General features: G+C 42.9%; 3 protein-coding genes across 3 annotated transcripts; 1 reads left to right on the top strand and 2 right to left on the bottom strand.

Annotated features, from left to right (window-relative positions):
- The first annotated feature begins 16,050 nt into the window (after positions 1 to 16,050).
- LOC147430615 (uncharacterized) lies at positions 16,051 to 18,392 on the top strand. The gene is made up of 3 exons (XM_086493207.1): positions 16,051 to 16,204; positions 16,600 to 16,688; positions 16,801 to 18,392. The coding sequence occupies exon 3, from the start codon at positions 16,827 to 16,829 to the stop codon at positions 17,916 to 17,918; it is 1,092 nt and encodes a 363-aa protein (XP_086349333.1). The 5' UTR covers positions 16,051 to 16,204; positions 16,600 to 16,688; positions 16,801 to 16,826; the 3' UTR covers positions 17,919 to 18,392.
- Positions 18,393 to 90,065: 71,673 nt separating this feature from the next.
- LOC147430614 (GPI transamidase component PIG-S-like protein) lies at positions 90,066 to 211,307 on the bottom strand. Its single transcript, XM_086493205.1, has 13 exons — positions 211,100 to 211,307; positions 142,737 to 143,547; positions 142,236 to 142,320; positions 141,540 to 141,629; positions 141,311 to 141,384; positions 117,434 to 117,518; positions 117,260 to 117,340; positions 117,036 to 117,169; positions 100,218 to 100,299; positions 91,747 to 91,794; positions 91,539 to 91,611; positions 90,756 to 90,859; positions 90,066 to 90,664 (listed from the first exon to the last, which is right to left on the bottom strand). Exons 1-13 carry the CDS (start codon positions 211,173 to 211,175, stop codon positions 90,539 to 90,541), a joined length of 1,869 nt encoding a protein of 622 aa, XP_086349331.1. The 5' UTR covers positions 211,176 to 211,307; the 3' UTR covers positions 90,066 to 90,538.
- A 64,631-nt stretch (positions 211,308 to 275,938) lies between these two features.
- LOC147430613 (uncharacterized) lies at positions 275,939 to 276,355 on the bottom strand. The gene has a single exon (XM_086493939.1). It carries the CDS (start codon positions 276,353 to 276,355, stop codon positions 275,939 to 275,941), a length of 417 nt encoding a protein of 138 aa, XP_086350065.1.
- Between the last annotated feature and the right edge of the window lie 12,003 nt (positions 276,356 to 288,358).

The raw sequence follows: 288,358 nt of genomic DNA, 5'->3' as shown, positions 1-288,358 counted from the left end.
CTTCGATCGGTGAAAATAAATTTCGATGACGAAGTGCAAGCTCTCCTTATACTATCGTCTCTACCGAATAGTTAGGACAGCCTTGTGATGGCTGTAAGTAATTTTATTTCTGGCACAAATACTCTTAAGTTTGATAATGTTGTGGGTGTTCTCCTAAGCGAGGAAATGCGAAGGAGAAGCACAAGAGAATCATCAAGTGTTGCACTATCAATGGAAACAAGAGGAAGGCCCGAGGAGAGGTTCAAAAACCAAAAGGGTCGTGATCGCTCAAGACAAAGCAAGTCACGCACAAAGTCAATTTCTTGAATGTTGGAACTGCGGCAAGAAGGGCCACGTCAAGAAGGATTACTGGTTCTAGAAGAAGAAGGAGTCGGAGTCTCAAGACAACAAGCCAACATCAGAGGCCAAGGTGGCAGGTAAAATAGAGCAAGATGCTCTAATTCTCTCATTAGACAATGTGTCTAATTCTTGCGTAGTAGATTCCGGGGTTTCATTCCATGTGACACCACACAAGCAACATTTCCAAGATTACACCAAAGGTAATTTGGGGTATGTATACCTGGGATATGATGAAGCTTGTGAAATTGTCGGTAAAGGTACAGTTTCTGTCAAAACTGCTAACGAAAATGAATGGAAGCTTAAAGATGTTAGGCATGTTGCTTCTCTTCGCAAAAATTTGAGCTCTACAGGAAAATTGGACGATGAAGGTCACAACACAGCATTCCGAAGCAAACGGTGGAAGATCTCAAAGGGATCTTTGGTGGTTGCCAAGGGAGAAAAGGTCGGTACGCTTTACTTGTGTACTGTTAGCACGCAATCTTCAACTTGTGCAATAGCTACGAAAGTCGATAGTACGGTGTGGCACTATCGGATTTGGGCATATGAGTGCCAAAGGAATGCAAATCCTTCAAACAAAGAAGCTTTTACCAGGTTTGAAAGAAGTGGACTTAGAGTTTTGTGAAGATTGTGTTTATGGTAAACAAAAGAGGGTAAAATTTCAAAAATCAGGAAATGAAAGGAAAAATAAAAAACTTGAGTTGGTTCATTCTGATGTTTGGGGTCCTGCAAGTACACCATCACTTGGTGGCTCATTGTACTATGTAACATTCATAGACAATGTGACTAGGAAAACATGGGTTTATGTAATGAAGAATAAATCCGATGTGTTTTCTATATTTCAAAGGTGGAAAGTATTTGTGGAGAATGAAACAGGTACTAAGGTTAAATCCCTCAGATCCGACAATGGAGGCGAATATTGCATCCAAGCTTTTGAAAGCTTTTGTGCTAGCAATGGCATTCGGAGGCAAAGAACAACCCCAAGGACACCTCAACAAAGGCATTTTCAAAAGTATGAACAGAACAATCATGGAGCGAGCACGAAGCATGCGGCTACATGCAGGCCTACCTTGAGCTTTGGGCGGAAGCTGTAAGTACGTCTGTGTACTTAATCAACGGGTCACCCTCAACGACGTTGGATGGGGGAGTTCCAGAAGAGGCATGGACAGGTAAACCAGTGAATTATGCATTTCTCAAAGTGTTTGGGTGTAAGGCTTTCTGTTTGAGGACAGATCAAACGGGCACCCAACTGGTCGGACACGTAGCCGGACACCACATTTGTAGTCTATTATTTTGCCGAGCTAGTGTAGTAATACTCTGTGTAAATCCTAATTCCAGAGTAGTAGTCAATTCCCTGAGTTGTATTCTGTCAATGACAACTGTCAAGGTCCATGTGAGTCGGCCACTGGCCATTTAGAAAGCCCTATGTATAAATGCCAATAACCTTAATGTGAAGGGAGGGCTTATCTTTAGAGGGAGAAGAAGAGCTCTGTTGTACGTATGCCTGCTCCAACCTTGTCATCATCGCACTTAATGAATGGGTAATCAATTTTTGAATCCGAAACTTGCATTGTGTTCCTCTCTCTTTGCTCTTTAAATTAAGCGTAAGCATTGTCAGTTTTGCTGTGGTTTGCGACTACACGTATGTGAGCTGAAATTGCAGATTTGAGTGCTTAAATCATTGTTTATAGTCGTTTTGACCATAGGAGAGTGTTCTTAGACCATAGGGCGACACTTTTGGATTGATCTACTGCAATTTTTAGGACCTTTTTCATGATGGATTGTGATTTTGGTACATTGCCGGATTGTGACCAAACTTGCTAGGATGGTGCCCCTAGGTGTCCTAGACCTCCTCCTAAAGTTTTGTTGCATTTCGAGTCCGTTCGAGTGCCGAAATGGTGTGATGACCTAGAGCTGTGAGAAAGGACATACGTAGATTTTCCTGATCATTGAGTGTTGGTTTGCTTGTTGAGCTTAATGTGTTTGCTTGTTAAGGTTCAGTTCGTGCGATTGACGATCTCATAGAGTCTCCATGCCCCATCCGAGTCACTTTCCTTGAGTATTGACATTATGTTAGTGCTAGAAAGCTATGCTGCAGGACGTCTATCGTGGCGACCCACTAACATTGGCGCCATTGTGGGGATATGATCCCTAGATAATGAGTGACCCAGTGCGTGTTTAGAGCGTTCTTTTCCTAAAGATTTGTCCTTCCATTCCATTTACACTTTAGCAATGAAGCAACTAGACACGGGGTTTAGTGCTTGATAGAGTCTAGAAGTCGAGGACTTGCTAGATCTATTCTTGAGAAGTAAAGAGGGTTGTGAGTGAGATAGCCAAAAGCATTTCATTTCTTAGATTTTCTCTATGCTTTCAAAGTGTTGTACCATTTTTCGTTACGACTTTATTTTATACCGTTCTGTTTGTTTTTGTTTTTGTTTCATGTTGCATTTCAGTACTTAGGAGTACGGTAAGTAGAAACTACCAATATCAAAATTGGGCTAAAAGATTAAGGGAAACAAGGATGAAAACCATATTTTGGCAAAAATTACCATAACTCTGAAAGTTTGAAGATTTGATGGTAGAGACCTCAAAAGTGATCCAAATTCAAAAATTTGTGGATCTAAGGCATCAACATACTCTTTAGAAGCAATCTGGAAAGTTTGTCTAGATTCTGTGGAGAAACATGGATCGCGATCCATGTACCTCAGAGACCATTTTTGGTGAAAAGTGACCAGTTACATTGAGCATCAGTGGGGTACTGCTCTGATCAAGTTTGCTTGAAAGAAAAACTTAAAAATCACATCAGAATTGACTGTTAGGGCAAAAACAGCCAAAACAGGGATTCAAACACAAAATTGGGCAAATCTTGAGATTTTGGGATCCAAATTCAAAAAGGGGTGAGATTTGGCTTCTACAGGGCATAAAGAACCAACATAACAAAATTCATGAAAAAATGCTGCCAAACATGGATCGCGATCCATGTGCATTTTAGCATTTTGGGCTAATATTTGACAAGTGCATCCCTGATATCATGTGGAACAACTTTCCCAAAAGGCACCATGTCAAAAAATTGAAAAAAGTTGGTCAAAAGAGCCTTATACAGAAACTAGTCAAAAACCGCAGGACAGACAGAAAAACTTGCTTTTGAATGACAAAAACTAGTATAAATCCAAAACTTTTGATAGCATAGCATCTAGTAAACATGCTGATCCTGATGGTACCAAGAAATGTCAGTTTGGCTTCCAAACATGGATCGCGATCCATGTACCTCATGAAAAAATTTTGGAAATTTTTTGGCTGAGATTTGAGTAGTAGGTAGCTGGTACCATTTGGAACAACTTTCCCAAAAGAACCATATGCAAAAAAGTTGTAAAAAGTGGTCAAAAGAGCCAAAAATAAAACATTGTCAAAACTGTCGCAGCAGACTGTAGAAGTCAGTTTTGGTAGGGCAAAACTGGTCCAAATTCAGAAAGATTTGTGGAGCAGGCTACAAACATCACAAGATATCAACACACAAAAAATTTAGATCCAAAAGTGGTGGAACATGGATCGCGATCCATGTACCCTTGAGAAATTTTTGGAAAAAATATTTTCAAGCCTGTAGCAAAGACCATTGTGAACAAAAGTCTCCAAAGGAGTTTTGTCAAAAAAGTCCAAAAAAGTCATCAAAAGTTCCATAATTGTTCAAGGTGAAAACTCTAAAACAGACCTGTGAATTGACTTTTGCCTAACCTAAACAAGTCCAAATCATACAAAAACCATATAGTAGGAATCAGGAGACAAGGACAAGTTGTGTGCCAAGTTTTAGTGCAATGTGACACACAGGTACATGGATCACGATCCATATTCCTTTGTCACAGTCTGATACCAAACTTGCACCATAGCTAGAGGACATCACAAGGAATCTAGTGGTCTTTTCAAAAGTGAATTGGATATCAAAAACCTGTCCAAAAGACCAGATCTGCAAAGTGTTCTGTGCAAGTGCCAGAACTGACCGAGCTTTCAATCCAGAGGTCCATTTCAAAAAAATTGATACCATAAGACCTCCTAAGCATGGTGAATCTGATGATACCAAGAGAAGTCAAGTTGGGCTCCAAACATGGATTACGATCCATGTACCCTAGTTACAACTTAACCTGAAAATTTTCCAAATCAGTAGTGCATATACAAGGAAACATATGCCCAAGTCCAGTTTTGGAAAAAATTGAGCAAATTTGGGTCAAAAGGGAGCAAAACAGGTGACACAGTGAAAATCGCAGTACAAACCTAGTGTTGGCAATTTGGCCTGTCAAAACAAGTCTAAATCCAAAAAGATTTGAGATTTAGCTTGTGGACATAGAGTGCAATAAGCTGCCAAGAGATCAAGTCCAGATGTGGTTGAACATCGCGATCCATGTACCTCAACCTCAGAATTTGCTGAAAATTGGTATATAACATGCTTATGACCTTGTCTACACACATTGAAAAATTTGGAGAAAAAAATATGACAAGGAACATGGATCGCGATCCATGTACCTCTTAGCATAGTGGGGGTATCTGACTTGGTGATCTTGTAAACATACTTGAGAACATTGCAAATCTCAAGTTTGAACTAAAAATACCTTCTTGAGACCAAGATACAAGCCAAAGTTCCTGTGTTCTAGTCTTGAGATTGTTTTGAGTGCTGTTTCAAGTGCAGTTCAACAAAAGTGATCTAACTTTTGATAGACAACTCCAAATTGAATCCAAACTTTTAGGGTACCCCAAGACCAGTTTCCAGAGACCAAAAAGTCATAAATTCCAAACTTCTGAGAGATCTCGTCAAGGGAAAAAGGGGATAGATTGCACTAAGCCAAAGTGGGATTATGAAGGACTATCTTGAGACTTTTGAGTGAGCCTTAACTATGACAAATCATCCACCACCAGGGTTCTCTACTCCACTCAGAGACATGAAAAACGCAAGAAACGCTGCAATGCCTTCAATAGAGGGATTGAGAGAATACCTAGAGGAGAGGCATTCTCTAATCGACAAACCAAACATGAGATTCATCAAATCCAATGAATGCAGGAGAGTGCTTACAGATTACACTCATGAGGGCTTATATAGATTCACAAACGGGGATCCATACATCTTCTACAGGTGTGTAGATCCCAATGCTAGAGAGTTGACCACCCATAAGAATCTCTATGCATTCACGTACACTGCCAATGGAGTGCAAGTTTTGATGGTAGATAAGTATGGACATGAGTACAAACTTGTCAATCCAATTGACTTAGAACGATACACATACAAGGGTACTCCGATTCCTACTTATTTTCAGCCAAAAACGATGCCAGAGCGCATATCAGAGACGATTCTGCCAAGATTTTCTCCAAGATGAGAGGAGCAAACGAGAGATGCCTTTCAAGAGACAATGAATTGGTTAGATTAGTGACTAAACCCCAACAATTAAGACCATATCAAGTGGCACAATGTGTCAAGACAAAGTACAGTGGGTCAGGGGATCCATATGCTCATGTCCCACTCTTCAAACAAGTGTTGAGAGCTGAATGAATTGCGGATTTTCATACTCAATATGAGGGATTTGGGTTAACATTGGAAGAAACAGCCTTGACTTGGTTCCAACCACTAAATAGAGATGATTTTCCAAACATAGTACAACTCTTACAAGAGTTTGTAGAGGAATTCTCAAAAAGGGGAATCAAACATAACACCGTGTCCCAAATCTACGCTTTCAAACAAAAAGCGAACAAAAGAGTGAAGGAAGCTTTGCTTCGCTTCAAACAATACAAGATGTCGTGTGAGAGAGTTACCACAAGATGAGAGATTATCAGTTCTCTTCATAGAGGGCTTGAGGAATGAAACTCTAAAAAATAACCTACATCTAAAAGGATGCACAACATTTGAGCAAGTCACTAGAGAAGCTCTATATCTAGTTGACAATTGCAAGGCCTACGGAGAGGTGAGTGAAGATACAAACAACATGACTAGTAGTGCCTCATCTCCGAAGAGAAAATCAACAACAAATAGAGATGTTCAAACTCCTTGGGAACCAATCATTGATCAAGTGGTTGAGAGAGTGATTAGAAGAATAAACCAAGGCTACATACAGAACCCGATTGTACGACAACCTCAATTGAGGACATGTAATACTTGTGGAGGGGATCATTCCACTCCATGGTGTAGGACTCAACCAAAGCCACAACGTGTGCTAGGGCAACAACCACCACTTCTGAATGATGGGAGAGTAATAGTTAACTATGCTCAACCAATGCATATGCCACAACCCATGAGAAACCAGTACTCCATGGATGCGAATATGCTCATGTTCATAGCCAATCATCAGGAGTATGGTACAAAGAACATCCTTACAAGGCAAGAACAACCATTAGCTGAATCACCAGTTGTAAAATAAGACAGTCCATGCTATGAGCGTGGAGCTGATCATTGGGCACGAAGTTGTCCAAACAAGGGTCCACAAATCGAATTATTTGCATTCTGTGAACATTGTGGTATAGACCATCTACGCCAACACTATGCTAAAAATCCAGACTACAAAGGGAAAGCAACAATGAATGTGTAGGCGTGATGTCTTCTTCAAGCGGATCCGAGGTAGAAACCGCCTTTCCTTTAAACATGATGACTCGAGCTCAAGCTCAAGAAGCTGCCAAAAACAAACCAACTGAAAAAGCCACATTGCCTATTTCAAACAGAATTTGAGAACAAATCGGTGAGAACCTTCGGAAGAAGATCATGGAAAGGCAGACAAAATAAAATGAAATTGAAGAGGCTGAAGGAGAAAGCGGCTTTGGAAAATGAACTGAATCAAACAAGAGAGCAGCTTAGACAAGAGCAAGAAAGGAACAAAAACACAAAGGGACCTAAAGAGTCAAAGACTAACTCGGGAGGTTTAGTCTTGGTCGACAAAGTGTTTGAACCTTTGGATGCGATCTTGAAAGCTTATGAAGCTAGGCTAAAACCCAACCAAACCCAAGAGGATAGATGGCTAACGTACCCTCATCCAGGGTATGAAAAAGAGAGGTTGCAAATGTGCAAGGAGCTCATCCAGAATGCCCAAGCTCTTATGGAACCACATGTTCTAGATGCTCCAAAAATGGAGGTGCTAATCCGTGAGATAAAGTCCAAGAATTGGAGAGCCAGGGTATTGTAAACAGAGACCAGGAAGAGTCGAGAGTTGAGGCACCTTTAGATACAAGGGAAGTAGCCAATACCACAGATGGGGTGGGCTCACAAGCAGTGATGCCTATTCCGGAGGTAGAAGACCCGTAGCCACAATCCTTGTGGGAATCAATTAGAAACCGAAAAGATGGTAGTGCTACCTTACACTCAGCACCTATTCCTGAGATAAACATGGATCACAAATTTTTCCCAGGAGATATATGATCTTTATATGGGGATGTCAGGTCTGTCACATGTGAAGAGAGTAAACCAGGCTCCCTAAAGACGTTGCCATCTTTCATAGGAGAACTTGAAACAAAATCGGAGGTTAAAATGGTACCTTCTCAATGGAAAGCCACACCAAAAATGATGGATACCAAGAGCTTGCATGAATTGATGTCTGCTCCTATACAATGCACACTTTATCTCTCAGAACTACTAAAAATTAGACCACATCTATGGGGCCAAATGGGCAAACACCTGGAAAACATGGGGCTGAAAATCCCTTCATAGGACCAACTTGCATATGAAAACATGGATGACACCTTGCCTAAGAAACCACAGACAAAGCCAGTACCAGTAATTAAGGTGGGTGACTACCGTGAAGGAGAAGAAGGAAACATCACCTTACCACTTGAGTACAAAGGAGTAAAGATGGTTGCTATATTAGATAATGGGGCATGAATTTCCATTGCAACCAAAGAGATATGGAAAAAATGGGGAAAGCCCACTCCTAGGAAAACTCAAATGAAACTGCAATTAGCGGATGGATACACGGAGAAAACGATTGGAATATTAGAACAAATTATTGTATCCTCGTGTGGCATAGAGTATGAGCACACCTTTGCCATAATGAATTTTGACAAGAGCAGCAACTTTGACATCATATTGGGCAGACCATTCGTGGGTCAGCTCAAAATGATACAAGATTGGGGCTATGACTATATCTACTTGAGACACAAAGAGTTCACAACAAAAATCAGTGTCAAAGATCATAGTTATAGAGATGTAGTGCGAACCCCGGGGGAAGACTTAAACTCCACAACTGATTTGGAAAGCAAACCGCATATTTGGATGTACGGAGCTCCTGAGAGTGGAAGTCTTAGAAAGCAAGATTGCATCCTAGAGCATTCAGTAGAAGATGAGGCATATGTACCAGAACCTTTTCTAGAGGAGTTATTTGAACCCTTTGCATGGGATCAACTGGCGACTCTTGATGTGTGTGTGAATGAGGGGACCCTGACTAAATTTTGCGATGAAGATGGGTATGATATAACTCCCTTATTTACGATAAGGTGTTGAAGGAAGCTAATGAAGTTTGTGAGTGTGAAAGCAGAAGAGTTGAGATAGATTGCTACATCATGGAGCATGGTTCCAAGGTGCAAACAAAGGAAGCAGAGCAACCATAAGAATATGTCATCATTGACATACCTGAAGAATCGACAAAAGCTGTTTCAAAGAAGTCGACTCCAGAAAAAGTGCAAATGAAAGCAGATGAAGGAAAAAAATTTCCAAATTCAACATCAAATGTTCAGCAAACGGAAGATCAAAAGAAGAACAGGGACAAGGAAGAAGATAGATTGTCTCCTACGATGATCAAATTCAGGATAATGATGGGAAAGCTGCCAATCATCGAGCTAGAGGAGATAGTGTATACAAGTTCTAAAACAACGATTCCTAGCTTTGGCATGGTAGAAGCCGTACTCAAATTGAGTACCGGGGAGTATAAAAATACTTTCCACATAATCGACTCCCATCACATCAAAGAGAGTCTGGTCTTGACAGAAAGATGGAGGAGCATTTTCTTTCGACAACAATCAAAAGCTTCAACAACGACAACGGTAAGACTTCATGAATCTTCTCAAGTCCAGGCGGAGAAGAAATCGCCAACCATCACGGAAAAAGGTAAAGCAAAGGTAAACACTGAAGTATATCAACCTCGCAAGACGACTTTACCTTCAACACGCCTACATCAAACTTCCAATGAAGCTTCTACATCAAGAGCCAAACCATCAACAATGCAATGGAAACCAAAGCATAAAGTCTACCAACCAAAGTTTCCATCACAAAAAAGCATCCAAAAGAAGCCAAAGAATGTCAACCAAGTGTTGGTATCCAAAGAGCACATCAAAGTCAAGGACCCAGTTTGGATACATGAAGCACAAGTTCAGCCTCTACAACAAAAAGTGATAGGGTGGGTAGCATCAAATGAGTCAATCACTGCTTAGGGCTACTTCCAAGGAAACACTAATGTTTGGGCAAAAAAGCCTAAAGTAACAGCTTGGACCTACCCACCTCAACCAACGAGTTCTACAAAGAACAAGATGTGCTATCAACAGAAGACAAACAGCTCAACCAAGAGCAAGAACTACCACAAAAGGCAAAAGCAAACATCAAAGCAGCAAACAATGCGACAAGTTTGGGTACCAAAGTCAGACCTTAGCCAAGCTACCCAACAAACACAGGTGAAGCAGCGGCTAATTCCAGTCAAGCTACTAGAAGCACAAGGATTCTATGAAGGCAACACTTGCATATGGTTACCAAAAATTGTAGCTCAATCTAGAACAACGAAGAGAAATCATGTAGCACAAGCTTTTACCCCAAAGCAAGCAATGACAACCAAAAGCCAACAGAAGCCAATTACAACCAAGGGTGCTGCAATCTACAGATGGATACCTTGTCATCAATTAGAAAAGCAAGGCTTTTACAACGAAAATCATCAGGTTTGGATACCGAAGCCTAGTGTCCATCAAATTATAGAAGAAGATAAAATGCCAAAGACGGCCACACAAGGACCAAAAACAAGATGGGTTCCAAAATTGCCAGTGGAAACTCAATCACAGAGAACCCATACATCTCGACAATCTCTTCTCATGAAAATCAACGCAAAGGCTACATCAAGCCCTATCAGAGCTGAAGGACTTGTTTTACAAAGAAGTATCAACATACAACAAGCAAGTCAAGAGGAGCCAAAATATGCCAACCTACTCGAAAAAATGGTGGCATCCAAAGACCAACACAATGGAAGAGGCCAAAATTTCAAAAACTTATGGAATTGGGTTTCTGGCCTTGAACAGGTAAAGTCCAAGTCGTCATTAAAAATACATGGCATAAAAGTCAGAGTCGGGCAGCTAAGCCACTAAATGAGCGAGGCGTTAGTCCCAAACCTTCATGTAATATTCTCTGTGGTCTAAGCGTCTTAGCTATTCTAGGTACTGCTCAAGCTGAAAGAGTTAAGTGTAATTACGTTGTGTCGCTCATGGTGGGCATAAGAGTTGAAGTCATTGTAGTATAGTGGTAAGTGAAGGAGGAAGTCCAATGACACTCATGCACTCAACACAGTGAGGCATGGAGAAGCTTCTACATAAAAAACGCTTCTTGGAAACATGGAAGCTATTGAGACGTCCTTTGATGTCACATATGCTACATTTGCTCCTTGAAGCACCCATCAACTCCATCTCTTACACTACATGCTTTTGTTCGACAAATCTCTCATATGCATATGAGTGTCCCATAATTGGCACTTGCATTAGACACTCTTTCTTTGTTTCTCCTAAGCACTCACCTTCCATGACAGGTACTTCAATTCCAAATGCTCAACTCCAATAAGAGCATATACCAAAGGCACTTTTTTCCCCACCGGGTTTTTTCCCTTTGGTCATCCAGGTTTTAAGACCCTAATCTAGAAACCCTCATCATCGACTTCTTGTATATAATTCTTCTACATCAAAATAAGGAAATGACTACCCAAATCAATCGACAACGACTTGGAGCAGAAACTAAAGGTCTCCATATGCTTATCAAGAGCATCTTTTATCTCCAAGGTCAACAACAAAGCTCCATAAAAAAGTGGCAAGTCAAAGATTGGCCTACAACGACAAGCAATGTACAATGAAAAATTCAGCAAGCGAGATATCCACAACAACCATACGTAGCTCACACAATGCTTCATCATTGGCTACCTATTATGGAGAACTCAAATTGCAATGGACCTTGAACGCAAATCGATCATAAAGTCCATGCAACAAAGAGGATCAGTTCTACAAGCTCAGACAAATCAATATCCATCTTTACGGCGGCTAAGACTGGCAACAAAGCGGTGAATGTACATCAAGAAGAAAAGTTGCCTCGAAAATCAAAGATCAAAGATCAAATCACGTATCAAAAATATGGCAGATATGAATCACTCAAGGAAGGGGGGAGCGTCATCAACGACAAAGCACTTCCCAAGCTGAAGTCCAACTTTGAAGACAAAGCTGAAGACAACCCTATGACAAGACTGCACAAGGTTGTGTCAAGGGACGACACGATTTAGGAAGGGGGGAATGTTTGAGGAGAAATCAAACGGGCGCCCAACTGGTCGGACACGTAGCTGGACACCACATTTGTAGTCTATTATTTTTCCGAGCTAGTGTAGTAATACTCTGTGTAAATCCTAATTCCAGAGTAGTAGTTAATTCCTTGAGTTGTAATTCTGTCAATGACAATTGTAAAGGTCCATGTGATGAGGACAGATCAAACGGGCGCCCAACTGGTCGGACACGTAGCCGGACACCACATTTATAGTCTATTATTTTGCCGAGCTAGTGTAGTAATACTCTGTGTAAATCCTAATTCCAGAGTAGTAGTCAATTCCCTGAGTTGTAATTCTGTCAATGACAATTGTAAAGGTCCATGTGAGTCGGCCACTGGCCATTTAGAAAGCCCTAGGTATAAATGTCAATAACCTTAATGTGAAGGGAGGGCTTATCTTTAGAGGGAGAAGAAGAGCTCTGTTGTACGTATGCTCAAGCTACAAGCTGCTCCAACCTTGTAATCATTGTAGTTAATGAATGGGTAATCAGTTTTTGAATCCGAAACTTGCATTGTGTTCCTCTCTCTTTGCTTTAAATTAAGTGTAAGCATTGTCAGTTTTGCTGTGGTTTGGAACTACGTGTCTGTGAGCTGTAATTGCAGATTTGAGTGTTTAAATCATTGTTTATAGTCGTTCTGACCATAGGAGAGTGTTCTTAGACCATAGGGCAACACTTCTGGACTGTTCTGTTGCAGTTTTCATGACCTTTTTCATGATGGATCGTGATTTTGGTACCTTGTCGGATTGCAACCAGACTTGTTAGGATAGTTCCCCTAGGTGTCCTAGACCTCCTCCTAAAGTTTTGTTGCATTTCGAGTCCGTTCGAGTGCCGAAATGGCATGATGACCTAGAGCTGTGAGAAAGGACATAGGCATATTTCCCTGATCATTGAGTGTTGGTTTGCTTGTTGAGCTAGTGTGTTTGCTTGTTAAGGTTCAGTTTGTGAGATTGACGATCTCATAGAGTCTTCGTGCCCCATCCGAGTCACTTTCCCTGAGTATTGACATTATGTTAGTGCCAGAAAGCTATGCTACAGACATCCGTCGCGGTGACTCGCTAACACTTTCATGCACATAGATAGAAGCCTAAGATCAAAGCTAGATACAAAGTCCAAAAAGTGTTTTTCCATTGGCTATGGAGAAGGTGACTTTGGGTATCGCCTATGGAATCCTGAAGATGGTAAAATCTTAAGGAGTAGGGATGTAATTTTAATGAACAAAATATGTACAAAGATTACTTGGAAAGAAAACAAACAAAAGAAACATGTGATGAGTACATGGAGCTTGAGGACAGTAAAGACTCAATGACTGCAAACGGAGACAATGTGCAACAACATCAACCAAATGAGGAGCCTCAACCTATTCCCTGAAGATCTACAAGAGCAAGTAAACCTCCATAAAGGTTTGTTCCTTCCTTCAACCGTCTATTGATCTCAGATTCTGGAGAGCCGGAATCATACGAAGAAGCTATGCATCACGAATCCAAAGAAGAATGGTGAAGAGCATGCAAGTGGAGATGGACTCATTACATCGCAACCAAACATGGGAGTTGGTTGAGTTGCCTAAAGGTAAGCGAGCACTTCAGAACAAATGGGTGTATAGCTGAAGGAAGAAGAAGGTGGGAAGAAAAGGTACAAGTCTAGGCTTGTGGTAAAAGGGTTTTATCAAAAGAAAGGTATTGACTTCAATGAAATATTTTCTCATGTTGTAAAAATGAACTCAATGATGCTTGTCTTAAGCCTTGTGGCTGCTCATGATCTAAATCTTGAGCAAATGGATGTAAATACGGCATTCCCTCACGGTGACTTAGAGGAGGAAATTTACATGCTTCAACCAAAGGGGTATGAAGTAAAAGGTAAGGAGAAAATGGTTTTTAGATTAAAGAAGAGCTTGTATGGTTTAAAACAAGCATCAAGACAATGGTACTTGAAGTTCGATCGATGGATATTAGATCATGGATTCAGAAAATGCAACTCAGATCATTACGTCTACACGAAGAATTTGGGAGATGGGAAGTTCATCATCCTAATGCTGTATGTTGATGACATGCTGATTGCAAGTGCTAACATGCAGGACATCAAAGACCTAAAAGAAGAGCTGTTTAAATCTTTTTCAATGAAAGATTTAGGTGCTGCAAAGAGGATACTTGGTATGAAGATATCAAGGGACAGGACGAAGAAGACAATAAAGCTATTTCAAGAGGATTACATCAAGAAGGTACTAGAAAGGTTTGCAATGAAAAATGCAAAAATGGTTTCTACACCTTTGGCTGGTCACTTTAAACTAACCAAAGATATGTTTCCAAAGACACAAGAGGAGATAGCTTATATGTCTAAAGCTCCATATGCTGCAGCGGTAGGTTCTCTTATGTATGCTATGGTCTGGACAAGGCCAGACATTGCACACGCAGTGGGAGTTGTAAGTAGGTTCATGGACAATCCATGTAAAGAGCATTGACAAGCTGTGAAGTGGATACTTAGGTATCTAAAAGGGACAACAACAAATGCTTTGTATTTTGTAGAAACTGATATTTTTTTAGAAGGCTATGCTAATGCAGAGATGGCAAGTGATAAAGATACTCAAAGAAGCACTACTGGCTATGTCTTCACGATTGGAGGCACATCAGTAAGCTGGGCTTCAAAGTTGCAGAAAGTGGTCTCACTTTCTACCACGGAAGCAGAGTATGTAGCAATGATGGAGGCAAGCAAAGAAATTCTGTGGCTTCACAGATTCTTAGAAGAGCTTGGATTCAAACAAAACTATTGTGTCTTGTACAGTGATAGCCAAAGCCCTATCCATCTTGCGAAGAACTTAGCCTTTCATTCAAGGACAAAGCACATTGAGGTGAGATATCACTTCGTACACACTCTTTTGGAAGAGGGACAACTAAAGCTAGGAAGAGTGTATACAAGTGAAAATCCTACAGACATGTTTACAAAGGTGGTCAACAAAGAGAAGATGAACTTTTGCTCATCTTCAATCGGCATTCAAGGATAAGAAGCCAGGATGGAAAGCAGTCACATGTTTGGTTTGGAGATCAGTCTCCAAGTATGAGATTGTTAAGTATGGAGCCTGATTTACCCCTTGTAATTTTTTGTGTTAAAAACACACATTTGTAAGGCCCTCCTTATGAGGAGAAGCCATCGTGCGTGAAGAAAAATAACTCTCCGAAAAATAAAATCACTCGCCGGAAACCAAAATTTCCACGCCCATCGGAATATTCCTTTTCACCGGAATATTATGGTCGGATGGCGGTTGGAAAGTGGTCGGAAAATGACCGGTTGGTTGGCCGGTTGGCTGGTGGTCGGTGGTCGAAAGTCAATGGTCGGTGGCTGGTGGACGAATTCAATGGCCGATGGCCGATTTCAAAGGAGCACTTATCTTCTCAAGGGCGGCCACACATGGACGGATTGGAGGGTCCGACTTGGACTTATCTACACAAGGGCGGCTACACATGGCTGCCTCTCTCCTTTTGGCCTATAAAAGAATGCCATTTCCTCACACATTTTATGGTGTGAAGTTGATGCAACAAGATGGGTATGAGGTGATGAGAGTGAAGCAAGGCGGGAGCTCTATTAAGGGTATAATCCTTTTGTAACTTACTTTTTGTTTGAAGTACTAAAGCCATTAAGTGGCTGCTTTCCCGTGGATGTAGCCCACATTGCGTGAACCAAGTATATCGTGTGTACTCTCTCTCTCTCTCTCTCTCTCTCTACTCTATAATCTCTTGTGTGTGAAAATTATCTCTCTCCATTAAATAATCTACTCAATTATCTACTTAGCTACGTCATATTTCCTAACACAATGGTCAAGATTCACATGCAACTCCTCGAGGCGAACTAAACCTGAGCAACACAAAAATCAAGGATGTGCGACCTGGTTTCGAACCCACAACCTCATGCTCCAGGTTTTGCATCGCATGCCACCTCACCCACACACACATCATGTACCCTTCCTCGTTTTTATGATTTTATACTGTGAGCCAGCATGCGTTGCTCGAGTTTTTGGGGTTAAATGTCTAGTTTTAATGTGACACCTACTACTGAGATTGCTCTTGTTTTCGATCGTGGACTTCCAAGCTGTGGATCCGCTCAACACCCCTCATTCAATGCTTTGTGTTATTATTTAACACCCCCCCCCCCCCCCCCCCCCCCTCTCTCTCTCTCTCTCTCAATGTGGACGGTGAAAATGTGAGCCAAGTCATCACACCAGCGGTTCATCTAAGGGTTTCGATTGAGCCATGTCATCGACGAATAAAGCGCTTAGGGGAAGAGACACGACGCGTCTACGAAGAAGATCCAGACTTTCTCTGAGTCGCAGCGGCCATGGCGACCTTGTAGCTGGATGTTTCTTAAGGTACTGATGTCTTTCTCCCTTTGTTTTAAGAGAGAGAAAGAGAAAGAGAGAGAGAGAGAGAGGTACTTGTATGTATGCAATAGCAGATACCGTGTAATCCAAAAGCTTTATTTCAAACACAAATTTTTACAGTTGAAGGCTACCTACCTCAGTCGTTCACGTTTTTGTCATAGTTTCCTGACAGCAATGAGTTTTGAAAGGAAGTTTTCTGAGCTTCTGGTCAGGATTGCAGTCACGTTAAAGAGAAGCTTGCTTGCTAGGATGCAATCAAATTATGTGCACCAATTTATGCAAGTTTCTTCAGGGTTTTACAATTACACGCGCCTCCATTTTGTTGATGCTTGCTTTCTTTGGGAAAATGGAGAAAAGTCACAACACTAAATTGCTTGTTTCAGTCTGCTGGTGCTCCCACTTTGCTTCACTTGGGTGGATTACATTTGAATCAGGCAATCTTCGATACAAGTTTTGCTCAATTACTGGCAAGGTTTGTGTTCACGTTTCGAACTTTTGCTATGCTGTTGTTAGTGCACCAATCTGAAAGTAGCAAATTTTCAGTATAATCTGCTCCATACATTCTACTTTATTGGTACGCACAGGCTAATTTGAGGACACTTACGGCACGATGCCAAAGGATAAGAGCATTGGTTCCCATCGTTGTCAGAAAGTTAGAGATCATGCTTGCAGACCATACCCAAGCCCGGACTTGGGAAGTGCTACCTTGTCAGGAAAAAGCTTGGGTGAAGATGCTTGTGCTGGTAGAAATGAGTGGGAAGGGGTGTTGTGCCCAGTTTGCATGGAGACTCCTCATAATGCAGTGCTTTTACACTGCAGCTCACATGATAAGGGCTGCCGTCCTTATATGTGCGACACAAGCTATCGCCATTCAAATTGCTTGGACCAGTATTTAAAGGCTCACTTGGCATGTGGGAAGACTGTGGATGGTCAGCCTGGCGTTACATTGCGAGGTGATGTAGTATCGGGGACAGGAAGCCCAGAGCAGGAAGCGTCTCACCAAAATTCTTCAATGGGTCCATTCGAAAATGGAGCTGCAGTACACGTTTTGCAAACACCAAGGGTCGGTGGCTCACAGAGACTCTCCAAAGGCGATATGCTGGATTTAACTTGCCCTCTATGCAGGGGCCATGTGCAGGATTGTAAAGTAGTCAAAACTGCCCGAGATGCGTTGAACAGAAAGGTTAGGGTTTGTGCCAGAGAGGCCTGCTCCTTCTCTGGATCTTATCAGGAGCTTCGTGCGCATGCAAGAAGAGACCATCCTTCTGCACGACCTGCTGAAATCGATCCTGCCCGTCAACACAGTTGGGTCCGAATGGAACAGCAACGGGAGTTGGGGGACGTTCTTAGCGTTATTCAAGCATCTATGCCCCATGTAACGGTTTCTGGTGACTATGCCATTGATGGTGAGGACGATTCTGTTGATAATATAGAGCGTACCTTTCTATCTGAGGAGGGCCACTTGTTGACCGTCTTCTTATCATTTCAAGTGTTTGGATCTGTGCATTCCCTTTTTGGTGGGAGGCCACTTCCACCTTTCAGAGGAGTGCTGAGGCGGCAGCGAAGATCAGGAAGCTCAAGGCAGGGACTTTGGGGAGAGATTTTGCAGCAGAGTCAAAATGCAGAGAGTAATGGTGCTGCCACTAATGATCCTGCAAATGAAGGTTTTTGGGAGAGAGTACATCAACATCAACATAGATAGTAAAGGAATGAGAAGTGTTGTTTTAGATGCAGAGAAGTATTACTGCTGTTGCTTTGGTTTGAAGTAGTGAAGCCCTGGTTCACACAAGGCAAAGGGCATCAAAAAGGGCATCAGGATGATGGTCTAAGAATGAGGTTTGGCTGTGGAATTTGCAGTTTTATTTTCATTCATCGGACGGTTTGGGTATACTAATTGCTTAGTTCTATGTACATGCACATCTATATCTTCATCATGTTTTCACTTTTTTTGTTTCATTTGATTGTATGTTTTCCTATTTGAGGGGATACTCAAATCTTGATAAGGGGAATTCTGAGTGTGTTGCTTTGAAACAAGAAGCATAGAGGTGCACATGGAGAAGTTAATTGTTGAGCAGTGAGTCTCGATTAACACGGTGCATTCATGTTAAGTTTTGATAAATGGTTTGTAAGTGAAGGGCACATGCTTTGATCAATGAGGAAAGAAACCTTTGGCACACTTGACATTGATGTGAGGAGGATATCGACATGAAGCAAGTAATGTGTTGATAGTTATTTAATAGGAGTTACTGTCAAGTCTTTTTATAGGGGCCAGTTGTGAGCCGCTTCTTTCATCACCACCTTTCCACTAGCTGCTTCAATCGATTGCAAGAAGCCATCGTCTCTTTATAGCAAATAAGCTCTTTGCGGGCAACTATTGTGATTGCTGCACTTAATGGAAGTAAATGTAGATTGGGAGCTGATGAAGAAGCTCAAGTAGATCCATTGTGGCTGCTTTTGTAACAAGTAACAAGTCTGTATGATGGGATTTAGGATGTGTTTTCGGTTTGCTGAGATCTGTGCATACACCTCATCAAGTTGTTGCTTTTGTCTGCTTGGTACACTGTATTTAGGTTGCCCTTGATTTGCAGGACACAACCATCTTGATGGAGGATGTTTAGTCTCCACACAGTAAATATAATGATTGGCTAGCAACTAATCTTTGGTCCAATGGTTGGTCTTATGGCAATGGTGGCATGGTTTGATCCTCTTTTTACTTGTTCCCCTTTCTCACCCTTGGTGTTCTCCTTCCATTCCCCATGGAGAATAGTCTCCACACAGTGAATATAATGATTGGCTAGCAACTAATTCTTTGGTCCAATGGTTTGTCTTATGGCAATGGTGGCTCGGTTGATTCTCTTTTTATTTGTTCCCCCTTCTCACCCTTTGTATTCTCCTCCCCTTCCCCATGCAAGGGGATATTATAATCAATTACATCTTCAAGTCTAGAACAGCGTGTTTCTTTTTTTAAAACTATAACAATATGATTATGAGAGTTTGAAAGTGCCTTCAAAAGTATTGCCATTTTGTCTCAATCCAATACAAATTCTTGGGCATTAACAAGTTGAGTGCATACACTCTTAAGCCTATTGGTGAGTCTCGAGAGGACTCTTCCTTACCTGTATGTGATTTTGGATGGCTATAGGTGTTTTGCCTCAGAACCAAAGAGTTTCCCCACAGTCTATCAAGTATCTTAGGTTGGTGTAACATCATCAAGAAAGTGCACATAATTGTCATTCCCCATTTCAGGCCAAGGATAAGCTTTGGATGACAATTATGTGGCCAATAGCTTGCTTATCCTTGGCCTGAAATTGTGAAATGCTAGATTTTTGCGGTGCTCACAAGGTTGAACATGGTCATGTAGGGCACAACACTTGGCCATTGTATATGCACAAGGAGGTGGATTAATCATTACCCTTGGGCTCATCTTTTTGAGGGAGCTTGTGCTTTTTGGGATAAAAATTATCTCGATCAATTATGTAGTTTTTTAATTTTCTACTCATAAAATTAGGGATTACATCCTTCCCTATTTGAAGAAATTGAGGGGTCCTCACCTCAATATAACGTTAGGGTAGTTCCAAGGGAGGAGCGTTGCTAAGGCTTTTGTTCCTCAAAACTAGGAGGCGACTAGCCAAGTTTTTAATACTTCCTTTTGCACGAAGTTCAAAGTTGGCGTCATTAGAATTTTCTAATTTGGAATCATTCAATACAAAACTAGGATCAAGTGGAAACTTTTTAAGTAGACAACATGAATTGCATCATGTATCTTGACATGAGGTGGAAATTCCAATTGATAAGCTTGGTTGCTGATTTTTTTAATTTTATTTTTTTGGATGATGCAATAGGGCTGATAATATCTAGCACAAATTTGTTTATACTTGCCAAGGAATAATGACCTTCAAATAGGCTTTGCTTAAAGAAAGACCATGTCTCCTTATATAAAGAGCCCGTGACTCTAGTTTAGGGTTGCATAGCTTTTGTCACAATCTTGAGATGCCTTTATGTCTAGCAAAATGAAGCTTGTGTAATTGGGAGATTGATCCACTTTAGAGGAGTTAAAAATCTGATGAATGTAAAGAGCTTTTAGTGGAGACATGCCTTTATTCCGTTGGTATGAAGCATTATAAACAAACTACACATGGTAACAATACCTCGAGTCTAGTTTGAAGGTTTGTGCATGGAATTTGTATGCAATACATCTTCAATCACGTGATTGTTCGACTAGTGTTTCCACTTATTTGAGGGCATTAATTTTTGTTCTAAAGCACAACGTAGTTCATGTAGCTTGAAATATAGCCCACCAAAAATTGAAGGTAAATTTGACATCATGATCTCAAACAATGCACTGGGATAATCCATGGGATGTGAAAATTTCTTTCACAAAGACATAGGCTATATCCTTTGTTGCATGTGTCTTTACTGGGAATAGATGAGAAACTTTTATTGCTCGTCATATCAGCCACAACAACATAATATTTATAGCCAAAGAGGTTGATAAGTCTAGAAGTCCATTAATATGCATTCTCACTACATCTATGAAGATTCTAAGGTTTGAATCTTTTCTCGTTATTGTACTTTCAAGGCCTTGATTCTTTCACAACTTAAGCATGAAGTAACATATTTTGAGAATCTCGTGCTTCAGCCCATGCCAAAAAAACTTTGGTACAACATAGTGTAGGTATTAATATATCCCGAGTGTCATGTGATAGGTACATCATGAGCTTCTTGTAGGATTTTGTCTTTTAAATGTTTGCCATATGGGTTACCCAATCAAGAATTAGACTATAAATCCTTTTCTTCCTCATGAAAAAGTTGATTCTTCTCTCTTGCTTTTGAATCCTTGTGTTGAGATGCAAAAGACAATGAGTATCCAAGAGATACTTATGCAATTGCATAAAGCAATGTACAATGTATTAAAGGGGTGAAAGTTGTAGATTTTGCAGCAATGGTATTTTCCAACTCAAGGCATCAACTACCAAATTATCTCCTTTTGACTTGTATATGATGCCATGGCCATGTTCAAATAGTAGTCCCATCCATAGCCTTTGTTGTAGAATCGCTAGTAATTCGATGTCATGAGTAGAATAATTAGTAGCATGAGTATGCAAATTTCTTGAAATATGAGCAACATGTCATCCTTCTTGAGCTAAGATAGCAATATTGCTTTGGTCACTAGCATCCTTGGGAAGGGGAAAAAGGTTTTTAAAAGCTAGGTAACTTTAGTACATGAATGATGAGCATTAAAAAAGATATTCTTTCCATTTCTCAAAGCTAGTTTGAGCCTTTTCTATCCACATGTATCCTTGAGTTTTCTTAGTGATTGGAGAAGCTATGGTAGCATGCTATGAGATAGGGGGAGATTGACATGCCACTAACCATCCATCCTTGCACCTTTATAGATGCCCCCTTAGCAAGCATTCCATTCAATTGGGAGAGCCTTCCCCTAGCCCATGCAGCTATACTTATGGTAGGACCTGTCTCATAACCCTTGTCCTAACACATACCCTTTGATGAAGGTCAAATACTACCATCTCAATCCAAAAAAAACCACATACTTCCATAATAGATCAAGGTTTGAGGCAAAGCAAGAACAATTTCAATCTTGAAGGGTTAGTAGAAACTCCATCTTTGGTTATTATAAATCCAAGGTATTCTACCTTGTTGGGGAAAAGGTACACTTGCATCTCTTTGTACAAATTTTTCTTCTCAAAGAAGTTGAAGTCCACAATGCACGTGTCTTTTGTGTTCCTTTGGATTCTTTGAATATACCAACATATCATTAATAAATGGAACTACGTCTGATCAAAATGCTTTACTAAATTTTTGTCATGAGACAATTAACTAATTTTGGAGCATTGCTAAGGCTAAAAAGCATAACAATAAAATCATAAAGATGAATGAAATATTAACCCCTGCTTAGAAATAGTGTGAACACCATAGTTAGCTTGCACACATGGAGGTGACTCTAGGACTGACACCATGTTCTTTTTTGTCTGTGCATTTATAGATTTGCTGCAAGCTACCTTGTAAGTTTCAAAAGTGCAGGCTTACGTGAGCATCATTTGAGTCATATCAAGGGAGAAAACAGGGAGAAAACTTTGAGATATGGTACATGCGAAACCCTAAGCAAAACCATGAACACTCAAAACTTCCACTAATTTGATAGGACATGCACACCTAAAGCTCCATCCAACCAACTCTTATATGGTAGAGGGCCGAGGATTTCCTCTATATATAGACCCCTTGCCTTTTTTTCATCTTCTTAGAATAAAGCTAGCCAAAAACTCCCTATTTTTGTAGGCTCTTAGCCATCCTAGGCTATAGGCTTGTATGTGGAGGACATTTCTCCTCCCTTGAAGAAAAGTTATACCTAAGAGAACTAATATCGTCCCAAGTGGAAACCCCCCTTGGGTCTATCCTTCCACTTGACAAAGGTTTGATCATATGCTCAAAGCATAATCTTATTGAATAAAAACGACATGATAAAAATATAATGAAAACTAGAACCCATATCAATAATTTTCCTTTGGTCATAAGGGATTAGTGAAAAAAGAATCCAATCCCCTTCAAAGGAGCTCCATCTAAAGGGGATCACCCCTAATGAGTAAGCACTTCCTCTTGGAAACATGGAATGTTTTAGACTCATTCCTATTGAGGAAATTGAGTCCATGTCTAAGTCTTTCCCTTCTCATGGAATTGAATTCATCCTAGTGTAAATCAATTGCTTGAATAACTGGCACTTGGAATTGCCTTTGAAAGTCTCATAAAAGCTTGACTATTCTCATAACTGGCAAGTACCATAAATCTAGGTCTATTCTCATAAAGAAGAAACATATAGAAAGTGATTATGCCTCTTATTTCTAAAAGGGATCCCAAAAACAAGTTAGGATATGGAGCGAGCTTGGTGAATTGAACTTTGGAGCGAGCTTTTTTTTTTCCTTGCCCACACACCACTAGTGCCACTAATCTTCACCACCAGAGTCACCACCAGTGCCACCCACAATTTTTATCCACCCTCTCCTTGTATCCTCCTCCTTTGTTGCCCTCTCCTCCTCCACTGCCTACACCTACCCCTTATCCTCCTCCCTATCCTTTGACTACTACTTGCCTCTCCTGTCCTCTCCCTCCCCATCCCTATGCACCTCTTCTTCACTCGCTTCTTTCCTCTCGCTCACCCCCCTTTGCCTTGCTTCCACATCCCTCTCACTTCTTTATTTGAGGGATACAAAAATTTTCATATGTGAAGATCGTACTATTAAGCAACAGAGTGTGCATCACAAAGCATATGAGGATAGGAGTAAGAAAAACAAGGAGATCTCTCATGAAGAAAACATGCCCAAGGAGGAGGCAAGTCCCTCAAGCAAATAGGAATGCATGACCTATGAGGCTGAGTCACAATTGGAAGTTTTCTTCTGGAATTGCAATGGATTAGTATGTAATGTAGGGGTTGGCATAGATGAACTAACAAGCAAAGACAATGCTGTACTTCTTGTTGAAATTTGGGAGCATGATGCACAAAGGATCAATGGGTTGGAGGATTACAATGCACAAAGGATTAATGAATTGGAGGATTACAATGCATATTCATTGAAGTGGTCAAAGAATCTCAAGCAACAAAGAGGGCAAGCAGGGGTAGCATGTAAGATTAGTACTGGAAGATTTTGTTTCAATTGTGAAAATGACATGCACAAACATTATGTATGGTTAAAAGTAATGACAAAAAAAATGCATCCATTTTTGTAGCTGGCTACTACATTCCTCATCATGATTTCTCTTTTATGCTTGCATTGATAGAGATCATCTATTTGTTGATTTAGAGGAGGACATTGCTTGTTTTAAAGGCAAAGGTGAATTTTTTTTTCTTTGGAGTTATGAGTGCCCACACAAAAACATTGCAACATGATACTCAATAATTTGATATGCCATACATTTCTAGAAAGTTGGCGGAAGTTCACTTGTATGATCGTACTTCAAGTGGGAGAAAAGTCAACCACAACAAGAGAGAATCACCGTTTCAATCCAATGACTATAAATGTATCAAAAGAGTGTATGGTAATCAAGTCAAAAGTATGGTGATAAATCCAAGAAAAGTTAGACAAAGTCTTTCCTACAAAATGAGCAAAATCTCAATGCAAACTCTCAAACCATAAACCTCATCCAATTTCAGAAGCTCTCAACCACTATAAATTGACCAAATTTTGTGACAAAAGTTATGGCAAAGTAGTGGGAGTAAATCTTGATCACTATAGTCTTCAAAATAGGACTCAAAACCATAAACCATAACACTACTCAGTGCCAAAGAGTAATGCCAAAATGACCCCAAAATGTGCATACAATGGCAATCCGCACTCAACGTAAATCCATGGAGTGATCGTGCATAAACAAGCACCAAAGATTTGCAATCCCAAAAACTAATCAATGCAAAAACAATGCTCTCAAGAGAGCTCACTAGCACTCAAAAATGCTTGGCAAAATGCATGTACAATGGGCATCAACCATGCTCTATAACCCTATGAAAATCCATCCACAAAGACTATGAACCAAAGAACAAAATCATTACCAAAGTGGCCTCTAAAAAATATGTGAAAGAAGCTCCACTTGTGTGTTCAAAAAACCGTGTCTCTGAAGAGATTGCTTCGATTGTGTGTAAACATCCCTATGACTCGCACCCAAATCTACCAATAAACCTCAAACGTCAAGCTCTATATAAGCTAAAATTTTATCTTCAATCTCAAAATTTATGCACCTAACTTTGAGATCCTACCGTGCTTCCAAAAGTGCATCAAACTTGCACACTGTATGAAAACAAAAAACCTGAAATTTTTTGCATACAGTCAGTCTGAGCTAAATATAAGCAAACCAATGAGGAATTTGTGGAAAGATTTTTCTTCAAAGGTGTAGATCATGTCGAAATGGAGGGGCTTAGCCGTGTAGAATTTTCAGATCTATATTCTACAAGTAGAAAAACGATCTGCAAAATAGTGCTACTGTGCACACAATTTTTAGGACAACACCTTCACCTACACACTATCTTCCACTTTGCCTTGTGAGTTTTCACAAGAGCATACATCACTCTTAGCTCAGCTCAAAAGATTGCATTGTGTTCTCACAAAGCTTCCAAGCTTTCTTGATCTCTCCATCATCAAGAGCGAGAAAGATATTGCCTCAAAGCTCTCGATATTGTAGTGCTCTCCTTGATCGCCATGTGCTCTGATACAATTGAAGAGTGCATGAATGTAGGGCATGTGCGGAGAGGGAGAATGAGAGAGAGAACACATGATGTGGGTGAAGCAACTCACCACAATGTGTTTGAGAGAGCCCCTTATTCTTCTATTTAGTAAAGAATAAGGTGTGTACAAGTTATGGGTGGTCGAATGCCTCTAGCACATCTGACTGGGCTAAGAGGCACACCGCCTTTACGCTAACAATTGTTGATGAAGAGTGCATGAATGTAGGGCGTGTGCGAAGAGGGAGAAGGAGAGAGATAACACATGATGTGGGTGAAGCAACTCACCACAATGTATTTGAGAGAGCCCCTTATTCTTCTATCTAGTAGTAAAGAATAAGGTGTGTACAAGTCATGGGCAGTCGAACGCCTTTGGCACATCCGACTGGGCTAAGAGGCACACCGCCTTTACCCTAACAATTGTTGATCTCACACATCAAAATTTTACAATATTTAATGCCAATTAATTGTAAATGTTTGTCCATCCATCAAATTGTGGACGGAATACAAATGATAAATTTAAGTATGCCTTAAAATTTTCACATTGCATGCTAAGAATGTGGTATGAATGTAGTATCCCTATCAAATACAATTGACTTGGTAGACCACACAATGAATATCTATGCTTAATGAAAAATATAATGATATCTTGTGCAGTACTACTCGCTTTGTAAGGCATGAGTATTCAAAACTTACTAAAGTGATCAACTATATTTAAGTATTGCGCACTCCTTGCATTCGATAGAGGAAGTAAAATTAGCAATATTTATGTCCTTAAATGGGCACTCAAGGATTGAAGATGCAATGGGAGCCCTTGTTGCTTACTATGGGGAGCCTGAACATCTCAAGATACAAATACTATATTACGTAATTATACACATTCTTATGCATCTTTAGCCATATAGAATAACCGTTAAAACTTTTTTCAAAGTAGCATTAATGACCACCCATGAGTAAATTGTACAAAATGGGTTCCTTTTGAGACAAAAAAACATACAACCAATTTCGGAAGAAAAGCCGACTTTCACAAATCACATAATTAGAAGACGAGCCTTGTGCATCATGTAGTTATTTTTTAGAATAGCAAAACAAACAACTTGAATAAACAAAAGAATGACCTCAATAGAGAGAGTTTGTCCTTTCCTACTCAAGGGTTATTATTGTGATAATCATCTACCAAGCGGCACAAAAACTTAGAATCATCTTGCTTTTCAATCACTATAATGGCATAGAGTGAAGCTATGTAAGTGCTTGGTGATCTCTGTGTACCATAACTCACATCGAGAAATGAAATGATTCCAATGTTTCAACACATGAGAGACACAATGAGGTTCCCCGGATATAATTCTTTTCAGCACTAGTTAAGACATAAGTGCTACTTTTATTTGCTCAAACCTCATAGGCTTGTTCCAAGAGGGATAAATGAGGCATAGTGTGATTGACACAACCCCACAATGTGGGCATTTAGCATCTAGATGAGCTAAAACTTTTTCAACATCAATGACTTGCTGCTCTCAAGAAGCTAATTTTCATCTTGAAAAACACACACACACACTTGTCAACCAAGTTGATCAAGTACGCCATCATCATACAATTAAACATGGTAGGTATGTCATCATGACTATATGGCACGACAAAGAACTTGTAAATTGTAATGGCCATGCTTTGTCCTGATTATCATCTTGAAAAATAGACACACACACACACACACACACACACACACACACACACACACACACACACACACACACACACACACACACACACACACACACACACACACACACACACTTGCCAACCAAGTTGATGATATATGTTTTCATCATACAAGTAAACATGGCATGTGTGCCAACATGATTGTATGGCATGACAACGAACTCATCATGGTGATGCTTTGTCCTAAAGGCCTTCTAAAAAGTGGAAGGAAGCGATGCAGTTTGAGTACGACAGCATCACAAATAATGACACTTGGGAAGTAGTGGATCGGCCTCCAAAGAAGAAAGTCATTGGCACAAAATGGGTGTACAAGCTCAAGCATAAAGCTGATGGTTCTTTGCAAAATTACAAAGCCAGGTTAGTAGCACAAGGATTCTCTCAAGTCGAAGGGTTTGATGTTAGTGACGCCTTTGCTCCCACAACTTGAATGGAAACTGTGCGCTTTGCCACACATGTTGAAGGCTGGGAACTTGCATGTGCATTGTGTGCGAGGCTCAAAAGGCTGCAAGCACACAACTAGAGATTTCTAGCAAGCTCGAAGAAGCAATGGTGTGTCACTCACTGCTCAATGCTTCTGTCGTGAAGGATCCTATGCTGCGAAGAAGAAGGAGCCGCCGTCGATGCCATGCTCAACCTCCTCGCCACTGCCGATGCCACCGCAATGGTCGATTACACACACACACACTCTCTCTCTCTCTCTCTCTCTCTCTCTCTCTCTCTCTAGCATACACACACACACACACACTCTCTCTAGCATACACACACACACACACACATACACACGGACCTTTTTTAAGAGTTTGACCCATTCACACATGGGTGCCCATAGTGGTTGATCATTGCAAAACTACTGGAAAAATAAGATAAGTGGTGCGCCTCTCATCGGCGATCACCTACACACCTATTGGACCGACAAGCCCGGTCCATGACTCAATCAAATAAATAATATGCATCCGTCGAAGGTGATAGGGTGTCCGTGAGGGTTAACATGCCCCCCTTCTTGATGTAGATTCCGTCCTCGAAAGCTATTGAGATGAAGCTCGTTCGTTGAGGTGGAAGAGCATCCGAGATGGAATATCCTTAGCCTTCTTCATCACTGCAAAATCAACCAAAATTGGCACAATAATTGCATTCTCATATACATTTGAAAAGCATATGCAGTTGTAGGCACACAAATTGACTGGTAACTGTATATTAAAAAAATTGTTAGCAATAAAACATTGAATTGTAATATAATCAAATGCATAAGCAGTTGTAAAGGTAAAAAATAAACAAGTATGGGGTCGCTAATTTAACGATCGAAAGGCACTAGCGGTCCACTATTAATACCATGGGTAAGCTTTCAATTTTCTATTGGCAATTAAACTGTTTAATCGCGAGAGTCAAGTATTTCATGTCCGGGGGTTGACTAGAGGCTATACCTAGATGATCTTGTAGTTAAACTATGATAAAAGGAATTGCTCATGAAATCATCGCCTGACTTATTCACTTTTCTTTGACCCCCCATAGTCTTTTCACATTGATTCAATTTTGATGTGTGTGCTTATTTTGTATGCCCTGGGTTTTTTGCTTTTCAAGGAAAAGCGCCCACACTGGGAACCTCTAGGGCTCTAGTACCATAGGTGATACATGTGAGTGAAGTACCAAATCAAGGTGGGATTTCTCCTCCAGCTTAAGATTTTACATTGTGGCACTTTTGATTTTTTTGTTTGTTCGTTTTCAGCATTTTAATTTTGTAACTTTGGGGGTCATATAGCACTGTTACCCTCCCCAGGCTCATCACACTAGTAAGCTCCCTTTATAATACTAAAGCTAAAGGTCAATAGGGACTAAGCCCACTAGAAGCCCTAGTACATTGCACACAATGCTGCCTAAATTGGATTAAGAGCCTAAAGTAACCATTGATTATTAGGAAGGTATTCCCCATGGTATTAAGGGAAGATCTCTAACGCCTAACTTGGTTAAACTAGCTTAGTCAGACTGCTTGATTCTTTAACCTAGACAAGGGATTATGACAAAAAATTATATAGGATCTAATGTTTAATCTAAGCAATTGTGCTGAATATTGTGCTACCAATCACATTTAAAATAGACAAACATGGATGCAAAAACAAAGACAAGGGGCAATGCAAATGGTTAAGAAACACCTATTCGTGTTGATGATTGCGCTTGATTTGAAGAGTGAACGAGAGAAAGATTCCATGAAGTTCCAAATCCTAACAACAACAACACATTCCTGTACACACTAGAAAACAAAAGGAATACCTCTAGGATGTATATCAGTGGGAAGAGGCACCAACTTTTATTGAACATAACCAAACAATATAAGAAACCCTAACCTAATTATTTTCATCCCCTAGAGAGTCAAGGGAACAAGATATTGTAGAGATGGGGAGGTAACCCTAAGGCTAAACCCCTATCCTTGCTATCGTCGAGAAAAAAAAAGTCATCATCCGTGAGACCATACGTGCCATCTGTGTAATCATGTAAATCTTCTTCATCATTAGAGGCACCAATGTTTACTAAGAAGGTCCTAGACATCTATAGTCATCTTGGTCAAGAGGGTAGGCTTGTGCAATGGGAGAGACGCTCTCTACTAAGTATGGATCAATCGTGGTCAAGAGACGTATCAGCCATTCTAATTCTTCAAAATTCCTCTCACATGCTATTGTACCTACCAAATCCCATTCACAGGCAAGCACCGGGTAGACTATGTGAAACATTTGTGAAAAGTAAAGAGGGTACCTCTCACCCAAGGTAGGAGTGCATGACTCTATCATACTAGCCATATCTGTACACACAGATAGATGATGGTTAGTGTGAGAAATATTATAAGGGTCATGTATAAAGGTGTGTCCTTGTGCATAATGTGTTTTTATGATTTTGGGTCACGTACTAGAACTCGTAGGTTTCCAGATTTTTTTTTGGTGGCTCTTGCTCTTTTACTTTTTTTTTTTGGTGTTATAAGTCTATTTATATACCTTCCCTAAGATTGGAAGATTGAGAGGTCAAGGAGCAAGGTTAAGAGGGGAGCAAGTGAATGATGGGTGTCAGCAAACACTCCCCTCTTCCTTGGGTAGATCATACCTTTTAATATGATGGCGTCACCTTTTGAAACCAATTATTCCAAGTTGTCATGGGTGAAGACTTTGACCAATAGTTGTTGACCACCCTAGGCATTTCATCTAGTTGCAAGGGTAGTATGGTACTCTCCCATGATTTTATTTGCAACATTGTTGTAGGTGGTGAAATTACAATGGGAGATGCAAACTCTTTCTTGTTTGTATGGATATGTACAATGGTAGGTGGAGGTTGTGTTGAAGCTTTTATTTCCATATATGAACTCTATATTGAAGAGCAACAAGCTTCATTTTTTTTTCTATGGTTGAGCTGAGTGAAACAATCCTTTCTAGTTTGGGTACCCAAACTAGCTCTGGATCAGGTGTATAGTGTTCTGTGATCTTTCCTTTCCCACGATCTTCAATCGACTTTATCGTCACAGGATTAAATGACTTACATGGGTTAGGTAACAGGTAAGAACACAATTTACATTTTGGCACTCAGATTTGATCATTTCCTTGATAGTAGCCTTGGGCTTCCAATAGTCGTTTGGGAATCCAACACAACATTTTCTTACATTTTGGGGAGCAAGTGGGGCATTTCTTACAAGGATCCTATTTTTTAGTATCAACAATGGTCGTAAAGAAGCTTTAGGGATCCACTTGTATGTTTTATTTGTTATATTAGGATGGGTCTTGTGTGTCTCAAGCTTTGTTTCAACTACAAAAGTTGAAACTCTAGAGAGTTGGGCTATAGGGACATATGGTTCAACCTCCTGGACATGCAATGTTTTGGGTTTTATTTTCTCTAGAGGCAATATCTCAGGGACTATGTCTTGAGTGGCAGGGCTAAGAGTTGGTTTCTACGTTGTGACACTTCCAGTCCCCCAATCAATAGTGAATTTGGTGGCTATCATCAACGTGCATCCTAGGTTTATATTACCCTCCATAGTTCCAACAAGCATGACCAAAAAGTCGTGAGCTACGACCTCGTTGTCATAACTGACAAAAGTGTGCTTAGTTCCAAAAATCGTGGTTTTTTTCTTGTTGACACCCTTGACTTGGATAGTACTCTTAGATAGAGATGGCTTTCCTAACTGACACCACACCTCATATGAAAACATATTATATTTAGCACCGTGTCTAATAAGGCGTTATATAGCACTTTCCCATCGGTGCTATTTAGCTCAATAGGGTATCGTAGAGGTGTGTCAGAGTCCAACCAATCATCCTCTGTTTCAACGTGAAATGCATGCGTGACTCCAAGGTTGGCCTCTCGTTGGCGTCTTATGCATTTTTTGCCTCTTCTTAGCCTCAGCTTGAGCTTGTATCTTCTTCATTTCTGCTTGTGCCTTGGCTACCTTTTTTTGATGGATGGCACGTAGCTCCTCTTGGCTTAAAGGATCATAATATCTTTTAAATCTACCCCCATTGAGGAATCCAATGGTTTCAACTCCATCAAGAGTCTCCACATGAATAGTACCTTGTGGGGTAATTTCACATACTCTATATGGTCCTTTTCCTGCATATTTTAACTTTTTCTTTTCATTACACACTCCATACATAAGGACTTTATCACCAACATTGGTATCTTTGTTCTTTAGATGACGTCAAACCATTTCTTCCTCCTATCTTTCTCCACAAGTGCATTTTGCACAGCCAATTGCCTTTCTTCATCTAAACTTTCAAGGGAATATAAACGCTCAACTAAAGGGTTACTGTCCCAACCTTCTTGTGAAGCTACATGCAGACTAGGAATTACAAACTCCCATGGCATAACTGCTTCTTGGCCATATACCATTTTGAATGGTGTACAATTAATAGCCACTTTGTAAGAAGTACGATAAGCCCATTGAGCTGATGTCAGCTTCAAATCCTAATTTGTGCCATGAGCTTCCACTGTTTTGGTCAAGATAGAAATTAAGGTCTTGTTAGTGCTCTTAGCTTGTCCATTTGCTTGTGGATAATAAGGCGTGGACTTATGGTGGGCTATCATGAAGTTTGTCGTGAGTTCCTTTATCACTCGATTTATAAAATGAGTACCATTGTCACTCAGAATTTCAAAGCGACAACCAAATCGTGTAATAATGTTCTCAAAGAGAAACTTGACCATTGACCTTGCATCAGCCTTGCGTGTCACCTTGGCTTCCGCCCACTTTGTCACACAGTTAGTGGCAACAATAACATATTGAGATTGAGTGTTACGAGATGCTGGCCTTATTGGGCCTACCCCATTTTTCAAATGGTTGAGTCACCTAGATAGGATGTAAGGGCATCTTATCCTTTCGTTGTGTGATCTTGTAATGTCGGCATTCATCACACCCTTTTGCAAAAAGTGATGCATCTTTGAATAACCCATTTTTGGACACTATATGCCCTAAAATGACTCCATGTTTAACCCAAAATTGACATTTGAAAGGGTTTAAGGAGATGCGATACAATTTTCACTTCTCAAACACTTTACATAAACATGATAGATGTTCTTTTCAAGAAGAATAAACACAAAGGTCATCTAAGAAAGCTTTGGAAAATTCCCTCAAATATTTGTTGGAATTAGGGTTGCAGAGAAACACACACAGCTTGGAGAAGACGAAGGAAGCTCAAGGCACACAATAGAGAGTGTATAACTTGGTGTGCAATGGAAAGATAGATAGCCCTAGAGTGATGGGCGTATATATAATGCTCGGGGGAAAAAACCTCCTAAAGAGGGAAAAAATGCCCCGGCGGTCCTAGTGTGTTCACACACATCACTACCACATGTATATGGTAACAAATCCCCCCTGAAGTGATGCGGTGAACGAGAGCTGGCACATGAGTAAAGGAAAGTGCCATGCGCTGAGGACAGGATCAGTCCACAAAGGGGAGTAAGTCCAAAGCTTTGCGGAAAGCTTCAAGCTTCTCACGAGACAATGCCTTTGTGAAAAGATCTGCAAGGTTGTCCTGTGTTGGCACATAAGCCAAGCTGATCTCTCCTGCTGAGAGCCTCTCCCTGACATAGTGGTAATGCACCTCAATGTGCTTTGTGCGAGCATGAAAAACTGGGTTCCTCGCAATTGCCAATGCACTCTGACTGTCTGTGTAGATAGTGTTGGCAGTGTCCTGTCCAACACCCAAATCAACCATAAGGCGTCTGAGCCATACACACTCAACTGTAGCTGTGAAGACTGCCCTGTACTCAGCCTCACAACTCAAAGTGGCCACAGTAGGTTGCTTCTTGCTCAGCCATGATATACATGAACTACCAAGCATGAAACAAAAACCACTTGTGGACACTCGCGTGTCAAAACAACCAGCCCAATCTGAGTCCGAAAAAGCATGTAAGTCTGGCGGCAATGATCCCCCCTTGGGATAAAACAAGCCAAGATGTAAAGTGCCACTAAGGTAGCGGAAAATACTCTTAACAGCCTGCCAATGCTTTGACCCTGGGCTATGCATAAATCTGTTGACCTGTGAGACTGCGAACTGAATATCTAGCCTCGTGTTGCATACATAAATGAGGCAGCCAACAGCAGTTTGGTAAAGAGTGACATCAGCAGGATTGCCAACATCATGTAGACTCAACTTCAAACCTGTTTCCATGGGAGTGGCAATAGGTTTGCAATCCTCAAGTCCAAACTTACATAGCAATGTCTCTATGTAACTTTTCTGACACAAGGCAATACCACCATCACACTGCTTAAACTGTATACCCAAATAATGATGCAACAGCCCCAAATCTTTCATCTTGAAAGTAGCATTCAAATCAGCCTTAAATTCAGCAATATGTCTCTCATTTGGTCCAGTGATCAGCAAATCATCAACATAAAGAACCACGATGAGAAATACGTCACCCTCACGCTTTACATACAATGTGATTTCTGTTGGACTGTTACGAAAGCCTTGTTTGACCAAATGAGTGTCAGCTTTCTCATACCAAGCACGAGGAGATTGCTTCAACCCATACAAAGCCTTGTTACATTTGCACACTTTTTCCTCTTGTCTTTTTATGACAAAACCGCGAGGCTGCGTTACATAAACTTCCTCAAATATGTCACCATTCAAGAAAGCAGTAACAATGTCTCATTGATGTACATCCCAACCAAAATGAGCTGCCAATGCACATAGAAAACGCACAGTAGTCATACGACAAGTGGGAGCAAAAGTCTCTTCATAATCTATGCCTTTTTGCTGTGCATAACCCTTTGCAACAAGTCGAGCCTTATGGCGATCAATCTCACCATCCGGCTTGCGTTTCAACTTGTAAACTCACTTCGTACCAATGGCCTTTTTGCCAGGAGGCAAATCACATAAAGTCCATGTGTCATTTTCTATAAGTGCATCATATTCTGATTGCATGGCAGCCATCCAATTTTCTGAATTCTGTGCTTCATCAAAAGTCAGAGGCTCCTCAACATCATGTAAGCTAGACACAGCCAAAGCATAACAATCTAATGCATAAGATGCATGGCAAGAGCCTGAACGAGTACGACTAGACAAAGGTGCATCCAATTTACTGTCACGCAAAGTGTGCACCAGCCATTTTGGCATACCTCTAGCCTGCTCATTTTCAGCCCTTTCCTCATCAAGTACATCATGTACATCTGAATCAGTAATAGGCTGATCTAAAACATTTTTAGAAACCCCCATAGGCTGTACATTTTCCTCATTGGAACTTACATTCGTATTTCCACCACTGAAAAGAGGCAACAAAGTGTCATAAATGTCCTGTGAGCTTACATTACTGTCTCTAGTACATGACAGCAAGGGCTGAATAGAATCTTCCACATACACTACATCCTGTGAGACCAGAATACGTTTTGTTTGCGGATGATACAACCTGTAACCTTTGCTTTCAACACTATAACCAACAAAAATACATTTGACAGCCTTATCATCCAATTTTCTGCGCTGCACTTATGGTACCAAAGCATATGCCAAACAACCAAAAACACGCATGTGCTTGATAGAAGTCTTTCTATCATGCCATGATTCATATGGAGTAATAGATTGCAAAGCTTTCGTAGGACACCTGTTAAGTACATAAGTGGCACACATGATGGCGTCAAGCCAAAAAGAATGCGGTAAAGCTTGACTTTTGACCATACATCGTGCCATTTCCGTCAGTGACCTGTTTTTCCTCTCTGCAACACCATTTTGCTGAGGCGTATAAGGCACTGTACATTGGTGTTTTATCCCACGACTAGCCAAAAATTCATTAAATTCATGAGACATATACTCCCCCCCTCGATCGGAACGGAGGGTGCCCATAGTACATTTCGAGACATTTTCAGCCATAGCTAGAAATTGTTTGAAGCACATAAAAACTTCGGACTTCGCTTTAAGCGAAAATACCCATGCATGCCTGGAGTAATCATCAATGAAAGTCACGAAGTACAGGTAATTGCCCAAGGACGGAGTTTGCATGGGCCCACAAACATCACTATGCACAAGCTGCAACCTGCATGTGGCCCGAACTGAACCATCCTTTGGAAATTTAGAACGCTGCATCTTACCCAAAATACAGCCTTCACAAACATGTTTGACAGGTGCTTCAAGAGGCGGCAAAGAAGCAACCATATCAGATTTTTGCAAACGTAGCAAACTGGCAAAATTCAGATGACCAAAACGTGCATGCCAAAGTTTTGCATCTGAAATAGCCCTTGAATCTGCAACAACATTTGCAAAGTTTTGTCCACACTTGTCATACAAAGTGAGCTTATACAGCCCACGGCACAAAAGCCCAGATGCAACAATTTCATCACCAAAACTGAGATCATGAACTGTACATCTGTCATCCACAAATTTGACTACAAGTCCAATTGGGTCTAGCAAGTGTGGATACAGACAAGAGATTCTTCTTGATCCTAGGTACATAAAGTGCATCAACAAGTGTGAAGGAACTGCCATTAGCAGCAGTGAGCACAATCTTTCCAACTCCCTGAACTGGATAAGAGGTGTTGTTGGCACAAGTGACTGAATTCCCATGAGGGACAGACTCAAGAGAGGTAAACAATTCACGATGTGAGGTAATGTGCTTTGTAGCACCACTGTCGAAATACCACACATGTGAATTTGCAGCAACAACTGACAAGCATGCATCATGGACAGCAGGATTGTAAGTGCACTCTGCGCTAAAAGCCCATTCTGCATCAACATTAGCAACACAGTCTCGTTTCATAGAAGACTCAACAATGGCTGCATTTGTAGTGGAACCAGCATTTGCAGTGGAACCACCCTCTTTCTTCTTAGCCTCTTTGGCCTTCAACTTAGGACACGACTTGATCAAGTGATCATTGGCTTTACACTAATGGCAGCGCATCTTCTTTTTGCCCTTATCACCAAAATTGCCAGACAAAGTGCTGCCAGCAGAAGCATTAGGAACATAATTTTTGCCACTCGCAGCAGAACCATAAGAAGTGGCTGCATTACTGTTACCACCCTTTCTTTGAGAAGCAATAAAAGCCTGTTCAACTGCACGCTGTCTAGTCCTGTTTTTTCTGGACAATGACTCTTGCAACAGCAATGTGCATAATGCATCAAACTTGACAACTTCTGGATTTCCTTGGGTCATAAGTCTCCAAGTACTAGCAAAAGTCTGGTAGGAATCTGGTAAGGCATCAAGAACACTCTGCACAAGGGAACTGTCTGAAATGACTTCACCTGCAGAAATAAGCTGCTCATTGATATCCTTGACACTAGCAAGGAAAGTGTCCATATCATCTTCCTCATGCATAATCTTCGACTCCAGCTCTTTACGCACCAAAGCAATTTTAGCCTCATTGCGGCTTGCATAAAGACCTGCTAGAATATCCCAAGCCTGTTTTGCAGATTTTGCTGAACGGATGTGAGGAACAATGGTGCGCTTCATAGACAATGCAATCAATGCATGAGCCTGTGCATCCTTAACATCCCAACGAGCTTGTTCTGCCGTAGGCAAAACAACTCTAACACCTGCAATCCTTGCAGCAAGACCTGCAACATCCTCAACATCGCCTACATCCTCAGAACCAGGACGTACATCAATGCCCTGCACAATGTTCCAGACACCCTTTGACACAAGAACATGTTGTTGTTGTCAGCCATGGTAAATGCTGCACCTGATGTGAAAACTGCCCGAAAATAGGAGAAATGGAGCGGGAACAACCTGTGCTATATAGCACAGACCGTAGAAGACTATAAGGCACCTTTTATGCAAAAAACGGCACTGACAGAAATTCTGCACAAAATGACGAAATAGCCTGTGCAGTACTGCCTGTAGTGGAAATGGAGGCCGAAATGAGCCCAAATCAAAATTCTGAGCAGATCAAGCTCTTCGAGCTTACCCAAAAATTTTGTCGACCTGCGAATGCTCGCCAAAGCTCACTGAAATTGGAGAAAGTGAGCAGACGTGTGCTGGAGCAGCTGGCGACTAAGCCCGGGAGGACGTGACCTGCTTTGATACCAATTGTTGGAATTAGGGTTGCAGAGAAACACACACAGCTTGGAGAAGACGAAGGAAGCTCAAGGCACACAATAGAGAGTGTATAACTTGGTGTGCAATGGAAAGATAGATAGCCCTAGAGTGATGGGCGTATATATAATGCTCGGGGGAAAAAAACTCCTAAAGAGGGAAAAAAATGCCCCGGCGGTCCTAGTGTGTTCACACACATCACTACCACATGTATATGGTAACAATATTCTCTAAAAGCAGTGTTTATTAATCTTTGGAAGGTGACAGGAGCATTGGTTAAGTCAAAAGCCATAACACAAAATGCGAAACTCCGAATTTGGTTATAAAAGCCATTTTAGCTTGGTTCTCTAGTGCAATTGTGATTTGATTGTATCCAGAATACCCATCTAAAAAGCTATAAGCTTCCTTTCCTGCAACTCTTTCAAGCACATGTTCTGAATATGGCAAGGGGTAATGGTCCCTCCTAGTGGCAGCATTGACCTTCTTTAGATCCATGCTCTGAGTTTCCCATTCTTTTTTGGCACAATTACTATTGGAGACACCCATTCTAAGTGCTCAATAGGGTAAATGAATCCGCATTTGACAAGCTTTTCAATCTCTTCTTGAACAATCTTTGCATACTTAGGATTCATTGGGTAGGGTCGTTGCTAGATTGGTTTTGCCATGCTATTCATGGGAATCGTGTGTTGCACCACACAAAAGGTGGAACACCTATCATATAATGATATGTCCAACCAAATATATCCTTGAATTCCTTGAGAAGTTCTTTAAGTACATACTCCTAAGTCTCTGTCAGATCTTGGGCAATGAAAATAGGTTTTGAATTTTATCCAGGGTCTACTAACTCTATTTCCTTAACTATCATTGGACCGTCATAGACTCCATTGCTTCCATCAATAGGTTTTCTTTGAGCCTTTGTATACACAACCTTACGCTCCTTCGTGGTGTAGGATTTGAAATGATCATGTGTAGGGTGTAAGTCTGTGGGGTCTTGTTGTTCTGTGGACTGTGATTTCACTTCCACTTCCTTTTGTTGTTGAGCTAACTCTCGGTTTTTTTCATCTCCTTACAGTATGGCTCAACTTTGGCTTCTCTGTAGCCTCTAGTTGTGCGATGTTAATGGGTTGTGGACTACACCCACATAACACTTTTGAGGTATTTACCCCAGTTATCTACCAACTTACGATGAGCATCACATGCCCCTATATAATTAAGCCATTCTACAATAAATTTCTTTTCATTTATTCTAGCACGCACATTTGATCGATATTGTCGCCTCTTATATCTCTTACTCTTCTTGTCTAAGTTTTGATTGCAACCTTCCTCCAATGAAGAGTTAATAGATGAATCGCTACTTGTGTCTTCTGCTCTCCTGGATAGATTTTCATCTAGGGTACCACTGGGCCCTGAATGATTTGTCCCCACATTTGCATTAGATTTAACTCAGATTCTTTTTCCTTAGAGCCAATTTCAATTGATGATTCTGACTTTGAATCGTGTAGGCTATAGTCTTGTGAGACGCTAATGGTTCCAATGTCATACAAGCCTTCATCTTGTAGGTCATCAGAAGCTATATGCATTGCTTCTATCATATTTAAATGTATGAGTTGTGGCATTTCATCCCCCTCAGGTGTTACCCATGTCGTCCCCCTATTTCCTTAAGCATCTATGGTTGCTACTCAGTTGACCTAAACCACAATGTCAGACTTAGTCATCCCAGGTAGAACATCCATATAAGGGGAATCTTCCCCAACATCAATGTCCATTTTACATGTGTGATAGATCTATGATCAATTATAAATCTGTTTCCTATAGGATGTGCCCGACCAGTTACCAGATCAACTCGAATGACAGAATCTTGGAACTGCAACAAGTAGACATGGTTTTTAGACCAGTCATGCACCATTTTTGCTTCCCTCATGAAAGGACGACCTAAGATCATCTCAGATGACATAGTGTGCTTGGAGAAATCCATAACAATGAAGGTATTCCTTATTTTGTGTCCAAAGACCTTGATCTTGAGATCTTCTAGAATCCCAATAGGCTCAACAATAGTCCAATTGGCCATCTTTACCACTATGTTTGTGGTCCCAAGGTGAGGTCTTCCCATAGTTTCCTAGTAATTTTTAGTCACAATGCTAACCTCAATGCCACCATCAAGGATTACATTCATAATTAATTCCTTGGTAATGATTGGTATAGTCACATTGGATTCACCGCCTTCAAAATATTGTTCCAACTTGTTAATAGGTATTTCAACAACAGAGTTCTCACATCTAGTTTGGGTTGTGGATCCAAATGTTCCTCCTTTATTGGAACCCCCCTAGATCCATCCATGTGTGAAAATTGTGGTAGCCCGACTTTCAATTCTCCATTGAGGAAAGCTCAAAGAGCTAAGAATAGCTCGGGGTCTCCATATAGTTTGGACATGATGGTGGTTCTAACTTCTGAAGCCATAAAATCCATCAATTTGGCAATATTTAACGACACCTTTTGGTCTTCAATCCCTTGACGTGGGGAAGATGGGATATCCATTTCTTAGATAGGGTCAGGTAGTCCCTCTGTAAACATTCTCTCCAACAAGAAGCGAGTATGCACACTTTCCCATGACTTTAAGTCACTTTCTTCTTGGATGACACTAGGTATGGCTAGGGGTCTATGGACTTTGTGAGGTTGCTGTTGCGTAGGGAACACGGTGTCTGTAATTTGGATTTGCCTAGGTGTTGGCTCTAGATCCCTTTGGGTCTCTTCTACCAAACTCCTTAATTGCTTGACTCGCTCTATCTCCTCTGCAGGGTTTGGGTAAGTTCCTATCTTCTTCCTGGGTCCTGGCCATTGTGGCTCATGACGATCTTCCTTGTTGGTTTCTTTCTTAGTGGTCATTGTGGTCCCCATGGTTTCTCCAGAATCAGAATCCTCTTCAACGTCGTTCATATATATGGGGTCGTCACTAGTCCCTATGTTGGTCTTTGAATTGGGGTCTGACTTCGCTGCTTTTTGAAATCTCTTCCTCCGTGTTTTCTTCTTCTTTTGAGATTGGGCAATTGATGACGTGTCTCTTTCTTCAAGAATATAATTTGGGTTTTGGAGCATCAATCGTTTTAAACTAGGGTCTGACTTCGTTGCTTTTTGAAATCTCTTCCTCCGTGTTTTCTTCTTCTTTTGAGATTGGGAAATTGATGATGTGTCTCTTTCTTCAAGAATATAATTTTGGTTTTGGAGCATCGATCGTGTGAGTACATTTACTGGTGCCACATGCGTACTTTGTGTTGGCTCCTCAGTAACCTCAATTAAATTCAATGGCATTATCTTATTTGGATTATCAAGACATTGGGCAATCAAATGATCTATGTCACATCGATTATACATGAGTATCTGCATTGTTGACGTGCTAGCTTGATTGGTTTGCATTAGTGTAGCATTCTTTTGTAGCCTAACATGACACTTGGCTACATGATGTAGACTGCTACACTCATAGCATTGAAGAGGTGGTCTCTTGGCAGTGTAATTGATATTTTGGCCTCTTGCTGCAAGAGCAACTACTTGATAGACAGGTTTGACTTGTCCCCAATAGTCCTCCATGTAATATTGTGGACTTTCTTCAAGTGCATCAATCCCATAGGCAATATTAGGGTCTATATCTTCCTCACAGCCTTCCAAACAAGCAATAGATGACTCACAACCCACTTGATTCACAGAAGTGATTCTTGGATGTGGTGGTTGCGGTCCTAGCACTGGAGGTGGTAAGGGTGTTGTTTGAACAACATTTTGGGCCCTAGGGACCATGTGTTGTGAAGTTTGTTCAAGAGGTGGGTCCGGCATGCTAAGGTTGGTCTATTAGCCATTGCGCGCTTAAATACTATGAAATCCTTGGCTTGATGACCATACCTCCCATAGGCATTGCAATTCCCATTGAATTTTACTCTAAACGTAGGGCATTCACTGGTACTATGCAGGACATAGCAAACTGAGCACCATTGTTGCTCCCTTCTTGGATACATATGATTGTTTTGTGGAGCACAATTGTCTCTAAGACTCTCTTGAATGGCCTTGGTGAGATTTTCTAAATTCATCTCAGATATCTTTGGTCCTTAGCAATAGGCTTTAGGGTCATTGGCTGATGCCCTGATGCTTTTGAGCTAATAGATTTAGGTTCAATAGGCACTCTTTCTCCTTGAATCATTAAATTATCCTCCAATTGGATTGCATTGGTGGTAACTTCTTCCCAAGTGGTGATATACCTAATGACTAAGCCATTGTAGATATCCTCATGTCGTAGTCTCCTAATGAATCTATCAAGCAATTGGTTATTATTGAAGCACTTAATTGGATAACAACGAGAAGTCAAATTCTTTAAGTGACTGATAAAGTCTCTCACGGACTCTCCTTCTTCTTGTTGGGCTTTCTGGAGAGATGAGATGCTACACCCTAAAGCACTCCCTCTTGTATGTATTCTTTCAACAACAGTCTCCTAAGAGTAGGGTAAATTGTTTTTCCTTCCACCTTGGGTTTTATACCAATCCCTAGCCTTTCCACTTAAGGTTAGGCTTAAAGCATTACTCTTATGTAGGTCATTGTGCTCTCCTAGGGAATCGCATATTTGTTCAAATAATTTGATATGCTTTCTCACATCCCCGTCTCCACTAAATTTTTGTGTGATCTTGGCTATTTGCACTGCCTTACTTCTAGGCTCTCTGTCAGGCATGTTACGTATATTCTCAGCAATAGATCGATTGATAGCTTGAGCAAAGGTTGCCAAGTCACCTAAGTGAGCAGGTATAGTGGGGACAGGTGCTCTCGGAACTGCATGTGGAATGGGGGTTGGAATTGGGCTTGGCGTATAGGGCTCTTGGGTTCCAAGTTTGGTACGATGTTGTTCCATGTGGTGGCCCAAAGTTCATATGTGTGGCCCTAGGCATAACAAATCGGATGTGACATGCTAATGCTAGCCGGTATGGTCCCATTGAAATAAGAGCTTGGATGTTGTGGTTGTGGAGCATAAGTTGTTGAAACAATGTGAGGGGTAGGAGCTACATGAACACAAGGACCCATAGGTGTATATGATTGATACACACTTGTAGGTGTTGTTGCAGGCATTGTGCGACCATGTAGTAGTGCTTTACTAACAAATGAGGTCCATGGCGTGTTTTTTGTCATGCCCATCACTAGGGTAAGCATGGTAGCCATGGTGTCATCAAGAGAGAGATGACCTAGACTTGGAAAGGTAAATCTATCACTTGTGGGCTTAGATTGTACAGAGACCCCTGGAGAAACAGCATATGGAGGATCCATTGAACTTACCGAGGGAGTCTCCATTTGTGATAAGGTTGGTTGCTTAGTCTTCCTTGTATCCAAGAATCTCATGAGACCCGTTGAAGGCACGTGGATCCCTTCATTTTGCCTCTCCAGCTCCATAACAGCTCACAACCTCTTTGTTGTTGGTCCTCTACGCTAGTAGCACCCGTTGTGGATTGTAGGACATCTAACCAACCCACGTGATAGGTGTGACCTGTGTATAGTTCGGTTAGAGTTTTTGTTTGTAGTTCATACTCCTAGTTCTCATTTAGGAACGCTCCATCTAGGATTGAGGTTCTAGGGGTGTCCTTTGAACTAGATGCAATGTGGCTCTCTATGGGTTGACCCTTAGTGGTCGCTAATTCAAGAGCACTTGATTTCTCGCCTAGCATGGATGTTGACATAGGGGCCTTCGCCTTTAGTTCTCTTCATTGCTCTACCCTACGTAAGCTCTCAATTTACTTTTCCCTAGCCGCAAGATTATACCGCTCAACCACTTGCACTTTGGCAAGGCTTCTACCATTAGGTAATATAACCTCAGAGGGGAATAACTCTGAAGAGTCACGGGGTGCAGTGAATAGAGTATTCACATGCACACTCTCCAGAAGCATGGGGTCTACGTTGGTCATGAATGGTGAATTTACTGCCCCACTCCCCTAATTTACATTGTTAGCTCCATGTTCGGAGCGAGTGGATCTACTAAAAGTTTCCTTCAAGCGGCTAAGCACGCTCGGTACGGACCGTGGACCCATGACATGCATGTCTTGGCTTGAGCTATCAGGATTAGGCATCGAGTAACCCTCCATGACATTGTAGTAAGAGGAAGAGTCACTACACGCAATATGTGGGTCCTGAGTGGTACTACCTTGAGTTCCTGCTGCTGAGGGCCTAGAGCCTAAGGTGGAGGAATAATGAGTGCCCGCGTAAACGAAGACACTCTCTATGTGCTCATCCTCTAGAACATGACCAGAGCATAGGTGCATGTGACCTCAACACTCTAGAAGCGTTGGTGAGTGCCTGTGAAGGCCGCTCACCTAGTTTTTTAGGTGCTTACAACCCAATTTTTTTGTTATTTTTGGTCTCTTTTTTTAACCAAGCCACGGAATATAGCGTGTGATATCTCAAAACAAGCATCTTGGTTAGGCAGATGTGCCGTGCTTTATAGCCCCTGATTCGGTTACGTATAGCCCTCATAATCCTAAAACTAGTCTTTTCCTAGATGCAAAGAGGGCTAGAATTAGTAAGTCCAAAGGGTGAGTGTGAAGGGAATGGTGGAGGACTTGAGGAACTTGTTCCACATGCCCTTCCTTTACTTGAGGTCCTAGTCTTTATATATAAAGTAGTGTGTATAGTATATCATAAGACTGAGGACTAAGGCCTGGGCCTGGGCTTGAACTTGGGCTTGGGCAACAATCCCAATCCCGATCCCGATCCCTTCATTTTTTTTAACTTTTTCAAAAAATCTTTTTCTGAGGATAATGTGGTCGCGTGGATGCTGAGCTCCCATGCACACACATCAGCTCCTAGGAGCTCTGTCTAACCTCCTTGCATCTAATTAATAGCTAATTAACACTAACTACCTCTTCTAACACACTGTTTAACACAGTACACTGTTTTTTTAAAAACTTGGCTTTGAAAGAAGTGCTTCTGGAGAGAATTTATATGTGCTTAGAGAGAATGGAAAACAAGTCATTATTATCTTGTATGTCGATGACTTGATAATCACAAGTGACCACAAAGAGCTCATCCAACAAACTTGTGAGAGTTTGAGTTCTGAATTTGAAATGGAAGACTTGGGTTTGTTGCATTATTGTTTGGGGATTGAGGTTTGGCAATCCTCTTCATCTCTTAACAATAGTATGCAACAGAGATCCTAAAAGCTTTTGGCATGATGGATTGAAAACCTGTGAGCAATCCAATGGAGGTAAATGCAAAAATCTCCATGTCAACATTAAAAAGTACAAAAAACTTGTGGGAAACTTAATTTTCTTGTGCACTAGGCCAGATACTTCTTTTGTAGTAGGTGTTTTAAGCAGATTTTCCACCCAACCAAAAGAATCTCAGTAGAAGGCAGGTATGAGAGTTCTTAAGCACATCAAAAGTACTTTGGGCCATGGTAGTGCCTATGGCATTGGCACAAACACTCTTAGTGGGTATTGTGACTCTGATTAGGTAGGAGATTGTGACTGTAGAAAGTTAGTTTTTGGATTTTGTTTCTCACTTGCTTTTGGAGTGTTTCTGAAGTGTTTTCTTGGATCAGCGAGAAGCAGCCAACCATCGCTCTTTCTTCAATGAAAGCAGAGTATAAAGCTGCTTTTTTTGCAGCTTGTGAAGCAGTTTGGCTAAGACAGTCCTCATGGACTTAGGTGTTTCTCTTTATTCAGCACTAACACTTCAATGCGACAATCAGAGTTGCATGGTGATCACCAAGAACCCACCCCATCTTCCATGCATGCACAAAGCATATTGAGGTTCAATATCATTATGTTCGAAAGCTAATGGAGGATGAAATTGTGGAGCTAGAGTCTTGTCCTACTGAAGATAATTGTACAGATATCTTCACCAAAGCTCTAGGGAAAGACCAACTACTTTGATATCTTCATCAACTTGGAGTTGGCACACGGCCAACATAGAGAATCTTCGGATGTTCATTGGGGGAGGGGGGGGTGTTGGTATACTTGCAATGCCCACCTCTCTCAGTTTTTCCACCACAATATATGCTGCACAGTTTGTAAGGTCCCTATATGAGGAGAAGCCAATGGTGCACATATATTTGGTGGATTCCAACTTTGCAGGCTGATGAGATCTCTATTTGTGGTTGTGGATGGTAATGAGAAAATTCAGAGCCAACTTTTTATTTGCCAAAATATTCCTTTTGCCGGAATATCTTGACCCGCCGGAGACCAGAAGACAATCGAAAAAATGGGCGTCCGGTGGCTGGTTGTCCATGGTCTTTGGCCGATGGTCGATGGCCGGTGGTCTTTGGTTGGTGGCAAGATTTCCTTGGCCGGTGTCCAAGTTCTAGGAAGACTTTCTACCCAAAAGTGGCTACACATGGGCGCATGGGAGAGTCCTACTTGGACTTGGTTACACAAAGGCAGCCACACACATGGACACATGGCCAAGTTCTACTTAGACTTGGCTATCTAAGGGTAGCTACACGTGGGTGTTTAGAGGCTCCCTTACATCTATATAAGGAGGCCTTCTCATGAGTAATTTGATAGAATGGTGTGCACACTTGACGCACACAACACATCCTTGTTAAAAAATTGTTAGTCCCTTGTATTCCTACTTGTTCTAGTTGTCTAAATCACCATCTAAGCTCTACCTTGAGAGCCATGGGTGGATGACACCATCAATTTGTATTAGTGTGTTAATCTAAAGTTTTTGGTTTGCCACTAAACTACTTTGCATCATATCTCTCTCTACTCTCCTTGCTACTAGATCTTTATTGTATTTTGCATTTCTTACAGTGTCATCAGCAATCCAAATGCTTGAAATGCAGGAAATGTTTCACTGTATAGAGATGAAATTCCCGAAACAAGACAAAGTTGCATATGAAACTTGAGCAAGCCTTTGCAATTACTCTTAGCAATGTCCTAATCTTGCCTTCACAACAAAACACCTTGGAGAACCACTCTACTATATGAAAATTTCTTTTCTCTCTCTCTCTCTCTCTCTCTCTCTCTCTCTCTCTCTCTATGAGACACTTGAAGTTGTTGAGAGATTTAAGTACCGTGGCCTTGAGGTTCCATCCAATCACAAGTGGCATGAATGTGCTATGTCTCATTTGGAAGCGGGAAAGAGAGCATATTATGAATTTGAGAACATGTGTAATGTGGGTAACATCAAGTGTTGGGTTCTCAAGACGTACCTTTTTGATGCATTGGTGACATTGGTTCTTCTTTATGGAGTTGAAGTGTGGGGAAGAAGCATCTCAAAGTATACTTGGAAATATTTTGAGAATGTCCAAAAGTGTTTTCTTCCAAAATTTCTCCAAGTCAAGACACAAACACCATATAGGCTCCTACTTCTTGAGTCGGGATCTCTTCCAATTGAGGTTATGGGCATGGAAAGGGTTGTGGAGTACATGATAAAGATGCGTCAAAACCCCTCACATCCACTTCCTACAATTGCATGGGAAGCAAGCAAAAAAGTTCAAAGGATGCATAAAAGCAAGATTTTGAGCATGGGCTAGATGCAAGACATAAAGAAGTGGTTTGGGAGATGGGATGCATTACACTTGCTACATGATGCTTCAATTGACTCCCAAGTGAATGAAGCTTTTCTATAATGCCAATGTATTACGGCTTGGGAGAAATCCGGTGGGTCATGCTTCATACATTACACCACCCATATTGCCCACAACTAGGGAACCCTATTCTTTGCTAAAGGAGGAAACCATACTCACATTTATATGCTTGAGCCAATCCCCTTGTCGACGAAATGCACTATCGCAGCCATTCCGCTTAGCTCCCATTCCCTTCGATGCGAGACAAGGCGTTGGGGAAATGGAGAAGAGTCAAATCGACTATGCAAATTATGCTCACTGCAAGTTCAAGAGTCTGAGTACCACACACTACTAGAGTGCTCAGCTTTTGGTCACATCCAAACTTGCTTCTCTCACATTTTCAGCCATGACTTAAACCTACACACTTTCCTTTCCCAGCCATGTGGGCTCTCCATTATGACTCTCATCACCACAATTTTAGAGCATCGAGAGTCACTCATCAGCCATACACACACTACATCACCTGTAACTTGGGTCCCATAGGTCATATTTGACCTCCAAGGACGATAATAAAATCTTTCTCTCTCTCTCTCTCTCTCTCTCTCTCTCTCTCACACACACACACACACACACACACACACACACACACACACACACACACACACACACACACACACACACACACACTCACAAATATTAAAACCATCAAATCTTTCAAATTTTGACCAAAAAACTGGAGGAATTTCTAGTATAGTTGCATCAAGCTTTATCAAGGACTTTCGAGCATCTTGACATTCTTAATCAAACCACCTTTTATGTGATCTATATTTTTTTATACCGTGGACATGCTTTATGGTAAAGTATTCTTTGGCACAAGAACAAATATCTGTCTTGAGAGCTTCCCATTTAGTTTCCAATGGTGCATTATATTGAAGCTTTGTCATCCATAATTGTTGCTGAACCATTTCAATATACATAGGTGCCCGTTTGGAATCCATACATAGTGATAATTTCTCTTCCCTTTGGCTGAGATTATTATGCTTAGTTGATTCTCCACAAGCAAAGTCAATATATAATGTTCGATGCTCTGATTCCGGGGTCCATTGGCCAAACGTAAAACTCTTTATGTGATACATGATGGCTTTGGAGAGTAGCATACAGTCAATCACACTATCCCTAGACATAATCGGATAAAATTTTGTTGATATTTGCTTCACTATGGACTAGTCTTCTTGATGTGGTACATCTCTTGTAAGTTTCAAACTTAACCGTTTTCTCTCATCAACTTGATGGGAGTAAAACACCTTGATGAGGAAGTAGACATGTTAACTGATGATGGATGCCTTGTCACATTGTTTTGAGTCATGGGACGGGCTTGTCGGTCCTATAGGTGCTTGGGTGATCGCCGATGAGAGGCGCACCACATATCTCATTTAACAATATTTTTACTTTGACCGGCCAGTATGGGCGCCATGTGTGAATGTGCCAAACCCATATAAAGGATCCATTGTGACTTAAATCGCTCATTCTAAAGGGTGCATGCTTAAGAAGAGTGCTCTTGCCCTACCTCCATCTCCTTCTCCATTGTGTGCTAACGAGTGTGTGTGTGTGTGTATGCTTGAGAGAGAGAGAGAGAGAGAGAGAGAGAGAGAGAGAGAGAGAGAGAGAGAGAGAGCAATTGAGCACTGTATTGCGAGCATAGAGCGGTGAGTAACACACCCTTGCTCTCTTTGAGCTTGCTAGGTTAGATTCGTTGTGTGCTTGTAGCCATCCATGGCTCGCATACGGTGCTTTGCAAGTCCCTAGCTCCGACATGTGCGGCAGGCGTGCATATTTTTTTGTGTCGTTGACAAGGAGGTGCCTTGCACCAAGCTTGAGAAGCACTCTGTGCTGCCTCGTGAAGTCACTCAGTGCATGTAGGAATGGTAGATGAAGGTGCGTGTGTGTGCTTTTGGTACAAGTTTGTTAGAAATAGCTGGAAAGTTATGTTCTGTTAAGCTCTGTTCACTTCTGTTAAGCCTTGTTGAGCTCTATTCACTGGTTTTGTCAGCTCTGTTTTAGTTTTTTTTGTTAGTTCTGCACGGTGTTAGTCATGTTATGCAGTTCCATTTTGCAGTTTCGTTCTGTCCTAGTTTTTGCTAGGTCCACATGCGCAATCGCTTAGTTTTGTGTGCGGCCCACAGATCTGTGTACAACCACAGCCACACGCAGCTCCATGTGCATGCAGACAGTGACCACACAAACATATCCAAAAACCTCATCCTCATAAAATTTAAGAAAGAAAAAAAGAAAAATTTTAAAAAAAGAAAAAGAAAAGAAGAGAAAAAAGAAAGAAAAGAAATTAAAAAAAAAGAGAACAAGAAAGAAAAGCGTGTATTAAAAGCATGACCGGGATCGTTCCCCAAGTCCAAACCTCAGTCCTCAGCCTTATGATATAGTAGAGGTCCAATACTATATATATAGTCTACCCCTACAAGAGGGAGTGAGGGCATGCGGGACAAGTCCTCCACTCTCCCCGTTACACTTGCACCCTTGGACTTTCCATTTAAGCTTTACTCCCAATTAGAAATAGACTATTTTAAGGGTTTTGAGGATTTTGAGGGCGTAAAATAACCAAATCTTGGGTTATAAAGAACGCCAATTCCTTTGATCGAGACGCTTGTTTTAAGCTATCACACGCTATATTCCATAGCTTGGTCAGAAAAAAGGACCAAAAATAAAAAAATTGAGAGTAAAATTGGGTTGCAAAACACACAAAAAACTAAGTGAGCGGCCTTTACGGGCACTCACCAAGACTTCTAGGGTGTCAAGGTCTTATGCACCTACGCTCTGGTCATGTGCTAGAGCACAAGCATATAGAGAGTTCCTCTGTTTACACGGGCATCCATTATCCCTCCACATTAGGCTCTAGGCCCTTAGCGAGAACCCAAGGCAGTACTACTCAAGACCCCCACCTAGCAGCCAGTGACTCTTCCTCTAGAAGATTGTTGGGGGCAAGTCAAGCGCGTTTATCAAGCAACTGCTCTTGTAACAAGTGGTCAAAACATCAACCCCACGGCTAGGAGACCACCTCTTCAATGCTACGAGTGTGGTGGACGACATGAAATAGCTGAATGTCCTATTAGGCTACAAAACAATGCCACACAAGTGAAAACCAGTCAGGGGAGCAAGTTTGCAATTTCATTACTCACATGTAATTGTTGTGGCATAGAGCATTTGATTGCATAATGCCCCCATAACCCAAATGCACCCAAGATCATACCCTTGAATTTGGTAGAAATTGCTAGTGGGACATCAACAATACCACCCGTTGTACTTGCCATTGTAATTACACGATCAATGCTCCAAATTTCAAACCATATCCTTGGAGAGAGAGATACTGCATCAATTGCTCCACCAAAGAAAAAGAAAACATGAAGGAAGAGATCGCTAAATATCGGAAGTTCAAAACCATGGAGGAGACTCAAAGAAAGCAGAACCAAAACCTAGACATGTGAAGATTTTTGACACAGTGTTTCCCATGCAAGTCCATCCTCACCACACAAACCATAGACCGTTAGCCATACTCAGTATCATTTGAGAAGAGAGTGAGGACAAGACATCAGAAAGTGGGCACCTTTCTTGTTTGAAAGGATGTTTAGTGAGGGAATGCCTGACCCCATTGAGGAAGGGGAGAATCCATCCTCACCAAGTCCTAGTCAAGGACCTACACCTCACGAACAATGTATATTTTTTTGGCAAAATTTGAGTTCTTTTTAAAAATACAATTTTGGCTATATTTTGGTAAGTTTTGACCATTTTTTTGCCAACTATGGCTATGGGCCTAAGGTTTTTGGTGGGAACGGTTGCCAAAAGTTAAAAGTAAAGGGGTAGGGAGGGCGTCCAATTTTGTGAAACCCTATCGTAGATGAATGTGTTGCGAGATTGGAGCCTGCATATGAGAGTGGTGAATAGTGATGGTGCATGAAGCTTCAAGATTGCGTGTGGAGTAGCTTTCTAGCCAAGCCCTCTTACAAGCTTAAGGTAATAAATTGTTTGTTTGTCTTTTTTTCCTGCACACACCTCATTGCAGGCCGCAGGGGTTTCTTCAATCCCTTTTCTTGCACACACATGCTTGAAGTCTGGAAGGCCTTTACAATTTATTAAAATTTAACATGTGCCAGGAGCAAAGTCACTAGTCTTTTCTTTGCGCATGCCTCAAGGCCTCCTTCTAAATGTTTGATTCAATCAAAACATTGGGATTTACTATGCTGTGAATTGAAACAATGTTTTTACTTTTGAAAAGGCTCAGTGTTTTGCTTTGATTGGTGTATTTCCTTTCACTCAAATATGAGCATTGAGATGTATCCATTAAACTATTGGAGAGGGCATATTCTCTGGTTCACTTGGCTGAAGAGAAATGCTACTGTTTTCCTACAACCCTCCTCCTTTCCCCTATCTATCCTTAAAAAAGATCTCAAGTCTTCAGCTGTCCAATTGTGTAATATGGCCTCTTTCCCCTTGCCTGATAATGTAACCAGCACCATGCTCCAAAAAAGTATGAGATGGCAAAAATGGAGACATTGTGTGCCGAGATTCACCCAAACTGTTAGAATCAGGATGAAGGAAGCTATGGCTCCTTGAGTTTGTGATAAGGGTTAACCTACCCCCCACCTGTGGGTTCCGTGTACCTTTTTATTTCTGCTCTTTTTATCCAATTCAACTTTCTCGGAAAAAAAAAAGTACACTCAACCTGTGTTTATCAAAATGTATCCCTTTCATTGAAATTTTCATTCGAAAGCGTCCGCTTTTGTGAGTTGTGAGCATTCATTCATTTCAAAACTATACACTAAAAGGTTCTTTTCATTCAAAGTTGCTTATGCTTTCATTTCAATCTCTTAGAAGGTCACTTTCAGTCAAAATTCAAAACCTTTATTTCATATGAAATTTCATGCAACACTATACTTTCATTCAAAATTGCACCACTTCCACTGTGGCAGTTCGAGCCATGTAGCCATGTGCACGACTTTCCTTATACCTTTTTGCTTCATGGGTACCCTCTAATTTTTGGCTTTTTAAAAGAAGTCTTAGAGCAGTGTTGAGTTAGACATACTTTTAATGTTTTCAGCGATGATTGAAACTTATCTTAAATATTATTTTGATTTTGAAATATTAAATGAATCTTTTTTATTTCACCTTTCATTTCACATTCTCACATGTCTTTACTTTTCTTGCATTTTATTGTTCTATAAATGCTAAAGTGAAGCTTCACCTTACATAATTTTAATAAATTCTCTATATACACACAAAAACACACACGTGTATATATATATATACACACACACTTTTCTTGCATTCCATTGTTTTAGAATGCTAAAGTGAAGCTTCACCTTGCATAATTCTAGTAAATTCTACACACACACACACACACACACATTAATTAGTTCTTTTTATTTCACATTTCATTTCACAGTCTCACATGGCTTGACTTTTCTTGCATTCTATAGCTTGATTCTGTTCGAAAAAGTCTCTTTTATTACGCGATTGTGATCGAGTTTCCTCCTTGCAAAGAAGCAAACCAAAAATACTAGTAGAAAATTTTGAGATTTACAAGATTTTTGAACTACTTTCTCACATATTTCAACGGTTTTTCTTCCCTTTACCATGGTTTATAACTGGCTAGTCTCGATTTTCAAATAGCTGAAGCAATCCTTTCCCAAAAATTGATTCCAGTTAAACTCAACCTAATGATTTTATCACTTTCTTATTATTTTTAGAAAGCCACCGTGACCCTTTCACTTGTTTTACATGTTTTTTTGTGATTAGAGAACGTTGTATGGCTACTTGCTATCAAGATACTTTCAATCGTGAACGTAGAACAATTCTCTCTCTTTCGATAAACTACAAGGGGTTATCTTCTTGAAAGGTATGTTTCTTTACTACTAGTTAGAAAAGCTATCTACCTTATTGTTAAGTACTTAAATTAATGCATTTATTCTTTTATACTTGTAGATGGCAACAAAGAACCTCAAGGTACCTGCTTCATATAACTTTAAGTCATTTTTTGGTTCTTCAATATTGCTCGTACGTAGCCACATGCCACCCATGTTTTGCATGAGGGTTTGAATGTGATGCATGCAAATGAAGTTGGGAATTCAAATGCTTTGTGTAGAAAAACCACCAAGGGAAAGTTGAAGGATAAACTGGGTGAGAAACGCACTTGGAAAGATTATGATGCATCTACTAGAAGCTTTCGTATAGAGTGGCTTGTTGACTTTCCTTGGGTGGAGCAAGTAGAAGGTAAAGAGAAAGTGAGGTGCAAGGCATGCGAGCTTATAGACAAGATTCTTTCATAATGGATTGCAAGCGTGACACTTTAGAGAAGCACGAGGGGAAACGCTATGCAAAAATGGTAATTGAGGGAGAAGAGGTGGATAGTGTATTTTGGGCTGCAAAAAACAAACACAAAGAGAATGAGAAAAAGTATGATGAATTGCCAAAAACTAAGGCAAATCAAGAAACAATTGAGTGTTACATGCATACACAAAGTAGCCAAATGTTTTTGGCTAAAAAACCTTTATTTGCATGCATTTTTTATCTTCTCAACAAAGGGAGACCCATGAACGATTTTCCTCAAAATCAGTATTTATATGCATTCCTTGGAGTTCCTTCCTTAGTGACCAAGCATTGGTCCCTCACTTTGGGTCGGGAGATGGCAGAATGCATGGATGATGTGTTTCAAGATAGGGTGAGATGTGTTGTGCATGCAAGTTCATTTTTGGCCTTGAGTTTAGATGAAGTCACAACAAATGACAACACACAATGGATGGCCATGCATGTGTATACTGTGAAGAAGTATAGAAGAGAAAAAAAATAACCTTCGTTTGTCTAAGATGATGGTTCTTCTAATGCTGAAAACTTGTTATGCTTGGTAATAGAGAATTTGAAAGTGTTTGGAGGTATTGGGAGTATCGATTTAGGACGAAGGTTAATGTGTGTTGGGTGTGATGGTGCAAGTGTTCTTCAAGGAAATCGTGCAAGATTGATTGTTTGTTTGATGTTAGAGTATGCTCCTTTTTTTTTTTGAATCCATTGCATGGAAATATAACAAATTTGGAAGGAAAAATAACATCAAACGTTGCATTAGTCTCTAAGATAGAAGGTGTCATCCATGATGTCTATAACTACTTCTCTAGGTCTCCCAAGAGACTTAGTGAGTACAAGAAAGAGGCCACAGGTTTGATAGAAAACTTTTAAGGGATGTTGAAAATGAATTTCCTTATATAAGCCCATTCTAAGACTATATGAGGAATATCGCACTTTGGTTTTAAAAATGAAGAAGGATTGTGGAGACAATGTGGAGGTTTTAAGAGTCTTTGAAGAGTTGGTAGATATTGAAATTATTCTAGGAGTATGTGTACTTCCCCTTTTGGAACGCATGCATGCTTATGCTTATAAAGTTGTCTCAAGCTCAAGATGTATATGTACTTGATTTTGTTGAATGCATTGAAAATACTAAGAAGGTTTTGAAAGAAATGTATGATTTACAATTGGGGTTTAAAGGGCCAAAGTTCAAAATGTGGATTAGCTTTGTATATAAGAGTGATAGTTGGCTTGATTTCAATGAGGAGGATGAGCTAGGTATTGTTCTTAATAGTATGTTTATAACCATGAAGGGTGTATGTCAAGGCCAAGGTGTGGAACATTTTAGAAGGGAGAGGGTGTCCAATAATGTGTTGCTTGAGACTATTGAGCATGTGAAAAGGGAACGCCATACTGCTGCTAATTTTTTGGTGCAAAAATTAATGATATATTTCCATCACATGACTTGATTGAAGCATTTTCCATCATCTATCCACAATTTTGGTACTCTAAAAAATGTGACGATATATTTTCATCACATGACTTGATTGAAGCATTTTCCATCATCTATCCACAATTTTGGTACTCTACAAAATGTGACATAATGGAAATGGCTTACGAACTTTGAGGATAGAAAAATTAAGAGAATTAGAGTGAGCATTTTTGTGAAATTACTTTGAGAACATAGAGGGTGAACTTAATTGATGGTAGCAATATAAACATAGTACTTAATTAACTTGACATGAACAATACTTTTTCAAGAGAGAGTATTAAAGAACATGATCATAGTTGAGGACCGGATTTACTTGGAGCCGGTCCCCCTTCCAAAAGGCGTTTGTATTATAGATTCTCTCATCAAGAGAGAGTTGGTACAATACAATATTTGTGTTCCTTGTGACCTAGGTGATGCAATGAAGATGGAAAGTTTCATGTATCACGAGCATAACATAAACTTTGCAAAAAGCATTAACTATCCCAAGCCTCAGTTCCAAGGCCTCAAACACCTTCGAAGGTGGAGAGAGCTAGCGGGAAATGAGGGTAGGGAAGAGGAAGAAGAATCATTCATAGGAGAAAGAAATAGTTCCTCACTTATCATCACTCTTCTTCTTTAGCATAGCATAATAGCATAGTAATGAAGATGAAGAAGATGTCAAGCTTAAGCATTGAAGCATGGCTCTTGGTTGGATTTGCATTCCATAGCCAAGAGTGTTGGTGTAGGCTCTCAACTCCTCAACAATCTTGGAGAAGGAGATGGAGCTCTTGCACTTTGGACTTCACACAATGAGAGAGAGAGAGAGAGAGAGAGAGAGAGAGAGGGTGTGTGTTTGTGGGAGGGTATAACCCCTCCCATGCTTGGTCGACCCCTCTCTCTCTCTATTATATAATTATATAATTTGGACATGTGTCCTCTTTTTCCTCTTTGAGAGAAAGAACTTAATATTTATTTTTATGCATCTAAATTCTCATTGGACCCCTTTAAATCCTATCCAATAGGATTCAAGCATATCATGAGGGCCACATGGGGAGAATCTTGACATGTGTCTTTTATGCTTCTCAAGTCATTTGGACATGTGTCCTCTTTTTCCTCTTTGAGAGAAAGAACTTAATTATTTATTTTTATGCATCTAAATTCTCATTGGACCCCTTTAAATCTAATAGGATTCAAGCACATCATGAGGACCACGTGGAGAGGATCTTGACATGTGTCTTTTATGCTTCTTAAATCATTTGGTTTGAATTGAACACTTCAAGAATCTTAGTCATTTAAGCATGAGAAGCACCTCAAACTTGGACAAGGTTCCCATAAACACTTTAATCACTTTAGTTAGCAAGCACGACAAGCACCTCATGCTTGGGTAGGATTCCCACCTCAAGGTCAACCCTAGCTTACCTAAGGTAAAATGACTTTTTAACACTAGATATTGGAGGTCTTTAATGAAGCTAACCCTAAGGTCTTTTAAGCTCCAATAGATGCACATTGCTCTTTGATAGACTACCTCATTTTGGATCCACATTGAGATGTAACCATCTCTCCTCTTGGTCCCTTGCTGAGGTAAATCTATAAGCACTTATTTCACATTGCTCTTTGGTAGACCGTCTCCTTTTGGACCCCTATTGAGATGCAACCATTTCTCATTTTGGTCCCCTATTGAGATAGGTCTAGAAGCACATATCTATATCCTAACTCTTGTTTCCCTTTTATCTTCCCATATTAATTGATCAGTTTAATATGAGAAAATCAATTGGTAAAGTTAGATATTATATTTTATGACATGTGAAGTGGATTTTTAAAGGCATTTGAGACTTTGCACGCAAAGAGAAGTGGGTGGTTTCTTCTATGGTCCTGTCTTGGACGCAAAGAAGCTAGATTCCCAATCTTCCTTCTTTACTACAACAATGAAGGCACATGTTGCAAAGACTCCAATGGAGTATGCAAAAGAGGTAACAATCACTTTTCTTTGGAAAAACTTGTTCCAAGCTCCTCAATGGATGTCTCAAATTTTTGAGTATGCAAAGCTTGCTGACCTTGCCTTAGTGATGATTACCTTGCCTTAGTGATGATTATTGGTAGTGTTGAAGATGAAAGGACTTTTAGTAGGCTCGATTTCATAAAAAACAAGAAGAGGAATAGATTAGATAAGCATTTGGACATTTGTGTCCGTGCTTTTGAGAAAATATTTTATCCTTTCTATGAAGCTTGTAATGTATGGAATGATCGTCCTATGCGTATAAGGTATCATAGCTCATGCATTGAGGTGGAAGAAGAAAATCTTGGTGATATTAGTGATGTAGAAAGTGAATATACATGCTAGAAGCTTCATGCTCATGGTTTAATAGTATGTGTTGATAATGATGCAAGTGTGGATGTAGGTGGTATATGTGGTTCAAGATGATGCGCTAACATTCTTGTTTGATGGGTTGCTTGATGGATCAGTTCAATGTATTGCCATTTTACCATCATGGGTTTGGAAATAAGTGGGTATGGATTGTCTGACAGGTTTATGTGATGTATTGCCATTATGCAATTGTGATTTTGATATTCATGCATCATCAGAGGGGTTGTTTCATGGATCAGCATGATGCCTTGCCATTATGCCATTGAGTTTCATGGATCAACATGATGCGAAGCCATGGTCCATTACGACATTGTGGTTCTAGTATATGTGGATCAAGGTCGGGGGGTGCACTATGTAATCATGTTAATGTATAACGTGAGTTTGAAAGGAGGGGTTTTAAAATGCAAAAAATTTAAGCAATTTAATAGAGATACATTAAAATAAGGGGGTTTTATATTCAATTTTGGAAAAAAATCATAAAGTAAAGGGTCATTTTATTCATTCATACATGTTAAAAGAGGGGATTTTTTAATACCCTGCAAACACACGTTATATAGGGGGGTCCTAAATGGTGAACCCTCTGAGGGATCAAGATGATGCATTTTCTAGTGTTCTTGGTACATGTGCAATCAAGGATGTATTGCAGATTTTTATATTTCTTGGATGTATTGCAAATGTACTTGCAACTTTTGGTAGACATATGAGTAACCACATGTTTGTACGTGCACATTTTAATCTTAATGTATTTTATATTCTTACTAATGTCTACTTGGGTTGTGCACAGAAGTGGAGAGGATAGTTGATTCGCTATCCTTAGTGAATCAACTATCCTCTCCTTGGAGGGAGCTTGGTGTAGCCATGTAGGTTCATACCTCATGCTGAAGGGGTTCAACTCCCCTACGCTTTGATTATTCTAATCAAAATTCAATGCTTTATATTATTTCCACTTGACAATGTATAGTTACAAAATATGAGTCTTCTCCTCCCCCCCCTTGCCCCGCCCCGCCCCCCCCCCCCCCCCCCCCCCCCCTCTCTTAAGAGTAGTGTCATAAGCCTCATACCCCAAAGGTGTCACTCTACAAAGTTTATGTTGTTTTCTATGCAAAAAGATCCTCACATTGGGGGGTACCAAGGTTCTGATGACTTGATGACTGATAGTTTGCAGGTCATTTTCAATGCACAAAGCACCTCACATTAAACCTCCAAACTTAACTTTTTCTAAAAAGAAAAACAGAAATGTGACTTTGCACTTCTAACACAAAACTCTTGAAGAGACATTGAAGTTTATGTAAGTGACAAGCTTTTCTTTTTCTTTTTTTTCCAAAACTCACAATGGGAAATGAATTACTTTTCTATCGATATAATCTTTTCTCCCTATCATCGAAAACTCTTCAAATTTGCTAGAAGTACAAAATTTCTCTTTACAATAAGCACAACAATGTTAACTAGCTTTATTGTCTTGAATTGGCCCTCTCTACTCCAATCACATTAACCTTCACTAATCTGGCCGATGTCCTTCGTCCTCTCTCTCTCTCTCTCTCTCTCTCTCTCTCATGTGTGTTGGGCAGTCGAGAGACGCGGGGCACACAAGCCGGAGCAACGTGCTTTTGTCACGTGTTAGGGGGGCCCAGAATCTCTTCCCCTTTTATTATAGTATAGATTCATATGCCTCCCTACTTTCCTTCATCCACATGTACCTATGGTATCCCCTAAAAATTTTCTCCTTGCCTAGAGAGAGAGAGAGAGAGAGAGAGAGAGAGAGAGAGAGAGAGAGAGCCAGAGAGCCGTAATGTCTCATAATTAATTATACCATTAATATCATCATACAAGAACAGTGCAAATTATGCGATCTTCTTTAAGGTAAAAAATATGTTTTTCTTTTATAGTCACAAATTCACATTAAACATTCCTTTCACTCGTTTAGGTTAGGCACAATATTTGCTCACCAGCAAAGTGAGCAAAATTTCAAGAAGGGTGTCCAAAAAAAAAAAAACACTGCTCACGAAATGCCATTGAATGTTGCCAGGCTAGTGGTTTTTATGTCTTTAAAGGTCCAAACCACTCTCATAGCAAAGTTATACGGTGATCCTAAGCTATTCTTTGCACTTCAAGAATTCCTCAATGGGGAGCTATAGGTTGGATTATTACAGTTTGCAGAAATGAATAGGCCTAATTCCATTATGAGTGTTGAGGAGAATCAAGTGCAATCGCCTGACTTAGATGGACACGAGTCTGTTGTCGAGGTATGCATCAACCAATTAGGGCAGTGTTTTGAAGGTGACGAGTCTAATGAAACCCTACCTATCACTACAAAGGGATTAACTATAAAGTAATCCTTGATGGTGGTGCGAGAGTTAGCATCGTTACTATTTTTTTTTGGGAATCCATGGGAAAACCCCACCTTAATGTTACAAACATTGTGGTAAAGATGACCAATGGTACCATTGAAAAACGTATTGGGATGCTCAGGGATCTTAAGATCAAAGTTCTAGGGTACACGGTATGACATACTTTCATTGTGATGGATTTCTCTAAGCACTCTATGTCATATGAAATGATCTTAAGACGACCTTTTATGAGGGAAGCTCAAATGGTCCATGATTGGTCTAAAAACCTTGTCTATTAGCAAATTCAAGACTCTCTAATTAGAGTGGATTTGGTGATCGATAAAGTACACCCCCTAGGAAGTAGAGCCATTATCAGTCATCGCTCTAACACAATAGTTCACTCAGTCCCACTACAATACTATTATACCTGTAAGAAGGATACAAACATTGGCCAATATTCTCCTTATATGGATGTGTTACTGGGTATGACGGAGTCAAATAATGTTGATTGGATACACCTAGAATTCTTTTTGCATTGCTAACACTTGGCATATTTTATTTTTGGCAACTAGCTGAAACCATAGACACCTGAGGAGATAGAGGAACCACTTGGGTCACACCAAAGGGGGGAGATTTACCACAGGTTGCACCCCTAAACATGATAAGTGCAATGCATATATCCTCTAAGGGTAAGAAATTTGTAGACCAACCTAACAGTGCCATCGATGACTCTATAGAAGATTCTGACCAATGCAACTCAAAGACTGAATCCCAAAGTGAAACTAATTTTGATCCTTACAAATTGGGAGATAACGTAATTTTAGAGTTAAAACATTCAAGACCAAGTACATCAACCTATGTTAGCTCATCCAAGAGTGAAGAGGATGCCAGTGAGGACCAATCTAGTGAGTCAAATCTAGATGTAAATCAAAAGTGGATCCTAGGCAAGAAAAAGAGGAGATATAAGAGGTGGCGGTTAAATGATGCCGATATGAACTACACCACTACAGAGCAAGAGGGTTTGGGTATGATTTATGCAGTGAAGAAGTTTCAATATTATCTTCTTGCCACCAAGTTTTTTCTTAATGTAGATCTCCAAGTGCTACTATACTTGGTAGATAAACCCTACTCCACAAGAAGAATTACATGTTGGTTAATTCTTCTTAAGTTTGACTTCACTGTTGTGAGACCTGGCAAAAAACATGTCATGGTTGATCATTTGTCTTGCATATCAAATGGGGAAGCCCCTATAGTAATTGATGATAATTTACCCGGTACTTCCCTATTCATGGTTGAAACAATCCCTGAATGGAGTGAGAGAATTGTTAACTTTCTAGTTAATGGTTTTTCACCTAAGGAGCTTCGTAAAGATATAGCTCAGAAGCTAACCAAAGAGTGTTAACCATATTTCCTAATGGCTGGAACTCTCTACAAGAGAGGGAAGGATGACATACTTAGACATTGTGTCCGTGAAGATGAATACTTGTACATTTTGCAAGAAGCACATATAGGCATAGCTGGTGGTCATTTTTAAGGAGAATTGACTACGAGGAAGGTGTTGCAATCAGGCTATTGGTGGCCACTTTTTTTAAGGACGCGTCACTTTTTGTGAAAGGGTGTGATGAATTGTCATAAAATCTAATATCTAATATCTAACCAACCCAAATGATTTTATCATATTAAATTGATCACTTAATGTGGGAGAATAAATGGGAACAAGGGTTAAGATATAGACATGTGCTTATAGATCTATCTCAACACGGGGACAATGGTAAAGGGGCCCAATTGAGAGATGGTCTATCAAAGAGCAAGGATAAACAATGGAGCATAAGACCTTAGGGTTAGCTTCAATGAAGACCTCCAATAATGTGTGTAAAAGTCATTTGACCTTAGGTAAGCTAGGGCTGACCTTGAGACGTGGGAACCCGACCTAGCTCGAGGTGCTTGTCCTGCTTGTCATGCTTGATGACTAAGGTGCTTGAGGTGCTTGATGATTGAGATGCTTGAGGTGCTTGACATGCTTGAGATGCTAGGGTTGCACTTGAGGTGAGAACCTAGCCCAAGCTTAAAGTGATTAAGGGCCAAGCTTGTGGTGGGAACTGGGCCTATGCATGAGGGGCTTGAGGTATCAAAAAGTCAAATATTCAATCCCTACAAGGGAGGGGGCGAGCCCTACATGAGGGGGGATGATAGAGAACACCCACACACTCGCACAAGGTTGCATGGTACAAAGAAAGCAAAAGGGACACTTGTCAAGTTCCTCCTCATGTTGCCCTCATGGTGTGCCTGAAGCCTATTGGTTGGCCACCCAAGGGGTCCAATGATAATTTAGGAGATTTAATTAATTGATTTTGCATTTATCAAGCCCTCTCTCTCAAAGGGGAAAGGGGGACACTTGTCCCAAGGCTACCCTTGTTGCTTGTAATGCCTCCTGCTTGTGATTGTCTAGGCCTGGATGGGTCCAATGAGCTTCAAGCATGAGCTACAAGGGGGGGGGTTGACACCAAGAAAGCTAGGGGGTTGCTTAGAAGGTATACTCACCCACACACACACTCACAAACACTCTCATTGTGTGCTATGCAAAGTGCAAGAGCTCCCTCTCCTTCTCCAAGCAAGTAAGGTTGAGAGCCTACACCAACACTCTTGGCTATGGAGTGCAAATCCAACCAAGAGCCATGCTTCAATGCTTAAGCTTTCCATCTCCTTCTTCTTCATTAATATGCTATTATGTATGCTAGAAACAAGAGTTATGATAAGTGAGGAACCAATTCTTTCTCCTATGAAATGTTTCTTCTTCCTCTTTCCTACCCTCATTCCCTGCTAGCTCTCTCCACCTTCGAAGGTGTTTGAGGTCTTGGGACTGAGGCTTGGGATAGTTAAAGCTTTTTTCAAGTTTATGTTATGTTTGTGATGCATGAAGATTTCCATTTTCATTGCATCACCTAAGTTACAAGGAACACAAAGATTGTATTGTAACAAGTCTCTCTTAATGGGAGAAATCATAATACAAATGCCTATTGGAGGGGGGACCGGCTCCACATAAATCCGGTCCTCAACTGTTGTCATGTTCTCTAAATTCTCTCTCTTGCAAAAGTATTGTTCATGCCAAGTTAACTAATTGCTATGATTATGTTTCTATCTTCAATTATGTTCACCCGATATGCTCACAAAGTCATTTCTCAAAAGTACTCTCATTAACTTCCACTACTCTCAACTTAAATAGGCCAATTCCATTACATGAATTCCAACGATACAAGAAACCACAATGGAAGGATAAGATACCCTTGTATCCCATCAAATTAACTCAACCATTTGAAAAATGGGGCTTAGACTTTGTAGGTCCAATTAGTTTGGCTACATGTAACACACAATCACGATACATTATAGTGGCCACGGATTATGTAACCGAATGGGCTGAAGTTAGGGCTACACACAAGGCTGATGCAAAGACAACAGCTCATTTCATAAATGAAGTGATCAAAGAGCTCACAATGAACTTCATGATATCCCACCACAAGTCTACCTTATTAACCCCAAGCGAATGGCCAAGCCAAGAGTACGAATAAAACTCTCATCTCTGTTTTGACCAAGACAGTTGAGGCACATCACACTGACTGAGATCGAAAGCTTACATCAGCTTTATGGGCCTATCAAACTGCGTATAAAATAGATGCCATCAATTGTACACCATTTAAAATGGTATATGTCCAAGAAGTAGTGTGCCCTAGGAATTTGTCATCCCTAGTCTTCGTGTAGCTAGTCAAGAAGGCTAGGACGGTAATCCTTTGGTCGAGCAATTGTATATTCTTGAGCATCTAGAGGAAGAAAAGAAATTGGCTATGTACAATGCCCTAGTGGAGAAAGATAGAAGGAAAATATGGTTTGACCACAATTTAAAACACAAAGATATAAAGTGGGGGACAAAATTCTTATGTATGGTATACGTAACAAAACAAAGAATTTGAAATACACTGGTAAGACCGTATCGAGTGTTTGAAATTACCCCACAAGGTACCATTCGTGTAGAAACTCTAGATGGAGTTGAAACTTTGGGATTCCTTAATGGGAGTAGATTCAAAAGGTACTATGATGCTTTAAGCCAAGAAGGATTGCAAGCCATCCATCAAAAGAAGGAAGCCAAGAAATTATAAGCAGAGATTAAAAAGATACAAGCCCAAGCTGAGGCTCGAGAACGTCAACAATGTCTTAGACGCCAATGAAAGGATAATTTGGGGATCACGCAAGCGTTTTTTGAGGAAACCGATGACGATTCGTTAGAATTTGAGCCACCTCTATAATACCCAATTGAGCTAAAAATCCCCTATGGAAAAGTGTTGTATAATGCCTTGTTAGATACGGGAGCTCAACATAATTTGCTGTCATATGGAGTATGGTTCCAGTTAGGAAAACCACCCCTATCTTCGAGTACCATGCAAGTCAAGGGCATTAATAAGAAGAAAACCACTATTTTTGGAGTCCTTCAAGCACCTGTTGCCTATGAAAATGGGAGTGTAGGCCAAAGCTTTTTGGTCACGCCTGCTAGAACTACGGAAGGCAACATAAACCTAGGATGCAAGTGGATGTTGGCAACCAAATGCACTATTGACTGGGGGACTGGGAGTGTCACAATGCAAAAACTGGCTCTTCTTCCTACCATTCAAGAAAGGTCACCTACGTTATTGACTGTGGTAAAATTGCAAGATAACCAACATTCACTAACCAAAGTCGTTAAGTCATTCTCATTGGCTGCCCACAAACCTAACGTATCAATTCCCATAGTTGCAGCAAGCAGTGATACTGCAAGGACTCAACCTAAGTTTCCTAAATTTACATATCAATGGGTCCTCAAGGCCTCACTTCATACTCCTTTAAATCTTCCACCTAATTCAAGAAAACATTCTTGTAAAAGATCAACAACGCGCTCTAAGAAAGTCAAGACACATCACATTAGATTCCTAAAACCCTGCTAGATGCCCAAGGATACTATGATTGGAATGATCAAATTTGGGTCCCTAAATGTAAAGTATCTTCCTCTATCTCACCAGCCACACCATGCAAATTCAATTTTGCAACCCCCATCTTAGTTGAGGACTATGACAAAGGGAAGATTCCAGAATACCCTACCCTTGTTCTAGAGTTAGTTTGGAAACCGAAGCAATTTCAATCTATTCCATTCAGCTCAAGAAGGGAAGAGTCCCAGAAAGCTTCTAGTTCCTCATCTAATTCATACCTTTCTGAAGAAGCTCCTACACATCCTCCCCATACCATTGTGATTGCAGGGAAAATATGAAAAACTCCACGACATCACCTATAGAACCACCAACTACTGAAACATTTCATGCATGTTCATGGGAGAGCCTCGATGTGGCAGCGAAAATCGTTTATCGTAAGTCACATCCCATCACAAACTGGAACAATTGGTTTCAAAGGGTGATGACAACTTTTCAAAGAGTATGATCTACCTGAGGAAGGGGAGATTCCTCACTCACATCAGTATTTTGAATTCCTATCCTCTTTTCTTCCTTCCTTGACATCTCAACTCTCTAATTGAGGGAATGTATATACATAGCCTTATACTTATACTAACAAAAGAAAAAAAAACAATAAAAGAGCAAGATCGACTAGCAATGAGAGTGCACCTATTGGACCCAACACATAGCCTAAATTCACCATGTCAAATCAAGCAGCACAAGAAAACAACGCTTATGTTTTAAAGCCCTAACCAAATCTTTTTGTGTTCCCATAGATGGCTAGTTCACCAAAGACGTGTGCTTCTATTTTTGATGAAAGGTACCCTTTTTATTTTTCTCGCGTTTCACATATGCTACCCTGTACTTTCTTGTGAATGGGATTTGGTAGGGAGACCCACGTGTGAAAAAAAAAATTGAGGAGTAAAAATGGATGATACGTCTATGCCTACTAGTGATCCCTACCTAATAGCGAATGTTTCTCCAATGGCACATGCCTACTCTTAAATCCGTCATTTTGAAGGGTGCATGCTAAAGAAGAGTAATCTTGCCCTACCTCCATCTCCTTCTCCATTGTGTGCTCATGAGTGTGTGTGTGTGTGTGTGTGTGTGTGTGTGTGTGTGTGTGTGTGTACGTGCACGTGCACGTGCGACTAAGCATTGCGGAGGCATTGATGGTGGTGAGGCGGTTGAGTATGGCGGCGGTAGCTCCCTCTTCTTTGTGCGGCGAGAAATCCTTCACGGCGGAGAGCGTAGAGCGGAGAGTGACACACCCTTGCTCTCTTTAAGCTTGCTAGGTTAGCTTGGTTGTGTGCTTGTAGCCATCTGTGGCTCGCACAAAATGCTCGTCAAGTCCCTAGCTTTGACACATGTAACAGACGCGCACAAGGCCCATAGTCAATGGGCCTACTGCCTTAACATTGAGTATGGTGCCTAAGAAAGGGTGGGTGCATGCACGCGTGCACACACACACACACACACACTTTGTCATTATCCTTGGCTTGACCTAATGACCTACCTAGGTAGGACTTTCCATATGGCTTCACATAGGCAAGGGCTTGTAGGTTGAGATGTTTGGATCTTAAATTGGGTTTTGAAGGAGGATTTTCATCAATCTCTTGAGTGGTTTCCTGTAAGGTGAGAAAATTATGCACGATGTCTTTTTCTCCATCAATGCTAGACACAAGCTTTTAGAAAGAAATTGAGAACTCTTAGGTGAAAAATTAGAGCATTACATCAACTTACATATAATCTAAAGGAACAGTTAAAGGATTCATACTCCTCAACCATGCTTAACATTTTGAACCTCTTTGAGGTGTTTTCTACATGTAAATCTATCGGTTCCACTCCACAAAGATACATTATTGGCAATGAGTATACCTGTGCTATTACACATGTGTAAAAGCAACTTTCCATAGTGATCTGGCTCTTTCTCATCCATTGAAGTACGATCATACAAGTGAACTTCCTCCAACTCCCTTGAAAGGTATGGTATATCAAATTGTTGAGTATCATGTTGCAATGTTTTTGTGCGAGCATTCATATCATCAAAGTTAATAACCTCTCTCTCTCTCTCTCTCTCTCTCTCTCTCTCTCTCTCTATTGTGGGCACTACCCGAGCTCATAAAAATTTGTTGTCTCTACATAAAACAAAATTCTTTAGCTGTAATATGTTCCTAGGCATGGTGGAGGTATTTAAAGAAATCCATGTGAATAAGGAATTGGATTTTTCCGTCTCTCATGCTTTCCTCTAGTAGTGATGTGAACGTGGCCTATGTTCATAAAAACACTCATCGAGTCATTCTCTGCACATGGGCTCTCTCTATCCATTCACCCACCTTGCTTGAAGGATATGTGCTTGGCAATTCCATGCGATCTTCTGGGTACTCTTATCCCTCATAAAATGTGGTATTCACATACTCTCTCTCTCTCTCTCTCTCTCTCTCTCTCTCTCTCTCTCTCTCTCTCTCACACACACACACACACACACACACACACACACATGTCACTTTTATGTGTGGCTTATTGTTCTGAGAATGGATACTTGCTAATATTTAACACTACATGGATGGTAGGTATAAGTTAAAAATGTTAAATAAGTAGGACATGGATAACAATTGATAGGTTTGTTGTGACACCTGCAATATTTCAAGGCTAATAAATCTATTGTCTTGTTTATATGAATGTAGGTGAGGACTCTATTTTTACTTATGATCTTTTTGGCTAAGCTATTGTCCATCAGTGTCGAACCTGGCCTCTTTTACTTCAGAGTAACTTTTTCTTGACTGTCTTATGTACAAAACACTATAATGATACCTCATTCTCACTGTGATGTACAAAAATGAATCAAATACCGAGTTGTTTTTGTACTACTATTTGTCCTTTGTCTAAGTAGCTATCTTTTGAGTTGTTATGTTCTTTTGTGTATAAGTTTAAAAACAACAAAACACACACACACACACACACACACACACAAAATTAGTTTATGGTGAAATGAGTTCATGGTATGTTACATGCTACAATTTGCAAGCTTGAGACTCAAAGTTGTCAATTGCATAGGCAGAAAATCTATTTGTATGCATGCTTGAATACTTGATATGCATGGTTAAAATGTCCATATATATGTATACATACACACGCATTCATGTGTGTATGTGCGTGTAGGTATTTTGCTTAGATGTTTCATTAAGTCTCTCACTAGGGCTGAAATGTTTAGGGGTGAAACAACACGTTTTGAGTGTGAAATGTTTCAGGAATGAAACGTTTTCCAGTGACGCTAAATTATGGAGGCAAAGGTGGTGTAAGTAAAGGTTTTGCAAATGTCTGACGTAAGACATTGCCAATTGGAATAGTAGCAGAATCTTCTCAATGCTCTCAAACTCCCTGGCGGATTAAGGAGTAGCAATTGTGGCAGAACGCGGGGCTTCATATAATTTAACAATTGTTGGAAGTTTTACAAGTTAGGTAGACTATAATGTTGCAACTTCGAAACCTACTCCCGCAACTCATTGATGAGAAAACTTGTACACTCTTTAGACTCCATATTTCTAGTTGTAAATGTGGAAGTAGGATTTGTTTGCTTGCTGGAAAACAAAATTGTTAATTCATAGTCTGTTTTATCAAAGAAAACATTAGGAGTTACACCTTGTACGGTTGACATTGCTATTCTTAGGTAGTTCATCTCCAAAAAATGCATATATTAATTGTGTGCAACAATTCTCGGAGATTTTAGGGATCGATTCTTCTCACAAATTTGGTGGCTCCAAAATCATGGGGTCTCATCAAGGGTTATTGTCGCTAACTGGCAATTGGCACACATGTATGATGAGACAATGTGTGGATTATCAATATTCTCCTTAAAAGAATACACACACACACACACACACACACATTTATGCATGCGTTGAGTAGCGTTAAATGGTAACCTTGCATTTGCACTACATTTCTACTCAAATGTATATATTTTTTATCAAATTTTTAACCTGGTGTACATTCTCTCTTTCCGCAATAGCCTTTTTCCATACAAACACCTTACCCTTCTTAGATCTTTATGCATTTACATCATATTTCTCTCTTCATGCTAAATGTAAATAGTAAACTTAATTCTACTCTCCTAGTTTTTTACTGTATATTCTTTTAACTAATTACCTTTACTAATTTAAATAGCTATCTACATCCCATAATTTGTAAATAAATAATTTATGGGCACTTATCTTACCCATCTTCTCTCACGGGTAGGGTTAACCTTGTAGGCCTTCCCTTCCCCACCACTATGTGACCCAAGTCTTGGATCATTTACTTGTGTTGGTCAACAAATCTTAAATATAATGTATATCCCCAATAAATCAAACTTTATTGGAGCCTACCTCATTTGTTTAAAGTGGATTCCCTTTTGAAAAAAGCATGCTACACCTTGGATGCATGCTAAAGGGCCCCCTACAAGGAGACTTGGTTCAAAAGGTGTTTTGGATGCATCTTGAACGCCTTAGCTCGTGGGTATACTTGAGAAACACTCCAAAATCAGCTTAAACACTTTGAGAAGGTCAACTTTGCCTTTTACAGCACCCAATTCTGAGTTACAAGCTGAAAGTTATGGTGAAAACAAGGTGTTGCGGACACTGTTACTGCAGGTCAAAGTTACAATCAGGTAAACCACAAAGGTGAAAAGTTTTCTTGACTTCTCCAACATTCTAAAATACCAATGGGGAGTAAAAAACCACTTGCATGTGGAGGGGTCGGCTCAAGATGCTTCCAGAGACACAACAAACAGGATGGGGACACTCTGCAGGAGCCACTGGAGGGACATCATGGTGGGGCCCACATACATTATCAACCCTTATGGAGCCTCCACGACCTAAAAGGCTATTTTTAATGAAAAATAAGTCCCTTATTTGCATAATTGAAGGAATGGTCAAAAGGGAACCTAACTATGGTTAATTACCTACCCTAGTCAAGTTTAACCTAACCCAAGGTCTTGTACAACTATAAAAAGGCCCTTTGGCAAGCACAAAAATACACACACCTACTCCATTGCTGAAAATAAGCTCCTCTAAGGTTAGGGAGCCCTAATCTCTCTCTCCTCTTGTCTCCCTATCCATTTCCTAAGCTCGCTATCTTAAGCGGCACCATAGAGAGAGCATCAATATGCTATTGCTACCATTCTCTTGCAAACATTTCTCTTACCATACTCATCCCTAAATAAGGATTGTAGATTCTATATGAGAGCAAGGATATCAAGTTCAATGATCTATCTCATGGTTTGATCAACAAATTGTTGCAATTGGGGTGTCGTCGTCACACTTTTGCTCTAAACGCATGTAAAATTGGTAAGCATATCTTGGCAGCTTCTCAAATTTTGTGCTCATTGGGTTGCTTGTTTGTTGAGAAAGTTTTTGTGCACCATGGTGTCTATTTGCTTGGCTTCTCTCCTTATGTTGTGTGTAAGTAAGTCTTGGGGCTGCATAGATGGAGAAGAGCTCTCTATGCATGCCGCCTTATGTGTGTAAGTAGTATCTTCTTTTGGGAAAGGAAAGGAGTTGTCAAGTATTTGTGCATTATGGTGTTTTGAGTTGTGAGGTTTTGTGCTTGCTTTTCTTAGAAGTATATGAGCACTAATATGGTGAAGGTCAATCTTTGCATGTGAGTTTGTACAGTGTTCAAAGGGATTGCTTAAGGAGTGTGTGTTGAATGGTTGAAGGGCATTTTGTGTTGAAGCACATAAGGAAGGTGTGTGTGTGTGTGTGTATGTGTGTGTGTGTGTGTGTGTGTGTGTGTGTGTGTGTTGTATATGGTTTGTTTTGGTTTCCTTCTTTCTCCATAAAAGAGGGTGGTGCCCCTAAGAAATATGCGTGTGTAGGGTCTCACGGAGTGGTTGTTTGGTGGGAGCCTTGAGTTGAGCCCCATCTCAAACAATCCGCTCTCATAAAAGTGGTGCCCCCACTGAGGAACTTTCCTAATTGCCTTCTATTCTCTTCATGAACAATAGAGTTGCACCATATGCTTTTCATTTTTCACAAGGCATCAGAATTAACATTTGTGTAGATCGCAATTTTTTTTACCAACAACGCATTGTTTTTATGTTTGGAGCAGAAAGACTTGGTGAAATCTTGGCATCTCCAAATCCCATCATTCTTCCATTCATTTATTATGATGATTCATTTGATGTCCATGTTTTTATTTTGTTTTGAGGCAGGGACAAGAGGCGCTTAGATAGCGATCCACTCAAAGGAAACTTTCTTCAAGAGAAAGAAAAAGGAGAACACATTGTCACATGAACCAACCTGGAGCTGCTTCTCCTTTTACACCCATAGCTCGTCAATCTGTGCACATCATAATTGCTACAAAATTTAGATTTCAAGCAACCATTAGGAGAATTTTTGGACCCACTCGCCTTAATGAAATTAATGCCTCAATCAACCCTTTTATTTTGCCTATGATAAATTATGAACTAACACTTGATGTATATATTTTCATTTTGATGTGATCGTAGTCAAAACTTTGTGGTACACAAACCTCCTTGTATTGTGAAAATGTCAAGCACTTTTCCTACCTTTCATTCTAAAAATGGTGAGGATGCACAAGAATTTCTGGATAATTTGGAGATGGCACACCTCATCTCTGGGAGAGATCAAGAAGAGGTAAAGCTGCGTGCTTTTCCACTCGTTCTCAAAGGGGAGGCTAAGGCATGGTACGAGGCCTTGCAACCTCAAAACAAAACCAATTGGGAGAGGCTACGTGCAATGTTTCTTGCCAAATTTGGGCAAGGAGATACTCCAGAGGGTCTTTGGAATTGTCTACTTCAACATAAACAGGTATTCCTTGAAGACTACCCATCTTATGAGGCCGTTTTCCTTAACCTATGGGATAGATGGGAGGCTACCTTACAAAACCAAGGTGGTGCACCAAACTTTCTAAAGAAAGATAGGTTCATGGCTGGCTTGTATCCAATTTTGAAGACCAAGGTAGAGTTAAAATTCCCATCAACATTTGAGGAAGCACGTGAGGTGGCCATGGTCAAATTCAAGAAGTTAAATTTTCAAGCACATAGAACAAGGGACCTAAATGAAGTCATTGAGAGGGATTCTTCACCAAGCATGGGAGCACAAGTTAGGGGCTCTCTTGCCCAAATTTCACAAATAGGGGAAGGATCACAACAAGAGATCTTGCAAAGATTAACTCAACAACTAGAGAGTCTCACCTTGAATCTAGTGTAGGGCCTACCCCAACAACGACAACCAAGAGAAGGAAATCGCAATCAACGACGTCAAGCACAAGAGTTGAGATGCTGGAATTGCAATGAAGTTGGTCATGGCATGTATAATTGCCCTCACCCTCGAAGGCTTCCAGGGGACATATACCCTCCTAGACCCCCTCCGCTCATGGTGCAGCAAGAGCATGCTCAAGCCCAACAAATTCTTTGTCGACCACCACCACCTCCAGTGGCAAACATCCCTCCTGTCCCACCAGTGGAGGAAGAGAGGGGAGTAAATGTCATAAACCTGGAAGAGGAGATAGAGGTGAGCCCTATACATTTTGATGTTATGCCAGCAGAAAAGCGCACAAGAGCACACAACAAGGATGGAGACACAAGGAATGAAGAGTCAGAACCTGCAAGGAAGGAGAGGAAGAAAAAGTCAAAGAAGGAGGAAGGAGGCAAGAAGCAGAGGTCAAGGCGAAGGGAGATCGGCATCAACGATTTTCCATTAGGAAAGAATATGGAACCCTACAATATCTTAGAATATTTGCAAACTCAAAAGCCCAATATTTCTTGGCCTCAACTGCTACATCTATCACCCAAGGTGAGAAAGCACTGGTCCAAACTTGTAAGCACAAGACTCCCAAGAAAGAAAGAAAAGGTGACAGTAAAGGCATTGACTTCAAAGCCACAACAAGATGTGGAACCTATTGTAGATGCTTATGTAAGGGGTAGGAAGGTATCCAATGTGTATGTTGATGGTGGAGCACAAATGTGTGTGATCACGGAAAGAGCCATGAATAGACTAGGGCTTGAAATCACTAAATCCTCTAATTGTCAAGCTAGGCTGGCCAACAATGCAAGTGTGAAGTGCCTAGGGATCGTCGAGAATGTAAAAGTTTCTGTATGTAATATAGATGCACGTGTGGACATGTATGTTATGACAGCCAAGGGGGAGGGCTATCCCATCATCCTAGGGAGGCCTTGGCTCATTGCTGTGAATGCAGATCAAAAATGGGGACGAGGACAATTGATTCTCAAAAAGGGGCAACATGTAGTATACGATTGGCATGAAGAAAAGCAGCTCGACATCAACTATGAGACCACGGCTGATGAAGAAAGTGAAGAGATTTTTGGCTCAAGCGACGAGGAAAGTTCAACCACTACATCCAATAGCGAAGAAGAATCATCTTTGGAGGTAATGGGAATCATCTTCAACACATCAAAAACTCCATCAATAGAGGTAGACCCAACAAAGGAGCAAACAAAGGATGACAAAGGTGACCACAAGCACTTTGAAGACTTTGAGAGGATGCTTGCAAAAGATCTTACCCCTGAGGAGAAGCGGTCCTACATCGATATGCTCAAGAGGTATCCCAATTTGTTTATCACTGATTACTCACAAATTAGAGGTGTGGATGTTATAGAGCATGGCATAGAATTAAAACCAGGTACTAAACCTGTGGCTCAAAAGCTAAGGCGCCTAGGAAAAATACAATAAGAGGCACTTTTGACAGAGGTTAACCGACTCCTCAAAGCTGGTTTCATTTACCCTGTGTCTAACTCTGAGTGGGTGTCCCCAATTGTAGTAACCCCTAAAAAGAACGGAAAATGGAGGGTCTGTGTTGACTACAAACCGCTCAATGCTGCAACAAAGAGGGATCATTTTCCTCTTCCTTTCCAAGATGAAATCTTAAACGAAGTAGCCGGCTATGAATGTTACACAGTGTGTGATGGGTATTCAGGGTATTTTCAAATCAGAATAGCAGAAGAAGATCAGTTAAAAACCACTTTCATCACACCTTGGGGTTGCTTTGCCTATAGAGTGATGCCATTTGGGCTCACAAATGCTCCTAGTACCTTTATAAGGTTTACAACTCTTGTCTTTCAGCCCTTCTTTGGAAAGTCAATTAGGGTTTTTATGGATGACTTCTGTATCTATAGTAGCCAAAGACTTCATTGCCAAAAAGTTGAGGAGGGGCTTAGGAGGCTTCATCAATTTGGGGGACAGCTTAATCCTGAGAAGTGTCACATTGCAGAGTCACAAGTGGTATTGCTAGGTCATGTGGTTTCTTTGCAAGGAATTCAAGTGGACCCATCAAAAGTAAATGCTCTCTTGTCACTACAATCACCAACGACAACCAAGGAGCTCATGACTTTCAACCACAAAGTAAGGTACATGTCTCGTTTCATTCACCTTCTAGCGGAAGCTATTGCACCTTTGCACAAGCTAGCAAACAAACCCACATTTGAATGGAGAGAGGAACACGAATTATGCTTTAATGAAGTAAAGGGTATTCTCAACTCTCTTCCAACAATAATGCCACCAAATCCAAAGGATACATATTACATCACGCCAAGTGTAGGAATGGAGGCCATCGGTGTAGTTCTCATGCAAAAAGACCCAAAAACATGCTACATGAGGCCAGTATACTTTGCAAGCAAAGTCATGACCGCTGCAGAGAAGGGCTACACCGATATGGAGAAGGTGGTATTCACAATTATGTTTGCGGTAAGAAAGTTCCGATCATATCTCTTACCTACACCATTTGTCATTCTCACCATGGAAAACAATTTACCATATGTTGTGCAACACATGAGCCTCTCATCTAGGATAGCCAAATGGGTTCTAGAACTTCAAGAGTTCGAATACACTTTTCTTGTGGAAGATAGCACAAGGGCAGGTCTTGCAGACATTCTCACATACAAAGTGAGAGAAAGGAAAGAGTCACCAAAGGCAGGAGACAACGCTACACCACAAAATAATGAGGAGGAGATGGACAATGCACACATTTTGTGCTTTGATGGAGCTTACCGACGACAACACGATCAGGCAGCAGGGGGGGTTCTTATTCTAAGTCCACAAAGGGAAGTTCTTGTTAAGAAAGGTATCACCTTGGAAAATGTTCATTCTAATAATGAGGCTGAGTATGTCACCTTAAAGTTGGGGCTTGAAGAATGTAGAAAACTTGGCATCGAAAGACTTATAATAAGAGGTGATTCCTTACTAGTTATTAGGCAAATCCAAGGGATATGGAAGTGCAAGAACCCTACTCTAGTGGAGTGGCTTAGACAGGTGAAGGCTTTGATAAAGAACTTTGAAGCTACACAGGTACAGCATGTTGTGAGAACCCTCAACAAGGAAGCAGATTATCTCGCCAATGAGAAACTTCAGATCATGGTGGGAGGTGTGAAGCTCTACGAACCAAAGTACCAAGGCCAAGAGGAATTGAAGGACATCATATTTTTCCTCCAAACTGGTGAGTGCCCTAAACACTTGGATAAAGTGCAAAGGCATAGATTGGTAAAAAAGGCAACTCCTTACCAACTCATAGGAGATGATCTATATCATAAAGGGAAAGATTTGGTGCTAAGAAGGGTGCCCTCTGTTCAAGAAATAGAGAGAATCCTCTTTTCATGCCATGATGATGTATGTGGGGGTCATTTTTCTCATGATATTACAAACAGGAAGATTTTGCAAGCAGGGTTTGTTTGGCCAAGTCTACACCGTGATGTCCAGCATTGGTGTAAGTCATGCAAAGGTTGTCAGATTGCTGGAAATCGACGACTCACTTATGAACCTCGAGTTCCAATAATTTCGTATGGTCCTTTTGAGAAGTGAGGTGTGGATGCAATAGGCCCCTTACCTCGCACATCTACCGGGAAGGTCTTCATCATTGTGGGAGTAGATTACATGACACGATGGGCGGAGGCAGCAAGTACAACACGAATTACAGCCGAGGAGGTATCAAAATTTATCTTTGATCACATATGCAGTAGATTCGGCACACCATTAGAGATTTTGTCAGATCGTGGTCCAGGGTTTAGAGCAGAGCTCCTAGATAATCTTTTGGCAAAGTTAAAAGTCAAACATTTGCATTCTACACCTTACTACCCTCGACCAAACGACTGGGATCGTCATTTGACCGCAGCTCTATGGGCATACAAAACATCTTTCAAGGTATCCACTCAATTCACTCCTTTTCATTTGGTATATGGACAGGAGGCACTCCTTCCTATTGAGGTGGAGATTGCAAGCCTACGCATTCTCTCACGGGGAGCAAAGAGGCCAAAAGAAGCTTTGCAGGAAAGAATTTTAGATCTTCAACGACTTGAGCTTGATAGAGAAGAGTCCATCGGCTATTACATTGCCCAAGCCACAAGCCAAAGGGACAAAATCAACAAGAAGCTCAAGGGGAAAGGATTGAAGGAAGGTATGTTGGTTCTTCGCTATGATAACCGACTTGATACTCGACTTGACAAAAAGTTTTTGCAAAGATGGGAGGGACCTTTCATGATAAAAACAAAGTTTGGGAATGGTAGTTATAGATTAGCAGATTTATCAGGAAAACTCCACAAGACCAGAGTCAATGGATGGAGATTAAAGCCCTACTTTCAACGTATCAATCCGTTGATAGGAAGTCATCTACCTACATCGTCTAAGCTTCAAATTGGCATGGCTCCCTTCGGCTTGGCAAATGCTCCACCTATTTTTAAAGCTTTGATGTGCAAAGAAGAACCAGCCTTGGAATCTCAACATACCCAAGGCAACCCTCCCATCTCCGATTTATGGGATTGAGGTAATGAAAAGCAGGTCTAATGGAGTAAAAGAGTGTATCTCATTCCTCTTTTTTTTAGAACGAAAAGAAAAAAACAGAAGAAAAAAAAGAAAAAAAGAAAGAAAAGAAAAAAAAAGAAAAAAAGAAAGAAAAGAAAAAAAGAAGAAGAAAGAAAAAACTCTTTTGTTTCATCTAGGAGCATGAATGATCCTAGATGAAGGGGAAGGGCTAATATGAGTAGCGTTAAATGGTAACCTTGCATTTGCACTACATTTCTACTCAAATGTATATATTTTTTATCAAATTTTTAACCTAGTGTACATTCTCTCTTTCCGCAATAGCCTTTTTCCATACAAACACCTTACCCTTCTTAGATCTTTATGCATTTACATCATATTTCTCTCTTCATGCTAAATGTAAATAGTAAACTTAATTCTACTCTCTTAGTTTTTTACTGTATATTCTTTTAACTAATTACCTTTACTAATTTAAATAGCTATCTACATCCCATAATTTGTAAATAAATAATTTATGGGCACTTATCTTACCCATCTTCTCTCACGGGTAGGGTTAACCTTGTAGGCCTTCCCTTCCCCACCACTATGTGACCCAAGTCTTGGATCATTTACTTGTGTTGGTCAACAAATCTTAAATATAATGTATATCCCCAATAAATCAAACTTTATTGGAGCCTACCTCATTTGTTTAAAGTGGATTCCCTTTTGAAAAAAGCATGCTACACCTTGGATGCATGCTAAAGGGCCCCCTACAAGGAGACTTGGTTCAAAAGGTGTTTTGGATGCATCTTGAACGCCTTAGCTCATGGGTATACTTGAGAAACACTCCAAAATCAGCTTAAACACTTTGAGAAGGTCAACTTTGCCTTTTACAGCACCCAATTCTGAGTTACAAGCTGAAAGTTATGGTGAAAACAAGGTGCTGCGGACACTGTTACTGCAGGTCAAAGTTACAATCAGGTAAACCACAAAGGTGAAAAGTTTTCTTGACTTCTCCAACATTCTAAAATACCAATGGGGAGTAAAAAACCACTTGCATGTGGAGGGGTCGGCTCAAGATGCTTCCAGAGACACAACAAACAGGATGGGGACACTCTGCAGGAGCCACTGGAGGGACATCATGGTGGGGCCCACATACATTATCAACCCTTATGGAGCCTCCACGACCTAAAAGGCTATTTTTAATGAAAAAATAAGTCCCTTATTTGCATAATTGAAGGAATGGTCAAAAGGGAACCTAACTATGGTTAATTACCTACCCTAGTCAAGTTTAACCTAACCCAAGGTCTTGTACAGCTATAAAAAGGCCCTTTGGCAAGCACAAAAATACACACACCTACTCCATTGCTGCAAATAAGCTCCTCTAAGGTTAGGGAGCCCTAATCTCTCTCTCCTCTTGTCTCCCTATCCATTTCCTAAGCTCGCTATCTTAAGCGGCACCATAGAGAGAGCATCAATATGCTATTGCTACCATTCTCTTGCAAACATTTCTCTTACCATACTCATCCCTAAATAAGGATTGTAGATTCTATATGAGAGCAAGGATATCAAGTTCAATGATCTATCTCATGGTTTGATCAACAAATTGTTGCAATTGGGGTGTCGTCGTCACACTTTTTCTCTAAACGCATGTAAAATTGGTAAGCATATCTTGGCAGCTTCTCAAATTTTGTGCTCATTGGGTTGCTTGTTTGTTGAGAAAGTTTTTGTGCACCATGGTGTCTATTTGCTTGGCTTCTCTCCTTATGTTGTGTGTAAGTAAGTCTTGGGGCTGCATAGATGGAGAAGAGCTCTCTATGCATGCCGCCTTATGTGTGTAAGTAGTATCTTCTTTTGGGAAAGGAAAGGAGTTGTCAAGTATTTGTGCATTATGGTGTTTTGAGTTGTGAGGTTTTGTGCTTGCTTTTCTTAGAAGTATATGAGCACTAATATGGTGAAGGTCAATCTTTGCATGTGAGTTTGTGCAGTGTTCAAAGGGATTGCTTAAGGAGTGTGTGTTGAATGGTTGAAGGGCATTTTGTGTTGAAGCACATAAGGAAGGTGTGTGTGTGTGTGTGTATGTGTGTGTGTGTGTGTGTGTGTGTGTGTGTGTGTGTTGTATATGGTTTGTTTTGGTTTCCTTCTTTCTCCATAAAAGAGGGTGGTGCCCCTAAGAAATATGCGTGTGTAGGGTCTCACGGAGTGGTTGTTTGGTGGGAGCCTTGAGTTGAGCCCCATCTCAAAAAATCCGCTCTCAGCGTCATAGCCTGACTAAGCTCAATTGTGCAAGCTCTTAGATCATCGTGGTTTCTCTTTTTGATCGGCTTCACACATCTTTGTAAGAGCAGTTTCAACATGAATATTGTACGCTCAATGCAATCTTCAAGACTACGCCCATGTGATCTGAGGAAGGCGGCCATGATTTTGCTCCTCTATTTGGGGCATCCCTCCTTTCTCTGCCAAAAGCTTGAGCTTTGGCACTTTCTTGCTGCATGAGAAGAGCGTGTGGTAGGCTGCATGCATTTGCCACGCAGAAAATAAATTGATTGTCAAAAATTGTAGACTACACATCTTAAACCCGGCCGGTTGAGTCCAAAGAAATTCCTCTTGACCACGTGCACAACAACCCACGTAGTCAACAATTTCAACCACAAAAAATATAAAGATAAATGAGTCTAATTATTATAGTAATGCTTGGTGAATTGTAATAGACTTCTAAAAAGGGAGAGACTCATCTCCCTCTGCATCTTTATGGCCATGGCTGCCCTTGTTGTTATGAGTGTTCTTTTGCCCATCACCCTTTCACTATAGTAAGAGAAAGGGAATATATATATATATATATACACACACACACACACACACACATAGGGAGAGAGAGAGATTTTCTAAGAGCAAGCAAGGTGAAACGTGAAGCAAAACTTCACATTGGCGTGCCATTGTCAATTGGACCCTGCTCTTGGAGAATCATGGAGGTGTTGTTTTGTGCCTTCTCCAACATGCAATCTTCCATAGAAGCGTTAATTATTCATCTGTCGCAGCCTTACATCCATCGACAGGAATGTATGCTTCAAGGCAAGTTCTCCAGGCTTCACAAATCTCCCTAAAATAGTGTTTGAGGTCCAAACTTGCTCGGTCTTTCCTACCATGTAGTAGTAAACCCACCCTACATAACATATACAATCCTTGCCACATTGCTAATCACCTACCAACATCAAGTGTGTGTGCTGTTTTTGTCCCTCGATACAACAAGGCCCATTTAGCACCTTCACTTGCATGTATTTGGTAAAGTCCTTGTGCGTTTGTACATAGGCCCAAACCTATCTTTAGGTTACCTGGGCATTACCTCAACATACTCCAACCAAGGCAGTCAACTCATTAGAAATTATTTTTGGGTCCGACAAACTAAGCTGCTATGAACAATTTTCTTCACCTACCTGGACGTAAAATCGTATTTATTTGATCTGAGACTCTTGTTGAGTTTTAAGTTGTTGTTCTCCGTACCACACTTTAGGGCGGTTGCAACACCCCAAATCTCTCTTTTCACTTGCGGATACACACTTTGCCAATCACTTAACATCTTTGCACCAAACCTAATTGCATACGTCTTTCCAAGTTCTTCATCGTGTCCAATAGCCCATCCAATACCTGTAGGCATAGTGTCAACCGTCCTCACAATAATTGGCTTCCTGCACTCGTAGTCTGCCTTTTTGAATGTAGGAGTCCTTTGCAACATCTTCATTTTTCAAACACCCTTTGTGTGCTCTTCCCTCTGAATGAACTTTTACCCTTTTTGTAGCAACTAATATAAACATGGGCGAAATGCAGCAACCATATGAGATAAAAGACATATGCACTCAGGACCCTTTAAAATTTTGCAATTGAAGTGCACATCTCCTTCAACCTGTGAATAGCATCAACCTTGATAGGACTTGGCCTCCTACCAAATGACCACATAAGTGGCCCACAATCAGAACTTCTTTTACCTTGAACAAAGATTTTTGGGTTGAAAGAGTAAGGTTAACCTCTTCAAGCATATGGATAGCAACAAAACTTTTGCACCCCCTTTTGTATTTTACCATATCATTTTGAGAGCTTTTCACTCTCTTTACACCCTTTAATATGAAGTGCACATCTCCTTCAACCTGTGAATAGCATCAACCTTGATAGGACTTGGCCTCCTACCAAATGGCCACATAAGTGGCCCACAATCAGAACTTCTTTTACCTTGAACAAAGATTTTTGGGTTGAAAGAGTAAGGTTAACCTCTTCAAGCATATGGATAGCAACAAAACTTTTGCACCCCCTTTTGTATTTTACCATATCATTTTGAGAGCTTTTCACTCTCTTTACACCCTTTAATAGGCATGTCATCAATAAAGGGCATGGTGATCGAAGCACTGAAATCTCGTAACACCTTGTTCATACCATTCATCATGTGTGAAATCAAATTAATTGCACCTTATGGCAATGTAACATCCTTACCAATCCCAATGGAGTACACATAGTAGGTAAATCTCTGCTCTCCATAGCCAATTGAAACTGATCATATCATTCATCATGTGTGAAATCAAATTAATTGCACCATGTGGCAATGTAACATCCTTACCAATCCCAATGGAGTACACATAGTAGTTAAATCTCCGCTCTCCATAGCCAATTGAAACTGATCATAACCGGAACATAAGGCTCCCATGGAATAGATGGGTCTAATTGAAAAAGCCTTCACAAAATCATAGGCCATAACGGCCAAAATTCAACAAAGGCCTTTGCAAAAAAAGACACCATCACAACCATAACCACCTCCAACGGAACGGTTGCATACACCCATAGCCAAACCTTCCCATTACTACCAAAAAAAACTCTAGAACCAAAGACTCGGCTCAAGATAAAGACCAAGATCCTTTGCCTCCACCTTCTACTCAAAATGATTAATGGCATCCAAGAATCATGTGTTGACTCAACTTGGAATGGTGTACCTGCAACTACACACATGCAAAGAATGTATGTCAAATATGAGGAGTAGTGACAAGGGATTACATCATCAAGCAAAGACGAGAAAAAGGCCTAAAGAGTTAGTGAAGATCCATCAAAAGCCACCTTTTTTTCTGTTTTTCCTGCAAGCTATATAGTGAGCAAAGAGGCTCTAAAGACCATATCTTATTTAATCTAGACAGTTATATCCACAAGCCTTTTTACTTTATTGATTCTCAAAGCAAGTGCATATGTAATTATGCGTTGATTCTAATGGGGCTATAAGCTTCCAGATTGTAACAACTAATCTCGAAGTTGAGACAGAGTTGGTACCTCACCTTATTTTTGACCTAAAACCTTATGGTAAGGTATAAAAGCCAATTTTTGTATTATTTGTACAAGTTCACTTTGGATAATGAAGCTACGTACAATTACAAAGGACATTGTGTATTCTCCATCTCCCTTCTGAAGCTCTCATCTCTCTCGCAAATTGTTTGTTTGGAGTGCTGATACTTCCATTGCGTTCGTAGGTGAAAACTCTACGCGGCATTGTAAGTTTTTTGCAATGAATCTAAGTTTTTGTTGTGACTAACCTCCTTCTAAATCTGCTCATAACTCACATTTCATGTATCAAAACTGCATTCTATGCATGAGAGGGGTGTTGGAAAATCATTGCTAAGCTAATAGGTGCATTTTGGACTTGAAATAGTTAGGTCAAATCTGGCATGTAGCTATTAATCGTGATTTTGGCCATCGACTAAAGGGGGATTTGAGAGCTTGGAACGTACCTCAATGTGTTGGCAATCCTATCTATAAGTTTTGTTGCATTTAGACTTCATTTGTTTGGTGCTACACTGACAGTCAGAGCGCATTGGCAGTTGCGAGGAGCCCAGTCTTTCATGCTTGCACAAAGCACATTGAGGTGCATTACCACTATGTCAAGGAGAGGCTCTCAGCAGGAGAGATCAGCTTGGCTTAGGTGCCAACACAGGACAACCTTGTAGATCTTTTCACAAAGGCATTGTCTTGTGGGAAGTTTGAAGCTTTCCGCAAAGCTTTGGTCTTACTCCCGCTTGTGGACTGGTCATGTCCTTAGGGCATGAAACTTTCCTATGTGCCAGCTCTTGTTCACCACATCATTCTAGGGGAGATCTGTTACCATATACATGTGGTAGTGATGTGTGTGAAACACACTTAGGACTGCTGGGGTACTTTTTCCCTCTCTAAGAGGTTTTCCCCCTTTCATTGTATATATGCCCATCACTCTATGGCTAACTTATCTTTCCATTGCACACTAAGTAATACACTCTCTGATGTGTGCCTTGAGCTTCCTTCATCTTCTCCGAGCTGTTCGTATTTTCTTGCAACCCTAATTCCAACAGTCATTCCATTTTGGTGATCATGGTGGGGTTAGCTCAAGCTCTTGATAGGAACCTATCTCCTAGTTGGAATTTGGCGTTACTTGGATATTCACAATGTCGCCCAAATATTAACAAAAGGAAGAATATGAACTATAATTTTTACTGAAGAACAAGATCATATGACTACGATGGTTGAAGTATTAGAGCAAAGCTCTAATGATGGACCTGCACTCTAGAGTAAGGAGATGGATGCTAACCCTAGACAGAGAGATACTACGGGGCTTGGGGGCTCTTGACACTCTACTCAATCAACAAGGAGGCATTTAGAGAGAGCTAAAAGGCACTCTTGTTCACATGAATCTCACAACTCAGACAAGAAGGGCAAAGGAAATGTTCAAGGTGATGCTAGTGATGGTAGCAAGAAAAGAAAAGAAAAATGAGACATTGGGTCAGATAAGAGGAATGATATGGACATTGTAATTTGATATAGATAATGAATATGATGAAAGATGGGATGTTGATATTGACCATTAGAGTAAACATAGACACAGGGATTGGTGATGGGCATACCATTGCACGCCGACGTGCGCTCGTCCAAGTATTGTAACAAGTCATGGTTGCCAAGTCTTCGCGTGAAATTTTGTAGCAAGTGAGACCACCCACCTCAAGCTCTGCATGCCACCGCGAGGCTACGTGATCATCCTTCAGCTCACAATATGCAACCCATGAACCTCACATCTTCTCTTGAAAATATGACACATTACAAGAACATGTATAGATTTGGCCACCATGACCATATACTAAAATCACAAGTAGGATCATTGCAACATGAAAAGAGAATACAAGCATGTCTCCCTAATGTTAATTATTCCCTAAATACATGCGCTCTCTATGATGCAGGACCTACTCGGGATCAAAGTATAAAGGAGGATATTCCAAAATCCTCCCATCCCAACAGTAGTGAGGGAAGCTTGGATCACCCATATTCGCTCTAGAAAGTGTGTTATTTGAACCAGATTCTTGAATGTATAGTTGAAGACATATCACATATCTATCTAGTTTTGCTTCAATGGCTTCTTGGACTCTCTGACTTGAAAACACCGGGTGCAATTAATTTTCTTATCCTGCCTCATTTAATCCCTCACTCTACATAAACATTTTAGTCCCTTCTTACAAGTTATGCATTTACTTGTGAGATAATAAAAGTGATTAGAAAGTATAATCAATGAATCTGTATACGTAATAAGTACGATTTTCAATTCTCAAATATTGTTTATACCCTTTTGTAGTTCCTTTTTTATAATTGCACTTATGGGTCATGATTTTGAAGTTTTACTTGTCCTTTATTTGGCCAGAATCTCATGGCCACTACAGTCAATATATAAGTGATGATGGCAATTACATCAATTTAGAAGCATTTCATGTCCAATCGACACATTACATGGACATAAAATTATTTTGTACAATACGCAAAAAGTTGTGGTTGCAAATTCTGGGACTAATCACTATCTAGGTCAAAATAATCTGCTTTTTGTTGGTCCCTAGTTGCAAGCGGAGAAGGAAGAATGTCATGTGGTGCATTGTTATGTTGTACATGATGTCGAGCAACGCACTGGTGGCTCTCTAGGCATCCAAGCAGAAGCATGCAGGGAATGCCCCCGACATCATGTAAGCCCTTTCCCTTGCACGAAGAGCCTCGGCTGAAATGACGCAAGGGAGATAACTAGGCAACGAGTGACCATAGGGCAACACAAACACAACTGAGGTAGCCAGCGCAAGAGTGGGAATGAGTGGGCGTAGACAAAGTCAAGGACATCGGTGAAGGTATAGCCGATGATACTACAACATATGGATTGAACTATAACATCCATGGAAATGTATGCTTTGATATTGACATTCTATTGTTTATGTAGATTTGAAATTATTATTCAAAGCATGTTCCATTGTGGGATATTAGAGGTGTTCCAGGTTCATGTGTAGGTCCTTTGGTAAGGTTAGAGTGAAATTTGTAATTTAGTCATGTTTAACACTTTTGTTGCAGAAATGCATACATTTTCAAGATTTAAAGAACCCCTTTTGGAGTTTTGGTTTAAAAGATACAATATGTTTCCTACAATGTGCAGGTTTAGAAATTACATTCTATTTCTCACAGTATACATGGTATGGTAGCTTAAAAACAATCTTACATAGAAAGAGTTGTGGAAGCTCATATGGTTTGGTGGAGAAGTATATTTTAAAAGTTTGAGTTTGAAGATGGAATTTGTAAAGAGGTAATCTTGTTTCCTCAAGTGTATTGGTTGGCGTGTGCCATAATTCTATGCCAAGTTAGGTATTCCCTACCTTTCATGGTGGTCTTTTGGGTGGGTGTTTGCCAATAAATTCCTAGAGAACAATTAAATTCAGTGGTATTGGTTGTTGCAAGTTCTTTTGGCGTGTTATTGGGTGTTTTCCAAAAAATTCCTAGAGGACATTGGAATTCGGTTGTTATCAGTTGTTGCAAGTTCTTTTGGCATGTTATTGATGCTTAGTTTATGTGTTGAGCCCCCTTGAGGAGCCATTGCCATAGAGGTGCCCCAATTTTTGTTTGAACAACACTATATTGGTGCCCTACAAAAGGATTGCTTCAAGTTAGATGTGGTTTACACATTTTGGAAGACATGGTAAATAATTTTCTAGAGTTTCATGGTGAAGCCAATGAAAGACTAAAGATTTCATTGAGCAATTTTTTTTTTGCTTGCCTCCTATAGGGATTATATGATCATAAAAGTACTTTGGTAACCAAAAGGAGTTTTAAGCTTATAGCACAAAGCAAAAATGAAGCTGACTACTATACTTTGGGGAAAAACCTCCATCTTTGCCTTGAGCTTCGCATCCAGTATGTGAGGGTAAGAGGTAATGCTCTCTTGGTGGTTAAGCAAATACTTAGGGTGTGGCAAAGTAAGAGTCCAAGGCTTAATAATATGTGTTTTCAAGTGAAGAGTTTGCTTCCACGGAGTGAAGTTTGGAGTTTGAGATAGATGCAAAAATGAAGAGGCACATAAGCTATGATTGAGCTATTATATGTGATAAGGTCTGATCCTCCTCTTTATTTGGAAAGGAAAACTTTCAAGAAGTGGAAGAATTTCTACAAATGGATGTGCTTCCAATGAATGGAGAAATCAAAGGGAGATGTCAATTAGCGACGAGGATAGAGGTGGCCTTCTTCTTTGGTAAAGATTGTCGCTCTCACAAAGAATTAGAGAGAACAGGTACCTCGACCGAATTCCAAATTCATGAGCATCTTTGGACAAGGAATTTATTGCCAAGATTATCTAAGATGTTTCCAAGAGTGAACTCATGGGCTTGACGGGCGTAGTCATGGATCCGGATGAAGTTCACATAGTTCGTGACCCTTTTACAACACACATAGACCTCTAGTGAGAATCTATGCGAAGTGATAAATAGATATCATAAGCCAAAATGGAGCCTCTAATTTTCTATTTTAACACCCTACCCACCATACTTTGACATTACTTATATGACTTGCATTAGTGATGAACATCACGCTAAATGCTTGATCACACATTACCCTCTTGTGAGAATCTATGCAAAGTGATCTTTGGATGATTCATCTCTAAAATTATGTAAATTTCCTCTTTCCAAGGCACTTTTCTCATCATCACATGATTAGTCCCTTACATGTATAATTTATCACCATTACGCACATACATTTTGACACAACAAAGAAAGGCATACTTCTTTAGGGAGGTGGGATCAATGACCCACATTAGGCGTCACGAGGCGAGTGCAATTCGGGCCGTTTGATCATTGTTTGAACTAGGTGTGAAGTACGAGTGAACTCGGGAGGTATGTGCACCACACCGAATTTGGTGTGAACTCGATGTGAACTCGACGTGAACTAAGTGTGAGCTTGGTGTGAACTTGGGAGGACATGCACACCACACCAAATTTGGTGTGAATTCGGTGTGAAATAGATGTGAACTTGACCGCGACGTCGTGATCTATAAACTTATCACACACATTCCTTTCAACAAACACGTGATAGCTTAGCGGTTAGAGTCAATTCCAAGGAGGAGAGAGTGGCAGGTTATCGTGGCAGGTGTCGGGGCACCTCTATCCCCTACTTCTCGAACCTCCTCACAGTAGCACTCTCCGAAAACTGGCATCGCAAGAAAGAGGGCATGGCATGCTTGAAGGAGATTTTTTTAGGAATGCCAAGCCAGGTGGTGCCTTTTGAGATGCTGCTAGTTGTTGGCCTTTTTTCACGCGCAGGGGCATCGACAGGCCGAACCGCACAGTAGCATCTTGAGATGACGATGAGTGACAGTTAGGAGGGCGTGTCAATACGCTTCCTTGTAGGAGGGCGGATACTAGGATAGCTTGTGCAGACGGACGTGGGGCAGAATGCAACCATTGGCGGTTTACAGCAGATGCCAACAGCATAACTTACACCGTTGCGAGACACAGCGCCCAAAGTAGGTGATTTCCTTTGCCCGTCTTCTTCACCATGGACTCTGATACCACTGTTGGGGACTTGAGCGGCTATGGTGGGTGCTGCTGAGTGCAAGCCATGAAGATGAGCGTGCAGAAGCCGAAGACGAGGGAGGGAGAAGTTCCACGAGCAAAAAACAACGCCGCTACGATTCTTATTGAACCTATATTGCTGTAACCACTAAAGTTACCATGCAGACTCCCAAAAAAAAAAAAAAAGACCACAGGAGTGGTTTCTCGGGGGCTTGGAACCCAACATTCGATACAATAGCAAGTTCAATCATACTTCTCAAAAGAAATTTCAAATCAAGTAGCAAGGTTCTTTCTTAATTTTGAAAAAGTTTCCATATGACCCATATCAACTTGTTGACTTGGATGGTATCTAGCATAAAGCGTGTGTGAATGGTTACATGTTGAAGTAGTATGTGCCTCAAATTTTTGAAAAGTAATTAATTATTGTAATCTAACATAGATTCCATCTTTGATTAAAGAAAGGGTGAAGGAAAAGCTTGCGGTAGGTCCTAGTACTCATGTCCCTTCACTCGACCAACAGGCAAAAATGTGAACTTGAGGAACATGCAGCAATGCAAGCAAACGAGGGGTTTGGAAGGGGTCGAGGTTGTTTTTTTCAAATTATAGCTACGATACGGCAACACCAAGAACATTAGGCTAAGGTGGTTAGCATTGGGAATGTTTATCAAATGCTTTTAAAGGCACCATTGCTAATTCTGTTGCTCTGTGCGCCCCTCGCAAGCAGCGAACGAACAAATCCGAAAAGTTTCGCATGTAATAAAATAAGAAGCTGCCATTATGAAGTATTTCGCAAGATTATTGAGCGTGGCTTAAGATGAGTCTTCCTCTCAAGAAAGTTATGCTTTGTTTGCTAATTATAATGATAAAATAAAGACTCCATCACCTGGGTTACAATTTCTCTTTTTAGTTGTTGATCATGAATGATCTAGGAGGCATGGGTGTCAAAAATTGTAACATACATTTTGGGCATCTTCTTGTTTGTAAATTTGCACATACAGAGACACTCTCACAAGCTCATGTATATGCAGTGTAAGTCGCTTGACTAACGTGAGCTAACAAGTTACCTTAAGCCTCTAGTTTGAGGGACTTACTATGTATATGTAAAAACTTGTTTAAAAACTAACTTAGGAATACCTTTTAATACAATGAAAGGAGTGAGACATAGGGAGATTGTTATCTTTGAAAATTAGCCAGAAAACTCTCATGTATTGCATATATATCCTTGTTGCTTTTGCTAGCATGTTGCATTGAAAAATAAACCACATCACTCCTTTCATTGTATTATAGGGTAATGGTAGCAAAATGTAAAAAATTCTAGGTTTTTGTTGTTAATTCTCTCTTGCCTTCTCATGCCAATTTTTGCCCTTCACTAGCCTTCTCCACGCATAATAGTGTTATGGCAAACTTTGTTAATGCAATTTTACACACTAGTGTGGATTTTGAATCTGTTCATGTTCAATATTTTTTGCAAAAACTACAAAGAAGATTCAGAGCTTTAATGCACCCTTTTTGGACCTATGGTTTTGTAGAGACAACCTATTTCCCACAATGTTTAAGGTGTGGCAACTTAGAAACAAGTTTATGTAGAGAGAGTATGAAAGCCCATATGGTCTGTGAAGATATATATTTTAAAATTGTTGTTTCAAAAAGGAAATTTGTGAAGGAGAAAGATCTTTTTCTGGAGTGCATTGGTTGATGCGAGCCATAAATTCATGCCAAGACAAGTGTTACGTAGCTTTCATGGTGGGTGTTAGCCAAAAATTCCCCAGAGGACTAATAATAGCTGGTGTTGTGGTTGTTGAAAATTCTTTGGTGTGGGTATTTTCAAAATACATTGCTATAGAGAGGCCCCAATTTTTGTTTGCTAGACATATATAATGTCTACCTACTTTGGAACCACCCATGAACGGCAATGCAAATCTATCAATTGTCATTCATAGGTGACCCAAAAACAATTTGTAGAGAAAATTTAAGTGCTAAGAATATGGTACGTACTTTTATAGAAGAAGGCCAAACATCCCTTTGATATATATGTTATTACGGGCTTGCATGGCTTTTGAAGCTTCCCATGCAGAGAGAAGAGTATTTTAGAGAGAGAGAGAGAGAGAGAGAGAGCATTATTCACCATGAAGGCAAAATATAACCTACGGGACCAAAAGAACACATCATGTCAAGAACTTTGAAAATGAGGGACATACTTGAGAGTCCCCATCGTGTTTAGGAGCTCAATGTGACAAGGGAAAGATCATGGTTGAAATGAGGGAAAAGTAAGCTCTAATGTGATCAAAAGTTGAGTACTCTAAGTAAGGTGTGATACTCGAGACTCATGAGCGTTTTGGAGACGGGTGCATAGTTGTTGAGACTACTGGTCAGTTCCATGCTTCAGAGGATATATATATTATTTTTTTTATTTCTATTTTTTGAGTGGTTTTTTTTTACCAAAAAATAGTGAAAGCACATCTTAGCAAAGTACACTACATCATATCATGCTTTCAATTATCATCTAGCAATAAATCTTATTGATGCCTACTTCGTAGATGCTAATTGATGTTTTTTATTGTGGTCTTGCTATCCGGATCTTTGGCTGTGGACTGAATTTACAATGGTGGCTTGGCTTTCTTTGGTTTCTTTTGCCAAGTGTATCACGTTCAGTTGAATGTCAACAATACTTTGTCTCACTATCTTCACTCTTTCTTCCACTGCTACTCCACGTCGCTGGGGGTATTTAGTACTTACAGGAGCTTTAGACTTAAGGTCTTGCCTGCCTATACCTTGCCTTAATAGAAGCACATCATTCTTCTTAAGCTGAGAGCCGAGAAACCACAAAAGCGACATTTTACATCTCATACCAATCTTGAGACAATATACTTTTGATCAAAATTTGCTTCGGCCTTGTACTGATATATACACCAAAAGGTCTGCAAATCTTCGACCAAGACAAAACTGCTTAAAATCTCCAATCTTTGAGGGCAAAGGCATGAACAAGGAAATGTTGCAACTTGACATGGCATTCATCATCTTCAATGATCACAATCGAATGGCCCTAAAAATACAGGGCCTAAAGACTGTAGTTCTTCTTTTGTTAGTGCTTGCCAGGTAATGCTAGAATCCCTGCTCCATATATCAAAGCTTTCTAACATTTTGCTCTGCTTTGGACCTGCATATTGGGCGCAACGTCCAAACAAATAACCTTAATGAGAAACAATCTTTCAAAGAGGGGGACAAGCTTCTCAATCTTTGTCAGCTTCTTTTGCATCAACTCTGAAAACTTCTCCCATGTATCATAAGCCATCATTTGCCGGCGGAAGGACTTGTATTTGAACTTGAACTCCAGAGATTTCTGTGCGCTTTATGATATTTCTTAAACTCCTTGAAGGCTGCCAGAACTATGTGCAGTAGCACCGGTACAAAGAATGGCTGGCACAAGGAGAAAAACCACTATGTTCAAGAGACATAACTTACACGTTAAAGGAACTCTAGCACAAGAGAATGGCCCATAATCACTCACCGTGTAAATTGCGAAGTGATGCTCCAGAGGCAGGTACAGCAGGGACATTATGGATGGTTGAAAAAATGCCTCTTCAGCCCAAGATCTTGCTTTTCGTGCAGCTTCTGCACATGGCAATGAAGTAAAATTGAGTCATATACTGAGCTGCTTGACCTCTACACTAAAACCTGCCAAGACTCTGTCGAATGCCCAGAGTTTCAGTTGAAAAGACCCTCGCTCACTAACAAGTTGTCATACAACACACGAAGCAGGGACTTTAAAGTAGCATATATGTAGAGAGATTATAGAGTAGACTAAATGTGCACTCATGGAGTATGCACAAGAAAAGTAAGCTTCATTGGGTATGGAGAGGCTTGAAGGTTCAAGATGTCGATCCTGCTCATAGGGCCTGTGCCACCAATCTTATGCCTGCGGCTTTGTGATCATCATTCTCATAGGTTCCTAATGGGTGGTATCTACGGCCTTTGCTCTAGCGATGAGTTCTGCCCAATCCAATTTCCAACTCTAATAAAAAGTTGCTCCCTCGCATGAACCTCCAGTGTCTCCCCACTCCATGAAGCTCTCTCACAGGTGAATCAACTGAAATATGAGCTGGCATGTTTGCTGGAGCTGGCACTAACTCCTCTAGTAAAAAAGACCCCTTTGTCTACAAAGAAATAGTACCACCACACATATCATCATCATCAGAAACTGTAGGAAACACACGTTATAGCTTTAACTATAAACATTGTTTCTAACAGGAAAGCACTCATTTATCAGCTCTATGAGTATGATAGCAATAACCTGCTGCCGCATGGTACAGTCCTGATGAAGCATTGTGTTCTGCATCAGCCGCTGCACTGAGTGAGCTTCTAACCTGCATGTAAACATGCATAAGCATTACTTTCGCAGATGCATGTAATGAACAACAGAACCAGTGAGGCCCCGTGATTTGGTTCTTTACTTCACAGAACATTAAGAGATGAGTCTTGCAAGGGGCCATGGAAAGTACCTGGTCACCAATCTCCTCCTTGATTACCATATTCGGCAGAGACTGAACCTACAATCACCCATAAGCATAAGGTCAAAACCATCATAAGGTAAAGAAAGTTTGAACTCACGAACTAATAGAAGGGCTGAGATTACACTCACACAAAACACAAAATCAAGACACATGAAAGAAGAAGATAACAAAGCAAGCCTAATATTGCCCTGTTCGCAGGAATTGCATGTCAGGACAGATCCATTAGATCAGTTAGGACCCCTACATAACCCTCTTGTGTAATGATTGAACAAGGCAGAGTCAGTTATTATGCATGTTCGCGATCACGAGCCAGCTAGAACTGTGAAGTATGATGTGTTGGAGAATGTGCATGTCTTTTCTGGTTGCAAATACACTTGGTTCAGTTCCAGCCACAGGACATGTGGCAGAGTTTATAGAAATTTTTAAAGTGAAATTTTGTATAATTGAAGACATGAAATTGTGGACATTGCTAGACCTAGGGTAGAACTAGTATGTAGAGGGATCACCTCAAAGGACAAGTTGAGGAAAACTAACTAATCGTCACCTTGGGAGCAACCTACCCTCCTCCTGGTGTCACATGAAAGCGTGTGTCCATCACAAACGGAATGAAACACAAAATGCTTGGAAGCTACAAACTTGAAACAGGGGACAAGACTTGCTTCTCAGGTTCAAAAAAATAAAGTTGGTCTAATTTTCAATATTCAAAATTAGCTATGTAGCGTATGATATGCAACATATTTTACCACTTGTGTGACCATGTATATAGGATGTATTTACCTACTAGACCCCTAAATATTAGGTTTCCTATAATCTCTAGAAAGATGTGTGTTTCATCTTGGCATTTTCAAAACGAACGAAATGAAACACCTCGAAACGCCAGAACAATCTGCCTCTAGCTAGTTGAGGCACCCCCTTGGCTGCCTACCCATTGCAAAGAACTTGCTGCCACCCCATTTCCTCTTGCATTTTGGAGCAGCTGGGCAGATCCAATTAAGCCTAGGCGACACACATAGCAGCAGAAGCATCCCAAAGAGGCTCAAGAAACAGCCGCAGATCTGTGTCTTTGCAGCCTCTGGTCAGCCCTCAAGAATCAGCCCGTTGTAGCCTATAGACATGGAGAAGAAGCTTCAAATTCAGATCAGTCCCACGGAAGTCAATTTTCAGCCCATTAGTAATCAGATGGGAGTCTCCTTGGACCCTCCTGCATCAGCCCCAAGAGGTGCCTTACTGTAGGATTTGCTTGAAGCCCATTGGATAGAGCGCAGTTATGGAGGCTCAAGAGAGGATGCCACCATAGTTGCATGATTGCTTTTTCCATCTGAGATCATGCTTACAACACCGAGGTCAGACAATGTCAAACGATCCACCTTGTAAATGGCCATTCTGCTTGCTGTTATTGGCAAGAGCTGGCAAACACCAAGAGATCATCAATGACAAAAATTGACCTTTTTTTACCAAAGTGTCATCAATTATGCTTTTACGATACGCTTTTAATGATTTATGAATGCTTTTTATGAAAATTATGTTTAGAATGTACTTTAGAAGTATTTTTCTCTTGAATACAAAGGTGCTTTCCGAAAAGCAAGTGTGCTTTTTGATGTCTTCTTAAAGAGGAGACCTTCACGATCAAGAATCTATCATCGGATGTAAAATTTGTGATGATTGAGTGCTCGCTTTTTAAAGTTAAATACTCTGCATATTTTTTAGCCAATTATAGCATGCAAGCTAAGTTTATTAAAAAGAGGAAGCAAGGGCATTTTTGCATGCAGAGGACTCTCTCCTTCAAAGGAGGAGGTTGAAACACATGCATAATGGTCCTTCATGAAAATGGCCATAACTTGAGCTCCATTTGTCAGAATTGCGCAAGCCAAAACTCAAATAAAGCTCTCTTTGAGCTCTGCGTATCTCTTGTAGCAATTTATAGTTTTAATAATGTCTATTAGTTTCTGCAGTAGCATCTTTTCTCGCCAATTATTCTCACTAGTTTCGAAGAAGATAATGGAGAAGTTATTGTCATGCATAAACCGTGCATGGAACTCTGGAAGTCAAACTCTTCTAAAGAAAAGCATGCACATTTTTTAAGAGCTTTGTATGTTTTTGTGATGCTTCTACAAGAGGAAGAAGAGATGACAAAGAAGGAAGACGATGATGCTCCTTCCATAAGACGAATCTGTGAGTCTATATTTCTAATCAGAGAAGGACGAAATTCTTGGCTTAATCAGAGAAAGACCATTATGTTGGCATGATGAAAAGGCCACCTTATTGGCAAGTTGATATATCATGATTGTATTTAGCTTCATTGTAAGCTTACGTAAGACAAAAATTCCTTTTTTTTTGGGGGGGGGGGTAGTAGGTAGATTGGCCATTCCCACTATTAATACTGTGTCATCTCTCTCTCTCTCTCTCTCTCTCTCTCTCTCTCTCTCTCTCTCTCTCTCTCTCTCTCAGTTTCTACTTATGGTTACGTGATATTCTCCGTGTTTAGATCTGATTATATTGTAATTAAACATGATGTTAAAATCTCCTAATTTGATTGTTTTCCAAGTGATACGATGCCGACCGTCTATTATATTTCGCAAATTTTGTTACATTGGTATCACAACCAGCTCGGCTTCTTCTTCTATACAGCGGCTCGGTCTAGCAAACCCCACCATCTCAAGGCAACACTCAAAAATGTCAAGTTTCTCTAGTGTTATTAGTTAGAGAAGAGGAGCTCTTCCTTATAAATTTCTCAAGTAACTCGGATAGCATGAGTAGCTCAAGGAGCACTGTAGGTTTCTCTCAAGGAGAGAAAAGAGGTCCTCTTGAGTTTCCCAAGAGTCATTATGCAGTAGGAAAAGAGATTCTAAACATGCATATCTCCTCCCAAAAAGAGCAATTTGTTGATGAGATGCTCAAGTAGGTACTTATAGTTCTTTTCTTTGGATTCCATCTTCAGAGTACGGATGCTTTGTCTTGCATTCTCTTAGTGCTTATGTTTTCACTCGTCTTTTGATTACTTAAACATACATTCAAAAAGAGACGTGGAAAGAGTTGAGTTTTCTATGCATGAAGATAAAGATTAAGAAGACAATTCAAGCAATCATATTTGCTCTTCTTTTAAAAAAGGAAGAATTGTCAATGAAATATCTACTTCACTAAGGTACGCTCATTTTTTTATCATGTATTTGATTTTCCATATTGCTTATATTTTGGCAAACAAAGCTATGTAAATTATGCTTTCTCATAATGCACAAAGCTCCAAATTATTTCAATAGCATATCTCAGACAAGGTTGTAACTTGCAATACTTGAGAACAAGACATCCTTGAATATGTTTCTCAATATTTGAAGTGTCACAAAGAAAAAACATGTTTTCGAAAGTCAACATCGATAATATTTCTCTTCTCTTTGTTTCAAAGGTACAAAAATCAAATATTATGTTAATAGGTTTATTTGACCTTTAAGTTTACTGAGCAAGTTTTCTTTTATGGTTCATGAAAGAAGTTCTTACATTCAGTAAACCAAGCATATCACTACTAGAAAGTATTGTTTTAACTGTATAATGAATATCAAAAGTTTCATCCATGTTAAGGATACAATGTACAAGGTTTTACTACAAACAATTGTGGGTATGATCTTTTACTTCATGTAATAAAGATAAACCACACCATCTTAATATGGCAAAGAACAAGTAGCAAGCTTATACATTGGAAACTCTTTGAAGTTGAAGATGATGATTGGTTACTCCTTTTCGCAAATGATTATGTATAGTCTTCAAGATTTCTTTTGAAAATAAATGCTAATATATAAACATTGTAGTAAAAGGGCCAAAAGCATTGCAACTCTCTTGAGTTCAAGATCATGATTCTTCGCAAAAGAGTATGTATGTGATCTTCTAAATATTATTCTTGTTCTAGTTTTTTCCTTCAATATGATGGTAAAGGTAAGGCCATTGGTCTCACTATCCTTGCTACAGTTTTTACTCTACTCGCACTTCCGGTCCTTCATTGACATTGAAATCCTTCTGATCTTCAAAAGCTCAATCACTTCATACAATTCCATAAAGCATACTTCCACAACTTGGATTCTATCTCGCATGCTAGAATCCATTATAGCATCAAGAGCAAACATAGTATCTACATGAGAAACTTGTTTAAAGAAACCTAAAATGCATTCACTATTCTCTATAAAACCATTTTCCTTCATGTATTTCTGTACATTATATATATATTGTTGTACACTTCTTTTCATATCCTCAAGCTTTATAAAGCATACTAACCCATGCTCTGGTGAAACCTATAGAAAAAGCTTCTTCTCGCTTTTGGTCAAGTGAGAACCCTTTTTCTTCTTGTACCATTGCAATCCTGCTTTGAAATGGTACACGGCAAAAACCCCTTGTCTCCATATAGTCTTTGAACTCTTTGTTTACCTTTGGTAGAGGATACTCATAAAAACTATCGCGGTTCCTCTCATGATTCACACACACAGTCAAGAACTACACACTCACTTCCCATCTCTACTCTTTATCCTTTGCATAAGTAGAACCATCATCCAGGACCTTTGTTTCCATGCAAATGGTTGTGATGTATGGCTGCCCAAGGATACGAGGGTAGGTAGACATCTCTTGCACAAAAAAAAATTGCTCATCTTTAGCATTACCAATGGTCACTTTCACATTTAGACAAGCCCCATACATGTAAGGTGCAGCGGAAGTGAATGTTGAACTTTGCTCAAGATGAGTGCTCCGAATTGTGCTCAATGTTCCTTTTACTTAGGGAAGGGAGAGCCTTCTGTTCTTTAATGAGAGAGTGCAAGTGATCACAAACAATGGATAAACACTGTGCGTGAAGGTGCTGAGACTGAGAGATAGAGAGAGAAGAATACGACACCAGAGATGTTGTAAAACCCTCCTCCAAGGGCCCTTCTCTCGATGGCGAGAGAAGTCTATTCTCGTACAAGATGCTGATACAATGAGTCTAAACGCTGCGATCTCGAGGTCGACGGCGTGGATGAATCTAATGCTGAAAACAGAATGCTTGAAACGCTGATTTGTTGCTTTGCAAAAACGCTAACTTTGCTGGTACAAAAACGCTGCTGGTCGGAAAAACGCTGAACTTGCAGGCTGAAATCGCTGGTTTGGCTGGCTTGGACAAGCACCAACCTGCTAGTCCTGAATCGCTAACTTGCCTGCTGAAAACGCCAATGTTCCAAGCTGAAAACGCTAGGGTTCCCAAGTTGAAAACGCTAGGGGTTCTGGGGTGAAAGCAAGGAGTTCTTTGCTGAAAACGCCAGGCTGAAGGGGGTTTTGTTCTTGCTGAGAGTGGGAGAGAGAAGCCTGCTGCAATGAATTGCCTGATGCCCTTTCTCCTCCTCTGCCAGATAGTGCTAGCGCTAGGTTGCTTATATATTTCATTAGTCAAATTGCCATACCCAGTTTCCAACAAAAGTCACTTAAAAATAATAAGTGAAAAATGTCAAAAATAGGGAAAATAGGTCTATGCACTGTAAAAATGCTCCCGATGGGTTCTGATGGAAATCTAATGGTCATGTTGTGTGTAACCAGAGGATATGCATCTAATCTAAGTGTCTGGACCTGCAGGAATGCGAACAGACTCACAAAAGTGACAGATCACTTCCTATTCTAGACTGACTTGACTGAACTGAACCCTGGTCATGCTGTAGCTTGTCCACAGACACATAGGGTTGGATGTGTCACGTGACATCCCCTCCTTTTCAAAGTGAGGTACTGGTACCGAACTGTATGGCGTCGAGGGAGATCGCCAATAACATCCGGAATCCTGGAAAGGACTCTTCGTCGGCCCACTGTGATGTGTGGGTCGTGCAGTACTTGAACTTCATAAAGGTCTGCAATGCCTTCTTCTTTGGGCCGCGCCGAAAGAGACACAAAGTCCTGCAAGCAGAGGGTATGCAACTACTCTAGAGTGCCTGGACATGCATGTCCACCATACAGGCTCACAAGGGTGCCAGAATACTTCCTAGGTTGTCCTAAACCCTAGAGATAGGAGTTACAACTTGTCCACATGCACATAGGGTTAGATGTGCACCTTACACCAAGTCCAATAGAATGTTTTTTGTCGGCTACAACAGTCGTATAGGATACTGACTTTATGATCCAGTGAAGAGGGACGTTGTAGTGAGCCACAATGTGCCCTTTGACAAGCATAATCCTTTAGAGGGGGCTTCTGCCCCCGAGTCTTCCACAACCCCTGATTTGCCTATCCTTGGAGATCTTGATGATGATGTTTCTCTTGAGGTCAATGAACCCTCTTCTCTAGTTCCTATCACTTAGGCTTCACAGGAGAATACACCTATCCTTGATGGTGCAGATGACAATGATTCTCACCATGGTGATGATGACGAGGAGAATGTACCAATAGCCCTCTTCACGGGGCAAATTCGACAAGTTATTGAATTGGCGATTGGAGACTTAGCAAGATGCAACTATTTCAGATTTTCCACCAGATTGGCATGATGCCGGTACTACGCGACAATCTCAATGACTTCGGAATGTTGAGACAAATGAACTTTATTGCAAATAAACTATGCCTTGATGTCTTCAATGATAAGGACAGAGACCCTCTTACAATTGAGGAGGCCCTTTCACAAACGAAGCGGAAGTCGGCCATGCAAAAAGAGCTTGATTCCATCAAGAATAATAACACATGGGAGTTGGTTATGCAGCCAGCACAGCGTAAGGTCATTGGTGTCAAATGGGTCTACAAGACCAAGGACAAATCTGATGGTTCTTTGGATAAGCATTGAACATGTCTTGTTGTCAAGGGCTTTTCCCACAAACATGGTGTAGACTACGACGAGACCTTGCACCGACTACGAGAATGGCAACTATTCAAACAGTTTTACTCTTGTAGCCTTTTTTGGTTGGCCCATGATGGATGTAGTGTCGGCTTTCCTCAACTACGACTTAGAGGAGGAGGTGTACGTGGAGCAACCCCCGAGGTTCTTAGCTCCAAATTTTAGTGACAGGGTTTGCAGGTTGTGGAAGGCTCTATATGGCCTAAAGCAAGCCTCTCGACTCCTCGAGAGTGGTACCAAAAGATGGAGTCTTTCTGCCTACGACACTCCTTTTGTCATTCTTCTGCAAACACAAATTTGTATATTTTTGGCAAGGGAGAGAGAATTGGTCTCTCTTATTCTCCTCTATGTGGACAATCTTATGATTATAGGTAGCTATGAGCAACACATCCGCAATAATATGGAGACCTTGGCAAAGGAGTTTGAAATGATGGATCACGGCTTGCTTCACTACTTTCTTGGATTGGAGATATGGCAGAGGGAGGGAGGGTATCTTTCTCTTTCTCTCTTAGTAGCGCTATGTCCAAGAGTTGTTGGAAGCATTTGGTATGACCCAATCCAAATCTATCTCATCTCCTATGGATACCAACCACAATTGTCACAGTATAACCCCTCATATGTGGCAGATGCTACAAAGTATTTGAAGCTCGTCAAATCTCTTATTTGGGTACTCAACATCCGGTTTGATGTCAGTTTCCCGGTGGAATCAATTTTGTTTATATAGAGACCCACCAAGTCACACATGGAGGAGGGTATTCAGACCTTGTGATAGTTGAAGCAATTAAAGTCACCTAGGCGTTTGGTATGCAGCTAGAGCTACAAGACTCCAAGATCATTCTTCGAGGATGGAGTGATTTAAATTGGGGCGGTCATCCAAATGGACAACAGTCGACTACACGTAACACCTTTTCATTTGGCTAGAGTACTAGGTAAAACCTCTCTCTAGCATTTTACTCTCTCCTCTCTCTAGCTTATGTCTCCCCTGTGATCTCTCTCTCATGCGTTTTTGTTCACGATCTCCCTCTCTCTAGTAGAGCTAGGCTTTTTCTTTGCTCCCTCCCCCACTTTTCTATAGGTTACTTTGCAGGTTGTGCTTCCAATGCCTGTGCGGCGGGCAGTCGGCAAGAAGAGGACGTATATGAGGAGATCCGTCAAAGTAGATCCAAGATCCATTGGGTGCGTAGTCCCGAGAGGAGGTTTGCTCACAGCAGCAGACTAGATCATCACCTGGTTCACCCCATTCCGCTGCACTTTTGACAGGGCCGTATTCAGCATTAAAAAAGAAAACTTCTGGTGACATACGTATGTGTACATTAGTGCCTAGCCTCTAAGCAACTGATCAAAGATGCGAGCTGAACAAAAGAAAATTGTGAATACTCTGAGCAACCCACTCTGTAGTGGTCATTCTCCCATTTGATGATGCTATTTTAGTCAATAGTTACCCTTAATATTGCCAATCCTAGTACTACTTCACAATCCTCCCTCTTATTTGGTCAAAGTTATGTACTATTGTTATTCCATGACTCTCTTGTCAATTTGAAAAGAATGGAATATCTTGTCAATTTGAAAAGAATGGAATAAAGGAACCCCCCCCCCCCCCCCCCCGATAGCCCAAAAAACAAAAAAGTTCAGTTGTGAACTCACCAAATGAGAAAGAGATCTGAGTGTGGACGCAAAAGATGCCACATCAGCAGATGCACGCCTTCGGAGCAGAATATCCAGTTCCCTAAATGCCATATTCCAAATTTAACATTTGCAAGCGTAAATAATCTCGAGTTACTACTGCAGTAAAACATCACCTTTTGAACCCTTGGTAAAGAAAACCCAAAATATTTATGCAATTTTAAGCTTTAACCCAAAAGATCATCCATGATGAGCACCAATTAATATGGTTCAAATCAAGCAAATAAAAAACCATATCCAGAGTTCGAGTTTCCCACATCCACGCCTGAAACGGTTGCATTAAATATGTGCCTAGATGAATCTGTCACATTACATGTACATTCCTGGAAAAGACCAGAATTCGCCTATCAAGGAAAGTCCAAGTTGTAAACTCATGCTAGTCATCTCCTTTACCCTCCTTTAACCAGACATAAACGCTCAAGGGTATTTTATTCTTGGTTCATGGGAATCCTACACAAAGACTTGTGATCATATTACAGAGTGCATGGAGGTTAGACTTTTGCAGGCTAAGGAGACTTTTTTCTTGGACAAGAGACTCAATATCATCTCTTTCGCGTGCAAAGAAAGAGGCTGATTTCTAATATTTGAAAAATCCCTCCGAACGCACAAATAGTGCCGGAGGACGACAATGTGGAAACTGGATACAACTAGCCACATCTATAGTAAACTGAAAGGTACGGCAAAAAGCCTCTCCTAAAGAGGATACAAAGTGCCCTGGCAAGTGAAGTAGAAAGAGAGGATGATAGCAGCCTCTAAAAGATAGGCACTCCCACTAAAAGCTTACTCTCCACTTGTCATCAAAACCCTAAACCACCAAAAACCACGAGTGGTGAAAAGGATGAGGACCATCTACAAGAGCTCTAACCTCGGGCATTGCCCGCCAACTTGTAAGATCTGACAACAGAAGGTAATGGATAAACAAAAGGGAGAGAGCAGTCGATGACGAAGATGAAGGAGAAGAGGCAACAGACATTACCAAGAAACTGCAAGAGGATGACACAAGATGAGCAACAAAACACTTCACTGGAAGTGACAAGGAGCTATCAGCAAGGATAGAAACCAGTCCACTTGTTGAAGGTGGCTCAAGAGGACCAACGCTATGCAGGGAACTCCAAGAAGATAGTGAAGGAGGCTCTGATGACAACAACCTGATAGAGCGAAAAGAGAGTAGTGCAGCAAGTCAAGAACAACAAACACGAACATTCCAATGCATGGAACATGGAAATCAAGGACGACAAGGAACACAGTGAAAGAAACAGAAAATAAAGAAATCAATGAAATCCAACGATAAAATACGCTCTAAAAGCACACTTCATTCACACCCACGCTTCACTCACCCACACAAAAGTCAATTTAGAAAGCACGAGGAAAACAAAGCATGCAAAAACCAAGCTCTACACAAGCACGCACGCACACACACAAGCAAAGGATTGCAAGTTGAAAGAAACCAAAAACGAAAAAAAGAAAAAAGGAAAAACAAGAAGGCAAGCAAAAAAAAAGCAAACCCTCCCATCAACTTGGGCCGGAAATTCACTAGGTTGAGCAGCTTTTGTACCTCCACAAACACCAACAATTGCAACTCAATGTAGGGCTGCTTGCAAGGTTCACCACAAGCCCAACTGAAGCAGAACCAGGAAGCCCCTCCAAGTGGTGTCCTCTACAAAGCGCAGAAGAATCCATGAACGCAACCTAATGCTCTGAGTCTCCGAGCACCAAACAAAGTGGTAAGGGCAACAACCAACTATACTGGGGACAAAGCACACTGTAGCATTCATTGCAAGCAAAAGCCACCCAAGCTGGTCAAAAGCCACCCAAATTGCGGGCTACAACGAATAGGACGGAGGGACTCTGTACACATTGCATCAGCACTTTACGCGAGTAGTGTGCGAGTCAACACGTACGGGGAGGTTAGCGAAGGGTGAGCGCATGGATAGCTGAAGGCATGAAGGGGTGTGAGGTTAGGGCTTCGCAGCAGATTCACGCACATAGCTTCATTCGTCACGTCTCTCTCTCTCTCTCTCTCTCTCTCTCTCTCTCTCTCTCTCTCTCTCTCTCTCTCTCTCTCTCGTTCGCGAGTCTGCGTACCACACACTACTAGAATGCTCAGCTTTTGCTCACATCCAAACTTGCTTCCCTCACATTTTCAGCCATGGCTTAGACCCACTTTCCCAGCCACGGTGTGCGCTTTCCATTGTGATTCTCATCACCACGATCTTTGAGCATTGTAGAATCATTGATCAGCCCCACACATAGTACATAGCATGTCTCTTTGATCCCATAGGTCATATTGACGATAATAAAATCTCAATCTCTCTCTAGACTGACTAGAGCTTTTGCGGCCTTGGGAGGCTTGGAGAGGATGTGTACGCAGGTTCAATTCCAGGAAGCTTGGACAAAGTTATGGCCCTTTGATACTTTAGTAGCCTCAGCTATGTTGTATGGGGTGTAGACATGGGGACCTTCTATAGGCCAGGATGGTTGGAGACGTATGAGAGGCCCTTGGTATCTATGATCTCTGGACTGATCAGAGCCAAGGCCTCCGTACCCCGCGCTATCATTCAAGCAAAGCTAGCTTCCCCTCCTATGGAGATTGAGGCGCTTACTAGGTCAGTCTCCCTTGTGCAAAGCTTGTGGAATACTACTAGAGACAGATATGCTAGACTGGCTCTTGAGTCTTCCAGACATTTAGCTCGAAGGGACACTTCATGCTGGTATGCACAGATGACATCATGGTTTCAGACGCATGGCTTCACCATGGACAGGCTGCCCCCTTTCCAATACTCTCTTCATGCACCCTCAATGTCTCTTACACAGGTGGAGATTACTAGACTCAATTGTCAGGACCTCGTCCAGTTGGATACCACGAGGACATGAGTAGAGCCGCCACAGGAGTTGGGCACGAAGATGGCTTTCTATAGAGAGCATCTTCTCCACCTCACAGGAGATGGGTTTGTGATTCGACCTAGCTACATGGAGACACATATGTCTCATGGTTTGCGGTGTGCCATTGGCCAGATACACACATCCTCACATCAGCTGGAGATTGAGACTGGTAGATTCAGAGGGATACCAGCAGGCAGCAGGATATGCCGCTTATGCCAGCTAGAGCCAGAGATAGAGACAGAGCTACATTACATATGTCATTGCACAGTGTACTATGAGATACAGGGCCATTTCCATTGCTTATTCAGAGAGGGTTTCGGTCCTTTCTCTAGGGTCATGACTTATGAGGATCAGAGATGTCTTGGGCTATATCTACTTGAGTTACACAGATATAGAGACACTTTACTGGGGAGAGATAGAGAGAGACAGTCCCATAGACAAATTACAGATTTCTTTTCACTAGATATGGGACAGCCAGAGGAGCAACCATCACTGCAGAGCTCGGCCCACACTCATTCGACCACTACCGGCACTCTTATCGACCAAGCACTGGAGCTATAGAGATCCAGCCGGCCACGATTGAGGAGAGGGGCTACAAAGCATCGACGGAGAGTACAACAAAGGATTCGAGCCATACTCTCTCGACATCCAGAGTGCAGATGAGGATGGATTCTAGTAGTAGTATCTTTGTTCTAGTTCTTTTGTACCCAAACATGGTATTAGATTCACCATTTTGTAGCAGATTGGTCTCATAGGTCATTTTGGCTTTTTGAAGACGTTAATATAACATTTCATTTCAACTAGCATCTTCAGGGTTCTATTGTACTCAGATTTATAGATTTTTTAGAGATATATATATATATATATATATATAGAGAGAGAGAGAGAGAGAGAGAGAGAGAGAGAGAGAGAGAGAGAGAGAGAGAGAGAGAGAGAGAGAGAGAGAGAAATAGCCTATCTAGACGGCTGAATCCACGAAATGAACTCCTTGCAGGGGGTATGAGAGGAGTGCAGATGAACCATTGAGATGGGGAGTAATGCCACTGAATGTGACCTCTGACAAAACTGAAAAACATGTTGTGGAAGTGAGCCCATCGTCTGAGAAAAACAAGACTGCGCTCCCCGGCTGTGCTCAAGGAACCAGCTGCTAAACCCCACTAGCTATGTAGAGTGTGGATAATATCCACCCAAATGTCAGCAAGCATGTTCACAGTAGAAAATGGTGCAACACTTAGAACATGATGGCAACGAGCGCGACACAATTTAATGGCAACTAGCATGCAGAACACCTCATCTCGGAACCAAGGAGCATCATGCACCACATACCCTCTGGGTATCATACTCAAGGTACCCATGAAATACCATGAGGCTGTCAGCATCTAAACTGAATCAGTGGCAGCACCCTAAAGAAACAAATGACTGCTAGGACAATGTATCAAACAAGAGACTGCTCCCCATGTAAGAAAGCCAAACTGGACCCTTTCTCTCGAAAGTAGTAACGCAAGACCTCTCTAAGCAAGGAGTGATGTGAAGCATCCCCAAAAGCAGTGGTTGGGAGTCTCCACAATCCTACCTATACAGCGTATACATAGAGGATCAAAGCCCAACTGACCACTCCAAGAGCCAACTGGAAGACCACCATGAGTAACCAGCCAATGGAAATAAGGAATCTTATGTGCCACTTGCAAAGCCCATAGCACAAACCAAAATTGATATATAAAAGCACGTCGGCGCTCTTCTGGCAGTCAGCGCCAGGGCAGCTCGCGCGCTAGCGCCGGTCGATCTCGACGAGGGAGCGGAGCTCTCAACTAATTTGTTGATGCTATTGTGCGTGTACGCAGTAGCTGAGCTGACTGAGGACGTGGCTCTTGTACGGATTTCCACGTTATGCACTGACAACTGATGGCGTGGCAGGCTGTACGGAATTCCGCAATCTTTGTCATTGGTTGCTTTTAAGTTAACTGCTTTTGGGCATCCCTTGTAAGAATAAATAGACCCAAAGGGGCCTCGCTCTTCAGCACATCTGGACACAGAGTTTGAGAGCAGAGGACCCCTCGGGTGTTGTACTTTGCTCAAGCATTAATAAAAAAATAAATACCGAAAGGGGCGTCAGTTTTTGGGGCCAATACCTCTGGGCATGGAGCTACGCCGGGCCGTGTCGAGTAAAATTGAAATGTGATTTAGAGTTGTGAAGTGTTTTAAGGGATTCTCTCGTGTGTCATGTCACATTTCCGACTTGGGGTGCCCAAGTCCGTAACAGTGGTATCAGAGCACAACCGATTTCTCTTCTACCGGGAAATCCGATCCTCTTACCGCGACCACATGGATTCAAACAACGAATCCCGCAAGAATCAGACGAACCCTCTTGACACTTCGGGAATAGGAGACAGCACGGGAAACTCGAATGGACTAGCAGATCAAGAGCACGGGCTACCTCGGCCTACGGAGTATCAATTGATGGAGATGCAACGTCAACAACAGGTTGATGCTTTTGCAAAGCAGATGCTTCAGTTTGCAAAGGATCCCCAGTATGCCAAATTTTTGACCCGACACCCGATTGATGAGGTGCATTCCCATTGGCAGAAAGCCATCGACTCCCCATTAAAGTCAACCCTCAAGAAACCTCCTGTCCCACGGATGTTTATTGAAGATAAACTTGAGGACGTTGTTGAAAGCCGAGTCAACCAACTGTTGGGGGCAAAGAAGAAGCAACTAAAGAAACGCCACAAGGGAACAAGCTACCCTCGCTATTTGGGCCGAAAATCCTCTTTTGCAAATGCAAGAAAACAGAAAAAGCATGTATGCTTCGAAGGATTGTCCAGTTCGTCCTCATCTTCTTCTGACAACTCGGATAGCTCATCCTCTTCTGACTCGAGTGATGAGGACAGAAAGGGCAAGAAACGACAAAAGAACCAGAGATTGGGAAAGAACACGAAGGCCAAGAAAAGCGGATAGTTTTGATGAGGATTCATCCTCTGAGAGTTCGAACTCCGATGAACATACGTTTTACTCAAAAAGGAAGCACTTTTACAGAGCCAACCGATTTGACTTTCTCAAAGACCAGAGCAAAAAGACCAAGGAATTCAAAGAGGTGGACAGGCAGTAAAGTTTGAAACCTTTTCAGGGTTTCAAGATGCTCCCAAGGCTTTAGCCTTTATCCAACAGTTTGATATAGCATTTTCTGGAGGCCGCTATACAGAGCACTCCAAGATTAGACAGGCAACATCCTTTTTGAAAGGCAATGCACGGACATGGTGGTCCACTCTTTTGTTAAGAAAAGAAGCACCGACAAAGTGGCTGAAGTTTAAGAGACTTTTTATTTCTTCGTGGCTCGCTCAAGAATACGAACAGGACGTGATTACTGACTGGAATCATCTTTGGATGGTCAAGGCAAAAACTTTGGATACTTACTGTGAAAGATTTTGGGATGTTTTTCTACCGGCTTCATGCTTTAAAAAGATCAATTTCAAGCAGCAAATCGAGTGATTCTGTTGTGGATTGCCCAAAGAGATACGAGACTACTGCTTGTTACAGAAATCTCATACAGCAGTTGATGGGACATGCTAAGCAAGGCTTTGCTATGCATTCAGGTAACTTGACTTATCCATCATATGAACCTTCAACAAGTCATAACAGAAGTAGACAACAGATAGATACACGACCTCGACTGACAGAAGAACAGAAAGACGAATATTTCAAAGCGGAAAGTGTTTTGAATGTGGGGAACAAGGACATATTTATGCATGGTGCCCCAAAAAGGCACAAGAATGAGAATGACTAATAGATTGAAAATAGAACTCGGTGAGGAGATACTCGTTTCAGAACAGATATTAGATAGAAAATTACGGATAAACTGGCATTATTTTTGCTTTGTGAATTTATGAATGAATAATTTTGAAGTAGGATTTTTTGAAGATGACTTTGACCTACGTATGAAACTAATGTTTTGTGAAAGATCCTGCTATTTGTGAACAGATAACAGGATCGAGAATGACACGATGATGAATTTGAAGCAATGACAACTCCAGAATGAACCTGAGAATCATGAATTTTGAATCATGATGAGTGATTGAATAGAATCGTTGTGAGCGCGTCAATAGTTCCAGAGGGATGAGATGGCCACACAGCTAGAACTATATGATTGAAACACTCGGTTCAATATGAACTTAGTGTCTGATTGATAGATTGGACCCGAAAATGATTACTCGCACATGACTGTGCTTGAGTGCAGATGAAACGATTGACAAAATGACTGCAGCATTTCGGTCTCGAGAAATCTATGGACATGATCGCAATATGGGATTAGTTAATCCGACATCAATGAGATCCGGTGTGGATCTTGATGCGATAGCTAAATACGTTGCTAGGAATCATGGTCCTAGTGCGTCGGTGCTGAGTCACTGTCATCTTTGTACAAGTTCTAGATTTGTGTCGTTTATGGCTTATGTCTGATTTTGCAGGCGTAATCGAGGGCGATTACAACTCTTTCAAGAGGGGGTATGTCACAAAATGATGACATGGCACTGTTGCCCGCGGACATACAATATGGATGCTGATATGGACAAGCTGTACAGATTTTCGACAATCTGTGCTGACTATTGACGTGGCTGTTGTACGGATTTCCACGTTATGCGTTGATAGCTGCTGACGTGGCAGGCTGTACGGAATTCCGCAATTAGCACTTGCTGCTTTTTGGGGCAGATTTTAGACCAGATGCTTTGTGGGATTGGTTGCTTTTAAGTTAACTGCTTTTGGGGCTCTCTTTTTGGGGCATCCCTTGTAACAATAATAATAGACCCAAAGGGCCTCACTGTCACGTGTACATCTAACCCTATGTGTACGTGGACAAGCTACTTCATGACATGGGTTCAGTTCAGTCCAGTTAGCCTAGCTTAGAAGTGTTCTGGCACTTTTGTGAGTCTGTTCGCTGACCGTGCATGTCCAAACACTTAGAGTAGAGGATATAGAGTAGATGCATATCCTCTGGTTGCACACAGCATTCAAGAGCATTTTACAATGCAAAAAACCTATTTCCCCTATTTTAGCCATTTTTCACTTATTATTTTTAAGTGACTTGGGTAGGGCAATTTTGACTAATCCAGTATATAAGAAAAGCTAGCGCTAGCACTTTCTGGCAGAAGAGGCAGCAGAGACCCAGTGTCTGACAGGCATCTTCTCAGCAAGACCCCAACAAGACCACCTAGCGTTTTTGCAGCAGACATCCCTAGCGTTTTCTGCAGCGCACAGCTAGCGTTTTCATCAAGATCAGCCCCAGCGTTTTACAATTGCAAATCAACCGGCGGTAGCAGATTCGCAGCAGACATCCATAGCATTTTTGCATCAGAAACAACAAATCAACCCTCGCATTTTTGGATCAGTAGAACACCTAACATTTTGCAGATTCCCGGTGACAAAACCTTCAGTTGAACCCGCATTTTCAGTTTTCAGCGTATAGACGCCGCAGAGCAAGTCCTAAACCTCGCAAATCTCACCTTCCCGCAGCAGATCCTCGCCGCACGGTTAGATCAGCCAAGGTTTGTAGATTCAGCCCGGAAAACGCACATTTCAGCAGCTGCATTTTCAGCGCGTCGTCGTCACATCGTCGTCATCACCGTCGTCACCGACATAGAGTCAGAATTCAGCAGATACAAGATTTGCAGATTTCAGCCATTAGCGTTTTCAAATTTCAGCCCGTCTCGTCGTCGTCCTCACCATTGTCCACATCGTCGGTAAGTCCATTGCATTGTAGAGATTTGTGCAATCAATAGTAGACCGCTCTCGCTATAGAGTGGGGCCTTCGGAGGAGGGTTTGACAACATTCTGGTGTCGTATTCTCTTCTCTCTCTATCTCTCAGTCTTAACACCTTCATTCACAGTGTCATTCACTGTGTTTGTGATCATTGCACTCTCACTATAGGAACGGAAGGCTCTCCCTTCTGTAAGTAAAAGGAACCTTGAGCACAGTTCGGAGCACTCATCTTGAGCAAAGTTCAATATTCACTTCCGCTGCACCTTACATTGGTATCAAAGCTTTGGCAGTGTTCTATATCACTCAAGGAAAGAACCACAAGAACCACATAATTTTTTTGCTTGTTGCGGTCGCACGTAACCTGTCACAAAGTGATGATGTGGCTGCCCGAGAGGAAACCCTAACCATGACTGCTGTTGAAGACCCTAAATCTGAAAACCCTAACCCTAAAACCTGCAAACCCTAAAATCTGCCAAAAACCCTAAAACAACAAAAACCCTAACCCTAACCCTAAAAGGGCAGCAGGGCAGAATCCCGGAAATTGCGCAAGCATGATGATGTGGCAGGATCCCGCTTTTTGCGGCGCCAAAAAAGGAGATTTCCGGAAATTTGCGTGGCCAACTTTTTAAACCGGCCTGTGGGGCGGTAGGCTTTGGCTTTCACCCAAAATTCTTTACTTTAGACACACACACAGAGCACTTTGCAAAGAGAATCTGCGATGAGAGTTAACACTTGAATACACACACGGCTCGAAAGCTAGAATGCCTCGAGCACACACCGACAACATGTAGGCCCCAAAATTGGCGCCCCTTTCGGTATTTCTTTATTCTTTGAGAGGGTAAATTGCAAAGTAAGGTCCTCGGAATCCTTTAGCTGTATCACACTAGATACTACCTGATTTGGCCAAATTTCTACAGCAAACAGCCCCAAAACTTGCGCGAAATCAATTCCCCTACTGGATCTCACTTGCATTGGCGTAAACCCTCTGATTCTTGCCCAAAAACAGTAAATTCACCTTGCTGTATTTACTGGTTTTTACCCTGTTTTCAGCCCCAAACAGTCCCCTAGCTGTGCTCTGCCAGTGGGGCACGATTCCCAAGTGTTCTGGCGTCCGTACGGCTGAAAAACAGTCAATTTTCTGTGCATACACAGCGCTGAATTTGCACCTGTACGATGAGGTTATGACCCTCACCGGTGCCTGCTTTGGAGTAGCAGCTAGCTACTCCTGTTCCTGCTCAAGGAGGCTCTTGTCTCAGCACAAAAGCATGAACCCGCACAGCTGTATATCAGTCAAATGAAGAGCCCTCTTGTGGGGCATCACATAACTGCACGTAGGAGAGAGAGAGAGAGAGAGAGAGAGAGAGAGAGAGAGAGAGAGAGAGAGAGAGAGAGAGAGAGAGAGAGAGAGAGCAATGTGTAGTGTGCAGGGCATCACTCCTAGCACCACACTGTACATGAGAGGGAAAGAAAGCACTCCATAGCTCTTAACCTGTGACAGGTTCTCAATGAAGCATCCCCCCAGCATAAATCGAGGCCCCCTCTTCTGTGCTTGACCTGTAATGCATCTGTGAATAAATAGATGCCGAAAGGAGAAGATTTTCATGGCTGCCAAAACCTGCGTATGGCAGCAAAACAGTCTTGTAAACACGCATCTAATGCCTTTCAATGCTGAAAATGAGCTCCTTAGTTCTAGGTAAAGTCATGGGAAGCTCAAAAATGGAGAGAAATGGCTGAAAATCACAGTTATCAGCCTCCATAACTGCTCCAAACAGTCAGTTACGAATTCTATTCTCCCAAACTTGGTAAATTGACCAAAAAGTGCCACTTGGCACTCATGCATGCGATTTCCCGCATTGGGCTTCCCGCTTAAAAATCTCTCAACTGGTGCATCAATTGACTTTGTAGCAGAGTAATAAAATGTTCCCCTGGTCATACCGAAGGTAATGACGCGAACACATTTCACGGCCCAAAATAGCAGTTCCCTAATTTTTAGGAGATGCTTCCGTTGTGCTCCCACTGGTCATCTGACCATCTATCCTCATTGGGACCGCATCCAAAAGTGCAATGTGGCCCAATTGTCGGATACTTATTGTTGGTGATCCCACCTTGACTTTATGGCTTTATTAAGTTCACTTCCTAGTATCCACCAACTTGCTAAGTGCGACGGGGGGAACTATATGATTTTGAACTGAGCCTGGACATCCTCTTACCATACGACTTCCACTGCTGACCCACTTCCCGTCTGCGGATGAACTATTCACATTGACCATACAATGTCCGACCATTTGCATCTTCAAAAAGAGGGTCTCAAAAATTAAACAAAAATCATTGGAAAGAAACCAACAACTAAGGTTAGCAATTGCCACGTCCTCGTGACATACCCCCCTCTTGAAATCGCAAACGTCCTTGATTGCATACCATAAATACATGCCACTGATGATCTTGTGTTGTTAGCACTCTTTTATCATCGCATGTATCCGCAGGAAAGGTTGTAACACATAGATACAAATGACTTAATGAGACCTTCATACTTTTGTCATTTCCATCAATTACACTGAACTCATATGTACATGTGATATGCTAGCTCTATCATTATCCCTCCTTTGTACACATTGGGTTAAGGCATACGTAGGTTGTATCCCAAAGACCTTAAGGTAAAGCTGCAATACATTTGGTGATTCTAACAGTTCATGTTCTCTTATCCATAGGTGGATAGTTCTTGAACTTCACAACATAGCATCTCGCAACTTGTCCCTTAACTTTTTACCTGTGCAAGAGGCTCTTGCCTCTACAAACAAGCATAATTCCACAACACTGTAGCGTACTACCCACGACCAAGTAAGTTCAAATTTCAAGGATGATTACCGATGCGTCAAAGAATCCAAGCAATCGCCTCAGAGAATCGGCAAGCAACGTGTCACCTGGCAGACCCACATCACTCCCGCAGGAGATCTAGTGGCCAATCTACCACCGTGAGACCTCTCCCTATCTCATCTTGGTTCATACTTGCAAACCCTAAAAACGCAACGAAAAATCAGCCCTAATTTGACCACTTTTTGGCAGGGCGAATATGCAGAATTTCATGTCTGTCCTCTGAAGAGGAACCATCTTCAATAATGCCCTTCCCTTTGTCAGTCATAGTGTAATCCCGTGTTCCCGTACTCTGTGTCTTTACCCAAAACAACCGAGGCTCACTTCTTGAGGAAAAGGCGATTGATATCCCGGCAACGGAACCATGAAACCAGCCCGTGGGGCGGTAGGCTTTGGCTTTCACCCAAAATTCTTTACTTTAGACACACACACAGAGCACTTTGCAAAGAGAACCTGCGACAGGAGTTAACACTTGAACACACACACGGCTCGGAAGCTAGAATGCCTCGAGCAGACGCCGACAATCTGTAGGCCCCAAAATTGGCGCCCCTTTCGGTATTTCTTTATTCTTTGAGGTCCTAGGAATCCTTTACCTGTATCACACTAGATACTACCTGATTTGGCCAAATTTCGGCAACATAACAACCCCAAAACTTGCGCGAAATCAATTCCCCTGTTGGATCTCACTTGCACTGGCGTAAACCCTTTGATTCCTGCCCAAAAACAGTAAAATCAGCTTGCTGTATTTACTGGTTTTTACCTTGTTTTCAGCCCCAAACAGTCCCCTAGCTGTCCTCTGCCAGTGGGGCACGATTCCCAAGTGTTCTGGCGTCCGTACGGCTGAAAAACAGTCAATTTTCTGCGCATACACAGCGCTGAATTTGCACCTGTACGATGAGGTTATGACCCTCACCGGTGCCTGCTTTGGAGTAGCAGCTAGCTACCCCTGTTCCTGCTCAAGGAGACTCTTGCCTCAGCACAAAAGCATAAACCCACACAGCTGTACATCAGTCAAATGAAGAGCCCTCTTGTGGGGCATCACATAACTGCACGTAGGGGGGAGAGAGAGAGAGAGCAATGTCTAGTGTGCAGGGCATCACTCCTAGCACCACATTGTACATGAGAGGGAAAGAAAGCACTCCATAGCTCTTAACCTGTGACAGGTTCTCAATGAAGCATCCCCCCAGCATAAATCGAGGCCCCCTCTTCTGCGCTCGACCTGTAACGCATCTGTGAATAAATAGATGCAAAAAGGGGAAGATTTTCGTGGCTGCCAAAACCTGCGTATCGCAGCAAAACAGTCCTGTAAACACGCATCTGATGCCTTCCAATGCTGAAAATGAGCTCCTTGGTTCTAGGTAAAGTTGTGGGAAGCTCAAAAATGGAGGGAAATGGCTGAAAATCACAGTTATCAGCCTCCAAAACTACTCCAAAGAGTCGGTTACGAGTTCTGTTCTCCCAAACTTGGTAAATTGGCCAAAAAGTGCCACTTGGCACTCATGCATGCAATTTCCCACATTGGGCTTTCCGCTTAAAAATCTCTCAACTGGTGCATCAATTGACTTTGCAAAAGAGTAATAAAATGTTCTCGTGGTCATACCGAAGGTAATGACGCGAACACATTTCACGGCCCAAAATAGCAGTTCCCTAATTTTTAGGAGATGCTTCCGTTGGACTCTCACTTGTCATCTGACCATCTATCCTCATTGGGACCGCATCCAAAAGTGCAATGTGGCCCAATTGTCAGATACTTTCTGTTGGTGATCCCACCTTGACTTTATGCCCTTATTGAGTTCACTTCCTAGTATCCACCAACTTGCTAAGTGCGACGAGGAGACCTACATGATTTTGAATTGAGCCTGGACATCCTCTTACTATACAAATTCTAGTGCCGACCCACTTCCCATCTACGGATGAAACTACCGTTCAGATTGGCCATACAATGTCCGACCATTTGCAACTTCAAAAAGAGGGTCTCAAAAATTAAACAAAAATCATTGGAAGAAACCAACAACTAAGGTTAGCAATTGCCACGTCCTCGTGACAGCTTTTTACTCTACGCGAATTATGAGAGAGAGAGAGAGAGAGAGAGAGAGAGAGAGAGAGAATCTCTTGCTTTATTTTCTAAAGCTCAAGAGAGCTTGAGAGAGGAAAAGAGCCTTTGCTTTTCGGGGCACTGCTTTTGGCATCCCTTGTAAATAACTATGTGGATTGGGCTCCCACTCTGCAGAGCATCTGGACGCAGAGTCTGAGAGTGAGACCCGATCCACTCTTGTATTTTGAACTGATTAAGACATAAACCGAAAGGGGCGCCAGTCTTTGGGGCCAATATCTCCGGGCACGGAACTCCTTCGGGCCAGTGCAAATCTATTGTGAACTATGAACTGTTTTGAAGTGGTTATTTGGTGCTATTGTGATTGATTCTTGACTTGGAGTGTCCAAGTTTGTTACAGTGGTATCAGAGCACGGCCGATTTCTGTTCTACGGGAAATCCGATCCCAAGTTTTTTTCCACGGCACCTATAGCTTCACGCAAGGATCAGTCGACTCCCTCTGCATCCGGAGTTGCGGGCAGGGATCACAACGAAGATTCCGTCACAGAGTATGGCCCGCCTCGGCCTACTCAGGCGGAGCAACGAGAGATAAAGCGTCGTCAATTGCTCGGCGATGCAACAAAGATGATGCTCAGTTTTGCGAGGGACCCAAAATTGGTAAAATATATGAGCGAGACTTCTTTTCAGGAAGTGCACGAGCAGTGGCAGCAAACCACAACACCACCCCCGAAACCCGCTCTCAAGAAACCTTCTGCTCACGAGCAATATTCAGAGAAGGAATTAGAAGAGGTGGCTAATGCACGGATTGCTCAGCTTTTTGACGCGAAGAACAAAGCTAAAAAGCGCGGCAAAAAGCAGAAGAAAGGCACTGACTTCCCGGGATATTTGGGTCGTCAGTCGACATTTGATAAGGCAAAGAAACAGAAGAAGCGTGTTCGATTTGAAGGAGTACCCAGTTCTTCTTCTTCTTCTGATAGCTGTTCTAGCTCTTCAAATTCGAGCGAAGAAGACAGAAAAGGCAAAAAGCGCAGTAAGAAACAACGCTTCGGAAAGGGCAAGAAAAAGGCAAAGAAGTCTAAATCTCGCCCAGTGAGCGACAGTTCTACAGAGGACTCGTCTACAGACAGTTCAGACTCTGATGACGGCAACTTTTATGCGAACAAGAAGAATTTTTATAAAGCCAACCAGTATGACGTTTTGAAAGATAAAAGGAAGAAAGTCCGAGAGTTTAAGGAAGGTGGACAGTCGATCAAATTTGACACTTTTTCAGGATATAAAGATGCTTCGAAGGCTTTCTCTTTTATACAACAGTTTGACATCGCTTTCGCGGGAGGACGCTATTCAGAGCACTCCAAGATTCGGAGAGCTGGCTCTTATTTTAAGGGGAATGCTCGAACTTGGTGGTCCACGCTTCTTTTAAACAAGACTACGCCAGTTAAATGGCTGAAATTTAAGAAGCTTTTTATTTCTTCTTGGCTGACGCAAGAGTATGAAATCGATATACGAGCTGCTTGGAACCATCTACAGATGACCAAGAGAGATACAGTGGATGCTTATTGCGAGAGATTTTGGAGCTCTTTTCTACCCGCCTCTTCATTCAAGAAGGTCTCGTTCAGAGAACAGATTCACCCGTTTACCTTGGGTCTACCTACAGAGATCCGAGATCACTACTTGGAACAGAAGTCAGCTTCTATTCAGGAGTTGATGAGTCATGCGAAGCGGGGTTTTGGCATTCACTCTGGCAGTCTGACCTACCCCACCGATGAGGTAATGACACAACGAGCCAAACATACTTCAGCGAATGAGAGTAGAAAGAGAAAGAGCAACCAAGAAAAGAAGGATGCACGACCCAAGCTTACTCCCGAGGAGAGAGCTCGCTTCATCAGGGAGGGGAAGTGCTTTGGATGCGGGGAACATGGACATATCTCCGGGAAGTGCCCTAACAAGGCACCGAATGAACAAGATGAAGAAAGGCCAGAAAGTTTTAAAGCAGCTGAGAGACGTGGCAGAAAAGGCAGATAAAAAGCAGAACTGGGACCACATGGCGTGGGACCTGAATCGAATCAAATGAATGAAAGTACAAACTTTACCGCTTTTGGGGCAAAGCGAAGGATCAGGAAGCTCTTTTGAAGGAGCCAAGGCCAGCTTCTTTTCACTTGGAATTGGCGGCTGGATTTCGAACTACGCTCAACAGGCTGAGGCCACAGGCGGAGGTAGTTTGAGTGGCACTCGGACGGGATGTTGCCATTACACCGAGCATTGGCAAACTTGTTTGCAATGACAGGGGTGTTCAAGGCACGCGAGCGACATTCTACTCGAAATCCCTTAGTTCCACAAGAACTACGCCATGGTTGACTACTGGGCTGAGAAAGCAACTTTGACAAATGAAGGGCTCAGAGATTGTACTTTACTCATTCTTTTGGGAGAGAACTGAACGATGGATAAAGGTCGAATATGTTTTTGACCTGAAAAAAAGAATGCCAAGATTTTTTCTTTTTATTTTTTTTCTCCACTCTCATGCCGATTGCTTTTTAGAGGGCCTGAAGATCATACCATTGATCTAATACCTGGAAGCACACCACCGAACCGGCCACCTTACCGTGTGAGCCGAGCACAAAACGAAGAGATTATGAACCAAGTGAAAGACCTCTTGGAAAAGGGTCTTGTCCAGCCTAGTACTTCACCGTATTGCTCTCCAGTGTTGTTGGTTTTGAAGAAAGACGGATCTTGGAGAATGTGCATCGATTATAGAGCTCTCAACAAAATCACCATCAAGAACAGATTTCTGATTCCTAGGATCGATGATATACACGACAGATTACAAGGATCCTCGTGCTTTAGCAGGATTGATTTAAAGAGCGGATATCATCAGATCAGAATCGCGCCGGGAGATGTCTACAAGACAGCTTTTCAGACGACTTTTGGGTTATTTGAGTTTTTGGTGATGGCTGTTGGCTTAACCAATGCTCCTGCGTACCAACCTGGAAAGAAGCAATACATAACTCAATCACACACAATCTTGGAAACCTTGAGAATATGCGACCTGAACTTCTAGTTTGTCCAAACTGGAACAATAAGATCATCACCTTTATCATGCATACCTTATACAACAGCTGCACATCATGTCATCGGTGCCCAAAATTAGGTGGACATTTGATAGAGTTAGTCACATTTAGAACCTTTCAATAGAACCAAATCACACATGCCCCAGCAGAAAGCTCACCAGTCAGAGAATGCGGTATTGCTGGCAGGGATACAGAAAATATCTTCTTCTTCATTGTATACTGATGATGCAGCCACCAATCCAAATAAAGCACGTGTCTGTGCAAGAATAACATTCATTACGGGTTCCATATCCTGTTTCGCATTCACAAGAAAAGGAGCAATCAAGATTCTGAGATTAAAGTTGCAACTGCAAAACAATGAACAAATAAATCTCGCGATTACATCTAACGATAGGTGTTGTATTGAGCCATCCAGATTTTTGTTACAGCTCTCAGGATTCAGAATGACAACTCCTCCCCAACCCTGCATAGAAGCCTTCCTATAGATTACATAACAGAGAAACAGACTTGAGGGTGTGTAAATGAACAATAAGTGGCATAGCTAAAAAGATCTTACTGGTGAGGTGAAGCCATTTGTTTCCGACAGGCTGCCATCCTGGCGTTTCAGATGCAATGGGCACTCAGCTGCAGGTGGTATGTAGCTTCACACCAAAACAAGTTTTAAAATCAGAAAGTTCATTGGGAGGAAAACTGAAGATAAAAACACAATGTAAGCTTTCAAGTGCCTCCGTCTTGACCAGAATCCAAACTCATGCGGATGCAATTGACAAAGAGCTCAAGAACACAGAAGGTTTAATGAGAAACCATAGCAAGCTCAATCATCAACACATGATCATTTTAGGAAAAACGCAATAATCTGCATGTATTCCATCAAGGCTACCAACACAGAAAAAGAGGAGGGAAAAAGAGCTCATTTTATGCAATAATTTTCCATCTAGACTTTGACAAAACCTGCTACTCCCAAATGACACATTTTGGTTGCAATCTAAGGCTAAGAATCTTCAGGTTATCAGTAATGCACTTATGGTGGGTATGTGCAGCACTCATGATTGAAAGTTGAACATGCAAGAAAGCTAAATGATTGCAGTGATTGAACACAGCATGATATGGAGGAGAAGGGGCTGGTGACGATGGCAGAGGTGGGAAGGCAGTCTCCATAGCTCAATGTGAGGTAGCTCTAGGCGGATGCCGTGAATTGGAGGTATGTCCGTTGGTAGCGCCAAACCGGCTGAGTAGCTGAAACCTGTGAAACTGCCGGGGAGGCAGGCTATCAAGCTGGTGGGTGTGGTGCTACAACTTGCATAGTTACAAGGAATGGCCATTTTCAGGTCTCCGTTCCCCATTCCCAATCCATTGCATGTTCCAAATCCCCGTTCCGTGTTTCAGACGTGGGTATCCGTAACAAGGAATGGCATTTCGTGCCCATTGCCGTTCCACGTTCCGATTTCCCATTTCGGGTAACTATGGCTGCAGGAGGTGGCGCCTGTAGACGATGAGGAGCCTTCTGCCAACTCTCCGCTACGCCCTGAGGTGGGGGATGTTGTGGCTCAAGACGACAAGGAGGGTAGGAAGGGCAATCTCTCACCATGTGCCCAAACTGATGGGATTTGAGACATTGGTTCGGACGACCAGTAACTACCAACCTTTGTAGACGGACCTGCTCTATAGTGGGATCATGCAGTCGTAATGTATCAAAAAAATGGGTGTCTCCAGGTGCGTAGACCTGTATCCGTGGTGTGCCGATCTTTGTAGCCAGTGAACCTGGTATAACCAAGCCCCACGTAGCCGCTACACCAATAACCGGGAGCGATGGAAAAGAGAGAGTGATTTGAGCCCGAGGATCCGTTGTTGGTGATCAAACTCCTCAACGTCGAAGTCTGGTGTCCAACGCTCTAAAACCAACAGCCAGGTCCCTACAACAATAGGAGAGCCGTTGTGGAGAGACTAGGCACAGCACTCGTCCGAAAGCTGCACCTGAAAGAGGCCACTTCCCAGCATGATGAGCTCCAAGATGCTATCTTGGGAGCCACCGAGGGCAGACTGGAGCCACTCTCAATTGTGCCACGTGAAGGGGAGAGGCCCATCATGCGCCCCCCAACTAGTGTCCGGCCCAGGTAATGTCTAGTGGCCGGCTTAATACTAGCTAGCTCCTCCGTAGTCAAGTCCATAATTACAAGGAATGGCCATTTTGAGGTCTCTGTTCCCCGTTCCCATTCCTCCTTGCCATTCCAAATCCCCATTCCTTGTTTCAAACGAGAGTATCCGTCACAAGGAATGGCATTCCATGTCCATTGCCGTTCCCCGTTCCCCGTTCCGATTTCCTGTTCCGGGTTACTATGGTCCGACTCAAGTCATATGTCCAGATGAAGGGTGTGTGTCACGTGCACACCTAACCCTATGTGTACGTGGACAAGCTACTTCATGACATGGATTCAGTTCAGTTAGATTAGGAAGTGTTCTGGCACCTTTGTGAGTCTGTTCGTAGACCGTGCATGTCTAGACACTTAGAGTACATGCATATCCTCTGGTTGCACACAACATGATCATCAGATTACAGTCAGAACCATCAAGAGCATTTTTACAATGCATAGACCTATTTTCCCTATTTTAGCAATTTTTCACTTAATATATTTTTTTTTTCCGAGAAAAAGATCCTTCTATTAGTTAATGAAAACTACCCATAGGGCTACAACCACCTCTGCAAGAGAGGGCTACAACAAGCATGATGGGGAGACTCTCCCAATGAAAAAACAGCATATATACAATGAGGCTAAATCAAGAGATGGGAGGAGGCAAGAGCCACACAGGTGAACAGTAGTGCCATTTGAGCACCCCCTCGACTATGGTGTAGAAAGGCCCACGGCACCAAAGTCGAAGGAAAGCCTCGCGGCACTCCCGCATGCGGTCGGAGCTGCCCTGTAGTCCCTCAAGCTGTCCTTTGAGAGTATGGATCAGCTCTAGCCAAAAGTCACGAACAGTCTCTGTTGGTGGCACAGGGCGAGCCTCAAAGATGCGGAAACAGCGGGCCCGCCAGATGAACCAAAGTGTCAGGCCACTGATGAGCTCCCAACACTCCTCTCTCTCCCTGCACCACTCCTGTGGAGTAAGCTCTGTAGCAGGCTGGAGTGTAGGTCGCCCCCCCTGCATCACTATCATCCTGCTGGTGGAAGATAGCTCAAACTGAAGTGCCGGGCCCGTGAGGGTGGACCAAGCCGCTGCCCCCCAAGTGTACTGTCGAGCCGTGGAGAGAGCAGGCATCAGCCGAAGAACCCGTAGCCACACCTGCTGGGCCGAGGGACAGTCCCAAAGACAATGACGCTGACTCTCCACCAACTGGTCACAGGCTGCACATGCGGCCGAGAGACCACTATGCACAAGCCAGCTCCCTATTGCTGTGGCTCTGTGTGCAACCAGCCACTAAAACAAAGTGACGTGCCTCGGCTGTCTGGAGTCCCACAGCCTCTGCCAAAAGGTTGCCAAGAACTCGACTGTGAGGCCCTCCTCCTGCCAATGACGTGCTGCAGCGGGGCGGGCCTCTCTCTGTGCTGCAAGTATATGACGTCCAAGCCGAACAGTGTACTGAAAGAAGGGGACTCCTGGGTGGTCTACAGAAGAGAAGGGGTCCCTCCATAGCCACTCACCAGGATCCCACTGTACTCGTGCCAGTGGACAACACTCCCAAGCCCATAGCCTCCAGTGTCCAGTCTCAAGAGCTGCTGGGTCAGGGTCTATGACGCAAGTCCTCCCACAGATGCCCACAACTCGGATCCTCTGGAAACAGCACTCTGCTACCTGCGGGGCCTCTACTGCAACTCGCTGTAATCGTCCCCCACCCTGAAGCTTGAAGAACAGGGCTAGGACAGTCTCTGAGCAGGCCCTAATTGAAATGAGAACCTCCAGTCGTGTGAAGGCTCCCATCCACCGGGGTGCTACTGGCTCGAGAGGCGTGTGCCACTCAGCTAGAACCGACTCAGAGATGTCCTGACACATGCTCTGCACCCCTCTCATGCCCTGTAGCTGGAAACCCTGCACCTCCTCTAACAAACCTATGAACTCTAGCCAGTCACCTAGAGAGCGCGCTGGACCTGCTGCCATGGGACCCCAAGAAACATGAGGCCGACTCCCAACCAAGTGGCCTCTCTGAGTGCTAACCATGGGGTTCCAGACGAGGGGCTGCCGTAGGCGCTCCTCCGTGCACGTCGGTTGTCTCTGGTCTAGGCCTCGCCGTAAGAGCTCCCAAGATCGAAGCAAACTCACAGCGAAGCGGTCCTCCAGTCTCCTGCTCAAACCAACTCGGCGCAACTCTGTAAAGATCCATCTGGTCGAAGGTTGCCAAGGGCCTCCTGACTGAGGCACCCTGGCACGAAGCCTCTGCAGCAAGAACTCCTTCCAGAGCTCCTCTCCTGGAAGAAGTCCTCTGACTACGAACTTCCCAAGAAGGGCTCTGCTCAGCTGTGCTGGATCAATGATCCCAAGCCCTCCCTGAGAACAAGGAAGTGTGATGATCGACCAAGCCACTTTGGCTCGGGCAATCTGAGTGTCACGACCTGACCAAAGAAAGTTCCTGATCAGCCTCTTTACCTGGCCGATACAAGAGCTCGAGAAGATCCAGCAAGAAGTGATGTACCACATAGTCGCCAACAACACCTGGTTGGCAACTACTACTCTACCAGCCAGCGAAAGTCGTGCTGAGCTCCAATGTAACAGCTTTCTCCTAATGGACAGGAGAAGAGGAGCAATCTGCTGCTCGGGGGACAAGTCCAAACCAACCTGACAACCCAAGTACCGAACTGCAGTCCCTGGGGGAATCCACTTGAAACCCTCTCCTGGCATCCAATATGGCATAGGAGCACTACCAACCAAGAAAGCCATTGTCTTTCTCCAGTTGATCAGTGCGCCCAATGCAGAACAGAAGGTCTCCAAAGCCTGCCCACATCTGTGTAGGTTGGCCTCCTGGCCCTCTAAGGACAAGGCTGAGTCATCGGCAAACTCAGCGTCCAGTAGCTCATCTCCCCGAATAGGGACTGCTAAGCCCCTCAGACCAACCTGCTGTGACACCAAAAATCTGCTCATCGCCTCCACATAGAACAGAAAGAGAAGGAGGGCAAGAGGACAACCCTGTCTGACCGAGCGTGTGAGCATGAAGCGCTCACCTCTACCTCCTGCCAAAAGCACCTGACTGCGAGCCTGTCTGTACAAAGCTGACACCCCTCTCATCCAAGCATCTGAGAAGCCCATCCTGCGTAGAGTGCCCTCTAGAAAGTCCCAGTCAACTCTTTCGTATGCCTTCTCAAAATTGAGAAGAAGAATCACAAGGTCCTCCCCACGGAGCCGTGCCAGGGCCGAAGCCTCCCAGAAAGTGAAGATGTTGTCAAGGATACTGCGTTCCTTGACAAAACCTGTCTGAGTCCCATGTATAAGGCTCTCCAAAAGTGGCTGAATCCTCAAACTCTGAGCCTTGGCAAGAATTTTGTAGGCTGAGTTGAGGATGGTGATGGGGCGCCACTGTCGAATCTCATCCAAGGAGCCACCCTCCTTTGGAATGAGGTAAATCAGGCCCTCACTCATGCTATCCGGCATCACTCCTGTGTGCAAAATGTACTGAAAGGCACTACAAAGATCTGGGCCAAGCAGGTCCCAGTACTCCAAGAAGAAGTTGGGAGTCAACCCATCCTCACCTGGACAGCTACCAGGAGGGAGGGCCCTAAGAGCCGTGTACAGCTCCTCAAGCTGAAGTGGCATCTCTAGCCTCTGGCGCATCTCCTCGGTCACAAGACAAGGCATCTGTGCCCAAACCTGCTCCCTGCATGCATCCTGCCGCTCTGACTGGGGCTCAGCCGACAGTAACTCACGGTAAAAGTCAGTAGCAACTACACGCATATCCTTGGGCTCACAAACAACTGACCCATCGGGTCTCCTCAACTGATCGACCTTGGCATGCGAGTGACAAGGTCCCACTGTCTCAAAAAAAGCACCTATCACTCTGTCACCCACCTGAGTCCACTGAGATGCCTGTCGGTGAAAGGCAAACTCATGACGCCTCTCCTCTGTGCTAGCAAGCTCTTGTCGAGCCTGCTGTAACTGCTCCTCCAACCATGGACTGTCTGGATGCTGCTCCTGCATCCTCTGTAGTGAAGCAATGCCTCGTTTGAGACGCTGCTCCTCCTCTCTCGCTGCAGCCCGGCGAGCCAGAGACTCCTGGACAAAAAAGTGGCTAAGTTGAGCTAGGCCTAAGGCCACTCTGTTTGCAGGTAGAACCTGGTTGTCCATGCCCTCTGTCCAGAGAGGCTCTACCCTCTCTCTGAGTGCTGAGTCCAACAAGACCCGCTCTGGGATGCGAAGCATCGTGCTCCCACTCCTCTGCCTGTCTGCCACTATGAGGATCACCGGTGCATGGTCCGAGAAGGATGTCCCTGCCAGGATTCCCACTGATCCCCCCAAGTCACTGAAGTGGTCACTAGTGTAGAAGCGATCTATCCGCGATAGATTCACTCCTCCCACTCTGCGGTCCGATCTAGAGAAGGCAAGACTGGCTGGAGGCCTCACAAAGCCATAGTGCTGCCATGTATTCGAGATCCTCAAAGTCATACACAACCTCTCCCAAGCTGCTAACTCGACTCCATGCACAGTAGCATGGCTGCCTCCAATCCTGTCAGAAGGGTCCTCCAACATGTTGAAGTCCCCTCCTACACACCAATGGTCAACCTGCGGCAAAGACTCAACAATCTGTGACCAAAACTCTGCACGAGCACTCGCCACATTGGGCGCATAGATGTTCAGGAAGCCCACAAGGCCACCCTGAACCTGCATAGTAATGCACTGAGCCCTGCCTGGCACAATAATCCCTCTGTCCACAATGGCTTGCTGCAATGAGTCCGCAATAGTCAACAGCAATGTAGCCAATTCTCATGGTTCTTCTACGAGTGGTAAATCACTTGTTCCGAATGCTTCAGCTGGCAGCAATTCGTTTGGGAATTTTGGTGATAAAGGCAAAAAGAAGATGTGTTGCCATTATTGTAAAGCTAATGATCACTTAATCGAGCAGTATCCTGAGTTGAAGGCCAAAGAGGTTAAGAAGAAAGAAGTTGGTTCCACTACTAATGCTGGTTCCTTTGTTGCAGGAAATGTTTCCTCCAAGGAAACGTCAATAGGTAGAAACGTGAGGAAACGGCTACACCAAATCTAAGGAAACGTCGAGGGTAGAATGAGTTTCTAGTAATGCATAGTTCTCGATGGAATGTAAATTATTGAGACTTATTAAATAACTTACTACTTTCTTGATTGAATTGGCCTTTTGAAGACGTTTTACATCTCTCTCTCTCTCTCTCTCTCTCTCTCTCTCTCTCTCTCTCTCTCTCTCTCTCTCTCTCTCTCTCTCTCTCTCTCTCTCTCTCTCTCTCTCTCTCTCTCTCTCTCTCTCTCTCTCTCGCATACTGCATAATGTAGCAAGATGTATGGACATGTATGCCTAATGCGGGAGGAAATGTATGCATAGTGCGGAAAAACTTGTGTGCAGAAGTCCAGACTTGATTTGATGGAGGTCATGAGCACTTCGCCAATGTGCAAGCCCCATACAAGGCAACCTTTGTGCTTACAAACAAGCGGATAACACAAATGGAAAGGGAGATGAGAGAATGGAAAGCAGAAACGGAAGGATGGTGGAAAGAGAAGGCCAACCTTCTTCAAATGTTTCTCAACGAAAGCGCACAATGGAAGAAGGAGAAAGAGGACTCGCAGAGCTACAAGGACTTAAAGCGGATTCACGAGCACTCAAAGAAGAGGTCTCAGCCCTCAAGCGAGAGCTTGCTGATAGAGCAAGCAGTGGAATAGAGGAAGGGGAATTCCAGCCCTCAGTGATAGAGGAAATCAAGGTCATCAGGGAGCAGGTGCGGATGATCAAAGAGGAGGAGAAACAGAATGTGGTAAAGACGTCTTCGTGGTTGGATGTGATCACGAAGACACAAAAGAAGGCGGATGAGGCCGAGAAATGGATAGAAGTCGCTAAGAAAGGGAAAGGGAAAGAATCCACATCTGTCCCCACTCCTACAATCATCAACATGACTCTAGAAGAAGAGCAGCGGAGGAAAACTAGAGCTTTGCATATACGAGTAACCGGTCTAAAAGACCGAGATGATGTGGCGAGGGAAGTCGAAGAACTTCTCCGCATGATGGGGAGTGAGGCTACTCATACAAAAGCATGGAGGGTAGGGAAGAAGACGCAAGGAAATGGGGAGACTTCCAAGGAGAGAGCTTTAATCATGCGTTTCCCATCCATGGAGGCAAAGAAGGACTTCTTGAAGAGGCGTCCTACACTTAAGAAAATGGGCATATTCCTTGGAGATGACCTCACTGTCACACAACTTGCGCATATGAGAGAGGTAATGCCAGAGATTCAAGCGGCGAGAGAGAAGGGAAAGACGGCCTTCTACAGAGATGGTCGGGTGGTGATTGTAGAGCGGCGCTCCACATGACGGTGCGAGACCTATGGGACCACACTCAAAGTTGCCACTTGGAATTGTAATGGATCTATGCGCCTTGATGTGGGTGCTTTTGAAGATAGTTTTATGGGAAGAGACATCGTCTTCTACTCTGAGACACAACAGGCCCCTGGGAAGTCTATGCCTCACATTAGTGGATATAGATGGGAGACAGTCTGTAGACAGGAGACACGATCAGAGCACAGAGGGCCGGGCTCAAGAGGAGTGGGAGTGTTATTCAAGGAGGAGTTGCAACCATTGATACATATAGCTCGCAGGGATGAGCAAGCTAGGTACATGTGGGTGAGATTGAGAGCAGAGACAGGCAGATATCTTTACATTGCTATTTGCTACTTCCCCCCGAACACGTCAGTTTATGCACCACCCAGAGGACAGTCCCCCTTCTCTATTTTGGATGATGACATTTGGGAGTTCTCTAGAGATGGTGACATCATCATTCTAGGGGACTTCAATGCTAGGACTGCCGATCATCAGACAGTATTTTATGATACTTCAAAGGAGATGCTGAGAGAGCTGGATGTTGCAGAGACGGGGCTATCCAGACTATCACAGAATGGGGAACACACTGAGTATGGACGACACTTGATAGACATGGGGACTGCACACGGATTGGCCATCTTGAATGGCCTACAGAGATTTTCCGTTGCCGGGGGTTTTACATGCTTTCCACACAGACATGGAGCCAACACAGTGGATTATATCATGGCACAGTCGAGCCTCATCTCTCATATCCAGGATCTCATGCTTGGACCTAGACCTGTGGGTGTGGCAGTAGATCATGCTCGTGTCGTTTACCATCTCTTTTCAATTTAGTGTAGCACACAGGCCACGGGCAGTAGCCCCTACTCGCTACACCTTCACGCGGGAGACGGACTCTGTATACATAGATGGGATCTACAGACGCCTGTGCACAGAGGAGCCAGGGCGACCTCTGGACGAGCTTACTACTATACTGACACAGACACTACATGGTGCAGCAGCAGAGGCATACCCAGATACCCAGCCTGAGCAAAGACGCCGTTCGGGGAGCATGCCCCAGAATAGCTGGTATGATGAGGAATGCCGGGACACTAGAGCCAGACTTCAGAGGGAGGTACTTTTGGGGGACATCACTCACAGACAGTCACAGATTGACTTCCGACGCCTAGTGCGGCGAAAGAAGAGGGCATTTTTGGCTCGCCTAGAGCAGGATCTATACCAGCTATCCTTGAGTCAGGACTCGCGTGAGGCATGGCGGCTCTTTCATGAGCACTCCCCCCCCCTGCCATTACTTCCACAGAGGCCTGGGGCCAATACACATCATCTCTATACACAGTTCCTGAGCAGCCCTCCCTTCTCGACCCCTCGATCCATGCCCACACACATGTGCTTTTTTCACCGCTGAGATGGTGAGGAAGGCCATTGACAGAATGAGGACTGGGAGAGCTTATGATCATGATGGCTTAGTGGCTGAGCATTTCATGCATGCCAGAGATCTACTAGCACAGCTTCTAGCAGTTATGTTTAACCGTGCCATGTGTGAGGGCTTGCCTGATACTTGGAGCCTATCTACTATTGTACCTATCTTCAAGTCGGGAGACCCTATGGAGCCTGGGAATTATCGCACTATCATGATTGGACACACATTGGCACGGTTGAACACATCTATTCTTGAGCAGCAGTTGAGTAGATGGGCAGAGAGGGAGGGGATACACACAGTCGGGCAGGCAGGGTTCAAGAGGGGTTTTTCTACTCTTGACCATATATTTAACACTCAGAGCCATCATTGAGGAGGGCAGATCACATGGGAGACGGATCTATTGTAGCTTTGTGGATTTCCGCAAAGCATTTGACACAATACCCAGAGCTAGATTGATGCGCAGATTACAGCAGATGGGAGTACCCACAGAGCTCATTTGGGGGGTCATGGCATTATACAGGTCGGTAGTGGGGCATGTACGCACCTCAGAGGGTCTATCCACACCGGTTCACTCCACTATTGGGGTGAAGCAGGGTTGCCCGCTCTCTCCTACTCTATTTGGTATGTATGTGGATGAGGTTTCTGACTACATTGAGAGAGATGGTGATAGAGGTGCACAACTGGCAAGGACATGGATTCCACTATTGTTATATGCTGATGATATTGTGTTGATCTCCGACTCTCCGGAGGGGATGCAACGTCACCTGGATGCTTTGCATAGGTTTGCTCAGGAAAGTGGTTTGTCCGTCAACCTTGGTAATACCAAGGTCATGGTATTTAATACCACCCCACAGTGGATCAGGAGGTCAGCACCCGCATTCACATACGGCCAGGAGACAGTGGAGTATACAGATGCTTTTACTTACCTTGCAGTGGTTTTTAGTGGGCCAGCATTTTCACTGAGGAGGGCAGATAGGACTAGATTGACCAAAGCCCAGGCAGCACTGGGTAGATTGGAAAGGATGTGTTCACACGTTCAGTTTCAGGAGCCTCGGACGAAGCTCTAGCTCTTTGACACTTTAGTGGCTTCTACATTGCTTTATGGAGCTGAGATTTGGGGACCTTCATTGGATCATCACGGGAGGACAGGCCGCACTAATGGATGGGGAGACATGGAGAAGCCTTTGGTCTCTATGATCTCGCGGCTCATTAGAGGCAAGGCTTCAGTACCACGTGCCATTGTTCGAGCAGAGCTAGCTGCCCCCCCACTAGTGGTTGAGGCGCTCACCAGATTTGTCTCCTTCATACACCGCATGTGGGAACTTCCCAGAGACAGATATGCCCGCCTTGCACTTGAGTCCTCTCGACAGTTAGCCATGCGTATGGGGAGATGACATCATGGTTTCAAGCACATGGGTTCAGCATAGACAGATTGCCTCCTTTCCAGTACTCATTGGATGCACCCTCTCTGACTCTTACACAGTCCGAGATCACCAGGCTCATCCACCAGGACCTGACTCAGCTAGACACCAGGAGGACATGGATACAGCCAGCACAGGAGCTAGGCACGAAGATGGCTTTCTACAGAGAGCATCTTCTCCAGCTTATGGAGGACGGTTTCGTGACGAGGCCCAGGTACATGGACACCCACTTGTCTCATGGGGTACGATGTGCTATTGGCCAGATACGCACATCTTCACACCAACTGCAGATCGAGACTGGGAGATAAAGCGGAGTACCAGCAGAGGCCAGGACATGCCCCCTATGTGGCATAGAGCCTGAGACAGAGTTGCACTACACATGCCACTGCCCCGTCTACTACAAGATACGAGGTCGCTTCCACTGCTTGTTCAGAGAGGGCTTTGGACCACTCTCTAGAGTCATGCGGTACGAGGATCAGAGATGCTTGGGTTTGTTTTTGCTCGAGCTGCGCAGACACAGAGAGAGCTTGATGAGAGGAGAGGCTAGCCAGTCTCAGAGACAGATCACAGACTTCTTTAGAGCAGACACTGGACACCCGGAGGAGTTACTACCACAGCAGAGCTCACCGCCTCACGCCAGAGGCACACTGATCGACCGGGCGACCGAGCTGGGGAGATCCAGACGCCCGCGACTACGGAGGACTACACAGCACCGACGGAGGTTGCATCAGAGGATTCGGATCACTTTGGCCTGACATGCACGACGCCCGCTCAAACTACTGACCATGGAGGAGATTGATGAGATCCGCCAGCGAGCGATGCTGGATCTCTTGTGATTTTAGCTATCCCAGATAGTTGATTAGTTCACACCTTGGAGTTTAGGATTCCATAGTAGTCATTTAGTCATTTTGTCATTCTCATTTCATTTTGTTACTTTTATTACTCGGACTTTGTATCAGATCCACCACATTGTAACTTTTCTTTTTTTTCCGAGAAATAGATCCTTCTATTAGTTAATGAAAACTGCCCATAGGGCTACATCCACCTCTGCGAGAGAGGGCTACAACAAGCATGATGGGGAGACTCTCCCAATGAAAAAACAGCATATATACAATGAGGCTAAATCAAGAGATGGGAGGAGGGAAGAGCCACACAGGTGGACAGTAGTGCCATCTGAGCACCCCCTGGACTATGGTGAAGAAAGGCCCGGGGCGCCAGAGTCGAAGGAAAGCCTCGCGGCGCTCTCACATGCGGTCGGAGCTACCCTGTAGTCCCTCAAGCTGTCCTCTGAGAGTATGGATCAGCTCTAGCCAAAAGTCACGAACAGTCTCTGCTGGTGGTACAGGGCGAGCCTCAAAGATGCGAAAACAGCGGGCCCACCAGATGAACCAAAGAGTCAGGCCACTAATGAGCTCCCAACACTCATCTCTCTCACTGCACCACTCCTCTGGAGCAAGCTCTGTAGCAGGCTGGAGTGTAGGTCGCCCCCCCTACATCGCTATCATCCTGCTGGTGGAAGAGAGCTCACACTGGAGTGCCGGGCCCGTGAGGGTGGACCAAGCCGCTGCCCCCCAAGTGTACTGTCGAGCCGTGGAGAGGGCAGGCATCAGCCGAAGAACTCGTAGCCACACCTGCTGGGCCGAGGGACAGTCCCAAAGACAATGCCGCTGACTCTCCACCAACTGGTCACAGGCTGCACATGTGGCCGAGAGACCACAATGTACAAGCCAGCTCCCTGCTGCTGTGGCTCTGTGTGCAACCAGCCACTGAAACAAAGTCACTCGCCTCGGCTGTCTGGAGTCCCACAGCCTCTGCCAAAAGGCTGCCAAGAAATCGCCTGTGAGGCCCTCCTCCTGCCAATGACGTGCTGCAGCGGGGCGGGCCTCTCTCTGTGCGGCAAGTATATGACGTCCAAGCCGAACAGTGTACTGAAAGAAAGGGACTCCTGGGCGGTCTGCAGAAGAGAAGGGGTCCCTCCATAGCCACTCACCAGGATCCCACTGTACTCGTGCCAGTGGACAACACTCCCAAGCCCATAGCCTCCAGTGTCCAGTCTCAAGAGTTGCTGGGTCAGGGTCTATGACGCAAGTCCTCCCACAGATGCCCACAACTCGAATCCTCTGGAAACAGCACTCTGCTACCTGCGGGGCCTCTACTGCAACTCGCTGTAATCGTCCCCCACCTTGGAGCTCAAAGAACAGGGCTGGGACAGTCTCTGAGCAGGCTCTGACTGAAATGAGAACCTCGAGTCGAGTGAAGGCTCCCATCCACCTGGGTGCTACTGGCTCGAGAGGCGTGAGCCACTCAACTGGAACTGACTCTGAGATGTCCTAACACATGCTCTGCACCCCTCTCATGCCCTGCAGCTGGAGACCCTGCACCTCCTCTGACAAGCCTGTGAACTCTAGCCAGTCACCTAGAGAGCGCGCTGGACCTGCTGCCATGGGACCCCAAGAAACATGAGGCCGACTCCCAACCAAGTGGCCTCTCTGAGTGCTAACCATGGGGTTCCAGACGAGGGACTATCCACCACATTGTAACTTTTAGGTCTCATAGGTGGCTTTGGCCTTTTGAAGACGTTAATATAACATTTCATTTCATTCTCATCTCTCTCTCTCTCTCTCTCTCTCTCTCTCTCTCTCTCTCTCTCTCTCTCTCTCTCTCTCTCTCTCTCTCTCAGCCGTATGTGGTATCGCTCAGCCTCTGTCTCAACCGTATGTGGTATTGATCAAGCGTATGTGGTATCACCCAAGCCACTCGTGCAGATTGAGCGCGTCGTATGTGGTGTCGCCCAAGCCACGCACGCAATTCTCCCTTTAATTTCACCCAAACTAAAGCCACGTGGCTAAAAAAATGTCCCTAAAATTGGAGCCGTTTCATGAGCGTTTCCCAAGGTGGGAAACGCACGCATGGCTGGGAAACGCTGAAACGGCGTTTCAGCAAAGGCCTCTCACGTTTCCTGCAACATAGGCTGGTTCCACTACAAATGCAGCTATTGTTGAGTCTTCTATGAAAGGAGACTGTGATGCTAATGTTGATGCAGAATGGACTTTTAGTGTAGAGTGCACTTATCATCCTTCTGTCCATGATGCATGTTTGTCGCTTGCTGCAGATGCTCAAGTGGGATACTTTGACAGTGGTGCTACAAAGCACATTACCTCTCGTCGTGACTTGTTTACCTCTCTCGAGAATGTCCCACATGGGAATTCAATCACTTGTGCCAACAATGCCTCTTATCCGGTTAAGGGAGTTGGAAAGATTGTGCTTACTGCTGCAAATGGCAATTCTTTCACACTTGTTGATGCATTGTATGTACCTGGGATCAAGAAGAAACTTTTGTCTGCATCTGCACTTGCTAGACTTGGACTTGTAGTCAAATTTGTGGATGACACATGTACAATACATGATCTCAGTTTCGGTAATGAAATTGTTGCATCTGGCATTTTATGTCGTGGAATGTATAAGCTCACTTTGTATGACAAGTGTGGGCAAAATTTTGCAAATGCAGTTGTGGATTCTAAGGCTATTTCAGATGCAAAACTTTGGCATGCACGTTTTGGACATCTGAATTGTGTCAGTTTGTTGCGTTTGCAGAAATCTGATATGGTTGCTTCTTTGCCATCTCTTGAAGCACCTATCAAACATGTTTGTGAAAGCTGTATTGTGGGTAAGATGCAACATTCCAAGTTTCCAAAGGATGGTTCAGTTAGGGCCACATGCAGGTTGTAGCTTGTGCATAGTGATGTTTGTGGGCCAATGCAAACTCCGTCCTTGGGCAATTACCTTTATTTCGTGACTTTCATTGACAATTACTCCAAGCATGCATGGGTATATCCGCTTAAAGCGAAGTCCGAAGTGTTTATGTGCTTCAAACAATTTCTGGCTAAGGTTGAAAATGTCCCGAAATTTACTATGGGCACCCTCCATTCCGATCGAGGAGAGAAGTATATGTCTCATGAATTTAATGCATTTCTGGCTAGTCGTGGGATAAAACACCAATGTACAGTGCCTTATACGCCTAAGCAACATGTTGTTGCTGAGAGGAAAAACAAGTCACTTATAGAAATGGTACAATGTATGGTCATAAGTCAAGCTTTGCCACGTCGTTTTGGCTTGAGGCAATCATGTGTGCCACTTATTTAACTAACAGGTGTCCTATGAAAGCTTTGCAGTCTATGACTCCATATGAAGCATGGCATGATAGAAAGCCTTCTATTGAGCACATGCGTGTTTTTGGTTGTTTGGCATATGCTTTGGTGCCACAAACGCAGCCCAAGAAATTGGATGATAAGGGCTGTCGAATGTATTTTTGTTGGTTATAGTGCTGAAAGCAAAGGTTACAGGTTGTATCATCCGCAAACAAAGCGTATCTTGGTCTCATGGGATGTTGTGTTTGTGGAAGATTCTGTTCAACCCTTGTTGTCATGTACTAGAGACAGTAAAGTAAGATCACAGGACATTTATGACACGTTGTTGCCTCTTTTCAGTGGTGGAAGTTCGAATATAAATTCCAATGAGGCAAATGTACAACCTATGGAGGTTTTTGAAAATATTACAGATCAGCCTATTACTAATGCATGTACATGATATACTTGATGAGAAAAGGGCTGAGAATGAGCAGGCTAGAGGTATGCCAAAATGGCTTGTGCATAGTTTGAGTGACAGTAAATTGGATGCACCTTTGTCTAGTCGTACTCGTTCATCTTATCCTTCAGATTGTTATGCTTTGGCTGTGTCTAGCTTATGTGATGTTGAGGAACCTCTGTTTTTTTATGAAGCACAGAATTCAGAAAATTGGATGACTGCCATGCAATCTGAATATGATGCACTTATAGAAAATGACAAATGAACTTTATGTGATTTTTTGCCTCCTGGCAAAAAGGCCATTGGTACGAAGTGGCTTTACAAGTTGAAACGCAAACCGAATGGTGAGATTGATCGCTATAAGGCTCAACTTGTTGCAAAGGGCTATGCACAACAAAAAGGCATAGATTATGAAGAGACTTTTGCTCCCACTTGTCGTATGACTACTGTGCGTTTCTATGTGCATTGGCAGCTCATTTTGGTTGGGATGTACATCGGACAGACAGTGTTACTGCTTTCTTGAATGGTGACATATTTGAGAAAGTTTATGTAACGCAACCTCGCAGTTTTGTCAAGAAAGGAAAAGAGGATAAAGTGTACAGATGTAAGAAAGCTTTGTATGAGTTGAAGCAATCTCCTCGTGCTTGGTATGAGAAAGCTAACACTCATTTGGTCAAACGAGGCTTTCGTAACAGTCCAACAGAAAGCACATTGTATGTAAAGCGTGAGGGTGATGTACTTCTCATTGTCGTTCTCTATGTGGATGATTTGCTGATCACTTGACCAAATGAGAGACATATTGTTGAATTTAAGGCTGATTTGAATGCTACTTTCAAGATGAAAGATTTGGGGTTGCTGCATCATTACTTGCGTATACAGTTTAAGCAGTGTGATGGTGGTATTGCCTTGTGCCAGACAAGTTACATAGAGACGTTGCTATGTAAGTTTGGACTTGAGGATTGCAAACCTCTTGCCACTCCCATGGAAACAGCTTTGAAATCGAATCTCCATGATGCTGGTGATCGTACCGATGTCACTCTTTACCAAACTGTTGTTGGCTGCCTTATTTATGTATGCAACAAGAGGCCGGATATTCAGTTTACAGTCTCACAGGTTAGCAGATTCAAGCATAGCCTAGGGTCTACACGCTGTCAAGAGGAGTCCTTGCTACTTGAATGGCACTTTACATCTTGGCTTGTTTTATCCCAAGGGGAGATCATTGCTGCCAGATTTACATGCTTTTTCAGACTCAGATTGGGCTGGTTGTTTTGACACACGAGTGTCCACAAGTGGTTTTTGTTTCATGCTCGGCAATTCATGTATCTCATGGTTGAGCGAGAAGCAACCTACTATGGCCACTTCTAGTTGTGAGGCTGAGTACAGGACAATCTTCACAACTACGATTGAGTGCGTATGGCTCAGATGCCTTATAGCTGATTTGGGTGTTGGACAGGACACTACCAACACTATTTACACTGACAGTCAGAGCACATTGGCAGTTGCGAGAAACCCAGTTTTTCATGCTCGCACAAAGCACATTGAGGTGCATTACCAGTATGTCAGGGAGAGGCTCTCAGCAGGTGAGATCAGCTTGGCTTATGTGCCAACACAGGACAACCTTGCAGATCTTTTCACAAAGGCATTGTCTTGTGGGAAGTTCAAAGCTTTCCATAAAGCTTTGGACTCACTCCCCTTTGTGGACTAATCATGTCCTCAGGGCATGGCACTTTCCTATACTTAAGTGCCATCTCTCATTCACCACATCACTCCCAAGGGGGATTTGTTACTATATACATGTGGTAGTGATGTGTGTGGACACACTTAGGACCGCCGGGGCATTTTTTCCCTCACTAGGAGATTTTTTCCCCCGTGCATAGTATATACGCCCATCACTCTAGGGCTATCTCATCTTTCCATTGCACACTAAGTTATACACTCTCTGTTGTGTGCCTTGAGCTTCCTTCATCTTCTCCAAGTTGTGTGTGTTTTTTTGCAACCCTAATTCCAACAAAGCTATGGCTCAAACAAAGAATGTTGAGAATGTGGATGTAGAGGAGTTGAAGGAACGGACCGACGTTCCAAGAACATTGTTATTCGTGGATTTCCCGAAGAGAAGTTAGAGACACCTCCTTCTCTTGCCATTGTTATCGAAGATTTCTTCAAAACCCACTTTGGCATGTCAAAACTTATGGTTTATGAAGCACATAGAGTGGGCAAGCAAGGAGCTCCTCGCTTGGGAGAGCGGCAAATTGTATGCACCATGCCGGATGAGACCAAACGAAAGATTATCCTTGATGAAGGTTGGATTTATTTGAGGGATACAAAATGTTTTGGATGTGAAGATCGCAATATTAAGAAACAAAATAAGCGTTGCAAGGCATATGAGGAGAGAAACAAGAAAAACACGGAGATTTTTTGTTTTGAGAGTTGGGGATGGGTACGCTCGACCGTTTTCCTCGCACACTAAGAATGCACAAGAAAAATGACAAAAACTTCAATTGCACCCAAGCTGCTAGGTCAGACGCTTTTGTCACTAGTTTCCCTTGACTACGTGAGGCTTTACCTTCCTCAAGAGGCCAAGATTATCTACTCTCTTACAGCAACGCTCTTGAGAGACACATCTTGCTAGCTAGTGCAGGGCGTGACAGCGACTAAGTACCTCTGGTCAGAGGCCCAGATACTGCGGGACCTGCCTCGGCCTTCCCTTTGGAGTTTCCTCCGCTAGGTAGCTTATCGCTCACCACCCTAAATTACCCTTGTAACCCAACAGGTTTTGCTCGTTTGGGCATCAAATTGGCTCTTACTACAGCGTACAATCCAGAAAAGTGAGAGGGCATCCGCCTATTGTTAAGGCTTTACCAAAGGCATGTTGAGTGTTGGGTGTAAAGGCCCTCTGGCCACCTCTCTTGTACGCTTTTATACTCATTTATATTTTGGGTGTGAAACACCCCTAGGGTCACTTAAGTGACCTTTATACTTGTACCCTAAAATAATAGAACATAACGTTGTAAAGCGTGCCGAGCAACACACGCAAAATACCTGTGCATCGATTTCTCTCTCCCCCGTCTGCAACTTCGTGCCCCCCATCCCCTGCACTTAGAGAGCTCTTCGCTCCTTCAAACTGGTATCAAAGCATGGTTCAGGCCATCGCCTACACCTACTGGCAGTTGTAGCAAGCATTCTCTCTCTCTACGGTTTCAGCCAATCCACTGTCTCTCTCCGATTTCAGCCCAGCGCTCTCTCTCTCTCCTCTCACAACAGCCCATAGCTTCTCTTTGAAGTTTGAGGCTATGAGAGCTTCAGTTCGCGTGACAGCAGGAAAGAGCAAGCAAAATCGATTACAGGAGAAAAGCGGAATTTCACAAGTGGCTGAAATTTCAGCAATTCCATAGTACATTGAAGCTTTACAGGCTAAAATTGCATTTACAGGTTGAGGAAAATTGGGGGTTTACCCAATTTGCAAAAATTTCAGAAATTAGACCGTCAAAATTTGGGGCTTTGGCTAAAATTTCAATCATTTGCACACATTGGTATTGCAATTTGTGAACAATTTGAGCAGAGAACTTGAGTTCTATTCTTGAGATTTTCAAGAAATCACAGGAAATTGCAGGTTTTATATGCATTAGAAATTTATGTGGCTATATTTCACTTGCGGAATACTCTCCATTGAGTTGGTGTATTGCTGAAAATACATTTTGCAACAGCTTTTACTTCATTTGCAGGTTAGAGGTTGTTGCAAATGCACTTTGGTTTTACTGTTGAAGTGGGAGTATTTTTGCAAGGAATGTATTCCCTATTTGGGTGATGAAATTTCAGCTTTTATTGCTGAAATTTATCCTTCTTTACTGCTGTACACTTGTGATAAAGTGATGGTAACACAGTGTTGCCACTTCTTGCTCTAGTACACCGAGTATTGAGCCTGTAAGAGGTTAAAATCTCAATTTGCAGCGTGTTGTCATAAAATTACAGCAATGAAATTTTGGTTCTTTTTGCACCAAAATGGCCTCTAATGCATCTACGAGTGGTGAGTCAAAGTCTCTCCTTGAAATCAAGAGGTTTGACGGCTCTGGCTTTGAGTTGTGGAAGGATAGAATGCAAGGAATCTTATTTCTCAAAGACTATGATGATGCACTTTTGGAAGTGAAACCTGCTGCTTGATGATGATTGGGCTAGGCTTAATAAGAAAGCTATTGCTTACATCAAGATGGCTGTGTCTAATGAGGTGCTCACAAACATTAAGCGTCTTGACACTGCTTATGCTATTTGGAAGAAACTAAGAAATACGTATGAGAATACAACTCCTATGAATCAAGTGCATCTTATGCGTACGCTTGTGAACATGGAGTCGGATGAGTCTAAGCCTGCATCTAAACACTTGAGTGCTTTCACAGGTATCTTGGGTCAATTGCAAGACTCTGGTTTGCAACCGTTTAGTGACAAGCTAAAGGCTACTTTCTTATTGATGACTTTGCCTGACAGCTGGGAAGCTTTAGTTGTTTCTTTGAGCAATAATGCTGCTTTGACATTTGATGGTGTACGTGGTTCTATTCTCAATGAAGAGATTAGAAGAAAGACCAGTTGTGAATGCAACGGGTCAACATATAATGTTAGAGGCACGTCTGAAAAGAAGAATATTGCAATCAATAGAGGCAAGAATAGGAGTAAGAGCAGGGGTAAGTCCCAGGATGTTACATGCTATCAATGTGGACGCAAAGGGCATAAAAGCCCGATTGCAGGTACTACAAGCAAGAACTTGAAAGAAAGACACAGCAGGTAAGAAGAAGAAGGATTCTAATGATGCCAAAAGTAATGAGCATGACTCTTCTTCCAAGGAAGTTGTCAAGGCAAACGTTGTTTCTAGTGTGTTCAATGAAGAAATTGTTGACACGGATGATGCACTTGTTGTTGACTCATGGTTTCATGATGGTAGTGTGGCAATGGCAAGTGACATGTACACACAAAACCAGAGGTAATTGATGTATTACTTTCAACACATGATGGTTTGTCACAATCATGGATAGTAGACAGTAGTGCCTCATTTCATGTTACTCCATCTTTGAAGTCCTTTGCTTCATACATTGCAGGTAGTCTAGGTAAAGTTTACTTTGGGCAACAACCAGACATGTGAGATTGAGGGTGTTGGCACTGTACACTTGGCGCTTGAAAATGGCCAAGAGCTGATTTTGCATGATGTTAGGTATGTATCTGGCATCAAGAAAAGTCTACTTTCATTTGGGCAGCTAGATGTCAAGTATTACTACACTATGTTTATTGGATCACTTCGCTATACTTTCTAAAGCACGAGGCTTAGCCTTTCCAATTGACGGCGGACTCTTGTGGACAAGGAAACTTGCAAGCTGTTGAAAACTTTTCGTGCCAGCCCACCGACAAGTATGCTGAGTTCACCTCCAATGCTTATGTGAAGTATTGTGCAGACATTGGCATCAAGCATGAGCTTGCAACTACCAGACCACCTGTAAAGGGTAGTTGTGGAGCAAGAGAATAGAACCGTGGTTGAGAAGGTGCGAACTCTTTTTTCTTTGGAAAACATTGATGTATGACCAAGTAATGATGGTTCTTGAAGCATGATCCGTACGAGTGAATCAAAATATATACAAATGCTTCTGGCTCAAGGTGGCCAATAGTAGTCATAGAGGATGAACCAGGGTAGTGGAAAATAATGCCAAGTAATTCAACCTAGTGATATTGCGAGGAACCTCATGGAACAAAAAACCTCCTCAAGAAAATATGACTACATTCCTTTGCTGCCCTAGAAGAGCAAACTCATGTATCCCATTGGCCGCGTACAGTATGAACTATCTCTGACATATACTGCTAAGAGTGTCTACTGAAGTAGAAGGCTAACCGCTAAGAACATGCACGCGTCTAGCCTTCCATATCATCCACAAAGCAAGTTGCAACTACAACCACAATGGACAAAACCATCTCCCGAGGATGCATCTCAAAAGCATGGATTGTGTTTGGCAACATGTCCAAAGTACCTCCTCCATAGGAAAACAGGGTCATGTCACAAAGTGATGGCGTGGCATGGATAGAGCCCGGACAAGTAGGGGCCTACACCTCTCGGAAAGAAGCCGAAGAAGTTTTGAATCAACTTGAAGGTTCTTGTCGAGGGGCCTAAAGAGGTTAAAGTTAAAACTCAACACGCCTGATTTATGGAACCCGGCCGAGGGTCCTAAAACCTTTTAAAATAAAAGTTGGATCCAAATTTCGTGAAGGCTAATGACGTGGAAAGCCGTATGGATCTCCGCAAATTGCATCGTGATTTGCACTGACAACTGCTGGCGTGGCATGTCATACGGACAACCCATGGAGCGCTAGCTTTTGGGGCTCCAGATGCTTTTAGAACCTATGCTTTTCACGTAACTACTTTTGGACATGGCCAGAGACCTTAAAAAGAGTACCAAGGCCTCTTCTCCCAACAGATTAGCTTGAAGCTTGCCAGAGAGAGAGAAAACCCTTGGACTTTGTACTTTGTGGAAGCTTAATAAATAAAGCCATACCGAGAAGAAGTGCCAGTCTTTGGGGCCAGTGCTTCTGGGCACAGAACTGCGTCGTGCCGTGTCATCTCTCTCTCAATTTTGTTTAGTTGTTTTAGTTTCTTACGTATGCATTCTTGTTCTATTGAGTTGTGGCAGCAGGAGACTATGCCAAACAATGCTAGCAGAATACTCAAAGAATGAAACCCTCCAACCCTCATCTGCAGCTGTTGAAGACCAACACCACTCCACCATAACCCATGATAACTATGACAATTGTCTGCTTTCCCACACCCATAAACACCAAGCATTGACATCATCTAAAGAAAAACATCGGGTCCACAACCCAATGTTTAACAGAGGATTCTACTACAAAAATAGTTTCAACCATTGAAAGAGTTGGATGTCTTGAGAAGAGTGGAAACAATGCCAACAGAGCATGAATGTCCTGAATCTGAGTCTACTCTAAAAAACTTGCTACCAAAGCGTGCACCAATAGGAGTGTGAGTGGCCACTCGTCATGGGAAGGGAGATTGGTAGTACCCAGTATCACCTCTTGCCAAAAAGGAGGAATCACATCCTCAATATCTGCAATTGTGGCATGATTCCCTCTGCATATAGAGAGCCAATCTGCAAAGAACTGTGCATTCAAAGAGCGCCCCCAAGAAAGTGATGTCGCAGGCCCCTTGTTCCATCCTCTCCAATCATATATGTGTCCGTTCACCTAATTGACGCCCCTTCGAGTCATGAACATAGGAGTTCCATATCAAGAGTTGCATATCAATGGCTGGCGCTCAAATCCCAGGCATCATCATGCTTTGGTAGAAAGCATGACGTCTCCCATTTTCAGATTTTTGGGTCTAATGCCTATGCTCCTGTTCCTAAGAAGTAGAGGGGGAAGTTTGATACCAAGTCCCGTAGGATGATCTTTGTCAGCTTTAGCTCACCAAAGGCTACTGTCCCTATATCACAGAGCCAAAGGAACTCGTGCCGTTATGTTTTCTTCAACGAGGATTTTCCTTCCGAGGGAACTTAGGTCCTAGGTTCTCCAGGTTATCCTCGGATTTGCCTTCGCTTCGCGATCTTGATGATGCATTTTCTACTGTAGATCCCCTACTCTTCCAGAGGCTCGAGTAGCTGATGAGCACACTCATGATGATTGAGTAGCTGATAATGGTTTGGGTCACAGTGCTGATGAGGATGGCAAGATTCCTTTTGTTCTTAAAGGTGTGGATAAACCCATTAAACTACCAAGGTGGCTGTTGGATACTCTTCGAAGACTTTCCTCCCGATTGGCGTACTCAAGGTAAACTGCTCCGGTCCCTTATTTAATCATTGAGCACCCATTTTCACCTTAGTTTTCTGATGCAACTTCTTAGCTCATCTATGTCAAAAAACCACAAAGATACATTGGCAGCAGGCTCTGCGGACCTTGCAGTATTTGCAGCAACCACAGAGATTAGGCATCTGGTAGGCCTCTGGAGTTAAAGACTACAGAATTTCTCTATGAGGATGGAGTGATTCCCATTGGGACAGAGATCTAGACACACGATGTTCAACCACACTACACCTTTTATCTTGGACCAGCAGCATTTTCTTCAAGTAGTAAGCGGCACCTACTGTAGCCTTATCCTCCATGGAGGGAGAGTAATACGCTGCTTACAGCGCTACATGAGAGATAGGACATTCACAAATAGCTCTCGGCAAAAGCTTGTACCTACAACTACCCAGTAACAAGGAAAAAGACACTTCTTTACCAGCATGTCCTGGATGAATTGTACCACGGCACACAAATCAATTCTGTTGTAGACATCCTTGCTTAGAGCAGTCCATCTCTACTGAAACACTTATTGTTCTACATTTCTTTCTCGATAGCGTACGAGCATACAGAACCCTTAGTGCTTTCACTGTGATAATGCCTGCGCCACCAATGCTTTTCTGATTGCGTACTCCTACTTGATAGAAATTTCATTTCAAATAAACAAAGGCTTGGTATAGACCATTAAAATGTAGTAAAATATTGAAGGTTACATCGCAAAATGTAGAACCTTTGAACGACCAGCAGCTGCACTGGACGTGTCTAAATGCCATTCATTTGCGTTAACCTGCCAAATGCAAGATTGTCAATTTCCACATTGGACATCTTACCGACCCAAAAGTGTCAAACTACAAGCAAATAAGATAATTGCAAGACATAATCACAGTCAGAAACAACTGATAAAATGTTTGTCAAGGTGGAAACCGATAATTTTGGACTCACAAAGAAGGGAAGACGATCAAAAGAAACCACGTTCTTCTTTAGAGTTGGTTCCCATGTTGATTGAGCAGTACTTGGTGTGTAGTAAAGCACCTGCAGGGATCTTCTTATCTCAGAAGAACTTGAGAATGCATTCATAAAGATTCATGCTTCCACATTAATCTTTTTTGTTGCAAGAGTAATGAGGCAAGCCCAAGTGGCAAGAACAGGAAGGAAAGACCAAAATCACAACACCTGAGAGCATGCAGCCCTGCAATGAGGTCTCTCAACTATGTATCACACAAGAAGTAACACCTTACACAACTTATACAGCTAAGTAGCATACAAAATTTCTAAAGCCTTACATAGAGTTACTTCGAGTGGTAAGTGCTTGAAAAACTCATAACGTTAGAAGAAAATCCATAATAAATCTCAGAATCAAAAGCCTAGAAAAATTACAGCATGCCAAATTGCTTAGTATTTGATTGCCAAATCAACTAGACAAAGGCCCATACAATATACATTGTTGACTAAGAAACATGAGCCTCTTCCAGAACAATTTGCACATTTTGCTCCAGGATTTCTGGGCACGCAACCCCTGCTAAGGCTTGCTAAAGTCTCACCAAGAAAAAGATTAATGAATGAATAGCATAGCTATAGCTTTACCTAGCTATAGCATAGGACAAGATTAATGAAAGCATGGCATCACTATAGCTTTACCTGGCTTTCCACCTTCAAGTCAGCTATAGGCTGCAATGCTTGAAGTACGGGTTCCAAAAACCTGAGTTCCAAATCCTTGAAGTTCCTACAACATAAAGAGTTCCAAGATTGCAAGCAAGCAAGTCAAGTCACATTTCCACAAGAATTGAAATTTGAACAAAAACAAATCAAGAGCCCAAAACGTAAACAGAAGGACCTCTTCAGTTGATATAGACACATCTGTAGAACATACAAAAAAATTGACCCTCACTCTCAATGTCCTAAATGTCACAAAGTTTACCTTGGTAGAATACATTAAAGGTTCTCAAGTAATAGACTGAGCTAAAAGAAAGATGAAGAAAGAAATCAAACAAGAAAAGACTCATGCAGTGTCTGAACAGTACTTTACAAAAATTACTCTTTTCAATAGTGGAACCTAGAGGTAAAGAGTAGTGTTTCTCATAGAAATACGGCAAGGGTAACGACAAAAATGTGACGAAATGATTTATGAAAAAAACATACCAGTCAAATAACCAGTCCCGAGGTTCAGCATTGAGCAGGCTGAACGAAAGAATAGCCTTTCCATCTGCTGCAAGAGGTAAGGTTTCACCTCTCTCCTCCATGGAGATCTCATTTGAATTAAAATCAATTCCCCCATTCATGAAGAACTTCACCACAATATTACTCATCAGGCTTATCTCTTCATGTGTAATAAAGGTATTCTCTCTGCAGGTTAAAAACCATGAGTGGCGGTATTTTCCAATAACTGCTCTTGATGTAATGCGTGCATTGTCTTTCATAAGCCCAAGCTCACTGTGGCCCAAGTCTTTAATGCTAAGAACTGTATAAACACCACTTTCAGAAAAATTAGATGAAAGGCCTCCAGGTGGATCAATGTAACTTTCTCTTGAGAAATTGAAAAGGAATTCATCCACTGCATTACTATCATCCTTCTGAATAAGATAAGAAAGCTTTGATCTCAATAAACCGCAAGGCCAGACAGGAAAGCCTGGCGGAACACCAACCCTTGCACACTTCTCTCCCGCATCCAAACTGACCATGACAATATAAGATTTTCCACATCCACCATACAGAAAATCTTTTCCTTCGATAACAGTGTGTATGGCCTTTGATATTCTAATTTTTGCCTCCTCCAGGTCTTCAACAACCGAAGTCTCATTCCAGTCGTTACTTCTCTCTTTAAGAAACATGAAGTTAAAGTAGCACGGAAAAACAAGAGATGATGATAATACATGCTTAGTTTGTTCCTCAATTGAGGTAAATGGAAGAGGTGTACGATAAATCTCAGTGGATTTTAACCAGAAGGGAAGACCTGCAGGTAGAAAACTCAATCAATCTCTCTCTCTCTCTCTCTCTCTCTCTCTCTCTCTCTCTCAAGTACCCTACCCCACATTTGTGGCTCGGGTTCGATGGATCCGCCCACCGAAGGGGAAGGGCCGGGTGTACAAAGCTACACCACCCCCAAAAAAACAACAGCTACATTTAAACGGAGAAACAGAGATATTGTACTATCACCAGGATCCTTACGAGTGGGGAAAACCTCCAAGATACATGATGAACTAATGATGGAGAAGGTCCAGGTGATGCTCAAATCATAGCTAAACTATATGAGGGATGACATCAGGAAGGAAATGCACGCGAGCGCTGAGAGCTACAGGAACTCCATGTATGGAGACATGATGAGAGAACTAAGGAGAGAGATCCGGGGGATACAGAATGAGGAGATTCAGATCTTGAAAACGGAATTACGAAACCTAATCAAGGCCGAAGTAAATGTAACACAATGCGTTATGCAAAAGAAACTCGATGAAGCAGTAGCAAGTTTTGAAGCATGGAGAACAAATATGGAAAAGCACATGGGGGGAAAAGATGCAATAATCGAGGAGCTGAAAGGAGAACTTGCGGCTTGCAAATCTGCAACTAAGGAGAAGGGAGACGACCAACCTTCGGTGCTGAAGGAGCTCGAGGACATGAAGGATCAGATGAAAGCTCTACGGGAAGGAGATGAACAGAAATCGAAAACGGCATCTTCATGGGCGGAACATCTTTTTAAGACACAAGAAAAGGTTGATGAAGCAGAGAAATGGATTGAGGATGCGAAGAAAGGGAAGGCCCAGATGCTCGAGACCACACCTACTTCTACCATTATTAATATGACCATTGAGGAAGAGCAGAAAAGGAAGAATCGGGCTCTGCATGTGCGGGTCACAGGAGTCAAAGACAAAGAGAATGTAGATGAAGAAGTGAAGGAACTGCTACAACGCATGGGCATCACAGAGCCTACTCACACAAGTGCATGGAAAGTGGGCAAGAAAGGAATCAATGAGAAGGAAAACGTAAAGGATAGGGCACTTATTCTCCGCTTCCTGAATATAGAAATAAGGAAAGAATTTCTAAAGAAGAGGCCAACTCTTAAGAAAACCGGTATTTTCCTAGGAGATGACCTTACATTGGCACAAGTGGCACACATGCAAGAGTTGATGCCAGAGTTGATGCCAGAGATCAAGGCAACAAGAGAAAAGGGGAAAATTGCCTTTTATAGAGGAGGGAAAGTAGTGGTTCTGGAAAAGCGCTCAGCATGACGGTGCGAGACCTATGGGGCGACGCTCCGGATAGCGGCGTGGAATTGTAATGGATCATGTAAGCTAGATGTAGGTGCCTTTGAAGACGGCTTTATGGACAAAGACATAGTTTTCTACTAAGAGACACACCAGATACCGGGACAGCGTATGCCACATGTGAAGGGTTATTTATGGGAAACAGCTGGTCGACCAGACAAGAGATCTCTACGGGGTAGCCGGGGTTCAGGAGGAGTAGCAGTCTTATGTAAAGAGGAGCTGAAACCACTACTACAGATTATCAAGAAAGATGAGCAAGCAGGTATATGTGGGTGAGAATGAGAGCCGAGACAGGTAGATTTCTATATATCGCTATATGCTACTTCCCTCCAAGTACCTCAATCTACTCCTCACCTAAAGGACAGTCCCCTTTCTCCATATTGAATAATGACATATGGGAGTTCTCTAGAGATGGAGACATCATTCTCTTAGGAGACTTTAATGCCAGAACGGCCAACTCTCAAGCAGTATTCTATGATACTTCTGAGGAAATGCTCCGAGAAGTGGATTTATCACAGAGGGGGCTTACTAGAAACTCACAGGATAAAGAACACACTGAATATGGGAGACATCTCATGGAGTTGGCAACTATACATGGTTTGGCCATACTTAATGGTCTAGAGAATTTCCCGTTATCTGGGGGATTCACATGCTTCCTGCACAGGCATGGGGCCAGTTCAGTGGATCATGTCATGACTTCACCAAGCTTTATTTCTAGTATCGAGGACTTTAAGCTGGGACCCAGACCGGTTGGGATTGCAGTGGATCATGCTCTCTTGACCTTATCAATCTCCTTCCAATACAATGCCTCTCAAGTACAAAGGAAGAAGACACACACAAGATATACTTTCACGCCAGAGACTGATTCAGTCTATGTGGAAAAGATCTATAATAGGATGTGGGCAGCCGAGCCAGTATATACTGTAGAGGAGATAACTTCTCAGTTAACAGAGATACTACATGGAGCAGCACAAGAGGCATACCCACATACTCAACCTGATCAGAAGAGAGGATCTGGGAACATGCCTCAAAACAGTTGGTATGACGAGGAATGCAGAGAGACGAGAACCCAGTTCCAGAAAGAGCTTACACTTGGGATCATCACATATAAGCAGTCTCGGATTGCTCTTCGGTGTATAGTACGTCGCAAGAAAAGGGCATTTTTAGCCAAACTGGAGAAGGATTTATATCAGCTCTTCTTGAGTCAGGACTCACATGAGGCCTGGCGCTTATTTCACGAGCACTCACCGCCTCCGACGATTACTTCTCCTGAGATTTGGGGTTAATATGTAACATCATTATATATGGTATCTGGATAGCCTCCATTACCAGATCCGCTAGAGCCATGCCCTGCTACTAGTACTTTCTTTACTACGGAAATGGTGAAAAAAGCCATTGATAAGATGAAGACAAGAAGAGCATATGATCATGATGGTTTAGTAGCAGAACATCTGATCCATGCCAGGGATCTACTTTCAGAAGTCCTTGCTCGTCTGTTTAATCAGGTCATGTGTGAAGGATTACCTGAATCTTGGAAATTATCTACTATCGTACCTATTTTCAAGTCAGGGGATCCTATGATACCCGGGAACTACCGTACCATTATGGTAGGTCACACATTGACCCGACTGTACGCATCCATTCTTGAACAAAAATTGAGTAGATAGGCAGAGAATGAGGGCATAAGGGCAACAGGACAAGCTCGATTCAAAAGGGGTTATTCCACTTTAGATCATATTCATACGCTCAGAGCCATTATTGAGGAAGGAAGAGCAAACGGGAGAAGGATGTATTGTTGCTTTGTGGATTTTCGGAAAGCTTTTGAAAACAGTACCAAGGGCCAGATTGATGCGCAGGATGCAAGAGTTAGGGGTCCCCAAAGAGATTATTTGGGGGATCATGGCCTTATATGGGTCAGTAACTGGTTATGTACGTACTCCAGAAGGGGATTCCGACATTGTTCATTCCACCGTTGGAGTGAAGCAGGGATGCCCACTGTCCCCTACTTTATTTGGTATGTACATAGATGAGGTATCAGATTACATTGATAGAGATGGTGACAGAGGTGCTCAACTTGCAGGGTCATGGATCCCTTTGTTGTTGTATGCAGATGATATTGTATTGATAGCAGAATCACCAGATGGAATGCAGACGCAGCTAGATGCATTACATAAATTCGCGGAGGACAGTGGATTGTCTGTAAACTTGGGTAAAACCAAAGTTATGGTGTTTAATACCACACCGCAGTGTTAGGAGATCGGCACCTACATTTGCATATGGCCAGGATACAGTAGAGAACACAGACGCATACACATACCTTGGTGTGGTATTTGCAGGACCGAAGTTTACTCTTAAGAAAGCAGCGGATGCTAGATTATCCAGAGCCTCTGCGGCCTTGGGAGGGTTGGAGAGGATGTGTTCACAAGTGCAGTTTCAGGAACCACGAACAAAACTATGGCTCTTTGATACTGTGGTGGCTTCGGCTATGCTTTATGGGGTCCAGATTTGGGGACCATCTGTGGATCAGGATAATTGGAAGTCAATGGAGAGACCTTTGGTATCTATGATTTCCCGAATGATTAGAGCCAAGGCCTCCGTACCACACGCGATTACCCAAGCGGAACTAGCTGCCCCTCCGAGAGAAAATGAAGCTCTTATCAGATCAGTGTCCTTTATACATGGTTTGTGGGATTCAAATAATTGCCGGTATACTAGATTGGCCCTCGAATCCTCTCGACAATTAGCAATGAAAGGGGATACATCATGCTGGTATGCGCAACTGTCCTCGTGGTTTCATAGATGGGTTCAGTATGGAAAGATTACCCCCGTTCCAATACTCTCTTGAGGCTCCATCACTGGCAATTACACGAACGGAGATTAATAAAATCATCCGACAGGATCTTATACAGTTGGATACTAAGAGGACATGGGTAGACCCTACACAAGAATTGGGCACGAAGATGGCCGACTACAAAGGAAACTTCCTACAGCTATCTGAAGATGGATTTGTGATTCGCCCGAGCTACATGGATACCCACCTATCTCATGGTTTGAGATGTGCTTTTGGTCACATTCGTACATCCTCACACCAGTTGGAAATTGAATTCGGCAGATTTAGGGGAATCCCACCTGAGAGCAGAATTTGCAAGTTATGCGGAATGGAACCGGAGACAGAATTACACTACATATGCCATTGCATAGTATACTATGAGATACGTGGGCGTTTCCATTGCCTATTTAAAGAAGGCTTTGGACCTCTAGATAGAATCATGCAATACCAAGATCAAAGATGCTTAGGCTTGTACCTACTGGAACTACATCGGCACAGGGATAATCTAATGAGAAGACAAAGAGCACTACAGCCTCAGAGGCAGATCACAGATTTCTTCGGATCGAGAGAAGCAGGAGTGGAAGGAGAAGCAAGAGGCCGGCAGCCAGCACGAAGGAGTACCCACATTCATACCAAAGGCACCCTAATTGACAGAGCGATTGAGCTTAGGAAATCGAGACGACCACGACCAAGATGCAGAAGCACACTTCACCGGAGGAGACTACAAAAAAGGATTAGAAGCATTCTAGCCAGACACCCACAATGCTCCTAAGAAGTTTATTTGATACTTAGTATTTAGTTTTCACATTTATTTTCACACTTTTCACACTTAGTACTTAAGTACTAAGGTACCCAGACATTGTAACAGATTCACCACTTTTGTATCAGTTTGGTCTCATAGGTCATTCTGGCCTTTTGAAGATGTTAATATAACATTTCATTTTCATTTCATCTCTCTCTCTCTCGTTTTTTTTTTTTTTTTTTTTGGAAAAGTCAGGGCTGTATATTACTGAGTACAATATAATCCCCAATGGATGCCAAAATAGCCTATCATGTGGGGTGTACAAGCTGAATGTAAGAATGAGAGCCACTATAGTGACAACTCGACTAGAACAATCTCATGGTGGTCGGTGTGATGAGTGGAGGAGAAACCACCGAGGAGGGGTATAATGCCATGTAATCTGGCCACCTGTAAGTGTGAAGAAGAGTGGGGATCGGGCCCAACGCCGAAGGAAGGCAAATCGACGAGCCTCGGTTGCTCGAGATGTACCTGAGGAAGAATCCCACTGCCAAATCACTGCCAAATCAGTGTGTGAATGATGTCCAGCCAAATGGCAGTGAGGGTATCCTGGAGGAGCTGTGAAGCCGCACTGAGAATGTGAAGACAACGAGCTCTCCAAACATTCCATAGTGTAATGCTAGTGATGACTGAGAAAACTTCATCACATGTCTGAGGATCCCCCTGCCAAGCAATCTGTGGTAGCATAGCCAAAGTCCCTCGCCGGTAACCAGTCAAGGTAAGCATAAGGGCTCTCTCTCTCTCTCTCTCTCTCTCTCTCTCTCTCTCTCTCTCTCTCTCTCTCTCTCTCTCTCTCTCTCTCTCTCTCTCTCTCTCTCTCTCTCTCTCTCTCTCTCTCTCTCTCTCTCTCTCTCTCTCTCTCTCTCTCTCTCGCGGGAGCACATGGATACAGCCGACATAGGAGTTGGGCACGAAGATGGCCTTCTACAGACAGTATCTTCTCCAACTCACGGAGGACGGCTTTGTGACCAGGCCTGCATACATGGATACACATTTATCTCATGGGATAAGATGCGCTATTGGACAGATACGCACATCCTCACATCAGCTCCAGATCGAGATTGGCCGATTTCGAGGGGTGCCGGCAGGAGCCAGGATATGTCACCTATGTAACTTAGAGCCAGAGACAGAGCTGCACTACACATGTCACTGCCCAGCATACTATGAGATATGCGGCCGCTTCCACTATCTATTCAGAGAAGGGTTCGGACCTTTTTCTAGGGTCATGAGATACAAGGATCAGAGGTGTCTCGGATTGTTCCTACTAGAGCTGCGCAGACTTAGGGAGAGCTTGCTGAGGACATCAGGGGTAAGACAATCTCAGAGACGAATCACAGATTTCTTTACACCAGATAGAGGAGAGCCAACGGAGCAGTCATTACAGCAGATCTCAGAGCCTACTCATACTAGAGGTACATTGCTTGACCGAGCCACTAAACTTGGCAGATCCAGACGTCCACGACCTCGGGGGGTCTCCCACTACCGACGAAGGCTGCAACAGAAGATACAAATCACTCTAGCTCGACATGCAAGACGCCCAACCAGAGTTCTGACCATGGAGGAGGTCGATGAGATCCGACAGCGACCGATGAGAGATTTCAATTGAACCCACAACCCCTCCCTCCCCCTATTTCCTTTCTCCTTAGTGTTTTAGTGTTAGTTCTCTGTAACTTTGTAATTTCCGTACTCAGACATGGTATCAGATTCACCAATGTAACTTTTTGGTCTCATTGGTCAATTTGGCCTTTCTGAAGACGTTAATATAACATTTCATTTCATTTCTCTCTCCTCTCTCACACACACAGTAACTTTTTGGTCTCATAGGTCAATTTGGCCTTTTGAAGACGTCAATATAACATTTAATTTCATTTCATCTCTCTCTCTCTCTCTCTCTCTCTCTCTCTCTCTCTCTCTCTCTCTCTCTCTCTCTCTCTCTCTCTCTCTCTCTCTCTCTCTCTCTCTCTCTCTCTCTCTCTCTCTCTCTCTCTCTCTCTCTCTTTCTTTGTGTGTGTGTGTGTGTGCTGACTTGTGCCCTGCCTCCCTGCTGGGACTCACCCCGCGTGCTAGCCTGTTGCGCTACTGGCTGATTCCGCCCTCATCTTGCAGCCCTCTGTCCTACGCCAGCAATACCCTACCCCCCCCCCCCTTCCCCCAAAAAAACGCCGACATGCCGAAGAACGCCGCAAAGGAGGAGATGACCAAGCCTGAAGATAAGACGACGTCCTACATTGCGGACACCCTCAACGGCATCACCAACCGGCTATACAAGCTTGAGAAAGAGGTCGCAGGATAGACCAAGGAGAAGCAAGCATGGAAGAAGGAGGAGGAGAAGTGAGAGGAGAAGAGAGAGAGCCTTTTTTTAAAACGTCTATGTGAGGCCGAAGTCGGCCAATGAGACAAATTAAGTATACATGTGTGTATGTCCTCCGTCTATTTGAAAAGACAAAATAGTTCAAACTGGTACAAAATAAAAGAAAAGGACTTCTGGTGGATGGTGAGATCTATGGGGATGGGTGGAGCTCTAGTACTAGAGGTATGTGCATGTCTATATGCTCAGGGTAGTACAACCATGCAAATGCATCAATCTAGCTATCTCCATGTTGTGCTAATGTGGGGATGTAAAATGTGGTACATGGGAGGATCGGGAGCAAGGGATGCCCTAATGAACGCAGTTGGGTGGGCGCATCTCTCCTCGGCAGCTCGATGTGCTCGGGTCCAGATCTCCTCAATCTGTGTGCGGTGGAGTCGTGGGGCCTAGCATCCGGTAGCACGCAGGCGTCGTCTAGCCCAGCTCGTCTCAGTGTGACCCTTCTTCGGTGGGTCTGGGAGTGGGGGGGTGTAGCTCTCTGGAAGAAATCTGTACGTTGTGATTGTCTCCCCCCCCCCACCTTGGTCTCTGTAGGTGGCTACAGAAGTGTATCCATGTGTCTCAGCATCTCTAGCAAGTAGCGCCCCAACTATCTCTAATCTCGAGAGTGCATGATCTCTCGGAGGGTAGACTGCCCTCTGAATAGTGGCTCGTATCAGCCTCTAATGTCAGCATAAGCTCTGCATCTGCAAACAAAAATGCTCCTCACTCTCCATGTGAAGAACTGTATATTACTTCATATGTGTTTATTATATTTCTGCACAAGACTAGAACTAGAAAGATAACTCTGACAAGAGACTCAAGAGACTGTGTTTAATTGAATGAATGAAAACTGAGTACAAAGGGTTCCTTTTATAGGAATTGAAGAGTCACTAGTGAAAAGGCATATCTCATGGCGAAGAGACATGACTTTAGACGTAAAGACACATCCTTTCGGCGAAGAGCTGCAACCATTGGGCGAAGAGTCACACCCATAGAGCGAAGGGGAGTGATCAGTCGTCGAAGGAGTGTGGCTTTTGGCGAAGAGTCACGTCTTTTGGGCGAAGGGTCGTGACCATCCAAGCGTAGGGGTCCTCCTTGGCATGGCACTTCGCACATCTGCATCCATGAGTATGTGTGTATTATGTATCTTAGTCACAATCGTGACATTCCCTCCCTCTTTAAATAAAAACCATGACACTTAGAGTAGATGCATATCCTCTAGTTGCACACAGCATGATCATCAGATTACCATCAAAACCCATCAGGAGAATTTTTACAATGCACAGACCTATTTTCCCTATTTTAGCGACTTTTCACTTATTATTAATAAGTGACTTTGTTGGGAAACTGGGTAGGGCAATTTGACCAAGCATGTATATAAGAAAAGCTAGCGCTAGTGTTTTCTGGCAGAAGAGGCAGCAGGGACCACGCGTCCGACAGTGCACCTTCTCAGCAAGACTCCTCCGACAGGCAACCTCGCGTTTTCAGCCACCAAGAACCAGCATTTTCTTCGAGTGCAGATCAGCCCCAACGTTTAGCAGTTACAGATCAGCCTAGTGGCTTTTCATTCCCGCAAGTTCTCAATTGCGGACATCAATTCAGCCTAGCGTTTTTGCACCAGCAAGTCAACCTAGCGTTTTGCAATTTCCGGCGACAGTTCAACTTTTCTGCATCAGCGTTTTCAGATTTCAGCATTACAACTCCGCACCGCAGCCCCCAAACCTTGCAGATCTCACCTTCCCGCAACAGATCCTCGCCGCACGGTCTAATCAGCCAGTGGTTGCAGATTCAGCCCGAAAAACGCAGATTTCAGCATCTGCGTTTTCAGCACGTCGTCGTCGCATCGTCGTGACATAGAGTCAGAATTCAGCAGATACAAGATTTGCAGATTTTAGTCCATAGCGTTTTCAGTTTTCAGCCCGTCTCATCGTCATCCTCATCGTCGTCGACATCGTCGGCAAGTCCATAGCATTGTAGAGATTTGTGCAATCAATAGTAGACCGCTCTCACCATAGAGAGTGGGGCCTTTGGAGGAGGGTTTGACAACATTCTGGTGTCGTATTCTTCTCTCTCTATCTCTCAGTCTCAACACCTTCATTCACAGTGTTTACCACTTTGTTGTGATCATTTGCACTCTCTCACTGAAGGGACCGAAGGCTCTCCCTTCCGTAAGTAAAAGGAACCCTTGAGGACAGTTCGGAGCACTCATCTTGAGCAAAGTTCAACATTCACTTCCGATGCACCTTACAACTTAACAAGAAACTCAGTTGTAATCTTTTGTCTTGTTTCTTTCTGACGAACATTGAGAATCGTTTCTGAAACCAGAATAATATGTCCTCTTCAATTTCTGGTACATAAGAAGATAAGTCTGCAACACGCGAATCTCCTTGAATATATTGTTTGAGCTAGAAAATGTGAAAAGTCGGATGTATCTTTCCCCATGAAGGTGGAAGTTCCAGCTTGTAATTAACAGCTTAATTTTTCTTGATAATCTTGAAAGGTCCATAGAAGCGAGGATGTGACTTTGGAAAGACTGATTTGACTGTTTTGTAGCGATGGGGTGCCACATACAGTAAAACCAAATCTCCTTTTTTGAATTCTGCATAATACGATGCAAAATTGCCTGCTTCTTGTATTTTTGTTGAACATGAACTAGTTTATCTCAAATCTGTATAAGCACATCTTGCATCTCTTGAACCAACTGATCTGCTAACGCTACTTTGTGTTGAAGAACAAAGTTCGTACGTACAAGAGGAGTGTGTCCATATGCTGCTTGAAATGGGGTCATTCCAGTTACTGAATGAGGAGATTATTATAAGCAAACTCCACAAGGGGCAAGTAATCTCCCAAGATGCTAAGCGAGTCTGAATGTACTGTCGAAGCATCTCTTCCAGAATTTGATTCACTCTTTCTGTTTGACCATCTGTTCGAGGATGGTAAGCTGAACTGAACAAGAGATTGGTGCCAAGAGATTTGAATAACAAATTCCAAAAATGTCCTGTGAACTTCGGATCTCTATCTGAAATGATGGATTTTGGAAACCCATGTAGTCTGAAAGTATTATGTACGAACAGTATAGCAACATCTGGGACAGAAGCTGATTTCTTGCAAGGAATGAAATGCGCCATTTTGGAAAACCAATCAACCACCACTAAAATTTGAGCATTGCCTTTGGGTGAGTGAGGCTGCAGGCAAAGTGGTGATAAAATCCATGCTTAGACATTCCCATCTTTCTTTTGGTACTGGTAAAGGTTGAAGTAGACCTTGAGGAAGTTGTTGAGAAGCTTTCATGATCTGATATGAGTGACAAGCCTTTACAAACTTTATCACAAATGCTTGCATTTGTGGCCAAAAACACGTTGTTGACAAAAGCCGATATGTTTTATTGGCTGCAAGATGTGCAGCAAAAGGAACGTCGTGATGTTCTTGTATTAAAATCTTCGTTAATTGTGTATTGTGAGGTACACAAATACGATCAGTGTAATACAGTAACTCATCCATTATTGTATAAGCTGCAAACATGTTCATTTCTGCAAGAGTTGGAAAAGATGACTTGAAAGCTCGAAACACATCTCCAAAATCACGCTCTGTTGAGTATTCGTTCTTGAAACATGCGAGAATTTCCATCTGCACGTCACTTATGGCATCATTTGTTGCTCGAGGCCAAAAATTCAACCCATCTTCCTTGACGAGGATTCATCATAGGTTGAGTGAAAATATACGTCAAAGACTAATAATCTATTTTAACCACTGAATCTGCGCCAAGTAGGTAATGTTTCCAAGTTCGATAAGCATGTACAATAGCCAAAAATTCCTTGTCATATACGGCTGAAAGCAAGGGATGGTGGTACAAAAAAAGGACCAATTTTTTTTCCACCTTATTGGTACCACTGAAAAAGTGGGGACTAGTAAAATTTTTGTAGTCTGTGTCAAAACTTGTCCGACATTCTATTTTGATGTTCCTCTTTTAAAGATGTATCCAATGATATATAATATGATAACTAATTTCTTCTATGACTTGGATAAATCGCATTGCAAAGATTTGTCAAAGTACCATCAAAAGGTACTATCAAGGACAACCAATTTTGTACCACCATCCCTTGCTTTTAGCCATACTGGATATCGCATCTAAATTGCCGAAAATTTTTGACTGTCAAAAGCTATGACGCAATAATTCTGCATAAGAACTGCACCTAACGCTTGATCAAAAGCATCTGTCATTACATCAAATGGTTGAGTAGGATCTGCTATTGCTAAGACTGGTGCTGTCGTCAAAGAATGTTTAAGATCGGTGAACGACTTGTCTGCTTCAGGAGTCCAATGTAGCTTATCCTTCTTTGTCAATTCCGTCAAAGGAGAAGCAATATCCGAAAACTTGTGAACTATGGTGTGATAAAAATTGGCAAGTCCCAAGAAAGAACACACATCTGAAATAGTGAGAGGTAAAGGCCAATCTACAATGACCTGGATTTTCTTGGGGTCCACTGCAATCCCTGTAGCAAAAATCACATGTCCAAGATAGTCCACGTCATCCTTGAAGAATTCACCCTTCTTCTTGTTAATGTACAGCACATTTGTACGTAATATCTCAAAAACAATCTGCAAGTGTTCTTTGTGATCTACCATGGGGTTGTTGAAGACAAGGATGTCGTCGAGGTACACGATCACAAATTTATCCAAATGAAGGCCAAAGATCTCGTTCATCAAAGTCATGCAGGTAGCTGGGGCATCAGTTTATTGAGAGCACGATAATCAATACAAAGGCGAGTAAGCAGTGGGTGATGGTGAGGATTTTGATTTTTCTTCTTTTTCAGCTTCTTTCTCGCGCAACATAACCAAGGCCGTTGCACAATCACGCTTGCGAAACAAACGTTTAACTTGTAAAGCTGAGACCAATGTGATAGGCTTCGCATTAAAAAGACCACGGAGTCCTACTTCTCAATGATCATGAAAAAGCGAATGGAATGATCTCTGAAGCTGATAACGGGATCATACTTGTACAACCAAGATTGACCAAGAATCATGTCGTAGTATGACAAGGGCATTACTGAGAAATTTAAGTGATTCTGGTAATCCTGAATCTGGAACAGTAACTGCTGAAGTTTTCTGTTGCACTCCAAAAATGATCCATCTGCAAGTTCTACTTGAAAAGCTTCCAAACTCTATTGTGTTGGTAAGCGGAGCTTGCTTACTAATGAAGTGCTCATGAATTTGCAAAACATCCACTATCCACTAGCACATTGATTGGATGTTGACCGATGAAACAAAGAAGACTGAGAACCTGGTAAGACAGATCAATAAGAACTGAGGTTCGATTGTGCGCATTCAGCATCAATGCGTTGACCATTTTGGAAACTCGAATCTCACGAATAGCCTGTTTGCCTTTGTCTAGTACAGGAGGTGGACAATGTTTTGCATCTAGGCATGACTCCATATTTGAATTTTGTCGAATGTTGGAAGGGTTTGGGTGCTTTGGACATTCATACCACTTGTGTGAACCACCACATATTGTGCACAATCCTGTGTGATTGGACTGAGAAGTGGAGGGAGCCGATGAAGAGGTTTGTTGTCCGGAGGAAGGATTGGGCCGAAAATCACGGCGGCCATTTCGACGGTGATTTGGCCGAAATCTGTCTTGATTCCGATTAGAATTGGAAGAGAATCGTGCTTGAGAAATTAATGCTTTGCCATAAAAACAGGATCGAAAGGCTTGCTGTCCTACGAAGGGTTGTCTAGAAGATCGATAAAAGCTTTGAGATGAACGTTGCTGTTGACTATAGCATCCTCTGCGATCACATTGGAAAGGACGAGCACGATTGGAGAATTGGTTTCCAAGAGGAAAATTCCGTTGAGTACGCCGATTATTGTTGAGATGTCGAGCTCTACACCTTGAGCTGGCATCCACTACGGGTCTTGGCCGCTTACGGCATTTACTCACTGGCGCGTTAGGTGACCGACACGGAGGATCTCTGCCAGTGATTCTACAGCTGGACTACACTTATAGTGCTAGCTTAGTATGCTTCTAGCGAGTTCACACTTAGTGACCGCATGTACATATGTGCTACTTTTCAACTTTAGCACTTAGTCATTTTGTACTCTCTTTTCTGTGAAGAAGAAGAAGAAGCTTTCCATCTCTGTGTGCTTTGTGCTTGTCTTGTGTAGCTCTCTTGCATCCTCATTCTTTACAATTATCACCAAGGCGTTCCACATAGGCAATGGCTTCATCCAATGTGGCCCGGTTGTATTTGTGCACGTCATCCTTCAGGGTGGGTTCGAGCCCATCGACAAACTGTGGAGTTTATCATAAGGGCTGAGGGTCTCTATCTCCAAAGTCAACCTTTGGAACTTTGTGATATACTCGGCTAAGGAACCAGTCTGGTTCAGGCGGTGGAGAGAGGACAGGGCATGAAAATCTGTGTTGGCAGGCTCAAAGGCCTTGCGAATTGCGCGCCGGAATTTATCCCATGAAGGTGTGTGTTTCTTATCTGCAACCCGTCGTTGCCACCAAAGGAAAGTGGTGTCCTTCAGTAGAGAACTTGCTAGTGCAACCTTTTTGTTCTCTGCCAAATCCGTATTGGATAGATAAACTTCCATCTTAAACAACCATTGGTCCAGCACACGTTTGTTGCAGCGACCGTTATAGGGCTCCGGCAATTTACCATCAAGTTTCTTTTTCTAAGCAGCATTAAAGATTTTATAAAGTAATTGGAGTTCATGATTATCTACCTCGACTGTCGGATCCGGTTCTTCGTTGTTGTCCGCGGAGGCTTCGGAAGAAGGTGATGGAGAAGCTGCATGTGGAGTCCGCGAAGTAGTGTGGTGACGTTGAGAAGAGGTCTACATCTGTATCTGGTCCAAGCGAGTGGATATGGACACGAGGCTGGTCGTAAGTACTGCCATCTGTTCCTTGAGAACATCCAAGGTGTCCTCTGCTTGACTTCCATCCTGTGATGTCGACACGGCTACCTCTCAAAGAGAATAAGGAGGGGAAGTTGGCGAGGTGTGTAGTAGATAGTCGGGAGAAGCTCATGCAAACTTGTCACCAAATGAGACAAGTGAAGAATTAGAGATGTCCTCGACCTCGTCGACAGGAGGTGTCTGTTGGAGCGGGCGACAAAGGTGTGTAATCCGGAAGTCGTAGCTCGCTGTGAACATGTACCAGGGGCTGGAGGGAAAGAATTTTGTTTATAACGTCCACCCTGCACTTTGTCAGTGAGTAGGCAAGAAGGGGTATCGCCCAATGATATACTCGTAATGCTGAAGGTGTTGAGAGTCGCAAGTGAGTAAAATATGCCACACCACCCAAGTCTGGAACTGTGTCACATGGCGGTGGGTACGTATAGCAAGTACTCCTGCGGGACCGGCACGGCCTGGGACGCTGGAACGGGTGCAGAGACAGGTTCTTGAACAGGTACAAGTTCGGGAGTTGGGGAATCCAGAATTATGATTACCTCTGGTTCGTGTGCTGAGTGCGGTTCCGGCTCTGGAGTATCGGGGGAATGACGATTATTTCGGGTGCCGGGAGAGGGTACCCCGGCAATTCAATGTTGAGAACCTCGTTTATGTACGAGATGTACGAGAAAGTGGTCCACTGGTGCTCGTCAGCCATAGCAAGTGTGTGCACCCTGCGCGGGAATGGAGTTGCAAGGCGTCAAGACTGCCAGCGTTGGCTGCGTAGGAGAGAGGAGCGTAAAGAATTTTCCAACGCTTCATTTCTCTTATCGCTTGCTGATTAAGTGAAGGGGTGCTTTCAAATGGCCCGTTAACGAATTGGATTGGCCGGCTAGGTTGGGCACCCACTTTGGGTTTTAATAAAAAACATGCGCTGTTGGTTTAAGTATCTTGTGTAAAAAACTTACGAAGAGCAGCCAGCGTAAGGAATGCAGCACGTGGAAATTGCATCGCGAAGAGGCAAGGCCGCCAGCATGTCACGCACCAAGGGGTGGAGATTGCATCACGAAGAGGCAATCCAGCCAACGTTTCATGCGCCAAGGGGTGCGAGCACAAAGGGGCACGCCGACAGGAAAGGTGCGAACACGAAGGGGCAGCCTGCTGGCTTTGTGGCTATGTGCGCAAAGAGGTGCAAAGAAAAGCCAAGGGATGTGAGAGTGCACGTGTGCGGAAGAGAGAGAGAGAGAGAGAGAGAGAGAGAGAGAGAGAGAGAGAGAGAGAGAGAGAGAGAGACCACAAACGCAAGATATGGTGAAGAGGGGGCGATCAGCCCCCCATGACTACCATGAGCAGATGATGGAAGTGGATAACCCCTTGGCCCCATAAATAGGTGGCCAAGGGGAGGTAGAGCAATGCCTAGAAAAATCCCCCACGACCCAACAAGAAATAAATGAAATATGAGGGCGCCTAGACAAGGTTGGACGGCCGGCCCAGAAGTGGGCAGCCGGACAATGCAGCCTATATGCATATGCAAAGGGTGGCCAGCCCGGAGGCACACTAGTCGTACATGTATGCCCTAGACCTGTGAAGCAGCAGAGTGGAGTAAGTCTAACACCCCCTCTCAGCACCTGATGTTGAACAAACCGCATGAAGCCGAAGATGTGAGGCAAATGATGAAGATGTCTGCTGCGATGTCCACTGAAAGACAATACTCCGGCAAACTCCGTGAGTGTAGCAACAGTCTGGGTGTCCGAACCACCAAAAAATCTCCATGATGTGAAGTCGTCACGAGCAGTGTTGTAAACTGTTGTACTCCGCCCTACACGATGAAGATACTGCATGAAGGTCCCGAACTGAGTGTGAAAACACAACTCCTTGTCGTGAAAGAAGTGCCAATAGACCTGCAAGTGTCCTGCCCAAAAGGATTTGTGGTGTTTGTAGTCAAACCGTCTGGAGAAAATGGGGAAGCCCAGGAACCGTCATGAGAATGACTAGAAGCCTATCAATGCATGAACATGTAACCCATTGTGGCCAGGTAGCTAAGCTGTGTAAAACTCCATGAAGGCCAAATGTAGCAATCTCCATCGTAAACGTCCTCCGAAACAAGGAAAGCCAGACTAAACAGTCTGTACAGTAGAATCTACCGTAAGCTGCAGGAGTCACCAGAAGGCCGCACGGACCACCATCGGATGGTGTCCTGTCAGTAGGTAGGGTAATCCAAGATGAGGGAAAAGCCAGACTCAACAGCCTGCGCTGTGAAGGGCCTCTAAGAAGAGGTGTGGTCAGACCAAGCTGTCTGCACCGTGATCATCTTGTATGAAGAAGGGAAGCCAGACTGAGAAGTCTGCGTTGTGAAGAACCTCTGAGAAGAGGAAAGGCTAGACCAATCTGTCTGCGCCATCTTGCCTGTATCTCCTGCCTCCAATCCTCCAGTGTCAACCGAAACAGAATCCGCGCCAACAACGCCACCAAACCGCAACTCGGTGTGGCTCTCAATGTGAATGAGTTGGGAGTAGCCTCATCCCAGGTCGGGGGATAGGTCTGTTGTAAGGTTACAAAGGGTGAGTGTAAGCAACTCTGAAGGTAGCAATCCAAATGATCAGGAGTATAGGAGAGAAATTGCACTACCACCCAAACCAAGCTTCGGATGTAGTCGCGGGATGCATGATCTTCCGCATCTCGCGGGTAAACTCTCCAACAGAGTCCAAAGCACCGAAGTCCCACTCCAGTCTGTAGATCCAAGCAATGAACCTGTCCAAGAAGAGATCCAATATCCTCTCCCTAAGTCCATGTAGATGCTCCTCTGTAACCAAGTGATCTGATGTGTCAAGGTCAAGTGGTAAGAATCTGTCCACACAAGATGGTGGTGTCTTCTCTGGGACCCAGAGTCGGAATCCCATATGCCATGCACATGGCCATATCTCGTGTAAACTCCTCTGATGAGTGCATAGGTGTGTCCATAGCAAACCACAAGTCACCACCCCCTCTCGAGTGTGCAACCGCCAAATGATGGCTGGAATGAATGGATCTCCCAAGGATCGTACGCCCGTAGACGATCAAGCCGATGTCGAAGATACCGTGTATTGTAGCAGTCATAGAGAGACCGCATGGACCACCACCGGATGGTGTCTTGGCAGAAGGTAACTTCATCCTCTGTGAAAAACACAAACCATGTGGCTGCTGTCCAACAATTTTCAGCGTGCTCGTACGCTCCCGGCATGGTCTGGAAGGGTGCCGAAGAGTATGGGAAGGGTGGTGAATCAGTCACTGCCCAAGATGGGCTGAAAACAGAGAAAACAGCAAGGGCTAATGGCTGAAATCTGATGAAGACGGAGAGGATACTCACCGGCAATCCAGATGCAAAGCCGGGTAGGTGGTGGCAAGATCCGGGGTTTAGAAGCTGAGCGCTGCCCTCCTGCTGCAAAAACGCAGGTCAATTTGCAGTCCACTTTTGCTGCACTTGTTGGCACCAAAAACCTTCTGTTTACTGAAAAAACAAAGGCTTGACGGTACCCTAGATGCCCAACAACTTGTGGAAGGTGTCAACGACACAGAATGACCAATAAAACCGCCGAAAATGGGCTGAAAACCCAAAAACGCATATCTGGCTCAAAAACGCAGATGGAGAAGAGGAGGTTTCCACAGATGAAATGATCCCAGGAGTGAAGCGCTAGCAACCGGATGCAAAAACGCTGACCTGATCTGCAAAAACGTAGGTGGAGGGGGATCCTCCGCGACAAAAAACGTAGACCTTATCGCGTGCCTGGATGTTTGCAAACGCTGGCAGATTTTTCATGAAAACGGTTATGCTTATCTTGGGAGAACCTAATGCGAAGATGCGTTGTCCCAGGCCATGGAAAGCCTAAGCTATTGATACCATGTAAACTAGCGGCTAATACCATGTGAGAGTGCGCATGTGCGGAAGCGTGAGAGAGAGAGAGAGAGAGAGAGAGAGAGAGAGAGAGAGAGAGAGAGAGAGAGAAGACCACAAAACGAGTCTACATATTTGTGGGTAGACTCATGAGAGAAAAGCTTCAAATTGCACCATTTGGTAAGCACTTTGTCCTTTGCATCGCTTGCAAGGAATTGCTTCATGATGGAAACTCGTAGAGTTTTCCATGTCTTTGGGCTTCACCGTTGCCACGAAGGCTAGCCCACCATTGATAAGCCAATTTCTAGAGGTGCATAGCTACATGGTGTAGCTCGGAGGACTCCGTGAAACCCTCGTCTCCAAAGGCCGAATCAAATTGCTGAATGAGGGCCAATACTTTTTTGGTAGCACCAAAGGTGCCATCATAGATGAGAAAAAAGATACTCTTTCCCGAACCATGAGCAGAAGACCCAATACACAATGACCAAATGATGGCAGTGAGTAGCTGTTAGGTGCAGCGGAATGAATGTTTGAACTTTGCTCAAGATGAGTGCTCCGAACTGTGCTCAAGGATTCCTTTTACTTACGGAAGGGAGAGCCTTCCGTTCCTTTAGTGAGAGAGTGCAATGGACACAAACAAAGTGAATGGACACTGTGAATGGAAGTGTATGAGACTGAGAGACAGAGAAGAGAATACGACACCAGAGACGTTGTAAAACCCTCCTCCGAAGGCCCCACTCTCTCTGGCGAGAGCGGTCTCCTTATGATCGCACAAATCTCTACAATGCTTGGACTTGCCAATGATGTCGACGACGATGAGGACGACGACGAGACGGGCTGAATCTGGAAATGCTAAGGGGCTGAAATCTACAAATCTTTATCTGCTGAATTCAGACTCTATGTCGATGACGATGTCGATGGCGACGATGGGACGACAACGCGTTGAAAACGAGATGCTGAAACCTGCGTTTTCCGGGCTGAAACTGTAAACCTTGCGAAAACTGACCGTGTGGCGAGGAACTGCTGCAGGAAGGTGAGATCTGCGAGGTTCGGGGGTTCTTCTACGGTGTCTAAAGGCTGAAAACTGAAAACGCTGGTGGTTCGTGAGGTTTCGTCGCGGAGAATCTACAAAACGCTGGGGTATAATGCAGATGCAAAAACGCTAGGACTAAAAATCTGCTGCTGTCGCCGGTTGTTCTGCAAATGCAAAGCGCTAGGCTGATCTGCTGTGTCTTGATGACGCCGGGGCTGATCTGGTGTGCACAAATCGCCAAGGCTGATCTAATGCAAAAACGCTAGGTCTTCTGTGGAGAAAACGCCAGAGTAGTCGCGGGGGTTGGTCTTGCTGAGAAGTTGCCTGTTGAGCAAGATGCTCCTACTGCCTCTTCTGCCAAATAGTGCTAACTCTGATTTGCTTATATACAAACTTACTCAATTTTCCCTACCTACTTTTCAACAAAAGTCACTTAAATTAACAAGTGAAAAATGTCAAAATTAGGAAAAATAGGTTAAATGCACTAGAAAATTCCCCTGAAGGATTCTAATGGATTTTGATGGGAATGCTTATGATCATGCTATGTGCAACTAGAGGATATGCATCTATACTAAGTGCATGGGCATGCACGGCCTACGAACAGACTCACAAAAGTGCCAGATCACTTCTAAATCTAGACTGATTGGATTGACAGAACCCCTTGTCCTGCTGTAGCTTGTCCACGGACACAGGGTTGGATGTGTCACGTGACATCCCCTCCTTTTCAAAGTGAGGTACTAGTACCGAACTATATGGCGTCGAGGGAGACCGCCAATAGTATCCGGAATCCTGGAAGAGACTCTTCGCCGGCCCACTCTGATGTGTGGTTCGTGCGGTACTTGAATTTCATAAAGGTCTGCAACGCTTGCTTCTTTGGGCCACGCCGAAAGCGACACAAAAGTCTTGTGTGGCTCCTTCCATGCTTCAACTTCGTCTAGAGACATGCTTCTTTCGTCTTCAAGAATCTCCATGGCTGAAAATTCCTAAAACCACTTTCAACACAAAAACATGAACATACCTATTCCATGTAAAGTGACTGGGGAAAATCTTGTCTTCCTCAAAAGACTGTGCATGCAATATAGATGAACAAAGAGACGGAGTGTCAAACCGTTCACCACACACACGCAAACAATGAGATCGAATCTTATCTTGCTGATCTAAATCAATCAACTGTGGCAATTCACAACAGAAATGCCCATGCTTGATGCTCATACTTTCATGTGCTCTTTCTACAACTGTGGCGTGCCAAGGAAGAAACATGAAATGTGACTTCCTTGAATGCATACTTTTCAGCTTTTCATGACTAATCCGCATATATCCGTGCTCATTCATGAGTGAAACGTGCTCAACATACAATATGTCATGCCTAGGAAAAGGGATCACATAGAGACGCTGACTAAAATACAGAAAACGATCACGAATGAAACACTCGAACAATGCGTGCTGACTAATCATGCGAACACATAGTACTTCCTGTGGGGGTTCTTGAGACCTAGGCTCGAGAGCCAAGATCGGTTCTTCCTGAATGATCGAATTGTCCTGTGGGGGTTCTTTGGACCTCAACTCGAGAGCCAAGATCGGTTCTTCGTGATTGATCGAACCTGCAACGAGGTTAGCTTTGCTAGAAAAAGCATCAACTAAACACATCATCCTTGTGAACAATCACATCATCATGCTCGTGAGAAATCACATCTTGATCATGCAAATCATCATGCTTGTGATTGTCATCCAAATCATCATGCTCATCATTATCATTCAAATCATCATGCAAATCAATGTCATTCAAATCATCATGCAAATCATGTGTGTCTTGCTTTGGAGAAGTACATACTGAGAGAGTCTCCTTTTCCCGAATCTGTGCACACTGTGCCTACACAATAGAAAAGAGTCGCAAGAACTCTTTCATGTGTTGGTCGCTTTGTTCTTGTCTTGCTTTGTTCTTGCGATCATATTCTGCTTGTCTTGCTTTGTTCTCGCGATCCAATTTGGCTTGACTTTCTTGTTCGCGCGATATATGGCTGCCACTCTTTCTGTGTATTGACACTCTATGGCTGCCATCTGTTCTTCGTGTTCACGCTCTATTTCTCCTTTTCAGTCTAACTTCTTGTCCATCAACAACTGCGGCAAATCCTTCATAGGAGTTAGTGCAATCCTTGGCGTAGATGGGGAAGGGGGAGGGTTGGAAAAACCTCCTGGTGGGGAAAATTCTTCTTCGCCTCTCTCATGCTCATCACCTCCAAGCGAAGTATCCATTCCGCTTCCAGTGATGACCATCTACGGAAGTCGTGGGTTCTTGTGGTCTTGGGTTCTTAAGTTCACAAGGAACTTGGGTTCTTGCGGGTCTTGGTTCTTGGGGTTCTTGAGTTCTTGAGGTTCTTGAGGTATTCTTTCGCTTGCAATCTGTGTTTGAAGGATCTTCTCTTCAACCGAGTTCTACTCTTTTCCGTGGGCGCACCCCTTGGCGGCCTTGCGCTCACACCAAGGTTTCTTTTTCCCACCTCACGTCGATTGGCCGGCCGCTAAGTACACGGTCTGCTCTCAATGAGTGAAAAGAGGCACAAGGGGAGACTGGACAAGCCCTTCTTTCTTGGGATTACTGTCACTCTTCAAAAACACGATTAGGAATCGACACGCCCAAGCGAACTTGGGTTCGTGCGACTTAAGAAAGGGAAGGCAAGACTTACGAAACAAGCGTCTCATAAGGGGAAGGTGGTAAAACTTTATACCCGTTTTTATGGGCCGTTTAAGATCACTGAGCGAGTGAATGATGTCACCTTCCGATTAGAGCTAAAGCCTAATTGGAGGATCCATAATGCTTTCCATGTCAGTTTACTCCGGCCGTATGTAGGACCGCCTCCGAGCCAGCCTAGTGCTGAGGAACCTCCTGAGGTTGAGGAAACAGAAGAAATACTCCAACCGGAGCAGATAGTAAGTCATCAAGAGCGGCTTCTCAAGTCCGGAAAAATAATTCGGAAGTATTTGGTTAAGTTTAAGAACTATTCGAATCTTGATGCTCAGTGGATGACACAGGAGGAATTAGCAGCTTATCCCGAGATACTGGAGGTATATGTCCAAGCACTACAGTTGAGGTCAATTGTTTCGAAGCCAGAGGGATGTTGCTAATTGGATTATTTTCTTATTTTTAATGATTAATCTCTTTTTTTAGGATATTTTATTGTGTGCACTAAGAACTGTCAAAAGATTGTAGCTACAGGAACTGCCATCAAGAACGGACAACTCTGATGTGTCATTTGATGGGTGACGGTAAACATCGCGAAGGAGTTTCCGTAAGTTCGGTGGAAAGGGCCGGGTTACGAGTGCCCCTGATGCGTCACAGGATGGGTGACGGGTGCATCAGAAAGGGGGCATTCCGTAGGCTAAGGAGGAAATCCGAACTGAGTAAGAAAATACGCGTAATAACGCAAGCACAAGAATAAAGATGGGTTCAATGAAGTTTTTTACGAAAAACAGGAACATTCGCGGGAGGGCAGATGTTTTCCCGCGAGGAGTCTGTGTCTGCATTGCATCTGTGCCGCGTCCTGCACTCGGGGACGCCAGGAATGTGTTTGTGTAGCATTGTTTTCACTAAGTGAGTTTTTTTTTTTTTTCCGAGAAATAGATCCTTCTATTAGTTAATGAAAACTGCCCATAGGGCTACATCCACCTCTGCAAGAGAGGGCTACAACAAGCATGATGGGGAGACTCTCCCAATGAAAAAACAGCGTATATACAATGAGGCTAAATCAAGAGATGGGAGGAGGGAAGAGCCACACAAGTGGACAGTAGTGCCATCTGAGCACCCCTTGGACTATGGTGTAGAAAGGCCCAGGGCGCCAGAGTCGAAGAAAAGCCTCGCGGCGCTCCCACATGCGGTCGGAGCTGCCCTGTAGTCCCTCAAGCTGTCCTCTGAGAGTATGGATCAGCTCTAGCCAAAAGTCACGAACAGTCTCTGCTGGTGGCACAGGACGAGCCTCAAAGATGCGGAAACAGCGGGCCCGCCAGTTGAACCAGAGAGCTAGGCCGCTGATGAGCTCCCAACACTCCTCTCTCTCACTGCACCACTCCTGTGGAGTAAGCTCTGTAGCAGGCTGGAGTGTAGGTCGCCCCCCCTGTATCACTATCATCCTGCTGGTGGAAGATAGCTCAAACTGAAGTGCTGGGCCCGTGAGGGTGGACCAAGCCGCTGCCCCCCAAGTGTACTGTCGAGCCGTGGGCATCAGCCGAAGAACACGTAGCCACACCTGCTGGGCCGAGGGACAGTCCCAAAGACAATGACGCTGACTCTCCACAACCTGGTCACAGGCTGCACATGCGGCCAAGAGACCAGTATGCACAAACCAGCTCCCTACTGCTGTGGCTCTGTGTGCAACCAGCCACTGGAACAAAGTGACGCGCCTCGGTTGTCTGGAGTCCCACAGCCTCTGCCAAAAAGCTGCCAAGAACTCGACTGTGAGGCTTTCCTCCTGCCAATGACGTGCTGCAGCAAGGCGGGCCTCTCTCTGTGCTGCAAGTATATGACGTCCAAGCCGAACAGTGTACTGAAAGAAAGGGACTCCTGGGCGGTCTGCAGAAGAGAAGGGGTCCCTCCATAGCCACTCACCAGGATCCCACTGTACTCGTGCCAGTGGACAACACTCCCAAGCCCATAGCCTCCAGTGTCCAGTCTCAAGAACTATTGGGTCAGGGTCTATGACGCAAGTCCTCCCACAGATGCCCACAACTCGGATCCTCTAGAAACAGCACTCTGCTACTTGCGGGGCCTCCACTGCAACTCGCTGTAATCGACCCCACCCTGAAGCTCGAAGAACAGGGCTGGGACAGTCTCTGAGCAAGCCCTGACTGAAATGAGAACCTCCAGTCGTGTGACGGCTCCCATCCACCGGGGTGCTACTCGCTCGAGAGGCGTGAGCCACTCAGCTGGAACTGACTCTGAGATGTCCTGACACATGCTCTGCACCCCTCTCATGCCCTGTAGCTGGACAGCCTGCACCTCCTCTGACAAACCTGTAGACTCTAGCCAGTCACCTAGAGAACGCGCTGGACCTGCCGCCATGGGACCCCAAGAAACATGAGGCCGACTCCCAACCAAGTGGCCTCTCTGAGTGCTAACCATGGGGTTCCAAACGAGGGGCTGCCGTAGGCGCTCCTCCGTGCACGTCGGCTCTCTGCTCTAGGCCACGCCGTAAGAGCTCCCAAGATCGAAGCAAACTCACAGCGAATCTGTCCTCCAGTCTCTTGCTCAAACCAACTCGGCACAACTCTGTAAAGATCCATCTGGTCGAAGGTTGCCAAGGGCCTCCTGACTGAGGCACCCTGGCACGAAGCCTCTACAACAAGAATTCCTTCCAGGGCTCCTCACCTGGAAGAAGTCCTCTAACGACAAACTTCCTAAGAAGGGCTCTGCTCTACTGTACAAGATCAATGATCCCAAGCCCTCCCTGAGAACAAGGAAGTGTGATGACCGACCAAGCCACCTTGGCTCGGGCAATCTGAGTATCGCAACCTGACCAAAGGAAGTTGCTGATCAGCCTCTCTACCTGGCTGATACAAGAACTCGAGAAGATCCAGCAAGAACTGATGTACCACATAGTGGCCAACAACACCTGGTTGGCAACTACTACTCTACCAGCCAGCGAAAGTCGTGCTGAGCTCCAATGTAACAGCTTTCTCTTGATGGACAGGAGAAGAGGAGCAATCTGTTGCTCGGGGGACAAGTCCAAACCAACCTGACAACCCAAGTATCGAACTGCAGTCCCTGGAGGAATCCACCTGAAACCCTCTCCTGGCATCCAATCTGGCACAGGAGCATTGCCAACCGAGAAATCCACTGTCTTTCTCCAGTTGATCAATGCGCCCGATGCACAGCAGAAGGTCTCCAAAGCCTGCTCACATCTGTGTAGACTGGCCTCCTGGCCCTCTAAGTACAAGGCTGAGTCGTCGGCAAACTCAGCATCCAGAAGCTCATCTCCCCGTATAGGGAGTGCTAAGCCTCTCAGACCAACCTGCTGTGACACCAAAAATCTGCTCATCGCCTCCGCATAGAACAGAAAGAGAAAAGGGGCAAGAGGACAACCCTGTCTGACCGATCGTGTGAGCATGAAGCGCTCACCTCTACCTCCTGCCAAAAGCACATTACTGTGAGCCTGTCTGTACAAAGCTGACACCCCTCTGATCCAAGCATCTGAGAAGCCCATCCTGCGTAGCGTGCCCTCTAGAAAGTCCCAATCAACTCTGTCGTATGCCTTCTCAAAATCGAGAAGAAGAATCACAAGGTCCTCCCCACGGAGCCGTGCAAGGGCAGAAGCCTCCCAAAAAGTGAAGATGTTGTCAAGTATACTGCGTTCCTTGACAAAATCTGTCTGAGTCCCATGTATAAGGCTCTCCAAAAGTGGCTGAATCCTCAAACTCAGAGCCTTGGCAAGAGTTTTGTAGGCTGAGTTGAGGATGGTGATGGGGCGCCGCTGTCGAATCTCATCCAAGGAGCCACCCTCCTTTGGAATAAGGTAAATCAGGCCCTCACTCATGCTATCTGGCATCACTCCTGTGTGCAGAATGTACTGAAAGGCACTACAAAGATCTGGGCCAAGCAGGTCCCAGTACTCCAAGAGGAAGCTGGGAATCAGCCCATCCTCACCGGGACAGCTACCACGAGGGAGGGCCATAAGAGTCGTGTGCAGCTCCTCAAGCTGAAGAGGCATCTCTAGCCTCTGGCGCATCTCCTCAGTAACCAGACAAGGCATCTGTGCCCAAACCTGCTCCCTGCATACATCCTATCGCTCTGACTGGGGCTCAGCCAACAATAACTCACGGTAAAAGTCAGTAGCAATTGTACGCATATCCTCGGGCTCACAAGCAACTGACCCATCGGGTCTCCTCAGCTGATTGACCTTGGCATGTGAGTGCCGAGGTCCCACTGTCTCAAAAAAGGCACCTGTAACTCTGTCACCCACCTGAGTCCACTGAGATGCCTGTCGGTGAAAGGCAAAACTCATGACGCCTCTCCTCTGTGCAAGCAAGCTCCTGTCGAGCCTGCTGTAACTGCTCCTCCAACCATGGACTGTCTGGATGCTGCTCCTGCATCCTCTGTGCCTCGTCTGAGACGCTGCTCCTCCTCTCTCGCTGCAACCCGTCAAGCCAGAGACTCCTAGAGAAAAAAGTGGCTAAGCTGAGCTAGGCCTAAGGCCACTCTGTCTGCACGTAGAGTCTGGCTGTCCATGCCCTCTGTCCAGAGAGCCTCTACCCTCTCTCTGAGTGCTGAGTCCAACAAGACCCGCTCTGGGATGCGAAGCATCGTGCTCCCACTCCTCTACCTGTTTGCCACTATGAGGATCACTGGTGCATGGTCCAAGAAGGAAGTCCCTGCCAGGATGCCCACGGATCCCCCCAGGTCACTGAAGTGGTCACTAGTGTAGAAGCGATCTATCCGCGATGGATTCACTCCTCCCACTCTGCGGTCCGATCTAGAGAAGGCAAGACTCTCTGGAGGCCTCACAAAGCCAGAATGCTACCATGTATCCGAGACCCTCAAAGTCATACACAACCTCTCCCAAGCTGCTAACTCGACTCCATGCACAGTAGCATGGCTACCTCCGATCCTGTCAGAAGGGTCCTCCAAGATGTTGAAGTCCCCTCCTACACACCAATGGTCAACCTGTGGTAAGGACTCAACAATCTGTGACCAAAACTCTGCACGAGCACTCGCCACATTGGGCGCATAGATGTTCAGGAAGCCCACAAGGCCACCCTGAACCTGCATAGTGATCCACTGAGCCCTGCCTGGCACAATAATCCCTCTGCCTACAATGGCCTGCTGCAATGAGTCCGCAATAGTCATACATACCTGTCCCTGGATACCTCGAGGTCCAAAAGCAGCTGACCAAAAGGTATCATAACGTCCACGCAAAATCTGACCACATCGCCGAATGCGGCTCTCAGACAAATGGTGCTCCTGAAGCATAAGGAGATCAATCTCTCCTCCCACAAGGCAACGCTGAAGCTCCTGACGCAATCAGCCCCGCTGTCGCTGAAATTGGGGCCCACCTAGTCCCTGCACGTTCCACGAGACGATCCTCATGGGGAACGAGAGAAAACAGATGTTGCCGCAGCACCAAGACGAGCTATCTTCGAGGCTGGCTTGGATGGGGAGTAATCCGCATCCTAGCGTCCTCTAGATAGGCAAGACTGCAGTGAGTGCCTGGCCCAAGCCCAAGCAGAGCGAGCCGTGCGTAAAGCAACCTCTTTTGTCCAGGAGTCCTCATGAATGTATACATAGCAAGGCAAACACTGCATATCAGCAAAAAAGTACACCACAATGTGCCTACATCCTACTGAATCTGGGGGTGTCACCGCAAACTTGGCCAGTGGCCACAAAGTCTGCAGCAAATCTGTAACTCTAAGTTCTCCCATGTGGTGAGAGAGCTCGAGAACCTGTGTATGCAACCATCCCACCACTGAGTCGAGGGACCACTCTGTCTCGGTCCTACCACAGAGGGGGAAAGAGAAACCAACTGCTGAGTCCAAGGCCTCTGTCCCCCTAGCAGCGAGGAACAAAGCATGGACCCTGAAGCAGGCTGCCTCGTGGTCTGCTGCGGAATCGCCGAGAAAGCGAGTGAACCCGTAATCGAAGAAATCCCAGCGGCGTCGGAGGTCAATGCTCGTCAGACCCCGAGGGATAGCTGCAAGGGAAGATGTCTGAATCTGCAAAGGGGGCCGCAAGAAAGGCTGACCCTCTCTCGCTAGGCGACTCGTGGCAAAAGCACTGCCAAGAGATCTCCTAGCCGCCGGCGAGGGACCAATCTCTTAAGTCGACTGTGGTACTGAAGCAGGAGGAGGGGGAGAAGGAGCTTGGGGGGGGGGGGGGGGGGGGGGGGGGGGGGCGGAGGAGAAGAGAAGCGGGGTGGGGCGACAGAGGCAGGGGGGCGAGGTGGGGAGTGGACGGGAGCAGAAGGCGGGGGGGGGGGGGGGGGGGGGAATGAGGAGGAGGAGGGGAACTCTGAAGGGGGGGCGGCTGGCGAGGGTGAAGCGGATGTGGATACTGGTGTAGGGGGCTCCTCCTGCTCAAGAGGACCAAAGCGGTTCCCCGTGGGAACCCACTGCTGCTGAGTAGGCACCTGAGGGCCACTCTGAGTGCCAGGCTGTCGCTGTGGCCCTTGGCGTCGACGGCCACGGGCCTACTGCCACCCCTCCTCCGCTAGAGCCCCAGGCTCGGAGGGTGGCTCTGAATCTGTGCGCTGTGCCGCTGGCTGTGGCTCCGGCCCAGCCTTGGCAGGCTGGGGCTGAGGCTGAGGTGCAGGTCGTGGCCTCCTCCGTGGACAGGCCTTCGCTAGGTGGCCCATCTGTCTGCAAATGAAGCACTGGTTCGGGAGACCCGAGTACTCCACACTCTGTCTAAACCAACCCCCGCTCACCCGAGGCAGAAGGATGACCTTCGGGAGCGTGTGGGTTTCTCTGACAAAAACTCGAACTGAAGGGATGCCAGCCGCCTTGGCAGCTACTGATGCTGCCGTACGAGGTGTCTCCAGGACTGTCCCGATGGCGGAACCAATCCTGGAGAGAAGTGGAAGGTACTCCCTCTGTAAACCCGGAAAGAAGACTGAGATGGGGATGTCTGCCTCCTCTACTAGCACATCCGAAGTCAGGTCAAAACCATGTCGCCACTGTCGAAAGTGGGCGCGTGATGCTCGGATGGCCAGTGGACTCATAGCTATGACCTTGGAGGCCATCTCGAAAGTCTCGAACTCGATCTGGTAGTACCCCCGTCCGAGAATCTGGACATCCAGGATCTTGCCCACCTCTGCGAGAAGGCGGGCCTAGAGAAGGTCTCGCAGCTCTCCTTTGCTAGGTCGGGTGCTGAGAACCTTGCAGATGACCGAAGTCGCCTGCAAGCGCTCTACCTCTGCAGCAAGGCTCGCTTGCTCTGTCGGCGAAAGAGCAAGTCGAATGGTGGGCTCAGCGGGGTCAGGCGAGGGGGCTTCAGGCGAGTCCCTCTGTGGCGAAGTTGGAGCCTCCATCTGTGTCTACTGCTGTGGCGTAAGAAGAGGATGGCGGGCGGAATCTGCAACTTGACACGCCAGGCACTGCCCCAACAACGGAGTCAATGCTGAGAGTACCGATGTGCAGGATGTAACAGTGAGGAGAAAAAAGCAGGCGGGTCAGGGGGGGGGGGGGGGGCAGCGGGCGGAGACGGCTACTACGAGAGCGCGAGCAGCAACGGGCGGGGGCAATGGCGGGAGCGGCGCAACAAGGGGGGTCGGCAGTGGATGGAAGCGGCGGCAGGGGCGGCAGTGCCGCGAACTGCCACAGCTGGGGAGGGGCAGCGTGCGGACACGCAGGGCAGCAAGGGGGCAGCGAGGGCTGGCGGGGGGGGCAAAGAGAGGGCAGGTGGGCAGCGAAGGGGGGGGGGGGAAGGAGGGGGCGCAGCGCAGGGGATACAGCAGCAGCGAGCTACTCGTAGACGGGGCTGATTTCTCTCCTATGGACTGTGTCTTCAACTAAGTGAGTTTTTAAAGTTTGAACAGGTTCACACTTTATTTTATAAAGTGGCCGGTCACTTTTAAGTGACCAGCCCTCTTATAATAAAATAAAGCAAGGCGATCTCTCTCTCTCATCAGCGATCTCTCTCTCTCTCTCTCTCTCTCTCTCTCTCTCTCTCTCTCTCTCTCTCTCTCTCCCCTCTCTCTAAAAGCGCCAGCTTCGCGATTTCTCTCTCTTCTCTCTAGGGGGCGCCAAGGTTCTGCTTTTTCGGTACTATTCCTGCCAGGTGCAAGGGCCTATAAAAAGGGCAGCCAGCGTTCCAGTTTTGACACGCCGGAAGCAGCAGAAGGAGCTAGCGCTAGGATTCTGGAGCAGGGGTTGGCGACGGAAATTGCAAGTGTTCGTGTGACGACTGAGTACGGAGGTCATTTTTCCGAGCAAGGAGCGACAGGTATAAGATGTTGATACGCATTGAGAATTGTTGCTTTGTATGGTTTGTTTTGCAGGAATCTCCCGTCTTACGGGAAAGACCCTCACGGGAAGTACGGCTTCACGCCTAAGTCCTTTACGGGAAAGTACGGCTTCGCGCCTAAGTCCCTTACGGGAAGGAACGGCCTTGTGCCCAAGCCCTTTACGGGAAAGCACGACCTTCGGGTCTAAGATTACAGAACGGAGGGGTTTCCTCGAGTTCTCGTGCTTGTATAAGAATTCTCCCTGAATAAAGAATACTCTTAACGGGGGGGGGACCAGCCCATCTTCTGGTCCCTAATACTGTGTCGATCTTCTCCCTTCTCTCATGTTTGCAAAGTATTTTATTATTTAGATTTCTAAGTGCTCGTGTACGCTCCCGTTTTGTGACAGTCCTTTACCATAGCAGAGGCATTTGTTTTTAGTCCCTTTCAAGTACCTCATAATGGACTTCACTGCATCCCAATGCAACCTGCCTGGATTAGCCATAAACCGGCTCACAACTCCCACTGCATGGGCTATGTCAGGCCTAATAGCAACCATAGCATACATAATTGAACCACAAGCTGTGCATGTCATTGGCTTCTTCCTTTGACTTGGGGCAATCATCCTTGAAGATTTTGACATATGGCTGTAATGGCACGCCAAGAGGCTTTGCTTCAGCCATGTTAAATCTGTCCAGCACCTTTTCAATGTACTTTTCTTGCGACAAATACAATATGCGCTGGTCCCTTTGCCTTCTAACCCTCACTCCAAGTATATGTTCAGTTGCCCCAAGGTCTTTCATTAAAAATGCAGATTTCAGCTGCCCTTTAAGAGCATCAACAGTGCTGCTTTTCTTTGCAGCTATCAACATATCATCTACATAGAGCACAAGAATGATAGGGCTGTCATCCTCATCACGTTTGGTATACAAACAATGGTCTGCATGGCTTCTTTTGTAACCATGTTTGAGCATGAAGCGGTCAAACTTCTTGTACCATTGTCTACATGATTGTTTAAGCCCATACAAGCTTCTATTGAGCATACATACCAAATGTTCCTTGCCAGGAATAACAAAACCCTTGGGTTGCTTCATGTAAAGCTCTTCCTCCACATCGCCATGCAAGAAAGCAGTATGTACATCCATTTGGTCCATTTCCAAATCAAGGGCAGCCAGTATGGCAAACAATACACGAAAAGTGGTCATCTTCACTACAGGAGAGAACACTTCCTGAAAGTCTACACCCTTTGTTTGAACATATCCCTTTGCAACCAGCCTTGCCTTATACTTGGGTTTTGCATCAACTGTCTTGATTTTATACACCCATTTGTTAGGAATAGCCTTCCTTCCTTTGGGCAATTCCACCAAATCCCAAGTATGAATAGCATGCAAAGCTTTAATCTCTTCCTGCATAGCAAGCTCCCACTTGTCACTCTGCTCACATGTCTTTGCCTCTTTATACGTAAGAGGCTCTCCCTCATCTCTCAACATAATGTAATGCAAAGAGGGATCATATCTACTCACATCCGTCTTGCACGAGTAGACCGCCTCACCCAATGATCCACATTATCCGGTAATGGGTCTACATCAAGTGGCATGATAAAATCATCAACAATGGGTTGTTGTACATCATTTGCAGCACCATTTTCAGCATTGTTTTGTGGCTGCAAATGCCCTTCAGGAGCCTCAATTTGCTGCCCAACATCTTCTGGCTCAAACACCACTGGATCATCTACATTTTCAGCCATATGTGGTGCATCCTGAGGGTCAAGAATAGGCCTAACAAGTGGCTGGTCATGTTGAAATTTGACCCTTTTATGGTCATGCTTTGAGGAACAATTGTTTTGCAGCAGCCTTGCCTCGTTAAAAACAACATCCCGGCTGCGTACAACCCTTTTGAGCTGAGGTAACCAAATCTTGTAACCCATTTCGCCTTCTTCACCATATCCCATGAAAAGGCCTTTAATGGACTTGGCATCTAGTTTGCTCCTCAACTCAGGTCTAATATGCACAAAGCTTCGCAACCAAAAATGCATAAGTGATCATATGAAGCAGACCAAACCTCTTCAGGGATGTCACCTTTCAAAGACATTGTAACAGACTTGGACACTCCAAGTCAAGAATCAATCGCGACAACACCAAATAACCACTTCAAAACAATTCACAGATCACAATAGATTTACACTGGCCCGGCGGAGTTCCGTGCCTAGAGATATTGGCCACAAAGACTGGCGCCTCTTTCGGTATTTCTTTATGTATTAATCAATCATCAAAGTACAAGAGAGCGGTTAGGGTTTCACTCTCAGACTCTGCGTCCAGATGCTCTACAGAGTGAGCCCTAAACAGTGTATATAAAGATTACAAGGGATGCCCAAAAGCAGAGCCCCAAAAGCTTGAAAGCAAAAGCAGATTCTCTCTCTCTCTCAATGAGAGTAAAAATAAAGCATATTCTCTCTTTATCTCTCTTCCAATTTCCTTGCAAAGCCAAAAAGCCAGCAGATTTGCGTCGCTAAAAAAAACACAATGTTTCTTTATTTTATTTTTTCACCTCCGAGATTTCCGGAAATTAGGGTTTCTGGCAGAAATTAGGGTTTGCAGGAATTTTAGGATTTTTGGCAGAAATTAGGGTTTCTGCTATCCGTAACCACGCCATCACTTTGTGACATACCCCCCTCTTGAAAGCATTGTAATCGACCGCGATTACGCCTGCAAAACCGACAAAAGCCATAAACCGTCTTAGCAGACACTGACTGTTAGTACCTACGTACTAGGGACACACATCTAGCACATGTACCAAATTGACAGTCACATCACAGGACATCACATGACATTCAACATTCATTCGGATCTTAGACCATGATTTATCGGCAATGTAGCTAGCAATCACATCTAGGTCCAGTCGGGACCTCATCGATGTCCGATTGACTAACCCCTATTGCAACCATGTCTATTCGAGATCAATCAGACCAAAATGCTGCAGTCATTTCGTCTATCAGTTCCTGCACTCAAAAGAAGTCAAGAACAAATCAGTATCATAATCAGGAATTCCATTTCATAAAGTCATCCAGCACAATACTGTCAGCTCTCAGTATCCCTGAAGCTCAAAGAGACATCAGTGACTTTAGTATCAAAATCAAGGCATTGACAAAGGAGCGGAGTAACTCCCCTCTTGTGCATCCCACTGCACCATATCTTCGCCCAAGCTGAATTTCTGGGTTCCATTTGGAGTAGACTATGCTAAACCAAAAGCCTCGAGGTAAAGTTTCACAATCCGAGGACTATCTGCTAGGTCCTCCTCCTCCATCCACTTCGCATCCAATGCAGGATAGTTCTTGAACTTAACCAAGAACCGCCTTCGGACTTTACCTTTAGTCTTCGAATCCTTATGTGCCAAAATCTGTTCAGGAACAAGGATCTCCTCGTTTTCTTCCACTTTGGGTTGCTCATCAGGCTCCCCATCATCAGGCACATCACCTCTGAAAGGTTTCAAGAGACCCACATGGAATGCATTGTGAATCCTCCAAGTATCTCGCAGTTTCAATCGGAAGGAGACATCATTTATCTTTTCAGTAATCTGGAAAGGTCCGTAGTATCACATACTAAGCTTTGGAAAAAGCCTCTCCTTTCCCTTTTTCTTTCTTAGGCGTGCCTTCTCAAACGTAAGAGCACTAGCCAGAACCAACAGCTTCCGAGACAAAGCATCTGCCGCCACATTCTTCTGTCCCTGCACATGGACAACCTGGAAGTGAAACTGTGACAAGATGTTTGTCCACCGCATCTGCTTTCCCATAACTACTTCTATGGCAAGAAGTAGCGCAAACTCTGATAGTCTATAAAGACAGTCAAATCCGCTCCGAGTAGGTAGTGCCGCCACTCAGTAAGAGCATGGATAACCGCCAAAAGCTCTCTCATAAATCTGTGCTGTCATCTCCGGCCTAGAGAACAATCGGCTCTAGTAAGCAATGACATGGCCTTCTTGCATCAAGACCGCACCCAGACTACGACCATAAGCATCACAAAATACTTCAAATGACTTCTGCAAGTCCGCAAAGTCAAATCTGGTCCTGTAGTCAATTTCTCTTTCAATGTCTGGAAGGCAGTCACCTCTGTGGATCGCCACGAGAAAGGGACTCCTTTCTGTATCAAGATATGCAAAGGGGAAGCAACCTCTGCAAACTTTCGAATGAACTGTCTGTAGTACGAACACAGTCCCAAGAAGCTTTCAACTACATGGACATTCTTCAAATCGGGCCAATCATGGATAGTGTCTATCTTGGTCGGATCCATTTGCACTCCTGTTGCTGAGACAAAGTGTCCCAAAAAAAAAAAGTATCTCTGAAGCAGATGACCTCTGTGTTATGCCTCATTCTTGGAGAAAACAATGATATCGTCAAAGAAAGTGCCAACAAATAGCCTGTACTCTCGAAAAATCATGTCCATCATCCGGTTAAATGTCGCAGGAGCATTGGTTAAGCCAACAGGCATCACCAAAAAACTCAAATAACCCAAAAGTCGTATGAAAAGCTGTCTTGTAGACGTCTCCCGGCGCGATTCTGATCTGATGATATCCGCTCTTCAAATCAATCCTGCTAAAGCACGAGGATCCCTGTAATCTGGCGTGTATATCATCGATCCTAGGAATCGGAAATCTGTTCTTGATGGTGATTTTGTTGAGAGCTCTATAATCGATGCACATTCTCCAAGATCCGTCTTTCTTCAAAACCAACAACACTGGAGAGCAATAGGGTGAAGTACTAGGCTGGACAAGACCCTTTTCCAAGAGGTCTTTCACTCGGTTCATAATCTCTTCAATAGTGCTCGGCTCACACGGTAAGGTGGCCGGTTCGGTGGCGTGCTTCCAGGTATCAGATCAATGGTATGATCTTCAGGCCCTCTAAAAGCAATAGGCATGAGTGTGGAGAAAAATCTTAGTGTTCTTTTGTTCAGGTCAAAACATATTCGACGTTTATCCATTGTTCAGTTCTCTCCCAAAAGAATGAGTAAAGAAACGGAAGTTCATCAAGTACAATCTTTGAGCCCTTCATTTGTCAAAGTCGCTTTCTCGGCCCGGTAGTCAACCGCGGTTCTTGTGGTACCAAGGGATTCGGAGTAGAACGTCACTCGCGTGCCCTAAACACCCCTATCATTGCAAACAAATGGAATATCCCGCTACTGTCTCCCCATCCCGTATCCGTGTGAAAACGTCTGCAAAATCTGTATCCGTGGCATACTGGTCGACCATATCCTCGAAGCTCCTATGATGTATCGCGGAAATAGCCAGAACCTACGGCTTCCGAGACAAAGCATCTGCCACCACATTCTTCTGTCCCTGCACATGGACAATCTGGAAGTGAAACTGTGACAAGATGTTCGCCCATCACATCTGCTTTTCCGAAAGCTGCTTCTGTGACAAGAAGTAGCGCAAACTCTGATGGTCTGTAAAGACAGTAAAATCCGCTCCGAGTAGGTAATGCCGCCACTGACTAAAAGCATGGATAACGCCAAAAGCTCTTTCTCATAAATCTGTGCTGTCATCTCCAGCCTTGAGAACAATCGGCTCTCGTAAGCAATGACATGGCCTTCTTGCATTAAGACCGCACCCAGGCTACGACCACAAGCATCACAATATACTTCAAAAGACTTATGCAAGTCCGACAAAGTCAAAACTGGTCCCGTAGTTAATTTCTCTTTCAATGTCTGAAAGGCAGTCACCTTTGTGGATCCCCACGAGAAAAGGACTCCTTTCTGTGTCAAGATATGCAAAGGGGAAGCAACCTCTGCAAACTTTCGAATGAACTGCCTGTAGTACGAACATAGTCCCAAGAAGCTTCTAACTTCATGGACATTCTTCAAATCGGGCCAATCACGTATAGTCTCTCTCTATCTTGGCCGGATCCATTTGCACTCCCGCTGCTGAGACAATGTGTCCCAAAAAGTGTATCTCTGGTAGGAAAAATTCACTTTTCTTTGCATTATCACTAACTTGTGATCTCGTAATGCCTGAAAGACATGAAGCAGATGATCGCTATGTTCTGCCTCATTCTTGGAGAAAACAATGATATCGTCAAAGAAAGTGCCAACAAATAGCCTGTACTCTCGAAAAATCCTGTCCATCATCCGGTTAAATGTCGCAAGAGCATTGGTTAAGCCACCAAGCATCACCAAAAAACTCAAATAACCCAAAAGTCGTCTGAAAAGCTCTCTTGTAGACGTCTCCAGGCGCGATTTTGATCTGATGATATCCGCTCTTCAAATCAATCCTGCTAAAGCACGAGGATCCGTGTAATCTGACGTGTATATCATCGCTCCTAGGAATTGGAAATCTGTTCTTGATGGTGATTTTGTTGAGAGCTCTATAATCGATGCACATTCTCCAAGATCCGTCTTTCTTCAAAACCAACAACACTGGAGAGCAATAGGGTGAAGTACTAGGCTGGACAAGACCCTTTTCCAAGAGGTCTTTCACTCGGTTCATAATCTCTTCAATAGTGCTCGGCTCACACGGTAAGGTGGCCGGTTCGGTGGCGTGCTTCCAGGTATCAGATCAATGGTATGATCTTCAGGCCCTCTAAAAGCAATAGGCATGAGTGTGGAGAAAAATCTTGGCGTTCTTTTGTTCAGGTCAAAACATATTCGATGTTTATCCATCGTTCAGTTCTCTCCCAAAAGAATGAGTAAAGAAACTGAAGTTCATCAAGTACAATCTCTGAGCCCTTCATTTGTCAAAGTCGCTTTCTCGGCCCCGTAGTCAACCACGGCGTAGTTCTTGTGGTACCAAGGGATTCCGAGTAGAACGCCACTCGCGTGCCCTGAACACCCCTGTCATTGCAAACGAAGTTTGCCAATGCTTAGTGCAATGGCAACATCCCGTATCTGGGTGCCAATCGAACTACCTCCGCCTGTGGCGTCAGTCTGTCAGGCGTAATTCCAAATCGAGGCGCCAATTTCAAGTGAAAAGAAGTTGGCCTTGGCTCCTTCAAAAGAGCTTCCTGATCCTTCACTTTGCCCTAAAAGCAGCAAAGTTTGTACTTCTACTCATTTGATTCGGGGCAGGTCCCACGCCATGTGGTACCAGTTCTGCTTTTTATCTGACTTTTCTGCCACGTCTCTCAACTGCTTTTAAACTTTCTGGCCTTTCTTCATCTTGTTCATATGTTCTTTCTGTGCCTTTTTAGGGCACTTCGCGGAGATATGTCCCTGTTCCCCGCATCCAAATCATTTCCCCTCTCTGATGAAGCGAGCTCTCTCCTCAGGAGTAAGCTTGGGTCGTGCATCCTTTTTCTCTGGGTTGCTCTTTTTCTTTCTACTTTCATTCCCAGAAGTCTGTTCGGCTCGTTGTGTCATGGCCTCATCTGTGGGGTAGGTCAGACTGCCAGAGTGAATGGCAAAGCCCCGCTTCGCATGACTCATCAACTCCTGAATAGAAGCTGACTTCTGTTCCAAACAATGATCTCGGATCTCTGTAGGTAGACCCAAGGTGAACCGCTCAATCTGTTCTCTGAACGAGATCCTCTTGAATGAAGAGGCGGGTATAAAAGAGCTCCAGAATCTTTCACAATAAGCATTGATTGTATCTTTCTTGGTCATCCGAAGATGGTTCCAAGCAGCTCGTATATCTCGTTCATATTCTTGCGTCAACCAAGAAGAAATAAAAAGCTTTTTAAATTTCAGCCATTTAACTAGCGCAGTCTTGTTTAAAATAAGCGTGGACCACCAAGTACGAGCATTCTCCTTAAGGTAAGAGGTAGCTCTCCGAATCTTGGAGTGCTTTGAATAGCGTCCTCCTACGAAAGCAATGTCAAACTGTTGTATAAAAGACAAAGCCTTCGAAGCATTTGAGTATCCTGAAAAAGTATCGAACTTGATCAAGTGGCCACCTTCCTTCAATTCTCGGACTTTCTTGCTTTTATCTTCGAGAAAGTCATACTGGTTGGCTTTGTAAAAATTCTTCTTGTTCGCATAGAAGTTTCCATCATCAGAATCTGAGCTGTCCGTAGACGAGTTCCTCAGCAGAACTGTCAGTCTCTAGGCGAGATTTAGCCTTCTTTGCCTTTTTCTTGCCCTTTCCGAAGCTTTGTTTCTTGCTTCGCTTTTTTACCTTTTCTGTCTTCTTCGCTCGAATCTGAAGAGCTAGAAGAACTGTCAGAAGAAGAAGAAGAAGAAGATGAACTGAGTACTCCTTCAAATCGAACACGCTTCTTCCGTTTCTTTGCCTTGTCAAAAGTCGACTGACGACCCAAATATCCCGGGAAGTGAGTGCTTTTCTTCTGCTTTTTGCCGTGCTTTTGGCTTTCTTTTGCGCGTCGAAAAGCTGAGCAATCCGTGCATCAACCACCTCTTGTAATTCCTTCTCTGTATACTGTTTGTGATCAGAAGGTTTCTTGAGAGCGGGTTTCAGGGGTGGTGTAGTGGTTTTCTGCCACTGTGCATGCACTTCCTGAAAAGAAGTCTCGCTCATATATTTTGCCAATTTCGGATCCTTCACAAAATTGAGCATCATCTTTGTTGCATCACCGATCAATTGACGACGCTTCATCTCTCTTTGCTCCGCCTGAGTAGGCCGAGGCGGGCCATACTCTCTGTCGGAATCTTCCTTGTGATCCCTACCCGCATCTCCAGATGCAGAGGGAGTCGACTGATCCTTGCGTGAAGCCATAGGTACCGCGGAAAAAAATTGGGGATCGGATTTCCCGTAGAAGAGAAATCGGCCGTGCTCTGATACCACTATAACACACTTGGACACTCCAAGTCAAGAATCAATCGCGACAGCACCAAATAACCACTTCAAAACAATTCACAGATCACAATAGATTTACACTGGCCCGGCAGAGTTCCGTGCCTAGAGATATTGGCCCCAAAGACTGGCGCCCCTTTCAGTATTTCTTTATGTATTAATCAATCATCAAAGTAAAGAGAGCGGTTAGGGTTTCACTCTCACACTCTGCATCCAGATGCTCTGCAGAGTGAGCCCTAAACCGTGCATATAAAGATTACAAGGGATACCCAAAAGCTTGAAAGCAAAAGCAGATTCTCTCTCTCTCAATGAGAGTAAAAATAAAGCATATTCTCTCTTTATCTCTCTTCCAATTTCCTTGCAAAGCCAAAAAGCCAACAGATTTGCGTCGCTAAAAAAGAAAAAAAAAACACAATTTTTTTTTATTATTATTTTTTTTCACCTCCGCGATTTCCGAAAATTAGGGTTTCTAGCAAAAATTAGGGTTTGCACGAATTTTAGGGCTTCTGGCAAAAATTAGGGTTTCTGCTGTCCGTAGCCACGTCATCACTTTGTGCCAGACATGTGAGGGGATCGATTGCATATATGCACTGCAGTTTTCAAAGCTTCTTCCCAAAATCCATGAGAGAGATTAGATGTGGACAGCATGCATCTCACCCTCTCACAAAGTGTCCTATTGAATCTTTCAGCCACACCATTAGAAGAGTGGCTGTATGGCACAGTAAGCTCCCTCTTAACGCCCAAATTTTCACAAAATTTGTTAAATTCAGCACTTGTGAACTCCCCCCCATTGTCCGTACGCAAGCATTTCAGCTTTCTACCTGTTTGGGTGGTCACAAATGCATGAAATTTCTTAAATGCAGCAAAGGCTTCATCCTTAGATTTAAGCAAATGAACCCAAATTTTCCTAGAATGATCATCAACAAAGGAGACAAAATAGCATGCACCTCCCATAGACTTAGTAGGCATGCTACATACATCAGAATGTACAAGATCAAGCACACAAAATTTACAAGAGACACCGGAGTACTAAGAACGCTTTACTTGCTTGCCAAATTGACATTCATTACAAAAGTCAAGCTTTGTGCCTTTAGCATCAATCTTGTTCAAAGTACAAAGCTTAGAAAGGCCCTTTTGGCTCATATGGCCAAGCCTCTTGTGCCATAACTCCGTGTGAGTTAATTTCAGCCAATGCAATAAACTTGCCCAACATGGCCTTTCCATGCATGCAGTAAAGTGTCCCTTTCTTTGTGCCCTTCACAATCAGCCTTGAGCCTTTAGTTATTTTCCATGATCCTCTCTCAAACAAGATGCTGTAACCATGCATATCCATCTAACCAACAGAAAGCAGACTCTTCTTGATTCCCGGCACATATCTAACATCATGCAAGACAAGCTCATTTGTGCCATCTATGGAGAGATGCACAGTGCCAATATCCTCAATGGAACATACATGATTGTTTCCAAGGTATACATGGCCATGCTTGCCTGCATCAAAAGTAGAGAAACACTCCTTGATAGGAGTCACATGAAATGAAGCACCGGAATCAACTATCCAAGTCTGGGATAATGCATCATTGACAGTCAACAAAGCATCAATAAGATCACTCTTGGTGATCTGCATGTCCTGTGAATGAACATTAAGAGAGGCATCAAGGTCATAAGCATCATCGTCTGACAAAGTGGCACACAAGATGTCCTCTACATCTGACAGCTCCTCAATCACAACACTAGAAGACACATTGGCCTTCTCTTTGTCCTTTGAGCTATCCTGTGCATCTGTCTTGACTTCCTTCTTCTCTTTCTTTTTGTCTCCCTTGCCTTTGCTGGCATTTCCCCTTTCCTTACTCTTACTCTTACTCCTTTGTGCATAGACATTTTTCTTCTCTGTCCTGCCTCTAACCATGTTGGCAGAGCTGCCTCCCTCTCCACCTGCTTTCTTTGTGATTTCCTCATTCAAGATAGAACCCCTAACAACATCAAAGGTCAAATTGGGGTTATTAGACAATGAAACCACCAATGTTTCCCATGAATCAAGTAAGGTCATAAGCAAAAAGATAGCTTTCAGCTTATCATCAAAAAGAGGCAAACCTAAATCCTGTAACTGCGACAAAGTACCTGTAAACAACGACAAGTGCTCTGCACCGCTCTTGGACTCATCTAGCTGCATGCCAACAAGTTTTCGCATCAAATGCACTTGGTTCACAGGCGTTGTATTCTCATACATCGCCTTTAACTTCTCCCACACATCAAAAGCATTTGTGAGACCTTTCAAATCAACGACTGTCTCATCGGTCATGGCCATTTTAATGTATGTAACTGCCTTCCTGTTCAGGCTAACCCATGGTTCATCCGACATATTCTGTGGCTTTACTTGTTCAAGTGCCCCTTCACAATCCTTAAGAAATAGGATCCTGTCTTTCCAAAGGTCGAAACCTGTTTCATCGAACCTCCTAATCTCGAAGAGATTCTTCACATCCGAAGAAGATGAGGCCATAGATGCACGAATAAGAGGGCTACTACGCTGAATTTTTGGGAAAAATGCACCAAAACCGGAGTATAGCCTCACAGAAGTGTGCACTACAGCTCCAAATGGTCACAGGAGCAATTTGGTGCAAAATGGGTCAATTTTAGGCACAAAAAACAATTTCTGAAATTTATTCGCAGAAAATTTCAGCGAGTGAATTTGTGATCAAAAACAACAATTTTAGTTGTTTTTAGCCTCACAGGACATACATAAGGCTAATGCACAGCCTTTAGATGCATGTATGAGCAAAAGCCCCAATTTGTAACATCAAATTGAAGAAAATTAAGCCACAAATGGTCATACATAGCCAAAACTTGTCAAATGTGCATAAATTGCATCAATTTGCACTTTCTTCAATGTAGATACATCAAAAAATACACTTGCAAAAACCTGCGTAAATCTGAAATTTGCTGAAAACACCTGTTTTTCGGCAATTTCTTTGTTTTCGGGTAGCGGGTACCTAGTAAAGATGTTCCCACACCTTAATACATGATTTGCAAAACCTGTATTTTGCTGTCATAACCAGTAATTTGCTGATTTTGACCTAATTTCAGCCTGTTTTAGGTCAATTTGACTAGCCGGGAGCCCTCTAATGTCCGGGGACGAGTCCTTTGGCGATAAAATTGCAAAATCTCGCGTGAAAGTTGACCTCCTTTGCTGAAAATCAGCGTTTGCAGGTTTGGAAGCAAACCCTGGTTTTGCTCTGATACCAGTTGATGAGTGCGCAACAATGTGTGCAAGTGATAGAGCACAAGGAGATGTGCAGGACTTGTGCCTTGGAGAGGAGGCACTGATATGCAGAAGTGGGGCGCTAGGGATCGAAGTAGCAGAGAGAGAGAGAGTGCACGATTTCTTGAGGGGAATAATTGAGAGTGTGTATTGGGCTCTCTCATTCCCTTTATTAACAGTATAGGACCATTTTTAAGTTAGTGGCCAAGTTCAATGTGAACTTGGCCAAAGGTTAGTAACCTTTAAAAATGTACATAAAAGGGGTCATTTGGGCCTTTAACACAACATAAAGCAGACCGTCTGGAAGAGTGCCTCCACTACCATGGGGGCGGGCTGGCAAGCTCAGCCCTGATAATGTCCTGTGGCATTGTGTGCTTGCCTCGAAATGGGTGAGAAATCATATAGATATGTGGTCTCTCAATCCATGCCAACTCGTTATCTATCAATGTAGGTGCCCACAATATTGCTCCATACATCAGTCACATGCACATAACCCTATGTGCATGTGGACAAGTTGTTTCTACTTCTAGGGTTTAGGTAGCCTAGGAAGTGTTATGACACCCTTGTGAGCCTGCACGCAGGTCGTGCATGTCCAGGCAGTAGCTGCATACCCTCTGATTGCATGAGCATTTTTTACCATTACATGAACCCAGTTTGCATTGCATGTGAACAACCGCTTATCAGGTCATTTTATTAAAAGTAACTTTATTATTATTCAATTCCAAAATCGTGGGCTAAATAGGAGACTACTCGACCCAGCATTTGTCAGCTATATAATGTAAGGTGCAGCGGAAATGAATGTTGAACTTTGCTCAAGATGAGTGCTCCGAACTGTACTCAAGGTTCCTTTTACTTACGGAAGGGAGAGCCTTCCGTTCCTTTAGTGAGAGAGTGACATGGACACGAACAAAGTGGAGAACACTGTGAATGAAGGTGCATGTCACTGAGAGATAGAGAAGAATACGACACCAAAATGTTGTCAAACCCTCCTCCAAAGGCCCCACTCTCTATGGCGAGAGCGGTCTACTATTGATTGCACAAATCTCTACAATGCTTGGACTTGCCGACGATGTCGACGACGATGAGGACGGGCTGAAATCTGAAAATGCTAAGGGCTGAAATCTGCAAATCTTTATCTGCTGAATTCTGACTCTATGTCGATGACGACGGTACGACGACGACGCGCTGAAAACGCAGATGCTGAAATCTGCGTTTTCCGGGCTGAAACTGCAAACTTCGCGGTATCTGACCCTGCGTCGAGGATCTGTTGCGGGAAGGTGAGATCTGCGAGGTTCGGGGGTTCTACTGAGATGTCTGACTGCTGAAAACTGAAACCGCTGGTGCTTCTTGGTGTTCCGTCGCGGTGAATCTGCAAAACGCTGGACTGCAAGGCTGATGCAAAAACGCTAAGGCTGAAAAATGATCTTTTGCTGCAAAAACGCTAAGGTTCCTGCTGTCTTGCGGTAGCCGAGGCTAATCTGCTAAACAAAAACGCCAGGGCTGGTCTTGATCCAAAAAACGCTAGGTGTTGCAGTTTGCAAACGCTAGGTCTCTGTGGTGGTTCTGCTAAGAAGTTGCCTGTTGAGCAAGGTGCTCCTGCTGCCTCTTCTGCCAGAAAGTGCCAGCGCTAGGTTTCTATACATACAAACTTAGCAAAATTGCCCTACCTAGTTTCCAACAAAAGTCACTTAAAAATAATAAGTGAAAAATGTCAAGAATAGGGAAAATAGGTCTATGCATTGTAAAAATGCTCCTGATGGATTCTGATGGAAATCTGATGATCATGCTGTGTGCAACCAGAGGATATGCATCTAATCTAAGTGTTTGGACATGCACGGTCTGCAAACAGACTCATAAAAGTGTCAGATCGTTTCCTCTTCTAGACTGACTTGACTGAACTGAACCCTGAGCATGTTGTAGGTTGTCCACGGACACATAGAGTTGGATGTGTCACGTGACATATAAGGAGGCAAGGGGCGCCCAATAGAAGTAGAAGAGGCAGCAGGAGAAGCTTCTCCTCAGCAAGACCAGGAAGGCCAGTGTTTTTGCAGCCATCTACATCAGCCTTCAAGTTCAGTGTTTCCAGCCAAGGAAACCAGCGTTTTCAGATCAGCCCTTCACCTCATAGAACCTCACCCGTCAGGCCGCAGATCCTCGACGCAGTTCACCCGATTGTTGCAGGTCTACCAACGCTCAGTTTTTAGCCCATAAACAGCCAGCGTTTTTGCAGATTCAGCCCTTGCATGCATTGGTGGTTGCAGATCCGCCCCGTAGAACCGCCGTAGTTGCAGATCTCCAACAAAACACATAGCCTTTTCAGATTTCACCTCACCCATTGACAACGTCATCGTCGTCGTCGTTGTCATCGTCGACATCGTCATCGTCAAGTATTACAGCATCTACAAGCATTGTACCAGACCTTTGTGCAATCTAAAGCAAATACCTCTCTAGCAATAGAGAGGGGGGCCCTTGGAGGGGGATTTGGGACCCCATCTGGTGTCATCTCTTTTCTCTCTCTCTCTAGCACTCTCGCACTCACTCACATTTTGCATTCCACTCTCTTCTTTTGGTCATTGTACATTCTCTCATTAAGTCAAGGAACGCTCTCCCTTCCCGTCGGTCAAAGGAACCTTGAGCACTCACTGATCACTCATTCTGAGCCATACACCATCAGTCACTTCCGCTGCACATTACAATAAGGGCTGGAGTGACTAATGTGTCAAATAGCCACCCCTTTCGTGCGGGGCTCCTGAAAGTGTGGTGCCATGAAGAAGGGTCACTGTCTGCTAGTGGATGTGACTCCTAGGTAGACGTAGGAGGTGACCACCTCTACTGGTCTGCCTTCTGTTGTAAATGTGGTTGCTCGTCAGATTGATCTGGAGGTGTGGAAGATCATGACCTTGGTCTTCCCAAGGTTCACTGTCAATCCCCTGTCTAAAACTCATCCAAGGCTCTCAAATGGTGATTTACTCCAGGTCAACTCCTACGCCTCCCGCTCGTAGGATGTAGTCAGAGATCTCGTCTATGTCGAATCCGAAGAGGGTCGGCGAGAGGGGGCATCCTTGCTTAACCCCAATGGTGCTCGCAATAGACTCTGACAGACCGCCTACGCAACGAACTCTCTTAATCACTCTCTCATAGAGAGCATAGATGGCCCATATCATCTCTAAGGGTATCCCCAAACTTTGAAGTTGTCAAAAGAACCTCTCCCATGGGACTTGTGTCAAACGCTTTGCGGAAATCCACAAAACAGCAGTAGAGCTTCTTCTTTTGCACCTTTGCCCCGTCAATGAGGCAGCGCAAAATAAAAAAGTGATCGATGGTGGAGAAGGTCCGCCTGAACCCTGCCTGGCATCGACCCTGTAGGCTCAGACTCCCCATATGAACTAAGCTCAGCCTCAAGAACTACCCCATATAATTTTGCCTTGTATGGCCAATCATGATAGTCCTGTAATTCCTTGGGTCCAAGTTGTCCCCAGATTTGTAAATCGGCACGATGGTGTGCCGGGTCCACTCCGGGAAGCCCTCCCCTATAGCTCAGTTGAATATATGTGCAATCAACAGGGCTATAGTGACGGTTGTGTATAGGTGCTCGCTTTGTAATCATGTATGATCTGAAGACCCGCAGTTGTAGACGTTGGATGGCCTTCTTAACCATCTCCGCTATGAAAAAAAGGAGCTCATGGGTCGAGGCACGGGTGGTTGCGGAATTAGAGACTAGTTTGGTACTTCATAGAGTTTCTCTGCATAATCGCGCCATACCTGTGGGTCCTCAATAGGGGTAGGCAGTCGTGGCTCTCGAAGGGTGCGCCATGTTGTGGCACTGTCCATGCTCATGAATATGCGGTATAGATCTAGCTCAATGAGCCTCCTCAAAAGCTCACCGCTTTCAGCGTGTGAGTATCTTCATATGTCGCCTGACCTCTCGGTTAGTGATCGCCCGGAGGGTCCGCTGCGCACGCAACTGGAAGTAAAGGTCTCTACACTCATCATCCTACCACCTGTTCTGTGGCATAGTCACTTGGGGCGGGGGGGGGGGGGGGGGGGGGGGGGGGGGGGTTAAGGTGCAGCGGAATGAATGTTTGAACTTTGCTCAAGATGAGTGCTCCCAACTGTGCTCAAGGTTCCTTTTGTTCTTATGGAAGTGTTAGGTGTAGCGGAATGAATGTTAGAACTTTGCTCAAGATGAGTGCTCCGAACTGTGCTCAAGGTTCCTTTTCGTTCTTATGGAAGGGACAGCCTTCCGTTCTTCATGAGAGAGTGCAATGATCACAAACAAAGTGAATGGACATTGTGCGAGCAATTGTACGAGACTGAGAGATAGAGAGAGAAGAGAATACGACACCAGAGACGTTGTAAAACCCTCCTCCGAAGGCCCCACTCTCTATGGCGAGAGCGGTCTACTTATGATTGCACAAATCTCTACAATGCTTGGACTTGCCGACGATGAGGACGACGACGAGACGGGCTAAAATCTGAAAACGCTAAGGGCTGAAATCTGCAAATCTTCTATCTACTGAATTCTGACTCTATGTCGATGGCGACAACGACGCGCTGAAAACGCAGAAGCTGAAATCTGCGTTTTCCGTGCTGAAACTGTAAACCTTGCGGAAACTGACAGTGCGGCGAGGAACTGCTGCGGGAAGGTGAGATCTCCGAGGTTCAGGGCTTGATCTGCAGTGTCTAAGGGCTGAAAACTGAAAACGCTAGGGTTTCTTGAAGTTTCGTCACGGAGAATCTGCAAAACGCTGGGTTATGATGCAGATGCAAAAACGCTAGGCTGAATTCTGTCCTGCAAGGGAATCTGCTAACACTAGAGGATCTGCTGGTCTTGCTGTCGCCAAGAATCTGCAATTGCAAAAACGCTGGCTGATATGGTGCAAAAACGCTAGGCCTTTTGGTGAGAGAAAACGCCAGAGTTGTCGCGGGGGTCGGTCTTGCTGAGAAGTTGCCTATTGAGCAAGGTGCTCCTGCTGCTTCTTTTGCCCATTAGTGCTAGTCTAAGTTTGCTTATATACAAACTTACTCAATTTGCCCTATCTACTTTCCAACAAAAGTCACTTAAGAATAATAAGTGAAAAATGTCAACAATAGGGAAAATAGGCTAAATGCATTGAAAATTCCCCTGAAGGATTCTGATGGATTCTGATGGGAATGCTTATGATCATGCTGTGTGCAACTGGAGGATATGCATCTATACTAAGTGTCTGGACATGCACGGTCTGCGAACAGACTCACAAAAGTGCCAGATCACTTCTAAATCTAGATTGACTGAACCCTTGTCGTGCTGTGGCTTGTTCACGGACACATAGGGTTGGATGTGTCACGTGACATCCCCTCCTTTTCAAAGTGAGGTACTGGTACCGAACTGTATGGCATCGAGGGAGATCGCCAGTAGCATCTGGAATCCTGGAAGGGACTCTTTGCCGGCCCACTCTGATGTGTGGGTCATGCGGTATTTGAACTTCATAAAGGTCTGCAACGCTTGCTTCTTTGGGCCATGCCGAAAGCGACACAAAGTCTTTTGTGGCTCCTTCAATGCTTCAACTTTGTCTAGAGTCATGCTTCTTTCTTCTTCAAGAATCTCCATGGCTGAAAATTCCTGAAACCACTTCCAACACAAAACCATGAACATACCTATTCCATGTAAAGTGAGTGGAGAAAATATTGTCTTCCTCAAAGACTATGCATGCAATGTAGATGAACAAAGCGACGGAGTGCCAAACCGTTCACCACACACACGCAAACAATGAGATCGAATCTTGTCTTGCTGATCTAAATCAATTAACTGTGGCAATTCACAATGGGAATGCCCATGCTTGGTGCTCATACTTTCATGTGCTCGTTCTACGAATGTGTCATGCCAAGGAAGAGACATGGAATGTGACTTCCTTGAATGCATACTTTTCAGCTATTCATGAACAATCCGCATACATTAGTGCTCATTCATGAGTGAACTGTGCTCAACGTACAATATGTCATGCCTAGGAAAAGGGATCACATAAAGACGCTGACTAAAATACAGGAAACGATCACGAATGAAACACTCGTACAATGCGTGCGTACTAATCATGCGAACACATAATACTTCCTGTCAGGGATCCTTGGACCGAGGCTCGAGAGCCAAGATCGGTTCTTCTTCAAGGGGTTCTTTGGATCTAGGCACGAGAGCCAAGATCAGTTCTTCGTGACTGATCGAATCTGCAACGAGGTTAGCTTCGCTAGAAAAAGTATCAACTAACACATCATCCTTGTAAACAATCACATCATCTTCGTGCAAATCATCATGCTCGTGAGAAATCACATCTTGACCATCATGCTTGTCATTCAAATCATCGTGCAAATCCTGTGTGTCATGCTTTGGAGAAGAAGAGACTGAGAAAGTCTCCTTTTCCCGAATCTTTACAATCTTCGCATGCACATTCGAAATGAGAGATGGAGAATGAACAACTTGCTTGCGATCCAATTCTGTTTTTCTTTCTGCGTACTTGCGATCAAATTCTTTGGCCTCCTAGCGTAATTGCTCGCGCTCACGCTCCATGGCTGTCATTCTTGCTTCGTGCCACGTTGTCATCATGTCCATCATCGTCTTGCACAAAGCCTCCATAGGATCTGGTGCAATCCTTGGCATAGATGGGGAAGGGGGAGGGTCTGAAAAACCTCCTGGTGGGGAAAATTCGTCTTCGCCTCTCTCATGCTCATCACCTCCAAGCGAAGTATCCATTCCGCTTCGAGTGATGACCATCTACTAAAGTCGTGGATTCTTGTGGGTTCTTGAGGTCTTGGTTCTTAAGTTCACGAGGAACTTGGGTTCTTGGGGTCTTGGGGTCTTGGGTTCTTGGGTTCTTGAGGATCTTCTTTTGCTTGCAATTTGTGTTAGAGAAGGATCTTCTCTTCACCCGAGTTCTACTCTTTTCCACGAGCGCACCCCTTGGCAGCCTTGCACTCACACCAAGGTTGCTTTTTCCCACCTCACGTCGATTGGCCGGCCGCTAAGTGCATGGTCCGCTCTCAATGAGTGAAAAGAGGCACAAGGGGAGGTTGGACAAGCCCTTCTTTCTTGGGTTTCCTGTCACTCCTCAAAAACACGATTAGAAATCGACACGCCCAAGCGAACTTGGGTTCGTGCGACCTCAACAAGCAAAAAAAAAATCTTGTGGTTCTTTCCTTGAGTGATACAGAACACTGCCAAAGCTCTAATACCAATGTAAGGTGCAGCGGAATGAATGCTTGAACTTTGCTCAAGATGAGTGCTCCGAACTGTGCTCAAGGTTCCTTTTCCTTCTTATGGAAGGGAGAGCCTTCCGTTCTTAATGAGAGTGAAATGATCACAAACAAAGTGAATGGACACTGTGCGTGCAAGTGTATGTATGAGACTGAGAGATAGAGAGAGAAGAGAATACAACACCAGAGACGTAAAACCCTCCTCCGAAGGCCCCACTCTCTATGGCGAGAGCGGTCTACTTATGATTGCACAAGTCTCTACAATGCTTGGACTTGCCGACGATGTTGACGACGATGAGGACAACGACGACGACGAGACGGGCTGAAACCTGAAAACGCTAAGGGCTGAAATCTGCAAATCTTCTACCTGCTGAATTCAGACTCTATGTCGATGACTATGTCGATGGCGACGATGCAACAACGACGCGCTGAAAACGCAGATGCCGAAATCTGCGTTTTCCGGGTTGAAACTGTAAACCTTGCGGAAACTGACCGTGCGGCGAGGAACTACTGCGGGAAAGGTGAGATCTACGAGGTTCAGGGCTTGATCTGCGGGGTCTAAGGGCTGAAAACTGAAAACGCTAGGGTTTCTTGAAGTTCCATCGCGGAGAATCTGCAAAACGCTGGGCTATGATGCAGATGCAAAAACGCTAGGCTGAATTCTGTCCTGCGAGGGAATCTGCTAACACTAGAGGATCTGTTGGTCTTGCTGTCGCCAAGAATCTGCAATTGCAAAAACGCTGGCTGATCTGGTGCAAAAACGCTAGGCCTTTTGGTGAGAGAAAACGCCAGAGTTGTCAAGGGGGTTGGTGTTGCTCAGAAGTTGCCTGTTGAGCAAGGTGCTCCTGCTGCCTCTTCTGCCCATTAGTGCTAGTCTAGGTTTGCTTATATACAAACTTACTCAATTTGCCCTACCTACTTTCCAACAAAAGTCACTTAAAAATAATAAGTGAAAAATGCCAAAAATAGGGAAAATAGGCTAAATGCATTGGAAAATTCCCCTGAAGGATTCTGATGGGAATGCTTTGTAAACATGCTGTGTGCAACCGGAGGATATGCATCTACACTAAGTGTCTGGACATGCATGGTCTGCGAACACTCACAAAAGTGCCAAATCACTTCTAAATCTAGACTGACTGAACCCTTGTCGTGTTGTAGCTTGTCCACAGACACATAGGATTGGATGTGTCACGTGACAGGAAGGGAGAGCCTTCCGTTCTTAATGAGAGAGTGCAATGATCACAAACAAAGTGAATGGACACTGTGCGTGCAAGTGGGTGAGAATGAGAGAGAGAGAGAGAGAGAGAAGAGAAATACGACACCAGATACGTGTAAAACCCTCCTCCGAAGGCCCCACTCTCGTTGGCGAGAGTGGTCTACTATTGATTGCACAAACCGGTACAAAGTGGATGCATGTGACTGATGCAAGTCTAGGCTAGATCGATGACGACGACGGGGATGACGAGACCGACGTTGTGGCTGAAATCTGATGCTTTCTATCTGTTGTCCAAAAACGCAAATGGCTGAAATCTGCTGCTGCTGAAAACGCAAGAGAAGACGCTGATTTTGCTGGTCTTTATTGCTGAATTTCTGTTGGTTCTTAGGCTTGTCCAAGGCTAAAATCTGCTGGTTCTTTATCTGCTGAAAAACGCCATGCAAATGGGGCGATCTGGGCTTCTAGAAAACGCTAGGCTGAGGTTGCCCTGGCGAGGGATGCTTGATGAAAACGCTAGATACTGGAGGTCTTGGCGATGAGACTCTTGCTAATGAAAATACTAGAAGATGGGGGATTTTGGCGATGCTTGCTTGGAGGGAAAAACGCCACCAAGGGTTCTTGCTGAGAAGTTGCCTGTTGAGCAATGGTGCTCCAGCTGCCTCTTCTGCCAATTAGTGCTAGCCTAGGTTTGCTTATATACAAACTTACTCAATCTGCCCTACCTACTTTCCAACAAAAGTCACTTAAAAATAATAAGTGAAAAATGTCAAAAATAAGGAAAATAGGCTAAATGCACTGAAAATTTCCCCTGAAGGATTCTGATGGATTCTTATGGGAATGCTTATGATCATGCTGTGTGCAACCAGAGGATATGCATCTACACTAAGTGCCTGGGCATGCACAGTCTGCGAACAGACTCACAAAAGCGCCAGAACACTTGCTAATCTAGATTGACTGGACTGACTGAACCCTTGTCGTGCTGTAGCTTGTCCATGGACACATAGGGTTGGATGTGTCACGTGACAGGGGGGGTACGGGAAAGAGCTAATGGCCAATGTCTGAAAGACAAATGTGATGTGGGAGGTGAGCATAGGTAGTGGTGTAGAGGGGTGGAGTAAAAGGAGCCTTCTCGACCTCTACCGAGTACAGGGAGGCTAGCTCCCGACTGAAGTGAATTGTGGTATGTGAGGGGCGTGTCATGGGTGTGAAGGGTGTGTTGTTTCCAATGAGAGAGAGTGCAAGATAGGTGTGATCGGCGCCAATGGGTATGTAACATTTAATGGCCTAGAGTCTTATTTGTAGCGGAAATTAGCATGAACATAGTGGGCATTTCATTAGAATAGATTCCTAATGATAATTACAAGAGTGCTTGGGTGGAGAGAGCAACAAAAAGCATAACACCTAGTTAGATAGCATCGACAATACTTTCAAAAGAGAGAGCAATTAAACTATTGACAACAGTTGAGGACCGGATTTGCATGGAGCCGGTCCCCCCTCCAAAAGGCTTTGTATTATGGTTTCTCCCATCAAGAGAGACATTGTACAATACAATTCTTTGTGTTCCTTCAAGACTAGCTAGTGCAATGAAGATGGAAGCTTCATACACCAAGCAAAACACTTAATCAAACACAACTTGAATTATCCCCGTTCTCAGACCCAAGACCTCACACACCTTCGAAGATGGTGAGAGCTAGCAGGGTATGAGAGTAGATTGAGAGGAAAAAGAAGTATCTTACGAGAAAGAAGTACATCTCCTCACATAATCACTCATATTAGCATAGCTTAGCTTAGTAATTAGCTTGGTAGAGAAGATGAGCATGCATTGAAGCTTGGCTCTTGGTTGGATTTGCATCCACATGCCAAGAGAGTGTTGATGTAGGCTTCTATCTCACAAGCTTGGAGTAGGTGATGAGCTCTCCATTAAAGCTTGGGAGGAGATAGAGTGTTTTCCCTTCACACATGGTCAAGTGTGAGAGTGTGAGAGTGAATGCCCAGCAAAAATCAGCCCCCCTCTCTCTTGGGCGAGCCCTAGCTGCTAAGTTAGGCTGGCGTTTTCCTCATTGGACCTCCCCAGGTCAAGCCAATAGGAATTAAGCAGCATAAGTGATAGCCTTCTGACATGTGTCCCCCTTTCCCCTTTTGTGAGAGCTTTAGATAATTAAATAATTAAACTAAACTCTCATTGGACCCCTTTGCCTCCTGGCCAATAAAATCAGGCAAGCCATGGGGCTTCTGAATGCTCATTGGACCCCTTGGGAGACTGCCCAATAGTCTTCTAGGACACTTAATTCTTATTGGTTTCTTTTATTAAATGTTTTTAAATTAATTAAACTAGATTTACTCTAGCTTAATTCTCATTGGTCCACTTCAAGGGTCTTCCAATAGGAATTGGGCACACCTTGTGGGCATCTGGCCTAGGGAGCTGACATGTGTCCCTCATTCCCTTTGTGTAAAGGGAGCCTGTGTGTGTGTGTGTGGTTTTCTCTCTCATCCCCTAGCTTTGGGGCTCGCCCCCTCCCATGTAGGGATGCAGAAAGACTTTTTGGGCACACACACTAAGCATCCAATTTTCCCTAAGGTTGACCTTTGGACACAACCTTTGAATTTTGGAACCTTAGCATTTTGGAAGTCTTAATGGGCTGAACCTTAGGGTCTTTTTAGCCCGTTGTTTCACATGGCTCTTTTGCAGATGGCCCCCCCTTTGGATCCCTATTTTCCCTCCTTTGGATCCCTACTGTGGCCGGTCTGCTAACTTAACCAATATTCTAGCTTTTTCTCCCTTGGCACTTCCCCACATTAAATGATCAGTTTAATATGAGAAAATCATTTAGGAGAATTAGATATTGATTATTATGACATTACCTCTCTCTTGAAATCATAGTCGTCCTCGACTATGGTGTAGAGAAGATAAAGCATATGCATGAGTCCTTTTCTTAGCGGGTAGAGGATCCCTATGTTACCCTACGACATCATTCCATAATGGATGACTAGTCCATTTGGCGCTTGAGAGCCTGAGGCTGCCGCAAGCATGTCTGCACATTAGTCCTATCAGTCTTCCATAGTAGAGTGACAAGCTCTACTTGGTGTTTGGGAGACGTCGTCTCCACAAACTTGATCTAAGCATGCATACTACTTTATTTTTGTGCACAAATAAAGAAAAAGAGAGTCTTATAAGACAAAAAAATTTGTTCATTTTTAACATTTTGTACATTTGCTTACTCTTGGGAAGCATTGTAAGCATTGACAAGGTTTAGGTTATCCTTTAATTGTATGCCTTGCATCCATCTAGCATCTTCAAAAGGATAATTCTTAAACTTAATAAGATATCGTCGGATAGTCTTACCGCCTCTTAATACCTTGTCTTCATGTCGGAGAATGGACTCGGGCTGCAGCACCTCCTCGTGGTCCTCGATCTCCGGTGGGTCTTCAATAGTTGGTTCTTGAGGTGGCTCTCCTTTGTAAGGCTTTAAGAGGCTCACATGAAAAGCATTGTGTATGAGCCAATGATTGGGCAACTTAAGTTGATAGGCCATCTCATTGATTGGCCTAAGAATCTGGAAGGGACCATAGTACCTTTTTGCTAGTTTAGCATAGTACTTTTGGTGGCCCGTAGGATTCTTGCCCGTCGTGTGCCTTAATCGAGCCTTGGGAAACTTTAACAAGACCCAATCGTTTTCTTTAAAGGCTTGGGCTCTTCTGTGCTTGTCAGCAGCAGCCTTTTGCCTTTGCTGTGAGATAGAGATAGCATCCTTAATCTTTTGGAAAGATTCTTGTAGGTCTCGGCTATACTCATCTGCAGCGAAGATCTTCCCATGTACCTTAAGTAGCAAGGGACTTTTTGATCTTCCCTCAATTACCTCGAAAGGTGCTTTTCCTGTAGAAGTATGTACAGTGTTATTGTAAGCATACTCTACTAAGGGTAAGTACTTCTCCCATTGGGATCTTTGATCTACTTCCGTTACATAGGCTTTTAGTAGATCGAGAATAGTTAGGTTAGCTATTTCACTTTGGCCATCAGTTTGTGGATGATAGGCCGAAGAGAAGTTTAGCCTTGTTCCTAAATTCTCAAAGAGACCCTTCCAGAAATTACTGGTCATTCTAGGATCTCTATCCGACACTATGGACATTGGCAAGCCATGGTACTTGAAAATTTGTGAAATGAAGAGGGTTGCCATTTGATGGGCTTTGATAGTCTTTTTGACAGGTATAAAATGAGCTTGTTTACTGAACCTGTCTACTATCGTCCATATTCCCGTATTCCCATGGATAGACTTAGGCAATCCAAAGATAAAATCCATGGATATGCTCTCCCACGGTGAATTAGGATTGGCAAGGGTTGAAGCAATCCAAGTTGCTTCCCTCTATCAAATTTTGTCTTTTGACATACCACACATTTGGAAACATACTCATGTATGTTCACTTTCATGGTAGGCCAATAGAAATATGTTTCAATTCCCTTTAGGGTAGACTGAATCCCTCTATGCCCCGCATATGGGGGAGCATGAGATTCATACATTACTTTCTCACGTAGTGAGTTAGTAACGCATAGTCTATTGCCATAGAGAAGATAACCATCTTGTAAAGTAAATGGTTCTTCTTTCTTCCCTAAGGCAAGGGCTGAAATCACATCTCTAAAATCGGGATCAATAGCATACTCATCTATCATTAAAGATAGATCATTGTGAGTTGCTATGGAAACCGCATTCACTCTCGGTCGTCTTGAGAGTGCATCGGCTACTTGATTATGCTTGCCAGCAATGTGAGCAATATGAAAATGAAATTGCGAAAGGAAATTTGCCCACCTCATTTGTTTGTCGGAGAGCTTGGTCTGCGTCATGAAGTACTTAAGACTTTGGTGATCCGTTCGCAGAATGAAAGGAGTCCCCAATAAATAGTGCTTCCATGAGTCTAAGGCATGTAGAACTGCAAGGAGTTCTTTTTCGTATATGCCTAGAGCTTGCTCAACAGGGTCGAGCCTTCGACTCTCATAGCCTATGGCGTGCCCTTCTTGGAGCAAAACAGCCCCAAGGCAATCACCACAAGCATCACATTGGACCTCAAATGGTTTTGAGAGATCCGGTAGTGTAAGCACAGGTTGAGAGATAAGCTTTTCTTTAAGCTTTTCGAAAGCATTGTTCTCCTTAGCAGACCACGTATACCTAACATTTTTCTTTGTTAGGTCATGTAATGGTCCCGCAATTTGTGAGAACTTTTCTATGAAGCGTCTATAGTATGCACACATACCTATAAAGCTTCTTAGTTCATGAAGATTCCTTGGTTTAGGCCATCCTTTTATTACCTCTAACTTGGATGGATCCATTTGGATTCCATCTTGAGAGATAATGTGACCTAAATATTGAATCTCTTGCAAGAAAAATTCACTTTTCTTTCGATTAACATAAAGTTTATTCTCTCTTAAAACTTGAAATATTACCTGGAGGTGTTGCTTATGTTCCTCTAATGAATTAGAGTAGATGATAATATCATCAAAGAACACTCCAGTGAAGGTTCGATGAGGTCTGAACAGCTTCTCCATCAAGCGGTTAAATGTGGCTGGTGCATTAGTCAAGCCAAAAGGCATGACAATGTATTCGTAAAGACCAAATGTAGTACGAAATGCGGTCTTTACAATGTCTTGATCAACTATCCTTATTTGATGATAGCCACTTTTTAGGTCGATCCTTGTAGCTTATCAAATAGGTCTTCTACCCGTGGAACGGGAAACCTATTCTTGATAGTGATCCTATTTAGTGCTCTATAGTCGACACACATACGATATGTGCCGTCTTTCTTTTGCACTAATAGCACAGGTGAGCAAAATGGAGATGAGCTAGGCCTAACCATGCCCTTCTCAATTAACTCATGCACTTGCCGCATAATCTCCTCTTGTTGAGCTTGAGAAACTCTATAAGGAGGTTTGTTAGGCGGTGAACTTCCTGGAAGAAGTTCAATTGCATGGTCGTCATTACCTCGTTTAGGAGGTAGCTCACAAGGGGATGTCGTCAATAAAGACATCTTGAAACCCCTTGAGAAAATTGGATAACTCTAATTCCTTTTGGTTGCTTTTATTTTCTTTTGCTAAAGCATTAGGTTCATTTTGAGAATCTTTAACAAAAATCATGTACACGGAAATAGAGCTCTTTATTGACTTGTTGAAAGCTGGTGTATGTACAATGGGGATGGTGTTACCCATCTCCCTAGCATCTATATACATGTCCTTTTCCCTGAACTTAAAGGAGATTCTCCTTTCAGGAAATTTAACATGGGCAGCCAAACGGTCAAACCATGGTGCCCCTAGGATTACATCCTCATGCTTGAGAGGAGAGATAAAGAAATCCTCTTTGTCCACATAGCCTTGGACATGAAGCCTCAATTTCCCGATTAAGGGAGTGACTGAAGCTTCTTGCCCCTTGAAGGCACTGTCTGCGGGTAGGATATCTCCCATCTCGTAGGATTGTATGCCTAGCTTGGTGGCTAACTCCATAGATATGAAATTGTGAGTAGAACCAGGGTCAAAGAGAATAAAAGCATCATGTTCTCTTACCTTTCCCCAAGCATGGCATAGAGGAGATCCTTTGTGGTGAGTTTGGTGAATCTCCTCCTCTTGGATTTCAACCAAAGAAGCTCTAGGAGGATCTTGGCGGTTGTTCTTTTGGGGACAAGCGCGGTACGCATGCCCTTGTTCGCCGCACTTGAAACACCGGTTATCTTTACGATAACGCTCAAGCTCTTCAGGAGAGAGTTTATTCTTTCCTTTGTAAACTCCCTTCTCTTTAGCTTTGTTGGAATTGCCCTTAGGAGACTTTTGGACATTGTCCTTCCCCTTAGGCTCATTGGAACCTTTGTTTTCCGGGGGCTTATTATTTCTTTTACCCCCCGTTTGGAAATTGATTCGCGAGGCCACCATAGTATGGTGTATTACCGCCGATATGGTACGTGGCCTTTGGGAGTTGACATACTCCGCCATTTCTTCGGTTAAGCCCGCACAAAATTGTTGCTTTTGCTCTCCAAAATCCAACTTTTTGAAGACAGTGGCTTTGAGTTGTAGGTCCCAAAACTTGTCTACATATTTGTGGATGGATTCATTGGGAGAGAGCTTTAAGCTTCGCCATTCGGTGAGTACTTTGTCTTTGGCATCGGTGGCCAAAAACTGCTTCATAATGGAAGCTCTTAAAGCCTTCCATGTTCGTGGAGCTTCACCGTTGGCTCGTAGGCTAGACCACCATTGTCTGGCGGACTTTTGAAAGTGCATAGCTACATGGCGTAGCTTAGAGGACTCCGTGAAGCCCTCATCTCCAAACGCCGCATCGAATTGCTGGATAAAGGCCAAAACTTTGTCTGTAGCACCGAAGGTACCATCATAGGTAAGGAAAGAGATGCTCTTCCCTCCCTCTTTGAATTTCTTCAGCTTGGACGACCTCTTCCATGCGGCATAGGATTTCCTATGGCCTCTTCTTTTTGATGGTTCAAAAGTTGCACCATCACTTTCTTCAGAAGATGAAGAATTTGAAGAAGGTGGAGAAGAGGGTGACCTCTTTCTCGCCTTTTTCTTGTCTTGATCTTTGTCGTCTTCACCATAGCTTTCATAAGAGGAAGAGGATAAAGAAGATGGAGAAGAGGGTGTCCTCTTTCTCGCCTTTTTCTTCTCTTGCTTTTTATCATCCCTCTTTGAATTATGGCGTGGAGAAGAGTGTGATGGTCTTCTCCGCTTTGGTGGTGATGGAGAGCGTTTAGCCCGCCGTCTTCGTGGAGCCATCTCCGCCGAGGTGGCGGGAGACTCGCTTCTTTCTCGTTCCTTCGGTGGAGGCTCTTGAGTTCTCCTTTGGGAAGGAGATGCATCATCAAGAAGTAAGTTCTTGAGCCCTTCATATGGATTCTCTTCTTCTTCCCGAATCGGAGAGAGACCTCTTTTGGTAGTCTCACAAGGAGGCTTCCTAGGTGTTCTCTCGTCATGGTGATGAGCTTGGAGAATCCCGTGAGCACGGAGCTGCCGTTGCACTTCACTTTGGAGAGATGGATTGCCCATGGCTTGTTGAAGCCTAGAAACAAGATAATTAACAAGCATTGAAGCATCATTAGTAGCTTGCTCATGAGCAAAATCAAAGTTATCAACATTAATTTCACTCTCTTTAATATTGTCAGCCATTCTAACAATTTTTAGGTGTAAACTTTTTAGGTGTACTTTGGCACTTCAAGCCCTAGTTGCTACTCCTCTTTACCCCTTTAGAAAAAGCACTCAAGCTACTGTACCCGCGGCTCGAATACCATTAATTGCAAGGAATAGAAGAGAGGGTCTTTCGACACCAAAACAGCACCGGCTCCTGTCAAGCTTCTAATAGCTCAATAGTGGTTAAGCCGTAGGCAAGCCCCGTAGGACTCCACTATTAAGACCATAGCTCTCGACGGTGATGCCCCGTTAACTGCACAAAGGCAGGCGCACTGCAAGGCTGAAAAATCCCTATTCTACTTACTCACAGGCAATTAATAATACCAACCATTTGTAGCTAGCTTGAGGACCTCCCTTCTTGAGTAAGAAAAGAGAAACCTTGAGCTCTGATACCAATGTAACATTTAATGACCTAGAGTCTTATTTGTAGCGGAAATTAGCATGAACATAGTGGGCATTTCATTAGAATAGATTCCTAATGATAATTACAAGAGTGCTTGGGTGGAGAGAGCAACAAAAAGCATAACACCTAGTTAGATAGCATCGACAATACTTTCAAAAGAGAGAGCAATTAAACTATTGACAACAGTTGAGGACCGGATTTGCATGGAGCCGGTCCCCCCTCCAAAAGGCTTTGTATTATGGTTTCTCCCATCAAGAGAGACATTGTACAATACAATTCTTTGTGTTCCTTCAAGACTAGCTAGTGCAATGAAGATGGAAGCTTCATACACCAAGCAAAACACTTAATCAAACACAACTTGAATTATCCCCGTTCTCAGACCCAAGACCTCACACACCTTCGAAGATGGTGAGAGCTAGCAGGGTATGAGAGTAGATTGAGAGGAAAAAGAAGTATCTTACGAGAAAGAAGTACATCTCCTCACATAATCACTCATATTAGCATAGCTTAGCTTAGTAATTAGCTTGGTAGAGAAGATGAGCATGCATTGAAGCTTGGCTCTTGGTTGGATTTGCATCCACATGCCAAGAGAGTGTTGATGTAGGCTTCTATCTCACAAGCTTGGAGTAGGTGATGAGCTCTCCATTAAAGCTTGGGAGGAGATAGAGTGTTTTCCCTTCACACATGGTCAAGTGTGAGAGTGTGAGAGTGAATGCCCAGCAAAAATCAGCCCCCCCTCTCTCTTGGGCGAGCCCTAGCTGCTAAGTTAGGCTGGCGTTTTCCTCATTGGACCTCCCCAGGTCAAGCCAATAGGAATTAAGCAGCATAAGTGATAGCCTTCTGACATGTGTCCCCCTTTCCCCTTTTGTGAGAGCTTTAGATAATTAAATAATTAAACTAAACTCTCATTGGACCCCTTTGCCTCCTGGCCAATAAATATCAGGCAAGCCATGGGGCTTCTGAATGCTCATTGGACCCCTTGGGAGACTGCCCAATAGTCTTCTAGGACACTTAATTCTTATTGGTTTCTTTTATTAAATGTTTTTAAATTAATTAAACTAGATTTACTCTAGCTTAATTCTCATTGGTCCACTTCAAGGGTCTTCCAATAGGAATTAGGCACACCTTGTGGGCATCTGGCCTAGGGAGCTGACATGTGTCCCTCATTCCCTTTGTGTAAAGGGAGCCTGTGTGTGTGTGTGTGGTTTTCTCTCTCATCCCCTAGCTTTGGGGCTCGCCCCCTCCCATGTAGGGATGCAGAAAGACTTTTTGGGCACACACACTAAGCATCCAATTTTCCCTAAGGTTGACCTTTGGACACAACCTTTGAATTTTGGAACCTTAGCATTTTGGAAGTCTTAATGGGCTGAACCTTAGGGTCTTTTTAGCCCGTTGTTTCACATGGCTCTTTTGCAGATGGCCCCCCCTTTGGATCCCTATTTTCCCTCCTTTGGATCCCTACTGTGGCCGATCTGCTAACTTAACCAATATTCTAGCTTTTTCTCCCTTGGCACTTCCCCACATTAAATGATCAGTTTAATATGAGAAAATCATTTAGGAGAATTAGATATTGATTATTATGACAGGGTATCGGCGGGATGGTAGGTGGGTAGCCTCTCTAGATCCCATGATGTAATCCACAGTACTCTCCCCCCCCCCGCGGGCTATAACTCCATGTGGTATGTACGTCAGCTCTCTTGAAGTGGGCCATCTCGTTATAAATAACGAGACGGTGCTCAGAGCCTAATCTGTGGCCGTACTCTGTGATGCAAGCCCTATCTGCTAAATCTCTTATGGTAGTCTCAACCAGTGTGGCATGCAGTGCCACCGGGTCCTCTACGCCGTATGTCTCGCATTGGTCGCAACCTGTCCTCGCATTAAAGTCTCCCATAAGGAAAACTTCCCCCGATGTAGAGTACTCCATTATCTCATCTAATAGATATGCGTATGGGGATGGTATGTCCTCCCCCTGCCTCTCCATCTTTGTAGTAGCAAATCTGGAGCCTAAGGTGCGGAAGTAGCAGAGGGCAATATAAATGATCCTCTCTCATGATAGTTCGAATGGAATCCAAGGGTAGCGGGCCTACAGGTCCCGAGCTACTATCCATATCCTGCTCTGGAGTCCCTGTCTAAAGAGTATAGCCACCCCACCTAACCCTCGTTGTCACGTGACACATCCAACCCTATGTGTCCATGGACAAGCTACAGCATGACCAGGGTTCAGTTCGGTTCAGTCAGTCTAGAATAGGAAGTGATCTGGCACTTTTGTGAGTCTGTTCGCAGACCGTGCATGTCCAAGCACTTAGATTAGACGCATATCCTCCGGTTGCACACAGCATGATCATCGGCATTCCCATCAGAATCCATCATGGGAATTTTCCAGTGCATTTAGCCTATTTTCCCTATTTTTGACATTTTTCACTTATTATTTTTAAGTGACTTTTGTTGGAAAGTAGGTAGGGCAATTTTGCTAAGTTTGTATATAAGCAAACCAGAGCTAGCACTTTCTGGCAGAAGAGGCAGCAAGAGCACACGCTCAACAGGCACCTTCTCAGCAGAACCCCCCAAGAGACCTAGCATTTTTGGAGCAGCCAGCCTGGCATTTCTGCATCCAGTACCTAGCGTTTTCAACAGAAGAAGTCCAACGTTTTTGCATTGAAGTGACATGGCAACAGCAGATCAGCCTAGCGTTTTGCCTAGCAAGACAACCGGCGACAGCAGAGTAGATTTTCAGCCCTAGCGTTTTTGCATATGCATCATAACCTAGCGTTATGCAGATTCTCCGCAACAGAACCTCAGGAAACCCCACCGTTTTCAGTTTTCAGCCCTTAGACATCGCAGATCAAGTCCCGAATCTCGCAGATCTCACTTCCCGCAACAGTTCCTCGCCGCACGGTCAGTTTCCGCAAGGTTTACAGTTTCAGCCCAGAAAACACAGATTTCAGCCTCTGCATTTTCAGCGCGTCATCGTTGTACCGTCGTCATCAACATCGTCATCGACATAGAGTCAAAATTCAGCAGATAAAGATTTGCAGATTTTAGTCCTTAGAGTTTTCAGATTTCAGCTCGTCTCGTCGTCGTCCTCATCATCGTCGACATCATCGGCAAGTCCAAGCATTGTAGAGATTTGTGCAATCATAAGTAGACCGCTCTCGCCATAGAGAGTGGGACCTTCGGAGGAGGGTTTTACAACGTCTCTGGTGTCATATTCTCTTCTCTATCCCTCAGTCTCATGCACTTCCATTCACTGTGTCCATTGCACTCTCTCATTAAAGGAACGGAAGGCTCTCCCTTCCATAAGAACAAAGGGATCCTTGAGTGCAGTACGGAGCACTCATCTTGAGCAAAGTTCAAACATTCATTCCGTTGCACCTTACATTGGTATCAGAGCTTTGGCAGTGTTCTGTATCACTCAAGGAAAGAACCACAAGAACCACATTTTTTTTTTGCTTGTTGAGGTCGCACGTAACCCAAGTCAACTTGGGCGTGTCGATTCCTAATCGTGTTTTTGAAGAGTGACAAGAATCCCATGAAAGAAGGGCTTGTCCAGCCTCCCCTTGTGCCTCCTTTCACTCATTAAGAGCAGACCGTGCACTTAGCGGCCGGCCAATCGACGTGAGGTGGAAAAAAGAAACCTTGGTCTAAGCGCAAGGCCGCCAAGGGGTGCGCCCGTGGAAAAGAGAAGAACTCGGGTGAAGAGAAGATCCTTCTCGAACACAGATTGCAAGCGAAAGAAGAACCTCAAGACACTCAAGAACCCAAGAACAAAGAGCCCCAAGAACCCAAGTTCCTTGTGAACTTAAGAACCCAAGAGCACAAGAACCTACAAGAACCCAAGACTTCAGTGGATGGTCATCACCCAAAGCGGCATGGATACTTCGCATGGAGGTGATGAGCATGAGGGTGGTAAAGAAGAATTTTTCCCCACCAGGATGTTTTTCCGACCCTCCCCCTTCCCCATCTACGCCAAGGATTGCACTTACTCCTATGGAGGCTTTCGACAAGAGGATGATGGACAGGACGTTAGAAAGCGAAGAAAGACTCGCAGCCATAGAGCGTAAGTACCAAGAAAGAATGGCAGCCATAGCGCGTGAGAGCGAGCAAGCACGCTTGGAAGCCAAAGTAAGAAAAGCAGAAAGAGAAGCAAGACAAGAGAAGGGCGACCAACACATGAAAGAGTTGTGGCAACTTCTCAAGTGCAGGCGTACTTTGCACAGAATCAGGAAAAGGAGCCTCTCCCACTCCCTTCTTCTCCAAAGCATGACACACATGATTTGCATGATGATTTGAATGACAATAATTTGCATGATGATGATTTGAATGACAATGATAAGCATGATGATTTGGATGATAATGATGCGCATGATGATTTGCATGATCAAGATGTGATTTCTCACAACCATGCTGAGTTGCATGAAGATGATGTGATTGTTCACAAGGATGATGTGTTAGTTGATACTTTCTCTAGTGAAGCTAACCTCATTGCAGATTCGATCAGTCACGAAGAATCGATCTTGGCTCTCGAGCCTAGGTCCAAAGAACCCTTCATGAAGAACCGACCTTGGCTCTCGAGCCTAGGTCCAAAGAACCCTCACAGGAAGTATTATGTGTTCGCATGATTCATACGCACGCATTGTTCGAGTGTTTCATTCGTAATCGTTTCCTGTAATTTCGTCAGCGTCTTTATGTGATCCCTTTTCCTAGGCAGGACATTGTACGTTGAGCACATTTCACTCATGAATGAGCACGAATGTATGCGGATTGTTCATGAAAAGCTGAAAAGTATGCATTCAAGGACGTCACATTCCATGTCTCTTCCTTGGCACGACACAGTTATAGAAAGAGCACATGAAAGTATAAGCACCAAGCATAGGCATTTCCGTTGTGAATTGCCACAGTTGATTGCTTTAGATCCGTAGAGAAAGATTCGATCTCATGGTTTGCGTGTGTGTGATGAACGGTTTGGCACTCCGTCTATTTGTTCATGTACATTGCATGCACAGTCTTTTAGGAAGACAAGATTTTTTCCACTCACTTTACATGGAATAGGTATGTTCATAGTTTTGTGTTGAAAATTGTTTCAGGAATTTTCAACCATGGAGATTCTTGAAGAAGAAAGAAGCATGACTCTAGACGAAATTGAAGCATTGAAGGAGCCACAGAAGACTTTGTGTCGCTTTCGGCGCGGCCCAAAGAAGCAAGCGTAGCAGACCTTTCTGAAGTTCAAGTACCACACGACCCACACATCAGAGTGGGCCGGCAAAGAGTCCCTTCCAGGATTCCGGATGCTATTGGCAATCTCCCTCGACGCCATACAGTTCGGTACCAGTACCTCACTTTGAAAAGGAGGGGATGTCACATGACACACCCAACCCTATGTGTCTGTGGACAAGCTACAGTATGACCAGGGTTCAGTTCGGTTCAGTCAGTCTACAATAGGAAGTGATCCGGCACTTTTGTGAGTCTGTTCGCAGACCGTGCATGTCCAGGCACTTAGATTAGATGCATATCCTCTGGTTGCACACAGCATGATCATCAACATTCCCATCAGAATCCATCAGGGGAATTTTCGAGTGCATTTAGCCTATTTTCCCTATGACATTTTTCACTTATTATTTTTAAGTGACTTTTGTTGGAAAGTAGGTAGGGCAATTTTGCTAAGTTTGTATATAAGCAAACCAGAGCTAGCACTTTCTGGCAAAAGAGGCAACAGGAGCACACGCTTAACAGGCACCTTCTCAGCAGAACCCCCCAAGAGACCTAACGTTTTTGGAGCAGCCAGCCTGGCGTTTTCTGCATCCAGTACCTAGCGTTTTCAGCAGAAGAAGTCCAGCGTTTTTGCATTGAAGCGACCTGGCAACAGCAGATCAGCCTAGCGTTTTGCCTAGCAAGACAACCGGCGACAGCAGAGCAGATTTTCAGTCCTAGCGTTTTCGCATCTGCATAATAACCTAGCGTTTTGCAGATTCTCCGCAACGGAACCTCAAGAAACCCCAACGTTTTCAGTTTTCAGCCCTTAGGCATCGCAGATCAAGTCCTAAACCTCGCAGATCTCACCTTCCCGCAGCAGTTCAGTATCTGCGTTTTCAGCGCGTCGTCGTCGGCACATTTTAGCATCTGCGTTTTCAACGCGTCATCGTCATACCGTCGTCATCAACATAGAGTCAGAATTAAGCAGATAAAGATTTGCAGATTTCAGCCCGTCTCGTCGTCGTCCTCATCATCGTCGACATCGTCGGCAAGTCCAAGCATTGTAGAGATTTGTGCAATCATAAGTAGACCGCTCTCGCCATAGAGAGTGGGGCCTTTGGAGGATTTTGCAACTTCTCTGGTGTCGTTTTCTCTTCTCTATCCCTCAGTCTCATGCACTTCCATTCACTCTGTCCACTCACTTTGTTTGTGTCCATTGCACTCTCTCACTAAAGGAGGACGGAAGGCTCTCCCTTCCATAAGAACAAAGGGATCCTTGAGCACAGTACGGAGCACTCATCTTGAGCAAAGTTCAAACATTCATTCTGCTGCACCATACACTCGTGTAGTGTGTTGGCGAGGACTCCCTTGATGTGAGGACTCCCACTGAATACCGTGGATGCTCGGTAAACTCCATTATGGGCTCTCATGCGTCTCTGTTAGGAGAATGAGGTCCCGTCCTCTCATCACCTCCTCAAGTCTCTCTGGGTGTGTCCATAGATCCCCGTTGCAGTTCTCTAAGAGAAAGAGGAATGGAAGAAAGAAAAGGAAGAGCTTAAGGAGCAAATCAACCTCTTCTGTGCTTCTGTCGCGTCCCTCACCCATGAAGGAGAGATCAAAGGGAATCCAAGGAAGCCTTCAAGGAGGAGATTAGCAAAGCTCTCATGGCAAGCATCGACGACAAATTGAAGGCCACCAAGGAAGGATGGGTTGAAGTAGTGAAGAAGAATATCAAAAAGGAGGCGAGAGCGGAAGCCCAAATAGATGAGGCGCTCATCATACACAACCATTGAGGAAGAGAAAACGCGAAAAGCCCACCGCCTCGATGTACAAGTGACTGTCATCAAAGCAGAGGAGGGGTCCATACCCAAGAGCGATGGGAAAGCCCTATGCATGAAGTTCGGGTACGAGGAAGACGAGGAGCGACCCTTTCTCCAAAGCTTGGAGAGCCGGCAAAGACCTACAGAAAAGAGCCTTCATCCTCCAATTCCCCTTTGAGGAATCTCGAACCTCATTCATTCAAAAGAGGGCCATCCTGAGAGGGCACGAGGGCCCACCTATCTATCTTGACGACGACCTCACAAAGATGCAACAAGACCACCGCCGTGCATGCATGCCTAGAGTCAAAAAAGCTCGGAAAGAAGGGAAGAAGGCGGTATACTGAGATGGTAGGTTCATCATCAATGGCAAGACCATTGCATAGGGACTCGCGGCCTATGAGACACATGAGGATATCCACATTGCGGTTTGGAACTGCAACCGGGATCTATGGACACACCTAGAGAGACTTGAGGAGGTGATGAGAGGATGGGACCTCGTTCCTCTGACAGAGACACATGAGAGCCCAAAGCGGAGTCTAACGAGGATCCATGGCTCAATTTTGCAAAGTGTGTTCTTTTGTATTCGGTTGTTGTCTTTTAGTTTCAGTTTTCTATGCACGAGTGGGTCATCCGACCCGCAGATGATTACAGCTGCCATGAGTTTCCCTCATAGACGGGTTCAAGTTTCGCGAGCTTTGGTCTCCTCTACCTTGGTGGTTTTCTTCTGCAATAGCCCTAGTCTAGTTGCGGTGCCTTCTTCACCCTCATTTTTTATTTCAGCTCTTTAGTAGGTGTCCAACCTCCTATGTGTGCTGTCAGCAACCTTTTCGGTTTATTCAATGGTTTAGCTTGGTTCAATGTGTCTTTATCTTTCAAAAGCTGCTGGAAGTCCTTTTCATCTCTTCCTCATTAGGACGGCAGGGCACTTTTAACTGTCATTAGAAGAAGTTCTTTCCCCTAGTATCTAGTTTCTTGACCAATGGCTTTTGTACATAGTTTTTACAGTTCCTCAGTTTTTAGCCTTGCACTCATTGCCTCGAGCTCAGCGATGGGGATATAGGGCCGTTTTTGGGAATTTTCAGTCACGATAATTCACAAACAACAAAGAGAGCAACACGAATATTTGCATGCTCAGATAATAAGGTCTTAGGTTCTAACAAAGGAGCAAAGTGAGAACCCTAATCACTGTGTGCACGTACAGGTGCCTCTCATTGGTGACTCGCCTGAGGACATGCATAGGCTCAACGGGGAACTGTAATCAACCAAGAGTACATGATATTTACTGTCTATGCTTGCTTAATTAGCTTTAATTTCACTTCTAGGGCCGGGATCATTAAGCAGAACATAAATGTAGATGCCCTTTCTCTTCTATGCAGAGAATATAAGCTGATTAAAAACTCGGAGTCAATAACAAAATGCAGGCGCAACATGCGATCACGGAACCATCGGTACGACATCATTACTAGCTAGTAAGGACAAGCAGGTACGAAAGACTCCAAGCAGCAAGTTGGAAACAGAAAAAATTCCTCTGCACTTACCTACTACAAAAGAAAGTAGAACCGAAGACACGAGCAGCAGCCGCTTCTTGCCGAGCTTGCTTCTCTGTGACTCCATCACCAACACCTTGAATTACATCATTACGCACAAGCATTTGCGTCAGGCCAGCTCGCTCGCGCTCTCTCTCTGCCCCCGGCCCGTGTGAACTACCACTTTTTCCACCAAGTGTGCCTATGTCACTCATCGGTAGTCAGGCCCCTGTCACACTGGGGCAGGCGGCCACATCACTTTTTTGAAGGCGGCCAGGCAATTGCAGTCACATTGGACCATTACTTAAGCAATGCCCACAGTTGACAACGAATTGCATGTAGCCAAGTGTTAGAGCGTCTGCGTTTGCGTCCGCGTTCCATCTTGACGGGCAGAGTTCAAGACTTATGCTCTTCTTTCGCGCGCTCACTTTTTGGAGATGGCCGCTTCACTCACAAGTTGGCCGGCCTCCCTTGCCCATCCCTCTGGCAAAAGCTGCAGGCCAACTTTTTCTTTTTCCTTCGCCAATGACAGCCCGACACCTCGGCATGGCTAGCATTTGCCTGCCCTAATGTGACACGGGCCTCAGATTAGCGCGATGTCACACATCGGTGGTGACATAGGTGGTGGTCACCTCCATATGGAAGCTTCACACCTTGAACTTCCGGAGTCACTCAGGGTGGTGTCCAAGCCCAAAAAGCTCCAGCATGGATTGTCGAGTCACATTCGCAAGGACCCCAAAGTCATCCAAGGGGTCAAATTGCCCACACGCATTAGCAACCAATCAGCAAGCCACATTAGTGCATTGTGCTTCATCTTCTTCAGGGTTTTTGGGCACCTTCGTGTGGCAAGAGTATTGAACAACCGCACATAATAGACCTTTGGTATCCTGGACTTTTATCCCCACCACAATGATGGGCTCGTCCCACTAGATTTTGAAATCATAGTGGTGCTCTCCTACAACGTAGGATACTTCCATGGGGGCTCCCCATTAGTTAGGGAGCCTTTAACCATTAGAGGGCCCCCATAGACCCACTCGATGACATGTCACATTGAAGAAGTGGAAGTGAAGTGTTTTTCAATTTGTTGTCATACTTTAAGTACTGATCATTCAGACTATTGTAGCTAGCACTACGAAGTTGTTTGATAGTCGACTATCTGTTACTATTCAAATAAGCTAGCTATTAGTGACTTTTTGTCCTAAAATCAAATAGCCCAAATGTTTGTATGTATTCTCTCATTATGGAAAGTAAATTTCGTTTTTGTGCTCTTACTCTTGCAGGGTAGTTTTTGGTGATGCCTTTGTACTTAGCATTGTTTTGAAGCGTGTATATTGTAGTTATGTGCTGACTCTCATCATTATTCTTTGTCTTTTTAGTGGTGGTGGTTGTGTTCTCTCCTTCTAGGGTTGTGTTTGGTTGGGACTCATGTTGTCATTCGACATACTTTGTTTTCATTGTGTATAGGAAGGATACTTATGTAATTTTATTCTTGTTAAGCTGTCGATTGAAGTGCTATGTTATTATTTTGTCTATCGGAAGAATACTTATGTAATTTTATTCTTGTCAAGGTGTCGGTTAAAGTGCTATGTTATTATTTTGTCTGTGAGCATGGATCGTTCTTGTGCTTTGTAGCTAGATTTTGCATATATCAGTATGTGATACCATATTCCATCTTTGGTAAGTCTTCATTACCTTGAAAGTAATAAAAAATCGTTTTAATCACTTGAAGATGTTTTAGAGTGATCAAAATGAAAATCTAAGGCGCGATAAGAAATTTTCTCTCTCCAGCTTAGATAGAGAAAATGTTCTTGAAGATTACTTACCAAATTTATTCAACTACATACTTGTTTTACCTATCATGTGCTTGTCGAACATTTTGTTATTCACTTTACATTTTTGGCAATGTAAGATATACTTTTAAACATACCCATGTAAACCTAGCCACAATAAAGCTGTAGTCGTACAAGTGCATAAGTTTTCTTTATGCATGCATGCCCTACATTGGGACTGTCATGACGTTTATAAAGAATTTGGTATTGAATGTCTAAGTCCGTTGATACACAAACTATCCCCTTTGTGGAGTGGGTACCCATCATCTATGGAAAAATTCTTCCATCTTTGCAGCTTATCACTTGAAAGAGGAGAACTGGGTGTGGAGGAAAAAGACACACTACCAACATTGGAGTGAGAAGGATCCCTCATTTTCACTTGGCTCCACACTTTGGAGTATGCTTCATGATGCTCTTATTTGCCCTTCAGAGATTCCAAAAACTCACTTTGAAGCTCTGTGAAGAGAAAAGAGTTGATCTCAAGCATATGGCCAAGAGCATTAGCTACCACATTGTATCGTCCTTTACGATACCAGAGTTGTGCATCATAATCCTCAAGAATCTCATCCCACCTAGCATTTTGACCCATCAAATTTGTTTGTTGTGTAAAGCATTTAATACTTTTATGGTCAAACACAATCTCAAACTGAGCCCCATACAAATACCACATGTTTTCAATGCAATCACTATTGCATTAAGCTGAAGTCTGTTGTGCAAAATCAAGATTTTTGCTTTCAAATGCAATTGGCCTTCCCTCTTGTGTAAGGACTGCTCCAATAGCACAATTACTAGTATCTATTTCTAATAAAAACGGTTTATAGGGTTTACAAAAGCTAAAATAGGAGCTATAGCTAATGCATCCTTGAGAGCGTTGAGACTTCATTATTGAGCTTCTCTCCACTGAAAGGTTTGCCCCTTGGCTTTCAATTGGTCCATCATTGGAACAACAATATGAACATAGTTACACCATATTTATTTATGCCTACCCGTTGATTCCATATGTAAAAGAGTCAATAGAATGTAGCTAGAATACTTCTCTTATTCTTTCCCAATTTTGAAATGTAGCTAGCACACAAGACCAAGATCACAAAAAAAAATCAACAGAAACATGATACAAACCAAGCTGAGTGACAAAAAAGACGATCTTCAACAAATGATCTGCACTTTTTATAATTATAGAGAAGCCAAATCTTAAGTAAAAACAGACTAACATACGATTCGTCGATACTAGGGTTAGGCTTCATGCCTCTAGGTCCACTATATACAAGGCATTAAAATGCACGTGCTTTCCTGTTATTGAAGTAAAGTTAGCTATGCAAAAAATTTATAAAATATGCACATACATCCATGTTGCATTGATGGCAGCAAATGGTGCAATTGTTGAAGCATTTAGAGAGGAACCCATGGCTCATGTCTTTGATTTCAAAATTGATCAAAGATATCAGTGGTTCTTTTGTATACAGGCTTTAGCGAGCAGGCCTGGAGGTCCCCCTTGTATGCATATTAGTACCGTTAATGATCCTATTGTTCAATCTTATCCAAAGGGAGGCATGGATAAAATGAGGTTGGCGAGCGAATAGACTTGGTGTTTTGAGTTCACTGCTATTTATTCAAAGCAAGGAATGAAAATGCAATGATATCTATAGTCTCCAAACAAAAAAGACCCCTTTCAAATTTCATAAAGAATTTTTTATAATATCAAAAGATTTTGATATAGTTTGCTATCATCTTTTATACAATCAAACTATCTAACTTGAGCCTGGTTTTACAAAAGTAAACATGTGCATCATAATGTGTGGGAGAATTATAGAAAAATATTTGTTAAAGCTGTCAATAACATCGTTCGACTTAATGGTATAGTTCCTTCTAACTGTTTAATATCTTTCATTTCATCCATTAATTTCAAGGATTTGGTCCAATAAATGGGATAATTGTATTCAATCTTTTTAGCGCTAATCATTTGTCTTAAAGAGTAAACAAGGACTTTGTAATCAAAATTTAACTTGTAACTAGAACATAAACCCTGGCAAATTAAATAGCGTGGAAAAAACAGTCAAAAGGAATCAATTGATGTTACCGAACATAAGGAAGAGAAATAAAAATCTTTTGTTTGTGTTTAAGTTAAACATGGTGTTTTTAATTATTATTTTTGTTTTTGGTTTTTCATTTATTTAATAAGCAAAGCCATAAATATCAAGAACAAACCTTGTGTTGGTGTTAGCAAAGCAGAGCCAATGCAAGTCCTTTGGATGCATGGTTAAGGCATTCTTGCCTCTCGAATCAAACAAAGTCAACAAAATGTAAATTGATTGACCGTTACCGCTTCATATTACAATTATAAGCCGTAGCTTACTTTGACCCTTCCTATTTTTTATAAAATCTTTGGAGCTTTCCTAGCCATTATGTTGCTTGTTGGTATTTTCCTTTTCAAGGTTGGTTATCTTACTCTCGAGAATTGTTATTGATACGTTTTCTTTGTTGTAAACTATTTCTATTGGTTCATTTTGGGCTTACTAAATTTTCTTTTCCTAGCTTTGCCTCATTATGAATAATGGGGTTTGCTACTTATGGTGGGATTTGGGTATTTTTTTAGATCTATCTTAAGTGCATACTTCTGGAATCCCAATGTTATTTTGTGATGCCCTCTCAACCCTTCGAACACTTATCCGATTCCTTTTTTCATGAAGGGAGCAAGCTAACTCCCTTCCCTTGGCTCATATGATGTTTAGTTATGTTATGACATTACACAAGACATCCCCAATCGGCAAACAAAGGACAAGAACCCTTCCGCGAAGATAACTAAACTACAATTTGTCATTCAATACCTTTTCCTAGTTTTCTCTGCATCGATTTGAAAATAGTCTAGTTGCATATATCACAGGGCTACAAAGGGGTTTAAGCCCTCTTATGCGAGGGCAAGGATAGGATAGGCACATCTATTACAAACAAACAAGGGTTGCACAGAATTCGATGCGCTCAAGCTTTCTACGAATGGAATGCAATCTTTCACCTGAATAAAATTCATTATTGAGAATGTGTTTGCCAAATCTAAGCTTGTCGTGGGAAATTCTTTTGTCGTCATTCCTATTGTAATGTTTACTTGGCTTCTCTGTCTACTGGCATCTAGAGTGCTTGCCAAGTGTAAAAATGAGGTTCAAGGTAAAATTTAATCCGAATGGGATTTTTCCACAATTTTAGGGATTTTTCCCAATTCGTTTGGACTTTTTACGGGCCAAAAATGGCATTTTTGGGCTAAAAATGACCAAAAAGGTAAAAAATGACCCAAAAATTAAAAAAAAAGAATTGAAAGACTGAAGGTAGAACCTATAAATGAAAATGGAGTCAGGATTGAAGAAGAGTTATCTAATGGGATTGGAGAATTGTGGCCGTGTGCAATACAGTCTATTGTGAAGGGTAAAATGAATAAAGAGGTCTTGCATGGCATTTAGCTAGAAACAGGTTGGAATGACCCTATAGACTCTTTGTCAGTTCATGCATACATTGCCAAATGTCAAGCCAATGAGGCCGTTGTCGAAGAGAAACGCAGGTGTGAGAATGGGGATGAAGGGCCACAAGGAGTGGAGACATAAATGACACAGTGGATCCTAGATCAGCTTTTCCGCAACAGATGCATGTCCCGGAAGTGCCTATGCAAGAAGCCTTTAAAGAAAAGAAGAAGGATGCAACAAAAGCTAAAGCAAAGGGTCCGGCCTACAAACTCCAAACTGATATAGAGGGAGCAACTGATCTCAAAAGGGTTTTGAAGAGAAAAAAATTTGAACAGTAAGGTGGATTTACTGTAATGGAATTTGCCTATTCAATTTGAGAATAGCAGAATTTAATGAGAGTACTTTCAAGAAATGATTTTGTGAGCATAGCGGGTAGACATAATTGAAGATAGCAACATAATCATAGCAATTAGTTAACTTGGCATAGACAATACTTTTGCAAGAGAGAGAGTTTAGAGAACATGACAACAATTGAGGACCGGATTTATGTGGAGCCGGTCCCCCCTCCAATAGGCATTTGTATTATGATTTCTCCCATAAAGAGAGACTTGTTACAATACAGTCTTTGTGTTCCTTGTGACCTAGGTGATGCCATGAAGATGGAAGGCTTCATGCACCACCAACATAACATAAACTTGAAGAAAGCTTTAACTATCCCAAGCCTCAGTCCCAAGACCTCAAACACCTTCGAAGGTGGAGAGAGCTAGCAGGGAATGAGGGTAGGGAAGAGGAAGAAGAAACATTTCGTAAGAGAAAGAATTAGTTCCTCACTTATCATACTCTTGTTGCTAGCATACATAATAGCATAGTAATGAAGAAGAAGGAGATGGCAAGCTTAAGCATTGAAGCATGGCTCTTGGTTGGATTTGCACTCCATAGCCAAGAGCGTTGGTGTAGGCTCTCAACCTCTACTTGCTTGGAGAGGGAGCTCTTGCACTTTGCATAGCACACAATGAGAGTGATTGTGAGTGTGTGTGGGTGAGTATACCCCCTAGGCACCCCCCTAGCTTGCTTGGGTCGACCCCCCCTTGTAGCTCATGCCTGAAGCTCATTGGACCCCTCCAGGCCTAGCCAATCACAAGCAGGAGCCATTACAAGCAACATGGGTAGCCTTGGGACAAGTGTCCCCCTTTCCCCTTTGAGAGAGAGGACTTGATAAATGCTAAAACAATTAGATAATTCATGTAATTTATCATTGGACCCCTTTGAAGCTTAGCCAATAGGCTTCAAGCAACACATGAAGGTAACATGGGTAGGGGCCTGACATGTGTCCTTGCTGCCTCTTCAAGTTGGGGCTTCCCTTGTGTGTGTGAGTGGGTGTTCTCTCTCTAGCTCCTAGGAAAAGGGCTCGCCCCCCCTCTTGTAGGAATGATTTTGACTTTAGGTGATCAAGCACCTTACTCATCAAGCATGACAAAGCACTTGAACTAGGGGGTGTTCCCACAAGCATCTCAGGCAAGCTTCTCAAGGCACCTCAAGTACCTTAATCATGCAGCAAGTCAAGCACCTCAAGCATGGAGCCAGTCAAGCACCTCAAGCATCTTAATCAAGCACCTCAAGCATGAAAAACACCTCAAGCATGACAAGCACCTCAAGCAGGACAAGCACCTCGAGCTTGGGCCGGGTTCCCACCTCAAGCTCAGCCCTAGCTTACTTAAGGTCAAAAGGACTTTTACACACATTTATTGGAGGTCTTCAATGAAGCTAACCCTAAGGTCTTATACTCCATTGGTTAGCCTTGCTCTTTGATAGACCATCTCCCTTTTGGGCCCCTTTACATTGGCCCCGTGTTGAGATAGATCTAAAAGCACATACCTATATCTTAACACTTGTTCCCGTTTATTCTCCCACATTAAGTGATCAATTTAATATGAGAAAATCATTTGGGTTAGTTAGATATTAGATTTTATGACATTACCTCTCTCTTGAAATCATAGTCGTCCTCGACTATGAGGTAGAAGAGATAAAGTCTTAGTCATTAGTCAATCGTACTTAGCGGGTAAAGGATCCCTTTTTACCCTACGACATCTTTCCAAGATGGATGACTAATCCATTTGGTGCTTGGGAGACATAGCTGCCGCAAGCATGTCTGCTCTTTAGTCCATTTCATTCTCCCAAAGTAGAGTGACAAATTCTACTTGGTGTTTGAGAGACGTCGTCATCACAAACATGATTCTAAGCATGCATACTAGTTAAATTTGTGCACAATTAAAAAGAGGACTAGTCATATAAGACAAAAACATGAGTTATTTAAAAGAAATTTGTACATTTGCTTACTCTAATGTAGCATTGTAAGCATTGACAAGGTTCATACTATCCTTAAGTTGTACTCCTTGCATCCATTTAGCATCTTCAAAAGGATAATTTTTGAACTTAATAAGATACCGTCGGATAATCTTACCATGTCGTAGTACCTTGTCTTCATGCCGAAGGATAGCTTCGGGTTGTAGCACCTCTTCTTGGTCTTCAACTTCGGGAGGGTCTTCAATAATTGGTTCAATTGGTGGCTCTCCTTTGTAGGGCTTAAGTAAGCTTACATGAAAGGCATTGTGTATAAGCCAATGGTTGGGCAACTTGAGTTGATAAGCCGTCTCATTGATAGGCTTCAAGATTTGGAAAGGACCATAGTATCTTTTTGCTAGTTTAGCATAATACTTTTGATGGCCCGTAGGATTTTTGCCCGTCGTTTGCCTTAATCGAGCCTTAGGAAACTTGAGTAAGACCCAATCATTTTCTTTGAACATTAAGGCTCTTCTGTGCTTATCAGCAGCAACTTTTTGCCTTTGTTGAGAGATGGCTATAGCCTCCCTAATCTTTTGAAAAGATTCTTGTAGGTCACGGCTATACTCATCGGCGGCGAAGATCTTCCCATGTACTTTCAGTAGCAAGGGACTTTTAGGTCTTCCTTCTATGATCTCGAAAGGTGCTTTGCCCGTAGAAGTATGTACAGTATTATTGTAGGCATACTCTACTAGCGGTAAATACTTTTCCCATTGTGAGCGTTGATCTACTTCGGTAACATAAGTCTTGAGTAGATCGAGTATTGTAAGATTGGCTATCTCACTTTGGCCATCCGTTTGTGGGTGATAGGCCGAAGAGAAATTCAATCTTGTTCCTAGATTTTCAAAGAGACCTTTCCAGAAATTACTGGTCATTCTAGGATCTCTATCTGACACGATGGATGTGGGTAATCCATGGTGTTTGAAAATCTGAGATATGAAGAGAGTTGCCATTTGATGTGCCTTAATAGTCTTTTTGACAGGAATAAAATGTGCTTGCTTGCTAAACCTGTCGACTATTGTCCATATTCCTGTATTCCCATGGATAGACTTGGGTAATCCAAAGATGAAATCCATGGATATACTCTCCCATGGTGAATTTGGAATAGGCAATGGCTGGAGTAATCCAGGTTGCTTCCCTCTATCATACTTGGTCTTTTGGCATACTACACATTTTGAAACATACTCTTGTATGTCCACTTTCATGGTAGGCCAATAGAAATACGTCTCTACTCCTCGGAGAGTAGGTTGAATACCTCTATGCCCTGCATATGGAGGAGCATGGGATTCATACATAACCTTCTCACGAAGGGAATGGGTAACACATAGCCTATTGCCGTGGAGAAGATAACCATCCTGCAAGGTGAATGGTTCCTCTTTCTTCCCCAAAGCAAGGGCTGACATTATGTCTCTAAAGTCAGGGTCAGTAGCATACTCATCTATCATAGAGGATAGATCATTGTGAGTAGCTATAGACACCGCATTAACTTTTGGTCGTCGTGAAAGTGCATCGGCAACTTGATTGTGCTTACCAGCTATGTGAGCAATATGGAAATTAAATTGCGAAAGAAAATTTGCCCACCTCATTTGTTTGTCGGAAAGCTTGGTTTGCGTCATGAAATACTTGAGACTTTGGTGGTCGGTTCGTAGGATAAATGGAGTCCCCAATAGGTAGTGCTTCCATGTGTCTAGGGCATGTAGAACAGCTAAAAGCTCTTTCTCATAAATGCCCAAGACTCGTTCATCACCATTGAGCCTTCGGCTCTCATATGCTATGGCATGCCCTTCTTGAAGCAAAACTGCTCCAAGGCAATCACCACAAGCATCACATTGGACCTCAAATGGCTTTGAGAGATCCGGAAGCACGAGGACTGGTTGGGAAGTAAGCTTCTCTTTGAGTTTTTGAAAAGCATTTTGCTCCTTAGCAGACCATACAAACTTAACGTTCTTCTTGGTTAAGTCATGTAGTGGTCCTGCTACTTGAGAGAATTTTGCTATGAAGCGTCTATAGTATGCACACATACCAATAAAGCTTCTTAGCTCATGTAGATTCCTTGGGTTAGGCCATGATTTTATTACCTCTAACTTTGATGGATCCATACGAATACCATCGTGAGAGATAATATGGCCTAGATATTGAATCTCTTGAAGGAAGAATTCACTTTTCTTTTGGTTGAGAAAAAGTTTGTTCTCCCTCAAGGCTTGAAAAATCACTTGGAGATGTTGCTTATGTTCCTCCAAAGACTTGGAGTAGATGATGATATCATCGAAGAACACTCCAGTGAATTTTCGATATGGTCTAAAAATTTTCTCCATCAAACGATTGAACGTAGCTGGTGCATTAGTCAAGCCAAAAGGCATGACTAGATATTCATAAAGACCAAATGTTGTGCGAAATGCGGTCTTTAAGATATCCTCATCCACTATCCTTATTTGATGATAGCCACTCTTAAGGTCAATCCTACTGAAGTAGGTAGAGCCTTGTAGCTTATCAAACAGATCTTCTACCCGAGGTACGGGAAATCTGTTTTTGATAGTGATATGGTTTAGTGCTCGATAGTCCACACACATACGGTATGTACCATCTTTCTTTTGCACTAAAAGGACTGGAGAACAAAAGGGAGAGGAACTAGGCCTCACCATCCCTTTGTCTACCAGCTCTTGTACTTGCCTCATGATCTCCTCTTGTTGAGCTTGTGAGACTCGATAAGGAGGTTTGTTAGGCGGTGAGCTTCCTGGAAGGAGCTCAATACGATGGTCATCATCCCCTCGTTTTGGAGGTAGGTCCATAGGGATATCATCGATGAACACATCTTGGAATCCTTTTAGAAAAGTAGGCAAGTCTAACTCTTCTTGATTCCTATCATTTTCATTTGATGAAACATTATTAGCTTTTAGAGACTCTTTGACATAAATCATGTACGCAGAAACTGAGCTCTTCATTGATTTATCAAAAGAAAGAGGATTTACAAGTGGAATAGTGCGACCACGCTCACTAGCATCTATATACATGTTCTTTCCCCTGTAGGTGAAGTAAATTCTCCTTTCAGGGAACTTCATGTTGGCAGCCATGCGATCAAACCATGGTGCCCCTAGGATAACATCCTGATATTGGAGGGGAGAGATGAAGAAGTCTTCTTTGTCGACATAGCTTTGGACATGAAGCCTCAACTTCCCAATCAAGGGAGTAACGGAGGCTTGTTGTCCCTTGAAAGCTGCATCAGCTGTTACTATATCTCCCATCTCAAAAGCTTGAATGCCCAACTTGGTGGCCAACTCTATTGATATGAAGTTGAGAGTAGAGCCAGGATCAAACAAGATGAAGGCATCATGCTCTCTTACCTTTCCCCAAGCATAGGAGAGTGATGATCCTTTGCAATGAGCATCCTCTTTTGGAGCTTCGATGGTGGAAGCCCTAGGAGTCTCATTGCGAGTATTCTTCTTGGGGCAAGAACGATAGCCATGTCCTTGCTCCCCACACTTGAAACACTTATGGTCCTTGCGAAAAGCTTCAAGCTCTTTAGGAGAGAGTTTGTTTTTACCTTTGTAAACTCCCTTCTCCTTGGACCGATTGTTGTTGTTGTTGTTGGAAGTGCCTTGGGAATTATTTTGAGCATTGGATTTCCCCTTTGCATCATTTTTATCTTTGTTTTCCATGGGCTTGACATTACGTCTAGCCCCTTGATGGAAATTGATGCGTGAAGCAACCATGGTGTGGTGGATTACTTCGGTAATAGTACCGGGCCGTTGAGAGTTGATATATTTGGCCATCTCTTCAGGTAATCCCGCACAGAATTGTTGTCTTTGCTCGGCAAAGTCTATCTTTTGAAAGACAGTAGCTTTGAGATGTAAATCCCAAAACTTATCTACATACTTGTTGATAGACTCATGAGAGAGGAGCTTCAAGCCGCGCCATTCGGTAAGAACTTTATCTTTAGTATCGCTTGGAAGAAATTGCTTCATGATGGAAACTCGTAGAGTTTTCCATGTCTTTGGGGCTTCTCCATTGCCACGAAGGCTAGCCCACCATTGACGAGCTGATTTTTGGAAGTGCATAGCTACATGGCGTAGCTTGGAGGACTCTGTGAAGCCCTCGTCCCCAAAGGCCGCATCAAATTGCTGGATGAAGGCCAACACTTTGTCGGTAGCACCAAAGGTGCCATCGTAGGTGAGAAAAGAGATACTCTTTCCTCCCTCCTTGAACTTCTTTAGCTTTTGTGACCTTCGCCATGCAGGAAATGATTTGCGATGTCCTCCCCTCTTGTATTCTCTAGGAGAATAGCCATAACTTTCATCGGAAGAGAAGGAAGGTGAAGAAGAAGGAGAAGAGGGTGACCTCTTCCTAGCCCTTTTCTTCCTTTGTTTCCTCTCTTGCCTTTGAGAGTGATGAGGAGAAGGACTATGGGTTGCTCTTTTCCTCTTGGGAGGAGTAGGCGATCGTCTAGACTGCCTTCTTCGTGGAGCCACATCTTCAGAAGAACTTAGACTTTCATTGCTTTCTTTCTCTTTGGATTCCTCCTCTCGAATGGGGGAGAGTCTTCTTTTGGGGGTCTCTTCAAGAGGCCTCCTAAGCTCTCTCTCCTCTTGGAGAGGAAGGGAAATTCCATAAGCACGAAGTTGTTGAGTAACTTCGGCTTGCAAGGTAGGGTTGCCCATAGCTTGTTGCAACCTAGTCACAAGATAATTCACAAACATGGAAGCATCATCATTAGCACCTTCATGTGCAAAATCAAAGCTATCAATGTTCATTCTACTCTCTTGATTATTGTCAGCCATGATAACAAAATTTTATGTATGTACTTAGTGTATGCTTTGGCAATTCAAAACCTTAGTTGCCACTCCTCTTAGCCTTTGAAAATCGGCTCTTAAGTATCTACACCCACGGCTCAAAGTGGTTAATTATAGAGAATAGAGGAGTAGGTCTAACATAGCAGAGTTGCCAAGGGCTAGCTCCTTTCGGACTTCTTATGGCTCAATAATGGTAAAGCCGTAGGCAAGTCTAAAAAGACTCCATTATTAAGTCCAAAGCTCCCGAGGTGTGCACCATCCCCCACATAGTGGGCTTAACAAAACCGGTATTAGATCCCAATTCCACTTACTCTATTATAATTAACAACATCAACCATTTATAGGCTACTTAAGGACCTCTCTTCTTAAGCAAGAAAAGAGAAACCAAATGCTCTGATACCAATGTAATGGAATTTGCCTATTCAATTTGAGAATAGCAGAATTTAATGAGAGTACTTTCAAGAAATGATTTTGTGAGCATAGCGGGTAGACATAATTGAAGATAGCAACATAATCATAGCAATTAGTTAACTTGGCATAGACAATACTTTTGCAAGAGAGAGAGTTTAGAGAACATGACAACAATTGAGGACCGGATTTATGTGGAGCCGGTCCCCCCTCCAATAGGCATTTGTATTATGATTTCTCCCATAAAGAGAGACTTGTTACAATACAGTCTTTGTGTTCCTTGTGACCTAGGTGATGCCATGAAGATGGAAGGCTTCATGCACCACCAACATAACATAAACTTGAAGAAAGCTTTAACTATCCCAAGCCTCAGTCCCAAGACCTCAAACACCTTCGAAGGTGGAGAGAGCTAGCAGGGAATGAGGGTAGGGAAGAGGAAGAAGAAACATTTCGTAAGAGAAAGAATTAGTTCCTCACTTATCATACTCTTGTTGCTAGCATACATAATAGCATAGTAATGAAGAAGAAGGAGATGGCAAGCTTAAGCATTGAAGCATGGCTCTTGGTTGGATTTGCACTCCATAGCCAAGAGCGTTGGTGTAGGCTCTCAACCTCTACTTGCTTGGAGAGGGAGCTCTTGCACTTTGCATAGCACACAATGAGAGTGATTGTGAGTGTGTGTGGGTGAGTATACCCCCTAGGCACCCCCCTAGCTTGCTTGGGTCGACCCCCCCTTGTAGCTCATGCCTGAAGCTCATTGGACCCCTCCAGGCCTAGCCAATCACAAGCAGGAGCCATTACAAGCAACATGGGTAGCCTTGGGACAAGTGTCCCCCTTTCCCCTTTGAGAGAGAGGACTTGATAAATGCTAAAACAATTAGATAATTCATGTAATTTATCATTGGACCCCTTTGAAGCTTAGCCAATAGGCTTCAAGCAACACATGAAGGTAACATGGGTAGGGGCCTGACATGTGTCCTTGCTGCCTCTTCAAGTTGGGGCTTCCCTTGTGTGTGTGAGTGGGTGTTCTCTCTCTAGCTCCTAGGAAAAGGGCTCGCCCCCCCTCTTGTAGGAATGATTTTGACTTTAGGTGATCAAGCACCTTACTCATCAAGCATGACAAAGCACTTGAACTAGGGGGTGTTCCCACAAGCATCTCAGGCAAGCTTCTCAAGGCACCTCAAGTACCTTAATCATGCAGCAAGTCAAGCACCTCAAGCATGGAGCCAGTCAAGCACCTCAAGCATCTTAATCAAGCACCTCAAGCATGAAAAACACCTCAAGCATGACAAGCACCTCAAGCAGGACAAGCACCTCGAGCTTGGGCCGGGTTCCCACCTCAAGCTCAGCCCTAGCTTACTTAAGGTCAAAAGGACTTTTACACACATTTATTGGAGGTCTTCAATGAAGCTAACCCTAAGGTCTTATGCTCCATTGGTTAGCCTTGCTCTTTGATAGACCATCTCCCTTTTGGGCCCCTTTACATTGGCCCCGTGTTGAGATAGATCTAAAAGCACATACCTATATCTTAACACTTGTTCCCGTTTATTCTCCCACATTAAGTGATCAATTTAATATGAGAAAATCATTTGGGTTAGTTAGACAATTGACGACTTGCAAAGCTAATGGTGTAGTCCAATTTATGTTCTCCTGGTTGAACTAGAACACACCCAATAGCAAAGTTTGATGCATCAATATGCACATGGAAAATTACTTTCCAATCAGGCACTCATAGATGGGAGCACTTGTCAAGGACTTTTTTAATAACTCATAAGCATGGTCACACTCTGTGGTCCAGTGGAACTCAATAATAAGGTTGTACAATGGGCGAGCTATCTTGGCAAACTTTAAAATAAACCACCGGAAATAACCAGCATGGCCCATGAACCTTTGAACTCCTTTATAGTTTGTAGGTGGTGGCAAATTGGAGATGGCTTTAATTTTGCTCTTATCTATGGAAATCCCATTTTTGGACACTATATGCCCTAAACGACTCCATGTCTAACCCAAAATTGGCATTTGAAAGGGTTTAATGAGATGCAATACAATCTACACCTTTCAAACACTTTTTGAAAACATGATAGATGTTCTTTACAAGAAGAATAAACACAAAGGTCATCTAATAAAGCTTCGCAAAACTCCCTTAAATATTCTCTAAAAGCGGTGTTTATTGATCTTTGGAAGGTAGCAGGGGCATTGGTTAAGCCAAAAGTCATAATACGAAATGCGAACACTCCAAATTCGGTTATAAAAGCAGATTTAGCTTGGTTCTCTAGTGCAATTGTGATTTGATTGTAGCTAGAGTACCTATCTAAAAAGCTATAATTTTCCTTCCCTGCAACTCTTTCAAGCACATGTTCCGAATATGGCAAGGGGTAATGGTTTCTCCTAGTGGCGGCATTGACCTTCTTGAGATCCACACACACTCATAGTTCAAGCACATGTTCCGAATATGGCAAGGGGTAATGGTTTCTCCTAGTGGCGGCATTGACCTTCTTGAGATCCACACACACTCATAGTTCCTATTCTTTTTTGGCACAATAATTATTGGAGACACCCATTCTAAGTGCTCAATAGGGTATATGAATCCGCATTTGACAAGCTTTTCAATCTCTTCTTGAACAATCTTTGCATACTTAGGATTCATTAGGTAGGGTCATTGCTGGATTGATTTAGCCATGATAATAATGGGAATTGTGTGTTGCGCCACAAAAGGTGGAACACCTTTCATATCATGATATGTCTTAAGAAAATATATCCTTGAATTCCTTGAGAAGCTCCTTAAGTACATATTCCTTAGTCTCTGTCAGATCTTGGGCAATGAAACAGGTTTGGACTCCTCACCTGGGTATGCTAACTGTATTTCCTTAACTTTCATAGGACCATAATAGACTCCATTACTTCCATCAGTAGGTGTTCTCTGGGCCTTTGTATACACAACCTTAGGCTCCTCCACGGTGTAGGATTTAAAATGCTCAGGTGCAGGATGTCAATATGTGGGGTCTTGTTGTTATGTGGAATGTGATTTCTCTCCCGCTTCCTTTTGTTGTTGAGCTAGCTCTTGATATTGTCGTGTCCTTACAGTACGGCTCAAATTTGGCTTCTCTGTAGCTTCTAGCTGTGCGATGTCAATGGGTTGTGGATTGCACCATATGATGCTTTGAAGGTATTCACCTCAATTATCTACCAACTTTCGATGAGCATCACATACCCCCATATAACTAAGACATTCTGCGGTAGATTTCTTTTCATTTATCCTAGCACGTACATTGGCTCGATATTGTCGCCTCTTATATTGCTTACTTTTCTTGTCTAATGTTCAATTATGGCCGATCTCTAGTGGAGAGTCACTAGATGAATTGCTACGCATGTCTTCTCCTCTCCAGGATAGATTGTCATCCACTGGGCCTTGAATGTCTTGTCCCCACATTTGCAGCGATATTTAACTCGGATTCTTCGTCCTCAGGGTCAATTTCAACTGATGATTCTGACTCCAAATCATGTGGGCTATAGTCTTCTGAGACGCTACTAGTTCCAATGTCAGTCAAGCCACCATCTCGTAGGTCATCAGAAGCTATATGCGTTGCTCCTATCATATTTAAAGGTACAATTTGTGGCACTTCGTCCCCCCTCAAGTGTTACCCAAGTAGTCTCTCTATTTCCCCACATGTCTATGGTTGCCGTTAGGTGGACCCAATCCACGTTGTTAGACTCCACCACTCCAGGTAGAATATCCATATAAGGGGAATCTTCTCCAACATCAGTGTCCTTTTTACACGTGTAACAATACTGCAATGGGGCCAAGTGAATTGTGGTGTCATATCGATGGTGAATTATTAATCTGTTTCCTAGTGGATGTGCCAGACCAGTCACGAGATCAACTCGAATGACAGAGTCTTGGAACTGTAAGTAGACATGGTTTTTAGACCAGTCATACCCCATTTTTGCTTCCCTCATGAAAGGACGTCCTAATATCATCTTAGATGACATAGAGTGCTTGGAAAAATCCATAACAATGAAGGTGTGCATTACCTTATGTCCAAGAACCTTTATATTGAGATCTTCTAGCATCCCAATAGGTTTAATGATGGTCCCATTGGCCATCTTTACCACTATGTTTGTAGTCCCAAGGTGAGGTCTCCCCATAGATTCCGAACAATTTTTAGCTACAATGCTAACCATAGCGCCCTCATCAAGGATTCGCTTCACCGTTAATGCTTTGGTAGTGATTGGTAGGGTCGCATTGGATTCATCGCCTTTAAAGTATTGTCCCAACTTGCTAACATGTATTTCAACAACAGACTTCTCATCTAGGTTGGGTTGTGGATCTAAGTGTTCGTCCTCTATTGGAACCTCCCTAATGTGAGTGCGGGAATGCGGTGCGCGTGTGGAGAGTGAGAAGGGGAGAGAGAGAGAGTACACAGGATGTGGGTGGAGCTCCCAAATCTCACTATATGAGCACCATGTGAGAATGAGTGAGAGCTCTTTAGTCTTTGTATTTATAAAGAATAAGGAGATAAATATGGGAGACCGAACACTTCCCGACGGACATGGGCAAAGCACGGTGAGGCACACCGCCTTTACCTAACAGTCTCCCACTAAAGGTTGTGTGCCAATGATAAGTGGCAAGAAGACTAGCTTACAACTAGTATACAAGAGGTGAGAGAAGACGACTCTCAACCTATGCCCACTGGATCACTCTGTAACCGCTCTAGTGTAGATGCAACATGCGTACCACTAGGGCTAGAGCTATGATGATACTACTGATGTAGGTATCGAGTGACAACCTGCATGGCTTCACAATGCACAATGCCAGTGTCAGTCATCGCACGACTGACAACTCCCACTGCAAATGCACCAACCGCATAAGCAAGATCAGGTCTTGAGACCAAAGGTTAGACATGAGAGACCTGAAAGCTGACAAAACATGCACTATGTGTGCCAACCTATCCCTGTCAGCAACCTCAGTGCCATATGCATCCTCATTAGGAACCACCTGACTATGCATCACCGTGTCTACATCATCTGGAAAAGGCATATCTGCTGAGAATGTTTGCAAAATCAAAAAAACAGCACCACTGCAATCACACATAGCTGTCTGAAGGACACTGTCACCCTCAAATGTATCAGACGCATCATAGAACAATTCATCGGTCTCTGGCTCAATTGATGTCACCTCAACTGATGACTGACAAAGCTGTGCATCCCCAAAGATACCATTGTCTGCGTGAACGTCACCACAAGACAAATGCACAACCTGCTCTCCATTCAGCACATCCGCAAAAGAGACACGCCTCGTCTCTCGCTCCAAACATGACTGCAAATACAAAGAGACTACACTGCCTCGTGTGTCAGAAACATGCAAAGGGTATACCAAACAACTCCTAGCACCTCTGGCTATCACCAGCGATGCCCTATGCATGTGAAATGATCGCTCTCCAAGAAGTATATAATATCCACTACTCTGCAACTAACGCACTGAAATGAGACTCTGGCTGAGTCCTGGTACATAACATACATCTCGTAGTGTAAGCAATGCACCACTAGGTAAAGACAAACATACATCTCTAGCACCCTCTATGTCATATGCTGAACCATCAGCAGACTGCACACAACCAAGTCTCCCACTAGAGAAAAAGAAAAATAAATCACGACGTGGCGTCACGTGAAAAATTGCACGCTCGTCTAGTAGAAAACGCATAGACAATGTGCTATCCCAAGACACAAAGTAGTATGAAGGCAAGCTAGACTCAAAAGTGACATGCCCACCACATGCATACTCTCTAGCATCTGTCCTCATAGTAGCACCATGCATTTGTTTCTTTTGCTACCTCATACGTTGTCGTGTTGTGACACGTACATAGTGGGAACTCATGCTACAAGATCTATCTTGTAACTTTTTAGATACATAATTATCTTTCCTATAATGTACATATGCATATTTAAGTATAATAATAAGCCTTCTATCTCATCCTATTATTTTCCTCAAGGATAACCTATCCTTACTTTACCATCAGAAAATACTATGGGAAAAGCTCAATAGCTCCGCTTCTTTAACTTGGGGCAAAAAGCATTGATTCTTTATTTCTACTATCTCATTATCATCTCACACCCTAGCTAGATCCTATATCTAGGGTAAACTCCAATATAAATATATTCTATGTATTTTTTATACTTTTCTTATATTTCTTTTTAAATAGCTACTAGGAGGGAATCAAATCCTAGTGGGACGCTAGGTGGCATGATCTCAAAGATACACTTATTTTAATGCATTATTTCAAGCATGATTACAAAACTTTGTCAAGGAGCAATGTCATGCTTTCATATGGCATGAGGTGTCCTTTGGAATTAAATGAAAGTCTAGGCTAAGGGAACCACGGGAAGACTTTTGCTGCCAGAAATGGATCCTATTTTGATGAATTTTTTACACAAGGTTCCAATCCGAATTGAAAAATTATTTTAAAATTAAAATCGTAGCTAATGAGCTGAAGTTTTTGTCCATATTTTTACTTTTTTATTTGGAGCCACGGTTGAGGAGATATGATCAAAATACTGGACCCCAGTATGCCCACATCATGCAGGGACAGTTCATTTCCAACTTTTCCAATTCCTATTCACACTGGCTCTTCTCTTCTTGTGTAAACCCTTGGGGGTTCCCTTCACCTATAAAAGGGGAGCTCTTCTTCCTTGAAAAGGAACTCAAGCATTCAAGCCATTGATGAGAGGAATTCTTGAGGGAGTGAGTAGTAATGCCTAATTGTACTTAGCCATTAACATAAGCCTAAGCCTACACTTTCTCCTAGAGGAAGACTAGCCATCCTTGCATGATATCCTTGGAAGATCAACTCTAATCAAAGAAGGGCGTGGACTTGGCGTATCAATCAAATTTGAATTCTCCCCTCTTCTTCTCTCTCCATCAATAATGGTGCCGAAGGGTTTGTCAAGTAAGATGTGTTCTACAGTGATGTTTTCTTGATTTCTTGTTGTTTTCATTTTCATCTCTAATCCAAAAAATATATATATGTATCTAATCTCATCTCCTTAACCAAACCTATTTCTCTCACTCTTAGTAATTCATCCTCTACAAATTTTAGGTTCTCCTTGCTACAGGTACATCTCTCCCCGCAGTATCCTTATTGCCTACGGGCAAGAATAGGGCTTGGGAGGGAAACTTCTCATCTCTTCACTTCTCTCATATCTACATTTTTCTCATATCTACATTTCTCACATACTATCCTAGATGAATAACCCACATGATGATCATTTCTATCGCTTTCACTCTGTACGATCTATTAGAATTAACGTATGGATTAGCCGTAAAATACACTTTCAACAACTTGTAGTGTTTCTCTTCGGCCCTGAAAGGCTCAATGAAATACTTCTATCACCGGATCCCATCATACTACCTCTCATAGACTATAATTTTTCTTTTGATGTAAACGTAGTTATCTTGCTATGAACCAAGAGGATTTGTACACACAATTAATCCCAATCACTAGACAAAATATATATATTATGGTAAGCACAAAACTACAATTCCAAAGAACAATTCGTAGCCTATTTGGTCAGCCAAAATTGAATGCCATTAACTCATCTGTTAACCCTTTCATATTACCCATGATACGATATGACCATAGCCTTGATGTTTTCATTTTCGTATTGTTTTGACATTCTCTTTTGTGTTCTTTCTTTGTGTGTGTGAGTGCAAGAGAGAAAGAGTGAGTCTTCTTTGATTGCACTTCTTTCAAAACCCTAGTCTTCATGGCATCTATGGTTTAACTCCTTCATATAGTTTTTGTTGAGTTCTCTCACAAACTCTCACAGCCATAAGCCCAGTGCTTTCCTGGCAAGACCGCAAATTTCTCGACATATTTTTGGTGAACCTGACGCGAAACTGCCAAGGTGAGATTTTGTGGAAAACCATGGGTGATCATGTTGAGCAACAGGGTATGCATTTTGACCCAGCAACAATGCAAATGTTTCAAGCATTTGCAATGTTCATGCAACAACAACATGCCATTGAAAGAAGGGAGATTTCAGCAACGAAGTCCATACAAGCAGTCATCAATAGAATGGATCAGTTCAATGGCAAAGATGTAACCAAGTACTTACGCGAGTATGTGAAGGAGATGGAGCTGCATCGCGTGTCAGAAGGTGAGATGATTCAAAGCTTTGAGCTAGTTGTTGCTCCAGAAATTAGAGAGCATGTTAGGGTAATTAAAGATGGGCATGGGAGAAATTGGGAAGAACTCAAAGTAGCTTTAAAGGAGGAATATTTCATGGAGGACTCTGAGAGAGTGACCAAAAGGACATTCTTAGAATGGGTAGTCAAGCGAAAGCAAGGACTATCAATAACAGAGCTACTTAGGGAATTTGAGCGGCGCTATGCACAACTCACCAGGGCAGAAAGGGCCACACTAGATGCAGAGACGATAGATATTTTATTACAAGCTGCAGGTAAAGAGTTTCAAGAAAATTTGGAGCTTCTTCTTGAAGATAAAGATGATGAGCAAGGACTAAAGACCGACTGGAATGAGGTTGAAGGTGCTGTCTCACTGCTTGCCAAACGACAAAGAAGAAGGTACAAGATGGTAGTAAACACTACAAGTCCTTCCACCCCAACTTCTGACAAAATGGTAAAGCCTACTTTTATCGCTCCTAAGTTTGATGAGTCCATGCTGGATGAGCTTGTGAAGGGAATGCGTGACTTGAAGGTGAAGTTTGCAAAGCTTGAAGAAAAAGGCCAACCATCAGGGCCACTTCCTAGGCAAAGACAACAGCCCAAAGAAGGGTTTGTTAATAGATGTATTTGGTGTGATAGTACAGACCATGTAAGGAGGGATTGTGATGATTTTAGTGATGCTTTGTCAAAAGATGTTGTCTTTTTCAAGGATGGTAAAATCCACTTAAGAGAGACAGGTCTACCCTTGAGAACTAACTTTGGGAAGGGGGGAATGCAAACCTTAGTTGAAGATATGGCAACTAAGCATGCCACCTCTTCAGTTGAGGCAGCTACTTATGGAGTAAAAATTGAACATTTTTGTGATGAAGAGGTGAGTGACCATCATGGTCAAATTTGGCCAAATGTCATGCAATTAGCTAAAAAGGGAAAGCTTACAAAAGAGATTCTACATGAAGCAGGTGATTGCATACGTCTAGAAACAGGATGGAATGATCCAGTGGACTCATTGTCAGTGCATGCCTACATTACAAAATGCCAACAAAATGAGGCAATTGTAGAAGAGAAGCGCAGACGTGAGAATGCTGATGAAGGACCATCAAAAAGAGATTCTAGAAGTGGGGGAAGAAGCGACTCAATGCCTTCTCAAACACCCTCAACACAAGGAGCATCTCCACCTGAAGTACTCATGGAGGAGTCTACAACAGGAAAGAAGAAAGAGCCAACGAAAGGTAAGACAAAAGGCCCAACTTATAAACTACAATCTGATATTGAGGTTGCTACAGATTTAAAGAAAGTCTTGGAGGAAAGGATCTTGAATAGCAAGATTGAGTTTACTCTGGGAGAAGTTCTTGGCATTGCAAAGCGTGAATTCCATGAGGAGATCATTGACATCATCAAGAGGAAGAGGCAAACCCTTGCTGAAGTTTCTCGTCCACAGGTTGAAGGGGAAACCTCAAAGACACAAGGGATGCAACTGCAAAATAAGGAGAATGATGGAGCTGTGGTAGGATGCTACCAATCTAGTGGGAGAGTGAAGCAAGTGCATTTCTCAAATGATGATGAAGAAGTTGAAGATATTCCTAGGAGCTACTATTCACGAAGTCACTGGGCAAGGGCTACTACAGAAACTTTGGTCAAGGTAGGTGATCTTGAAGATCCATTTGTTGCCTTGATTGACCATGGTTCAGAAATAAACATAATGTCAAAGAGTCTCTACAACAAGTGCAAATGGCCGATGGACACAGATCATGGCTGGATGGTAAAAGTGGCAAACAATTCATCCGGTGAATTGTATGCATCATGTCCAGGTGTGAAGGTAACAATAGGTGATGTAAAGATTGACCAAAACTTCTTTGTACAGGATACATCTTCATATCATCTCATCCTTGGACAGCCCTACATTGTGGGAGTTAGAATGGAAACAAAGGTAATGGATGATGGTTCAGCATATGCTAGGATACGTAGCAAAGATGGTAAACGAGCTGTCCAATTTCTCACAATTTGTGTGAACCATGAAAGAAATCGTGACAACCTCAGAGAACATCCTCTACCAAAGGTGAGCAAAGAGTTTCATGATCATAGAGAAATGATGGGTTTTGGCCAAGTACCATTGTAAAGCGGGATTGCAGTGGTACAGAAAGAAAAAGGGTCTCGCCTGATCCAAAAATAGGTGAAGCGTTTTCAACGAGCTCCTTGGTAACAAAGAATGGATCAGTATGTTTTACAAAACTTGAAGATTTGAAGAGATGTGAGAGGCAATATGTGCATAATGTACAAATAGGCATGAAAAAGAGTGGGTTGCTAGAGCCTACTGAAAATGTTTTGGGTTTGTGTGAACAAGTTTCTTTTGTAGATACTATGGGTGAGCTTGATGCTATAATGGGGTCTAATTTGCATCTTGAAAATGAAGTTGTGGAAGTTTGCTCTATGGAAATGTATCAAGTAATAGAAGCCTTTAAAGAAAGCCAAACAGTTGGCCCATAAGTCCATGTTGAAACTAAATACAAGAGTGTAGCAAAGAAGGTGAAACTAGTAGCTTCACCCTTACCACCCAACAACAGGGAAAAGATTGAGCAGGCTTCTTTACAACCAAGTTTGAGGAATCCTAAAAAGATTGGGCATACCTTCACAAAGGAGTCTTTCCAAGACTTGCAGATTGGTCGCAAGGAGTTTCTAACACAGGAGGAGACAAAGTGCTTCAAAGAAATGCTTTCAAAGCATGGTAAGGCTTTTGCATTTGAGCCACATGAGATAGGATGTGTTGATCCTTCTATTGTAGCTCCTATGGTAATTTTCACAATACCTCATGTGCCTTGGAATCTGCGGCCTATTCCGGTTCCAAAGGCTCATTTGCCAAAGTTAGTAGAGCTACTGAATGAGAAAATCAAAATGGGAATCTTGGAGCCTTCTTGTGCTCCATACTCAAACAGGTGGTTCACAGTTGCGAAGAAGAATGGTTCTCTATGCTTCATCCAAGATATGCAACCAATGAACAAGGTGACAATTAGAAATGTAGGTACAGGTCCAATTGTGGATGAGTTTGCAGAGGCATTTGCAGGGAGGGCAATCTAATCAATGGGGGATCTCTACTCAGGGTATGATCAATTTCAGCTTGCAATCGAAAGAAGAGACTTGACAACCATGAGGACACCTTTGGGTTTGGTAAGGATGTGTACCTTGCCACAGGGAGCAACCACTGTCTCAGTAGAAAAATCCACAAATGGTCTACATGCAATGCCAAAAGCCTAGCAAACTCGCTCACTCCTGACCGAGTAGCTCTATGGACGTGTACCTGTCCAAAAACACTGCAAACCTACTACCTGCGAGCTATGGCTAGCTCAAACTATATCCACATAATGCATACATAGCATGAAACTGCACAAAATTGTGCAAAAAAAGCTCTCTAAAATGCCACACACAGTCAAACAATGCGCACGAAACCGCATCCGGATGTGTAACGATCCGAAATTCACATCCCAAAGCATCACTTGCATACGCAAAAACAAGGTGAATTCACTCTCAAATAGCACCACAGTGTGCCATACATAGCCAAAGATGCAAACATCATCACTATCTACACTGTAGGAATCAAACTGCAAAACCTCGATGTGTCGAGATTGTTGACATGCTACTATAGAAAATTCAGCACTCAGAAGTTCAAAACTTTGATATGAACAGCGTGTCTAGAACATGCCAAAACCTTAGGGTAGACTCCTGGATCACATGTATCCGAGTCCGGGTGTGAGAGATATGCCAAAACCTCCGTTTTCGGCACAAAAACGCAGCATAAACTTGCTGCTGTTACACCCGTTGTAATTCAAAGAAAAATTTCAGAAAATGCACATCACCATCATGTCTGGAATGTGCCAAAACCCCAACTTACACTCCTGGATCATATCCATTCGACTCCGTGTGACGGAGATATGGAAAAACATTGTTTTGGGAGCCAAAAACAGCAAAAACGAGCTGCAACACTTCTTGTTCCTACTGCAAAATTCAGCAATGGCTTGCTACATAAGCTCTACACAAGCTGAATATACATGCCTAAGCCGTATCCACCTTCGTCGAGCTCAAGCCGTCATAGCTGAGCTCTATTGCTTTCGTCTCGTCGGGAAGCCGTCGCACGCATGTCGCCAAAGCTCTGATACCAATTGTGAGTGTGCGAATGCAGTGCGTGTGTGGAGAGTGTGAAGGGGAGTGAGAGTTGAGTACACATGATATGGGTGGAGCTCCCAAATCTCAGTGTATGAGCTCCATGTGAGAATGAGTGAGAGCTCCTTATTCTTTGTATGTATAAAGAATAAGGAGATAAATATGGGCGATCAGACACTTCCCAATGGACACGGGCAAAGCACGATGAGGCACACCGCCTTTATCTAACACCTAGATCCATCCATCTGTACAAATTGTGGTAGCCCGACTTTCAATTTTCCATTGAGGAAAGCTGGAAGAGCTAAGAATAGCTTGAGGTCTCCATATAGTTTAGACATGATGGTGGCTCTAACTTCTAAAACCATGAAATCCATCAATTTGACAATATTTAATGGCACTTTTTGGGCTCTAGTCCTTTGACAAGGGGAAGATGGGATCTCCATTTCTTTGATAGGGTCACTAATCCCTCTGTAAACATTCTCTCCAACAAGAAGAGAGTACGCCCACTTCCCAACGACTTAAAGTCACTTTCTTCTTGGATGACACAAGGTATGGCTAGTGGTCTATGGTCTTTGTGAGGTTGATTTCGTGTAGGGAACACTGTGTCTATGATTTGGAACTGCCTAGGTGCTGGCTCTAGTTCCCTTTGGGTCTCTTCTACCAAACTCATTAATTGCTTGACTCACTCGATCTCCTCTATAGGGTTTGGGTAAGTTCCTATCTTCTTCTTGGGTTCCTTGGGTCCTGGCCATTGTGGCTCATGATGATCTAACTTGTTTATTTCTTTCCTAGTGACGGTTTTAGTCTCCATGGTCTCATTTGAATTAGAATTCTCTTTAGCGTCATTCATATACATGGGGTCATCACCAATCCCTATGTTGATCTTTGAACTGGGGTCTGACTTTGTTGCTTTTTGCGATCTCTTTCTTTGTGTTTTCTTCTTCTTCTGACATTGGGCAATTGATGGTGTGTATCTTTCTTCAAGAATATAATTTTGGTTTTGGAGCATCGATCGTGTGAGTACATTTATTGGTACCACAAATGTACTTTGTGATGGCTCCTTGGTAACCTCAATTAAGTTCAATGGCGTGATCTTTGGCACATTTGGATTATTAGGACATTGGGCAATCAAATGATCTATGCCACATCGATTACACATGAGTATCGTCATTGTAGATGTGCTCCCTTGATTGGTATACACTAGTGTGGCATTCTTTTGTAGTCTCATAGGACACTCGGCTACACGATGTAGACCCCCACACTGGTCCATTGAAGAGGTGGTCTCTTGGCAGTGAAATTGATATTTTGGCCTCTTGCCGCAAGAGCAGATACTTGATAGACAAGTTTGACTTGCCCCAATAGTCCTTCATGTAGTATTGTGGAATTTCTTCAAGTGCATCAATCCCATGAGCAATATTAACTCATCCTTGCAATCCGCACAAGCAATAGATGACTCACAATCCACTTGATTCACAAAAGTGATTCTTGGATATGGGGGTTGCGGTCCTAACACAGGAGGTGGTAATGGTGTTGTTTGAACAACATTTTGGGCCCTAAGGACCATGTGTTGTGATGGTTGTTCAAGAGGTGGGGCTCGAATCATTATAGGTAGCTCGAGGTGTGTCCATCCATGCTAAGGTTGGTCTATTGGTGTCATAATAATCAATATCTAATTCTCCTAAATGACTTTCTCATATTAAACTGATCATTTAATGTGGGGAAGTGCCAGGGGAGAAAAGGTTAGAATATTGGTGAAGCTAGCAGACCGGCCACAGTAGGGATCCAAAGGAGGGAAAATAGGGATCCAAAGGGGGGGGCCATCTGCAAAAGAGCCATGTTCAACAATGGGCTAAAAAGACCCTAAGGTTCAGCCCATTAAGACTTCCAAAATGCTAAGGTTCCAAAATTCATAGGTTGTGTCCAAAGGTCAACCCTAGGGAAAATTGGATGCTTTTTGTGTGCCCTAAAAGTCTTTGCACATCCCTACATGGGAGGGGGCGAGCCCTTCTTCTAGGGGATGAGAGAGAAAGCCACACACACACACAGGCTCCCTTTACACAAAGGGAATAAGGGACACATGTTAGCTCCCTAGGCCAGATGCCCACAAGGTGTGCCCAATTTCTATTGGATGACCCTTGAAGTGGACCAATGAGAATTAAGCTAGAGTAAATCTAGTTTAATTAATTTAAAAACATTTAATAAAAGAAACCAATGAGAATTAAGTCTCCTAGAAGACTATTGGGCAGTCTCCCAAGGGGTCCAATGAGCATTCAAGAGCCCAATGGCTTGCCTGATTCCTATTGGCCACGAGGCAAAGGGGTCCAATGAGAGTTTAGTTTAATTATTTAATTACCTAAAGCTCTCACAAAAGGGGAAAGGGGGACACATGTCAAAAGGCTATCACTTATGCTGCTTAATGGTCATTGGCTTGATTTGGGGAGAGCCACTGAGGGCTCAGCAAGAGCAAATAGTAAGAGGGCTCGCCCAAGAGAGAGAGGGGGCTGATTTTTGCAAGGATTATCACACACACACACACACACACACACACACACACACACACACACACACACACACACACACACACACAGTCTATGTGTAAAGCAAAGAAGACTATCTCTTCCCAAGCTTTAATGGAGAGCTCATCACCTACTCCAAGCTTGTGAGATAGAAGCCTACATCAACACACTCTTGGCATGTGGATGCAAATCCAACCAAGAGCCAAGCTTCAATGCATGCTCATCTCCTCTACCAAGCTAATTACTAAGCTAAAGCTATGCTAATATGAGTGATTATGTGAGGAGATGTACATCTTTCTCGTAAGATACTCCTTCTTCCTCTCAATCTACTCTCATACCCTGCTAGCTCTCACCATCTTCGAAGGTGTGTGAGGTCTTGGGTCTGAGAACGGGGATAATTCAAGTTGTGTTTGCTAAGTGTTTTGCTTAGTGCATGAAGCTTTCATCTTCATTGCACTGGCTAGTCTTGAAGGAACACAAATAATTGTATTGTACAATGTCTCTCTTGATGGGAGAAACCATAATACAAAGCCTTTTGGAGGGGGGACCGGCTCCATGCAAATCCGGTCCTCAACTGTTGTCATTAGCTTAATTTCTCTCTCTTTTGAAAGTATTGTCGATGCTATCTAACTAGGTGTTATGCTTTTTGTTGCTCTCTCCATCCAAGAACTCTTGTAATTCTCATTAGGAATCTATTCTAATGAAATGCCCACTATGTTCATGCTCATTTCCGCTACACACAAGTTATTAGGCCATTAAATGTTACAATTGGCCATCGTACGTCTAAATACTATGCAATCCTTAGCTTGATTACCATACCTCCCACATGCATTGAAATTCCTATTAAATTTTACTCTGAACGTAAGACATTCATTGGTACTATGTGGACCAAAGCAAATTGAGCACCATTGTTGGTCCCTTTTGGGATACATATGATCGTTTTGTGAGGCACGATTATCTCTAAGACTTTGTTGAATGGTCTTGGTGAGATCTGCTAAAGTCATCGGAGATATCTTTGGCTCTTTAACAATAGGATTTATGGTCATTGGCTCATGCCCTGATGCTTGCGAGCTAGTAGATGTAGGCTCAACAGACACTATTTCTCCTTGAATCATTAAATTGTCCTCTAATTAGATTGCATTGCTGGTGACTGCTTCCCAAGTGGTGATACCTCTAATGACTAGGCCATTGTAGATATCCTCATATCGTAGTCCCCTAATGAATGTATCGAGCAATTGGTTATAACTGAAGTGCTCTTTTGGATTACAACGAGAATTCAATTCTTCAAGCGACTAATAAAGTCTCTCATGTACTCCCTTTCCTCTTGTTGGGCTTTCTGGAGCTGAGATGCTATACCCCAAAGCACCCCCTCTCGTATGTATCTTTCAAGAACAGTCTCCTAAGACTAGGATCATTTTCTCTTCCATCCTTAGGGTCCTATACCAATCCCCAACCTTTGCATTCCAAGCCAGGCTTAAAGCATTGCTCTTATGTAGTTCGTTGTGTTCCCCTAGGGAATCGCATATTTGTTCAAATGCTTTGATATGCTTTCTAGCATCCCCGTCCCCGCTGTATTTTTGTGTGAGGTTGGCCACTTGTACTACCTTACTTCTAGGCTCTTTATCACAAGTTCTACACATATTTTCAACAATAGATCGACCAATAGCTTGGGAAAATGTTGCCAAGTTACCTAAGTGAGCAGGCATAGTGGGTAGAGGCTCTCCAGAGAGTACATGTGGAGTAGGGATTGGCATTGGGTTTGGCATATAGGCAGCCCTTAGGTTCCAAGTTTGGTACAGTGTTGCACCTTGCAGTGTCCCGAGGTTCATATGTGTGGCCTTGGGCATAGCAGTTGTGAAATGTGACATGCTAATGCTATATGGTATGATCTCATTTAAATAAGGGCTTGGATGTTGTGGTCGTGGAGCATAAGTCGTTGAAACAATGGGAGGGATAGGAGCTACATGAGCATGAGGGCCCATAGGTGCATACGATTGATGCACAATTGTAGGTACTACTATAGGCATTGGGCCACCATGTAGCGGTGCTTTACTAATAAATGAGGTCCATGGAGATTTTTTGTCATGTCCATCACTGGGGTAGGCATGGTAGCCGTGGTGTCATCAAGAGAAAGATGAGATAATGAGAGATACCTCTCCCCAGGATCTATGCCCAAAATATACAATTTTACTCCTTTAAACAATTTTCAATATACATCAAAGTTGTGGAAGTGTTTGCATAGGGGAGGAGTTCTCAGCACCCGACCAAGCATGGAGTTTAGGCCATGACCCGGACTGCATCTAGAGGCACCAAGTGGCTAGTGCTACCCCTGAATGGGTGGGATGAATGAAAGCATACTCAAGAACAAAATAACATTGTGGAGGGTGAATATATGTGTACATCGCATTGCGGGAAAAGAGAGAGAGAGAGAGAGAGAGAGAGAGAGAGAGAGAGAGAGAGAGAGAGAGAGAGAGAGAGAGAGAGAGAGAGAGAGAGAATATAGTGGAGGGGGAAATAGATTGCATAGAGACACAAAAGAATGACAACAAAGAATCTTTTAATGCCCCATCTAATTGAAACAAGAAACCATATATTAATGCAATGACAAAATTTGGGTATACCATAACACCAAAAAGTATACGACAAAAATAACTAGCAGAGCACTGGACCCTGTGTAGGGATCGACCGATCCCTAACTCCTCTTACTCAGGTCTCTGCAAAGAAAAGTAAAAAAGTTCCACATCAAGTACACGCTACTTTCAAACCTTTTCTCTATTCAAAAAACAAGACGAGAAGTCAACGAGGAGGTGCTTCAAAAGCTAGGAAGTCCTTTCCACATTGAATCGACATACAGATCGCCATAAGGAGAAGAAATGGTCTGACAATTATAACAATATTTTTCATGATATGATCGCGCTGCAATCATACATTGTGAAGTTTTTCGATGTTACTCTGAAGAGTGCAACAACGTCTTGAAGTTTGTCATCAAGCTAGATGAGTGCGAGCTTGTAAAGGAGACAAAGGTTGAGCGAGTCACAATCACACTTATGAATAGAGCGTGGATGCAAGCATTGGACCAGATGATCCTCAAAACTTTAGTGTGCAATCTGAGCACAACATTTTCCTTCTTGCAACGTTCAAGGTGCGTAGAAGTTATGTTTAATATAATTTATCATTATGTTTCAGTTGAATGCTTTCAAATGTGCATTATAATAAGTTCAAAATTATCCTTTCAGGTGCCCACTGAGAACTTTGATATATTGAATTGGGTTTTTCATCAGACAAACATACAAGAAACAATAAGCAAACATAGAAATGGAAAGAAATTGGATGTGGAGGGCATGGGATCCTACAATGTAGAGTGGAACATGGCTAGAGACCTAAAAACCTTGAAATGCATGTACAACGTTTCCAAAGGAGAAACAAACAAAAGCCCTTGCTTGTATTGCATGGGAGGGGCTCACATCCTTGACAAACCATTTTGGAGAAGAGCTCCTGATAGGCATCTGCACGACCCTAGCTTTTGACCCATTTTGGATATCCCACTATGCATGCACTTTGTAGAATAATAGAAAAACTAATGTTTCTCTACATCTGTTTTGCTTGGACCACTCGACCTCTCTCTATGAAGCAAAGGGTAATCTCAGTCTTAGAGATGGCCTTCTCAGAAATGGGTTTGCACGGAGGACATGTTAAGATAGAGCAGGATGAGAAGAGAAAAAAATGGATGGGATGTTCCAAAGAAGCTGTCCATTGGTGGTGTGAAAACCCGACTCTTCCTTTCAGTGCCCACAATTGGACGACAACGCAAAAGCCAAAGTGCACAAGAAAGACAAGCATTACGATACAAGAAGTGGAAAAATCTGCACAATGCTGTAGTTGACCATGCAGACAATGGTGCAGCAAGGACTCACAAAGTGAAGGTATGGAAAACCTTGGATGCAATATTCAAGTTCTACAAATTGAACTCATGGACTGATGGCGACTATACAAAATTCCAAGAAGTTGTGGAGACCTCCACAAGACATTCATAAGTGCATGGACAAATCAACATATTACTCACTACATGGTACTGTAATTGGTTTGATGACATGATAATCTTTTGAATTGTGAATACTCATCCTTATAATGTCTGCATGCTTTGTATGCAGCACATATCTGTAATCACATGCCTTGGTTTGCAAGGCAATATGGCATCTTGGGTATTTGGTCTACACAGGGCATGGAAAAAACCCACTACCAAGCTCGTACTGGTTATTTCAGTCACACTCAACATGGAGGTGGTGCGGACAAAGAAAATAGCTTAGAGGAGCTACACTGATGAATATATCGTAAACTAATGCACATGTCACATTGAAAGGAACAAGTCAAACAAAGTCAGATTGGCCATGCTGTGACATTAGCCAAAAAACGGCGAAGAAAGGAGATAAGGGAGTTATCGTCTGCGACTAGACAACATGCAGATTGGAAGCTACAAAAATAGCGCGTGGGAAGGGTTTGGACAACATCGTTGCAAGTTATGCCATAACTCTCAGCCATAGCAAGATTCAAACACCAAACTTAATGTATCTAGAAGAATCAATGTAATTTCAGCTTTTCATATTGTGAATGATGGTTGCAACGAAAATTAAAAATGCGGCAAGACATTGATACTCTATCATTTCAACTTTTCATAATGTGAATGATGGCTGCAACAAAAAAAGTACATTGCAAGACATTGTTACATAATCAATCTAACTTCAATGCATAAAACAAATCCATTCTATTTATTTCTAGTCATTTGAAAATGATACAAAATATTTTGGCCTTTTGTCCTTATCTGAAGGACCCTCTTCCTCATGCCTCTTTTGAATGACGCATGGCAAGCACGTTGAGGTTGAGCAGTTGGATCTCCTCACATGTCTCAACCTGCGGGTCCTCTTCTATAAGTTGAATGATTGGATGCTTTTGTTTTAGTAGATCGTGTTTTCCATATTGTGGCAACTGGCGTGGGTCTGTGATTCCACAATCTAGACCATACGCAACATGTGATAAAAAGTAGCGATTGTGCAGGCCATACATGCCAGGCCCTACACCAAAAATTGAGACCGCTGCTTGCTTGTCTAGCAGCATCACCTTGTCTGCGTTCCATCTGATAGTCGCGCCTCCTAGATATCTTGAGAGTGTCTTCAATACAAAAAGAGGGAATTCAAACTTGTCCTCGGAGAAGCTGGAATGGAAGCAAAGGAAGTTTGGAGCGTATTCTCCAAGTATTGACCAAGGGAGGAATTCTTTCCCAAGTCTCCTTTACCTTGTCCACGGGGATAAGGAATGAACTTATCATCATAGACTACGAGCTACAAGAAATAAAATCCAAGTGTTGGTATATACACATGAAACTCTCATACGGGGAAGCAAAAAAATACTTACACAGTAGTATACCTTCTGATTTTCATCTTCTTCGAGTAATGCAGCATTCCATAAGTCAAGTGTACTCTCATTTGTAGAGATGAGGAAGGCGTCAATGTTGTTGATGGAGCAATTCTCCCCATCTCTGTGATTCCAAGCCTTTCCTGTACCACCCTGAACTTTGACTCTGTTGGAAGCGTTGTGGCACATGCGGTTGTATCCTTGTATATCATTGCTAGTGCCTCTGTTGGTTTGATAAACTCACCCACTGTTACACAAGCATCCATGACAAAATACTTGTCATGGGCAGGGTCGATTATACTGTCATTCTCTTGTAGATTTTGAGCAACTATAGCAAGACAGTAGTCCTCTCTCAAGTCAAACAATTTCATGATGTCATTGAGCATTACATAATGATGATCACCGATGGAAATGGTAGGGAGCACATTTGTTGGCAAAGCTCCCTATGGCAACTGAACACCTTTTGAAACACACAAAGCACCACTTGGTGGTTGCACCAACTTGTCTCACCAGTGATCGAATGGTGACTGCTCTCGGCTTCTGCCGTGTCTCGGTGATCGTCCAGATTAACATTCAAAAAGAGTATGAACCCAACATAGTATTCTTCAACTCGACACTTTCGATTATGTACGGGACATCTGATGTCATTCCTGCGAGACTGCACTGGAAACTTGAGGCTGCTCATGTAGAAAATATCTTTCTTTAATCAAAATTGATATCCTTCATATGAACATAGCGACAACCCTCAAACTCAAATGTGCCACTGATCGTCTGTTGCTTGTATGTCTGATGAAACTCTGCAAGGAAATGTGACGCACAAGCCAAAAACTCTTGCAATGAGAAGGCAGGGTTGAAAGCATGCTTGAATTCTTGCTCTCGCTACTGAAGTCCAATTCTAAAGAGATAATGGTACATCTTGTCTTTGGGTGCCTCTCTAGAGCAAAGCAGCTCCTCCTCTATCTTGATTTGAAAGGGATCCATTTGTGGAGAGAGGTAAGAAAACTTGGGTTGTTAGTTAGGGTAAAGGTAGGAAGGCACTGGCTAACACTAGGGAGTACGAAGGGGGGACTAATGGGCCTTCTATTTATAGACTCCTCATGAACTCGACCAAGTCATTACAGCCACCCTTATGATTGCATTAGTAACAGTGAAATGAATGCAACACAAAGACCGAGGCAAGCTCAACCATCCCTATGACACATGTCCTAGTTGGGTGAGTATTGTAGCTATATAAAGCAAGTTGACTGCACACTCTAGAACTCAGTTACAACTACACAACGCATGTATGAAGGACAAGAAGAGAGGAAAGGCAAAGCTTTTCCAAAAGATAATGGCGAAAATGAAGGAGGTCGAGAAAATGCTAGCTAAGGCAAAAGCTCTTCGAAAGGAGTTGAAGAAGAAAAATAAAGGAAATCAGAAGGCAAAGATTGGGGAAACCAGCACTGCAAAGACTGAGAACAAGAAACCACCAACGATGAAGGAGGAAGAAGAATAATTGTAATGGACAAAAAAGATAGTGCATCTATCACCTCTTAGTCTTGTGTAATGGAGTCCTTGATGGTAATGAAAATGTCTTCATATCTTGCTCTTGTTGCTCATCAGATACCTATGGCCTTCTGAATATGTATATAAAACTTTATCTCCACTGTAGCCATATAGCTGTAAAATTTTCTTTGTTGCATTTGTGCTTGTGTTGCAGCTGCTACGAGCTAGCTCTACCGTACTTGAACTCTCAGCTCGATTCAAGTCCATGGTGTGCTTGATCTATAAAGTTACTCTTTAGCAGATTTTGATGTTGCACAATCAAATTCCTCTTGCTTCGCGTTGACAAGATTGCATGTGCCAAAGCTATTTTGGCAGTTGGCTGCTCTTCAAACTCACAAGATTTAGGCAAACTCTAGCTTGAAAGTGTCAAAATTGATTGCAACCCTTGGAATGATGAAAATTTGGGCTTTGAATAGCCTAATCGGCAATCACATGTGAATTGTGTCCTTGGTCGTCCAATTCTACCCAACTTGTAATGCAATTACTTGCACTTGCTAATTTCTGGTCGGCATGATCGCTTTTATCTCCTTAACTAAATCGTGGCCACACTTTCAAAAATTGGCTAGAACAATGATATTCTTTGCCGAAGGCATTGAAACCCAATTGGAACGTTCTTCCAATTTCTAGGTCAAATTCTAGACTTTGGCGAGACTTACAACTCAAATTTTTGTCAATTTTTATCGAAGTCTGCTAATATCAGCTCCGATTCACAATTGGTGCGTGAACAATGCCCTAACAACCAAATTTTACTCAAGTTTCAGTTTCGAATTCTTGATGGCCGGTTGGGTTTCAATGGTTTTTGACTGTGCGCGTATGTCGCACGTGTCAATGCAAGGAACTTGCCGATACACCGTGTGCGAGCCACAAATGGCTTCAAGCACACAACAAGCCTAAACTAGTAAGCTCAAAGATGGCGATGGTGTGTCACTCACCGCTCTACGCTTGCTATCGTGGAGGATTCCTTGTCGCGAAGGAGAAGGAGCCGCCGCTGTGCCGCGCTCAACCGCTTCGCCGCCGCCGTGCCGTCGTCGCAATGCTCAATCGCACTCTCTCTCTCTCTCTCTCACACATACACATACACACACACACAAGGAGATGAAGAAAAAGATGGAGATGGAGCAAGAGCACTCTTCAATTGCACAAATGAGAGAATGAGTGAATTTTAGGTTTAGTTGACTTTTATATGAGCTCGCCCCATTCACACTTGGGCACCCATGCTTAGCCAACTAATCCCTTGAGTGTTCCAGCTAGAGTGCACCTCTCATCGGCGATCACTCTTACCCTTTTCCTATTGGACCGACAAGCCCGATACCTGACTCTACCAAATAAATAATACGACGTCCGTCGTAGGTGATAGGAATGTGCGTGAGGGTTAACATGCCCCCCTTCCTGATGTAGATTCCGTCCTCGGAAGCTATTGAGTTGAAGCTTATTTGTTGAGGTGGAAGAGCATTTGAGATGAATGTCCTTAGCCTTCTTCAATCACTGCAAAATCAAACAACATTGGCACAGTAATTGCATTCTCGTAAACCATTAAAAGCATATGTAGTTTTAGGCAGACAGATTGATTGGTAATAGAATTTTAAACCATTTGTCAGCAATAAACATTAAATTGCAATATAATCAAATGCATAAACAGTTGGGAAGATAAAAATTAAACAAGTATGGGGTCGCTAATTTAACGATCAAAAGGCACTAAAGATCGACTATTAATACCATGGGTAAGCTTCTTAATTTTCTCTGGTCAATTAAGTTGTTTAATTGCGAGAGCCAAGTATTTCATGTTTGAGGGCTGACTAGAGGCTATACCTATAAGACCTTGTAGTTAAGCTACAATAAAAGGAATTTCTCATGAAATCATCGCCTGACTTATTACCTTTTCTTTGACCCCCCAAAGTCTTTCCACAGTGATTCAATTTTGATGTGTGTGCTTATTTTGTATGCCTTGGGTTTTTTGCTTTTCAAGGAAAAGCGCCCACACTGGGAACCTCTAAGGCTCTAGTACCATAGGCTATACATGTGAGTGGAGTACCAAATCAAGTTGAGGTTTCTCTTTCAGCTTAAGATTTTACCTTGTGGCACTTTGATTTTTTGTTTGTTCGTTTTCAGCATTTCGATTTTGTACTTTGGGGGGTCATATAACACTGTTACCCTCCCCAGGCTCATCACACTAGTAAACTCCCTTTATAATACTTAAGCTAAAGGTCAATAGGGACTAAACCCACTAGAAAGCCCTAGTACATTTCACACAATGCTACCTAAATCGGATTAAGAACCTAAGTAACCATTGATTATTAGGAAGGCATTCCCCATGGTATTAAGAGAAGATCTCTAACACCTAGCTTGGTGAAACTAGCTTAGTCGGACTTCTTGATTTTTAAACCTAGATAAGTGATTATGATAAAAATCACATTGAATTTAATGTTTGATACTAAAAAAAGGCACTGAATATTATGCTACCAATCACAATCAAAGCAGACAAACATGGATGCAAAAAAGATAAGGGGCAATGCTAATGGACAAGAAACATCTGTTTGCGTTGATAATTTCACTTGATTTGAAGTGTGAATGAGAGAAATATCCCATGAAGGTCCAAATCCTAAAAACAGCAACACGTTCCTATACACACTAAGAAACACAAAGAATACCTCTAGGAGGCACATCAGTGGGAAAAGGTACCAACACTTATTGAACACAACAAAAAAACATTAGAAACCCTAACCTAATTATTTGCACTCCCCCTAGAGAGTCAAGGGAATAGGATGTTGTAGAGATTGGGGGGAAACCCTAAGGCTAAACCCCTATCCTCGTTGTCGAGATAAACAAAGTCATCATCCATGAGACCATATGTGCCATCCGTGTAGTCATGTAAATCTTCTTCTTCATCATAGGTACCCATGTTTACTAAGAAGGTTGCTAGACGCCTATAGTCATCTTGGTCAAAAGGGTAGGCTTGTGCAATGGGAGAAACACTCTCTACTAAGTATGGGTCAGTCGTGGTCAAGAGACGTATTAGCCATTTTAACTCCTCGAAATTCCTCTCACATGCTAGTGTTCCTACCAAATCCCATTCACATGCAAGCACTGGAAAGACCATGTGGAACATTTGTGAAAAGTAACAAGGGTGCCTCTCACCCAAGGCAGGAGTGGATGACTCTAGCGTACTAGCCATATCTGTACACGCAAATAGATGATGGTTAGAGTGCAAATATTACAAGGGTTGTGTTCTTTTGCATAATGTGTTTTTATGATTTTGTGTTATGGCTCTTGCTCTTTTACTTTTTTATCTTGTTTTTGTGAGTATAAGGCTTTATATATACATTCCCTAAGATTGGAGATTAAGAGGCCAGGGAGGAAGGTTGAGAGGGAAGCAAGTGAATGATGGATGTCAGCAAACACTCCCCCCTTCCTTAGGTAGATCATACCTTTTGGAATGATGTCGTCACCCTCTGAAACCAGTTGTTCCAAGTTGATATAGATGAAGACTTTAACCAATAGTTTTCGACCACCCTATGCGTTTCATCTAGTTGCAAGGGTGGTAAGGTACTCTCCCATGATTTTATTTGCAACATTGTTGTAGGAGGTGAACTTACAACGGGAGGTGCAAACTCTTTCTTGCTTGTATGGATATGTACAATGGTAGGTGGGGGTTGTGTTGAAGCTTCTATTTCCGTATAGGAACTACACGAAGAGCAAGAAGCTTCATTTGATTTCGATGTCCCTGAGCTAGGTGGAACAAATTGTTCTTTCTTTGATACCCAAACTAGCTCGGGAGCAGGTGTGTAGCATTCCATGATTTTTTTCTTTCCGCGATATTCAATTTGTTTTGGAGCCACACGATTGAGCTCACATGGGCCCGGTGACAAGTAAGAGCACAATTTACGTTTTGGCAACCAGATTTGATCATTTCCTTCATAGTAGCCTTGGGTTTCCAATAGTTTTTAAGGAATCCAACGCAACGTTTCTTTACATTTCTTGGGGCGAATGGGACATCTCTTACCAGGCTCCTGTCTTTTAGCACTAGCTATGGTTGCTAAAGAAGGTTTAGGGACCCACTTGTATGTTTTCTTTGTTACATTGGGATGGGTCTTGTGTGTCTCAACCTTTATTTCAACTACATCAGTTGAAACTCTAGAGAGTTGGGCTATGGGGACATATGGTTCAACCTCTTGGTCATGCAATGTTTTGGGTTTTATTTCCTTAAGGCAATATCTTAGGGACTATGGCTTGAGTGGCAAGGCTAAGAGTTGGTTTTTGTGTTGTGACACCCCCTGTCCCCCAATCAATATTGTATTTGGTGGCTATCATCCACGTGCGTCCTAGATTTATGTCACCCTCCATAGTTCCAACAGGCATGACCAAAAAGTCTTGAGCTACAACCCCATTGTCATAACTGACAAAAGTGTGCCAGATTCCAAAAACCAAAGTTTTTTTCTTGTTGACACCCTTGACTTGGATAATACTCTCAAATAGAGGTGGCTTCCCTAACTGACACCACACCCCATATGATAGCAGATTATATTTAGCACTCGTGTCCAATAAGGCGTTATATAGCGCTTTTCCATAGGTGCTATTTAGCTCAATAGGGTATCGTAGAGGTGTGTCAGAGTCCAACCAATCCTCATCGATTTCAACGTGGAATGCATGTGTGACTCCAAGGTTAGCCTCTCGTTTCCGTCTTATGCGTTGTTATCACTCCTTAGCCTCAACTTGAGCTTGTATCTTCTTCAATTCTGTTTGTGCCTTGGCTGCTTTTTTTGTATGGATGGCACGTAGCTCCTCTTGGCTTAAAGGATCATAGCATCTTTTAAATTTGCTCCCATTGAGGAATCCAATGGTTTCAACTCCATCAAGAGTCTCCACACGAATGGTTCCTTGTGGGGTGATCTCACATACTCTATATGGTCCTTTTCCCGCATATTTTAACTTTTTCTTTTCGTTACGCACTCCATACATAAGGACTTTATCACCAACATTGATATCTTTGTTCTTTAGATGACGGTCAAACCATTTCTTCCTCCTATTTTTCTCCACAAGTGCATTTTGTACATCTAATTGCCTCTCTTCATTTAGCCTTTCAAGGATATATAATTGCTCAACTAAGGGGTTACCATCCCAACCTTCTTGAGAAGCTACTCGAAGACTAGGAACGACAAACTCCCATGGCATAACCGCTTCTTGGCCATACACCATCTTAAATGGTGTGCAGTTAATTGCAACTTTGTACGCGGTACGATAAGCCCATAGAGCTAATGTAAGCTTTAAATCCCAATCTGTGCAATGAGCTTCCACTGTTTTGGTTAAGAGAGAGATTAAGGTCTTGTTGGTGCTCTCAGCTTGGCCATTTGCTTGTGGATAATAAGGTGTGGACTTATGGCGAGCTATCATAAAGTTGGTAGTGAGTTCTTTTATTACTCCATTTATAAAATGAGTACCATTGTCACTCACAATCTCAAAGGGACAACCAAATCTTGTAATAATGTTCTCAAAGATAAACTTGGCAGTTGACCTCGCATCAGCCTTACGTGTCGCCCTGGCTTCCGCCCACTTTGTCACATAGTCAGTGGCAACGATAATATATCGAGATTGACTGCTACGAGCTGCCAGACTAATTGGGCCTACAAAGTCCAAACCCCATTTTTCAAATGGTTGAGTCACTTTAACAGGATGTAAGGGCATCCTATCCTTTCGTTGTGTGATCTTGTAACGTTGGCATTCATCACATCCTTTTGCAAAAAGTGATGCATTCTTGAATAAGGTTGGCCACCAATAGCCTGATTGCAACACCTTTCTAGCTGTTAGCTCCCCTGAGAAATGTCCTCCGGCTATACCCATGTGGGCTTCTTGCAGTATGTATAAATACTCATCCTCATGGGCACAACGTCTAAGAATATCATCCTTCCCTAGCCTGTAGAGAGTTCCTGCAATGAGAGAGTAAGGTTCACATTCTTTTAGCAGTTTTCGAGCTATGTCTTTACGAATCTCTTTGGGTGGAAAACCATTAACTAGAAGTTCACAATCTTCTCACTCCATTCAGGTATGGTCTCGACTAGGAATAGAGAAGTATCAGGTAATTCATCATCGACTCCAGTAGGGGCTTCACCATTGGGTATGCGAGACACATGATCTGCCATGACATGTTTTTTACCAGGTCTCACCACAACGGTAAAATCAAACTCAAGGAGAATTAATAACCATCATGTAATTCTTCCCGTGGAACAAGGTTTATGTACTAGATACAACAAGGCTTGATGATCAACATAGAACACAAACTTGTTGGCCAGAAGGTAGTAGCGAAATTTCTTCACTGCATAAATCATACCTAAACCTTCTTGCTCTGTAGTGGTGTAGTTTCTTTCGGCATCATTCAATTGACGACTTGCAAAGATAATGGGGTAGTCCGGTTTATGTTCTCCTAGTTGAGATAGAACACACCCAATAGCAAAGTTTGATGCATCAATATGCACATGAAAAATTACATTCCAATCGGGAACTCGTAGAATAGGAGCGCTAGTCAAGGTCTTTTTCAATGACTCATAAGCATGGTTACACTCTGCAGTCCATTGGAACTCAATAAGAAGCTTGTACAAAAGACGAGCTATCTCGACAAAGTTTCAAATAAACCGTCGGTAATAACCAACATGGCCCATGAACCTTTGAACTCCTTTATAAATTGTAGGTGGTGGCAATTTAGCAATGGCTTTAATTTTGCTCTCACCTGTGGAAATCCCATTTTTGGACACTACATGCCCTAAAATGACTCCATGTTTAACCCAAAATTGGCATTTGAAAGGGTTTAAGGAGATGCGATACAATCTACACTTCTCAAACACTTTTCGTAAGCATGATAGATGTTCTTTCCAAGAGGAATAAACACAAAGGTCATCTAAGAAAGCTTCACAAAACTCCCTCAAATATTCTCTAAAAGTAGTGTTTATTAATCTTTGAAAGGTAGCAGGGGCATTGGTTAAGCCTAAAGCCACAACACAAAATGCGAACACTCCAAATTCGGTTATAAAGGCTATTTTAGCTTGGTCCTCCAACCCAATTGTGATTTGATTGTATCCAGATTACCATCTAAAAAGCTATAAGCTTCCTTCCCTGCAACTCTTTCAAGCACATGTTCTGAATATGGCAAGGGGTAATGGTCCCTCCTAGTGGCGACATTGACCTTCTTGAGATCCACGCACACTCTGTGTTTCCCATTCTTCTTTGGCACAATCACTATTGGAGACACCCATTCTAAGTGCTCAATAGGGTATATGAATCCGCATTCCACAAGCTTTTCAATTCCTTCTTGAACGATTCTTGCATATTTAGGATTCATTGGGTAGGGTCGTTGCTGAACTGGTTTAGCCATGCTATTCATGGGGATTGTGTGTTGCACCACGGAAGGTGGAACATCTTTCATATCATGATATGTTCAGGAAAATATATCCTTGAATTCCATGAGAAGTTCTTTAAGTACACACTCCTCAGTCTTTGTCAGATCTTGAGCAATGAACACAGGTTTAGACTCTTCTCTTGGGTCTGCTAACTCTATTTCCTTAACTATCGCTGGACCATCATAGAATCATTGCTCCCATCGATAGGTTTTCTTTGAGCCTTTGTATACACAACCTTATGTTCCTATGTGGTGTAGGATTTGAAATGTTCAGATGTGCAGGGTGTACATCTGTGGGGTCCTGTTGTTTTGTGGACTGTGATCTCACTTCCGATTCCTTTTGTTGTTGAGCTAACTCTCGATTTTGTCGTCTCCTTACCGTATGGCTCAACTTTGGCTTCTCTGTAGCCTCTAGTTGTGCGATGTCAATGGGTTGTGGACTACACCACATAACGCTTTTTGAAGGTATTCACCCCAGTTATCTACCAACTTTCGATGAGCATCACATGTCCCTATATAATTAAGCCATTCTGTGGTAGATTTCTTTTCATTTATTCTAGCACGCACATTTGCTTGATATCGTCGCCTCTTATATCTCTTACTCTTATTGTTTAATTCTTGATTACGGCCGATCTCTAGTGAAGAGTCACTAGATGAATTGCTTCTTGTGTCTTCTGCTCCCTTGGATAGATTGTCATCTAGGGTACCACTGGCCCCTGAATGGTTTGTCCCCATATTTGCACTAAGATTTAACTCAAATTCTTCGTCCTCAGACTCAATTTCAATTGATGATTTTGACCCCAAATTGTGTGGGCTATAGTCTTGTGAGGCACTACTGGTTCCAATGCCAGTCAAACCTTCATCTTGTAGGTTATCAGAAGCTATATGCATTGCTTCTAGCATATTTAAGGGTACAAGTGGTGGCATTTCATCCCCCTAAGGTGTTACCCAGGTCGTCCCCCTATTTCCCCAAGTGTCTATGGTTGTTGTTAGGTGGACCCAATCCACATTGTCCGACTTAGTCATCCCAGGTAGTACATCCATATAAGGAGAATCTTCCCCAACATCAGTGTCTACTTTACACGTGTAACAATACTGCAATGGGGTCGAGTGAACTGTGGTGTCAGATCTATGATCAATTATAAACCTGTTTCCTAAAGGATGTGCTCGACCAGTCACAAGATCCACTCGAATGATAGAATATTGGAACTGCAAGTAGACATGGTTTTTAGACCAGTCATGCACCATTTTTGCTTCCCTCATGAAAGGACATCCTAAGATCATCTCCGATGCCATAGTGTGTTTGGAGAAATCCATAACAATGAAGGTAATCCTTATTTTATGTCCAAAGACCTTGATCTTGAGATCTTCTAGTATCCCAATAGGTTTAACAATAGACCCATTGGCCATCTTCACTACTATGGTTGTGGTTGCAAGGTGAGGTCTTCCCATAGTTTCCCATCAATTTTTAGTCACAATGCTAACCCCAGTACCACCATCAAGGATTCCCTTCACAGTTAATCCCTTAGTGATTGGTATGGTCGCATTGGATTCATCACCCTCAAAGTATTGTCCCAACTTGTTAACATGTACTTCTATAACAAGGTTCTCATCTAGGTTGGGTTGTGGATCTAAGTGTTCCTCCTCTATTGGCATCTCCCCAGCTCCATCCATCTGTGCAAATTGTGGTAGACCAAACTTCAGTTCTCCATTGAGGAAGGCTCGAAGAGCTGAGACTAGCTCAGGGTCTTTATATAGTTTGGACATGATGGTGGTTCTAACTTCTGAAGACATGAAATCCATCAATTTGGCAATGTTTAACGGCACCTTTTGGCCTTGAGTCCCTTGACGTGGGGAAGATGGGATCTCCATTTCTTCGATAGGATCAAGTAGTCCCTCTGTAAACATTCTTTCCATCAAGAAGTGAGTACGCCCACTTTCCCATGACTTTAAGTCACTTTCTTCTTAGATGACACTAGGTATGGCTAAGGGTCTATGGACTTGGTGAGGTTGTTGTTGCGTAGGGAACACGGTGTCTGTAATCTGGATCTGCCTAGGTGCTGGTTCTAGATCCCTTTGGGTATCTTCTACCAAACTCCTTAATTGCTTGACTCGCTCAATCTCCTCTGTAGGGTTTGGATAAGTTCCTATCTTCTTCTTGGATCCTGGCCATTGTTGCTCATGAAGGTCTTCGTTGTTGGTTTCTATCTTAGTGGTCGTTTTGGTCTCCATGGTTTCACCCGAATCAGAATCCTCTTCAGTGTCGTTCATATATACGGGGTCGTCACTAGTCCCTACGTTGGTCTATGAACTATGGTCTGACTTCACTGCTTTTTGCGATCTCTTCCTTTGTGTTTTCTTCTTTTTCTGAGATTGGGCAATTGATGCCGTGTCTCTTTCCTCAAGAATATAATTTTGTTTTTGGAGCATCGATCGTGTGAGTACATTTACTGGTACCACAGGTGTACTTTGTGATGGCTCCTCGGTAACGTCAATCAAGTTTAATGGCGTGATCTTCGGTGCATTTGGATTATTTGGACATTGGGCAATAAAATGATCGATGCCACATCGATTACACATGAGTATCGGCATTGTAGACGTGCTCGCTTGATTGGTTTGCATTAGTGTGGCGTTATTTTGTAGCCTAATAGGACACTCGGCTACATGATGTGGACCTCCATACTCGTAGCATTGAACAGGTGGTCTCTTAGCAGTGTAATTGATATTTTGGCCTCTGGCCGCAAGAGCAGCTACTTGATAGACAGGTTTGACTTGTCCCCAATAGTCCTCCATGTAGTATTGTGGAATTTCTTCAAGCACATCCATCCCATAGGCAATATTAGGATCTATATCTTCCTCACAGCATTCCAAACAAGCAATAAATGTCTCACAATCCACTTGATTCACATAAGTGATTCTTGGATGTGGTGGTTGTGGTCCTAGCACTGGAGGTGGTAAGGGTGTTGTTTGAACAACATTTTGGGCCCTAGGGACCATGTGTTGTGATGTTTGTTCAAGAGGTGGGGCCGGCATCAATGCAGGCACTCGAGGTGTGTCTATCCATGCTAAGGTTGGTCTATTGGCCATTGCGCGCTTAAATACAATGCAATCCTTAGCTTGATGACCATACCTTCCACAGGCATTGCAATTCCCATTGAATTTTACTCTAAACGTAGGGCATTCACTGGTACTATGCGGTCCATAGCATACTGAGCACCATTGCTGCTCCCTTCTCAGATACATATGATTGTTTTGCGGAGCATGATTGTCTCTAAGACTCTCTTGAATAGCCTTGGTGAGATCTGCTAAAGTCATCTCAGATATCTTTGGCTCCTTAGCAATAGGATTTAGGGTCATTGGCTGATGCCCTCATGCTTGCGAGCTAATAAATTTAGGCTCAACAGACACTCTTTCTCCTTGAATCATTAAATTATCCTCCAATTGGATCGCATTGGTGGTGACTGCTTCCCAAGTGGTGATACCTCTATTGACTAGGCCATTGTAGATATCCTCATGTCGTAATCCCTTAATGAATCTATCAAGCATTTGATTATTATTGAAGCGCTCATTTGGATTACAACGAGAATTCAAATGCTTCAAGCGACTAATAAAGTCTCTCACCGACTCTCCTTCCTCTCGTTGGGCTTTCTGGAGTTGAGAGGCTACACCCCAAAGCACTCCCTGTCGTATGTATTCTTTCAAGAATAGTCTCCTAAGAGTAGGGTAAATTGTTTTTTCTTCCACTCTTAGGGTTCTATACCAATCCCCTGCCTTCGCACTTAAGGTTAGGCTTAAAGCATTACTCTTATGCAGGTCATTGTGTTCTCCTAGAGAATCGCATATTTGTTCAAACACTTCAATATGCTTTCTCACATCCTCGTTTCCACTAAATTTTTGTGTGAGCTTGGCTATTTGTACTGCCTTACTTCTAGGCTCTCTATCAGGCGTGTTACGCCTATTCTCAGCAATAGATCGACCAATAGCTTGAGCATATGTTGCCAAGTCACCTAAGTGAGCAGGCACCGTGGATGTAGGTGCTCCCGAGACTACATGTGGATTAGGTATTGGCATTAAGCTTGGCGCATAGGAAGCCCTTGGGTTCCACATTTGGTATGATGGCGTGCCATGTGGTGGCCCAAAGTTCATATGTGTGGCCCTAGGCATAGCAGACGTCGTATGTGACATGCTAATGCTAGCCGGTATAGTCCCATGGAAATAAGAACTTGGGTGTTGTGGTTGTGGAGCATAGGTTGTTGAAACAATGGGAGGGATAGAGACTACATGAGTACTAGGACCCATGGGTGTATACGATTGGTACACACTTGTAGGTACTGTTGTAGGCATTGAGCTACCATGTAGCAGTGCTTTACTAACAAATGAGGTCCATGGCGTGTTTATTGGCATGCCCATCATTGGGGTAGGCATGGTAGCCGTGGTGTCATCAAGGGAAAGATGAGCTAGACTTGGAAAGGTAAAGCTATCACTTGTGGGCTCAGATTTCACTGAGACCCCTGGAGAAACAACATATGGAGGATCCATCGGACTTATCGAGGGAGTCTCCATTTGCGATAAGGTCGGTTGTTTAGCCTTCCCTGTATCCAAGAATCTCATGAGACCCGTTGAAGGCATGTTGATCTCATTGTTGTGTCTCTCTAACTCAATCACCCTATGGATAACCTCACAAACTCTTTGTTGTTGATCCTCCACACTAGTAGCGCCCATTGTGGATTGTAGGACATCTAACCAATCCACGTGATAGGTGTGACCTGTGTATAGGTCGGTTAGAGTTTCCGTTTGTAATTCGTATTCCCAGTTCTCATTTAAGAATGCTCCACCTAGGATTGAGGTGCTAGGGGTGTCCTTTGAGCTAGATGCAATGTTGCTTTCTAGGGGTCGGCCCTTAGCGGTTGCTACATCAGGAGCACTTGATTGCTCTCTTAGCAAGGATATTGACATAGGGGTTTTTTCTTTTAACTCTCTTTGTTGCTCCGCCTTGCGTAAGCTCTCAATTTCCTTTTCCCTTGTTGCAAGGATATATCGCTCAACCTCTTGCACTTCGGCAAGGCTTCTACCATCGGGTAATATAACCTCGGAGGGAAATAACTCTGAAGATTCAGAAGGTGCAGTGAATGAAGCATTCACATGTATATTCTCTAAGGGTATAGGGTCTACGTTGGTCATGAATGGAGAATTTACTTCCCCACCCCCCTCATTTACATCATTAGCTCCATGTTCGGAGCGAGTGGCTCTACTAAAGGTTTCTTTCAAGCGGCTAAGCACGCTTGGCCCGGACCGTGAAGCCATGCATGCATGTCTTGGCTTGAGCTATAGGGATTATGCATTGGGAAACCCTCCATGACGTTGTAGTAAAAGGAAGAGTCACTAGCCCTATGTTCGAGTCTTGGTTTGTACTACCTTGGGTCCCCGTCGAGGGCCCGAAACCTAAAGTAGGTGGATATTGAGAACTCGCGTAAGTCGAAATTCTCTCTAGTTGCTCCATCTCTAGCACACGACCAGAGCGCAAATGCATGTGCCTTTGGCACCCTACAACCATCGACGAATAACCTCGAAGGTTAACCGCTTACTTTTTTAGGCGTCCGTTTTCACTCGTTTTTTCTTTTATTTAAAAAAAAATATTTTTTAATGATCGGTTTTTTTGATTAAAGTGTGTGATAGCTCGAAACAAGCGTATCATTGAGAGGGTCGTGGTGTGCTTTACAGCACAACGTTTGGTCACCTGAAGCTCCGTTGGTCCTAAAAAAAGTCAATTTTTAGCTACATGTGAAGCTAAAATAATAATTTTAAAGGGCGACTGAGGCTTGAGCGTGAGCGTTAGCGTGAGATTGGGCTTGGGTTTGGAAGATATTCCCGATCTCGGTCCTACTTTTAAATATTTTTTTATTTTAATTTTAATTTAAAAAAAAGGATAAGATCGCCGTGGCCTGCGCAAGAGCACACACACACACTCTACCTACCTACTTACAACTAATACACCTACTGTTACACACTAACACACTTCATTAGCTCTCATAGATCTACTTTCTACTTACTGTACTTTGCATTACACAGAACTAACAACCTTAATACTAATTCCTTATGACACAGAAAAAACACAATACCTTTGAAAACTCCATTAACAAAGAAATACATAGTAGCAACATAAAATCCTTCTTCTCAACACACACCCTTCTTCCTTACCTTTCCTACAATTGAAATTGCACCACAAAAGAAGCACAGAGTGCCATTCAAGCTTAGTGTATGGCATTCCCCGGTAACGGTGCCAAAAATGTGCGCATATGTCGCACGTGTCAATGCAAGGAACTTGCCGATACACCGTGTGCGAGCCACAAATGGCTCCAAGCACACAACAAGCCTAAACTAGTAAGCTCAAAGATGGCGATGGTGTGTCACTCACCGCTCTATGCTTGCTATCGTGGAGGATTCCTCGCCGCGAAGAAGAAGGAGCCGCCGCTGCGCCGCGCTCAACCGCTTCGCCGTCACTGTGCGGTCGTCGCAATGCTCGATCACACACTCTCTCTCTCTCACGCATACACACACACACACACACACACACACACACACACACACACACACACAAGGAGATGAAGAAGAAGAAGATGGAGATGGAGCAAGAGCACTCTTCAATTGCACAAATGAGAGAACGAGTGAATTTTAGGTTTAGTTGACTTTTATGTGAGCTCGCCCCATTCACACTTGGCCGCCCATGCTTAGCCAACTAATCCCTTGAATGTTCCAGTGAGAGTGCGCCTCTCATAGGCGATCACTCTTACCCTTTTCCTATTAGACTGACAAGCTCGGTACCTGACTCTATCAAATAAATAATACAGCGTCCGTCGTAGGTGATAGGAATGTGCGTGAGGGTTAACATTGATGCGAATCCGATTTCTTGACTCCGTGCAGTTTCGTTTTTACTTGTTTTTGACTAGTTTTGAAATTTTCATCTATCTCGACTCGATTCGACTGTTTTTGCACTTTTCGATTTTTCGCGGTTTCGTTTCTGCTCTTTTTTGACAAATTTGAGATTGTTCTCTTTTTACGGGCTTTTTTTCGAATTCTGCAGACTTTTTCTGGCTTTCTTGCTTGACTCGCTTGCGGCTTGAATTCGTCAATGATTTTTTTGCTTTTTTGAGGTCCTCCTCTTTTTTTAATTTTTTGGAATTTTCTAATTTTTATATATTTTTTAATGATTTTTTTGGGATTTTCCTAGATTTTATTTAGACTTTTATGTAAATTTTTGTAAATTAAGGATTTTTTTGTAAATTTTGTAGATTTTATGGATTTTTTTGAAGTTTTTACAAATTTTATGATTATTTTGGGAATTATGTGTGTAAGTCTTTATTTTTTAATGAATTTTAGCAATATTTTTGATTTTTTCGTGAATTTTTGAAATTTTTTTGTTTTTTTTAAGAATTTTGGTGTACTTTTTGTTTGAATTTTCTTTTTTTTTGTTTTTAAAGAGAAATTATTGAAATTTTTTCTTGTTTTTTATGATTTAAAAAAATAATAATTTATGTGATTTTTTGGATTTTCACTTTTTTTTTCTTTTTTTGGTTGTTTCTTTTTCTTAAAAGAGAAAAACTAAAGATAAAATGACTTAAACAAAAACAAAAATAATTACAAAGAAAAACCTTAGCTTACCTTTGTCTGACTATGGCGAGCTCCATCTGGCGATGGCGATGGTGACAAGGCAGGTGCGTAGAAGAGGGTGACGGTAGGGGTGACGAGCACAAGCGCAGGTTCTCAGTGCTACAAAGGGAGCGAGAGGCAGTGAGAGAGAGAGAGTCCAGCTCGCAGTGACATGGCAGAAGGCAACGAGAAGGCTCGGCCTGGCGCGCGCGCGCATGCACACACACACACACACACACACACACACACACACACACACACAGAGAGAGAGAGAGAGAGAGAGAGAGAGAGAGAGAGAGAGAGAGAGAGAGAGAGAGAGAGAGAGAGAGAGAGAGAGAGAGAGAGAGAGAGAGAGAGAGAGAGAGAGAGAGAGAGAGTGGGAGAGTGTATTGTAGCCGCTGATTCCGAGGCGCAGGAATAGGGGGCGATAACGACAAAGGAGAAGGTGGAATGGCATGTGCGCGCACACACGCACACACACACACACACACACACACACACACACACACACACACACACAGAGAGAGAGAGAGAGAGAGAGAGAGAGAGAGAGAGAGAGAGAGAGAGAGAGAGAGAGAGAGAGAGAGAGAGAGAGAAGACTTTTATCTTCGGCGTGGACCAACCCTCAAGGGAGAGAGAGAGAGAGAGAGAGAGAGAGAGAGAGAGAGAGAGAGAGGGTTATCTTATGCGGAGAGAGAAAGTGAGAGTGAAGGGAGAGAGTGGGGTGGGGATGAGAGAGAAAGTGAAAGGGAGGTGGGAGAGTATCTTCATGCATCTAAGATGGCTTGGGGAGGGGTCTCCTTTGAAAAAAAAAAACTTTAATCATCGCAAAAGGCGATTGTCACCTGCACACACCATCGAGTCGATTTTCCACTGAGGTCGAAAATTCACCCTCGTTCATTGCGAATACCAACGCCTTGCCGAATCGCACACTCGAGGCTCATGAAATTTGTCGATGCTCGAGTCAAAGCAAATTTTTTAATTTTTAATTTTCAAATGCCCGAAAATGTCAAAATTAGCCCAAAAACGATAAACATCACCCAAATATCCAAAAAATTTCAAAAATTTCTCTATTTTTCAAAATAAATCTCAAATAATCATCGGCAATCATATTCGAACACTTTCGATATGCACAAACACACCAAAAATATCAATTTTTGCCAAAAACACCAATTATGACAAAATCAACAACCCGGTCCCCGAATTTAGTGAAACGCTCAAACTCGACCAATGAGGGCACAAATGCGCTCAAAATGATTCCATAAACACGCACACAAAACAGCTCGTCAAGATTGCAAGATATCAACTTTTTACGGAATTATTTGGAGATTAATGCAAAAACTAGTAAAATATTGCCAAAATTTTGTAAAAATTATCCAAAAAATACATTAAAAAAAAAAATTCTCCACGCGAAGGAGATTAGTGCAACAAAATTAAATCACAATAATCACATTGATTCAATTGCCAATTAATTTCATCCATAAAAATCAAAGCTAGGCAATTAAACCGGCAATTTTAAGTGAAACATTGACGCAATACAAGTGTGTAAATCCCAATTTTGAGCTAAAAAATGCAGTAATTAACCATAACACACATCAAATTTGCAATCAAGGATTGAATTAGTCATGCACATTAAGCACCATTTAAGCACATCCACACTAATAATTGGCAATTTTTACCAATTTTTAGGTGCACACACACAAGTGTAATCACATTGAATTTACAAATTGAACACACAAATGTCTAATTGGGCATGACCATTACACAAATCAATCATCAAATTAGAAAAATATTTATGCACACATTGATTTTTAGGTGTACACATAAGGGAAAAATAGTGCACACACACCTAAAATTAAGTATACACACACTCAATTAGAATTCACACACACTTGGTTTTGATGCACACACTTGCAATTGACCATTCAAACATGCAATTAGGCTAATCTTAATTGGGATTACCCGTTCAATATACTCAAGGAATGGGATAACTATGCCCCATTGGTGGAAGGATGTCACAATGGCTACTACTGGGTGTATTATGTCATAGCTATTAGGATTTATTAGAAACGTTCAAGACACTTTGTAAACTTTTTGGAACCCCAAAGTTTTGTGATATAGGAATTGGATTAATTTATTCGTTAGTCTTTCTCCTATTCTCTCTTATCTTATCTTCAACCGTCTATTTTATTTGGCTCAAAGGACTTCGACAAGATTAGGATATTGTACTAAGAGTGACCTCGGTTGATATAGTGTAATAAGTTGCCATGCCTCCTAGAGGAAATTTGACTGCTGTGCTAACGTAAATGTACCTATTGTTCCTCAACACACCATCATTGATAGAGACATTGATGCTATGCTTGGCAAGTCTCAACCTGAAACTTTAGCAGGGAAAACAAATATATAGGCAAAGTTTTTGAAGATTGGATTGAGCACATGGATAACTACTTCAATTTGGCTCATTTGTTTGCAATAAATAAAGCTATCATCGCTAAGTTCAAACTAGAGAAAACAGCCAAGCATTGGTGGAGAGACCATTGCACAGAAAACAATGTTGATCCTAATGTAGCAACTTGAGATTATCTTAAAACCCAGCTCAAGAAGAGCTATCAAAACAAATTTTATCATTCAGACCGTATGAATGAGTTTCTTGATTGTACTCAAGGAACCAGAGATTTGGAATCATACTATCAATATTTTTTGACCCTTGTCAAGTATCCTCTAGCTGCAGGGATGACTCAAGAGGTCAAGGTAGCTCAATTTGTGTCAAGGTTACATAATCCTATGAAGACTAGACTCCATAGTCTTCGTCTTACCAACTTTGCAGATGCCCTTGATGCAGGAAAACCCATTGAGTTAGAGTTATCCAATACTGGAAAGAGAAAACCAGAACCTGCTCCCATTCGTGAAATTAAAAGGCCTCGTCCCAAGGAGAAACAAAGGTCTAGAAATCCACAACAAAGAAGAGAGAGCTTATTACGTATGAAACCAAGATGAGATCATTTGTGCTACACTTGTCTTGATCCTGACCATTAGTCCAAATATTGTCCATTTAATACCTCAAGCTTCACAGAATTGGTGGACAATTATGAACCAAGGATTTTCAACCCGAATCGGAATTTTATAAATTTTAGACCTAGACCGTCTACAATTCAGAGGAACTTCAATCAGCAGAACTTTAACCAAGGTTAGAGACAACGTGAAAACCAAGGGAACTTTAGACCAGGAAATCCATCTTTTGTCCGGAATGGACCGCCTGCCAACAATAACAACAAAGGAAATGTTAACCGTCAAGGTAGTCCAGGAGGAAGAGGAAATCATAAGCCTCAAGGAAGACCTCAAGTTAATAGAGCTCAAGGTACTAGAGGCAAAGGAAATCACGCAAATGCGTATGTTCATACTGCAATTGAACATCAGGAGTGAATGAACAATTTTTGATAATTCAAACCCTAGTGGAGTATCAAGATAACCATTTTACCTTATTGATTGATTCTGGGAGTACACATTCTTTCATATCTCCTAGGTGCATCAGAAATCTCATTTTGCCTAAACACCCGATATAGACCATTACAATGGAATTAGCTATGGGTAGGAAGGTTGACACTGGGTAACTTCACTGGGTAACTTGAATTTTGTTTTGGATGGTCACAATACTTTTGCAAACTTCAAAGTTTTACCCATAGGGATCTATGATGGAATCCTAAGAATGGATTGGCTTAAGGCCAATGATGCTCACATACATTGTAAAGACACTTTATTGACTTTTCAAAATGATCAAAACTCTAAGATTACAATTACAGAAAAATGAGAAAAGCATAAACTCAGACTAGTGAACTTTACCAAACTTATGAAGAGACATAGGAAGAATGAAAGGATTTACGCAGTAAAGCTTAACCCTAAGGAGAAGAAGTTAGATTCACCTAAACCCAAATCGATAACAAAATTTGATGATGTATTTCTCGAGAACTTTCACAATTACCGCCCAAGCATGATGTTGATCATGCAATAGAGCTTACTCCATGAGCTCAACCAGTTGCCTGTAGACCATACAAAATATCGGTACCTGAATCTGTGAAACTCAAGGAGCAACTAACTCAAGGAGCAACTGAATAATGCTTTATTTGACCCAGCGTTTCTCCATGGAGTACTCCTGTTCTCTTTAATCGGAAGAAGGATGGTACTTTGTACATCTTTGTATTGATTATCATGGATTGAATCAGGTAATGGTCAAGAATAAGTATGCAATACCAAGGATTGATGAGTTGCTTGACCGATTACATGGAGCTTCTATCTTCACAAAAATTGATCTTAAGTTAGGGTATTACCAAATCCAAATCAAGGAGGAGGACATACTAAAGAAAGGGTTTAATACTCATTTTGGACATCATGAATTTACAGTTATGCCTTTTGGACTTACCAATTCTCTTGCAACTTTTAATCGTCTCATGCTCGATGTGTTTCAAGAGCATTTTGATGATTTTGTTCTTGTCTTATTTGATGATATCCTGGTTTACTCAAGAAACAGAGAATAACATGAACAACATGTGTGACAAGAACTTCTCTATCAAAATCGACTTTATGGTAAGCGAAGTAAATGCACCCTCTTCACTGACAAGGTGGAATATTTGGGATTTATTGTATCCAAGGATGGTGTTTCTACTGATCCAAGTAATATTGAAGCTATTATAGCTTGGTCTACATTGAAATCAATAAGAGAAGTACGTGGCTTTCTTGGTTTAACAAGATGGTATCGTACATTTATTCAAGGCTACGCTAAGATTGCATCTCCATTGACTAATACACTTAAGAAGGCTAAATTGTTTACTTGGCGTGAACGTGCTCAAGCTAGTTTTGAGAAACTCAAATAAGCTTTGGTGAATGCTCCAAACTTCCAAACTTCTCAAAGACCTTCACTGTGCTCATTGATGCAAGTGGACAAGCAATCGGTGGCGTTCTATCTCAAGAAGGGCAACCAATGGATTATGAATCTCGTAAGTGACATACATATGAGTTAAATTATCCTACACATGACTTGAAATTATTGGCCGTTGTGCACGCTCTTAAAGTATGGTGACATTATCTTCTTGGAAGGAGATTTGAACTACACACCAATCATAAAAGCCTGAAGTGGATCTACACCCAACTTGACCTTAATATGCGGCAAGGAAGTGGATGGAGTTGTTATGCGAATATGATTTTGAAACCGAATATAAAGCTAGGAAAGAAAATCTTGTGGCCGATACCTTAAGCAGAAAGAGTACTGTAGCAGCTGTCACAACCTCTACTGGCTCCTTAATTGACCTTATTTGAGAAGGTATGTATCGAGACCAATATTACATAAAGATCCAGTACTTGATGAACTTAAATAATTGCATGGAGAAGGAAGAGAGGCAAATCAAAGGCTTCCACGTTGAAGGCAATGACCTTAACTTCTTAGTAACTGTTTTTGTATCCAAAGTCAAGGTGGGATTAAACTTCAGATACTACAGGAAGCTCACGATATACCTATAGTAGGACACCCAGGACACATTAAGACTTACTCTAATGTATGGAAGAGTTTCTTTTGGCTAGGACTAAAGAGTGATGTGTTGAACTATGTTACAAGATGTTTAACATGTCAACGTATTAAAGCTGAACAAGTTCGATACCCCCGGTAAGCTTCAACCTACTTGATGCACCACGAATGAAATGGGAATGCATATCCATGGATTTTATTACTGGACTTCCTACATCTCTGGGATATGATTCTATTTTTGTGGTTGCTGATATGCTTACAAAAATGACCCATTTTTTTTTAGTCAAGACGACATTTACAGCTAAGGATATAGCTCAAGTCTTCATGAAAGGTGTCTTCATGTATCATGGTTTACCTCGAGGTATAAGTTTTGATCGTGATGCGAAGCTCACCTCAATTTTTGGAAAGCCTTATTCTCAGCTACAGGCACCCAACTGGCCTTTAGTACTTCTTATCACCCTCAAACTGACAGGCAGACAAAAAGGACCAATCAAATCATTGAAGACATGTTAACAGTTTATTGTATGTATGAGCAGGGTAAATGGACTAGATATTTGTATTTGGTTGAATTTGCATATAATTCCTCATTCCAACACTCAATTGGGATGTATCCTTTTCAAGCATTGTATGGACAAGAGTGTTTTACTCCACTCAAATGGATAGACTCTCTCATACGAGTTCAAGCATCCAAAGAAATATTGGACAAAATGCAACTACAAACTGATCTTATACGGCAGGATATTAAGACTACTCAAGATAGGTAGAAGAGTTATGCTGACCCTAAACAATCTCAGACTTTTTGAAGAGGACGATATGGTATTTTTGAGAGTGAGACCCAATGTAGTTCCTTATCTCCGTTATCACCTTGGGTATGTGAGTTATTAATCATTCCATAACTGGTTTTACATTAGGAGAAGTTTGGAATCAAATTGGTCCTTTTAGCGCTAGAGAGAAAATGCAATGCGACCAATGGATGGCGGACTATCGTAACGGTAGCTCGGATTTTCCTTATCTTTATCTCAAATTTCAGCATTTTCAAAAAACAATTATTAGTTGCATAAAAAACCTTAACACTAATATATGTTGTGATTTGCTCAAATATTTCTTGTCAGGTCCAAATATAGGACAAATGTACCATAATTCACACTCAATGCATTTGTGTGCACTTTTTTGATAGGAGAGACTTCATAGTATTCCCACCTCTCATTCTCATTCATTTGTGCTCAACTAACTATTCTGCTTGCATTTGATTGTATTGTGTTTGCACTCAGAAACACTCCCCTCTCACATCTGCGCTGTGCATCTTGCCATAGAAGAACCACTAATGGAGAACAGAAGAGCTCGATGACCATCCGCAAGTATTAAGTGTGTCAAAAGTTTCAACAACTTTGATTTGGACAACGGTCGATGGCTTTCCACCACCGTTATAGTTGGAAGCTGGGTTCTCCTGCAGACCAAGAAGAGAAAGCACATGGGCAACGAGTTTGTGAACAATTATAAAGGTAGGGTGAAAAACTTTTGCTTGTCACAAATGGGCAAAACAATCAAAGAGGTTCTCGTTGAACACGCATATATGCACTTAGAGTTGCATCTACAAACAATGTTGACAGGACTTCCAACAAACCGACCAAATTGTAGGTTTTCTTACATCCATAATAGATTTTACTCTTCACTCGTGTATTGTGTGTTTAACCTACAAGTTGCAGCTATTTATCCTTTTGACAAAGAAGACTGGCAGCCGATGGATTGCATTATTGGTATTTTTGATGCATTCCATGCAACTATGGGAGAGCTACTCTATAACACTAGCGCCAAAAGAGCATTGGCTGAAAGGGGGGTTTTCTTCTTTTACCACTTTTATAATGCTCCACATTCTGCGCTTGGATTTGGCACTCTAGAATATCTTGCGGTTCCTTCGAAGGACAATCCAGAGTGGCAAGTCTCTTTATCTGAAACCTCTGAGTGTTTCAGACTAAAGCTCCATCAGGAAATACAAAAATGCTTAAGACCAAATATTGCTAGTCGGCTGGTACGTGTTTCAATCTTCATGTCCATGCATATGTTCATCGACTTTTTCCATGATGAAGAGATTAGGAAGACTAGAACTATGCTTCTTTGCAAGACAAAGAAATGTCTCGATTTTTGGATGAATATTGGGATGTCCACGATTCTGATGACATCTTATGCAAGGTAAGTAAGAAGTCTATTGTGTGTAAGTGCATGATAGCTTCTCAAAATTTCATAGCTTCCTTCCACTACATAAGGTGGCATTGAGTGAATGATCATCTAGTAACTTTGGACCAAGATTTAACTGATGACTTGAACAATCCTTTGAGAATGCTTGAGGTATGGTGTGGACCTGATCTGCTAATTGCTCTTAGCATTCGAGGCAATGTGACACTATGACAAGTGCACGAGGACTTGGAGAACAAGGTTGACCTCAACCTGCCTCCAAAGTTTCTTTTCTAGTGTAACATGCGAAAGGTAGTATAGTTTGTATGTAAACATTAATGCTACATTAGTTATTTCCCTACTGGTTATCATCACCAAATATTGGTCTTATCATCACCAAATATTGGTCTAATCTAACTGTTCGATTAATTGTGGTACAGGTGCCTCAGAGAAAGGAGAAGAAGACATTGTACGTAGAGATAAAGGATGACTGACTGTTTCTAGCGCAATGCAACTCTTGATTGAAGAATGCGGCTCACACAGTATATCACATTGCTTTGGAATACGAATATCAAAGAAAGCTGTTGATAGCAAGCTTGCAATCTATATTCATGCAAAAATGAATTGTTAAGAAATAAAGCCCGAGAACAATTACCTTTTCAAAATTGACTCAAGTTGTCACTATATTGGGTTTAATAATGTACACTGTAATGTCCAATTAAATCCATTGATTAGTAGCTCTCATTTACAGTTGAGGGGAGGTCTCTCAGGCTTGATTATCATGACTAGAATGTAAAGGCTCAGGAGACCGTCTGGGGGTTGGGTGAGGGGTTTGGGGTTGAGGAAAAGATTGTGCAGTGGCTTTATCTTTCTCGGTAAAATCGGGTATCACAAAAAGACTAGAGGTTGAGTGGCCAAAAACACGAGGGGAGGTGGGTCTAGGTGCTTGGTCTGTCATTGGTTGAGGTGCTGCTTCGTACCTCCAAGGTGGAGGCTGAGGTTGTGGTCATGGCGATGGCAGGACAAATGTATCGGCGGCTCCTAGAGGACGTGAAGATTGATCATATTCTGGATCATCGTCCTGAATGCCTTCACATGGACATTCGATTAATCTGCCAGGTTCCTTGCCTGTAAATGAATTCCTTAGCTTTTATATGTAATTCAAAGAAATCATGTGTGCAAGGATTACAAAAGCGAAACATTGCACTTACACTTCTACGCTCCTTAGTATAAATGCGTTACAAAAGAAGCTCCACATTTGCAAGAAGTCTCCATCCACAAGAATGCCCGTCGTCTTGTTTTGGGACCTTGCAACTCAAAATTAGCATATCACTATCTTGGGTCATTCCCATGCATCAACAAGTTTCTGAACAGACCTGCAAGACATAGCATATGGTGACCACACGTTGCATCGAAATCACAGAATCAAGAAATAAGTAACACGTACCTTCAGACATTCCCATGAAAACCATGCGCAAAATTTGCAAGGTAGCAATGCTTCCACTCAATGTTTAGTCCAACAAAGCTCCAATGTGAGCTGATTGCACAAAACAAGGAATTAGTTTGCTATTCATAGTATACGAATTATTGAAGAATAGCGAGATAATAAACACTTACTTTTTATTGTAAGCTAAAAGTAAAACTTTTATCGTGTCCATGTTGACTCGTTTAACCAATCAATGAATTCTATCAAGGAAGTGGACTCCGAGGTAAGAACGATTGACATTTGTGAGTCCAAAACAACTACCTCGGATTGTTGATTCAATGAAAGGTTGGAAACCAGCAAGTTGCAAATTGAGAAAATTAAGTGATGAGGATCTCCAATAAGCCAAATCAAATAAATACCTATGTAAAAATAATATAACATACCAGAGACCTAAATTTATAATTTGATCCGTAAGCTCCCTCTCACTATTTTGAAAAACAACTATCTCGTGAGGGCCGAAACGAAAATAAAATTTTTGGTCCCAGACCAAAAGTGCTACGTCAAAAGTTGGGCCAAGAAAACCTAGGGTCTTAGTGTTAGCTTGGTCATTTGCTGTCAACATCTCACGTTCACTTGACTCGACTGGAGGCTCTTCCACAAGTAGCTATTGGGTTCGCTCCACATTCAAATGTGTGGCATACGTGTGCTGTGTTGATGAGTGGAGGGATTGTCAAAATGTTGTCCATTCTCTTATCAGATAGGTGGACTGGCGCAAGTGTCTTGTTGTACCTGAAGCATAACAGCCTAAGAGAATTGATATCTCAAGGAATCACTGTCACTCTGTGAGCTATGAGGACGTAGCTGTCTTGGAACAGCTCGATCAGAAAGTCCTCGGATACTTCGTGGAGGCAACCCATCGCAATTCTGGCCCACCAAAAATCCAAATTCGCGCTCTCACAAATCTGGCAAACTACTCTTTGAAAGGGTAACTTAGGAATAGCTAGAGAGATATGCCTCTTGAGTTTGTGCAGCTCAAGCAGAACGCTTTGGTTCTGCTCGTACCTCCTACTACGCATTGTTGCCCGAAGATTAGGCAGGGTTTTGCCTGCAACTCTCGAGGATGAAGGTTGGTTATCTTACGTGTAAACCTTCCTTGCGGTTTGCTTTGTGCGAGCCATGGAAACAACTCTTTGCCCTGGAAAGCATTGTGGGGAAGAATAAGAAGAAGATTGAACAATGAGAAGGTTAGGTTAGAAAAGCTGACTCTTAAGAGGTGAGGATAGAGGTCAAACAATAGTGGAGTATATGGAAATAGAAACGTTATATAAGCGCCAAGGACATCATAATCATTACGAAACGTAGGATATACATGTGGCGGAGGCCACAATTAATTGAGTCGCTCATCATCATTGGGAAGAGTGCAAGAGTGCATCACCGCATGAAGGACATGTGGCATACTACATGTCGACTATGTGGTTGTCACAGCACAACACGATATGGGATGGGCCTTGATCAACCAAACCCCCTCCTCGCGTTGTGTCATGACAAGGAAAAATGTCACGGCACAATGCAAGAAGGGGGAGTGTACTGCAACCAGACCTCCTTATCGCGTTGTGGCACGACACTCTTGATGGCGTGTCACAACGCGATAAAGAGTATCGCGGCACTCTTTATTGCGTCACAATGCGATAGAGACCAATCATGTTGTCGAGATGCCTTCCTATCGTGATAAAGTTCAACTTCAGGTTATCAGCACATACAAATTCAACTCAATCTAGCCACAAGGATCAATCCAAGTTAGCACTAGAAAACCGATATGGCAAAGTCGGATCAAACTGGGCCATACAGTGGGAAATTAGGTAAACTTAGGGAAAAAAGTCCAAACTTGAAAATATTTCACTAGTGTGCTAGGATAGGGTATAGAGACATGTCTGCAAAGTGTCATCCCAAAATGTGACCAAACATGGATCTTGATCCATGTACCTTTTTTACTTTTCCAGGCCAAAACCTCACCATCAGCTCTCAAATACCAAGTATAGCCTAACCCTAAAGTTTCAAGCCATTTGGATATCAAAATGTCATCCAAAAATGTGACAAACATAGATCTTGATCCATGTATCCTTTTTAATTTTCCACGCCAAAGCCTCACCACCCATCAGATCTCAAATGCCAAGTAGAGACTAACCCTACAGTTTCAAGCCATTGGGACATCAAAACCCTAGGAAAACTACCAAAATTTTGTAAGTTTACAAAAATTATTTTGATAGATTTCAAACCAGTGATTCAAATCACAAAAGCTTTGAGCCATTGCATCCCCATGATCTACTTTATCAGATTTCAAGTAGAATTACAAAAGGTGTTCCAACATGGATCATGATCCATGTCCCTTTGACCTAAAATTGAATAGTGCCATAGTTGTCCTAGTTGCACTCGTGAAGTTTGGTCAAATTTGGAGTCGTTTTAATGAAGTTATACTCATTTTCATTGTATGGTCATGTTTGCTTTTTGTCGACAACTTTTCAACCAGTTTCTTGACATAAATAGTTGATTTTATGGTAGCAAGATGCCTCGATGGAAAGCTAAAAAGGAGTGGAAGGTGCTCCCTACGAGGTAGTGGACATCTTGTCCGATGAGAAATCTCATATCACAAATGAATAATTAGCCAAAATTCTAGCAAATGTGTTCATCAACAAACTCCAAGTAGTAGATGGCACTAAAGTCAAGACCACCATATTCCCAAAAGAGTTGTGGACCTTGCACCAATAGAGAGAAGTCATAGAAGCAACCAAGTATCTGCAACTTGATAGAATTTTTCAACCACTGCCCTACGGGACAGACCTTCAAAGAGCACATCAACTCAAGAGTTTCATCCAATACAATGGTGATGAAGACACACTCACCATGATATAGATGAAGCTACAATCAAAGTGATGATTACCAACAAGCTCATCAACCACCTTCTCCATCTCCCACATGGCAACCACAACTTGCTCAACAAGGCCAAAGCAATTGATAATGACAAAGCCTTTGTGAAGCATCAAGGGAAAAAATTCACCTACAAAGACCTTATGTAATTAGAGATTAAGCTATCAATACAGCTCATTTCACAACATCTTATGGTGTATAAGCCACTACGATACAAGGAGCCCAACCTACACATTGTAGTGGTAATGGCAATGGGGCTGGTAGAGAGGAGGGTAAGCTGGTGTGATCTAGGAAATTACATCCTCAAGAATCTCGTTGAAGAAAAACTTAAGGACAATGACAAGAACAAAACCCATATGAATGTAGGCTCTTTCTTTACCATGATAGAAAACTAGGCATTGGGAATGATAGCTCAATTACTTGAGGCTAAATCAAAATATAGAATGTTGGCTAGTTCTTCATCCAAACTTGCTACACAAAGAAAATCATGTTGCCAGATTGATGGGCAGCTCTTCTACTAGACCCACAAAAAAAAGGACAAAGGGAAAGAGTTCACACAGGCAAAACAACCAGACAATGAGGCCACCAATTTCCACTTTGAGCTCAATAGGAAAATTATAGGAAGAAACCATAATACTCCCTCCAATTATCAATCTATTGAAGAAGAGAAGATGTTACAATCCCATTGATCTGCTAGAAATCACAATCAACAGAGCAGATTCTAAAATCCCAAGCCCAAAGATTAATGGAAGAAGCACAACAACTTTGAGAGGAAAAGATTTGCAAGTTTATCCTATGTTGGCACATAAGCCAAGCTGATCTCTCTTTTTGAGGGCCTCTCCCTAACCTAGTGATAATTCACCTCAATGTGCTTTGTGCGAGAGTGAAAAATTGGGTTTCTCACGATTGTCAGTGCGCTCTCACTGTCAGTGTAGATGATGTTGGTAGTGTCCTGTCCAACACCCAATTCAGCCATAAGGCATCTGTGCCATACACACTCAATCGTAGCTGTGAAAACTACCATGTACTCATCCTCACAACTAGAAGTGGCCACAGTAGGTTGCTTCTTGCTCAACCATGAGATATATGAGCTACCGAGCATGAAACAAAAACCACTTGTGGACACTCAAGTGTCAAAACAACCAACCCAATTTGAGTCTAAAAAAGCATATAAATCTAGAAGAAATGGTCCCCCCTTGGGATAAAACAATCCAAGATGTAAAGTGCCACTCAAGTAGCAAAAGATCCACTTGACAACCTGCCAATTCTTAGACCCTGGGCTATGCATAAATCTATTGAATGTAAATTAAATTTCAGGACTCATGTTGCATACATAAATAAGGCATCCAATAACAATTCGATAAAGAGTGACATTGGTAGGATCACCAACATCATGAAGACTCAATTTCAAACCTTTTTCTATGGGAGTGGCAATAGATTTGCAATCCTCAGGTCCACACTTACATAGAAATGTCTCTATGTAGCTTGTCAGACAAAAGGAATACCACCATCACATTGCTTAAATCGTATGCTCAAGTAATGATGCAACACCCCAAATCTTTCATCTTGAAAGTAGCATTCAAATCAGCCTGGCGAAAGAAGAGAGATTTCTTAACTCATCTTGAGAGAGATATTTATGAGATACTCTTTAGCCAAGACTCTAGGAAGGCTTGACAACTCTTTAGAGAATAGTCACCCTCTCCATTCATTACTTCTACAGAGACATGGACACAATGCATCCTCTCCATACAGAGTAGCAAAGCAGTTACATTGCTAGACTTGTCTAAACCGTGTCTTACTTTCTTCATAGCAGAGATGATGAGGGGACCATTTGATAGATTGCACATAGGGAGGGCACATGATTATGATGGTATAGTGGTAGAGAATTTCCTACATGCTAGGGATCATATTGATGATTTGTTGGCCTTTATGTTCAATAGGGCCATGTGTGAGGGGTTTCATGAGACACTATAAGAGACTGAGGTCTTTGCCACGCATGACAGCCACGCCAGGATGAGAGAGAGAGTAGAGAGAAGAGGCGTGGGGGAAGAGAGAGAGAAAAAATTCTATTTTATTGCAATTATTGTTTAAAGAATTGCCGTGCAGATAGCTTTAGACATTGCCATGCAGATAACATTGTTATTTGCCTCGGTTATAGTCTCATAGATACCCTGGAATGAATATAATATACTCCTATTAATATACCCGTCCATATCTCTCCTTATATAATACAAAATATATAATAAAAAGCACTTTCATTTTGTATCCTGTCTATTTACTATGGTTACTTATTGGTTCTCCTCAAAAGAAATCCATTAAATTTTAGGATTTTCTTGGAATATTCTATCCCCCCTCCCCCCCTCCTACCCCAAAATTTCACATCAATAGAGATTGCTCGCCTCGTCATCCTCACCAATTATATACCGTGCATTCCCTTCCAACCCTTTGTGATAGCTTAGTCCTTTGTGCCCACCCCTCCCCCCCCCCCCCCCCCCCCCCCAAAAACCCTCCTCTTTGTGCGCATGCCTTTTCCATCCACGTCCTCCCTCGTCTCGCCCACACATACATCCTAACAAATTCATCCCTCTACAAAGACGACCTCACCTCAGCTTGCCTTCTTGCTGCTCGTCTTGTCTACAAACAAACGAGCCATAGAGAGAAGAAGAAGAAGAAGAAGAAGAGTATTTTAACGTAGTAGGAAACTATCTTAAGAGACCTTAAAGATCTATCTGATGGGGAGAGTTTAACTCAAGACTTGTTATTCAAGAGGGAAATGACATAACCAATCTACCACACTTGGGTGATAGAAAGGTTATACCATTTTACTCTTTTTATTAGCCCCCCCCCCCCCCCCCCCCCCCCTTCCACACACACACACATACACACACACACACACACGAAAAGAAGAGTATTTTAACATCGTAGGAACCTACCCCAAGAGACATTAAAGATCTATCCGACGGAGAGAGACGAGAGAGAGAGAGAGAGAGAGAGAGAGAGAGAGAGAGAGAGAGAGAGAGAGAGAGAGAGAGAGAGAGAGAGAGAGAGATCAAACAAATGTGTTAATGTATGCTAGTAGAAGATCATTAACAAAGCATTCACAAAAGCAAGTGATTGACATTAGCTACAACATCCTCATTACGATGCACTAAAATATGGCCTTGATTAATCATCCACTACATCATCATCTGCTAGTTCCATATCCATGACGCGGTCTATGCGGAGTCCCAGTTCATCAAAAGCAGCAATATAGGGATAAAAACAATCATCCTCATCATCATTCTCTTCTTCTAGCTCTTCATCCTCTTCTTCATCTTCTATGTAGGTTTGATCTTCTTCATCAACATCATTCTCATTCGCCTTGTCATGTGGTCGTGCTAGAAGTTCTTCACCTTCTATGTCTGCTTTATCATCATCATTGTGTTTGTTCACAGTGGTTCCTATGTTCGCTGCATCATCTAGTATACATCTTTCTCTTGGAGTGACTTGTATGACAAACCAAAACCTTCGTTTGTAAATACTTGGAAGATAGATCACTTGCTCACAACTTTCTGGAGAGATGTAGATATCACTTGTGCCCATATGGAATCTCGTAGAGTCCATCATGTAGATACCGCTTGCATGTCTAGATGAAATGCCTACAAACCACTTCACATCGAACACATACTTTCAAAAAGCTCAAAAATATACTCGGTATATTGTTTGGATAACTCCACAATATCTATTTTCCATATCGTTTGGAGTTGTGCATCAAAATTGCCCATCACTCCACTATCATTTGTCGCTCATTTTTTGTCTACATTATCAGTTCAAAAGTGCCTTCCTTCATGCCACATCGAGTTGAACATCATCGCCTGTTGAAAGTAGAACAAGTTTGAGTATAGGTAGCTATATACTAATACTTTATATTGTGCATAATGAGTTTGGTTAGCAATTACCTTTGGTAGACAACCTCGCGCATACTCCCACTCCTCATCGCTAACATGCTCACCATCAGCTTTAGCTTTAGTCATTTGTTCATGCAACCAATCAGGCCTTATAAGTTTTGGAAACATGCATGTTCCACCCATTACAAAAAGTATACTCTCCAAGATCGGAAAATCATAATCGAACAACCTGTTAGGGAACTACGAAAACAAGGCGAGTCTTACGAAGGACCTGAAAATGCTAAAAGGGTAGACTTAGCCCAACCAAGAGAAGAGACTAAGCCGGCTTACATTGCAAATGACCTAACAGAAGAAGAAGAAAATCTTTTGCTAAGCTTGTTAAAGGAATACCGGGATATCTTTGCTTGGTCTTACAAGGATCTCAAGGGTGTTGATCTAGAAATCTGCCAACATTCCATACCCATGAGAGATGATGCGAAACCAAGTAGATAGAGACCACACATTTATAACAAAACATTTGCCAAGAAGATCAAAGAAGAGATTGAAAAACTAAAGGAAGCTGAATTCATTTACAAAATTGAACACACTGATTGGGTGTCCCCAATTGTGGTAGTACCTAAGAAGAATGGGAAATTACGAGTGTGCGTTAACCTCAAAAAAGTAAATGAAGCTACCATTAGAGACAACTTTCCTCTTCCGATAACTGAGCATGTTTTAGAACGAGTGGAAAGAAAAGAAGCTTACGGCTTCTTAGATGGTTTTTCGGGATACAATCAACTTTTGGTTGACCCAAAAGATCAAAATAAAACTGCTTTTGCAACAGAATGGGGTATATTTTCCTATCGGGTTATGCCGTTTGGGTTAACTAATGCTCCAGCCACATTTCAGAGATTGATGAGCCATGCTTCCAAAGAGTATCTTCGGAAATTCTTGGAAGTATACATGGATGATTTATGTGTACATTTGTTAATCCGAGCTGATCATTTTGAACACCTCAAAAAGGTATTCGAGAAATGTAGACTTTACAGGATTTTCTTAAACCCGAAAAAGTGCACATTCATGGGAAGACAAGGGAAAATCCTTGGACACATAGTGTCTATAAATGGCATAGCTACCGATATTGAAAAGATTCATGTCATTGCTGATTTTCCTAGACCAACAACAGTCAAAGGGGTACAAGCCTTCATGGGACATTGTGGATATTATTGACGGTTCATCTACATGTATGCTATAATTGCAAAACCCATGTATAGCTTGATTACGCACTTTGAATGGACCGAGTCATGTGAAGAATCCTTCATTAAGCTTAAGCAAGCTCTCACCTCAGCTCCAATATTGAAAGCACCCGATTGGGATAAGGTATTCCACGTAGACGTAGATGCTTCAAACTTTGCTATTGGTTGTATACTAACCCAACCAGGAGATGGAAAAATTGACTTTCCTATTTCTTATGCAAGCCGACAACTGAATCTGGTAGAAAAGAATCACACCACCACTAAAAGAGAAGGACTAGGAATGATCTATGATGTTAAAAAGTATAGACATTACCTATTGGCCAACAAGTTTGTGTTCTTTGTGGACCACCAAGCTTTGTTATATTTGGTCAACAAGCCATGCAGTACATGAATAATAGTGAGATGGTTCATCATTCTTCTCGAATTTGATTTCACTGTGGTTGTAAAAAAAGGCACTACACATCAAAGAGCATATCATTTGTCCAGGATTGTTTCAGGGGAATCACCTAAAGGGGTAGATGATGATCTACCAGATGCCTATTTGTTCTCTGTGGAAATGATACCTAGATGGTCGGAAAAAATTGTGTCATTGATGAAAATAGCTCAAGTGGATTCACCACTTCCTATCACAGTTGATTTAATCAAGCAATCAACTATGTATCAATTACTAGCTGGGAGGCTATATAAAAGAAATTGAGACGGGATATTGCTTTTATGCATTAACCTTGAAGAAAGAGATCAGTACCTAAGTCAAGCACATGTTACCATAGTAGGACTTCACTTTGCACAAGACCAAACTATGCAACGAAACTTAAGACTTGGAGTATTCTGGCCGACTATGAGAAGAGATGTTCGATCGTTTGTAAAAGATTGCCCTCAATGTTTTCCTCATGTGGCATTGTTTCAAATGTCACCTGTTCCTAAGTGGAGTAACTATTTGGTTACTTACTTATCGAACCGAACATTTCCTGAGGATATGAGTAAACGCCGTCAAAGAGAAATTGAAATGGAAGCAAGAGACTATGCTCTCATTGGAAACCAATTGTATCGGAGAGGTAAGGATCAACATTTGCGTCTTTGTGCAAATGAAAACGAGTATATTCCGATTATAGAACAAGCACATGCTGGATTAGTTGGAGGTCACTTTTCTAGTGAGACCACCGCAAGAGCAATCTTGATGGCAGGCATATGGTGGCCAACACTTTTTGCAGATGCCAAAGAATATGTTCGCAGGTGTGATGCTTGTCAACGAGCAAAAATGCCAACACGGGTAGACAACATGTCCTTAAGACCAATGATGGGGGCTAGAGCCTTCGCAAAATGGGGTATAGATTTTGTTGGACCGATACAGCCACCTGCTTATAGAACCCAAGCTCAATATATCATTGTAGCTACGGACTATTTGACCCAGTGGGCCGAGGCTAAAGCAACCCAAAAGAATGATGCCAGAACTACTGCTGCATTCTCATATGAGTATGTATTTGTAGGGTATGGACTGCCAATAGAGATTGTCAGTGATCGGGGAACTCATTTCCTCAACGAGGTATAGAGTATTTGCTTAATGAGTTTATGGTTATCCATAACAAATCCGCTCCCTACCAACCACAAGCAAACGGACAAGCTGAGCATATGTATAAAATTCTTAGCTCGGTACTGACCAAAGTGGTTAGTCCAAGAAGGACAAACTGGGAAATGAATCTACATGCTGCTCTATGGTCTTATCGAGTTTCATTCAAAATGGCTTTAAATGCTACACCATTTAACCTTGTTTATGGTCTTGATGCCATACTGCCAATACAGTTTCTATTGCCGACCTTAAGGGTAGCACAAACTCTTGAGTGGACTGGACATGAATTGTCAGAAAGACTTGAAGATTTGGAAAAGCTAGACGAGCAAAGGCTAACTGTTGTAGCTCATATCTATGCACAAAAGAGGAAACAAAAACAATTTTTTGATTCCCACTTAATCACCAAAATTTTCAAGAAAGGGGACTTAGTTCTAGTCTATTCCCTTAAGCAACACATTCCCAAGTTTAAGAAAAAGGGAAATGGACCATTTATCATTGAAGATGTATCTCCAAGTGGAACAGTAAAATTGTCAACCATAGATGGTGAACCGATGGCTAATTGGATTAGCGGATGTCGTTTAAAGAAATACAATTTGCCACTAACCAATGAATTGCTAGAGAGAATGCATGCAACCAAACAAAGGAAGATGAAGCGACAACAGGTTATTGATGAAGCCCAAGAGGAAGTTAGACTTCAGGTGCTCAAGCGTAAAGCTGCTCTCAAGAATCAACAGATACCGATTCCCATCAACACTTTGGAACTAGATGGTCGACAATGGGAATTACCTAAAGACACAGTTTCAACAGATGACAACTGGTTAGATGGAATGGATCTCCGCATCAAAGTACAACTCCACAATCATAGCACCAATGATTTGGTAGAGACAGGAGCTAGAGTGAATGCAGTCAGTTATTCCACATACAAGAAAGAAACAAGTCAAGCATTGACCGCAGGAATAACGACAATCAAAGGATACAACAAGAATCCAACTCCAACATTGGGAGTGGTCAACTTGAACGTGGTAGTACATGGATGTTCATGTCTGCATCAGTTTGTATGCTTGCCAGATGAACACATGAATGAGACGATGATTCTTGGCATTCCTTGGATGCGTACATACAAAGAAGTACCAGATTGGGATACAAATCAGCTAAAGCTATCACTTAAAGGAGGGCAACTCATTGTTCCAATTGCACCAAGCAAGGAGGAATGGAAAAGATGCAATCAGAGGACCAATCCACGAAGTAAATCTTCTCCATCCCCTCGACAAACAAATGCTACAAGTAGCATGCAAGGAGTCAGGAAAATTTGGGTACCAAAGGAACAACTTGTGGATAAACCAAATCAGATCTGGGTGCCTAAAATTTCACCAAAGACACAGAAGACGGCTCCAAGGATTCAAGCACAGAATCGATCATCTATGAACAAGGAACCTAACATGAAAAAAGTTTGGAAGAAAAAGGAGCACTTATCTTCTCCACACAACACAAAACCAATCAAACAGTGGCGAGCTAAGTCTCAACAGACTCTCAAAAACCATGCACCAAGCAGACCGAGCTACCAATGGCGAGAAAAGCTCGACAACCATCTAAAGTGCTCCCCACAGCTCAAGCAATCAGCGTACTTAAACACCCTGATGGTACTATCAAACAGAGAGCACAAAGGCTACAAGATTTTCTCTTTGGAAGATACCAAGAGCAAACCTCGACATTGGAAACCCTTGAGTTATTGACTCAAGACCCAACTCTTGCACAGCATATTGAGTTGAATTGCATTGATCTTCATATCATGGTAGAGTCAATCACGGCTATCCATAGACACAGTGTTCAACCTATGCACACAATCATCCTGGAGAACGCCGTCTAGGAGGGGTGGAAGGGTACTAGTAAATACTAAGTAATTAGGGGCAATGTTTGAAGAGGGAGGAAAATGTTTCATGTTAACGTGTGATTTTTTTACAAAATTACCTAATAATGCCCTTACAATTCATCAATTGGGGAAAAGTCACTGATAATATCTTTCCCATGAGTGTAAATAGTGTATATACTATCAAAAAATAATAAAAAATAGTCATTTTTTTGGGTATTTTTCATCATTTTTGTTGAAAAGGAGGCTTAAAAGTGGAGAATTACAACAAAAGACAATAAAGTTGTGTTTTTCAAGGGATTTTCTTAATTACTGGATTTTCACTTTGCTTTTTTAGAGCATTTTTCTATTTTCTTTGATTTTTTAAAATAAAAATCTGAAAAATTAATAATAAATAGCAAAGAAGCTCAGATGGAAAAATGGAAGACATGATGGTGATAAAAAAGACAAGGCGGACAAGCACAAAAATTTTCAACGAAATCAAAAGATGGAAGCGGGAAGGCCAAATTAGGCGGCCAAGCCTACTTTTGCAAAATTCTTGTAGAATGAGCAACAAGAATTCAATTTTGGAAATTTTTGAGCTTAACATAGATTTCACGGCCTAATAGGACTAACGGGGGAATATAGGGAAAATTGGTTTGGAAAGTCCAGGTATAGATATCCAGCCTAGGCTAAAACCACCTCATTTCCACTTGGAGCTTTGCAGAGAGAGCATTTCGGCTTCTTTCGCGCATCATTTTCAGAGCCCACAATTGACCTTTTTCAGCGCCTTCTCACACGAAACATGAGGGGTAAGTTCCTTACTAATCAATGATCCATTTTGTATGGCCGGTAGCTAGTCTAAAGCCTTAGAAAAAACCCTAGAAGCCGAGCAGTGCACGAAGACCTACGACCTAAAAGTGACCATAGCGGCCTGCCAACTTGACCAAATCGGATGGAATTTGAACTATAGCATGCCCTAACATAATAGAATCATTCCATACCATCAAATGATCATTCGGCTGGGGTCAAGGGGATCCTCAGTAGAGAATTAGGGTTTTTTGGGAAAGGCCAGAATTCCAACCTGACTCCACAGATGGCTTGCTAATGAGGTTCATATACAATGTATATGATTGGTTTGGAGAAATCCATCAAGTAAAGCCCTCGAAAAGCGGAAAACGGCTCGAAGGTTACAAAGCATCAAATTCAACATACGAGGCCAAAATGACTCCAAATGGGTCAGAATTGGACAGGTAGCTTCACGATGAGGTTACAGACAAGTCCAAAGCCTCAAAGTTGACCGACCAACCTAACAGACAAAGTAGTCACAAAAAACGGTGAATTCACAGTCGATGGAGCACAAAGTGGTGCCGACATGACCAAACTTGACCAAATTCGATTTAGGACTTGTATTAGGTGTATGAAACATGTTTAGGTCAAAATTATGTGAAATGCAAAGTTTTTGTCACTGTTGTAAATAATCGCGACTCTTTACTTTTGCAACATTTTTGCATGGAAATTGTCAATTCACCTCACCTATCATGTGTACACATCTATTACATGCCAAAAATCAAGTATGAGCCAAAATGACCACCCTTTACTTGCAAAATTGCCAAAAAATGCAAAGAAGTCTGTGAAAGCCAAAATTTGGGTTATGAACAACTTTTCTTGGTCCAAATCACCTCATAAATCATACCCAAGGTCTATACCATGCCTAGAACCAGTCTATGCCAAAAAATGTCAATTTTGGAAGAAAAGTTAATAATCGAGATTATTTACTTTTTGGCCAAAATGGGGCAATTTTGAAAATTTGTCATCATACATCCAAAGTACATGATGTGATAAGCCCACTAGCCAATTTTGAGTCAATTTGGATTTCAAAATCTCAAATTTCCTTTATATCTACTGTTTCAGAGACCTAAAGCCAAAATTTGGTACCATTTTCACCCTGTACATCCAAATGAGCCCAAATTTCCCTCAGAGCATGTAATTGACACATACTTCAAGCCTATAAAGCCAAAATTGCAAAAAGTTGAAAATTTTCCCAGCTGTAAATAATCACGATTATTTACTTTGGTTGCAAATTTTAGTTTTGACCATACAATTTTGTTCCTTGTATGATTTTATGCATCTTTGCTTGTTCAAAATTTGATTTGAAGCAATTTGGACCAGATTATCAGCATTTCAGTCTAAAAGGACATTCTAGAGAAAAATCTGACAACTCCGCTAACTTTGCACTCTATTCACTGAACAGGAGCAATGCAAGCCGTGGAGAAGGCCAAGAAGAAGTTAAACCAAAAGGAGAAACTGCAAGAACTGCCTCCGTATCAATTGGACGCGGAGTCAGTAAAGGCAACAAAGGCATCTTATCTTTCTAAAGAGCAGTTAGAAAAACACCACACCACGGTCTTCACGGGCAGATTTAAGAGTGAAGAAGGGCATCTGGTGGAGTTGCAACTCTTGCCCAAAGAGTTTTATGATGTCGTAGCAAAGCTAGAAACCAAAGAGGCTAACCGCAGGTTGGGACTTCGACACTTCTATGAACAAGAGCCCTGCGGAGTAGAATTTCAGAAAGCTTACGAGCTTCTGTCCACCATCAAGGAAGACAGAACTGCCCCACTCTCAGACAACCAAGGAAATAAGGTAGAGGTTGTGATTACAAAGGAAATAGTGGCAGAGGCACTCAGATTGCCCTTTGAAGGGATGACCATGCGGGCACGTTTACAAAGGAAACAGTTGCGACTACATTTTCTGATCTCATCCACAAGCAAGTGGAAGAGCCAACCCGTCTATACCATCAACATTTCCATTTCTTGGCGAAAAGGCCACCAAGGTACACGACACCAAATCACGCCGTGGCCACAACTTTTACACAAGTTCTGAAGTCAACCACCAGACAACCTGTGGACCACGCGCTGTCGTGCTGTGACACGTACATAGTGGAAACGCATCTTACAGGAGTTATCTTGTAACTTTTTAGATACATAGTTATATTTTCTATAATTTACATATGCATATTTAAGTATAATAATATGCTTTCTATCTCATCCTATTATTTATCTCAAGGGTAACCTATTCTTACTTTACCATCAGAAAATACTATGGAAAAAGCGTCAATAGCTCCGCCTCTTTAACTTGGGGCAAAAAGCATTGATTCTTTATTTCTACTATCTCATTATCATCTCACACCCTAGCTAGATCCTATATCTAGGGTAAACTTCAATATATATATATTCTATGTATTTTTCATATTTTTCTTATATTTCTTTTTAAATAGCTACTAGGATGGAATCAAATCCTAGTGGGACACTAGGTGGCATGATTTCAAAGATACACTTATTTTAATGCATTATTGCAAGCATGATTACAAAACTTTGTCAAGGAGCAACGTCATGCTTTCATACGGCATGAGGTGTCCTTTGGAATCAAATGAAAGTCTAGGCTAAGGGGACCACAGGAAGACTTTTGCTGCCAGAAATGGACCCTATTTTGATGAATTTTTTACACAAGGTTCCAATCTGAATTGGAAAATGCATAAAAAAAAGAAGTCGTAGGTAATGAGATGAAGTTTTTGCCCATATTTTTACTTTTTTATTGGGAGCCACGGTTGAGGAGATATGATGAAAATACTGGACCCCAGTCTGCCCACATCATGTAGGGACAGCTCATTTCCAACTTTTCCAATTCCTGTTCACACTGGCTCTTCTCTTCTTGTGTAAAACCTTGGGGGTTCCCTTCACCTATAAAAGGGGACCCCTTCTTCCTTGAAAAGGAACTCAAGCATTCAAGCCATTGAGGAGAGGAATTCTTGAGGGAGTGAGTAGTAATGCCTAATTGTACTTAGCCATTAACATAAGCCCAAATCTACACTTTCTCCTAGAGGAAGACTAGCCATTCTTGTATGCTATCCTTGGAAGATCAAATCTAATCAAAGAAGGTATTGGACTTGGCGTATCAATCAACGTTGAATTCTACCCTCTTCTTCTCTCTCCATCACTAATGGTGTAGAAGGTTTGTCAAGTAAGATGTGTTCTACATTGATAGTTTCTTGATTTCTTGTTGTTTTCTTTTTCATCTCTAATCCAACATACATATATATATATATCTAATCTCATCTCCTTAACCAAATCTATCTCTCTCACTCTTAGTAATTCATCCTCTCTACAAATTTTAGGTTCTCCTTGCTACAGGTACATCTCTCCCCGCAGGATCCTTATTGCCTACGGGTAAGAATAGGGCTTGGGAGGGAAACTCTCTTCTCTTCTCCTCCCTTATCTTCTCTCATATCTACATTTCTCACATACTATCCTAGATGAATAACCCACATGATGATCATTTCTATCGCTTTCACTCTGTACGATCTATTAGAATTAACGTATGGATTAGCCGTAAAATACACTTTCAACAACGTATAGTGTTTCTCTTTGGCCCAGAAAGGCTCAATGAAATACTTCTATCACCGGATCCCATCATACTACCTCTCATAGACTATAACTTTTCTTTTGACGTAAGCGTAGTTATCTTGCTATGAACCAAGAGGATTTGTACACACAATTAATCCCAATCACTAGTCAAAATATATATATTATGGTAAGCACAAAACTACAATTCCAAAGAACAATTCGTAGCCTATTTGGTCAGCCAAAATTGAATGCCATCTACTCATCTATTAACCCTTTCATACTACCCATGATACGATATGACCATAGCCTTGATGTTTTCATCTTTGTATTATTTTGACATTCTCTTTTGTTCTTTCTTTGTGTGTGTGAGTGCAAGCGAGAAAGAGTGGGTCTTCTTCGACTGCACTTCTTTTCAAACCCTAGTCTTCATGGCATCTATGGTTTAACTCCTTCATATAGTTTTTTTTTTTGAGTTCTCTCACAAACTCTCACAGCCATAAGCCCGGTGCTTTCCCGGCAAGACCGCAAATTTCTTGACAGCGCAATATGTGTTAACAACATTGAAGGCCACCAAGAAGGAGGGAAAGATAACCTACTTGGGCGCACCTGAAGTCTTGACCAGAATAGCCTATCATGCCATCGGCATGGCTAACAACCTACCACCTGCCCCGGATCAGAACACATGGATCTTGGCAGCGCAACCCTCTCCGAGATCTACAAGATCTGGTAAGCGATCATTTAAATCAGGTGATGAGTCCGATGATAGTTCATCAGAGCAGCATAGCAGTGAAAGCTCTGACAATGAAGAAAAAAGATCTAGGAGGGAAGAAATGAAGCGAAAAGCTGTGGTTGCCCACCAAGAGGAGCTAGCTCAAAAGCAAGCGAGATTTGAAAGAGAAAAACAGATGTATCAGTGCACTAGACAAGCGCAGGGAAGAGACCTAGAAAAGTAGGTACCCACCGGCTTGAAGGGACTTCGAACGAAACATCATTCAAGGAAAGAGGCCAAAGATCCCAAGGATCATTTAGAAAGAATCTACCAAGAGATAGAGGCCTTGAAGCTGAAAGAGGCGGAAGAAGCGGCCAAGAAATCTGAGGAAGCAGCAACTCAAGAGCAAGGCCAGGCATCTCCTCGACCCACCTCACCGCCGCTAGAACAACAGGATCAGCCCATTGCCCACTCCAATCATCACCGCCAGACCAAGAGACCACTAAAGAGGCCGAGACTGACAAGGCAAAAGAGTCTGAGGTCACCCACCAAATGGAAGCTACACAGCAAGCTGATCACGCCAAGCAACATGAAGAAAAGGAAGCTGAACGAGAAACAGAACAGACAGCTGAGGAAACTCACAAGCCAGCAGATGAAACTGATAAACAAGAAGATAAAGAAAAGAAGCAAACCACTACACATGAGGAAGAAACCGACATTGAGAAGGCAGGAAGGCCTATAACTGAAGAAACTGTAAGGGTTGAGATGACAAATCTTGTTTCCACTCAGCCAAAAACTACCAAGGTTTCAAAACCTTAGGATGGCAAAGGAAAAGCAACCATCTCTATAGAAACACCAGCAATAACAACACAGCAAGACACGACACAAGAGGTTGCCGACACATCTCAACTTGCAAGACACGAGGAGTGGCAGTCCAATGATGAAGTCATTCTACAAGTGAACGAGTATGCAAGGCAGATGGAAATCATGACGGAGAAACTCCGACCAGTAGCCTTTAACCGCAGTACTAAAGCCAAAGAATTAGAAATGGTCATCGATGCTCTTCAAGGCGAGCTCGAAGACAGAATGGCTACAATTACGGATCTCCAAAATCAGGTACAAGAGCTAAAGACTGAAGTAGAACAACATTAGATAGCCAGGGATAGCCAACAAAAGGAAATGGAGGAGTTGGGTGACCTCCTGACTAAGCTATCTGATGCCTGCAAAGTGAAAGATGAGCAGTTGACAGAAGTGACAAATGAACTTCTTACCACTTCTCTATCAGCTCAAAAGATTCAAGTACAATTAGATGTAGCAAACGCATCTCTCCAGTATTTTGAATAAAGAATTAATGATTAGGCCACTTTCTTGCGGCAATTAAGAGAAAATCCAGCCGTGGCCTCAATCAAGGGAACAAATGAGGTGTATAAAGCACTTGAAAAGAAAAACAAAGATTTAGAGCTGGAGTTGAAGCTGGAGCAGTCACAACGCAGAGACCTGGCGCTCATGCGGGTCCAAAAAGAGGAGGATCTCCTTAAAGATAGTGCAGAATTGAAAAGAGTAAACCAACTCCTGAGAGATGGAAAGCCAGACATACAGGAAGAGACAGGCGCTTCAGAGCTGTCCAAGTGGAAATCCCCTCGATCTCATTTGCTGACTTTGAGACGCAGTCTACAGCAGAGCCGAGTGGCCCGAGAAGATTTTCAAGTCCAAATCATAGAGGAAGACACAGTGCCGATGGTCCAGATGTCAAAGGCTGAAGAAGATGCACTGAAGGAGAAGATTGCCTTGGAGGTAGATGAGCAATGGAAGGCAGCTATGGATTGGGAGTTGAGAGTTTTACACTCTGTCAACGTACATAGCTCACTCCCAATTAAATCAATGCTCAATGGAACCAACAATCCCTGCCATACCCTCTCATCAAGGGCGAACTCTTAC

The sequence above is a fragment of the Adiantum capillus-veneris genome, chromosome 21 (assembly GCF_014529385.1).
Source record: "Adiantum capillus-veneris isolate H3 chromosome 21, ASM1452938v2, whole genome shotgun sequence".
Classification (NCBI taxonomy): Eukaryota; Viridiplantae; Streptophyta; class Polypodiopsida; order Polypodiales; family Pteridaceae; genus Adiantum; species Adiantum capillus-veneris.
The sequence above is the reverse complement of the archived record's forward strand: the minus strand, read 5'-3'. Positions and strand labels throughout refer to the sequence as shown.

Excerpts from the sequence above, each read along its gene's own strand:
- LOC147430615 (XM_086493207.1), top strand. The coding sequence starts at position 16,827 with ATGCCAAAGGATAAGAGCATTGGTTCCCATCGTTGTCAGAAAGTTAGA.
- LOC147430614 (XM_086493205.1), bottom strand. The coding sequence starts at position 211,175 with ATGGAGTCACAGAGAAGCAAGCTCGGCAAGAAGCGGCTGCTGCTCGTG. Across the intron at positions 141,630-142,235 it reads ACTTGAAGGTGGAAAGCCAG|GTGCTTTACTACACACCAAG; the intron begins GTAAAGCTATAG and ends AGATCCCTGCAG. Across the intron at positions 117,170-117,259 it reads TACAACACCTATCGTTAGAT|GATATGGAACCCGTAATGAA; the intron begins GTAATCGCGAGA and ends AATGCGAAACAG.
- LOC147430613 (XM_086493939.1), bottom strand. The coding sequence starts at position 276,355 with ATGGGCACAAGTGATATCTACATCTCTCCAGAAAGTTGTGAGCAAGTG.